This window comes from Tachypleus tridentatus, chromosome 2, assembly GCF_004210375.1.
Source record: "Tachypleus tridentatus isolate NWPU-2018 chromosome 2, ASM421037v1, whole genome shotgun sequence".
NCBI lineage: Eukaryota > Metazoa > Arthropoda > Merostomata > Xiphosura > Limulidae > Tachypleus > Tachypleus tridentatus.
The window spans coordinates 133,831,046-134,103,883 of NC_134826.1; the positions used below are offsets into that span (position 1 = coordinate 133,831,046).

At 33.1% G+C, this 272,838-nt stretch overlaps 5 protein-coding genes and 1 pseudogene across 44 annotated transcripts; 4 read left to right on the plus strand and 2 right to left on the minus strand.

Moving 5' to 3' along the window:
- Window positions 1-17,336: 17,336 nt before the first annotated feature.
- On the plus strand, window positions 17,337-81,888 carry LOC143245160 (uncharacterized). Of its 23 annotated transcripts, none has more exons than XM_076491158.1 (17): window positions 17,367-17,559; window positions 19,128-19,222; window positions 29,324-29,515; window positions 43,289-43,377; window positions 47,011-47,291; window positions 48,700-49,116; window positions 52,121-52,330; window positions 52,558-54,554; window positions 57,272-57,463; window positions 58,485-58,572; window positions 66,095-66,244; window positions 69,856-69,954; window positions 71,522-71,635; window positions 72,698-72,898; window positions 75,966-76,064; window positions 78,144-78,241; window positions 80,156-81,888. In XM_076491158.1, exons 4-17 carry the CDS (start codon window positions 43,308-43,310, stop codon window positions 80,193-80,195), a joined length of 4,056 nt encoding a protein of 1,351 aa, XP_076347273.1. In that variant the 5' UTR covers window positions 17,367-17,559; window positions 19,128-19,222; window positions 29,324-29,515; window positions 43,289-43,307; the 3' UTR covers window positions 80,196-81,888. The 23 variants fall into 23 exon arrangements, with proteins under 23 accessions (XP_076347270.1, XP_076347292.1, XP_076347269.1 ...); XM_076491160.1 differs by having other exon boundaries at window positions 29,324-29,433; XM_076491165.1 differs by having other exon boundaries at window positions 29,324-29,417.
- Window positions 81,889-100,838: 18,950 nt separating this feature from the next.
- LOC143245164 (DNA helicase MCM8-like) lies at window positions 100,839-139,928 on the plus strand. 13 transcript variants are annotated; one of them, XM_076491183.1, is made up of 10 exons: window positions 100,839-100,997; window positions 104,989-105,078; window positions 112,882-112,976; window positions 113,822-113,899; window positions 118,411-118,483; window positions 120,257-120,335; window positions 122,558-122,624; window positions 122,867-123,015; window positions 135,292-137,155; window positions 138,960-139,928. In XM_076491183.1, exons 3-10 carry the CDS (start codon window positions 112,950-112,952, stop codon window positions 139,704-139,706), a joined length of 3,084 nt encoding a protein of 1,027 aa, XP_076347298.1. In that variant the 5' UTR covers window positions 100,839-100,997; window positions 104,989-105,078; window positions 112,882-112,949; the 3' UTR covers window positions 139,707-139,928. The 13 variants fall into 13 exon arrangements, with proteins under 13 accessions (XP_076347298.1, XP_076347301.1, XP_076347300.1 ...); XM_076491186.1 differs by having other exon boundaries at window positions 112,882-112,953; XM_076491185.1 differs by having other exon boundaries at window positions 104,989-105,074; window positions 112,882-112,953.
- Window positions 139,929-146,043: 6,115 nt separating this feature from the next.
- On the minus strand, window positions 146,044-202,164 carry LOC143245162 (uncharacterized). Of its 5 annotated transcripts, XM_076491179.1 has the most exons (22): window positions 202,150-202,164; window positions 201,882-201,989; window positions 197,915-197,968; window positions 195,147-195,342; window positions 193,789-193,981; window positions 192,638-192,760; window positions 187,425-187,649; window positions 181,097-181,230; window positions 177,651-177,766; window positions 175,560-175,699; window positions 173,409-173,619; window positions 172,237-172,318; window positions 163,564-165,529; window positions 162,713-162,805; window positions 158,920-159,039; window positions 157,102-157,253; window positions 154,813-155,086; window positions 154,053-154,159; window positions 153,464-153,511; window positions 151,815-151,931; window positions 147,946-148,074; window positions 146,044-146,302 (listed from the first exon to the last, which is right to left on the minus strand). In XM_076491179.1, exons 5-21 carry the CDS (start codon window positions 193,930-193,932, stop codon window positions 147,984-147,986), a joined length of 4,143 nt encoding a protein of 1,380 aa, XP_076347294.1. In that variant the 5' UTR covers window positions 193,933-193,981; window positions 195,147-195,342; window positions 197,915-197,968; window positions 201,882-201,989; window positions 202,150-202,164; the 3' UTR covers window positions 146,044-146,302; window positions 147,946-147,983. The 5 variants fall into 5 exon arrangements, 4 of the variants coding, with proteins under 4 accessions (XP_076347294.1, XP_076347293.1, XP_076347296.1 ...); XM_076491178.1 differs by lacking the exons at window positions 197,915-197,968; window positions 202,150-202,164 and having other exon boundaries at window positions 201,882-202,022; XR_013025487.1 differs by lacking the exons at window positions 146,044-146,302; window positions 197,915-197,968; window positions 202,150-202,164 and having other exon boundaries at window positions 148,056-148,074; window positions 153,460-153,511; window positions 201,882-202,022.
- A 63-nt stretch (window positions 202,165-202,227) lies between these two features.
- On the plus strand, window positions 202,228-204,570 carry AlkB (alpha-ketoglutarate-dependent dioxygenase AlkB). The gene has a single exon (XM_076491196.1). The coding sequence runs from the start codon at window positions 202,228-202,230 to the stop codon at window positions 203,275-203,277; it is 1,050 nt and encodes a 349-aa protein (XP_076347311.1). The 3' UTR covers window positions 203,278-204,570.
- Window positions 204,571-230,507: 25,937 nt separating this feature from the next.
- Window positions 230,508-232,806, minus strand: LOC143245166 (uncharacterized). Its single transcript, XM_076491198.1, has one exon. It carries the CDS (start codon window positions 232,804-232,806, stop codon window positions 230,878-230,880), a length of 1,929 nt encoding a protein of 642 aa, XP_076347313.1. The 3' UTR covers window positions 230,508-230,877.
- A 10,224-nt stretch (window positions 232,807-243,030) lies between these two features.
- Window positions 243,031-252,659, plus strand: LOC143245167 (MOB kinase activator-like 3; annotated as a pseudogene). Its single transcript, XR_013025488.1, has 4 exons — window positions 243,031-243,066; window positions 244,974-245,124; window positions 249,611-249,701; window positions 252,551-252,659. The product of XR_013025488.1 is annotated as an MOB kinase activator-like 3 (transcript).
- Window positions 252,660-272,838: the final 20,179 nt, after the last annotated feature.

Here is a 272,838-nt window from a genome sequence, read left to right on the forward strand (position 1 = left end):
ATAGAATTTAAAGGCACTCCTTTATCATGAATTAGAAACTAAATGTGTCACTTCATGATTAATACAATTTACAAATTAATAGCTGTACTATTTTATGAGATACATACGTCTGTGTATTAATTACAGTTTCAGCCACTGCTGCTTAGCAACATCATAACAACCTAGTAGAACCTGTGCAGGTACATTGTTCCTGCTGCATGCAAAGGTTTCACTTTCTATTGATTCTTATTCTGTTGTAACATTTGTGCTGAGTAGCAGAATGAAAAAGGTGCAAAATACTGAGATCTATAATGAACATGTTAATGAGTCAGTTCAATTCAGATTTTTACAAACTGTGTCATTTTAGTTAGGCTTAGTGATCAGAATTTCTGTAATTATAGGATTAGATGATATTCATAACAACATAAAATTCAGGGTTTCACTTCAAGATAGATAAGTATAACAAAATTACAACCTTTCTCTTCTCTTAAAATGTAGTTTATTAAACCAGTTTCATAGCATCACAAACCAGTCTTTGGATTAAAATATTTTCCTGAACAAAATTAATATTTTCTTCAGAGTTACCTACAGAATACTTCAGGTACATCTGCTTCTACATATATTGCATTATTATTATGTCATATAATATACGTCTGTGTATTAATTACATAACGTATAACACATATATGTGGATATATTTAGATTCCTATTAAATCAAGTTCTATGTATGGCAACCTTTCTTAATATAGTATAGCTAAAGAGAATCTTTCCACCCATTTGTTTTTAAACTGTTGCTACTGTTACTATAGTCTGTCTAACCCAATCACAACTTATAAAACAAATATGTATTCCTTATGAAAATTCAATTGTGGATACTGTCTATTAAATCTGAATACTTACACTGACAAACACAATTAGATTAGCAGTGATAAACTGATGAGAAGGGATTTACAAGTAATTTAAAATAAACTGTTTGGTTTTTGTTAGTATTAGTATTTATTATGGAAAAGCTATCAAAGGACAATATTTTAAACATTACAATTAAATTTAGCATTAAATATATTATACTGCTTGAGACAATGCTTTACTGGCCAAGTTGCTTTGTTTTTTCTTTTATCATTGTTTTGATATATATTAATTTTGCTAACAGATTAGATATATAGTATTGGTAAGTTACAATTGCAAATCATTAGGTGTAGGAAATTAATCTTACAATTTTAAAAATCCATCACATTTGTATACAAATTCTTAGAAATCCTATTGTTTTAATTACCATCAATTTAAAATATTATGAGAAAATTTTTTCACACACTAAAAAAACACCTTGGGTCAAATAAAAAAGATAAAGTGTGCCTTGTGGACTGATATATTAAATATAACTATATATTGTAAGGCCCCATAAACTTAAATTAAGTACAACCCCCTCATGTTATATCTTCCTTATTAACCTGATAAACTGTTTAAATTTTAAACAAATATTTAATCCTATCTGTAAAGGTGGGATCAAAGCAAACCAGGTAAAAACCTTTTTAAAAAGGTCCATTTATGAAAACTTGACCCAACATTGCTGAATTTGAAACTCTGTTGCAGGGAAGAAAAAATACCAGATACAACACACAGGAATACTTAAAAAATACACACACACACATGCATACTTTGGTGGTTCTATAGGTTCTATAAAAGGAATACACAAGCTTTATGACAGTCAGAGTTCTTATTCCTCACGTGAACATGACCTTCAACTCCATCCTGTCAGGCTTTGAGTCAAACTGACATTACATGTCTTGAGTGTAAATATAAGTTTTGTTGTACAACAGACTTGTAAATTTTACTACAAACTTGCCACATTTTTGTGTAGATGCACACAATAAATTTAGAATTATAAGTAACATTCTTTCTCCAATAGTGGATCATGTTCAATGAACCAACTTCATGAACATTTAGTTTGAAGAAAATATAAAAGAAAGAATAGCGTTTCAGCTGTACTTACAACTTTACACTGAATAATTAAATCATATATTTCATAATAACATATTAAATATCCAGGCATACAGATATACATATATATACACACATACTGATCAAAATGGTAAAACTACAGTGTATGTGAAGTGTGACTTAAAAATCAAACATATTTCAACCAGGTAAATGATGGAGAAAGAAATGTTTCATACAAATATATTAGAAAGAATTAACTTTTTGACATAAACTAAACATGTGAAGAAAACTCTACTGGGTTTTCTGGCAAGTTACAAATAGTATTGAGTGGCTTATAAGGTTTTTATAACATAAAAAGACCTTTAAGGTATTTTAGTGATTGTATATTCCTTCTCAAGTTTCCAGTTACACCAAAGGTAAACAATAGTTTTCTCACTAAAGCTATTTTCATTAACCACAAATGTGTAATATGTAAAAACAGTCTTGGACACTTCAGGTCCAAGCAATGGTTGATTAGTATGAGGACTGATGAGACTGCAACTTTGTTTCCCAATCAACTATGAAGTTTTTTTGAAAAAATAGATCAAGTTATATGAATTGGCCCATCAAAATATGTCACCACCTTGGCTGCCAGTAGCCATAATCCAGCCCTGGAGTACAGCTTGAAATATTTCTGATTAGAAAAATATGAACTACTTAATGGATACTTGACAACTATCATATGTATAAAGTTACAGAAAATTGGAAAGTAACACCTAAAGAAACCTAAAGCTTACATACTAATTTACTTCATTCTTCCTTCAATATATTCAACAATAAAATCAGCTCAAACTTAAATTAAATATTATACTTGCCAAACACAAACAAATTTTTATTAAAGTAGCATTACAGCTTCAAACATGCCTTAAAACTTACAAAGACATGGTATGGAATGTTACTATTGGGTGAAATTAGACCTTGGACTAGATTTAGAGTATTTTATTAAAAGAGGTCACATGCATTTTTATCAACCAGATAAGGTAGCAGTTAAATTTTGTTTCTTGACTTACACACACATTCTAAAACTGAAAATATGAGAGAATGTGAAGTACAACATCAGGTTAAAATCCAAAAATTTGTTTGGTCGTGTTAATAAACACAAATCTCAATGCAAGTACAAGGTTACAGCCAAGTGTTTTGCTTTTTGCTAGAAGACAGTAAAATTATGTACATAAACTTAATACTGAGTTCACAAATCACAGCTGTATTTATGAGTTGGCTAGTGCATATTTAAAAATATATTTGCTCATTTTCAGCACCTGTCTACCTAAGTATTAAAGCAAAACATAAAATACACTCTATCAGTACAGTAAAACTGTTTGTGCTTTATCAACTCCTCACACTCATATGACTGCCATAAAAGTAATAAAGTTTACAGAAGATCCATGAGGTACTTTCCATAAACTGATGCAATTAGACACTAACACTTTTATTACATCTCTAACCATGTGTATATCATACATTAGCATATGCATACACACAAGTTTAAGTCCTTCATTAAAACTGTTCCTTTGCCTAAACATCAAGCTATCTCCAAGTAAAGAATAAAAAAATTTATTTGGCACTGGACCAAGAGCACCCAAAAACACCTGTACTAATTATTTTTACATACCAAGGACAAATGCAAATTGGTTTATTTAGCCAAATTACTGATGATACTTTTAAATATTTAAGAAATAATAATGATACAGTTACAATAAAAATATTTACTAATTCACTGTTTAACTTAATGCTATGTGGGTCATTCCATGTCAAATCATCCAGGTTTTGAAAAATTTTCCAGGTGGCCTCCTCAGAATGCCTTGAAAAATTCACATTTGCTCATCTACCCATATAATGAAAAACTGCCAGAGATTAGATCAATATCTCTAATAGTTTCTGATTTACAGCCATGTAAAAGTTAATGAATTTTTGTTTTATTTTTGCAAATTCATTTTTGGGCAACTTTGTCTGCTTAAAGCTGCAAGAGTAATGGTGGTAGAAGGCTGAAACTTGCTACATTGACTGAATTAATCTCACAGAATTCAAAAATGGTCTCAAACCAAGTTTAACTCTCTTAGGATTTTCATAGTGAGGCTGTAAATCACCTGAAAACCCAAAATCGTAAAAAACATTGGTATATTTAATAAGCCATAGCTCTAAGACGTAATATGATACAAAGCTGAATGCTTTTCTCAAATTTCCTATAACATATCAATTGATAAATCAGCAATTGTTGTAATTAAAAGTCTGTGAGATCTCCTGTAAAAAATTGTAGTTGCATGCAATGTTTTATGATTTAGCTAAAAATAGCCCTACTTCAGGCCACAGTTTGACCATGTCACCAGTTATTCAGCCTTTTCAGGTTTTTACCATAGATTCTTACATCTCTGAATATGATCTACAAAAAATTCAGGATGGTGTTCAACCTACTTTTTGAGTTATGATTTTTTAAAGTATCCTCTGACCATATGTTGTTTACTTGACACAAAACACTTCAATTCAGGTGTGTTACAGTGTTCAAATATATCCATACAATTTTGAAAAAAAGTTATGAATCCCACTAAAATAATCTAATCAGCCTTTACCATATATTCTTACATCTCTGAACATGATCTTCAGAGCCATAATGTTATTAGACAATGCTGAAAACTATAGCTTTATAGTTCAGGATGCTGTGCAGGGGCACGACTGGGATAATTCTCAGGCAGCACTACACCCTTTGTAATGTACTTAGAATCGAATTCAGAAGATATCAGTGTTGTTAGCATGTGTGTTCTGTCAGATTGTCTGAAACATGACACAGTAGCTGTTCATGCTTTCATTACCACAGTACTAAGCCATGTTAAACAGAAATATCCAAACACAGGAAAGATCATTTATTTCAGCAATGGCTCAGCTTTACAAAACAAGAAATTTAAAAATCTTGCAAACCTATGCTACCATTTTGAAGATTATCAGTTGTCTGCTGAATGGCATTTTTTTGCCACCAGTCATGGGAAAAGTCCATGTGATGGAGTTAGGGGTACAGTGAAGAGGCTGGTTGCTTGTGCAAGCTTTCAATTTCCTATAAATAATCAAATTTTAGGTGTCTATGACATGTACAATTGGGCAAAGGACCACATTCAGGGCATTCAGTTCTTTCTTGTCAATCAGGATTCAGTCCTGCAGAATTGTGTAAAGTTTGATCTACTTGAGTCCTATGAAAAACACAAAACTGTGACAGGTATTAGGTCACATCATAACTTTATTCTACCAACAAATTGTATATGAGAAGGTTATCAGATGATGATGTGTACACAGTTGTAACTGTTGGTAGTAACAGTGAAAGTGATGCTGCAGCAGCTCAAATAGGGTCTAATGATAACAATGACAATTATCAGCCAGGGAAATATGTGACATGCATATACAATCATGAATGGTATGTGGGAAACACAAAAAATAGATCAGATGAACATTCCCAATGTGTTGGTGTCATTTATGAAGAAATCAAGAAACGAACTGTTCTCATGGCCTGCAAGGTCACATAAAGATGAAAGCTGGATTCCTTTCAAACATATTCTTTGTCTGATAAGTGCACCTACCATGCAAGGCAGTAGTGCTCGCCACTATGTTCTAAGTCAAAGTGATCTCAACATAAACTTGAATTTCAGAAATTTATTCAAGCTGTCTGAACAAAGCAATGTTTATTTGATGTTGTTAAGGCTAATTTATTGCCAAAGCAGTTTTTGAAACATTTCATTGTCCCAATTATTTCAGTTTGGTGTAACTATAATCTTTCTCAGTTATCCCCTGTTGTAGCACTGTGCTTCTTATGTCTGAGTCATCATATTATGAACCTTAAACTCAGCCATATCTGCATAACTGTAATGCGTACACAATATATTTGCATTGCCATGTGATCTAACTAGTTATGCCAATAAACTTGTTCAGAAATGAATTAATTCTTTCTTGTTTCTTACAACTTCATTATTTAATATTGTGAAAAGTTGGTTAGAATATTTCAGTGGGATTCATAAAATACTGACAGGTATTTTTCAAAATTGTATGGATGTATTTGCACAGAGTAACCCACCTGAATTGAAGTGTTTTTTTTGTCAAATTAACAGCGTATGGTCAGAGGATACTTTAAAAAATTGTAACTCAAAAAGTAGGTTGAACACCATTCCAATTTTTTTTGTAGATCATATTCAGAGATGTAAGAATATATGGTAAAAATCTGAAAAGGCTGAATAACTGGTGACATAGTCAAACTGTGGCCTGAAGTAGGGCTATTTTTAGCTAAATCATAAAAAGTTGCATGTAGCTAAATTTTTTTACAGGAGATCTAACAGACTTTTAATTACAACAATTGCTGATTTATCAACTGATATGTTATAGGAAATTATAAAACAAAATTCAGCTTTCTATCATAGTAAGTCTTAGATCTATGGCTTATTGAATAAACCAATTTTTTTATGATTTTGGGTTTTCAGGTGATTTACAGCCTCACTATGCAAATCATAAGAGAGATAAACTTTGTTTGAGACCATTTTTGAATTCTGCGAAATTAATTCAGTCAGTGTAGCAAATTTCAGCCTTCTACCACCATTACTCTTGCAGCTTTAAGCAGCCAAAGTTGCCCAAAAATGAATTTGCCAAAAATAAAAACAAATGAACTAAATTTTACAGGGCTGTAAATCAAACACTGTCAGAGATATTGATCTAATCTTTGGCAATTTTTCATTATTTGAGTAGATGAGCACATGTGAATTTTTTCAAGGAGTTCTGTGGGGATCACCTGCAGCCCCTGGATGATTTGACATGGAATGACCCATGTTATGTTTTTTGTCCACCTTGTTTAACTATCTGAGGCAATTCAAAAATGATTCTACATAATGGTCAATAGTCATCATCGAAAACAATATTAGATATCATTATTATGAAAATTACTTTTAAGTTTTACTTCAGAATGACTATATAAGGTTGAATCCCAGGTTCAGAATGTTCCTCAAATACATCAAAACATTCTCCATACTTCAGAATGACTATATAAGGTTAAATCCCAGGTTTAGAATGTTCTTCAAATACATGAAAACATTCTCCATACTTCAGAATAGCTATATAAGGTTGAATCTCAGGTTTAGAATGTTCCTCAAATACATCAAAACATTCTCCATACTTCAGAATGACTATATAAGGTTGAATCTCAGGTTTAGAATGTTCCTCAAATACATGAAAACATTCTCCATACTTCAGAATGGCTGGCTATATAAGGTTGAATCTCAGGTTTAGAATGTTTCTCAAATGCATCAAAACATTATCTAAACTTCAGAATAGCTATATAAGGTTAAATCTCAGGTTTAGAATGTTCCTCAAATACATCAAAACATTCTCCATACTTCAGAATGACTATATAAGGTTGAATCTCAGGTTTAGAATGTTCCTCAAATACATCAAAACATTCTCCATACTTCAGAATGGCTATATAAGGTTGAATCTCAGGTTTAGAATGTTCCTCAAATACATCAAAACATTCTCCATACTTCAGAATGACTATATAAGGTTGAATCTCAGGTTTAGAATGTTCCTCAAATACATCAAAACATTCTCCATACTTCAGAATAGCTATATAAGGTTGAATCTCAGGTTTAGAATGTTTCTCAAATGCATCAAAACATTATCTAAACTTCAGAATAGCTATATAAGGTTGAATCTCAGGTTTAGAATGTTCCTCAAATACATCAAAACATTCTCCATACTTCAGAATGGCTATATAAGGTTGAATCTCAGGTTTAGAATGTTCCTCAAATACATCAAAACATTCTCCATACTTCAGAATGACTATATAAGGTTGTATCTTAGGTTTAGAATGTTTCTCAAATACATCAAAACATTATCTAAACTTCAGAATAGCTATATAAGGTTGAATCTCAGGTTTAGAATGTTCCTCAAATACATCAAAACATTCTCCATACTTCAGAATGGCTATATAAGGTTGAATCTCAGGTTTAGAATGTTCCTCAAATACATCAAAACATTCTCCATACTTCAGAATGACTATACAAGGTTGAATCTCAGGTTTAGAATGTTCCTCAAATACATCAAAACATTCTCCATACTTCAGAATAGCTATATAAGGTTGAATCTCAGGTTTAGAATGTTTCTCAAATACATCAAAACATTATCTAAACTTCAGAATAGCTATATAAGGTTGAATCTCAGGTTTAGAATGTTCCTCAAATACATCAAAACATTCTCCATACTTCTGAATGGCTGGCTATATAAGGTTGAATCTCAGGTTTAGAATGTTTCTCAAATGCATCAAAACATTATCTAAACTTCAGAATAGCTATATAAGGTTGAATCTCAGGTTTAGAATGTTCCTCAAATACATCAAAACATTCTCCATACTTCAGAATAGCTATATAAGGTTGAATCTCAGGTTTAGAATGTTCCTCAAATACATCAAAACATTCTCCATACTTCAGAATGGCTATATAAGGTTGAATCTCAGGTTTAGAATGTTTCTCAAATACATCAAAACATTCTCCTGCAATCTCTAACACAAGCTTTAACTGTCTCTAAAATAAAAAACCTTACTTTTCAGCTGTCTTAGATGTATCTCAGATAAAGCAAAGATCTTTCCACCCTCAAATTATCATGTATGAATACAAAGCACATCAACATGTCCTACCCAAAAATATTTTATATGATTTAAAAACAAAACATGAAAATAACTCAAATGAATATTAATCAATGGAATATTTTTACTGAATAAAAAGTACTTGTTGTGAAATAAAGAGTAACCTCAGTAAATGAAATAATCTTCAAAAAAATTAGTACAATGATCCTGTGTTATTAATTTACATGGACAATGTTATATAAATACACATTTACTTTTTCTAAGCTTTAATAAAAATATGTATGTTCTACAAGATGTGTCTAATTTACACTAAAAACTTGCTTGTAAAACTAAAATATTTATTTATTAACTTATCATTATTTTTCAATATACTGAATTTATATGTACTCTAAACACATAACTAGCCAACATATAAGAAAATCTTCCATTTCAGATCTAACATACTGAGAGCTGAGGACCATCTAGTTGTTCAAGGTTGTCCTTACATGCCCAACCCTGAAGGAAAATAAAAATTTTAAACCCATATATTGTAATTTTAAAAATTCATCAACTACCCTCTCAGACTCCTGTCAGGTCCTTTCATGACTGAAAACTGTAACCCGGTCATAGGCTAATGAATCATCCAAATAGGAAAAATAAAACAGTCTCAACTGTAGTCTAGCCTTTTTTTGAAAATTATTAAAATCGTGCCTCGTTGTTCTACTGTATTTTAGAAATATCAGTTCTAATAAACTTTAATAAAGTTACTTATAAAATAGAAAATATATTAACCTATTATCACAAGAATAAAAATTCACATAATTGATATTGTATTTTATTCTATTTTAATTCAATTTAAAAAAACAATTCACACACACACACATGCATATGTATACGGAGTGTTGACTTTCATGAAAATTTAATATCACATTATAAAAATCATTAAATTTAAAATATACAAAATTCTCTAAATCACTGTCAAATCAAGTGAAATTAAATATCCAAAAACGTAAATGTGTGAAAAGTCTGAAACATACTTTTATTGTAATTACATTTAACAAATTATTTCTACCCAAGATTTTTTAATTTTACAGTATTTTCATATGAAAATTGTGGATAATTTGACTCATCTAGTTTATCCCTTTTTTATTACCATTAAACTATAAATACATTAAAACTCTGTACATTGTGTATTTAAAAACAGCTGGTATGGATAGAAAAAAACTATGTAGAGGAGCAAACAATGTTTCGACCTTCTTTGGTCATTGACAGGTTCACAAAGAACCTGATGATGACTGACGAAGGTCAAAACATTGTTTGCCTCTCACTATTGCTTTTTCTACCCATACCAGCTGTTTTAAATATATAATTCTTTACAAGTTGATTTTCTCATTATCATGGAAAACTCTGTACACTTATTACAACATGCACAGCTTTTCATATCAAGAACATCTTAAACACAGACTATAATTGAGCAAGTTGTTATAGTCCAACAAAATAGAAGGTTTGTTTGTTTGATATTGTAATTCATCTTTGTACTACAACCCTTCCACCCACATATCATTTTAGTAGCCCTCCTCCGAACCTTTTCTAACAAAATGTCCTTCCTAAGGTAATGAACACAATACGTCACATATCTAATCTTTAACCTCCATCTAAACCTTTGATGAAATATTATCTGGCCCAGGAGTTTATCAGTTTTTAAATTCCTCGTTTGTTTCTTGATAACCACAGAATTAACGTAATCATCTACTTTGATCTTGTACAAGACATAGTTAAGCTACTGCTCTTACATATCACAACAAAAAATTTAACTTACAAAATAAAATAAGTTCAAACTCAGGTCCACAAAAATATAAAGTAATACTATGTTACGATGTACATTCATTCATTAACACTGAGTGAGTGACAGACACGATCGGTCACACTAAAATTCTGTAACAACTAAATAATAAAAAGCAACATTGAGTACTAGTACTACTAACACACCATTGATATGACAGATAAATTAATAATTAATTACCTTATAATATTAAATTTAAAATATAAATTAAAGGTTTTAAGTGTTTTAAGCTGTTGTAACGAGATATAACTTACAAGCGCGATGACTTGAAATAAGGATGAGTAGAGGTGTGATATTGTAATTTTGCGTTTGGAGAAATTGTTGTTAATTTCACTTTAATATAAATAACTAATTCTTACTTTTTAAAGCTAATATTACAAATTAATGTACATTTTTCGTATCCTAAAAATCACACCATAAAAAATAACATTTATAGCTAGCTAATAATAACAGTATCATAACACAATAAATTGAAGCACACACCTCTGTTTACATCTTGACGACTTGAAAATCACAATTTGAGCGTTGTTGACAAAAGCGCCCTCTAATGTATGTAAATTAATTGCATGAGTAGTTATTTTTCATAAGTGCAAAAGTTACTTTCCTTTTTCTTTAAAGCAGAGTAAAAATTGATGTTTATTAAGATTTATATAGGTTATCGAGGTTCAATATTTTAACTCCGTTTGTAGTAAACACATATACCCACATCTGTCAAAGTAGTATAAAAAATAATGAAATTTAAAAAGTAAAAGAAAAGTAATATTGGCTATATTTTCGCTAAAATACAAAAATCAAACGTTACAAATTATTATTTTATTCCATAAAATTGAACAAAAAAATCAGAATCTGCAGGTTTAAAAAATATTAAATAGCTTGTTTGTTTTTGAATTTCGCTCAAAGCTACACGAGAGCTATCTGCGCTAGCCGTCCCTAGTTTAGCAGTGTAAGACTGGAGGGAAGGCAGTTAGCCATCACTACCCACCGCCAACTCTTGGGCTACTCTTTTACCAACGAATAGTGGGATTGATCGTCACATTATAATGCTCCCACGGCTAAAAGGGCGAACATATTTGATGTGACCGGGATTCGATCCCGCGACCCTCAAATTACAAGTCGAACGCCTTAACCCACCTGGCCATACCAAGCCACATTTGTTAAGGTCTGTTAATTATGGACTAATCCTAAAAGAAGGATAATGCTATTGCAAGCTATATTTTCAATTATTTGATTTGATTTTTAGCTAAATATTGCTGCGTTATGGTTGGCCTCGAATATTCTAATTAGATGTAAAGATTTTTCTCAGACATTCCAAACTAGATTACAAATTCGAGGTAGTGAAGGTGGTAATAAGTTTTCAATAATATAACAGGGTGAATCAGTCAGTGTGCCAGCGATGGCTGATTTGAGTTTTACCTAATCCTTGATTATTATGTAGATTTGAAAATTATTTGTAACGTAATCATACAATAATTTATGAAAGTGCACAAGTGTTCAAGTCTGTAGAATCGTAAAGGGACAAATCAACTTATTTGGTATAGTTTAAGTGGACACTGGTCTTTGAATTATTTTTAAATGATGTAAAAGAAGCCACTAAGAAAACAAGAATCATACAATAATATACACTATTGTTAGCAAAATTACCTGGAGATGTTTAGCTTTTGCGTCTTCTATTCAAGTCTGGCTTGAGACTAACTTTGAGGAGCCATCATATCATGAAGCCACTAGATTGAACAATTTTCTTATAAATTTCTGCATCTATATTATTAAGAGAGCAAAATTTGAAAATTTGGCAAGGTATTTGTTTTGAATTTCCCACAAAGCTACTCGAGGGCTATCTGTGGAAACACACTATCCCTAATTTAGCAGTGTAAGACTAGAGGGAAGGCAGCTAGTCGTCACCACCCACCGCCAACTCTTGGGCTACTCTTTTACCAACGAATAGTGAGATTGACCATCACATTATAACGCCTCCACGGCTGAAAGGGCGAGCATGTTTGGTGCGACCGGTATTCGAACCCGCAACCCTCAGATTACGAGTCGAACGCCTTGACACACTTGGCCATGCCGGGCCTTTGGCATGATAACAACATGAGTTTTAAACAAAACTGTACATTTTTAGTAGCCCTTCTAACAATATTATAAATGATATATAATTCACATTTTACATCAAACGATTTCAACCCTGGTGGCACATAAATGTTGACACTTGCAACTCTACAGTTTTAGTTATAACAAAATGCTTTTATATAAATTAATACCAAATCTGGTGATTGATTACCACGGTAACTTTCAGCATACGTAGAAGAGATATTAATTTCCTAGCAAATAAAGTCGAGAATGTACTAATTCATTTCCAATCAATTAAAAGTGTTTTTTTTTAATTGATAGCTAGAGCTATACGGCAATAAAAGATTTTTACAATTAATTTCCAATAACAATTAAATGAAAATATATGTAATTCACACTAAATTCTTAATCATATAATTAGAGTAACATATTTAGTTTCCAGAAATCATCAACCTCGTGAAATAAATATCATACCTACATTAAATTACGAATATGTCAGTAGATGACGCTACGAACACTAAACACCCAAAAATATTCTTACGTATAGAGTTGATGAAAATTATGTTTTTAACTCACAGCTGAAGTGCCACAGAAAAATTATGTAACCTTACACTAATATATACACATATATACCAATTGGGATGATTATGGTGAGATTTATCTCCACTCCATAAAAAAAATAAAGGAAAAAAAGAAATGTGATAAGTAAATAAAGAAAGTATTATTTATATAATTAGCTATAAATTACCAATGATAGCAAGGTTTAGTTTGTTTTGAATTTTGCTCAAATCTTCACAAGGACTATCTGCGCTAGCCGTCTCTAATTTAGCAGTGTAAGACTAGGTCAAATGCAGCTAGTCATCAACACCGACTTTTGGGCTATTCTTTTACAATCAAAACAAAGTATTAAATCTGCAAAATGGTGGGTTCTTTGAATTTGAGTGAAGAGCATGAATACATCAAATTTAACGAGAGAAAGAGATTGGTAGAGATGTTTTGTATCAATCTGTGTTTGATTTTTTGTTAAAATACCTGATTATGAAATGTTTGTATACGACAGCATTCGGTTAGTTGATAACTTGATGTTGTATATTAGTTAATTGTATTAACGTTACTGCGGTGCTGAAGAACATTAAAGTTTAGTTTGAGATAGCAGCGTATTAAGATAATTTAGGTGTTAATTAGTTTGTTAATTCTGATGCGTTTTAATGTTGTAAAAGAAAAATAAAATCCACGTTTGGAGGCAGCGGATGCTTTTGTTTAGAAGAAACAGCCAATAGAGTACCTCTTGTTCTTGTTAATTTTTCCTAACGATATAGATGACTTTCTATTGATTGGATGGAGCTGCTAATATCAACGTATCAGTGCTGCTGGCACTGTTGGGAAGCCAACAAAACATTCACAAATAGCTTCACAACAGTACAGATTGACACTGAGGGATGCCAACACAGTTGCTACAAATAAGCTTCACTGAGCAACAAATGTACAACTGATGAATCCAACAAAGTAGGTGCATGTAGCTTCACTGCAATACATGTCGATACATTTCTTATAATCAGCTTCGCTGCAATAAATGACAGCATCGCAGGTAAGCCAGATATCTTCACGTTAGTACGCGATGGAAATAATGAAAATCCAACAGAATAATTAGAAACAGCGTATCTGCAGAAATAATGAGGATTGCATGGAAATACTTATTTGAAGGATGTATTTGAACTGCAAGGAAGTCCACAAAGTGTTACAAACACATTCGCAGCAGGCAATCCAATACAGTAAATAAAACAGTGTCACAGCACTACACTGTTGGCACTGTTGGAAAGTAAATACAGTTCCTATAAAAAGTTTTACTACAGTACAAAACAAAGACATAGTTACAAGTAGCTTCATTGCAATGCACTTTATCACTGAACGTAAGTTAACACATTACTTACAAACAACCCTACTACTGGCATTGCAGGGAAGCCAACAGTGAAACCAGCACAGTTGCTAGGAAAAGTTCACTGCTGTACAACTATTCAAGAAGAGGGGCCAACTAAGTAGTTACTAACTGCTCCACTGCAGAAGACGTTTACAGCAGAGACACCGTTGAAAAATTACTAAATGTTTCACTGCAGTGAACACTAACATTGCAGGGTAGCCAATATAATATTTAGAAAAAGCATCACCGCAGCACACTGAGGCACTGCAGGAGAAACAAAAACTACGAAAATCTTTCGTTGCAGTACAAATATACAAACATAAAAGACAAGAAAGTATTTTGAAATAGCATAACATCAGGACACGAGAAGAAAAACAAAAAGTTATAAAAAAGGAAGGTAACAAAATATTTACAAACAATTTCGATGCAGTTCACGTTGTCAAACTCGGGAAACGAAGAAATAACTTACTTACAGCTTTACTGCAATACACTTTGGTATTGCAGAAAACGTAACACTTACTTAAAAACAGCTTCACTGCAATATACAACGATGCTGCAGGGAAGCCAACATGCGTGTTAGGAAAAACTTCACTGTAACATAAATATTCAAGTAGTGAGGCCAACAAATTATTTTGAAATATCTTCAAATTCGGTACACATTTACACAACAGGGAAACCAACAAATATTTACAAAAAGCTTTACTAAAGTACATGCAAACACTGAAGAGAAGCTACAGAAATATTTTAAAAAATGCTTCTCTGTGGAAATCAGCTCCGATGTTCATGATTGTATTACAAAAACTAATCAGCTCAAACTAACAATAGAAAGTTTACCTTTCACTGTGCTACGTTAGTTTTGTTCCTTACTCTTAATATAGCAGCACGAGGTGCCTGAAAAAATATTATACCACATTTAGTTTAAATTCAGTGAAGGTGATGCAAAACTCATTATGTTTATTAGATAAGCTTTTCATCACTGCAGCGAATATAGTATGCAATGTCTCTAAGTTGAAATACAACTTCCCCATGCCTATAGAATTGTAATATGGTCTTAACTATTTTCGTGCTATTACAGCTTTATGCAATAAATAGTTTAAAGCGTGAAAGTATAAAATCATTTTTCTATAATAATTTAAGAACCGAGACCTATTACAATGTCATGGCAATCGGAATCGAATCATTTTCAAATTAATTGCTTATTTGATCTTTTTTTATTCATTTTCTAATCACGTAAACATCATCTAGAGAGAATCAACAACCCATTGAATATTATACAATGTAATAAACAATCGTGTCTTGGACAGGTGGTAATCAGAACTTGGGAGTAAAACACATACAGTTTTTATATCATATAACTAGATTATGTAACAAAATAAAAAGGTGCAAAAAGCATGGGGGATTTAGTGCTTGAACAATTCTTTGAAAACACCCCTATTAGTTATGGTTTCGACATACAATCTGTGAATCTCGGGTTCGAAACCCATCACCGAACAGGTTCACCCTTTCAACTGTAGAGACGTTATAATTTGAATAATCCAAAAGTCGGTTGGTGGTGGTGGAACATATGATAAAATTCAATAAGTATATAGTGTATTTATATGTGTTTTCACTAGTTACTGCTAATAAGTTATAACTAATGCTAGCATTTATTAAGAAGTTTTCTTTTATCGGTGGGCATTCCACTTGTAAGTTGTAGCATCACTTAATAACAAATGAATATATTTAAAACTATTACTAGAAATGAAAACGTTTAATATTACATTTTTAGCTAAATTAAAGACAGAAGTAATATTGTGTTGTTGTTATAATGACAAGATGCTTTCCCTCTAGTCTGTCACTTTTAAATTAGAGAAGGTTAGCGCAGTGTCCTTCGATTAGCTTTCCACGAAATTTAACAAACAAACAGAAAATATCTTCTGACGAAAACACAAGTTGAAACACTTAGGATATGATTTTTGTAACTTATCGTAAAATCATTTTAATTTCACCAGAGCGTGTTGTATATAATGTTCCTCATAGTAAAACCACATCGTGCTATCTTCTGTGTTCACCGAGAGGAATCGAATCCCCGATTTTAGCTTTGTAAATCCAAAGACATATACCACTGTCCCAGCAGGTGACAATTTCACCACACAAGTATAAGGTAGTGATATTATCAGTTCATGTTCCAAAAATAGATGCAGTTTCAAACGTGTTTAGTCTCACGCCCAAGCACAGTTAATTGGTTAGTACGCTGGTCAATCGATATTCGAGTACAGTGTTCGCAATTCGGGGTTACTGGTGCGTAATAAGGGTGATGGTAAAGACCTACTCTTCTGTTAGGTAAAATTAGCTCAACAGATAGTGATAGGTGCTATTAACTAACTGCCTTCCCCGTAGTCAATCACCTTAAAATTATGGACGGCTAGTGGAAATAGCCTTTGAGTAGCTGGCGTGAACATTAAAAAATAACAACAAAGAAGTAAAATAATAATGGTTTGTTTTGGAATTTCGCACAAAGCTACTCGATGGCTATCTGTGCTAGCCGTCCCTAATTTAGCAGTGTAAGACTAGAGGGAAGGCAGCTAGTCATCACCACCCACCACCAACTCTTGGGCTACTTTTTTACCAACGAATAGTGGGATTGACCATAACTTTATAACGCCCCCACGGCTGGGAGGGAGCGCATGTTTGGCGCGACTCGGGCGCGAACCCGCGACCCTCAGATTACAAAGCGCACGCCTTAACGCGCTAGGCCATGCCAGGCCTGATAATAATGGACCGGTAAACATTGTCTTAGAAAAACATAACTGAAGCAATAAATAACTCGTTTTAATTAATTTTAATACATATTTAGTTATATCCCATTTTTTATTTTTTGTCTGTTTTTGTACTTATCCAGTCATTTTTCGTTAAATAGATCACAAAGTATTATTTTAATGCGAAATTGAGAAATGTGCAGTAAATTTTCAAACTTTTTTCTTCATAGAGGTCGCATGAAGCAAATATAATAACATTCGAGTGGAAACAAATCGGTAGCAAGTAATTGCGACTACGGGCTTTAGTGATCCATAATTGATAATTGATACACGTTTGATTACATTTTAAAAGACGATTAGTACAAAAACTATTACAGTTTGGAATTGGTTAATGTCGGTGTTAGATCTTAATCTGCACCGCTGTCTGACGGTCAGTACTAGTAAAGTGGTAGTGGTAAGTCGATTTGTTCTTAACTTTAAAAAATAGAATGTAAATACGAAATGATTTGTCAACAATAATATAATACTTTCAAGTAGTTAATTAGCGCCTAAAGTTTCCTGGTTACATTTTCTGCCTTGTATAATTAATGTATATATATATATATATAATATACACACATACGTTTATATTTTTGCAAATAACAATTAATGTAGTAATAAAAGTAAACGCGTTATTTGATTTTTATGGCTACAATAATATGTATATATACAGGGTATTCGGAAAGTCATTGTGCAGTTTTTTAATCAGCATTCATTCAGTCTATTTCAAGCCAGCAACTGATAGTGGTGTTTAGAAACAAAATAAGAAGGATCCAAGCCTATCACTTTCAACATTGTTTATAACTGTCATTCATATTTACCTCCTGTATTCTATATTGAAACATGTCTGTTAATAAATATATAAGTGCACAGTGACTTTCTGAACACCCTGTATATATATATGTGTATACACACACACACGTTTATTTGTTTGCAAATAGCAATTAATGTAACTGCTCATATAAATTTAAAAAGACTCAGTAAATGTATTTTATGTGTTTTCACTTGATAATACTAATAAGTTATAACTAACGTCAGTATTTATTAAGAAGTTTTTCTTTTGTCAGTGGGCATTGTACTTGTAAGTTGTAGTATCACTTAATAACATGAATATATTTGAAACTACTACTAGAAATAAAAATACTTTAATATTGCATTTTTAGCTAAATTATAAAAGTATTGATGTGTCATTGCTATAACCTTTTTTTTAACTATGAGTTGCACCTTTTTGTGATCCTTATTTGTGTTCTTAACTTCCTATTCAAAATCGATACATAAAATTGAAGTAAGACTAAAAAGCACTTATTTCCATTGTTATGTTAGTAGTAATATTGGTAATTTGTTACTTGAAAATAACAGTCTGTCACTCTGTTGGGTTCCAGTTTTTACACTTATTTATATTCAAGATGTACAGTTTTTGTGATAAAATAATTATAATTAGGAAAAAGTCTTTAGTTTTGTAGATCAAATTCTTTTAAATTCTTAGAATGCCCATGAACCACTTTTTGCAGTTTTGATTGTGATAAATTTCTTCATTTGCTTATACAACATCGATGAAGTTTTAATTATTTCAGGTGGTAATTATACATCTGTTTTTAGAATATTAAAATAAGGTATGACTTAAGGTATATGTGCAACTAGTAAAACAACTTGAATATTATTTGGCTTACCATAGCTATATTTATACAGCCAGATTTCATTATTTTTTCTTGAAAGAATAATGTTGTGTTGTAAACTGACTAGAGTTATTTATATAACATATCTTTGACAATTCAAAGACTAAAAGCTTGATTCTCAACTATAATAGTTCTAATCTACTAATTACACATTCAGAGTAAATAACACTTATCTCTGAACTTGTAATAAAAATGAACAAATATTGTATGTTGGGTTATCAATATATATGTATATATTATTATTTTAAACACAGTACATCTATATCCTGGTTTTTCTTTCATTATGTTCCTTGCATGTTTGGCACAGTTTTTATCCTATGTAATTAAGATGATATTCAACTTGGCTAGTTGACATGTAAGGCACTGTTTAAAAAGTCAACATTGTTTTTCATGTCTTATTAGGTGAGTACAAGCTTTATAATTATAACTTGTTTGAATTAAAAAAGATACATCAATTCTATTAAAAATTCTTACTTTATGTTAACATATTATTCAGTTTGTGAGCAATGTATTTTCTGTTTTTAGGTTACAATGTGCTATCTTTAACATAATTGATCAACTGACAATACTCAGTAAATTAACCCCCAAATATAAGTTTAAAAAAAAAAAGACCAAGGGAAAAAAATATGAGTGAAACATGGACACATATACCAGGATGATACTGCCATTGTGATAATACTGAAATAAAAAACACATTGTATCTTTTAGATAACTTCTATCTGTTTAACTTGTTACTTAGCCAGGTATAGCTTAATAATTAGTTTGCCCATATTGTATACCTAAGGGTTCATGGTTCCCATCCCCTTTCTGCATAAAATATGCTCTGTTTCTTAGGGCTGTTGATATGTTGTGAAAGTGATGGTAAAGTCTCAAGTAGTTTGTCTGATAATAGCAACCAAAGAGATAGCTGTGGGTTCTGTTCACTAGCTTCCTCACTTAAAGATTGGGAGTTCAAAATTAGTCCATTCTCAGTAGCACATCTGCAAACTTAACAATGCTACAAACCAGATTTCAATACCCATGGTGGGGGAAGTACAGACAGCAAATTGCACAGTTTTGTATTTAAAATTATTCGTTTATATAAGAACTGAAATATTTTTAATATTTTACTGATCTTAGGTAATAATGGTTTAATTCAAGATAAGCTTTAGTTCTTTTACTGTGACGAATCAATTCACTGCTATATGATATGATGGATAAATCGATTTTACTAATATTTTCAGTCTTAGTGGTACCTGAGTTTAAATTAACATCTGTTCTTAAAGTCTTGATAAGTAAAGTTTATGTAATCCCAAGCGTCCTCTTAAAATCAGCTGAACTTGTGATTGGTAGTTTTTTTTCCCTATGAAAGCTTGGGATAATGAAACATTCATCAAACTAATAATACCAAGGTTTAACATGAATGAAATCATCATAATTGTAAAATGTGAATTAATATGCTTTGAAGTTTCACTTATCTAATTAGCAAGATGAGTTATATAAGAATAAAAATGTACACAAAATATCTGATATTTGAATCTCAAATGGAAGCCCGTATTTACATAAAAGTTGTTATTGTTGTTTTGAATTAAGCACAAAGCTATACAATGGGGGCTATCTGTGTTCTGTCCACCACGGCTATTGAAACCTGGTGTTTAGCGTTGGAAGTCCACAGACACACAGCTGAGCGCTGGGGGGCATATAAAAGTAATAATCAAAATTACACAAGCCAACTTTTCAAACATGAAAGATGGGCTATAAAATAACTTATATTTCTGTTTCTTTCTGAAAGTTGAAAAGGGCTTAAGAATTATAACATATTTTGTCATATTCTGTATAACAAAATGTTGTATTTATATTGTCACTCGTTACTCAAATCACCAGAACCAGAATATGTAAAAATATGTGAACTGTTTCTTGTAACTGAAATTTCCTACATAAACGTGTAAGACAACAATATTAAAAATATCACTCCTATTTTAACTATCACGCGGTTGTGAAACAATCTCGAAAGTAACAAAATAACGTTTTTTATAAAGCGTGTAATGCAAAATTGTTGGGTATTCTCCAAGAAAAATATATATAATCTGAGTACGTTTGAATGGGTATAATACAATACCAAAAAGGAACTGTTACTTAAGCTAACTTATAACAGCAAATCTTTCAAGGTAAAGCCGTGTTTACTTATTCTATCCCATAAAATAGTGAGTTAAAAGCTGTTGGCCTTCGGATACCTTGATGAAACATATACGGAGAGCTCGGTTCAGCCATTACTTATTTACCACGTCGTGAACTGCGCCCTCTCTGGTTTATTTAAAAAACACACACACAAGAGAACAAGCCTGTTACATGAAAAAAAGGTTTAAGGATTTATATACCACTTTGTCTTTGCTTCCCCACTGACCTTTGTTTTTATCCGTTTGACGGTCTCCACCGGTAACCAGACTGAACGACATGTTACTAAAATAAGCACAGTCAACTCACAAAACCGTCCATTCATTCCACAATGCGAGATATTAACTGAACTATAATTTAGATTTCTCGGTTATGTAGACACATAAAATTTAATCTCGTCTTTTGTAATTATTGTGAAAATTCCTTCAAATATACGTGCAGCGTTCTTATTATCTTGATTTTGACTAAGGAAGAGATAATCAAAGTACGTGTCAGCTGTCAATGAGTGCGTGTAGATGAAAGTATACCGTCTCGCTCTTAATTTTGGTCCACTTGTATGTTTTCTACGTACAGTAAGTGTTATTAGCATAAGTGTACACAATCATATTAAACGAGACCAAAAACATTCTTTCTAATGGTGTATCCTATTAGTAACCTATCAAATAGAGATGTTTAAACAGTGATATTGTATGGCCACATTTCAGCTACGTTAAAGCGCCACATTCTACCCTGTAGTTCTATGTACATACCTACGTGTCTGTTTTTTGTTTTGTTTTAGTATGCATTAAAAGCTGTAAATAATTTTCAATAAGTACTGTTATATGTTTGTTCAAAATGTGAGTTACAGGGCCAAATATTAGCCAGCACAGTTATTTATGCGAAAGAGTAGCTAAGAAAAATGTTATCTCAGTTTAGATTGAATATATTCAGAACTCTGTACTATATGTATATATATGTGTAGTATATTCCTTATTATGTAAGAATACTTTAAATATTTGATGGTGATATAAGCTTGTCGAAACATTGCACGTTTGTAATAGTTTTTTTCATTCCTATTTCAAATTGTTTCCACGACCAGGTGGTTAAGATACTCGACTCCTACTCTGAGGATTGTGGGATCGAATCCTCCTCGCACCAAACATGCTCTCCCTTTCAGCCGTGGGAGCGTTATTATGTTTCGGTCAATCCCACTATTCATTGGTAAAAGAGTAGTCCAAGAGCTGGCGATGGGTGGTGATGACTAGCTGCCTTCCCTCTAGTCTTACACATCTAAATTAGGGACAGGTAGTGCCCTTGTGTAGCTTTGCACGAAATTAAAAAACAAACAAACAGTCTTCAAACTTTATTCACGTTTACTCACATATTATACGACTTTATCTCCCGCACTTCTGTATCTTGTACGATTTGTTCTGGAGAAATAATTACATGAGAAACATAATTTTCATCAATTAAAAAATTGATTCCTACGGAAAAAAATTGCTTCGCTCGCAGTTTTATTCACATCTAAAATCGTTTTCAAAAAATGGTGAAATTTGTCGAATTACCTGTTTCAAACTTTCAACAACGAAAGAAGTAAAAACGTGTAAATAACTTAACTTTATAATTATATTCGGAGAGTCACACAGCCGAGAATTAGGAAAAGTTGAGTGGTTGTTATTATTTACCAGATGTAAATTATATATATTAAACATGTGGGTTCAAACGATGGTTAAACAGACAATTCTAAAAATGAGCCAGAAAATTATCTTGGAAATGTTCTTTTGTAACTAGTAGTATCAGTAGATTCCTCACTTCAATAATTTATAGTTTATTATACTTATAAACATAAATTCGAAGTGAACCCACAAACAAACATATGCAGACTCCCATAAAGAATTATGTAGTATAATAGGGAGGCCAACACCGAGAGGTTATTCTTGACAAAATTCTATAGTGTAACAGCTAAGTCAACACCGAGAGGTTATTTGTAACAGCTAAGTCAACACCGAAAGGTTATTTGTGGCCTAGTTTTGCAACATGGGCGTTTTTAGCTTGTATGTACAAAATCTGACTGACATGTTAGGATAATAAGTTAAAGAATTATATTTAGTTCAGAAAGCATTTTAAATATCAGTAGCTAAACAGTATAGAAACCTCTAAAATACGTTTTTAAGACTTGTGTTTCGCGAAAAGCCAAAGGAAACTTGTTTGAATATATCATTCCATGGGGGGCCCTAAAAATACGTGCTAAGTTTGGTGACAATCCGTCGAACGATTCGCCAGCTAATGAGCGGACATACACAAACAAAAGTAATCAGATAAATTAGCATTGTGTATATATATAATTCATTATTAGAGCAATAAAAACTTATTGTGTCAAAAAGAGAAAGAACGGAAAGCGTGGTGTTCAGGGAGCTCGACTCGCAATTTGTGGGTTCACGAATGTCGTTACCGAGCATACTCTTTTAGTTGTGGCAGGTTTTAATATTACGGTCAATCCCACTTTTCGTTGGTAAAAGAGTAGTCCAAAAGTTGGCGGTGAATGGTATTAACTAGCTGCCTTCTTTTTAATCTATCACTTCTAAATTACAAAGAGCTATCACAGTTCTCGAAAAAATTAGATATTTACATATATGTGTATGGGTATACACTTGATTATGCTTATTTAATTTAAATACGTATTTCCGGAAACAGATGAAATACATGTAGATGGTACCTAGTTGGAGTGGTATGCGAATCAAAAATTGGAACATAAATATAACTATAGAAAGTGTGTTGCGAAAAACAACAAGAAAACAAACTTGTTCCCCATTCTGGGACTGTTGGTACGCTAAGAGTGATTTTTCAGTTAGACAAAAGCAGCCCAAGAGTTTGCAATAGGTAATATTAACTAGTTACCTTTCTTCTAGACTATGTGCACGCACATTGTCTTCTGTGTAGCTATGCGCAGAAACAAATAGTGTACTGTAGCAAGCGTTAACTCACAATCTCACTGCATTGTCGCGTATCTTTTCAACCATGAACAATTTTTATTTATTGTTCAAAATCAGTGTTATAGGCCTTTGTCACTTATTTTTGTCCTCGAAACATTTCAAGAGAAATGGGACCTCCATGGTCAAGTGGTTAGAGTGTTCAACTTATAATCTAAGGGTCGCTAGTTCGAATCTCCGTTACACCAAACAGACGTGGGGGCGTTATAATGTTACGGCCAGTTCGTTCGTAAAGTAGTAGCCCAATAGTTGGTGGTGGGTGGTGATGACTAGCTGTCTTCCCTCTAAATTTATATTGATAAATTATGGACAGCTAGCGCACATAACCCTCGTGTAGATTGCGCGAAATTCAAAACAAACAAAGAAAAATTCCTAAATTAGTTAACTCGATATAAATTATTGTAGCAAATTGACAAAGACACAAACTCAAAGAAAAAAAACAACCCTAAAATAAAGTATTTGTTTGTTTGTTCAGGATTAACTACAAAGCTACACAATGGGCTATCTTTGCTCTGCTCGTCACTGGTATCGAAACCTGATTTCTAGCGCTGCGGGGCAAAATGAAGTAGTAATGCTATTTTATTGTAGTTTGCTAATGGTATATACACTTTGGTTATTCCAGTGATTTGTGTAAGTTGTTTATGTGTTTGAAACGTCTAATTTCTTTATTTGGGGTAAAATTTTTGCTATAAATGTATTTGTTATTTAGATCGGTAAATTAAAAGCTATTTTAAGTTTTTCCCAGTGGCTCAGCGTTAAGTCTGTAAGCTTACCACGTTAAAACTCAGGTTTCTATACCCGTTTTGGGCAGAGGACATATAACACATTCTGTAGCTTTTTGCTTTAACAACAATAACCAAAGCAAGTAATTTAATTGTACAGAAACAAACGAGTTGAACTATACATTTAAATATACCCATTAGGGTGAAGTAACACAACAAGAAATTAAAAATATTACTTTAAGCAACCACATTGCGAAAGGTGCAAATAATTAATGATTATGTACTTTTGTATGAACGTTAAATTATTGTAGCAAAGCATAAACGTATGTAATTAGAAAATGTCCATTTGGATATCGTGTTTGTTGTGACCGTTAATGGGACCTAAAGTAAAAGCCTCTGATAAAACATTTGTTAAACAATAATGGTTATATAAATCTTAAGACCTTGTTCACATACACTTTTTGTTCTGGCAACGTGGGCAGTAAGGTATGTCACGTGGGCAATTGTACACACCCTGTGTGCTTTAGATAAGGCCCTGTTATGAGAAACTGGTTTCCTAAGGTGGACAACAGTGAGATGCAGTAACTTGGGTTTAGTGTTTGAAATTCATGTCACACTTTTCCTTTTAGCTAGTTTTTTCATAACCCGTACTCAAATAGCAAGTCTTAAAAGTTAGGATTTGTCTACGTGTCACGTGTAATTGCAGCTTTCCAATAAATTACAAAAAACATCGTGTCGTCTGTTAATATTTAGTAAACGCTTTTAAACCACCAACACAAATCTATTAGGATAGAAAGAGTATGTTTGCAAAGAACGTTAGCGAAACTTTGAGTTTCATATTTTTGACCGGTATATCAAATTAACTATTCTGAAAATGACATTTTATTTTTGGTCATTTTTAAAAGGTTAGTTATAAGTCTGCTTTGAAACCCCCAGATGTATGCTTGTTATGTAAAAATTTTTACTAATATCGGTGGGTACACGATTATTTCCTTAGTCATAGCTGGAGGTCAGAGACCACATTTATAGGTGTCTTGGAGGAGGAGGGGTCAACCACTTTGAAGGAAGTCATCATAGCAACAGGTGCACGACGCAGTTTCGCATAAGTGGCGAGCTGTTGGCGTTGGCCCAAGTACAAAATCTGAGAGTCCTCACGGTCTGTTAATCACATAATCAGAACCATACAGGAGATAACTTGGAATAATCCAGTTTGTAGTGTTGTTCACTAATGTCCCACCCGCACATTGTGTGAGAGAAAATATTTTTTTTTACGTCATTGTCACAGCGATGTTATGGTGAATGAAGACGTTGGTTTAATATTGCTGAGGTATTGTTATTTGTGGTGTTTAATGTATTTATACTTTGGTTACATTATGTGCTTTACAACTACGTATAGAGGTATTTGTGCTTGAAGCTAGCTAGTCATGCATACCAATAACATATTTGTCAAGATTATTTTTTTGTCTTAATATTGTGAAATTCCCTTCGTTAATTTCTTTCAGCTTTCTAAAGTATCTTCATCTGGTTATATTACTTCAAAATATTACAGAAGACTTACAATTTCTTCATTCAGTACAGATATAGCAATAATTGGCAAATTGAATAATCCAACCTAAACTCAGTAACATCAACGGCTATATGATTCAAAAGTAATAAATGAACATATTAAGTATTTTATTTAAGACGAATTACTCAAAATCACCATAATTATGTCGTTGTGTTTTTGCTTTTCATAACACACAATACGTTAGTAACATATCCATCGTAATGTTTACTGAGTACTCTTAAATACATGTTACAAAAGTTATAGATGATAATTATGAGAATTAGTGATATAATATCGCAAGACACTTAATAAATAAAATTTAACACGAACATTTTCAAAATACATAGCTGTGAGAAATAATTGTTGTTGTAAAATCGAATACTAGCTGACGATGTAGTGTTTGAATACAGGCCACCTAATTTGCGTGAATTTTAACCGAAATAAATGGTACGTTCAGAGAATAAAACGAATGAATAATTTCATAACAGACTTACTTGTTAAAAGCTGTAATTGTAGTGTCTTATGTTTTGATGCCTTACATTTTCATTGTTTCGGCATCATTTGGACAAAACTAAAACTTGATCGGTCTAAATATGCACCCCATACTATAAAGCATTTAACATAAATGAATAAAGCGTTTTATAATAAAGCGTTATTATAAGTATCAAAAGAAATTATGTTAACGTACGAGCTTCGAAGTACTAACGTTAAGCGAATTTTATATGGACATAAATTTTGGCCTTAATTACGTGCTTAACTGAACACAAATGTTAATTTCTAAACGTTCAAGTATATGACAAGTAAAAACAAACAAAAAACTGTTGGATTGATAGTTTTAATTTTTAATTTGGGTATTATTTAATTATATTTTTTACCTGTAAAACAAACAAACAAAACAAATTTGTTAATAACTTGGTGTATCCAACAGAGGAAGCCCGTAGGGAATATCGATTTCTTATTTCTTTTGTTTGTTATTTTGACATATTCTTTTGTTTCATTTAATTTGGAATTATTGTATTGTAATTTTGATTTCCATTATTTATTCTGTTTTTTGTTTTGTTTTTTAATTTCATTTTCGATATGTATTTCTGCGGTATCGTGCTTCCAGGAATGGATTAACAATCTCGGTTGCTGATTTTCAACACAATAATAAGAAAGTAAATAAAGACTAATTGAACGTTTCCATATGAATAAAATAAAGTAGCACAAAAGTAAATGCATTTTAATGACGATTAAAAGGAGCAATGTGGTGGAAAATGAACAATGAAAATAAAGTCCAAAAATCAAGATATGTAGTTGAGAATCAAAAATTCATTCTAAAAACAAAATTCAAAGTCATAATCAGAATTACAATAAACAAGTCCAAATTAAAAGAAGAAAAAAAAGGATTATATGATGAAATAAGACATCAATTTTTCCCTATGAGCTTCCACTTATTTTTTAGTTTGTTTGAATTTTCGTGCATAGCTACACGAGGACTATTTGCGCTAGCCGGCCCTAATTTTGCAGTTTAAGATTAGAGGGAAGTCAACTAGTCATCACCACCCACCACCGATTCTTGGGCTACTCTTTTACCAACAAACAGTGGTATTGACCGTAACATATTACACATTCAAGGTTGAAAGGGCGAGCATGTTTGGTATGACCGGTATTCGAACCCTCAGATTACAAGTCGACCGCTCTAACCACCTGACCATGCCAGGCTATGAACTTGCACACCAAAAGTTTGTCGTTCGGACGAAAAAATTAATGACGAATTTACCTGCTTAGTAATTTTGAATGCCCTAGTCCGTCTTGTGAGCTTTATTATTAAAGTGTTAAACATATTTCCAATGAAAATTTGTTTGATAGCATAAGTAAGGAATAAAATTGTAAAGAGTACATGTTACTAATTGCACCATTGTCGACAACAGTTAAATTCATAACCATTGTATGTGTATTTAAAGTATGAGTAAATCATAGACACTATTTTAACATCATATTCAAGGGGAATAGATAGAAATAACGAAGTTTTATTTATGTAAATTAAAACAAGATAATTAGGTAACGTTTTAATAATTTATTTTGACTGCTGGGTAGTTAAGCAGGTTAAAGAGTGCTAAAAACCTAGTACTTAATGAGTATGTGATTTGTGGAGCCTACGTTTATAAAATTGTAAATAAGGTAAAAATATTGAGTGCAATAAATTTGATTTTAACCATTGTGATGTGCCATAAATAAAAAAGTGCAGAATTTGATACATGTATATTTCAAAATGATGCAAAACATGCATTTTATAAATTATATTTTAAACACCTAAAAAGCAGAGACTGTTAACTATCCATTAATTAATTAAGTATTCACATTGCAAGCTTTAGTAATTGGCTCTTTGTAACTACAATAACATTATAGAAAGGGGATTTTAATTAGCAAGACATTAAATATTAACTAATCTATACATATTCGGTCACTGTGTTTATAGTGCTGTAGTTAATATCGTATGGGTGTATGTGAATTTTGAACATAAAAGTTCTCAGTGTAGCAATTACAAATAAAGCTTCTTTATTCACCAGTAAAATGAGGAGTATTAGTTTAAAAAAAAAATTCAGGTGACTAATCAATTGTATGTTCATCTTGTTGAGATACCTTTGGAGTTTCTTTTGCAAAATTTGATCTCACAGGTTCTAAAGATGTCTTGTTGTTATAATTACTTTCCAGCACTGCTCTGATGTCATTAACACACTGTAAAAAACGCTTTTCCTTGTTTTACCAACAGTAAATAACATAGATAAAAGTACTTAAATATGTTCTTTCAGGCAGATATGAATGAAAACAATAGTTTATGTACGTGTCAGTAAATATCTGAGCTGGTTTATTAACTACTTAACTTTCTCTTTACAGTTAAGTCATTGTTTACAACTATTGTAGAATTTTAGGTTTTATGTCTGTAGTTTAGTATAGTATAGTATATTATTTTTCTTATTATTACTTTCATTAATAGTATTAGTTAAACAACTTAATATATTTAATTTTATTATTTCTTAGTTTTATTTATTATTATACTTTTATTGGAGAGATTGTTTTACATCATTGATGTAATACATGTATTTAAGACAAATCTAAATTCTTTAAGCTGGCAGAATCAAAAGGGTGTGGAATCCTGAAAACGTGTCCAATATCATCTTTATTTCCCTCTAAGCTATTGGGTATCGTGAAGGACTTGATGGGTGTGAAAATCAACTGGTACTCTTCAGTCTAGGAAAACTGAGAGTCTTTTTCCATTTTTGATAGGAAAGCAACTAGCAGTATTTATACTAGAGCAAAGGTTTCTAAACATGGTTTGAAAGAAGAGGTTTTCTACATATATATTGGTTTTTATAAGTACTTTTGAACAGGTTAAGTGACTCAACCCCATTGTTGTAGTACACAGTTGACAACAATTAATATTATATAACTAATAATTAATTCAACTAAACTAGGGGTACTAAATTGAAATAAAATTAAGTACAAAAAATTTAAGTTAGGCCTAAGAAAATAATATAAAACAAGGATTTTCGAATTTTTTTCAGGCCCCAACTTGAAAATTTTATAGATATTGAGTATTTGCTACAGCTTCACTTCCACCCATAACACTTTCCTACTGAAGTTTCATAATTTTAAAACTTTCTGATCTAACTTCTAATACAGAGAAATAATGTATGTGTGAATTATCATAGTATACAAATCTAACCCAATTCTTAGAGAGGAGTTTATCCCATATAAAGTAAGATATAGAAGTTGTAATTTTTTTACTAGTAGGTTAGTACACATTTCCTAAGATAATCCTTAATTTTGCAAACAATAAATAAATTATTTATATTTTGAAGAGTTGTTTGTAATGAAAGGTCTTGGTTTCACAGAAGCTGTTGTAAAGACCTTAAATAATTTTATAAAAATAAATTTATATTTCAAGTGATATACTTCTGCCATGTTTGGAGCATAGTTACATTTTAAGGGATTTATTTTAATTTACAGAATTATTTAAATGCAGAATTTTAATATAAACTTGACATGTTGTGATTCATTAATTTCATTGTTAGATTTTTGCTATTGAAAAATTATTTGGTTGTTTATCAAACAAGAAAAAATACAGTTGAACTCAGATTTCTAAAATGAGTAATGTGTTTTTTACTTTGCTTGAAAATAAGGGTGTAAATATTATATTTTACTTATTTTTGTTAATTATTTGCAAATAACTATTTTCAGTTGAATAAGTTTCTCTGTGGATGCTAAGATACATAACACAGGTGTTTATTTGAAAATGCAGTTTGCTGAATATATAATTGTTCTAAATGTTAGAGAATCATGAGTGTTAAGATGGTTGCAAATGTTACCCATATACTTAAGATATATGCTTGTCTTTTTTATATTATATGTTTATCATTTTCAAATCAGTTCAAGTACTTTGTCCATTGTTTTTTCCTGAGGGTTTAACTGGTACAAGTCCTTTATTCAGAATGTCATGTCTAGCAGTTCTGCTGATTAGTTTCAATTCACTGTCTTCCTATTCCACCTCACACAATGAATGTCATTCAGTGGTGGATCAGAGGTTGTTAGAAACAGAACTGTTATGATGATATTGTATTTAAAAGTTTCTAATAGCTGTGATATTTAAACTCGAGGACGTATGATAATACTTTATGTTGCCCTGGCATGGTCAGGTGGTTAAGGCACTCGACTCGTAATCACAGGGTCGCAGGTTCGAATCCCCATCGCATCAAACATGGGAGCGATATAATGTGATGGTCAATTCCACTATTCGTTGGTAAAACAGAAGCCCAAGAGTTGGCGGTGGGTAGAGATGACTAGCTGCCTTCCCTCTAGTCTTACACTGCTAAATTAAGGCTTGTGTAACTTTGCGTGAAATTGAAAAAAACAAACAATACTTTATGTAAGTATCCCATGTGTTAACAAAATTTCAACAACTTTAAAATTTCGTCATTGCGCAAACATTTTGAGATGATAATGACTGGTTGTTAACCCTTTTAATACCACGAGTCATTTCTCCCACTCTGTTAAACCTAGATAATGTTATTAATAAGGACGGCAGTTGGTTAACTGAGTAGGCCCAGTTGAGAAACTCGTTACTTCTATAATAGATTTTTTTTTCTTTTTTAATGTTGAAGTTTGAATAACAATTACGATTCTTTCATGCATTATCACCACGGTTTAACAGATAAAAGAACCTCGTTCTCAGCTCTGAACGTGTCACGGGGATTGTTCCACCCCAGCTGTGAGGAATTATTTTTCGTCCTGGCATATGTATGACTTCCCTTATGCAATGTATGTTTTACATCCGGTAAGTAAGTACCCTAGATAACTTAACACGTTTAATTTGTTCTCAGCGACTTTTATAAACTCGGGGAAGTTGTTGGATGTGTTACCTCTTATTATTTGTAGGGAAACCAAAATCACGTGTTTAACGTATCTGTAGTGAAAAAAATAAAAAAGTGAGACCAAACGTCACAAAATTTCCGTTCATTACATACAGTACAAAAATAACTGATAAATACCGTACGTTTATTTCAGTAATGTTGTTCTAAACGTGCGAAACTTTTCTATGCACTTTAATAACGAAAGAACGTACCATAGTTTTATCACAAGCATCAACTGTAAACATTAACAGCCATTATACTAAGAAGAAACGCGTAAATTTGACAATGAGTCAACAAAAGGAAGTGATGATTAATAATATACCATCGCAGAGGGAAAAATGAACGTTTAAACTAACGTAAGCATCAGCTTTGTTTTTAGCTGTCAAGACAAATATTTTGGGTCCCTCACTGGTACTGCGGTAAGACTATGGATTTATAACGCTAAAATCAGGGGCTCGATTTCTCTCGGTTGACTCAGCAGATAGCACGATGTGGCTTTGCTATAGAAAACACACACAAATATTTTGGTTCTTGCGAAAAAAAAAACACACAAAAATCACTGTGAATTGTTTGTTTTGAATTTTGCGCAAAGCTACTCGAGGGCTATCTGCGCTAGCCGTCCCTAATTTAGCAGTGTAAGACTAGAGGGAAGGCAGCTAGTCAACACCACCCACTGCCAACTGTTGGGCTACCTTTTTACCAAAGAATAGTGGGATTGGCCGTCACATTATAACGCCCCCACGGCTGAAAGGGCGAGCATGTTTGGTGCGACCGGGATTCGAACCCGTCATCCTCGGATTACGAGTCAAACGCCTTAACACACTTGACCATGCCGGGCTAAAATCACTGTGAAAGAATAAAAGTGTAACTAAATAACTAAGTAGCAATGTGTAGTTTCGTGCAATAAATTTTTTTGTTCTTTATTAATTTCAAAGTAATGTATAGAACAATCTTTCTGAGTGCGTTAAAGTTATTTCGGTGATGTTTAATTATCGCGTTTTATTAATAGTAGTTGTGCAACGACTTTAACTTGTTGGAAAGATTCGAAGGATATCTTCCAGAATATTCCGGAGATGGTAGTGTTGTCTCAAAGTTGAAAGTAAAGATCCCACAACTTATATTAAATAAAAAAGGGTACACTAGAATCTTATTGGAGTTTACAAGAATATCTGGGAAATCGATAGAGAGGGTCGCTGATTCGAATCCCCTTCGCAACAAACATGCTCGCCTTTTCAGCCGTGGGGGCGTTATAATGCAAAATAAATGAAACCAGATCGATAGAATTAAGATCAGGTTTTTTTGTGCTATATTTTGATGATAATAGAATGAAAGGGCACCAATTTGACATTTGGAAAAAACATCCTTGTCTAGGTTCTAGTTAAGAGAATTTTTTTTTTTTTCTAACAGAGTGATATTTGTAACTTTGTTTGTATAATGACTTTAGTTTACATTGTTTAAACGTCTCAGCCAAGTAATTTGGATACTATTAATCCAATATTTCTATTCTTTGGCTATGTAAGCACTGGCTAGAAAGGATTTTAAGACAAAAAAAAACCATTTTGTTATGGTTTATAAATGAACATGTGCGTACGTTATCTAGCCAAAGTATTGCAACAACACTAGTAAATATTGGTCACAGTGGTACGCGTGCCCAATGTGGCACTACTGCTAAAGGTTTATATAGACATGAACCACAGCCAATCGAATGAAGCGAAGATGTCACTAGAAGAGGAACTCGTGGACCTTCGAACAAGAACGTTTATTGTATGTAGTATTGGTAACTTGAACTATTTATGGAAGATCAATTGTATACACCAGAATTGTTTTGGCCGTCCCTGATTGTTTATTCACTTTTCTATAAGAACGTTAAAATGTGCAGCGAAACTTGACTTTACATTCAACACCCTGAACCTCTTTTTTTTATTATTATTCTTTTGTGCGCAGGGAGTTTTAGGCTGTTCTACGAACGAGCTGTCACCAGAATAATGAATATAAGTCATTGACAGTCATGGCGTCTTGAGCATTAAAACTGTGGTGAAGAACAATAGAAAAGTACCATGTAGATCTGATAATCTCGAAAATTCGAAACTGGAGGTCTGTTCCACTTAATGTTTATCAACAGGTGTAAGCAAGTGTTAATAAAAATTTCATACCGATGTTACTGTCACGTGGAGATCCCCTGCCAATTTGTGTGATGCACCCAAGCGGCAAAAACTTCTCTATTCGTTATACGTTCCAGTTCAGTGTTTTGAGGGAATGTATGTACTTGTTTCAAACAGACCTGATAAAATTCAAAGTATAGGATGGTGTTAAATGACTTTCAAATTCATGCCTGCTAAAATGCATGCATATCTTATTTTAATGTAGCTTCCAAAATATACATTTAAAACTGAGATCCGGGAAACTACAGCACCAATAACTGGGTTATATTTGTATAACTATGCAACATATTTATAACTGAGCAATAAGTAAAGCAATTGAAATTTCCACAAAAAAAAGGTGTTTTATTAAACCAATAAAGATTATAAACAAAAATGAGTGACTTTCGTTTATAAAACAAAAAAATAAGCTTAGAATTATTTAGTTTTTCAACACAAAAGCAAAGCACTTTCATTGATAACTATGTATACAAAGAAATACTTTAATAAAATATATTCTATGATCTTAGCTCATTTTTGATCTAAAATTTCAGTAAATTCTTTTTCTCGTGGATGGTGAACATTATTGTATGGGTACATTGTTGTAGAGCTGTCAGACAATTCCAGAAAAAACCGCAAGTCAATACCTTTCCACAGGAATTAGCAGTTATATCTTCCCCAGAGGGCGGGTATTTCTGCTAGCTATGTATAAACTTGAGTAACCAGTGGGTCAGGGGAAACTCTTAAATGTAATTTAGTTAAAGTTCACCTGACTTTAGCCACGTGTTCAACAATATCGCATTGTTAGAACTTTGCATATTATTTTTAAAATTAAAGACGAACATAATTTCACACTGCTTTGCGATCTATTTCTCATATCTAAAGCTTTCATGATGTGTGTCATTGTATCTTCGTAAAATACCAATTTTGCTATTACACTTTTATGCTAAGCGTTGAAATCAAACAAAATTAAAAAAATTGGCTAAAACGTTGGTTGGTTGGGTTGGTGTTTTATGGCGCAAAGCAACTAGGCTATCTGCGCCAAGGGCAGAAAAGTTGTACTAACTTGTTCGAAAGCAAATTCAAGAATTATACTGTGTGGTTTTGTTAGGCCAGCTGTACCATGCAGACATGTTCCCGATTTTTATATCCGTTCCAAGTAATTACTTTGCACTTTTATTGTGTTTTGACTTGATTATTTTACTAAGTTGCTAAATGCACACTTTGACGTAGTCTCTGTTAGTTGGAAAGTTTAATTAGGGTCGTTTAACTTTATGTACGTTGTTTACAATGGCATAAAATAATAAAAGAAATACTCTTTATTGTAATCTGAAACACAAGCAATCGAATGTTTTCGAAAAAGTTCTGTTTTGGATGGCTAAAAAGAGAGATCTTAAAAACTATCTTTCTGTGGTTTGACCTATCTTAGAAATAATTATCACCAACATACTTTCAGTGGTTCATTTCTGAACTAAAGATAATTTATAGGTAGTTTTTATTGTAGGCTAGGTGGTTAGGGCGCTTAACTCGTAATCTGAGAGTCGCGGGCTCGAATCCCTGTCTCACCGAAACATGCTCGCCCTTTCAGCTTTTGGGGTGTTATAATGTTGCATCCGATCCTACTGTTCGTTGTTAAAAGAGTAGCTCAAGAGTTGGCGGTGGATGGTGGGGACTACGTGCCTTCCCTCTAGCCTTACACTACTACATTAGGGACAGCCACTGCAGATAGCTCTTGCATAGCTTAAGCGAAAAATTCAAAACAAAAGAACAAATTTTATTGCGATATATCCTAGAAATAAGTAATGCCATCCATCCACTACGCTGATTTCTATCCGTGCTAGATATATTAAAGCCAACATTTTTTCTGTGATTTGAAATATCCCACAAATAACTATAACCATCTTGCGTACGGTGGTTCCTTGCTTAACTCAAAGCTTATAGAGTGGGTCCAGAGGATGTAGGTGTTAAGCCTTATTTTGTGGGAAGCTAAGTGCTTGGTCGACCTTTCGTACACAGTAAGGGCGTTTTTATCCTCGCAGTGATGTTTAATTTCCAGTTTTACCCAGTTAGTGTTGTATTCATCTTTTAGTGTTTTGAAACGACCGACATAACGATTTACACTTTGTTCTTTTTGTGCCATAATAAACAGTTGGTTATAAACATATAACGTTCAAGATTCGTCTTGAACTACGAGAGCCCCAACGCGAATAAAGTGAAGAAGGTGAGTTATTTTTTGAGCATCATTTTGTTAATAGGACATTTTGAAAACAGGACATTTCACACAATTAATTTAATTCATGTTTTGAAATATAAAATATTGAAAAGAAATTGCATTGATTTGTGTAATTACACAAAGTCAGTAATGATTGGCGGATAATTACCGACATTGTTACTATCACGTGCATGCCGTATTATCATGACAGTATAAAGTTCATTTTGCGAGATCAAAGGTCAAGGCTAACCACGGTCATTTCCGGTGCTATTACGTAAATGCACGATTTTTATTATGTATTGTAGAAATGACAAGAAGTAGTAATACGTTGAATTTATTGAATGTTCTTGAATATTTAATGACGTCCCATTCGAATCTTTCTAAATAGGTTGATTTTGTAAGTTTTTAAAATACGTATCATCCCATTAAACTGTATAGTTAAACTAAATAACACAAAATTCTGCAAATAACTGTTGTATATCCAACACCAACTTGAATATAAAATAACTGCTTCATGTTGTTAAGCTGTTACAAACTTAAATACTATATATGTATTCAATGTTGATTCGTATATCAAACTGTAAATAAAAAACCTAAACCTTCGAATGTTTTATTAACGTAAGATGTTCCTAACGAATGTACGGGGAACATTTTTTTATCCAAAATAAATTTTTGGTGATTTTTTTACAAAGCAATATATATATATAAATGCATATATTATTATTATAATTTAGTGTGTTTGTATGTTTTTGTATTTCGTGCAAAGCTACACGAGGGCTATCTGCGCTAGCCGTCCCTAATTTAGCAGTGTTAGGCTAGAGGGAAGGCAGCTAGTCATCACTATCCACCGCCAACTCTTGGGCTACTCTTTTACCAACGAATAGTGGGGTTGATCGTCACATTATAATGCTCCCACGGCTGAAAGGGCGATCAGGTTTGGTGTAACGGGGATTCGAACCCGCGACCCTCAAATTACGATTCGAGAGTCTTAACCACCTGGTCTTGCCGGGCCGTTGTCATTTGGATACAAAGAATGTTACCTCATTTGAGTTATGTATTTCTTTTAAAATAAGATGCTCCTTACGATTTTCAAACTTAGGCTCAATTCTTTAGTCTTCAGTTTCGTTTAAATCCAAAAATTATCAGTATTTATGCATTTGGCTTTTTAAAATGATTGTTTAAAAAACTGTTTAGGAAACAAATTTCTTGCTGGTCCATGACTTTATTGTTCTCAACAGTATGTTGTTACACGCTGAATTTAAAACATACTGTGATTTTCACAGTTAATTCCACTAATTATTGCTGGAATTGTTAACGTATTTTACACGGAAAGTGAGTGATTCCACCCAGAATTTTGGTCAGTTCACTAAAACAATCAAAGTGACTTTAAAAAATAGCTACCACCTACAACATGGTACAATTGAATATTATGCAGAATCTGAATCCTGGCCCGGCATTGCCATGTGGGTTAAGGCGTGCGACTCGTAATTTGAGGTTGTCGGGTTCGTATCCCCATCGCCCCAAACATGCTCGCCTTTTCATGTTATTATATGACGGTCAATCCCACTATTCGTTGGTAAAAGAGTAGTCCAAGAGTTGGCGGTGGGTGGTGATGACTAGCTGCCTTCTCTCTAGTCTTACACTGCTAAATTAGGGACGGCTAGCACAGATAACCCTCGAGTAGCTTTGTGCAAAATTCAAAAAACAAACAAACAAACAATCCCTCTAGTCTTACAGTGCTAAATTAGGGACGGCTAGCGCGAAATTCAAACAAAACTTGGAAACGAATGTGAATCCTGCCTATAGTGTAAGGTGTAAATCCAGCTTGGTAATTTGAAGGTTAGCGATATCTTGTGTCTTCATTAAACTGTGTAAACTCCAATTGTTGAAAGATGGAGGTCGTTGTTCGTACATTTAACGCAAGATAGGGCATCTCTTTGCCTGCGTCAGTTTTTTGTTTTGTAACATTCGATTTTTTGCGTGTAGAAATAGAAAATGTGCAAATTAAGTTTCTCGTAATATTTTAAAAAAGTAAAATTTATATTAAGACTTTTATGATGGTTTAAAACTACATCTTGTGTCCTCTTATTAGTTTTAATGATGTATGTCGTCTTTAGTATTTTTTTATGTTTATGAATCTTTGTATTTTGTGAGGAAGGTTGCTTAGGTCTCAACTTATACTTTTTATACGTTATGCATAAAGTTGTAATCACGATGTCCTAGATTTCTCTGTTAATTTGTTGTTTGAGGTCATCAGTATTTGTACTTTGTTTCATCAACAAGAAATTTAATCTAGTTGAGAAAGCGTGTATATTGAGAACCATGTTTCAAACTGACCTTCTGACATTCGTGGTTTTGTGCAAGAGCACGTGACAAAACAAATGTTAAAAAGATCTTCGCTGTTGTCAGATGTGATGTAGCTACTTTAGGTAATATAAAAAATTCTATCAGTTTAAAGTTATAGCGAATCTTGGATGATTTCGAGTGAATGTACAACAAATTATATTCTCGTCCGGAGAATTTTCGGATATTTAAACGTATAAACAGCTATTAGAAACATAACACTTGTTTTCATATAAATTAATGTTGTCTACTATTTGCGAATATATCATGAAATTTCTTCCTTGAAAGAGTTTATAAGATGTGTCAGGTATGCTTTTCCCTGTTTCAAAATACCTCTACTCAATTATCCCAGATCTACTGTGGGCCACACCTCTAGTGGGAGAGTCAGACACCAATAATTCCACACCTGTCTTCATTATATGCATTAAAGTCACGTGTCACGATGTAACATTTATGTTGACACCAGTGCTATCTGTAAGGGTATTAGAACCGGTTTAAAAAGTGCCGACCTGTTCCGCCCACGGAAATACATATTTGATTACCTCTTATAGATTTGTGTGTCTGATCTCATGTTACATCCCACACTACTCCCCTTTTTTTCTGGTACCACAAGGGTATTTTTTCAGGCGTGCTAAGGTTTATCCCAAATCGCTTGATGTATTATTGCGAAAAATTTCAAGCCACTCGAAAGGGCGCGTTGTCCCAGTGTTCTAAAATATCGGAATAAATATGTGAATATTTTCATACGTTTATTTTATCACTACATGCCAATATGATCAGTAAATCTGCGTGATCAGACAGATCTTGTTAAAGTATAATCACTAGGATGTATGTTAAGGCTACTAACAAATTCTGATGTAATGTTTGTTTGTTTTTGAATTTTGCGCAAAGCTACTCGAGGGCTATCTGTGCTAGCCGTTCCTAATTTAGCAGTGTAAGACTTGAGGGAAGGCAGCTAGCCATCACCACCCACCGCCAACTCTTGGGCTACTCTTTTTTCAACGAATAGTGGGATTGACCGTCATATTATAACGTCCCCACGGCTGAAAGGGGGAGCATGTTTGGTGCGACCGGATTCGAACCCGCGACCCTCGGATTACGAGTCGAACGCCTTAACACACTTGGCCATGCCGGGCCCCTGATGTAATGATCTACACATTTCACAATTTTGATATTGTACTTAAAGTGTAATCGTATGATATAACTATTATTTTTTATTTAAGGTCCAGATAGTTCTGTTACTTCCGTCTCTGTATCACATGATTTTGACGGACGTTTAAAACAGGATAAATATGTATATATTAGAGCTCTACGCTGAGCTGCTCGCACTCCCGTACTTTAAATATTTAACAAATATTGCATTTATATTGCTGAATGAGTAGCCAGGGTACTCTACTGAGAAGTTTTGGAAATCTCAAAACATGGCAATGGTTAACACAAAATATGCCTCTGGCCTATTTCTATAGCATGTTAGGGGGTGGATAGGGGTTGTAATGGGAATTTTTGAATAAGCGTTTCTGAGATGTGGGTATTCCACCATTATTTACACCAATCATGAACTAAATAACACTTTCTTATTGTCTGATAGGATTGTTCCTCATTCTTTAATTGCACACTAAAGCTACAGAAAAAAAGACACCTTTAGATTTACGTAAACTGGATAAAACAACAAATTGAATGATACATCAAGGACACCAAATTAAAAAACAAAACAAAACACCACCAATATTAAGGCACGAATAACCTGTAGAAAAACAAACGGCAGTTTAAAACATTACCATATATTAAGTTTGATAAAGTTAAGATGACATAGCTTATAAAAAATTACTTCGACCATAAGTTTATATAAATAGTGCTTATGACCAGAAAAGCATTAGAGCAAAAACAAAATTTAGAAAGAGCTTCCTAAGTGGTGTTTTTAAACATTTGTTATTCACAATCCAAGAAGATATATTCATCTATCAGAAGCGCTGGAGTTTTATCGCGTTTTTTTAAATATGATTTACCAAATATTTCTGTTCTTACAAGTTATTTACAGTCGTGATGAATTCGGAGTTTGTTTTGTAGCCATATAAGATAATTTTCGAGGTATTATTAAGTTAATTTATTATAGTTTTTTAATCATTGCTAAAGTTAACTTGTTTTTTATGTTTGGTACTTCCCGGGCCGAAAAATTTTTTTCATTGTAAGAGCACTGGAGCTACCGGTAGGTTATTGTGTCGGGACGCTCGTTTATCCTGGGGCGTGTTTGAACTTTCTCCGCAGTAGCTGTAGGCGGTCGTATTTGTTGGGGAATTCTGACAGTAGTAGTTGCGTGGTAGTAAGTTTAATATAATTCTCTAGCTAGAGATGATGTTGTGTGTGTGCTTTTTTCAAACGCTTTACGTTTATTGAAGCTCAGTGTTGCATCGTAATTGCTTTTATGTTAGTATAAGTTTTATTTTCTCCTGTATAAAAATTCTCTGCTTGCCCATATCTCTCTCTCTCTCCTTTTTTTTACAGTTTAAATCTGCAGTTCTGTCATGTAAGTATACAAAATATTTTTGAGAAATGAAATATTAACGTATTTAAATGATTTATTTTTGTTGGCATGAATACAAGTGAAGGTTAGAATTAGTAAACTACACCAATCAGTCGATTTTTTGTTTTTAAATCTATGAATCATGAAGTTTACTGATAAATCGTTTCAAGGGAAATCATTTGAAAAGAGTTATTTATTTGACATAAGATATAAAAAACGTAAGTAAAGCTAGTACAAATTGATGGGAAGAATTATAAGTTAAGCATACAAAAGAAATAGGTGATGAAAATTATTGGTAAAATAAAATAATACAGCGATGGTTTGAAAATGAATTTTTCCCCAACAATAAAGGCGAGTATTGCTTTATTTGAATTATTTACTGGACGCCATTATCGGTGAATTTACGAAGTAAAACTTTATTTGAACAAAATTTGATGGGATGGAATGTGAAAACTTAGATTTATGTTTAATCAAAACTTTTTGTTGCTGTTAAAACAACTTTACATAATCAAATATTTCTGTAACAGAACAAAATATCTGGTTTAAAATGTTGAAATTAAAACATGAAGAAACGTAAAACATATTTTAAATATTTTTACTTTAGAACTTTTTTGTTTTCAGTATGTTTAAGTGAGCGAAGTTGATGTACTTTGGGCATTTTTATAGAATTGTCTTAGTACTAGACTAACATATCCTTCAAAAATTTTTGATTTATCAGTGCCATGTAGTTGAATGTGCAATAATATACATGTAATTATATCTAAATGAAGAAAAGGGCTTTATATCATTTTCCACATGCTTTCAATCTTCTAAAATATGATGCACGTATTTTATTAGTATCTGCCACGAACAGAAATGAGATTTAGCAGTGACTTTAATACAAGTTCTGGTTAACTGAGTTCCTAGGTATTTTATAAGCACTGATTAAAAATGATTAATGGTTGATACTATTGATGAGTAACTTTTTATCACCTTTTCTGAGATTTATTTTGTGTAAAATGAGATAGAAGTGAGTCAAAATTGTGACATCATTAGCTTTGAACCAAGATGTGAAATAGACTGTTGCTAGTGAAAAAAGCCTTTGTTGGGTTGTCACTCTTAAAGATTGTTATATTAGTGGACATCCTCATTAGAGCTATAACATCAGCTAATAAAATAGCCAATAAATGGCTTTTATTTTGTTTAAGTCAAAGAACTACGTATTTTTTCCCTTTTTCAATGCATTTTAATATGTAGTATGTAGCTTGGATATACATATTCTTAAACAGTTTATGTTGATTATGGAAAGTGCAAAAAAGAACTTTATTAATTGCATACTATACTTAAAGTACTTTGAAAAGTCTACAGATTTACAATGCTAAGATTAGGGGTTTGATTCCCAGATAGCCTGATGTGGTTTTACTGTAAGAAAACACACCCACTTAATACTCATGATTGTCATGTTTGATTAATTTCATTCATACATTTAAATGATAGGTTTGTTTTGCATGTCTTTCTGGATTAAAGATACAGATGTTGACATGTGAGATGTAAAGATCCAGCTTGGAAATAATCCTGCATCACTTCTTTAACCTGCCATCACTGTTTCTTCTTTTATTTGTGTTTTGTTGATGTATCCAAATATGGTTTTTGTTCTTACTACTTTCTTTCACCCTACTTGACCTTAGAATTTCTAATGAGATCTCTATCCAATATTGGCTTTTTAAAACACATTATTAGCCAAAACTGTTATCTCACCCTGGTATTCTTTACTTTTTATTTATTATTTATTTCTTTTTCCTTTAAAAAATAATTCTAGTTGGTTTTTTGTGTGTTTCACTCTTCACACAACTCATACAATCATCAAACATGTAAGATGTTATCTTTAATATTGCAAATGTTTACCTTTGTCCATTATTCTTAGTCACTTTAAACATAGTCAGTCCTAGTTAGCTTTTATACAAGTGGTTCAGTTTATGTTTCAGTGTTTTCATTAGAACCATTTTATAAGCCTTGTATTATAATAACTCTAGCCAGCTGTTTGATTAGCTGGAATGTAATATTATTTTTTTAATGTTTTGTATTATACCTATACATTTAATGTATATGTGTATTATGTTTATATTATTACAAGTATGAATATGCTTCCAATGCTATTTCATTTTCTTTTGTGGCACATGTAGCTTTACTAAATATGAATGAAAGATATATAAAGGTTTTTTAAAGTGGCTATGTTGTGTTATTGTGTAGATATGTAATATTAAACTCCAAGTACTTGGCAATAAAATCCCTAACCACTTTCTTAACCTCCAGTAATGGAAGATATATGAAAAACTTTGTGTTATTTTATATTTGTTTATATATTTTTTTTAAGTTTAAATGTTTGATTTCTAGATTCCAGCCATATCTGAGATTATTATAAACTGTTTTCATTAAGAAATGTTTGTAGTGAATATATATAATAAAAAAAAAAATTTTGCAAACTAACTAGGTGAGAGGCCACTAAGAAAATGGAACAACAGCCAGAATGTAAAATAGTCTCAAGTGAGAAGAAAGAAATGGAAAACACCAAGAATTATGGTATTGTAAAAATTCTTTGTTTTGTCACAATTGTTTTATTTATGGTTTATAATTGTGTTTGTCTGGAGTGATAGTATTGAGATGTATAAATTGTGACTGAAGTGGAGTAAAAGAAATTGCCAAATTTATAAATGTGTTCTTATTTGATAATGCAGAAAAGTACTTGCCTGAAAAGCTGTAAGAAATAATAACCTATATACATACATATGTGTAGGTCTACAGTGTACATGTACAACCACATGGCTTGCCTCGCAAACAGAAAACTATTTCTTATCATTGATCACTAGGATAGTAGAGCTGGGGATTGTATGAGATCTTAATTTTTTTGCATCCTCTGAATGACGTTCAAAACAACATGGATCAGTATCCCCTGGGGCTAGTTGGCTAATTGTGTTGGTAACGAGGACAAGTTATTAAAGATTCACTTTGAATGTGTAAAAAACATTAACTAATTTAAATTGCATTTGTTACCTGAGGTTTTGGTTTAGTTTTATATTTGATTTACATTTATTAGAACTAGTTGGACAATTTTGCAACAGGTAAAAACTGCCTGAATCCTAAAATTTTTGGATATTGAGTTCAATGCTGTTCCAAACAGGCTATTTGATCATTTAAGTTTATTTGGTTTGGATGTAGTTCTTAATGTTATTCAGTGAAATAAACAGTATATTGATATTTTTAATATCATGATGCAAGTATTTCATTATTGATAAGTTAAATTATATTTGAGCAGTTACTGTTTGTTATTACTGGACAATTTCATAAAATGTTTTGTTATTGCTTTGTAGGATTTATAACCAAAATATTTCCTGGATTTAAAAACAAAGTAACTGGGGGTACAAGGAAAACAAATATTTTCTGGATATATATATATATATACAAGTTCAGTTTCTCATTGTTACATATATGCTTTTTTCTTTCAGTAAGGCTCTTTCTGGGGACTTGTAGGTTTGTTAGAGAAAAATAGCTTTGACATCTATTTAAAAATTAATAATTAGCTTGAAACAAACTATATCTTTGAAAAATATAAATAAGGAAATATACCTTACTAATGATTAAGGTTGTTTTAACAGTTAAAACTAGTAACATTGTCTAATGTGACTACACATTAGTCATGATTCAATTTGTAAACATGTGACATTTCACTTAAAATTTTAGCCCTAGCAGGTAGAAAATAAACATTTCTATGATGTTTATCTTTTGTCTTCTGAACTGTGTATTCAACAGCATTTCAGAGTGGTTGGTATGGGTATTAACACTTTTATTGAACAACATTGTTCTCTCTCTATCAATAAAAGTGTTAATATGCATACCAGCTGTTCTGAGATACATTTTTATTTCAAGTGGGTTTCTTGTCATCAACAAGTGTATTAAACCATTAATTTAGACACTTGTATTGTTACTTTGAGTTGTAAATACTAACGCTGACTCACAAACAGTACTTGATACTTGCACTTTATAGAAGTTTTGCAAACTCTCTTGCTTAGGCTAACCTTGTTCCTATATGTCATTCATCCATTACATGGAGCCATGCCATCACCACACAAGTCTATTGGTTACAGTTTCCACTCTGATAAGTTTCTTCAAAAGACCATGAATATGAACAAACTTCTTCCAGACCCTTTATTCTTTTTGGATGTTCAATTACAAAACATTATTCAAACAGACCAGAGGTGGTAAAGATTGTAGCTGCCCGAGGGGACTTGACAAGTCTGGGGTCAAATGGGATTTTGATAGTTCCAATTTTTCAGCCATCATTTTCATGGTTTCTAGGTGTGACTTAAAGTTATTAACTCTTGACTGTTCTGCCTTCACTGTATTAACATGTTCAAGTCATTCTTTTAAAATGTACTTTCTCATCTGTATTTAGTTTATTCAATTAACAGAAAACAATGGATTTTTATTTAACTTGCATTTATTTGATGTAAACTTTCAGTTGCATTGAAGTATACAAAGCTTTGCATGAGGTAATTATTATTGTAAAGTTTAAGTCTTTATTCACAGTTCATTGAGTATTGTTTTACTTTTTTTTTGCCCATTTTACGAGTTATTAAAGAATTCATGAGCATTCTGTAAATTTTTTTACGTCTAACACTGGTTTCAGCACACAGATTATGTTTTACAGTGTTATGTAATTTTTTATGCTGCCTGTCACTTTGTAGTTTCTGTTTTGTAACAGTAAGAATACTGTTCAACTATTTTTCATACTTTTATGCTACTTTTAAAAATGTATTGATTTTGTTTCTTTTAGCATAATTTCTGCTAACATGTTTGTTTGTTTATTCTATCATCTGTTTATTCTATATATTAATTTTACCACTTTCTACTTCACATCTCTGTGTTTTCAAATTCCTCTCAAATTATTATTATCCTCCAAAGCTTCTTTCAAGTAACAAAGAGTTACATGCCAGTTAAACCCAGCTCATAAATGCCAACATTTGTTTTGTATTCAAGCTTCCAACAGAAGAATAACTGAAAGTTATAAGTATTTACAGACTACCAACTTAATATTTCACTCATTGCATGGTTTCTTTTCTGTAGGAATTGCTCGTTAACAACATTCTTGTAGCATCATGGTGTAATAGTTCTATAAAAAATAAAATAGACTGTAGTGGATTTCTGATGAAAATACCATAGTTTTTTGGTTTTTTTCAGAAGTTGTGACTTAAAATATTTTATCAATATCTTTTTCCAAAATGCAGTTTTTCAAATTTCTGTAGTCACAACAAAGTTGGACAGAAACCCAAGTTTAAATTGTTAACTTTAATCATATAATTGTTGAGTTGGCAAGTAATGTTTTTCTTTCATACTATATAACTTTAATTTTATTTTTTGAGTGTTGTTTTTATTACAGCATTAATCAGTGATGATGAGAAAACCCACTTGTAGAGAAAAATATATGCGTAAAAACGGCTGGTTTGGGTTGAGAAAATTTTGTATGCAGAGGAGCGAACAACGTTTCGACCTTCTTCGGTCATTGTGAACCTGATGACGACCAAAGAAGGTAGAAACGTTGTTCGCTCCTCTGCATAAAATATTTTCTCAACCCAAACCAGCCACTTTTACACATATATTATAGCATTAACTTTTATCTGTACAAGTGGGGCCCAAGTGTGCATGCTATGACTTTTACAGAATGCAATTCAATATAGTATTAATGTATTTTATGTCAAAATTATCAACTATGTAGTGACTGTTCTTGGTAGAGAAGAGAAAAGTTAGATTTTGGTGGCTGCACAAATGCAACTTGCAAACTGTACAATGAACACAAGTATTTTTATTATTCATGGGAATGTTATCTTGCACTCTGACTTTCCAGAGTCTATTTCCACATGCACACATTGAGATTTAATACCCTGGATAACGCATCTGATTTTGTGTGTACAACAGATTTGTACATGTTCCTACATTTTGTGTACGTATATATAGTAAATTTGGAATTACAGTTAACATTCCTTCTCTAATATAGGGTCATTCCAATGGATCAGTGTCATGTACATTCAGTTCATATGATTCTTAAAATTTATCTTTTTGAGTAACTATTGTTTTCATGTGAAACTATGTAGAACAAAGATTATGATATACTTAAGACATAATTTAGTCAGATGAACAATACCATTAAATCTCTTACAGGGAGCATTAGGAGATCTGCCACATTGCCAGCTCCACGTAATAATTTTGAAGCAAAATTGAAAGGTGGAAGTAGCTGTCAATGTTGTCCTTATGGTTATCATATTGATGTAGACTTTGTACGCTATTGTGAAGCACTCTACAACAGCTCCTATCTAGACCAATTAAAACAGCTGAAAAAAGATAAAAGAAAAGAGAGGAAGTCTATGGAAGCATACTTGAATCAACTGGAATCTGCTACCAGGATAACAGAGAAGAAAGAAATTATCAAGCCACAGAAAATTGTAAATCATAATTTTTAAAATCATTATTATGTGAGATTCTGAATTAGTTACATACACTGCAATTTTGTCATAATGCCCCCATGAATATTTTTCTTTGTCTACAAAATATGAAGTTGTATTATTTTTGCTTATAACCTCTTTACAGAATTGTACTAGTCCCTGTAAGTTCAAAATAATAGTTTTTTAATTAAACTAATAATGCTCTACCTTTCACATTAATGTTTTAAAGAGTTATTATCATCCATTCAATTTTTTGTTTCTTCAAAATCACTTTAATAATAATAGTTATAGATTTGAGATGTAGTGAATATTCTTTCCTATTGTTTTAATTGCAGCATTTTCCTATTACTATTGTGTAAACTTTTCAGCTGTATTTTTATAAATCAAACCATTTCAAATTGGAAAATAAAACTTGTCTGAGCCGTAATTTCATATCATTATTATTATTAATTAGTAAACTTAAACTTGGAGTATGTTATTAAGTCTTTTTGCTTCAAACGTGATACCAAATTAACAAAATGGATCGTATACTGTTGCAATAACTTTTTTCTATTGGAAAAATAACTTAAAAGGAAATTTATAGAAAGATGTTGAAGTTTTATTGCAGTGTATTCTATTTACAGGAAAAAAAATGTATGCTAAATTTTCTGCTCCCAGTAACACAGCAGTAAGTCTATAGACATATATTCTAAAAACAAAGTTTTGATACCTATAGTTTGTACAGTGCAGATAACCCTTTGTGTAGCTTTGTGCTTAGTTACGTATAAAAAATACTATTTAGGTTTCTCAAAATAACATGTTGAGCTTTGTAAAGTATATAATGAAGAGTCACATTAAGATATTTTTTGTAGCTTTTTTATGACTGTGGTTGAAAGTAGTTTGTCATCAAAAGCAAGTTTTAAAATGTTTATGGCTGGTGCTTTAAAACCTATGGAAAACTGTTCTAAATGTAATTCAGTCAGCAGCTGACACAGTCCATTAGTGCTCAGACTAGTTGTATGACACCAAGTTTAGACATATGACAGATAAGTAAAATTGCCAAATTAGGCTTAATGTAATTATCATAAATTGTAAGTGTACAAATACATAATAATTCTCCATTAAATTTTACCACCTATATGGGAATTGCTGTTTAAACTAGTAATATGTTTGAAATGTACAATTTAGGGTACTTTCTCACTAGCTGAGATGTGGGATTTCAGATTTTATTTTAACTTCATGTAGAAAACAGTTAAAGTTAAAATATACACAAGTGATGTGAAACAGTTTTGTAGTAGCTGTACTCTGAGCTTGTTTGATGATAATTCCTCTGTATGTATAATAATTATTATACATGCCATGTAAAGACTTCATTACATAAAAAAAAAGTGTTTACACATTTAAAAAGTGGTTATCTAAATTTTTACAGCAGGATTCAACTCCACCGCAAGCCCCACCCCCAGATTTGTTAGCAACCAATGATGCACTGCGAGATGCTGTTTTGGATTTTGAAGAAACTTTTCTGAATACCCAATCTCAAAGCTCTTCAAGTGAGAACACTAGTGTGAAACCTTCACGAAAAGCAACTCTTCCTGTAGACTTGCTTGTCAATGCACCTCCTTCAATAGTTTTGAGTGACAGCAGCAGTACGACCGACTTATCTCCTATAACTCCAACTCATCCTTCTCCTAAGTTTTCAAAAAATGCTACTGAGAGTACACCTAAACAAAATGCTGAAGATTCAACTCCATCATTACCACTAGGAGAATTTAGAACTCGAAGTGACTCGGTGAGCTCTGTATCCTCACAATCAACCATTTCCAGCTTTGGGATACACATACCAGAGGTATTTAATGATTTTTATTTTTCATTATATTTATACTGATTAGCTGTAAAGGTTGTTAGGTATTGTTTCTCCTATCTGTGTTTTAATCTCCATGAACAATTATCAGGTACCTCATAGCATCAATGACTATTGAGAATTAATACAGCTATTTGTTGTGACATCAAACTTGCTTTATTAAATATACTTAATTGATGTCAACCTTCAATATCTCTCCTAACTGCAAGTAAATTATCACCCTGACATTCTAGTCGTGCAGGTTGTGTTAAAAGCATGCAATAAATACTTCAGACAGGCTACAGGTTGCATAAATCTTTATTAAAAGTGTTTACTGTGTGTCTTCGTATACAGATACAGTAAAACCTGTCTAAGCTGGAAATATCAAAATTTTGCAGCATTATATTAAGATTTCTTATAAAAGGTCCTATGTGTGATGGAACCTATATAAAGCAGATAAAAAAACTATATTTCACCTACCTCATCTATCAGTTAGTAGGATTTGAACCTGAGAATTGCAGATAAAATGTTTTTCATTAAATATTAATTTCTTAATTAATAATTTGTTTGAATATTAATAAATTCTCCATCATTTTGTTACAGTAAGTATTGGTTAAATATATTCTGTTCTTTTTTCTGCCGTCATTATTCTGGAGGTTGCTATTCGAATGAACGGTTGACTGTACTATTGGTCTCATTTGCTGATGGGAAAACTAGAGAAATCATGGGTAATGAGAAGAAATGAAAATCTGCACTGTTTCAAAAATTTAAGGAAGAATCAACTTCCTGTGTAATGGAAAGCAAATAATAAAGCTTGGATGACAAGTGCTATATTTGAGTAATTTTTGAACAAATTAAAGAAAAGAATGAAACAAGAAAATAGGAATATTCTACTTTTCTTAGATATGCAACTTGTCACCGAACAGTTCAACTTTCAAGTGTTCGTTTAGTCTTTCTACCTCCATGTACAACATCAGTTCAACAGCCACTAGATAATGGAATTATACAGTGTATAAAATTGAAATACAGAAAATTGATACTTCAGCATATTATTTCAAACATGGACCACTGTAAGAGAGCATCTGAAATGACCATGAAAATTGATGTGTTAGATGCAATTGTATACAAGTCATTCAATCAAATGGGGGAAACATGAATGTGTAATAAAGTGCTTTAGAAACTGTGGATTTATTCTTGATAATGGCAGAAATTATGGGGAAGTTGTTTGTTATGACAATTCTAGTGAAATCGAAACTGAGAAGATTCATGCAGATGATTCTGTGAATGCGGAAAGTTTTGTGATTGTTGACAAGAAAGTTTTAACAGAAACTGATGAAATCGATTTAATAGAATTTCAAGATGATAAGAGTGTGAGAGAATCAGAATATGAACAAAATGGGAAAGATAGTGAGGAAATAGAAATTCTATTTCATCGCAAATTAAGTTTTATATTAACACTATCAAATTGTATGCAAAAATGAAGAGGGAAAATGAACTTCATGAAAAGGTAGTAGAATTAGCGTTCTCTTTTTTAACCGCATGAGAAAGCCCATTAAAAAAATGAAACAGTTGAAATTGGACTCTGTCTTCAAATTTTATTAAACTTTTGTGTACTTGTGTATATTTTGAATGTCTGTTTTTGTTCTTATTCTGATAAATATAGCATAAACAGTATACTAACTTTTCACAAGCATCTAACTTCCCTTGAGTCAAGCAAGTATAACATTCCACTCAAACATTATATGTAATTAAGGAAATTCTTTCACTGTCTAAGCTGGAAAACCTGTTTAAGTTGGAAATTTTTCTTGGTCCCAAGCAATTCTGCATTAGACAGGTTTTACTGTTTTAACATAGAGGGAGTTGCACACTTACCCATCCATGCACTTGTTTTTTATTAATTTATTCTGCATAACAAGCACATAATTTGGAAGTGTTACAGTTACTACATAACAAAAAGAAAAAGTAACAATTGGTGTGTAAAGATCAGAATTATCTCAGCTCATTGTTTCAAGTAATGTTTGTAGTTATTCTGTTACCAGACATATTCTAACCTGACGGTTCAGGGTTCAAATCCCCATCACACCAAATATTATAGTTCAAAATCAACTTTGATAAAAAGTGAGATAACTTCTTAGAACATTATTTTTACTTCAGTTCTTTGGAATTTTGTTGTAATTTCCTAAAGGTTTTCCTACTATTTCTAATATCTGTTAGTCACATTTCTAAACAGGTTTTTGTATGACAAATTGAAAAAAAAAAGGTTAATTATTTTAGGATTTGCTTTTCTCGTGTACTTTAATTTTTATGCATTGCCTTTAAAATTCTACACAAAAAGGATTTTTTTTTTACCAAAAATATTTTCATTATCTTTATCCAACTTCAAACACTGACATATTTGCAGTTCTGAGAGCTCCAATGATCTTTTTTAAATTGAGGGCCAGTTGATATTTTGGATATCTAGTCATTTCTAGTATCTATAGCTAAAATAAAAACTAAAAAAGTGATACCATATATATTAATTAGTTCCTCTGTAAGAGTTTAAATACATTAGCTTTGTGAGGAAGATTCTTAATGAATTTTAATAGAATCACGTGAAATTGACCAATAACTGTTAAATTTTGTTTATGAATGTTTTATGACAAACTATGTAAATAAGAATAAAACATTTATAGAAAGTGTTTGAAAAGTGAAGTCAGTTCTACTGACTGACAAATATTCATAATCTGACTTTCATTAAGTTGAATAAAAACATTCACTTAATTAAGTTTCAGCTTCCTAATTCTTTCAGGAATGTAGTAAAAATTAGCAAGGTGGTATAGAAGGAATGTTTGGGCATGACTGTATGTGACAGTGTAATTAAGCCTATTAAGATCAACAGCACGAGATTCTGCTTTCTTTTTTTTCAGCTCAGGATAAATTGTTTAATGAACGAGAAAAATTCTTAAGAAACCTTAAAGCTTGTGTTCATTATTTGACTTGTACCTAATATTCGTTTATTTTTAAAATCTAGCTACAGCTCTCTCCAGTCTCTACTGCCTCTCAACAGATGGCTGATACAATGGCATCCCTAAACACTGCCACAACCCAGTCTCCAATCACATCACTAGGAGGAGCAACAATACCTAAGCTTGTTCTAGCAAATATTCGCCACCAAATGGCCACAAGTCTCCAGAGAATGAGAGAATTAGAAGAGCAAGTGAAAGCTTTACCTATACTTCAGGTAAAATTCTTTATATTCTTGATTTACAGTGGATTTTCTGATTCTGTTCCAAATACAGCATTTATATATAAATTTAAAATGTAAGTATTAAGAAATGTTTTCAAAGATATGTATTTCTGTAAATAAAAATGTTTGCAGAATTTACATCAGTTTTATGTATCAGCTTTTTTAAGCTTAGAAATTAGTATTTTTGTTCATAAAGTAATGTAGGGCAATTATTTTTAAAGGTGAAACTATCGGTATTAAAAGAAGAGAAGAGGTTACTGATGCTTCAGTTGAAAGCCAAAGGTAAGAAATTAGAGCATGGAACCACTGGAGATGAGAACAAATGTACCATGGAGAGAACCAAGAGTGATGGTGAAGAGGAGGGAGGAGACAAAATTACCTTTTCAAGACATCAAGACCAATCTGATAAATCTGCTTCTCATATGAATCAAAAGACATTTGATTCTCAGTCTTTGACTCTAGAAAGTGGTGGATCAGAGTCTGGTAATGATAATCTTTCTTCTAGTGTGACAGCAGTGTTGAATACCAGAATCCCCAGAAGGAAGCATCTGGTAATTACTGATGTACAGCAGAAATCATTTAGCGATCAAGAAGGAATCTATAACCAAAGTTTGATCTATAGCAATATAAAGAATCTGAAAAATGCAGGAACTAACTGCCTGGTACTTACCCGAGATGTTGGTGTTGGGCATGTTCCAGAGAAGGTTCGTTCTGTTGGTATAGGTGATGAGAACGTGTGTGTAACAATGCAGCAATTTTGTGTTAAATGTAATCGAAGAGAAGAGACACGATCCTCGCCTGACTCATCGTCCTCTTCTGAAGTTTCTGAGAATGAGTTAGAGATTAAGAAAGATAAGAAGTACTCATCTAGACCTCGAACACTTAGTTGTATTAGGTGTCGAGAGAGATTTAATAAAATCTTCCAAACTAGAGGTACTAATACAGACTTGTACAAGAAACTCCACCAATTCAAGTTGGAAAAACTGACTTGTGATGTTCAAGAACAAGTGTCAGTGGCACCACAGATTCAGCCCTGTCCAAAATGTGAAGAAAAACGCATTCAAAAATTTCAAAGTGTGGCAGTTGGAGATTCTCTACCACATCTCACAGCATCAGAAAATTCTCGAGCATGTGGTTCTTCATTGATTATCAGTTGTGCTGTTAATACAGAAATCGCTACCCACCAAAACCTTGGAACGTGCACAGAATTAAAAATGGCTGATATACTAACCCAGCAAGAGCTTGGTCCTAATAAACTCTCGATGAAGCACCAAGCTACAAACTGTGTTCCCGTAGCAACTATGTCGGAAGGAATACAGGTTTCTCCACCAACTATTAAAACTAGGGATGTTTGTTTGCAAGGTAGCTTTATTGATATTCGACATGTATCCATTCAGGTAGACATTCCCTTTAAAAAAGATAGAGGTGTAGGGACAGGGAGAGTGGACAACATAGTGTGTGATAAGTGTTGTAGCATTGAAACACAGAGTATTGCAGTTGGATCAAATAACATGCTTGATGCACCTTGCCATCGCTGTTCTAACTTGCAAGTACAGAGCAAAGGTGTTGGGAGTAATTCAGTACACGAAACTTGGTGTGAGAGATGTAGAAACAACGAAACTAGAACAGTTGGTTGTGGTAGTTATTCTGTATTTGAATCTTTCTGTGATTATTGCCAGCTTCGTCAGACAGAAACAGTAGGTATTGGAGACAGTAATGTTAATTGTGTGTTATGTGATCACTGTGCTAAATTAAAAATCACGGATGTTTCTGTAGGAAACAGTGGCGATATTCAGCAACATAGTGTCGGAGTTAACACAAGCACTGACTCTGACTTTCTTCGTCTTTCAAGGGCAACCAGCTTAAATAGCGTTCGCTTATGTGATAAATGTAATGCTACTATTCAGTCTGTTGCACAAGATGTTGTGGAAAAGAATACTTCACCCACCTCTGGTTCCCAGCCTCCAGTTCATTCTTCACGAATCCCTAGACCCATGATGTCTACCAGTGCTGATAGTCAATCTGTTACTCTAAAGCTGTCTCCTCAGTTGAAAAATAAAACTTATACTGAACAGGAAACTTCAATAATTAAGGTACATAAGGAATCATCTTCCCACAATTCGAGTTTTCAAAATCCCTATGCTCGACTGAGTGGTGGCAGAAAAAGTCCAATAAAGCAGAGTTGTTCAGAAAAAGAAATGAAAACAAAAATGTTAAGGTAAGACATATTGTGCTTAAATTGCTAGCTAAATTGTTTTCAGTTGGTGTACTAACAGTATAGTGTGTATTAAATGGAACTGTTGTGTTAGGTATATACTACCATTTCTTTGTCCTTTTTTAAAAAAAATTTCTGAATTGTATGGAGTTTAGTAATGTAATTTTTTGCAATAAAAATGGCTTAAAAACAACTCATAATAAATACAACATTTAAACACACTGTTTTAGCATTTAATATTGAGCAGTATCTAATGTTTTTGTTTAATCATCAGAGTGAAACCATTAGTATCTTTTTGACAAAATACATTGTAGAAACATTTTTCTCAATTTAATAATGAATGTAGTATCAGATAAAGTTATAAAATGATGACCTTGAATGTGATAATTCTTTGTGAACATAGAAAAGAAGGCAACAAAAATTGACTTCTGTTCGAACTCAATAAAACACAAAGTGTAAAGTACTAAAATTAGGTATTTAAAACAATGTTTTGCACAACAGTTGTATTAAAAAAAATGTACAACAGATGGTGCTCAGTACAGAATCAAATAACACATAAATGATTCACAAATGTAAATATATAAAATCATTTTTACATGCACACATGTAGATATACACAATTGTACCATAAATTTCATGATATAACTGTTTTTTGCATGACTAGAGAGCTTGAATTTTATAAATACCTTTAGTTGAACAATGTTACATACATGTACATGGGTCTATATAGATAAATATATAATATATTTAAAGTATTGCCAGGTTCAAAACATTGTATATTTTTGAGTTTGGTAAGTTGGTAGTAGTCTCCCAACCTTAACACTGCTCTAATGGCAGTGACTGTTTTTATAGTGCTATGTATACAGGAGGCAAACAGAGTTTTGCATTCTTTAATATTAACTTTATAAACATTTGGGTAAACATAGTTACTAATCATCACTTCTATAGCTTTCTCCATATGCTCTTCTTGTTTTCATTATAAATTCTAAGAACTCATGAAGAGCAGAGGAGAACAGATCAACAGACTAATTTTGCCATATCCAGTTCAGTAACTGATATAATGCTGTGTTTGACATCTCTGTAATCACAACTTTGCAGTGTCACCTTATTGTAGACTCTTCAGGACTTTCATTAGATACAGGATGCGAGTGAACCACATGCATGCTTCAGCTATCCTGTTTTATCCTTTCCTATCAGTTTGTTAACCTTAGAATAACTCGGTCACCAGAACTACTTTACTGGTTGCAACCTTTTTGAGTTTTCTGTGCTTTAAAAAAGTTTTTTAAAAATAATTTTGAAGCCATTTCTAATGCCTTTTTACAAGCAAGAAGAAAGAAAAGTATATCTACTTCTGTCCAACCACATATATTTTTCTTTTCTAGTGGTCAGCAGTATTCTCCTAGTTTATATATTTTTTTTGTCCCTCAACATCTAACAAAGTTTCACTGTACAGTTACTAATTATGGCAATAAGTTCCAACACGTGCTAAAAGTTTTCAAATTAGTTTTCAAATTTACCAGCTAGTTTCACCTACTTCAGAGGCATTACACTGCACAACAAAGTTTTTGCTTCTTGAACACTTGGGTGTTCCTTATAGATTTTGGCTGCTGATCACGAAAATCACATCCAAATTTGCCCATCACATACCATTTCATCAAAATCTTCAGTTTCACCAGGACATTACTACAGTGGAAAAACAATATCAGGGCAACTGGAATCCATCAATGCTTGCTGACTACTGTTGGACACTGCAACGTGATGCACAGGACATTGAATACAAATGAAATTCAGGAACAAAACACTTTTAATTATGTTGAACTTAATAATAGCGTATTAGAAACAAACATAATTAAATACATTACTGCCGATAAACAGTTAACTGTCTATTTCTCAGAGTTCCTATATGATGAAGCAAAACCAAAACTATATTTGTACATACCCACCAGGTACCTGTCACAATCAGCAAAAACTTTTCAGGAAGCAAAACTTAAAATTGTAGTGCAGTGTTAGAGGGAGAAAAGGAACAAAATTATGATATTTATACAGTCGTTGAAATCATTTCTAGTTTTAGTAAAAATAAGAGTGGTAAATGTATCTTCATATATTTAATGTATGTTTATTTTCTTGTTTAAAAGTCAAAATGTAGGAAATGGTGTTTTTAATAATCTTGATTTTCAAACTTTTCTGTAGACCATACAAAAGGCACAGCAGAATTACTTGTCTACTTTTGAAGTTTCAACAACCTACTCTTAAAAATAATGAAAAACCTCTTTAAACTACAAACTGTAAACTTTTTCATTTTAATTATCATGGAAATATTTTTAGAATTAAATCCTGTGCTTTCTCAGACTTGATAGAAAAAGGAAATAATGTAGATGATTGAAGTTATTAATTTTTATCTTCTGAATTATTGCATTGTTAATGTGTTCATGCTAAACACTGGACTGAAAGTAATAAAATAAACTTTCTATACATTGTGGCAACTCTAAAGCTTCATGTCAGAAGTGTGCATTAATATTCAGTAGATTATGCTCAAAGTTGGAATTACATATACTTCTCTAAGTCTCAATCTTTAGTTATTTTTGCTACTATTTTGATATGACTTTCTGATTGAGTTAAAAAGCTACTACTGGGTTGTTGCTTTAGCAAATGTTATTGAAAATTCATACCAGAACATTTCAAAAATATCAAGTTAAAATCATTCTTTTTTTTTGCTATAGAGATAAAATAAAGGTTGGAAAACCAACAGGTGAGAGCGAGTCTGACACAACAGAAAGTTCTGATTCTGAAAGTAGCAGCAATGTAGAAGACAGTTCTTATGAAGGTGTTGCAGGAAACATAAGTTCTGCTAGTAATGTAAACAAACCTAGAACAATGATCTTTGAGCCAATAAACCCCAATCGTCAAGAAAAGTAAGATTCTTATTCACTTAATAAGACCTTTGGTAAGACAAGAATTTCAAGGACAGTAAATTTTCTGAGAGCTTGATACTAAAATGTTCATTTTATAGTTAGATTTAAGAAATGTAGGAGTCAGGTTATGTCAGTTTTGGAACTCAGCCACCAAAGGAAATATGCCCTCCATTTAAAAAGTTTCACGTTACTGGTATCAATAATCAGATAAAATTTATTACTGCTTTCTTCTCTTTGATAATCTTTTACTGTCAACATAAGATTTAAGTTTAAATAAATGTTTTTACTTTGGCCCATGCTACATCTCAGTGACAAGTTTAAATGCCATATCTATGTTTTAAATTGAGCTACTTAAAGCTAAAAAATTCAGATTTTGAACTTAAGTCTTAATCTCTGATTATTCATATCTGCTTTTGTATTATTTATATAACTCATTTTGTATTATTTTATGGTCGTTGTTCATTTGAAGATGTGTATGACTAAATAGTCTGTGGAAATTTTATTTTATATTATGCGTTTTTTGTTTTGTTTTTATTATTCATCTCATAAGTTTTGCTTCTTGCAACTCAAGTTTCATCACATTCAAGGTCCTCTTTAGTTTGCTTTTAGGTTAATTTTAAATGTTGTATGACAACTTGATAATTTTTAGTCTTTTTTTTTTGTTAAAGAGAAAATATTTAATTTCCATTGCACAGCTGTATTTCCTTGACAACTTTAGTATTTTCAGTTTTGGGTGAAAAGATTCCTAAAAAAAACTGCAGTTTCCTTGCTAGAAAGCAAAATGAGTAAAAGGTTAAGAAATTTAGAATATTGTTTCTATAGGTGTGTTTGTCATGGGGGTGTATCTTTAATCTGCAACTTTAATGAAGTCTTATGCCACTGTGAAAGAAGACTTCTGTGGTTGTAGATTGAACAAACGAAATTAATGTGCTTGTGCATGTTCATATATTTTCGTACATCAATGCTCAGAAACACAAATATAATATATTTTTAAGAGGTTTTGAATTTTTATCCTTTCCAGGAATGAACCAACTAAAGAAATGATGGCTGCTTGCAAAGTGCTGAACGATTACTTGGGAAAACCAGAAAAAAAGTATGAGAAGAAAGTGGTGAGTTGTGGAACCAGTTTTTAAAAATAATAAACCAGTTTTTAAACAATTGGAAAATATTACAAAATAGTATTTTATTTTAAAACTGTGAGGAACTGCCTTTGCTCATGGTAAAATATGAACTATTGTAAACACTCTATATGTGATTGAAACTGAGATAGTATGATTATATAGTTTTCAATCGTGAGTAAGTGTTTGAATTATAGCAATAAACTCACTTCAGTTAAATCCAGAAATTTTCTTTTGAAAGTAAGTATTAATATTTAAATGGATATTTTGAAGGGGAAGTTTCTTATAAAGAATACAAGGACTATTTGTGCAGGTATTCTTAAATTTTACATTTAACCTCAGTGTGGCTTATTTGTTTAATGTAACTTCCTTAAATAAACATGAATTATATGGATATACTATAAGTATCCTCTAAATAAAGTTTGTAAATGAAGCTTTACAGGCTTTGAGATTTACTTGTTTTTCATGTGTGCATGTTTATATTATTCTGCTTTTTACAGGCCTAAATGTCATGGACATTTTTAAGTGATTAGCTATATATAATTGTTTATTCAATTGCTTGGACTTGCCCATGCAGTATCTAACATTAAATTGGGAGTTTGTTTTCACCTCCTGAACTTATAACATGATTCATCATATTATTCCTTTATGAAATTAATGCCCCATACAAGATCACTACATAAGCCAATAGCTTATTTGAACATTATTTTAAGACTTCTTTCCATCTGATGTCAGAACTTAGATGTGAAAAGAAAGTGGATTACACGTTAAGAGGTAAACAACCAATTTTAATTTAATTGGGACAAGATACAATAAAGTTAAATATAGTAACTTACAAATAACTTTGCTTATTACAAATGCCATAGAATAAGTTCCAAAACATACCACTCATTGACACTTTAGCTATTCCTTGAGCTTGACTTTGCCCATCCAAGCATTAGTCTCACTTGCTTCAGTTTTCACACCCTATTTAAATGCCTTTGGCATTGTGACCTCTCCACCTACATCAGTGTGCCCTTTATTCTGGAACTGTATGTAAGCACTTCACTTGGATAGTATAATTGCTTTTTGTTAACAAAGCATTGGTCAGTTTTCTCTGAAACAGTGCTGTGGTTTATTACTTTCTGGATTGTGATTTTAATGTCACTTTGTGGATTTCTGTACCATTACAATTTCCTGTAGAGGTTTTTTGTGAGTTGATCAGTTGTGAGATGAAGACATATAATTTTCTGGGGGATATTTTTCTGGGGATTATGAGGCTACTTTTCATGATGATTCAGGACATTGTGAGGAATATGGACTCATTTGATGGACACTTCTTTATTAAATTGGCTTCCCATGAGCCAGTTTGGATCAACTATCTCCTGCTCCTTTTTATCCTCTTCAATTAATCACTCAGGATTGTGAGATTTTGGGGCTTTCTTTGGTGGCCATTAGTCTACTCATTCCTTTATGGCAGAAAGTCAGAGAGGGACTACTTAGTTTTCTTCATTACCCAATGTTGCTTGTTCATGATGAGAGATTTACTGCTTTATTTCATGATGGGATAAATATACCTTGTATCCTCATTTCTCTGTTTGCATGCTTTGGTTTACTATCACCAGGTGGGTGTATATTTCAATTTCACAGAGTAGATCCACTTTTGAATATATGGAGTTCCAGATTGGACACTGTGATCACCTTGAACATATGACACCTTCTTATTTTTATATCCCCTTGCTTTTGTTCCTTGCTTTAAGAATATTCGGAAGATATTTCATCTTTAATTTCAAAGCTCTTTCACTTATGTCAACTGTCACCACCATTGTCAGTGCCTACTTTAGCTGGGTGTGGAGTCTGTAGGAGTGTAGTTACAATTGATAGAAACTTGGTTTTTTTCACCATAGATCTATGTGTACTTGATGTTCTGGCTTTAAGGTTGATATTTTTGTTGTCTTCTCCACCTTCATTATCCTCCAAACCTGTGGTGTCTTTTTTCTCCAACTGATCAGCAGAGTGTGGATTTTTGTTCCAAGGCTGTCAGAAAATTATTGGTTCTGGGGGTGGTGGTTGTGAGTCAATTAATTTCTTCCAGGATTTTATTTCCATTTATTTGTTGTGCACAAGGTGACAGAAGATGGGTTGATTGTTCTCTTTTTGTGGGTTCAACCAATTCTTCAATTCTCCCAGGTTTATGGTGAAATCCTCTTCTCAACCTGTGTTGACATTTTTCACCAGGTGTGTGGATGACCAAGTTTGATGTTGTTTTTGCATTTCTCCACATCCACATGGTGAATTTTACTTTCCATGTTGTGTGTCTTCTGCAGAATTGTACGAGTTCTTAAACATGTTTTAACCTGGGCTTTGCCATCTCCCATCCAGCTCCAGGCTATGGAGTGAGTAGTCTGTCTCTTATGTGAATGGTTCTATCTCTTTTGGAAGATGTGGGCATATTTCAATTTCTGATTTTTTGGGACGAGGACACATGCTGTTCTTTCAGTGGTCACTGTACAATGAATGGATGTGGATTTCAATTGACTGGATCTTACAGTCTTCTTTATCAGCAGCAACATTGTAGTTTTTCCATGATGGTTAAAGCAACATTACCATTACTGTGCCTATACCACTCTTTTGTCCTGAGTTTTATCTTTTCATGGATGTTTCACTTCAAGAATGGGATGCACATATCAAAAATTAGGAATTCCAGGGCATATGGATGAAGGATGAGACTTCATTCTGTCTCAATAATTTAGAACTTCTCACTGTCCAACAGGCTATAGTTCAAAGTATAGATATATTATAAAAGAATGTCATCATGATCCACTCCATCAATTCAACAGTGATTTCTTAAATCTCCTGTCATGGAAGCATGCATTCTTGGGACCTTTGTTTTGAAATGTGGTTATTGTTTATAGGACTCTTTCCAATCATTTCAGCCTCCTGGCTTGCTGTATTCTTGGGGTAATGAATTTAATAGTTGATTACCTGTTTCAGCCCAATTACATTCTTCCATCCAAATAAATTCTATGTTGTGAGATTTTCTGATGAATTTAGTTTCAGTTCAGGTCTCCAATGATTGATTCATTCACCACTTATTGAACCTTAACCACCAGTAATTTTGAACCTCAGTATCTCATCCTCAGGTTTTGGCAATAGTTGCATTCAGTCCAAATTGAATGGAATTGCATGTCTATGATTTTTCCCTATTCATTTGTTCTGAAGAGTTCTGGCTATGATTTAATCCTCTACTTTAGAGCTGTTACTAACCCCAGGTTGGTTGGCTTAACCATGGTTTCCTCTTCTACAGTATCTTTAAGTGGGTACATTTCTTCCTCTTTGTTTAGAAAATTCCATCCAACATTTACCTATTGGATTTACCTTCTAAGTTTGCTCTATGTGTGCCTCATGAGGAGTTTGAGACCACTTCATCCAAATGTGTTCACAATATCTAATTTTTGTCTATTCAAGACTCTAGCCTCATATACCATATATCACCTTTCTCTTAATGGGTGTTTTTGTTGCTGATGGCATGATGATGTCGTAGGTTGATGCTGTTTGTATTTCATGTGCACATTCTACTTTGGTTCTACTAAACCCTGACAAGTCCTTTCATTTTTAGTCTTTCTTTGCTCGTTATTTCTCAACTCTATGACTAATCAAATACTGATGATTTGTTGTGTCTTGTTAGAGTCCTGAGGCATTATGTGGTTTGCAATAGCATCTTTTGAAATGATAGTACTTGACTCTCTATTCATTGGGATCCTTCAGTTTCCACAGGTTTTCCTCAGTTACATAGATTAGGTGTATTCACGAATATATATGTTGCTTATTCTGGACTTTATGGATGAGGAATCTTCTGAGGGTTGCACCTCTTTATTAGAATCATCACATTTCTTTGTATGTTGCTGCCCATTTCAATCATCTGCTGGAGGACATCTTGCAGGCTCTTATTTTGACCTATCTTAACACTTTTCCCTTATATTCTTTACATGATCTGTCAGTTTCTTCTTCTGAGGATTTGACTACCAGTTGTGGCCATTTCACAACGTGCTAGATTACAAGGATGAATGAGTATTTTTGTCTTTCTCTTGTTTCTTTACTTGCTAGGTTCTCTTACTCCTTTTTCTCAGTGGATCTCACTCTGTGGTGAGTGTTGCCCAAACAGGTGTTTTCTTTTCAATCCAGTTATGCACTAGCAATCACTTTCTCTCTATACTTCCTATTAGTTGAAACAGGCTCTGTAGAAATGAGGTGTTCCATAAGACCATCTAGGCACTCATGGAATATTGTGAATAAAATGAAAGAGTTTCCTGTCCATCCCTGCCAACTGTTGGGTTGAAAATCAAGTTCAGCTTGATCTTAAAACTTTGGGGAATGCAATTCACTTATTGCACTGTTTCCAGAGCACTGTCCTTCAGGATTCCCCAGTGCACATTATCCCTGTAGATTCTACTAGTGGAACTAGGGAGTCTTTATCACATCCAGTTTTTGATCACCTTGGCTGAAAAAGGCTTATGTGATCTCGTCGTTCTGAACCTTGGAAAATGTTTCAGGATTGCTTACTTTCTCATTCGTATTTCAGTAATTTAGAACACATTACTCTGTCTATGGGATCCAATCAGAAATATATCTGTGTATAACATTGTAATCCAATTTCCCTCGCTACCGGTATGGGTAATTCAAATCCTGCTGTTGTGGAACCTTGGCTCTCTGGTTAGGGTTTCCATATAGTGATGATCACTCATGTACAATTACGCCTTTGATATAGGAACTAAATTAAAGGAGAAGAGCATACCTGTTTTGGATGTAGTGTGGTTCCCCCACTTTTGTACCATCCTTATCTTGGTTACACTCCCATTCTATGCAGGTGCTTTCTATGTGGATCATGCCTGCACTGGTCCTCTCACTTTCTCAGTGTGGGATTATAGCTGAAGTGTCACCAGATGGTAAGTGTGTTATGGAAGGTAACATTATCCTAACTTGAAAATGTATTACGTTATTACTTACTTTTGTGGACACTCCCACCCTTCCTCCTGACTAAGAGCTGGTGCTGATGACTGGGATGGTGTAAACTTTAAAAAAAAGAGGTTACATTATCTGAGTGAGGTGCTACTATATATAGTACTAGGATAGAGGGCACATTGATATGTATGGTGAGTGTCACAACACCAAGTGTACTTAGGTGGGATATAAAGAATTGGAGCAAGTGAAACCAATGCTTTGATGGGCAAAGTCAAGGTTGAGGAGTAGCTAAAGTTTCAGTGGAAATACACATTATTGGAAATACATTTTCAACTTAGGAAAATGTTAACTTTCATAGAGACTGGAATTAGCTTGTGATACTTTGCAAAGAGGAATTCTCTGGTTTCAAGAACCAAACCATCCCATCCTCTGACAAACTTATAGCTTAGGAAATAGGTGTCACAGCTCACTGAATTCTTAAATAGAATTAATATAACAAAGATATTTCTAACTTTTCCATAAGGCTCAATACACTCTACAATGCTGGATATCGGTGAAATTCCCTAACACCTCATTCAAAGGATATCTTGAACGTGACGTTACTAAAAAAATAATTAAGTCTCGAGGATTTGTATAAACCAACCAATACAGGAGGCAGTTAGAAACTAGACAACATAGCAGTATAATTTAAGTGAAGGTATGACACATTGTCCACATAGCACTCTACATAAGAGTTTTTAATGCACTTCTCTTTCTGTTGATGTAAAGGCTGAATAGCATATCGAATTTGATGACATTGAAATTTCCAACTTAGGGTTGTGTGTATCTTTCATGGTTCTTAAGTTATCTTTCTTAGAAGACCACTTGATGAGTTACAATATGCAATTCATTGGATATATTTTGTATTGAAGATACCTGATACCACAATCAAAATAAAGTAAAACATAAGAATAAAATCCAGCAAAGCGCATCAAACTGGTTGACATAGGAATGGAAGAGTTATTGTTTAATATAAACATAAATATTTAAATAAACAGAAATGGGGACAAAACCTTCAGCAGTGTTGTTAGATTTATCTTAAGTAACAATGAAGATTTTAATAAATTGAAGCTAAAATTTCAAACTATGTAGAATGGACGGCAACTGCCTGTTGTGGAGACACAAGTGTAGAGGACTTGAAGACGAAAGGCGGAAGACTTTCGAAACGTCCTCTGCACTTGTGTCTCCACAACAGGCAGTTGCTGTCCATCCTACAAAGTTTCATCATGAATGCTCTGCCTAATCAATTTATTAAAAAAAAAAATTCAAACTGTTAAACTGAGAATATAGTTAAAACTTTGAAGTCAAAATTTCTATACAAAAAAAAGCTTGTTCATAGTACTACTACGTGTAGTTAGAGCAAACAAGAAGACTGCCCAGTTTCAGTGATGAAGATGTCATGAGAGCTGAATTTTAGGATGAAGTGGATAATATTCTGAATAACGTGTAAAAGGAGTGTTGAGTTTGGATGATCTTGTGCAAACCTGGTAAACAAAGATTTGATAAGTGGTGACAAAACCAGTATCTAGAAGGTGATGGAATGAACGTCAATGTAACTAACTAAAAATATCTCAAGGAATGTATATAAGGATACAAAACCTATTTGAAATTTATCTGTAATCGTTAAGACTTTAAATAAAATACCATATATATAAATGGTTTTGATTAATATAATAATAAGTTTCAATTTAATAGATAAACAATGAATTGTAAATTTCAAGAAAATACTTGTGTGATTATAAATATATTTTATTTTATTTTTATATTATGTGTAAATAATAAGCTAAATTTATAGCACAGGTACAGAAATGGTCTCATGTTTCTCTTATTCTATACTTTGAAGTTATAGCACAGGTACAGAAATGGTCTCATGTTTCTCTTATTCTATACTTTGAAGTTATAGCACAGGTACAGAAATGGTCTCATGTTTCTCTTATTCTATACTTTGAAGTTATAGCACAGGTACAGAAATGGTCTCATGTTTCTCTTATTCTATACTTTGAAGTTATAGCACAGGTACAGAAATGGTCTCATGTTTCTCTTATTCTATACTTTGAAGTTATAGCACAGGTACAGAAATGGTCTCATGTTTCTCTTATTCTATACTTTGAAGTTATAGCACAGGTACAGAAATGGTCTCATGTTTCTCTTATTCTATACTTTGAAGTTATAGCACAGGTACAGAAATGGTCTCATGTTTCTCTTATTCTATACTTTGAAGTTATAGCACAGGTACAGAAATGGTCTCATGTTTCTCTTATTCTATACTTTGAAGTTATAGCACAGGTACAGAAATGGTCTCATGTTTCTCTTATTCTATACTTTGAAGTTATAGCACAGGTACAGAAATGGTCTCATGTTTCTCTTATTCTATACTTTGAAGTTATAGCACAGGTACAGAAATGGTCTCATGTTTCTCTTATTCTATACTTTGAAGAAAAAACTAAACTTATTGTAAAAAGGTACTTTTTAAAGGATAGAATAATATAATACATTGAAATGTTATTCAACTAGTGGTTGTTTTCTATTACAGAAGTCCAGCCTTGTGCTCATACAACAAGAATGGTTCAAAGTGTCCAGTCAAAAAAATGCTAACCCTCATGTTGTAGAAGATTACCTTGATACATTGGAAAGCTTCTCTAACCTTCTTTTGAGCCGCGTGGTCAACTTAACTGATCATAATGCAAGTAACAGTTTTGTTCTGTTATAAAATTTATGTATTGCACATGTAATGTAACAGTTTTATACTTGTACTTTGGAAGCAGTATTGGAACTAAACAACTGCAGATAACAAAAAGGAAGTTGAAGATACATTTTTGTCATCTTGACATTTCAAATGAAACTTAAAATTTATTCATTACATTAATATTACAATGGTGGTAATAATCTAACTTAGACTTTTTATCAATGATGCTCTTTGATATATAAGCTATAATAATGGTATAAGGTTTATTTACAGAATACTCTCATGTAAAATAATAAGCACTTAAAGTTGTAGATTTGCAAAGATCTGTGCTGAGATGCTTGCATACCTCATACTTGAAAGCAGGTTCCAATATAAGAATTGATTTGATTTTAAGCTTTGAGCTTTTTTATTTTTTTCTAAATGATATTTTCTTTCATGACAAGTGTTTTGAACATTGATGCATGTGTATTCAATGTTATATTTTATGTTTTGATGAGGTCAAATAATTAGAACCTTGAATTTTTGAGCATATGCTAGTATAAAACATTTAACATCTTTAGACCTAAACATACTTAATCTATTTATGCCATTAGGTGTAGAAAAAAAGCCTGTAGGTTTGTAATTGAAAATGCAAAATGTTTGAAAAAAACGTCTGTAAACAAAGGATCAATATTAGATAACTGCAAGATAATCATTAATCTTAAAGCAAAATATAGTTCTTATTCATTCTGATATGTGTACATATGGAAAGTAATGTTTATTATTGGTTACTTGTTCGTTACTGTGCACACACCTGTATTAAGCTTTATTTCTAGTTCCTACTTATACACTTGAAAGATAATAGATGTTGTTTAGCTACAGTTTATTACTACTCCTTACCCATGGAAGATACCTAGTTGGTTCTTCCTTGCTCTACACATAACTGTTAAGGTTTGATTTTTGTTCCTCATTAACATGTACATGTGGAAGATAGTTCTTAGTCTTGGTAAACTATTCCTTACTTTGTACAGGTTATTATTAATGTTTGGTTCTACACCCTTGTGCAAATTAATTGAAATAAATAGTCATTTTACAATATTTTCAGCATGGCAGCCGGTGTAGGCTCACTGGACCCGCTGATTTCCTTTAATAGTCACTTTTTCACACAGAAGGCATCATTAGCTGTGTTTTGCAGTACGATTGATCTATTTTTGGGATATATTACAAAATTTTGAGGAATATTATGTCATTCAAAATTGCATTAGACTTCTCAAAAATGAGGCTATTTTTACTGCTAATCAGTCATCTTTCATCCATCATACACAATGGATGTGACTCCTAGAACGTGTACAAAGATTGTGACACTGCACTAGCACACTGGCATGACTTACAGGAAAATCGCAGACATTGTTGGTGTTAGCCTATCGACCACCAGTCATGTGATCAATGGCATGGTGAGTACCTGATCTATCAGTGTGAAATGTAAAGGAAGATGTGGCAGAAAAAGGAAAACAACGCCAACAGACGACACTTATGTGGTTAGGGAGAGTGTGAAAGATCCATGGAAGACAAGTGATGCCATAAAAAGAGATTTGGAGATCAAAGGAATAAAAGTCAGCTCTTCAACAGTTAGTCATAGGCTTCTTGATGTCGGTCGAAGGGCAAGGAGACCAGTCAAAAAACAACTTCTTACCAACTCAATGAAGAAAAAACTGTATCAATGGGGTCTGAAATACAAGAACTGGACACAAGAACAATGGAGGAAGGTGTTATTCAGTGACGAGACTCATTTCTTCGTATAGGGTCAAAGAAGTCTGCATGTTTGCAGATCTCCAGGTGAGAAACTTCGAGAATCTCACATCAATTAGTTCGTAAAACATCCCTTGAAGAATATGTTTTGGGGGTGTTTCAGCTACTATGGAACCAGAGGCTTACATATCATAGAAGGTATGATGCGTGGACCATGGTACATTGAAGTTTTGCAGAGAAGAGTCGTTCCAGAATTAAAAAAGAGATTTCCAGATGGATCTGGCATTTTTCAGCAAGTTCTGGCTCCATGCCACACATCAAAACTTGTGAAGAATTTTGTGACTACAATGTGAATAAAGGGTCTGGACTGGCCTGGAAACTCTCTGGACTTAAATTCTATTGAAAATCTTTGGTCGATTTGTAATGAAAGACTTCAGGGAAAAGACTGTACTACGAAAGATAAGCTAATTGAGGCCATAATTTAGGTGTGGTACCGTGATCCAAAAATTAGTAAAGATTGCAGTCAATTTGTGGACTCAATGCCAAAGCGGATTAATGATCTTCTGAAAAATAAAGGCGGTCATATCATATATTAATTTGTGAGTAATTTTTGGATTCTCAGAAATAAAATGCAAAAAATTGAAAACATAATTTTCCGTCTTGTTTCAATTAATTTGCGCAAGGGTGTACTTGCTTTTTAATGTGCAACTCATTGGGGTTAATGTTTTGCTATATTTCATTTTTCCTTTACTTGTATCCATAAGAGATAATGTTTATACACAGTTAATTCCTCCTTACCATGTCACACTTAAAATACTGGTCATGGGTTCCAATTTCCACCCGATCAAACATGCTCAGCCTTTCAGCTGTGTAGCGTTATAATGTGATGATCTATCCTGCTATTTGTTGGTAAAAGAGTAGCCCAAGAGTTAGAGGTTGGTGGTGATAACTAGCTGCTTTCTCTCTAGACTTTCTTCACCACTAAATTTAGAAACAGCTAACACAGGTAGTCCTCCTATAGCTTTGTGCTAAATTCCAAACAAACTAAGACTGAATTCTTCTGCTGGTTATGGAATGGAGCTCATATAGGTAAGTTTAACACCAGTCCCTCTAACTATTCTATGTACAATTTTAGCTTTCTCTAATTGGAGGCGAATGATTGTAAAGTTAATATTTTTCTTAATTAAAAAAATGTATTTCAAGTAAATATCTCTATACATACTTCCATCATTCCTCTCCACTTTCCTTTTACTTGTGGCATTATCAAAGAATGACATATTTCATGCATGAATGTAGAAAGAGCATTTGCACTCCTGTTGGTGATACGCTATCAGGCAGTAGCACAATTTCACAGGATTCATGTAAAAGTTAGTTGTGAGTTTACACAAGGTTGGTGGTGTGCAAGTCTCTCAGACAGATTAGCATAATTTTCAAGAAGAAATTAGCTATCTGCATATGTAGATATCTATTGGAAATTCACTTTTAGTTAAGGTGAATGTTTAATATTATCAAACTATAAAGTTGTATCTTTTTTTTTCTTAATCAAAATCTTTGTTCATCAACTGTAATTTTTTTCCTGAAAAGAGTAAGGTATGTTTGATACATTTCTGTTTGTTTTCATCAGTTTTGTTGCAAAGAACGTTTGTTTTGGATAACAAACATTACAAATACTTCTATTATGAAAGGTATTGTGTACCTATTTAAAAAATACATCTTGTAACTATCGTAGAAGAACTACAAGTCATGTTTTGATAGGGAAGAAAGATACATGCATGTCTCAATGTTGATAGTTGACTGTTATTTGGAAAGAATACAGTAGTTTATACATAACTCCTGCATTTTGCTTTAATATTTATTGTATCTGATCATGTGGTTTTTAGGGTAATACAGCTATGCATTATGCTGTTTCCCATGGAAATTTTGATGTGGTTAGTGTCCTGTTAGATTCTAAAGTTTGTGATGTCAGCAAGCAGAATAAGGTAAGTTTCAAAGAAGTTGAGTGAAAACAAACAAGTATTTTAATTAGCAGAATATTTGCTTCAGCTGCCTGATTATACTATAAATGTTGAATGAAGTTGTTAATATTACTGAATTGTTAATATAGTTTTGAAGAGGCATGTCTATTGCATATGTATTTTCTGAAAAATACTTCGGCTTCTCTCAAGTGAAAGGAAACATAGCAATAAATTGGAGATAACAAGGTAACAGTGGTGGCTCATCAGGTGAGGACCTTTTTGGCATTCATTATTCATGCCTCTGATCTAAAACAAATGTTTTGTAACTTTTGTTTCATTTGTAATAATCTGTGAGAGCATAGTAAAACATTAATTAATTTGTATTAAAGCTTCAATTTCAACTTGATGTTTGTATATAAAAAAAACAGCAAGTGCATTCAAGTAGAGAATGTAACATGTCAGAATTACCCAATACCAAGTAGGGAAGCTTGGTTAGGCAATCTATAGCTTGGGTAAGGAGGAAGTGAGAAACAGACCATGCAGAAACGAGAATTTGTAGGAAGTGGCATAGAATAATTAAAATTGGTTGAAAATGACAACCTTTATTGCATGTGCCTCACCTGTTCAAGAGTCACCACCTACCACTGTTGGATGATGTTCAGTAGTTTTAAAAGCTATATCATGTACAGCTTCTAACAATTTCCATATGGCATGTATTTAAACTATCTTTACATTGTTTTAATGTTACAAAGTTACTAATCAAATAGATATGGTAGGTTGTATAGAAGAAATTAGAAACATTCATACAGACAGGTGCTTAGTGGTAGTAACTAGTAACTATAATCGTTAATTAAACATTGTTGTACTTTATATATAAAATAATCAGTACTGAGGTAAACTACAATCGACTGAGTAACACAAACTAATAGAATTACTGGAATGTCTTTTTAAAGTTTTAAAAAATTTTTTAATGCAATTGTAAGGTTTTTAATATTGGGTAATATAATTCTTATGGATGAAATTCTAATATGTTTTTGTTAGTACTGTTAATGTTTCAGGCTTGCTTTCTTCTGTTAATAAAAATGTATGTATTCCTGCATCTTTTTGAATTTCTGTAAACAGACTGAAGGTAAGCTACTTGCTATAGTGTATAACATTTATTTTAATTATAAATGTTTGTAGAAGTAGGAATTGTGTGTGTGTGTGTGTGTGTTAGCATGTCTAGTTGTGCTATTGTGTTTTTTATGTAGCTTTGAGAAGTAGCCATGTGTCATGTTGTGTTACTTGTCGGCACAAGTTGAAGTGCTTCGGTTTGTGCACGTGAAAAATTAATTTTTGCAAATACTCTATGCTGTTGATATTTTTTAGTAAATGTATAAACAGATTTTGGCTGTTTTTATCAGTAACATTAAAAGCCATTAGTGTTTTAGTGATTAATGTGTACTATAAATTTTCAAGCTTTGTCCTTATACAGTGTAATTGCTTGTGGCTTCAGCTATTTTTATCTGTAAGAAGGCATGACTTCATATAGCAGCTTTGCAATGCTGCATGACTTTGTTTTGTGAACATGCATGATTCCTCTTCCACACAGGCTGGATACAATTGCATGATGTTGGTGTCATTGGCAGAAGTAACAAATGATGCTCATCATGATGTTATTCGTCGGCTATTTCAGCTTGGAGACATTAACACCAAAGCAACACAGGTTTGTCTTGTATAATTGTAGAAGAAAATCCACTAAAATGCTTTAAAATTGTCTTTTTAAAAAATATTTGGAGCACATTTTTGATATTTATACATTTGTATCATATCATGTATCTGAGTCTGTTTGAAGTTTGTATTTGTAGGAGAAACGTTTATTTTCACTATCCAGAAACTTCTAGCATTATATGTGGTGTAGTTGTCAATATGCTGGGCTGTGGATTGGAAGACTCAAGGTTTACATAATGAAGTCACTGAATAAGCTCAACACAGTGTTTGCATTATAAAAGTGTATTCTGTCCTTTTATTTAGTTAAAAACTGAGCAGAATGTTTAGTGGCAGTGGCTACTTCAACTGGTTGGCTACAGTCTGATTAGTAGTTTGAAATTACCTGTAGCCTAGGTGTCTCTGACCTCAATTTTTAGCCTCAGAGTAAAAATGTATGAATAAGTTAGGCTATAAAGTAGAAGTATTAAAAGGGTATATGTAAATTTTAAAAGTTGTTAGCATGGGTAAAATTTGGCAATGTAACCCAGTTTTAATTAAGTTGTTCTTCAGTCTAATGTTAACAGTCTTACTGGTTTTTCCTTTAATTGATAGGCAATTGGGTTTGCTCAGGGTATTAATTAATTAACTTATTCCATATTTAGATATAGATGGCAGAAAAAAAATGTTTGTGTGTGTGTGTATTAAAATTCCAACTTTTGACTGTCTCCTCCATCCAGAAATCACATCAACAAGCAACAGACCTGTTAATACTTTAGATAGTAAAATGATATTAAATAAATGGGTCAGTCATTTGAGATGACCACTGCTGCTGTGAGGTCTTCATTTTGTGGGAAAACTTGCAAAACTCATGTTCTGGAAACAAAACCTCATGACCACTGAAAGAATAATAGATTTTCTTATATTTGTTGAATCATAAGAAAGACTTTTTTTCTTTATTTTTAGTATTCTAGAATAAATATTTAACTAAATATTTAAGTTAACATCACCAGAAAAACAAATTGTCCTTCTAAACAAATGCTTCTGCAGTTTCTGAGGACTTGTGTAAATTTTCTCTCAGAATGGTCAGACTGCTCTAATGTTAGCTGTTAGCCATAAACGTGTGGAAACTGTGAAGATGTTACTAGAAGTTGGAGCTGAGGTCAACTTGCAAGACAATGATGGATCCACTGCACTGATGTGTGCTGCTGAACATGGCCATATGGAATTGGTGAAACTTCTGCTCTCTCATCCTGATTGTGACCCATATTTGACTGACAGTGTAAGTTAGTTTTATTTATCTAGTTCCAGAGTGTCATCTGCAATTAACTTAAAATGCTAGTTACAATATTATCTTCCTGATTCCTGATTGTTTTCTGGACTTGATTGACAATGTAAGGTACAGTTTTATTTATCTAGTTCCTGATAATTTTTATTTGGTCTTGACCAAGAAGGTGAGTTATAGTTTTACACACATGGTTCCTGACTGTGATTTATGCATAACTGACATATTTATTTGCTTAGTAATGCAAGCCACTTGTTGTTTACTTCATTTTACTTAGGTCATTTTTCCAAGCATGTATGGTTCAAATGAGTATTATTTGTATTAAATGAACATTAAGAACACTACAACAGGATCTTTTATTCTTTCAACATTTCGACTACATGTACTTCTCAGGAAAGTATGACACTGTAGTGCTTTACAAAGATATCTATACAAATCCTTTCCAGATTAGATTGTTGGTCACTACAGCTGCTTCATTACTGGTTCATTACCACTGTCTGTCAACATATCACTTGCCTAATCAGCATCCTGCACTCATCTCACTAGGCTTTCTTCTGTTTCTGTCCATTGTAGTATGTCACTGTGGTGTTTGTTCTCATCTAAAAAGATGTAAGCAGCTTCTGTAGTTTTTCTTCATTGTTTTTTCTATCCCTCTGCTGGTAATATTAGTTTCCTTCCATTTGGGCAGGTGTCCTGCTTCCTCTGCATGTGCTGCTATTGAGCTGGTTGCATTGTGTCTTCTGACATCCATTCTATACTCATTTACTCTGGTTGTTAGGCATCTGCCAGTTTTACCTACATTAATTTTACTGCATCCACTACAGGTAATGCTGTATACTACACTGTTGTGTGTTTCTGTCTCGTGTTCTTTATACTCTCTCCCATTCTAATTCTTGTTTTCTTTACCATGTGTGTGATTGTGTGTCTCATTAGTCTGTCAGTGGGACTTGCATTCTGGGCACTGATGACCACTATGAACTTCTTGTTTCTCTCATCCTATTTCCTGTCATAACTCCTCATAATGATGTTCTTTGCCTTATCCCTTAGCTTTATAAGCATACTTCTAGGATATTGCAGCTTCCATTATGTGTTTTGTTTTCTTCATTTAAGAATTCTAGGCTGCACACCTGTAACACCCTCAAGAAAAAGCCTAAAGCCACACCTGTCTTCACTTTGTTTTCTGTACGGAGAACCTTGGTCACTTATCACTTGTACAAATCTAAGTGCCAAAGAATGGTATCTTTTCATCTTATTCTTCTGCTGTGAGTTGTATTCCTTACAGTATTTAATTCAGTTTTAATAATGTCACCTGTGCATCTTGGCATTATAGCTAGAATGTTGTCCACATGTCTTATCCACCTTGTTTCTTCCCACTGTCTTTGTAATGTTATATGTCCATAGTCACAGTTACTAGGTGAGCTAGGGAAGCACTTACTGGTGAGCCCATAGCCATCTCATGATGTTGGTGGTATTCCAGTCCCTGGAATTCAAATGGCTTATGCACAATGGTATGAGTTCAGTGTAATCTCCTCTTGGAAGAGGAAGATGATCATCTTTCATCTCTTGTATCACTCTGGTTGTAGCCCTGACAGCAGCTTCAGTTATTTTTGTGAACAATAACTTTACGTCAAAGCTACCCGTCTTCTTATTCCTTGGAGTCTTCTGATGAGGTCCTTTGAGTTCTCTGGATGTGAGTTGCTTGTAGATCTTGAGGTCTGGGATAGTGATTTAGGCAGGGCTTTGCTAACCTATGTGGTGCATTTGCCTATGCCTGATGTTATAGGTGGCATTGGGATTCCTGTTTTGTTTACCTTTGGCATTCTTCTCAAGGCTGAAGTATGAAATTGTTTTCTTCTAAGAGGTGCACTAATATCCTCTCATTCTCTTTCTTTACTAGGATTTTCCTTGCTTCCTGCTTAAATATTCAAACTTTCTTTATTGCAAAATCTTTCTCCTTCTTTGTGTATGTGGAGTTGTCAAACAGTTTGTTTTCTCTACACATTCACTTCTGTCCATGTTAATTACTCCTTTACCCTTGTATGCTTGAAATACGAATATGTTGCTGTCATTACTTTGCCTTTTTAGGGCTATAAAATGTCTCTTTGGAATGGTAGGATGCTGGGAATCTACCATATTCTTGTAGCAGGTGACTGCTACTTGTTTGAACAATTTATCTGCATTGTTGTCAATCCATCTGTGGTTGTAGATTGTGTATGCTAAGAAACTTTTCAGTATTAATATTTGTGTATTCACTTCTCCAATGGATGGTGCTGTACATCTCTTTCTTGAGGCTATGGTGCCTGTCTATCACTTTCCATCCTGTTTGTATTACTATGTTTGTTACTGGGTGAAGAACACACCTGTTTTAGAAGTAATACTATACCCCACAAGTGTCTTCCTTTCTTAATATGGCACGCCTGTACTTTCAAAACAGTTGCTTTCCCCATCATTGAATACCTTTTACTTTTTCATCACCCCTCCACTTTTGCAATGTAGAATTGTAGCTTTGGGTGAGGGAAGGTAGTACTGTTTTTAAAGTTAACATTTTCTTACTCTGAAAACGTATTTCAGATAAATACTTACCTCCTCTTATCCACCCTTCCTCCCCATTGATGTACAGGTGTTTCTAATTTGTATCTGCAAATTTTTGAAAGTGAGGATTGTGTTAGAATAATAGAGCTAGCTATGCTGGTATAGATGGTGCAGTATGATTGGTGGAATGTAGTCACATGATCAGCATATTGCTGCAGTGATGAGAAAGAAGGTACCTAATAGATTGGTGCACTTGTTAGCAAATTTTTTTTTTTTTTTGCAATGCATACAGGGTAAACCTGGATCAAGATAACTTTGGGTAAGTATCTGTCAGAAATATATTTTTAATGTAAGAAAATGTTGAAATTCACTTACATTAATCTACTTTATTAGAAATAATTATAAAATAATTTGTAGAATAATAAATTTCTTTTTTTTTCAAGTTTACAAAGATTCAGTATTTTGTTTTATTTAGAGCATGCTTTATTTACAGTTTGCTTTTTTTTTGTTCATTTTAACATTTTCACAACAGGATGGTAGCACTGCTCTATCAATAGCAATGGAGGCTGGACACAGAGATGTGGGACTATTGATCTATGCCAGCATGAATTTTTCCAGAGGAAGCTCTCCAGTAAGTTAATAATGTTAATCAAATTTATAGCTATGTTCCAACTAATTAAGACTTGTTATATAGGTTTTAATAAGACCACACACACAGTTGATAAAAGAGAAACAGTGTCAACAGACAAATTATAGAGAAACAAAACACTGTTTTAATTTGATGATAAAAGCACTGTTGTCCAAAACTCATAAACAGGAATAAGTATGAATTATATTCAGAGTGGTCAAGTGTTGTATAACATTACATCACTTCATGTGCACTCATGTTATGTATCCAGTAATATAAAACTTTAGTCTTCCCTGTGTTTTAGTGGACTATTATTTTGTAAATATAGTCACATTTCAATTATTATACACACACAGTTTATTACTACTTGGAAATAAACTATCACTTATTTTTCTTAAAGTGTAGAACACAAATAAAGAAGTAAAGCAAACTGTTATTTCTTAGTATGACCTTTGTACTTGGTTATTGCTGGACACTAGTTGCTGAGAATTTTTAAAAAGTTTGCACTTGGAGAATATGAAACATTATTTTTGGGTTTTATATATGCAGATGAATAACCAATAAGTCATAATTAACTACTCTGATATCATAGAATTTCACTATAATTTATTAAGCTTAGTAACTAAAATGTATTTAGATTTTACAAAATATGAAACTTTGAGCAGACTAAAGACACAACCTACCTCCTAAAAAACTTGGTTCGATAGAATGTCACATATCTAGCTGAGAAAAACAGTCTTGGGACATTCTAAGCTGTTGATTGGTTATTCATGTCATGTACTGTAGTAAGAGCATATAAGGAACTATTTCAAAAATTGGAAAGAGTTGAATGGAGCCACTGTCTTTGATTCAGTACATAAGACAACATTTCAGCAAAATAAAAAGATATGAGGTTCTTAGTTTATATTTGTGCTTGTTTAATGTTAGTAATTTGAGTTCAGTCTTAGTGTTATGACATCGCAAACATCTAATTTGAAACAATGCTGCATTAGACGTACCACGTGACTATCTAAAATCTATTTTTAAATGTGTTCTTTTAATATTTACTTTTAAATTAAGAAATTAAATCACATATGATATTAATGTTTGAATCATAATCTACAATTTGATTCCAAACTTTATTCACATAAATTCATAAAATAGTTTGTTAACATTTTGAATGCAACTCAACAAATACGATGGAATAGCCTTTGACCCTGATTGATTGTGCAAGGGTTAATTTGAAGCAGAAATTATCATTGTTTAATTGATGTTAAAATTATAAAAAAATACCCCAAATATAACATAGTTGTTGAAACAAAATTGTAAGTTGTGACTAGAAGTGTTAGGCATCTGTTAAACTGAATCTTTTTTGAAAATTTTAAAATTTGCAAAGTTTCAATATTTCAAACATTTTGTAGCTCAATACTAGATGTATCTTTAATAGTAAGTAAGGCATTCTGTGTGATGATAGTTTAGGCTACATTCTTTAAACATACATGTGTAATTTTTTGTTTGTTTCTTCCCTATATATTAAACAAGAACTTCAACAAATATGTTTAGCTGAGTAGGATTTTATACATTTACAAGTTTGGTGTACGTCTTAAAACACAAAATGTGCCTAAGTATATACCAAATACAATTTTTTTAAAAACGTAATTATATTTCTACTCTAATTATATTATTTAACTTGTGGAATAAAGGTCCCAAGAGCATGTTTGTTTGTGCACCAGCTATGACTACTTTCATTATAACATATGTGATATTGAATTGGTTAAATGATATGCAATATTTCTACGTTATACAAAATATTCATTGTCTGCTGTTTAAATGTATTTGGTAAATAGCATGTAACAACAATGAAATTAATAACATTAATTGTGATTTACAAGTATTATCTTTTATGCATTTCCAGTAAGATACGCATATGCAAAGGCTTAAAACTTGTTGTTACCCAAGGTTTTTTTCGTTGTATTTCTAGCTTGCACAACAAATAAGTAATTGTTTTTATGAAAAAGTCGTAACCACTAGAACAAGGAGGAGATATAACACAATCTTATATACATGTATTTATAACTTGTGTGAAAATTCTATCATCCACAGTACTCTTCACTCAAAGGAAGAAGGCGGAGCTCTACATCTAGCAGATCAACACCCCCTTCACGGACTCCTCCTGTTTCTCGAACACCACCACCACCCAGGTGAGAAATTATAATTTTATAACATGTAATAGCAAAGATCTCGCATCACAAAAAATCTGCGTAATATAAAATGAAAGTTATTTATTATTTTATTGTATGAACTGAAGCTTACGAAAATCGGTGAATTCAGATTTTTTGGTTTCTGATTGTAGCATGTTAGCATGTGTTGTGTTGCATTATCATCAAGCAATCCCTGCAGCAGTTCTTTAATTAATGTGAATCATAGCATAGCTTAAAATATGTAACAGTAATCAAACATCGGGCATCATCACAAAATAAGTGTATCCTAGAGATACTGAATATGTTAGAATGTTATTCACTGATTATCATTGTTGAGGTATCACACAACAGTAATTTTATCAGTTTCAATTGTTAATGGGTTTTGAAACTTATGCATTACTTGGCTGTTTCACTGACATTGTTAATATAGGTGAAGATGTTATACATGATACGATTTTACGATTTGGGGTATCTAAAAAACAACGTGTTTAGATTTCAAGTGTCCATTTTAGAACATAAAACAGTATATTGGCCAGTAGAGGGAAATTACTCAAAACTGCTGTAGTTTATCCAACTTTTCACATTATTTATAAATAGGGATTATAAATTCTTCTAATTTAATAAGTAACACAGTATTAATCATGGAATAAAAAAACAAATCGCAAACTGGAAAATTTTAGCAAGAACTTAAGATAACACACTGGGATGCATGCAGAAGAGAACATGCATCCTGCTTGTTGTACTGGTTGTGAGCATATTCGTGTGAGGCATCTAAAGTTAATTTGCTAAACAATGCCGAAAGTTAGAGGAACAGGTTCCTCTGGTGGGTTTGTTGAATTTATTAATATCTCAGTAAATTAAAAAGATAGGAAGTTAAAATTTCAAATTACTGCTTGTAATTGCATATTGGTTAGAAACTGCAAGAAACCTATTTTTCATGTTATTTTGTAGGAGAGCTCAGACACATCATGTGACACAAAACTGAGATTGAAAATCAACTGACTATTCATTTTTCCGATTAAAAAGTTAAAATCTAGATAATACACAAAAGTTCAATTAGAAACTACATATTATTGCCAAATTTATTGACACACATTCATAATAAAGTTGTTTAATTGAATGTTTAATTTAAAACTACAGTGTGGTATTGCATTCTGTAGCAAAATAGTTAATAGTTGGGTTGGATTACATTCAACTGATAGTTTTCACAAGAGACTTGGATAGTTAGAATAATTAAACATATTAATAAATGTAACTACTAATTTTAGTTATTAGATTATTTTTGCAAGTCTCAACACTAATTGATTAACCATATGTATCTGGCAAAGACAATGTAACTGAAAAGGTTGTGACATACACTATGAATCACTCACATCTTCGGGGTTAAACTAAATAACATTGACTTAAGCAAAATAATGTGAAATCATAATAGCAATATTTAATAGCTGAGACTATTAATTTAAGTTAATTAGTTAATAGACACAATTAACCTTTGTAGGTACTTGAGTTAATTATCCAGTTCTAGTTATAACAAACAACTTATGATGAAACACCACTAACAGAACATTTGTTGTTTTTTTAATATGTTTATAATATAAAATGTGTAAGAGCTGTATGTTATGCTTGCTATTACCTGTAAATATTAGAATCTTAAATGTTTTCTTTATGATGTAACTGAAATTATGAAAAGTTTGTAAGTAGATTCATATAGTATTTTCTGAGTTTGTTCAATAATAGTTTCTAGAAAATTCATCTTTTTGGTTAATTTAAAGACAGTTTTCAAATAACACCCAAAACAAATTAAATATATACAACTTTTATTATTTAATGTATAATTGCAAGTTGGGATTTTCTCTTGTGATTTGTTCTCTTTCATGTAACTTTTCTGAATATTATTCAATTTTTATATAACAGCCCTGCCTGTTCAAGGAAGTCTTCCAGCTCCATGCCATAACTAACTAACAATCAGGTTTTATTGTACAAGTTTTTAATATTGGTTCTGGTTATTTGTAATGTTAAAGTAACCCTATTGTATGCATATTATAGACTATAATTTGTATCTTTAAAGTTGGCATAGTTAATAGACAATCTTATTTTCATTTTGAATGAAGATATTATGCTTTAGGATGATGTTGTGTTCAATAACCAACTGAGTATGCGTTTTATAGTTGGTTTTACTTGGTAATAAAAATGTCATGGTGTCCTTTTTTTTGTTGTTGTTTTGTCGTAACAATGCTTTGAATCTCTGTTTAGGACAGTGCTGTGCATACAGTTACTCAGCAAAGATATAGTTGGTTTTGTCATTTTTAAACATTTTTTGAATTTACAAAGAAACAATGTAAATTCTTTTCTTTACATTTATTACTTTTCATAATCTCACATTAGTCTTTTGTTAAAATTGTGACATTATTATTATTATTATTAGAATTTCCACCACTTTGGATTAAAAAACAAGGACTTGCAGATGTGACTGTTGTGTACTTGAACTCCATTACATTTTGGGCTCATAGTTTTCACTTGGTTGTCTTAATGTGTAATTACTTATGTTCTTTAAGTGCATAGTTATTCACTCTTCAGTACAAAAATAGTTTTCAATTATGTTTTGCTAAAGTTTTCTCATATTAGAAATGTCAATTTATGATGTTTATTATGTATTGTCACAGAAAAAAAACGTTTACCATTTAATTCTACTGTTGATGTCAGACAGGTTTTCTTTGCATTTCCAGAAAATAATAGTGTAAATGATGTCTTTTTTTATTCTGTAATAACAGTTGTATACTTTTTTAATGTTACACTTCCATAAAGTAATCACTGACAGAAATTAATGATTTTTATTAGCATTGTTAAATTTTGGCTAGAAACTGAAGAATAGTTCTATGCAGTAAAGGCCAGTAATGGTATAGACCTGTATTTCTACTAACATGTCATAAATTGTTAAAATCATTTAATGCTGTTTTTTTTTTTTTTTGTTAGTGATGACGGAATTTGGGGCAAGCTAAAATTTAGTTTGCTGTCACAAATTTTTGGACGCAGTTTAGTTGAATATACTTTTTCATATTTTAATCGTTTGTGTGGTGCGTTTCAAAAACATGACACATTGTGGATTATATAATTAAGAAAACATTATTTTGTCTTCAAAGGAGTCCTATGTTTTTGAATTATAAGGAACATATACCTAATCATTTGTATATCTTTCATTATGTGTTTCACTGACAACAATAAACTGCTGTTTGTTAAGAATAATGCAGTTTCAATGATTCTAAGTTAACACGTCTTGTTTACAAAAAAAAGGAATAAACATTAATTAGTGAATATTTTTGGAAAGTAAACTGTACAATAAAAATATATGTGAGAAAAAACAAACATTTTTCTTTGTGAAGTTTCCAAATTACTTATTATTGTATGACTTTTGAATGAAAAATTTGTAGAACACTGAAAATGTGATAGTTTTAATATGCTAGCTGTAAATTAGCATCCATACTTGGTTTTCAACTTATCCTTCATGGTTATATTATTTGTGTGTTTAGGGTAGTCTCTTGAGGTTGAATTAACCAGATATGTAAAAAAATCTGAATTATAACACTGAACATATTTTTGTAATAGTTTTATAATCTTTGTTTATTAAAAATGTGTTTTTGAAACTATAAGAGTTGTGTTTATGTCTCTGTGTACATGAACATTTTGCAACATATGTAATAATTGCTTAAGTTGATAAACTAGCAACTGAAAGCTAAGTTTGTTTCATTGTTTTATTCTAAAGATAATACTACTTTAATAGTATTTAAGGTTTTTCTCCAAAAATAACTAGTTTTTATTCTCAATGTATGTGTAACACACGTGTGATAAAAAGTCTGCAATATAAAATGCTATAAAAGTGTCTGCAATTTGGACTCCAGTCACACAAGTGCTGGAAGCAGAGTCGACAATTCGAGCATTTTTGGTTTCTTCCCTTTTCTCTGTGTCATTTTCAGTTATCAAAGAACTGCCGACAGTGACACACAAAACATTGCTGATTGCTTTTAAGATTAATTAACAAGATTTCAGAACCTGTCAGCTGTAATCTATAATTTTACAGAGATTTATTACATACTGATGCAACAACAGTTCATTGATGAAACATGGCCACTCCATAGTCATTAGTAGGTTATTACAGTAATATTTTATTTTCTGGATGTCATGTGAACGTGATGAAAAGAAAACTCTTTGTAATAATAATTACATTATGATTTGCATTGCTGAATGAGCTATTTGCAATGATTTGGCCTAAGGTAAAGTTGCCTACTCTTGATACTTTGGACTTGTAATCTTTCAACAATTCAGCAGTAGTCGAAGAAAATTATGTGGTGATAACTTCTTAAAGGTTAATATGGAACGTAAATACCTTGTTCACCTAATAAAACTTGCTTTAAGTCTAATAAATTTGTTTTGCTGGCATTTGAAATTCTGCAGCCTGGTGTTATGAGCACTCAGTTTGCCACCTGCAGGTTCGAATCCCACCTGGAGTTACTCAAGGCTGTGTTTTGAGTGTTACAATTTTCAGTATAAAGAGTAATGCCATCACTGAATAAGTCCATCTTACTGTTGCAAATGGACTCTATGTCGACGACTTTCACATCTCAAGCAAGACCTAAAAGGCCTCGACTGAAGACTGCTTTTCTTTCCTATCTGCTTATTACATTACTTATCTGTGCCTCACTTCTTATGCATTCACTTATTAATAGATAGATCTTTAGTTAAGTTGCCATATCAGAAAATAATGTGACCGTCTTCCAAATCAAGTGTGAAGTGCTCGACCATATACCATAAGACAGCTCAGTGATTCGTCAAATTATACAGATGTTTCGGCTTGAACATGCCACAATATAGGACGTCTAACACAGATTGCCTTCAAGTAACTTTGCGCAAAATTAATAACTACAAGTCACAATTCCCGATAGCAGTACAAAGATGATAATAACATCTGCCAAGTGCCCAAAGTAAATATGGTAACAAAAGTAGCCGACAAAAGATTATAATAACAGCCCAAAGTAAATATGGTAACAAAAGTAGAGTCCGTCAAAAGATTATAATAACATCTGCCAAGTGCCCAAAGTAAATATGGTAACAAAAGTAGCCGAGTCCGTCAAAAAGATTATAATAACATCTGCCAAGTGCCCAAAGTAAATATGGTAACAAAAGTAGCCGAGTCCGTCAAAAAGATTATAATAACATCTGCCAAGTGCCCAAAGTAAATATGGTAACAAAAGTAGCCGAGTCCGTCAAAAAGATTATAATAACATCTGCCAAGTGCCCAAAGTAAATATGGTAACAAAAGTAGCCGAGTCCGTCAAAAAGATTATAATAACATCTGCCAAGTGCCCAAAGTAAATATGGTAACAAAAGTAGCCGAGTCCGTCAAAAAGATGATAATAACATCTGCCAAGTGCCCAAAGTAAATATGGTAACAAAAGTAGCCGAGTCCGTCAAAAATATTATAATAACATCTGCCAAGTGCCCAAAGTAAATATGGTAACAAAAGTAGCCGAGTCCGTCAAAAATATTATAATAACATCTGCCAAGTGCCCAAAGTAAATATGGTAACAAAGTAGCCGAGTCCGTCAAAAGATTATAATAACATCTGCCAAGTGCCCAAAGTAAATATGGTAACAAAAGTAGCCGAGTCCGTCAAAAATATTATAATAACATCTGCCAAGTGCCCAAAGTAAATATGGTAACAAAAGTAGCCGAGTCCGTCAAAAATATTATAACATCTGCCAAGTGCCCAAAGTAAATATGGTAACAAAAGTAGCCGAGTCCGTCAAAAATATTATAATAACATCTGCCAAGTGCCCAAAGTAAATATGGTAACAAAAGTAGCCGAGTCCGTCAAAAAGATTATAATAACATCTGCCAAGTGCCCAAAGTAAATATGGTAACAAAAGTAGCCGAGTCCGTCAAAAATATTATAATAACATCTGCCAAGTGCCCAAAGTAAATATGGTAACAAAAGTAGCCGAGTCCGTCAAATCCACAGACATAAAACAACTGAACAAAGGATGGCATACATCCTCACCCCAAAAACGTTCTCAGTGACTGTTTGAACATTTAAGTACTTAAAATAATATATATTATTAAATTCTGGTTAGATCCTAACCTTTAGAAAGCAAGTTAGTGTGTTAGTGTTCCACAAGGAAGAAAAGTCAGTTAATGAACTAGATTGTTAATGTCCGATCAATCCTGACCAGCTGTATAGGCAACAAAACATGGAAATAACAAGTAACAGACTATCTACATTTTTGGAATTCATTTCAAAACTACCAAAGCACAAAATGGTTTCAAAACTTTCGGCAAATAATGGATCGTTTAATTAGGTTTATTGAAAGCAGTATAGATAACTTTGATAAAGAAGAATGCACCATTCCCGTTCTCTCCATATCAAAAAACCTTTCGATACAGTGGCATAATGACGTAAGGTCCCGATTGTCAGAACTGGAACAATCACGAGGTATTATTCGCTGGCTGTCAAACCTTTTGAAAAACAGGAAGTGACGAGTACGCGCATAGATACTCAGAGAACTTTACTCCTGAGATATGTCCTCTCTCCACAGACGAACAGTTAACCCTATTCATCATGTATACAGATCCAACGCTTGGATGTGTATTCCAGCTGGTGGATGGTGGCGTGATTTGTAAGCCCCCTGCACCCTCAATAGTAGCTACTAGTCTTCATAACTAAATAACCAACCTGAGCTAAACATCAGACAGAACACTCCTCGAAACTACAACCTCGGCAAAATTTCTAGGCTTGACCTACGACAAAAATTCGCATGAGTCAAACACATAAATGACATTAGCCTGGAAACATAAGAACTATCCTACAGGTCTGACAGGCAAGAACAGGGACACATGACGTGACATACGTCTTGTTATAAAATGTGCATGGCCGGCATGAGAAAAAGATATAGAACGTAAATTACAAATCACTCAAGAATTTAAAAAAAAAAATTAGAGTTCGATTTAGGTCGGAGTTCAAGGTGACTTGTGAGGGTCAGGATTTCAGCGAATCTCTTTTTTTTTTTTCTCACCCCTTCTTCGTTATTTGTAATAGTCTGACAAATACTACCGATAAAATTCTTTCATCGGGTTTGTGATATGTATTATATTTTATTAACACTGATTTATCTTCATATTTTCATGGCCATGTCCTTCAGTAACATTTAGTACTATTACGTTCATCGCTTCATTTGTTACCACATAACCCACAAATAGTTCATACCAAAGTATTTCTGTTAATATGGTCACGTGTGTTAGCAAACAGTTTTGAAGTAAGCCATTACATTTTAACGCTATATATATCTACAGGTGCATATATTTTACATGTATATCCTCTTTAAATGGCCAAGTATGTTGAGGCGTTCGACTCGTCATCCGAGGGTCGCGGGTTCTAATCCCAGTCGCACCAAACATGCTCGCCCTTTCAGCCGTGGGGGCGTTATAATGTGACGGTCAATCCCACTATTCGTTGGTAAAAGAGTAGCCCAAGAGTTGGCGGTGGATGGTGATGACTAGCTGCCTTCCCTCTAGTCTTACACTGCTAAATTAGGGACGGCTAGCGCAGATAGCCCTCGAGTAGCTTTGCGCGAAATACAAAAGGAACAAACAATCCTCTTTAAATATGTTGTATGTTCAGTGTAGGAGGACATGTTCTTATGAGAGAAATTTAGTGAGGAGAGATACCTATATCAACATCACGTATGGTTCAGCAATTTACTTCTGTTAACATCATTTTTGTCAAAGAAGTGGAACGTGGAATCTATCAGTCTATCTTTTATTAAAAGTATATTTGCATATTTGTGAAAAAAGCCCCAAAAAACCAAGAAAGCGAAATTTGTGAATCTTGGTGCTGTAAAAACCGTAATTAGTAATGCATTTTGGATGATTGTAGTTCTTAGGATGTGTTTTCCTAATATTTAACCATGCGAGATATGCGTATTCAAGATAAGCAACTATTTGGTTTGTTTTGAATATCGCTCAAACATACCCAAGGGTTATCTGAGCTAGTCGTCCATATTGTAGCGGTGATATACTAGAGGAAAGGCAGCTTGCCAACGTTTGGGCTGTTTTCCAATGGCGCAGCGATATGTCTGGGGGATTACAACTCTGAAAACCGGGTTTCGATACCCGTGGTAGGTATAGCGTAGGTATAGCCCATTGTGTAGCTTTGCACTTAAACCAAACCGCCAAGAAAAGAAGAGGTAAGTATTGTATCTGACTTTCCTAGGTCTAAAATGACCTAAATACTGACCAGTGTGAAGAATTATGTGTCTTTTACAGCAAAGCCACATCGGGTTATCTACTGGACCACAGAGGGGAAACGAAACCATAATCTTAGCGTTGTAAATCTGTGGGTTCACCAGTAGACGAAGAAGAGTATATATTAACCTATTGATTGCCAAGTATTTCAGCTGCTACGGCAACTCCGAACCAAGTTCAAAATACAACTCTAATGCTCCTTCATTTTGTAACTTTTTCGTGACGCCATTTTGGATCGAAAGTGAAACAATTTGTAAGTAGGTCAAATGCATGTATGGTGTTGACATCTAGCGTTGAAGTTAGATATTATTGAGAACGAATTAACTCGTCAGTGGCACTGTGTTACCGATCGGCTTGGACGAGTTATCTCGTCTACGGCATTGAACAGGTTAAACTTGAGAGACAATTGCAGCCTAGCTTTTTGAGCTTTTCATTTATTATCAAGTAAAGCTACAAGAATAATGATTGTTTTCCTTCTGTTGTTCTGTGTTTATCATAGAATATTTCAAAGAAATATCAAGCGGTTTCATTTAATATATACACTTTCTTTCTCTGGGTTTCCAGTGACATAACAAACGTGTCTGCAGATTTACGACACTATAAACCGAATTTCGATACTCGTGGCGGGCGAAGGAGTAAATATTGTGCAGATTGGTGTTTAATTTTAAATAATCTCTTTCTCTAAATTTTTCTTTTGGCCCAGCATGTCCAGGTGGTTAAGGCACTCGACTCGTAATCCAGAAGGTCGCGGGTTCGAATCCCCTTCACACCAAACATGCTCGCCCTTTTAGTCGTAGGGGTATTATAATGTGACGGTCAATTCTTCTATTTGTTGGCAAAAGAGTAGCCCAAGAGTTGGTGTTGGGTGGTGATAACTAGCTGCCTTCCCTCAGTCTTACACTACTAAACTAGGGACGGATAGCGCAGATAATCCTCGAGTAGCTTTACGCGAAATTCAAAAACAATACAGTACTGATTTTTTCTTCCTTTTGTTTTTGTTTTTTTCCTCCTTGTTGGTTTCCATCCTGACTGATTATTGAATGCGAAGTAAGTAAACAATGCGTGAGGTACCATCAGTTTTTACTAAGCAGAAATATACTGCATTGGAAATCCCATTGTTGAGCAGGAGTGTAACTTTTAAATCATTAACCTCTGATGCAAAATAAAATAATACCAAAGAAAGTTTCTGGTGGAAATCAGCTTTTAGGTCGTTCTTATAAGGTGGGAAAAACTTATAACACCGGCTTGTCGTTTCGTTTCACGGGAATGTTGTAAAATAGCCAGAAATGTTTCCTCACAGTTTCATGCATCTGTTTGAGATCACTGACCGTTTCGTGTGCCAGCGTGAGACATAAAGAATGAAGAGTATTCATAAAGGTTTCAGTTGGTCAGTTTCTTCTTTGGACTTGCAACAGTTAAGTACTGAAGATGTTTAGTATCTCACGTTAAGCATAAAGCTGCGAATGGTATGATTGTTAAAAAGAAGGGGAGATAGGTTTTCAGATGAACATTTAAAGTTGACAACTGAGAGCAAATGGAAGTGAAACGGATTACGAATCACGAGAAACCGAGATGAATATGGAGTTCTTTTTGGGCTTTCTATTCTGAGATTTTCACTATATGACCAACTGACTAAAATAAAATATGGGCAAAAACTATTTAAAGTTAAGGTATTCAAAATAGACGGTTATAAAGAATCATATTTTTATAAGGATCCAGGTGGTTCTGAAATTTTCTGGTACTTTCAATCAGTTGATGTTTCATTGTGTTATTTAAATTTTTTAACAACAGTGGCCAAAATTAGTAAAGAATTGAATTATAAATTCGTGATGAAGAGAAACTCACTTGAAGTGAAAATGTACTCTCAAGACGGTTGGAATGGGTATTAGTATGATAAATTTGAATTATATATTTTATTTATACAAGGAAATTTGCGATGTGCGTTTCTATTGTTAGGAAAACGTAAAATGTGAAAAAACAACAAAAACACACAAACTAAGACTATTTTACAAATATTGTATCTACTTGAATGAGAATGATCAGGTGGCGCTATTTGAGGACAATTTGTTTCTTTGTTTGTTTTTTGAATTTCGCGCAAAGATACACGAGGGCTATCTGCGCCAGCCGTTAGTTAGCAGTGTTAGACGAGAAGGAAGGCAGCTAGTCATCACCACCCACCGCCAACTCTTGGGCTACTCTTTTACTAATCGGTTTTGCATGTAAGAAATCTGATTTTTTCTACAGATGTTTATATATAGAGAAAATCTGATTCGTTCTAGAAGTGTCTACATATAGGAAAACTGATTATCTCTATAGATATTTATGTATACAAAATCTGATTTGTTTTAGAAATGTTTACATATAGGGAAGCTAATTCCCTTTATAGATGTTTATGTATAAAAAATCTGATTCGTTGTAGAAGTGTTTACATACGCTGCTGGACAAAATCTTAAGGCCAATGAATATAAAGAAAAAATATGCATTTTGTGTTGTTAGATTCAACACCTTATTTGAGTAGAGCTTCGAAAGATGAAAATAAGAAAAGGGAGGCCCCCATTGGCTCAGCGGTATGTCTGCGGAGTTACACGCTAAAATCCGGGTTTTGATACCTGTGGTGGGCAGAGCACAGATAGCCCATTCTGTAGCTTTGTGCTTAATTCAAAACAACAAGGAAAGGGAAAATAAAAAAAACTTTTTTAGCATTTAATAGGGAAAATGTGAACACTATGAAATTAGCCTAAATTCTAGCTGGTCAAAAGTTTAAGACCATACTGAAACGAAGCGTTAATCGGTAAACACGTAACGAAATTTAGTCATTTGTGTTCAAGCATTAGCGTTGTCAACATCTCCCACTGACCTCTCCTGTGCTACGTTGGGTAAAAACATGGCAAAGGCTAAAAAGTTGACAGAGTTTGAACGTGACAGCATTGTCGAGCTGCAAAAGCAAGATCTCTTTCAACGTGCCATCGCTGATGAGATTGGGCGTAGTAAAACTGCTTTGGTAAATTTCTTAAAAGACCCTGAGGGATACGGAACGAGAATTTCAAGTGGTCGGCCCAAGAAAATTTCGCTGGCGTTGAGCAGGAGGATTCGACGGGTTGTCCGGCAAGACACCAGATTAAGACCCTAACGGACGCAGAATGCAGCTCAAGAACAATAAGACGGCATCTGCGAAAGAAAGGCTTTAAAAACAGTAAACGTCTTCAAAGGCCACGCCTCCTTCCACACCACGAAACAGCTCGGTTAAAACCGAGGTTTTAAAATCTGATTTTAAAATTGTCAGTTACACGTTACAATCAATGACGTGATTCTTTCCAAATATACACTGGCATATTGGATAGAGCATCATTATTAATTGAAAATGTGTGGAAATGACTGGATCTTTCAACAGGACAACGGTGCAATCCACAATGCCCGCAGGACAAAGAACTTTTTCATGGCAAAGAACGTGATTCTTTTGGACCATCCAGCGTGTTCGCCCGAACTGAACCCCATTAAAAATGTTTGGGGGCGGATGGTAAGGAAAGTCTATAGAAATGGACGTCAATTGCAAAAAAGTGCATGATCTTCGTGAAGCCATCTTCACCTCTTGGAATAACATTCCAGCCAGCCTTCTGCAAATGCTTATATCGAACACGCCAAAGCGAATGTTTGAAGTTATTCACAATGACGGCCGTGCAACTCACTACTGAGACCTCTTGTTGGGTATTTCCTGCCCTGTTTAGGACTTTTTGTTTGGTATGGCCTTAAACTTTTGACCAGCTAGTATTTAGGCTAATTTCATAGTGTTCACATTTTCTCTATTAAATGCTAAAACGTTTTTTATTTTCATGTTCCCTTTTCTTATTTTCATCTTTCGAAACTCTATTCAAATAAGTGGTTGAGTCTAACAACGCAAAATGTATATTTTTTCTTTATGTTCATTGGCCTTAAGATTGTGGCCAGCAGTGTATAAGAAATATGATACGTTCTATAGATGTTTATATATATATATATACAGGAGATCTGATTTGTTCTAAATAGGAAACTCTGATTCCTTATAGATATGTTTACACATAGGAAATGTGATTTATTCTAGAAGTGTTTACACATAGGAAATGTGATTCTTTCTAGAGGTGTTTGCATTATTCTTCAATGAAGTATTATTTGAAGGGCAGCTTTTAGAAAAAAGAAAGTGTGAAATTCATAAAATGGAGTACAAAACCAGTAATCAAAAGAAGATAAAATCTTTAAATTATCGTGAGTTCAGGTTTTAATTTTACCCAGGGGACGATTTTCCAGACCTCTCCTTCACCTTTACAAAGTTATAATGTGTTAAGTGCTTGCGACCTGTTTATTTATATTTTTCTTATCATATAGACCATTGCAGTAATAGAAGCTGTACCATCTTTTCTCAATATGTAGATTACTACTGTAATAGAAGTTATATCACCTTTTCTCAACATGTATACCACTGCAGTAATACAAGTTATACCATCTTATCTCAGCATGTGTACTACCACAGTAATACAAGTTATACCATCTTATCTCAACATGTGTACTACCACAGTAATACAAGTTATACCATCTTATCTCAGCATGTGTACTACCACAGTAATACAAGTTATACCATCTTATCTCAACATGTGTACTACCACAGTAATACAAGTTATACCATCTTATCTCAGCATGTGTACTACCACAGTAATACAAGTTATACCATCTTATCTCAGCATGTGTACAACCACAGTAATACAAGTAATACCATCTTATCTCAACATGTGTACTACCACAGTAATACAAGTTATACCATCTTATCTCAGCATGTGTGTTACCACAGTAATACAAGTTATATCATCTTATCTCAACATGTGTACTACCACAGTAATACAAGTTATACCATCTTATCTCAGCATGTGTACTACCACAGTAATATAAGTTATACCATCTTATCTCAGCATGTGTACTACCACAGTAATACAAGTTATACCATCTTATCTCAACATGTGTACTACCACAGTAATACAAGTTATACCATCTTATCTCAGCATGTGTGTTACCACAGTAATACAAGTTATACCATCTTATCTCAGCATGTGTGTTACCACAGTAATACAAGTTATACCATCTTATCTCAGCATGTGTACAACCACAGTAATACAAGTTATACCATCTTATCTCAACATGTGTGTTACCACAGTAATACAAGTTATACCATCTTATCTCAGCATGTGTACTACCACAGTAATACAAGTTATACCATCTTATCTCAGCATGTGTACTACCACAGTAATACAAGTTATACCATCTTATCTCAACATGTGTACTACCACAGTAATACAAGTTATACCATCTTATCTCAGCATGTGTGTTACCACAGTAATACAAGTTATACCATCTTATCTCAGCATGTGTTACCACAGTAATACAAGTTATACCATCTTATCTCAGCATGTGTGTTACCACAGTAATAAAGTTATACCATCTTATCTCAGCATGTGTACAACCACAGTAATACAAGTTATACCATCTTATCTCAGCATGTGTGTTACCACAGTAATAAAGTTATACCATCTTATCTCAGCATGTGTACAACCACAGTAATAAGTTATACCATCTTATCTCAGCATGTGTACTACCACAGTAATACAAGTTATACCATCTTATCTCAGCATGTGTACTATCACAGTAATACAAGTTATACCATCTTATCTCAACATGTGTACAACCACAGTAATACAAGTTATACCATCTTATCTCAGCATGTGTACAACCACAGTAATACAAGTTATATCATCTTATCTCAGCATGTGTACAACCACAGTAATACAAGTTATACCATCTTATCTCAGCATGTGTACAACCACAGTAATACAAGTAATACCATCTTATCTCAGCATATGTACTACCACAGTAATACAAGTTATACCATCTTATCTCAGCATGTGTACTACCACAGTAATACAAGTTATACCATCTTATCTCAACATGTGTACAACCACAGTAATACAAGTTATATATTCTTAGATTTTACGAGTATTATTCGTCAGTATTTACGCTAGGTATATTCTAAGGAAAAGGAAATAATATTCTGGTGCTGATTTGTTAATACATTTATTCAAGAATGAAAACAATTGATCTCATAAAACATGCACATTTGTGTATAATCAGAAGTTGAACACACAGTGTACACAATCTCAAACAGCACCTGGTTTGAAGCCTGAAATGTAAACATATATATGTATATGGTACACACACTACACGTTTTATATATCATTAATGATACAAAACGTCGCTCCATTCTTGTTAATAATTAATATGTGTAATTTGACATTTTGATAATCCTGTACATTTGATAACATTTTCAGAATTCAACTTTAATATACTTACAAGGATGAACAAAATAATTTAACTAATTTCTGACAATACCACAACAAAATTGGTGGGTTAATTTCTTGATGCACTATATAAAATGCAATTAAAATGATGCATAAACTAGTTTATTATATATATTGCACATCTACCCGTTAGGTGTCGCCATTTATTGAAGAAAAAATCACTAATTTTGGCGCCTAGTTGAACAACTTGTACGATGTGATTTACGCACAAGAAAAAGGTGAGGGGTTATTCGTACGACCCCTCTACCTGCAAACGATCCTACAGTATTTAGCATGTGTCAGAATTTAGTTGTATAGCAAAATATTTATGAAATAAAAATAGCATTCGATTACATAACTTTGTTTTGTTTTTGAATTTCGTGCAAAGCTATTCGAGGGCTATCTGCGCTAGCCGACCCTAATTTACCAGTGTAAGACTAGAGGGAAGGAAGCTAGTCATCACCGCCAACTCTTGGGCTACTCTTTTAACAACGAATAGTGGGATTGACCGTCACATTATAACGCCTCCACGGCTGAAAGGGCGAGCATGTTTGGTGCGACGGGGATTTGAACCCGTGACCTTCAGATTACGAGTCGAACTCCTTAACCCACCTAGCCACGCCGGGCCCGATTACACAAGAGACAGAGAGAAGGTAATTATTGTTTATTTTTGCGCCACAGTAGAAAAACCAGCTTTTTGTATTAAAATATATAAAACGTAGTCCTTAGTTGTTACACAATTGTGTGTTACAAGGAAAGGTTTCAATGATAAATTCCACTATAATTAAAAAACCGAAAATAAAAGAGGCTTCTAACCTCCGTTAACTACTGCATGCTATGTTTTGATACATGTACAGATGATATGCCGTATCACTATTTAAGTGTTACAGGATACAACAAGTACAGAAACTACAATGTAAATACTCGTGAGCTCTAGTTTGTAACTCGTGTGTGTAATTACCGGTAAAAAAGTTGACTCAAATAGGAACCTATTTCATAACAATATTTTTGTCTTGTTTGTTTGGGAATTTCGCACAAAGCTACTCGAGGGCTATCTGTGCTAGCCGTCCCTAATTTAGCAGTGTAAGACTAGAGGGAAGGCAGCTAGTCATCACCACCCACCGCCAATTCTTGGGCTACTCTTTTACCAACGAATAGTGGGATTGACCGTCACATTATACACCCCCACGGCTGGAGGGCGAGCATGTTTAGCGCGACGGGGGCGCGAACCCGCGACCCTCAGATTACGAGTCGCACGCCTTACGCGCTAGGCCATGCCGGGCCCGTCATAACAATAAATAACCATTTCTGAAACAGGAATTAAAAAAAAAAAATACCGCTATTGAAGTTGCGCTGTGCAAGGAAATGTTTATAATAATTTGTCCTCACAATGGTGTATGGTCAGAATTTCATTCATTGTCCATTTTCAAAAATAAAACAGTTATTATATTTGACTTTATACAAACATGTATGCTTCTTTTATTTAAATTATAAATGTAATAAATCATGCTCAAATCATTTCTTTTAATTTATTTGTATATACATTTCTGAATAATCATGGCGGTAAGTTTACGGATTTACAACGCTAAAATCAGGGGTTCGATTTCCCTCGGTGGGCTCAGCAGATAGCCCGATGTGGCTTTGCTATAAGAAAAACGCAAGACTAATCATGGCGGGTTGTGGTCTATAGGTAGCGTGTCTGAACTGCGTTTGATTGTTTTGAATTTTGAGCAAAACTACACGAGGGCTATCTGGGCTAGCCGTCCCTAATTTAGAAGTGTAAGACTAGAGCGAACGCAGCTAGTCATCACCACCCACCGCCAACTCTTGAGCTACTCTTTTACCACCGAATTGACCGTTGTAAGAGCGAGGATGTTTGGTGCTACGGGGATTCAAAACCTCGACCCTCAGATTACGAGTCGAGCGCCCTAACTACCTGGTCATGCAGGGCCGTCTGGACTGTGAACCCGAAGGTATAGGGCTCGCTGCCCGTTACTATGAGAAAGCTTTTCATCCTTTGCAGTCGAGAGTTACATCTCGAAATTTGTTCAGTCACACAATAGATATTGGCTAAGTTTCCCGAGAGTTCATAATTTACACACAGTTCCCTTTATTTATAATGTAATACTTTGCATATTTCTGTTAGCCATTTTCTTTCAGTTTAGTCTGGATGCAGAGATTCACTCGAGTAAACCAATAAACTTTCCCTTTCTCAGATGGAATTTGGTAAACAGGCGGGTTTTCTCACAGAAAATATGGCTCGTGACTGGTGAAATAGACAGCTGTCTTTTCTGTGTGAATTGCAAAATGACTAGAAGCACTTGAACCACACTTAATAAATGTGATGTGTACAAACCTACTTTTTTATGTTTTGTATATAAATTCAGACTTGTCTCTGTAAATAGTAGCTTTTGATCGAAACATTATTACTTTTTTGTAACTTTTGTAGACTTAGTGTTGGGTAGCTTTTCGCAAGCTTTAGGGTTGTTTTACTTTGCATTTAACTTTGACCCCCTAGTGGCATGGTGGTGTGTCAGTGAGCTTACACACTAAAAACTGCGTTTCGATCCCCGTAGTAGGCAGAGTACATCGAGCTTTGTGCTTAATTCTAAACAAACAAAAGTAGTTAACTTTAAAGTCGTTTTTTTATTGTGTTTGCTTATGAATTTGTTTGTAATAAAGATTGTAATTTATATATACATTTACCATATTTCTTCTTTTCGCAACGAACTCATTTGAACTTCGGAGTAAAACACTATAACTTCATATTCTGTGAACCTCCTTATAACATGTATCGGAAAACACCACTGTTTTGTATTTACGTTTACTTCATCCTTGCATCCATTCTAATACCTTTAAAATTTCGATATTTAATTTTTGAAGTCGTTACTATCGGTTAATCGTACAGTTAACGTAAAGTGTTAATTTCACCACTTTTATTTTTAACTCAAAACCGATATATCCTAACATTACTTATTCGTTGAATGATAAATATCTCCTTATTTAATTAATAATAATATATTAGTATGGAAATTGTTTAACATAAGTGTTCTGTTTTATAACAGTCTCATCAAACAGTATTTTAAATCAGTAAAAGAAATTTATTTTGGTGAGTTTATATTTCCCGATAAGAAAAAAAATTCATCCAAAGAAAAACTTATATTGCATATTCATATCACGTGATAAAAGGTTCGTGACCAAACACAGAGGATTAAAGATATCTTTATGTATTTTCACCACACAAGCAGCAACGTCACCCGTGTTAAAATTTCATAATAAACGTTGTTGTAACGACATCGAGAAAAAACAACAACAAAACAACGATTTTTATGTTTTAAAGTTTGTAGTGTAAACTCTAAAGTTCAATCCATTGTTAAAAGGAGAAATAATTGTTTGTTTGTTTTTGAATTTCGCACAAAGCTACTCGAGGGCTATCTGTGCTAGCCGTCCCTAATTTAGCAGTGTAAGACTAGAGGGAAGGCAGCTAGTCATCACCACCCACCGCCAACTCTTGGACTACTCTTTTACCAACGAATAGTGGGATTGACCGTAATATTATAACGCCCCCACGGCTGAAAGGGCGAGCATGTTTGGCGCGACGGGGATGCGAATCCGCGACCCTCGGATTACGAGTCGAGGAGAAATAATACACGACCTATTACTAGATAAAATATTATTGGTTTCATTTAACTCAACGTTTCGCCGTTACGACTTCATCGAGGCAAACAAGATCCTAGCTGACTTACTTGGGCTTATAGAAAAGCCTCTCAGTAGATCAGCGGTATGACTGCGGACTTACAACAAAAACCGGGTTTCGATACCCATGGTGGGCAGCGCACAGATAGCCCATTGTGTAGCGTTGTGCTTAATTCAAAACAACAACAACAACTACTTATAAAAAAAAATCAAAATAATAAGAGTCAGCGCAGTACACCCAAATAGACAAAATTATACAATCTAAAGCGGACGTATCTTATTACACTTATTAAATATAAGCAGTAAGAATTAAAAATCCCAGGGTGATTTGTGACCTATCTTCTGAAGTTAGTAGAGCTTTTTTGTATTTTCTGTCTACAAAAGTTGTGGCAGCGAGCTAGAATGTTTGCTGTTATGAAACGATCAATCACACCATATTTGTTAACATAATGTTCAGTCATAGCACTGGTTTTACTGTCTACTGTGTGTAAAGTTCAAAGGTGTTCGTTAATTATATCCCTAATAATTCTGAGAGTTTCACTGACATATACAGAACCATAAAGGTTGCGTTTAAATCTGTATATTATATTTATGTGGTTACAGTTGCCTCTTAAACTTGATTTACAACCTGTACCTTTGTCTGCGGATTCATTGCATGCTTTAGGGTTAAAGGTTGAGCTGATTAACATATTTTTCAATATTCTACCTGGCTTCTCTGTAACTCTGATGTCAAGACCTGATTGTCTGCTCGTATGTTTAATACAAGCTCATATTCTAGGACTAATATACAGCATAAGGAAAATTGTCAGAAACTGCCTTTTTTATGTGTTATTGTTTCTGTATTGTTACTGGGGGGCTGTGGTTTCATAGCTTCGTAAAGTCTTATCAATAAATGTTTTAGAACTTCTATTAACGTTTATGTACGAGTTCTTGTACAGCTTTGGATTTATTTTAACTGATACGGTTTAGTTGTTCAATAACAATCGTATGTTTAACGTCTAGTGGATGAGGAGTGGTAATAAAAACTGCTTTCCATCAAGGCTTAAGTTGCACTTCTGTGACAAGTTGATCGTTTTTTAGCATAACCAGAACATAAAGGAACGATAACATGTTTGATTCTTTGGAGTTCCGAATAGTAGTTTTTATTCCAGGGTGGAAGCTAGTGAGGAAATCATAGAAGCTACTTGATATAAGTTACTTGAAGACTTATTCCAAATAGCGGCACATATATCCGACTTACACCTTTTTTGCGTTTCCTTATGCCACTGTTGTAAGGCTTGCCTTTTTAACATGTAAATAACATAAAACGTTACGACTACACAATTATCCCAAGGAACACCAGTTAACTATTGGCAGTAGCTCTCATTAAACCGAAAATAGCTGTTTCTCAGCTCCAGATTTAAGAGGTCTTTGGTGTATTGAACCACGCATCCCGCTAAATGTACACTATCTTTATGAATCTCTACAAATTATCTTCATCAATTTGAATGGAGGGTTATAACAACCCAACATCCAGACTGAATATTATTATATCGGGTTGATGACGTTAAGAGTAGAATGGAGGCTTTACAGAAAACTTTGATGTTTTAAGTATGTAGGACAAAAATTCAAACAACAGTTGTGAGGTTGGTCTATCTACAAACTACGAGTGTTCTTCCGAACAGCGGTACGTTTACGGACTTACAATAATAAAATCCGAGATTCGATTCCCGCGGTGGACACAACAGCTACTTCAATGTCTTTGCTCTATAAGAAACTAACCAATAACTGTTGGTGAGTCACAGGCTAACACAATACGTCTCAAAGGGATACCTTCTGTGTGGTCCTTGGGAAGACCATAAACTTTCGGTGGTCTGCTATTGCTTAGAATAAGATTAAATGTTATACATTTGGGAAATGCTTATAATTTATTGGTCTATTTAATTAAATATTTACACTTTATCTTAGCTTTAATTATAATATCTCACTAGTGTTTTGGAGTTGTTTTCACAGTTGAGATGATCATTTATCTTATTGGTCCAGCATGGCCAAGTGGTTAAGGAGTTCGACTCATAATCCGAGGGTTTCGGGTTCGAATCTCCGTCACACCAAACATGTTTGCTCTTTCAGTCATGGAAGCGTTATAATGTGACGGTCAATCCCACTATTCATTGGTAAAAGAGTTGTTCAAGAGTTGGCAGTGGGTGGTGATGACTAGCTGTCTTCACTGTAGTCTTACACTGCTAAATTAAGGAAGACTAGAGCAGACTGTCTTAGTGTAGCTTTGCGCGAAATTCAAAAACAAACAATATCTTATTTACGCACACACATTTATTTATAATCACAATAACTTTATCTTTATCAAGTTATTATTACCTTTTAGACTCCTCAAAGCTGTCTTTTTCGGAAAATGTCAACTACCTCTTGGTTTATATCCCATAATACTTCCTACTAAGAAGCCTCCTATTTTATTGTCAAGGTTATTACACCAACATTGTGTCAGCACAATATTATGTTCTATATCCTTAGGCCCGGCATGATAAAGTGGGTAAAGCGCTAGACTTGTAATCCTAGGGTCGCGGGTTCGAATCCTCGTCATACCAAAATGCTCACCCTTTCAGCCGTGGGGGAGTTATAATGTTACAATCAATGCCACTGTTCGTTGGTAAAAGAGTAGCCCAAGATTTGGCAGTGGGTGGTGATGACTATTTCCCTTCGCTCTAGTCTTACACTGCTGAATTAGGAACGGCTAGCGCAGATAGCCCTCGTGTGGCTTTAAGCGAAATTCAAACCAACCAACCAAACAAACAAACTCACTGCTACACTTCAAGTGAAGACAATTATTCAACGAGGAAACATTTTGCTTGTCAGTATCTTAAATGAACGAAATGAAAATTTAGTTAAGACTTAAGTCTCGGCTAGCTTTCATAATAATGCTAAAGTTTTAATATATATATTTTTGCTAAAAATTAAGATTTTTAAATTATAAATTACTTTTGTCGTGTTTGGTATGTATGAATACAAAACCAAAACATTAATTCAAGATAACACCAAACAAACAGATTCGTTCAACTGACTTAATTCAAAATCATTATTGTAAAAGAAATATTTATTTAAGATTCAATATTCAGATGTTAAACAACTACAGATTATTAAAGTATTAATGTATTTCAAACTATTTTATGGAGGCGTTTAATGTGGTGTTCAGTTCTACTATTTATTAGCGAAATGTAGTTCTTCAGTTGGCAATTCAAAGTGAGGGACGTTACTAGTCTCTGTCTACAAGTTTTAGAGTATTTAATATAATGTTTCTGGATTTTTAGTCCCTGTGTGAACCCTGTAAAGTACTTAGAGTAACAACAACAAATATATTACGTTTTCTTTAATATATATTTTTCATTTTATGTCTTGTTTTTATTATAGCTTTATTTTTACTTTTATACGTCAGCCGTTTTCCGTTTGCGATTTCCCTTCTGGTAATTCGAGAAAGTATGTATACCTACGGAAGGGCATCTTGATAAGCAGATTTTGTTGTTGTGCGGGTTAATAACACGAATAAGGTACGTAGTCCTTAAACAGATACGTTTAAGACCTATTGTTCTTCACATCTAGAAAGAAATGTCAACATGCTCGAAATCTGCACCATGAGGTCGAAACTTTACAAACTGAGTAACGAGCACACTAAAAATATACGTTCGTCTTAGGTTTGTAATTTATTTGTCATTTAAAATAAATAATTGAACATTTGCGCAATTTGTTTTAACTGATAAATAATATTATTTTATTCTTGTAGTACACGTTGGTGTATAGAAGACATATTAATACTATGAATAAATTATCTTATAACACTAAAATGTTGTTTTTATTTAATTAGACATTCAATATTTCCTTTGCAGTTTCTTTAGGAGCGTTCATTAAAACATGAACCGAGAGTTAGGGTTAGCAAAGCACAGATAGCCCATTGTGTAGCCTTGTGCTTAATTTAAAAAACAAACAAACAAATAGGGTTAGCGAGGCTGCACTACCGAAGACGTGATCGACGTTTTAAAAACTAGTTATTTAATATATTGACCCTTACAGCAGCTTATCGTATATTCCTGATTTTCACTTACGAATCTCTAACAGAATGATATTTTCCCGCCATGAGGTAACAGCCGGGATTTCCCCGGTAGTCTGATAAGCGTGTTAATAATAGAATAGGAAAGGAAGCGATAACACAAAACTGAAGTTAACCAACCAGCAATACAGATATAACATTATGAACTTTCGTTTCAACACTCATACATGGTTAATCTTGGGTTTTTCCACGTTGGTGAACACCCCATGACCTCATATTAAAACAAAACTATATTCATATATAGACGCCTATTTTGATGAGTTAATAAAAATTTCTGATTAGTTTCAAACTAATAGCTGGAGAAAAATATCAACAGGTAGGCTTTTTTTCTTTTCATTTGATGTTAAATGCCGTCTTTTTGAAACAAACGCACCATTATATCGCTTGCATACCATTAAATTTTCTGTATACCTGATGTGAATATGTTTTGTTTTTAAAATTAGCATTAAGTATTGATTGGCTTGTTTGGTTTGAATTTCGCGCAAAGCTACTTGAGGGCTATCTGCGCTAGCCGTCTCTAATTTAGTAGTGTAAGACTAGAGGGAAGGCAGCTAGTCATCACCACCCACCGCCAACTCTTTTACCAACGAATAGTAGGATTGACCGTCACATTATAAAGCCACATTATGTGTAAACAATTCTTTTTCAGCGCTTTTTATTGCATATAAAGCAAGGTTTACTCCTGTAAGAGATGGCTATGCAACTTTTAAGAAATATCAGATTTATCCATATCGATTATCCCTAACCATGTGACTGGTCATTCTAATTCAAACATTGGGAAGGTCGTAACCTCCAGATACTATAAAATGTATTATCAGAGGACACTATGGTCTAGAGCTTCAGGAATAAGTTGCAACTTCAGAGCAACACTCTAATGGGCAGATTAGGCACTATATTCAATGCTCAATGAGCATCTTAGCTCTGCCTATAAATTTATGTCAGTAAGCCAAGATCTGTATTTGGACTCGAGAAAATCTAGCGTAGAAAATGTTGACTCACACACCCGTATGTATTCAAACATGCAAAACAATTTTGAAATTGCTAGCTTTAAATTTGGAAAACTCTCATTTATTAGAATAGTGAGCCATATATCTCTGATATAACATATTTGTTTACCTTTTATGTGTTCTACACTTTACAGAGTAAGTATCTCGTCTTAAAATCCACACTTATCCAAAGACAAAAAAAAATTCTCAAGTCAAATTGAAATGGACCATACAAAAATACAAATACCAATTTCAAATTTTTTGAGATAGATTTTTGATCCAGTTTACATAGGGATCATCTTTAGCATCAGATAAATCATGGTCTTTATTATTTTTTAGAAAACTATTCAACTTTGCAAAGTGTGTCAAATCATTCTTTTGTGATTGTTCTGCAAGGAGGTTTAGTTTATTATTTTACCTCTTCCCTGAAGCTTCGTATTTAAATTATTCAATTGAACCATCATGTTGTACAGAAAGTACAAATCACACTGCTATGACAAAGTTTCAATTTCAGGGAAATTTTCAATCTTACCTTTTTCAACAAGATACTCTTTTATTTGAAGAAATAACGAAGTAAATCATCCCAAGACTTTTCCTCTACTTAACCATCTTACATTTGCAAAATCAGTAAGATCGTCAAAAGTAAGTCACTACTTTTCTTCAAAGACTCAACAAATTGTCGATGGATGAGCCAGCTTCCACTTCTGATATAATTCACAATTTTTACAACAGTGTCCATCAAATTTTTCAATTAATTACTTTTAGACATCTGAGCACATAAATTTTCCTAATACAAAATGCAATGGAAAGATGGCAGCGTGGACTTCACGTTATTTTCAATTAAATGCTGCTTCAAAAGATAAACAAATCCTAATTTATCTCCAGTCATGGCGGGAGCGAGATCTGTTGTGACAGAAACCAGTTTTGTAAAATCCAGATTGAATTTTTTTGATATTTCAAGAAATGTTTCAAAGATGTTTTTTCCACATGTTCGATCTCGTAATCTACAAAAGCTAAGTATTTCTTCCCTCACTTGAAGATCTGAAGTTACATATCAAACCCCAATTATCAACTGTGCAGTGTCAATAACATCTGTTGACTCATCTAGTGCTAAATAAAAATACAAACAGTCTTTTAGTTTTTCAAGCAACTGATTTTCTATGTCTTTTGCTAACTCCAGCATTCTGCGGACAATTGTTCTCCGACTTAATTGCAAATTATTTACCTTTTGAAGAATGTCATCTTTTATTTTTTAATCATAATTCGGCCTGGCATGGCCAAGCGCTTAAGGCGTGCGACTCGTAATCCGAGGGTCGCGGGTTCGCGCCCGCGTCGCGCTAAACATGCTCGCCCTCCCAGCCGTGGGGGGTGTATAATGTTACGGTCAATCCCACTGTTCGTTGGTAAAAGAGTAGCCCAAGAGTTGGTAGTGATGACTAGCTGCCTTCCCTCTAGTCTTACACTGCTAAATTAGGGACGGCTAGCACAGATAGCCCTCTAGTAGCTTTGTGCGAAATTCCAAAACAAACAAACAAATCATAATTCTCCAACAAACCTTCGGTAACCACAATCAATATTTCTTTTACTGGTTCAGCAGCAGAAAATGATTTTTTTTTGAACTAGAATCCAAGCTACTTTATGGCTAGCTAACTAACTAGTTCTGCCAATGATAAAAATATTTTAGCCCTTGTTATAAACTGGAAATTCTACATCAAATTCGTTGCGAAAATTATTAAAGTGTTGCTTAAGGTTGTATACTTTATTATTTCTAAAAACTTAGTTACACAAAAAACACGTTGGCTTATTATTTACTTCAATCACTGCAAATTTCAACTCCCAACTTTTATTAAATTCTCATTTCACGTTTTTCCAGTCACGCGCTATTCTCTTTACGTCAGTAATGCCAGAATCAATTAAATTGTCTTTATTTTGTGTATTTTTCTGTATTCTTTCGCTTTCGAATTATCCACTTATCCATATTACGGGATTAAAAAGTAAAATATATTTAAACACTTGAAAGTTGCACGATAAAAATATGTTTGCAAGCGCATGCAAAACAACGCACACTCGATAACAAACATCTAAACCAGACTGGCGTTACAAAATGGGCTGAGTCTGTGGCAGTGATGAGGCGCTCGACGTAAGCGGTGACGTGAGACAGTGCAGTTGCTGATTACCAAATTTGTGATAAAAATAAATGATGGGAAAAGTTGATTCCTAAACTCGAGCTAGCTACAATTGTGCTATCCACTAGCCACATGTGGACAGTGGCCATGGAATTGCCCACCCTTGCATGAATGAGTTACAAAAATACAACTTCTGCTCTGTTTTTAACTTATAATTTCACCCATCTATGAGTGCGAGTTACTTTATTATTACTTTATTTTCATGAAAATCCACTATTTACCAAACATTTACATGTCAAAATTGAAACGTTTTTTTTACAGGTATTAATGAAAATAATAGATGTACTGTATCTTCAAATAATAACTTACAAGTCAGTAATTACAATTAATTGCATATAATGAGGTCTAAACATAGAGATAAAATATTTTATTTCTATTTGTATGCTGTTTAAACTGTGTTCTTCGTGTAATTGATTTAGTTGTGTTATATAACACTCATAAGCGACCTTAAGTAATGTTCATATACGTGTACAACGACACACGCACATGCACGCACACTTATATTGTCAAGTGCATACACTTATAACCACGTCCCATTGCTTCGTATCCTAGTAATTTATAATAGAACATCTCCACAGATATGAGTTGGTAACTGTTTTCCTGTAATATGCTGTGATTCAGAAGTCATTAAACTCAATTCGTTTTTATTTTCAGGATTCATAAAATAAATGTTTCCTCGTAAAACTTAGCAAACCAGTTTTAAAGCTTAAAGTTTCTTCAACCAGAGTTAATCATCATATTGTTTTTATGTTCATAAAGCATATTAGTAAATACTCCAAAGAAACACAATTATCTTACTGCAAGTAGAAACTGCACACATTATTCACGTAAGTGGAGAAGAGTCTGGGAAAGACTGTGTGGTACACTCAGTAAAGTTCTCGCCGATTGGATAGATCAGAAGAATGATTCTTTAAAATATCAAATTACATCTTGCCTCAAAATATTTCCTTTGTACCTACTAATACCAGCTATTCTAACTGATAATTAAGCAACTATCATTTGATATTAGATGGGTATCACCAATAATAAAACTCCATTCAAAACGTCAGAAAGTAAGAGTAGCCGAGTCCATTTAGTCCCATTAATCTTATAATCCACAAAATATTGTAACTTTTTGATTATTGATTAATTTCAGTCGTACTGGGGAGGAGACCATCCATCAGACCTGTCTTCCATCTCGTATTCCAGTATATTGCGACCTGGCTCATCTTCAACAGCCATGTAGGTACTTTCAAGACTTTCTTCTTTATTAGGTTAGTTAATAAAAAACAAAGCAATCCTCTTCTCCATCTTATTCATCAATTTCTGATTCCTGGTCATGTAATGCACTAGATGCTCATAATCTGTAGATGCAGATTATCCACGTGTTCCATAGAACTCTCATTCACTTTAATTCGTATTTTCAAACGGACCAAACTGCCATAATACGAATTCTGGATCTTTCTTGCTAGATTGCAGCTACTTTTGAGCTAGTAATATATTTCAAAGCTTGATTCAGTATTTTTGCTGGTACTTCCATTCGTTTACTATCTTGTCATAATGCTATCCGTGATGTTTGGTGGCTTTTCCTAACTGTTGATGTCTAAACCCATATACATCAACTAACGAGGAACTTAAATACTTCACATATTTTTGTAGACATTGTGGGACATCTACTCTCATCGACATGGAATCAAATTTCCTCCTCAGACTAAGTCTGTTCGCCAAACAACTTGTTAACCTCTTTTAATTTGTTTTATATGTCATCATGATATAAAGTATATGCTCTTCTTCGATAATTTAGCCAGGATGAATAAACTTGGCAAGTATTTGCTCGATAATTTGTATTATACATTCTGCTAAACTATCAGTCTGAGAGTGATAAGGTAGAGTGCATTTCTTCAACTTTAACACTTTACACAACTCAAATAACAGTTAGTTGCTGAAATTAACTCAGTGATTTGTGTGAATCTTTTCAGATTTTCTAGTGTTCTTCCATTAACGATAAATTGTGCGAAAATGTTGACAAATTAATAAATCTTGGCTCACTTCCTGAAGTAATATATACCAATAACCCTAGTCTGTTGTAGTGGATCAGTAATACCCAGGACCATCCTCTGTAGAAGAGATCTAATAAACCTCTGTTGTAGTTTATTTCAACTCAAATAGTTCATCCCAGTGGTACAGTGGTATGTATGTGAACTTAGGATACGAGAATACATTCTGCACTAGCTGTTCATAATTTAGCAGTGAAAGATAAGAGGTAAGGCAGCTAGTCATCACCACCCACCGCCATCTCTTGGGCTACTCTTTTACCAATGAGAAGTTGAATTGATAAAAGATTATAACGCTCTGAAGGTTGAAAGTGCGAGAATGTATGTTGGGACGTGGATTCTAACCTGCGACTCTCAGATTGCAAATCGAGAGCCCTAACCACTTGGCTATGCGTAGTCAAAATGTGTTTAGGTTTTGGTGATTCAGAATAAATAATATTTAAATCCCTGTGTCATTTCACCATGTTTTTAATTATCATCATAAGTAACCAGGACCAAAAACAATCCTAAAATAGTCTTGGCCAAAATATTTGTACACTGTTCGATACTAATGCTAGTGTCTACATGCATGGAGTATATATTAAGTAAATACCCAAGTTATAACATAAAAGGTAATGTATGATTGGATGAGCATGTTCAATTTGTTATTCTAGTCTGTATAAGTGTTTCTGAGCATTTCTTCGTCAAAGCACAAATATGCAGATAAATGTTTTATACAGACGATTTCACTGTATTTGGTGTAGAGTCATGTCTCGTCACTTGCAAGACTATCCAAAATGGTATGAAGCAAATGGACATTAGCGGAACAGAAGTACCACCAGTGTATTGTATCCAGAATACTGAAACGTTGTTGTAGGAAAGTACACTAATAGAACGCCGAGAAACTACTGCCTAGGATGACTGAATGTTGACGAGATTAAGACGTTAAGGTTAAAAGAAGCCTTGAAACACCTTAGGACAGGAATGGCATGGATACATTCAGTTAGAGGATCCAGGTAAACAGTGAATAGAAGACTGACCAAACAGGATTATTTTTCAAGACGAACTTTCTGAAAACCGATATTAATCGTAATTAATCACAATCACCATTTTACATGGACAGGACAACACACCAACTTACAGTTAAGACGCTTTGAGATGCCATCTTTACAAACGAATGCTTTTTCTGGCTAATAAAGCTGATGCTAGGATTCGTGTCCATCAATTGCGTAGAGAACAGATGAGGAAAGATTTTTCTTCCTGCAGGCACCAGGAGGTGCTGCAGTACATAGTTGGACATGGTAAAAAACTGTTCTTCATATCTTCCAAGAAAATGTCAATGTTGCTTCCTGAAGGCATCACGAATCACACGAAGACGACATTTCTACCGTACGTTAAGACAAGGCTTGGTAATAACTTTGTGTTCCAGGATGACAATGCCACTGCTCTAAGTGCACGTGTTGTACAGGATTATTTCGATAGAAAGATGTCAAAAGATTGTCATGGAAAGCAAGGTTTCCAGATTGTAATCCCATTGAGAACTGATGGGTAAAACTAAATCAGAAAATTGATAACCACTACTCTAAATCAGCTATTGTAGCTGAGTTGCAGTACCTTCTAACATGGCCAGATTAATTATTAGGCACAACAGGCACAGTGCCTAGGGCCTACGAAAATTATGGGTCCATGAAAAATTTCCTTAAAAGTTTATCTTAGAGGACAAAAAAATAATAAACATAAAAACATGAAATACACATTTTACTGTAAAAACTATATTACATTTTTAATTTATACAGTATACTTTTGTATATACGCATTAGGTTGTGTACTCACATTCACATAAATATGTAGTTGATTTTTAACTACAGTGTATTAACACACACAAACAGCAAGTATACATTATATGCATATAAATACTTAACTTTCAAACCATAATTCATAATTTATATTTCTATAATTTATATAAACTTTTAGTTTAACTTAAACGGCTGGTAGGGCCTACGAACAGAAAGTGCCTAGGCCCTACGATCGTCTTGGTCAGGCGTGCCATCTAGCGACAAGTTGAGATGAAATCGCGGTGGGTTACATGAATATTTTCATCGACAGCACACGTTATGGAGGTTATTAGAGCATGAGGATGACTAACCTTGTAGTGAATATTTAATATGAACTGATATAAGGCTCCAGACGAAGTACTATTTATAATAATTTGATATAACATTTCATCATTATATGTGTTTTGGAAATGTTTTGTTCTGATAGATGGAATGTTAAATTACAGGTGTCTGATAAAAATGTTTGTTGTTCTAATAAGTGGTTCATGATATCCATAGAATCTGTCTCATTATACAAATTATATATTTCGATGTTTAATATAACACACGTTTCTCATTTTGACAACACTAAATACATTTGTACCGCACCTTAATAATATTAACCTTATTTGTCATAGAGTATACAAACGTTTTGGCAAAAACTATAGAATAAAAAAGCGAAAACTAAAATTATAAGCAATTACAGGAATGGATAAACCTAATTATGTGGCATTTAAGTGTAATAATGGTAAAATGAGCTGATATTGTCCAATAAGCACATTGGATTATTAATTCAATTAGTCACTGAGTTGCTTTTATTTCATTTGGTTTATATATTGTTTTCACAATCCTCAGACAACGATCTGAGATGTTTTGGCAGCCATTAATTTGCTTGTAGGTGTGATGTGATTGATTATACCCTGTTACCTCTGGACTTGGCTACTTCCGTATCATTCACTGTTTCAATAACCTTTTCAATTTTAAGTTGGAAAACAAATTGCTCATAATCACGATACGACACTGAAACTTCATCCTTCTTTGGACATCTAACTGACGAAGTTAATACTATTTGTTTTTGGGACAGTAAACAGTTTATCTTAAATGTGGGCTCTATAATTACGTTACGTTATTGGGATTAATTAGCACTGATGCACAAGACCTCAAGCATAGTAATCCATGAAACTCAACTTGTGTATGTGGTGGCACTCTGATTCAATCTCCTACACGTAATGGTACATTCATTGTTCCTGAACACCCTGTGGTTGACACTGGATAGCTACCATAGGTAATATCATTTTATTGGTTCCACAAGCAAAAATGACCGATACGTTTTGCAGAACTCAAGGATATCAGTGCCAAAACTCACTTCAGATATAATTGCTTTCATTCTGCATGATATATTTCATAAACATAGCTGAAAAGTTACCTGTTCTCTCACATCTACTCTACCACCATTTGCTAGTAAAAAACTAGATGCGCACTAGTTAGAGTGGTAGTTTTACTTGGAGAGCCTGATACACAGCATAATCTACAAATATTTTAGTATCAACATAGTTATTGATCTTTCCTACTTGTACCTTTGTAGGTGTGTACCAAACTTCATCCATCACTAACAGAGCTAGGCTGACCATCACACATTTTGGTGCAAACTGTCTGCCATCCCTTTCCCAAGTCAGTGGCCAGGATTGACTTAGGCTTCATTACTTTTTCCAAAGCTGTATTTGTAGTTTTTACTCTTTGCTGTTGATTTTTCTAGATATACTGAGCTGTTTGTCTAAACCATTAACCTTGTCCATTCTGTTGCTCAGGAAAGTGACCCAACATACCATAACCAAAGTATACGTTTTGTTTATCTATTATACAAACATATCCAGGTTCAGGTATCATTGGCAAAGGCATGTAAACAACGAAGAGCCAGGATGGCCACGCTTGTTCACTGGAAATCAGTGTGGTTGCATCATAGGACTGAGATATGTGGATGACTGGTAAGTCTTTTGCATAGCGCAAGGTTGGCGCATTGAAGGTATCTGAGCAGGATTGTCCATCGGAGTTGTGGACTTCTGTTGTAGGATTCTTCCTGTTTAATGACTTGCTGAAAGTTATTACTTCATACATGTCATAGTGAAGACAGACACTGTAAGAGTAAGAATATTCCTCATGCCTTAGTAATGGTTCATTATTTTGCTTGAAAGTCACTTCATGAACTTATACATTAAGATGAATAAGTGTCCAGACTCTTAATACAGTCTTTCTTCTAAACCTGAAGGATTACTTTATTTTCCACTGGGTAAAACTGTTGATGCATAAAGTTATCACAGTATTTCAGTTTCTCCTAAATCATTTGAATCTAGGACTGGACTATGAAAGCTCAGGATCAGGCATTGGACTATTTATTCCAGAGATCAGCCTTTTCACTTTATTACCTGCCTGAAACACCCCAGGAAACATTCTATGCCTTCTTTCGGTGCAGTTTTGAATATCACAGATAAAACATGATTTGCCTACCTCAAAGGAACCTGTGGTTGTGACCTGACCTTTTCGCTTATAGTTTCTTGGTAATAGTTAACTTATATCTTCTGACTTTGAGAAACTCTTGACTGTCTCGTGGTTTGAAGTATTCACGTTCGACTTCTATATTAGAGAAACAAGTAGAAAAATGGAAACCAGATTCAAAGAACATAAAAAGTCACCTTCACACGTTTACGAACATTACAAGTCAAAAAACACAACATAGCCATAGAAAACACTCAAATACTGAATAAAAAAACAAACATAAACAAACGCAAAATTAAAGAAGCCTTACTTATACAATAACTCAAGCCCAAAGTAAACCAATACAAAGGAACACCTTTATACCTATATTAAAAATAATATAATAAATAATAATAATAAAATAAATAATATAAAATTATATATTCAAACATCTAAGCACGCCCTCTACATCCCGACACTCAGTTACACAGCCCCTTTCAAGCATGTGGACAGCTTCCGGTCAGTTACCTCTTTCTTTCTTTGTGAATCTGACGATGACCGACGAAGGTCGAAACATTGTTCGCTCCTTTACGTAAAAATATTTTCTCAACCCAAACGAGCCGTTTCATCATATAAACTTATGGAGCTATTTTGAAATTCAGAGTGAAATAAACAGAAGATATGTGTAAAAAATGTCTGAAGTCCAGAGTGAAATAAACAGAAGATATGTGTAAAAAAATGTCTGCAGTCCAGAGTGAAATAAACAGATGATATGTGTAAAAAATGTCTGAAGTCCAGAGTGAAATAAACAGAAGATATGTGTAAAAATGTCTGCAGTCCAGAGTGAAATAAACAGAAGATATGTGTAAAAAAATATCTGCAGTCCAGAGTGAAATAAACAGATGATATGTGTAAGAAATGTTTGTAGTTTAATATAATTTTTATTTCAAATAAACTTGTATGTATGTTTGATTAGAATTATCTATTAACTTGAGCATATAAGTCTGTTTTTACAGTATTTTCAAGTATTTCTACACAGCATCATACTGTTGTTTTGTTGTTGTTTTGAATTAAGCACAAAGCTACACAATGGGCTGTCTGTGCTCTGCCAACCACGGGTATCGAAACCCGGTTTTCAGTGTTGTAAGTCCGTAGACATACCGCTTAGCTACTGGGGGGCTAGCTTCATATAATACAAAAAGTTTGATTGATTAATCGGTATGAAGCACAAAGGTATACAATGGGCTATCTGTGCTTTGTTCACCACGAGTATCGAAACCCACTTTTTAACAGTCGGAGGCTGCAGAAATACCGCTGTAACACTGAGGGGATACTACAAAAGGTGCAAAATGCCCTTTTGTACAAATTGGTGGGTTTAGTGGTTGGCATTCCCGGTCTCTGAATCTGTGGGTTCGTGGTTCATGTCCGTTGTTGCAAATATGCGCTCTTTACTTTGTGGCTATGATTGCATTATGAGAGTGACAGTCAAATCCCACAATTCGATCTGATAAGTGTAGAGCAAAAGTTGATTGTAGATGCTCTGACCAGCTATTTTCCTTCTGGCCTATCCGTTCAGAACAGCTATGTGTACAACACCACTGTGTAGCACTGCGTGAAAATTCTTTTAAAAAGGAATTTATTGGAAACAAAATTAAAATTTTAAATTTTTATGAAGCCGAAAGGGGACGTAGAGGACTTATCGTATTTTGTTATTTAGTTACTTGCTATATACGTTTACTTGTCAATCAAAGTTGAGTAATTTGTGCAGGCGCCATTAGCAAGAAATTTCTGTTGAAACGTTCTTTGTGAACTTCGGGTTGCAGCGTGTATCAAAGTGAACCCAGCCAAGTACAAAAGTTATAGAAGTTTGTTTTTTGAATTTCGCGCAAAGCTACACGAGGGCTATCTGCGCTAGCCGTCCCTAATTTAGCAGTGTAAGGCTAGAGGGAAGGCAGCTAGTCATCACCACCCAACGCCAATTCTTGGGCTACTCTTTTACCAACGAATAGTGGGATTGACTGTCACATTATAACGCCCCCACGGCTGAAAGGGCGAGCATGTTTAGTGCGACGGGGATGTGAACCCGCGACCCTCAGATTACGAGTCGCACGCTTTAACACGCTTGGCCATGCCGGGCCATTGTGACGTCATAATTATTTCCTCTGGTTTCTTTCTATTTGATTACCTTTGACATTATTTCATAATAATTCAGCCTTATTAGCTCATTGTAAGTAACCAAGCAGGAACTTTGAAGGTTCAAAACCGGTATGGGTAGAACACAGATAACCTATTGTGTAGCTTTGTGTTTTAACAATAAACAAACAAAGTCTTTCAATCTAGACTGTTCATAATAGCGAGGTGTCTTATCATTTGTCGATATAATAGCTTTGAATAATTTCAGTTATGCAGCTTTTGAAGATATAGTTTGTTTATTTTTTTTAATTTTGCCCAAAGCTACTCGAGGACTGTCTGCGCTAGCCGTCCCTAATTTAGCAGTGTAAGACCAGAGGGAAGGCAGCTAGTCATCACCACCCACCGCCAGTCATTGGGCTACTCTTTTACCAATGAATAGTTGGATTGACCATCACATTATAACACCCCCATGACTGAAAGGGCGAGCATGTTTGGTGCGACGGGGATTCAAACCCGCGACCCTCGAATTGCGAGTCGAACGCCTTAAGATATAGAAAAAAAATTGACGAAATATGTCTTTCTCTGTGTTTTATACAGGATTTCTACGCAAAGCAGAGTCCAATAGTAGAGCAGAAAACGGTGAAGAAAACATAAAATCATCTTCAATGGGTAACGTCTTCATTCATTCAGAGGTAAAATGATGAAAAGTAAATGTGTCTAATAGTTTTCAATTAATAAAATATTAGTTCCTTATTTTTTTACTATATTTAACTTTTTACTTCATACAGTTGTGTTATGATTATACAAAAGACGCTTACCATAGCTAGCCGATGTATCCATACCCCGGACGGAAGTTGTGAGAATTCAAGATTAATGATAAGTGTTCTTAGGACACGGAAAATTGTTTCCTTTATATATAATTAAAGAAAACACACATATCCAAAACGCTCATAAAAACAGTAAAACACAAAATGTGAAACCGTAATTTGCATGTATCTCCTCATGAACCCAACAACAAACCTACATGTAAAACTTGGTGAAGATCCATCAACAGGGGTGAAGTAGTGGTACAAAAACCCCGTAAAAACACTAATAAAAACCACAAAATGAAAAACTAAACATTTGTATGTGTTTTGCCATGGATCTAATTTACCACCATACCGATTTTGATGAAGATCCATCTACACCCTGCGAAATATTTATTTGGACATACAGAGGACAATATTATTATATTTATATAGATTATTTTAGTGTATTAGATCACGCTGTGACTATTCATGACGTCATATCCGCACCATGACATTGGAGAAAAATAAAGTTTTTCGTGACAGGAAACGCAGGTGAAACGGGAAACTCGTGGCCCCTATTGCAAATTGACATAAATACAAGATAAAACTTTCGCGAAGATGGGAGTTACACATCGCGTAATGAAAAAGTTTTTCCCACTATCATATAAGCAAAAGTTCCATTATCGTGTGATTATAGTGTTCAAATCAAATAATTATTTTTACATTCAATACTCTTTATTGTGTTACAGACTGAGAAAGAAAAATTTGTTCGCCTTTTCAAGGAGATGACTTCAAATGATTGTCTTCAATACCGATTAGGTTATCCAGTAAGTATGACATTTCATTTGACACATATTTGACTTTTCAAGGTAGTCATGCTCAACATCTTAACAGTGATTGCCTAAACTTTACAATGGATAAGTAACATGTGGAAGAGACTAGAAGATTAGGAATTTGTATAGATGTGAAGACATTATAATATGAGGGTAAATGTAATTACTGAACTGGAGAGTATTATTAAAAACACGGTGCATGTGCTATCTTTTTTAATGTTTTACAAATTATTTTCAGTTTTGAAATTGTAATATTTGACAGGTGATAAATTTCCGTGGTAGAACAAGAATAACCAATAAACTAGCTATAAGTCTGAGTCCAAACGGAGTTCTGGTGCTTCTTGCTAAAAGCAGTGGTAAATATTTTTATTGTATGATAGGAAGCGAAATTCACGTGCAGTAGTTTGGATGTGACAGGAAATGTACACATAATGTAGCCTGTGTTTTATTTAGTCGTGGTAGAATGTTTTCATACATGCAGCTTCAAATATTTTATAAGAATACAGTTTTCAAAATATTTTCGTAACATTGTTTTAATTAAAATTACACTTATATCATGTTAAAAATTCAGGCTATGGGTAGTGATGGAAAGTAATGGTCACATGGTAAAATTTGTAAGTCACGCTGAAGATAGTAATAAACTTATAACTGAGAAGAAGTCCTAAGAAGAAGCAATGCAAACATTAGTGAAATTTAATTGTTGAAAGTGAGAGTTGAGTTCACGTAACCGAACCCAACTTTTGTACGTGGAAACCAGTTTTACAACCTCGAACCATGCTTTTCTACCGGAATCGGGTTTTATCATGTGATATTAAAATCGTGCCTCCAGTGGCACAGTGGTATGTCTGTAGATTCATAGTACTAAAACCCTGGTTTCGATACTCGTGGTGGACAGAGCACAGATACCCAGTTTTGTAACTTTATGTGTAGCAACAAACAAACCAAATCGTAGAAAGGGGAATAAGACTGGCTCCAACTATGTTTTTACCACCACAATATAAGGGAATATGAGGGACATAGAGAAGGAAACAAGAAAAGGGACTTCTACCTCAAGAATTGTCAAGGCATTGCCAGTGAAGTGGCCATTAGAAACGTTCCAGAAACTGCTAAGAGTGAAGCTCTCAACTAAATCACCCAAGATTATTAAATTCAGCTCATGATAGAATGGATCTTCATACAGAAACAGCATATGGCTCTCAGATAATCTGAGGATGGGTCCCTTTACGACCATGAAGAGGACAAGTTTTGACGAAGAATTATACCTCAAGGAGGAGATATGTTACTTGTAGACTGAGGTGGCTGATGCCATGAATGCTATAATCAAAGCAAGGGACTCAGTATAGACCACCACAATGATCAATCAGAACACCAACCCTCCACTCGAGAATCTGCTGGTGAGGTTAAATTGTAGGGAAATGAAACCTCGTGACAATTGTGTGTGTAAGTAATGTGATTTGTGTATATTTCTTTTAATTTTGTTGTAATAAATATATAGGTATCACTACATTTTATCTCTATTGTTTTTTTGTCTTTTTCGCTTCATTTATATTATTGTTCCTTTTTTAAATGCCTAGATAATAGATATATACATATATAGATTAAAATGTAATGTGTTTCTATTTTGGTTGTGTTACTATTTGATGTTGAGTCCGTAAAATGCTACTTTAATGCAGTATATTTAATTATTTTATATATTTGAGTTTAATTTAAGTCGGCACAGTGGTAATTTTGCGGGCTTATACTGCTTGTTTGTTTTGGAATTTCGTACAAAGCTACTTGAGGGCTATCTGTGCTAGCCGTCCCTAATGTAACAGTGTAAGACTAGAGGGAAGGCAGCTAGTCATCACCACCCACCGCCAACTCTTTGGCTACTCTTTTACCAACGAATAGTGGGATTGACTGCGCATTATAATGCCCCCACGGCTGAAAGGGCGAGCATGTTTGGCGCGACGGGGATGCGAACTCGCGACCCTGGGGTTACGAGTCGCACGCCTTAACACGCTTGGCCATGCCGGGCCACTTATACTGCTATAAACCGGGTTTTGAAACCCGAGACAGAACACAGATAGCCCGTTGTGTTTAATTCTAAACAAATAAATAAACAAATAGACAATAAGAAAAACAACATTTAATTTATTCCTGTTGTATCGTTACAAGGTATTTTTATAATTTTCAATTTTGAGCTTTTTTCTTTCTTAAAGAGTTTCATGTGTAGTTGTGTTATTTGAAATTTAAGTTTTGAATTATTTTTATGTTAAACGATTGTGTTGTCTGTATTATGTGTAAGGGTTTACCAGATTGAGAGAAGTTATAAAGCTCTTTGATCAATACGCATTTGGTTTTAAATTTTAATTGAATATACAATTAATATTAAATGTCACCTTGAGGAAATACCTGAAGAAAGGAGGAAAGAAGCTATTATGCAGACACACCATGTATTTTCTATTTTCTTGTTTTATGTAGAATTTTTCTAAAAATATTAGTTTGTTCTATATATGTACAATCTTAACATTGCACATGGTTAAGAAAGTAGTTAAGTTAATTTTTTTTTAGCTGCCTTCATTCGTATGCCATTCTGCCATGAGTGGAATGAATGTAATGTTGCATATTGGTCACAAAGGCCTAGAGTAGGGTCCTTCAGAGGTAATATCTCAAAGTCACAACTTCATTTAGATTTGAATGAAGATGATCTATCACATGCTAGTTGCACTGAATTTGCTGATTCAATTAAGTAACATGAAAGTTGGACAGTTTAGAACAAAAACTGAAATGAATTGATCAGTTTAAAAATGAATCTTCAGGGACTAGAACCAACTTGATCAATTTGCAAATCCAGAAGAGACGCTGTCCAGTATCCAATACAAGTACATATATTGTGCTTGTGTTTGTTAAGTAAAAAATAACACTGTTCTCATCGCGCATCATTTTTTGTGTGTTTAGTAAATTTCTTTCATAGTACAAATTCAGTTAGTTTTGGCGCAGTTCAGTATTACTTCACAATCTATCATCCAGAGCCTTTCGTTATATTGCAGATTTACCTGTGAGTCATACACGACTGTTTCCATTTAAATATAGCACGAGTGATAAATTTAGTTATTTTCAAAAGAAATAGTTTATCGCAGGCTTGGTTATATAACCATTTACGAATCATATGTTGTTTAATTCAGTTGTTGTGAATTGGCAATTATTATATTATTGCGTTAAGTTACTAGAAAATTCTATGTTTTCTCATTGTTTTAAATTAGTGTTATTGCATAATAATATTTCATAGCGTGTGGAACGTTCTTAGCCTCTGTTGGGCTATAAGCATGAATCTAAAACTTAGTTTCAGTTAGTTAGTAGCTAGAGAGATATGTGTAGACTGTGCGATTGTGAATTTAACCATAAATAGTGTATAGTGACGATTTTTAATGTGAATTTATCATAAACTGTATAGTAATAACAGAGTAGAAAAGAATAACCTGTCTTTTCAATTATGTTATCATGTAATTAAACCAGTCTGTGTGGAATTTGATATAAAAACGATATAACTGTTTAACGTTCTAGATACAACTGTGATAATCAACAGTGTAATGAACATTTGTATATGTGTTTAACTTGTTTTAATATATCATTTCAAAGCAAATGAACTGTGCGCCGTTTATTTATTGTTGAAATTTATCGCCAACAAATCACAGACACCTACTGTAAAGAATCCTGTCTATTCATCCATAAAAATCTGGTACTACCTAATTTGCTCTTTTATGAAATGAGTTGACGTGAAAACACTGCACGCTTCAAAACAGTTTACTTGCATTAAATTTGGCCACTAAGCAGTTTTTAATTGTTAGTAACACAGCAGTTTCCTTTCTATGTATCTTTGACATGAAGAGTCTGAACACATTTATTGGTAGTAAGAAAATAATACCAATTAGTTATACTGACAGCAATTACTCACAGTTGGGAGCATGGCGTGATTTTTAATAATAATTTTTATTCTGCCCTTCTTAAATTAACTGCGGTTAAAAAGTGGATTTTGATACTTGTAGTGGGCACAGTATATGCCCACAGTATACACTGCTCTGTATATTTGTGCATAACAACAATGGAATTTTTCACACTAGAGAAATGCAAGTCTCATGTATCAATATTTAACCCCCACTCCAATGACACATCGGTAAATATGAAAACTTATCGCGCTAAAATCAAGTTTCGATGACTGGGGTGGGCACAGTACAGATAACCCATTGAGTAACTTTGCGCTTAACTACAGAGAAAAAAAAAACATAATTCTATATTTATATAAAATTTTAAGTTAATATTTATAATTGTCTCTTTTTGCTTCTTGTATATTTTTATTTCTGTAATTTAGAAAATAGCTATTTTACTTACTGTTTCATTAAAAACGGTTTATAAAAGAATCTTATAAAATAACCAGAGTACTTTATTTACACAGTTGAAATACTGTTTAGTAAAGAGTTTTCGAACATTTAAGGAAGTTTAATATATTTTAAATATTTTACTAGGGAAAAGAAGATGATATTACGCTCAACGACAACTATTTTTTTTATTGTAATCAAATTCCCATGAGGCCAGAGGGTAAGTAGTTTGTAAAACTGTCACTTGGGTACTTATTTTAATTCGAAAATTGAATTTTTGGAATTGCTCTTTAGCAATGTAATTACAAAAGTTGTAAACCAGTGCATCCAAATAGAATAGTAGAGGACAGAAGACAAAATAATATTAGTTAATTTGTGTCTAGTAATTTTGTGTTGTTGTTTTCATTCAAAAAGGTGTATTTAAAATGTGAACCAAGGCTCGTTTGTTTCGTAAAGACAAGCTAAACGAACGTGGAAGGAAGTATTAATACACTGTACACTGCAACGTAGTACTATCGGTAATGTGGCACAATATGCAGTATCAACGTTGCGTCTTGATTAGTTTTACACATCTATGATAACTCTTTTAACTCTGTATGATATTCATGTTTCGTTTCGTATTATAGTATTGAAAAAATAGGAATTACTGAGCACTTTAATCTACCTATAGAGTTAGAGCGTCTAAGTTTAAATCTGAGGCGCAACTGTTGTTGTTTTGAATTAAGCATAAAGTTACACAATGGGCTATCTGTATTTTGCCCACCATGGATATCGAAACCAAACGTAGACACGCCGCTGAACCACTGGTACAGCCGTAAGTCTACGGATTTATAGCGTAAAAATAAGAGGTTCGATTCTCTTCGGTGGACTCAGCAGATAACCCAATGTGGCTTTGCTTAAAACACACACACACACACTGAGAGCCAGTAAGTTGTATGTGAGAAAGGAATCAGTTGTTATCAAATTATTAGGTAAGTGTTCGAGTTTCTAAACAACGACACTGTTTCAAGTTTCATCATTAACATAAAGTGTCAATTTAAATTTATTACGTATGAAAGTCATGAATTATGGTTAACTTCTACAACAATTGTTACGATTTTTGTAGCAGAATATCTGCCACGTTTTCCTGCCAGTTACAAATAAAAACCTGACTATTTTATGTTAATAACAGTCGATATAAAGAGTGCCAAAGATGCCCGTGTTATTTTGGTCGTTAGTATTTATAATATTTTTCATTTGAAAAAGCTATCTGACATTTCTAATTGAGAAATTGAACATATTTTGTTATTCTTTTATTAACGTACCACAGCACTGATATGATACACTCTAGTATGATCCCTGTCGCACCAAACACGCTCGCCCTTTCAGCCGTGGGGGCGTTATAATGTGACGATCAATCCCACTATTCGTTGGTAAAAGAGTAGCCCAAGAGTTGGCGGTGGGTGGTGATGACTAACTGCCTTCCCTCTAGTCTTACACTGCAAAATTAGGGACGGCTAGCGCAGATAGCCCTCGTGAAGCTTTGCGCGAAATTCAAAACAAACTCTAGTATGAATTTTTAATATCCAACTAATTCTCACAAGAATTCACGAATTAGCGTTTCTCTATGTTTTATGATAATCCAAGTAGTAATATTTGGATAATTGTATTTTTTATTAATATAAATATTAAATCATTTTATTTAAAGCAAATTGCACTCTTTCACTTCCCTTACGCCCCCCCCAGTGGCTCAGCGATATACCTGCGGACTTACAACGCTAAAAATCGAGTTTCGATACCTGTGGTGGGCAGAGCACAGATATCCCATTGTGTAGCTTTGTGCTCAGTTCAAAACAACAATAACAACATATCTTCCTTTACACTAACACGTTGCACTCTTTTTTCGAAACTCTAAATACAAAATGTTTTTTCTAGAATATTTCATTTTCTTATCACTATATTATGTTTCAGCATCTAATATCGTTATTTTAGTATGAACTTTCTTTATTCACAGGTGTTTATATTGAAGAAATTTTAGAAAAATGGGCCGGCGATTACACAAAACTTGAATACACAAACAATTATATAAACTGGTGAGAAGTGATCGTCTTTTATCATGCATATCAATTAAATGTTGTGATAAATTACACACGCAATGCGTAAAAACTTGTATTATTCAAGATTACCGTTGAGCCATCGGGGAGGGGACATAATATATTGAAATGTCTGAGTTGAAAATGTTTTAACGTGTCCAGACTAACTAGAAAATGACGCAAATCAACGAAAAATTTCATCCCAACCTGTCACTAGAAAGCGCTGCCACTCAGTTATATAACTGGTTTTACAGCCGTTATTAACAATTTCTGTCGCAGATCTACTCAACAGTTCTCAGTGAAATTACAATTCAAAAGACTTGACAATCTTGTAACGTATTCCTGGTCGAGATAATCCTGTACAGTATGCAAATAGAGGAGAGTGACATTGTCATCCTGTTACATCAAGTTATTGCCAAACCTTGCTCTATCAAATGGCAAAAATATCATCTCCATGTGACGCTTGTAGGAGGCGCCAGTGAATTTTCTCTGGAGAATACGAAAAGCAGTTTTTCCACCATGATGAATAGCTGCCCAATCATGTACTCGACCACCTCCTTTGTATTCCTTATTGGAAAAATAGTCTTCCCTCATCTATTCTCTAAGCAAACGACGAACATGTATTCTAAAATCAATTTTAACAAGCCGGAAATAGAAGTCATCTGTAAAGATGACATGTTAACAGTGTTCTAACTGTAAGTTAGTATGCTGTCTTGACCAAGTAACACAATGCCCATTATGCACTTTGGTTAATATCGGTTTGCTCTTCTTGTAAAGTAACTTTATTTAGTCAAACTTCTATTCACTATTTCTGTAGATAATATACAATGAATGTGATGATGCCATTCCTGACGTAATGTGTTGCAAGATTTCTTTTGACTTTGACGTATTAAACTAATGGCAACATGGTCATCTTGGGCAATAGTTTTTTTGACGTCCGCCAGTAAACTTTCCTAAAACAGTGCTTCTTCTATTTCGGTGATGTTTCAAGATTCTGGATAAGTACATTGGGGGTACTCTACTGTTATATTAATATCCATTTGCTTCAGACCATTTATTGACAGTCGAACAATTTGATGCCTAAAACTTTTGGTACCTGACGAGGCATGACTCTACACCAAAACCAAATAAATTGTCTTAACAAAGCATTGATCTATTTCGAAATAGACTGTACCAAAAGCATATCCTTTAATATGAAAAAAACAGGTGTGTATATGTGTTCTGACGAAAAATGCTTGAAACAACTTATACAGATCAGAATAACAACTCGTACATGCTTGTCTGATCATTCATTACCTTCTTTGTTACTACCCAGACATTTACTCAATAACTACTCAACTCATGTAGACAATAACATCAGTATAGAACAGTATGTGAATATTTTACCTTTAACTGCATACACAAAGCACATAATTCTCCTTCTCAGGTATATGCTGTTCATTCCCATCCAATAATAAGGAAGGACACATTCTCAGGACATCATCTCACATGCAAGAGAAAGGATCACTTTCTTCTTCTATACAGGAAATTCAAATATACAGAAATATTTAGAACGAGAAATCTCGTGTGATGCTACAAGTGAATGGCTCAGAACAATAGGTAGTAGGATGAAAGAAAGTTAGCGAATTTCTATTTTGCAATAAACAATGGAAGAAAACAAGTTGAATTCCTGGAGGTGAATAACACAATAATATATACATTAATTAAACATTTTGTTTGTTATTCGGCTAGGTTCATCTGTAAACTACTTATGTATGTATTTTGACCAGAGACAAAACTCGGCGATAGAAATAGTTAAATCTTAAAGGATCGATACACATAGGATATTACTGAACTTATGCAAAATTAAATTTTGTGAGTCATTGTTATAAAACGTTATTGTTACTGGAATTAAGAGTAATTAGCCTGAAAATAAAGCGTTAAAGACAGCATTTAAACTGGCAAATACGAATATATAGTCTACAATCATTACAAAGGAATTGCGACGTAATGAGATGAAAAATAAAGTTGTTTTACTAATAACATGTGAAAATCCTGGAAACGTTTATCTTCTTGCAGTAAATGTCTTTCTATTGGTTAAGATTTATATTTTGTTTCTAACACTATGCCTAAATGTTTTAATGTACTTTTATTGTTTTTAAGAAACATAAAAATAACTATAAACATTAGGAAGTATTTAAGTTCAGTAACTAAATCTAAAAAAACTTTATTGGAATTTCTAGGCTTTTTCCAACTCGTGATAAACCAAAGAATTTAGGAGGACACCCCCTTCAACTCCACGAAGCCAAAGTAATTGGAATTTTTTTTTTTTTGTTCGTCTGTCGTTTGTAATACAATATCTGATGGCCTAAAAATTTTGCTATAAAAACCAAACGCGTTGGAAATCTTTTAACATCCATTTAAGAGTTGCTTTGATTTAATTATGAATTCTGAGAGGCTAGACGAATAAAAATATTTGATGTATCTGATAGTTTTAAATCTAATTATTGCTTGTACAGCAAAGTTAGTAACTGATTATTTCATTCATTTAGGCCATTAAAAGTGACCCACAGTCTAAAAAACGAGTATTTCGAGCCTATGTGATGATGCTAGATTTTTATGGAATAGAGCTTACAAATCAGTACACTGGAGAATTGAAACGAGGCAACAACTGGGAAGAGAAAGCTAAGTCCTTGAATAAGTAATTAGCTTTTGCATGTTGACTTTGTGTAAGCTACCTAAAATAATTGAAGAAATTAACTTACCTATGGGCGAAAATCTCAAACATAGTTGTTGAAAGAAGTTCCTTAAGGTAAATAGAAGACTACAATTTTCTGTATTGTAATTATGACAGGACACAAATCCTGTTATTAATAAACGTCACTGGCGCTTCTAAATTTATTTTTATGAAATACAAGTGTCAGATAACCAATCATGTGATCTGATATGCACATGTCTAGTGTTGGAGTTCGTATTGATAAATGGTTATGTTACTGTAGACTATGAAATCCAGTGATCCATCAGAAAACAATGGTTAACTATGATTATTGCAGACACTGGCTGGTTTGCTTAAAATGAACGGTTTGTTTAGTTACTTAAATAAATAAACCAACTTCGTCGTCCCGAATCCTTCCATTCGATGAACGTTGCTTGGTAACTTATGTGTCATAAAACATCTTCCCAGAGAATACATGTTTAATTGGTTTAACATGATAAGCATGCTGGCTAGTCCATTCTTTTGTTTTAGGAAACTGTTAGTCAGTACAGCACAAAATGAAGGCGTGTTATCCTTTACAACAACAACAAAATTCATCTATTAGGCCCACGTATTGGAAAATACTAATGATTCTAAGTCTACATCATTTGACATCACATGTTGAAAGTAAAGGTAAGTTTGACCACCACTGTTGATTTCTACACATACAATTGTCCTATTACTACCACTTTTAAACTTTATTTCCATAAAATTGGAAATGGAACTGATTCTAGTCACACTCTAAGTCCACACAAAGTTTCTATTTTGCTACAGTTTGAAGCATGGTTTGTCTGTGAACAAGACATTCTATTCACCCACACGTTATCTGAACAATTCACCATTTTGACACCATTGAAAATGAGGATTTTTTTGGTGCTAGCGGTGTTTTGAAAGAATGCAACCATCGGTTGTTTGACATTCTTATGTAACCGATTTCTGGTTATTTGTTTCAATGCTGGTTTGTTGTTCAGCTGCTGCTCTGAACTGGCGATTCTGTTGAAAAGTTTATAAGGTCTACTGGTTATATCAAGTCTACATTGTCAAATATGATAAAGTTTTAGTGGTGACTGAGACGGTCCATTCCACGTCTTTGGTCAGCTGTATTGGTGGTCTGAAAGCGAGTCTACATCCTGCCAACCACATATAGTATGTGTTTGTGTGTGTTTTCTTATAGCAAAACCACATCGGGCTATCTGCTGAGACCAGGAATCGAACCCCTAATTTTAACGTTGTAAATCCGTAGACTTACCGCTGTACCAGCGGGGGATCCACACTTAGTGAGAATTGTTTCTATCCCAGAGCGACTGAACTTCTTGTTCATTTAGTGTCTACTTCTTGGAAATGGCAGGATAGTTTCTTGGGGTCATAAAACTGCTTAACTATCAATTTGCTGTTGTTCAATCGACTACTTGAAAACACGCTGTCTTTCCTTACATTTTTGTATGCCACTGAAATGAGCGTACCAGATCACATAATCAGTCACTTGACATTTGTTTTACACGAAAATCAACTTGGAGTGACGGTTATGTCACCGTTACTGTGTAGACAACTCCGATTATCTTTTCAAGTTTTTGATTTTTTATTTTAGTCCAAAACTACTTAATGCACCCTGTCCATCACGGGGAATCGAAACTCGAATTTTTACTTAGTCCTCACCTATGTGGGGATATTTGAATTTCGAGACATTGAAAATACAATTATGTAAACCAATAATCTTTCAGTACTTTTAGTGTAAGATAAATTTATTTCACAAACACTCACGAACCCGAATACGAAGAGATTATGTTTGCTTTTTTTAACTTATATTTGATATTTTCAAATTAATTTAAATATATAATTGAACTCACAATCAAGTACAAAGCTGATCATGTAAGCTCGTTTTGCAACCGAGAAAAATAACTCAAAATATAAAACATTGCAATACACTTCCTCACTGCAGGACTAATTGCTTAGAACAGTATATTAAACAAAAATCCCTTTAGTGCAGGCCTTTGGTTAAGACACTGGACTCGTAATCCGAGAATCACGAGTTCGAATCCCCGTCACACCAAACATGCTCGCCCTCCCAGTTGTGGGGCGTTATAATGTGTCAGTCAATCCCGCTATTCGTTGGTAAAAGAGTTGGCGGTGGCTGGTAATGACTAGCTTCCTTCCCTCTAGTTTTACACTGCTAAATTAGAGATGGCTAGTGCAGATAGCCCTCGTTTAGCTTTGCACGAAATTCAAAACAAAACAAACCCAAACCCTTAAGTGCAAGGTTTAGATTGCACGTCTTTCACGAATAGCAATAGTTCTACTTTCGTCATGGAAAACAAAACAAAAAAACACTCAAGGAATTTAGTGCAAAGCTCCTTAACCACAAGTATGAACTGTATTAAATGTATTTTGTTAAAAGTTCTACCAATATTTCGAGTTAAGCTTTATAGTTTCAGTAGATTTATTGGAAAATAAAGCTGTTTCCTTGTAGTTTGACGACAGCTAAAACTTAAAAATTAGATTTTTAATTCTTGCTGCTGTCACGTCAAAGACAGCCCATGTAATTAAGCGAAACTTTCAGTACTTGGTGAAACTGCACAGTAACGGAATTGAGGAAAACAAAGACAGCTGTACTTTCAGAAATGTTTCATTTATTACCACCAGGTTTCGCCAGTAAATATATCATCATTGTTGTAATAAATGACATTTGTGAACGTATAATTGTCTATGTTGTCCTTAAGATAGATACACAGATGTAATGCTTTGGGACAAAACAAATCAATATGCTGATATAAATATAGAAAGAAAGGTGACAAAACTATCTGAAGTCATAGTAAAAACAGAATAAAAGAAAGTGTTAATAAATAATATAAAATTGCCAACTATGAAAACATTTGTCTTATATAACCTCAAATGGACATCGTGAGTCGTTTTTTTTTTACTACTAATTATCATATGTATACGAAACACAAGCATGAACTATTGGTTAATGTTTAGGAGGTGGAACACGAAGGTCTTAGAATCAAGACGTGGTGTCACTAAACACTCTTCGCACTTTTAACTGTGGGTGCTTTATAAATGTGATAGACAATTCTGCTGTTTAGTTAAAAGTAACCACTTTAAGCAGTGGGTGGGTTGACTGGATATCTTTTGTCTGGCTAGCTGCTGAAGTGGCCTGGGGCCCGGCATGGCCAGGTGGTTAAGGCACTCGACTCATAATCCAAGGATCGCGGGTTCGAATCCCCGTCACACCAAAACATGCTCGCCTTTTCAGCCGTGGGAGCGTTATAATGTGACGGCCAGTCCCACTATTTGTTGGTAAAAAGAGTAACCCAAGAGTTGGCGGTGGGCGGTGATGACTAGCTGCCTTCTCTTTAGTATTACACTGCTAAATTAGGGATGGCTAGATAGATGGAGAAGACTGGTTCATGATGCGGCCAACCCTCGGATCGAGAATGGTTATAGAGAGAGAGAGCGCAGATAACCCTCGTGTAGCTTTGCGCGAAATTCAAAACAAACCAAACCAAGCTTTTCAAATTTATCTCACTGTACAGGGTGTTTGGAGAGTCACTGTGCAGTTTTGTAATCATATTTTTTTCAGTCTATTTCAAGCCAGCAACTGATAGCGGTGTTTAGAAACAAAGTAAGAAGGATCCAGGCCTGTATTGATGCACAACATCACTTTCAACATTGTTTATAATTGTCATTCATATTTACCTCCTGTATTCTATATTGAAACATGTCTGTTAATAAATATATAAGTGCACAGTGACTTTCCAAACACCCTGTATAAAGTGCTGTACAAGTGGAAATAGAAAATACAAACGAACATCAAGTCCATGGTATAGATAATAATTTTGCCTACTTACATCATTTTATTAGGATTGAACGACTTTTAACTTTGAATGATAACCTCACAGTTAAGGTATTTAATATAAATATTTGTTACAATCTCATGTTTAAATTATTTATCCTATTACAGATATATATACAATTACCTAAGGATTACCCAGATTTTGAAATTTCTCGGTGAAGTGGGTTTTGAAGAATTAAAGTGCCCTCTGGTGGAATTTCTTCTTCTCGAGTGTCTGAAAGAGAGATCATTGACTTACGCCAACATAGCTCTCAAGGACTATTGGGTTCATGTTCTACGGAACGAGGCAGATAGAGCGTATATTTTACGCCTTCTCACCCATCATTGGCCTGACAGTGTCAGGTTGAAGCGATGAACTACAGAACAACTACCTGAAACAACGACCTCTATTGTTGTTTTTTAATTCATGGAAAATGAAATATAATGGCGTACACTAAAAAAAGTCGGATTGTATATCATAAGTAACAAATCGTACGATATTCAAAATAAGTACTGGTATGCGATTTTTAAAATCTGTTAGACTTGCACATGTTAAAAACATGTTTTTATTTGTATCTCACAAGTAAAATCTATTACACATATTTTTGTAGTATTATGGTAATCACGCGTTTGGTAGTTTTAGGTTATATTAGGTCTGTTGATTATTGTAACTGATGAACTCAGCAAGATGATTATATCTTCGTGTCAATTGACAGTAAAAGGATCTTTAAGTTTTCAGGTCAACTGACAAATTTCTATAGTGCTGACAAACAAAAATCTTTGATTTTCAAAACATTTACAGTGTGAATGTACTAGGATATTCGAATTCCGCCCTTTTCTCAGAAATATCTTCCGGTGCAAGATATTAGAAGCAAACTTGTTGCAACAAGAACAAAAACATGACGAACTTAAAACACAAACTCGCGAAATAATTTTATACAAAGATATACATTCTATATAGGTCAACGGCATATTTAAGTAGGGGCTAGAAGGGCTCAGTCCCAGAGCCCATGGTCTTAATGGAGGTCTAATGATAATTTTATTCTATGTAAAATTATATGAGGTATAGAACTCATAGAAAGTATTAGCCCCTGGACCCACACAACCTTAAATCCGCCAAAGATATAGGAGCATATATTTGTACAAAAGAGGGTATACGCAGTAAAGGGTTACACTAACTCATAACGGAGGGAAGTGAATATTTCAAAGCTTCTGGTGATTATATTATACGTATTTCTGTTTTAAATCATATGCATACATAAAAAACAACAACAACTGAAACTTATAAAATTCCCACATTTAAGTATTCAGTATTAAACATTAAAAATATAATGTTTTGAAATACAGGACTGTCATAACGACATGAACATAATTCAACGAAATAAAAAAACCTACATAGAGGATAAGAAGATAACTACCAACCAAATAAATTAACAAATATATTTTTCCTGAAAATAAAACAAAACTGAAAAGAATGTTTGAGCATTTATTTATGTAACTGAATCTAAAAAAAAACAAAAAAAAAACAGAATATTTATTTTAAAACAACTGATCATTTTAAGCCTTCGCTAGAAAAAAAAAAACTGGATGAAGCACATGATATGATGCATATGGAGGTAGTCTCAAAGTTTTAGCTCTATGGAAACGTTGTATCACTGCAGTAGTTTTCTAAGTGGAACAGTTATTCATCAAATACTTATTGACTGAGTGTAAAAAAATGAAGTTAGAGAAATTATTATTGATGTTAGTTGTAATTGTACCCTCTATATTTGGCAAATTGGACATTGTTCAAAAGGAGTTGTTAATTCATTTTGTGGATATTTATGGCTAATGACAATATTTATGGTTGAAATATGAAAAATAGGACTATCAGTGCTGAGCTTAGAAAACCAATGCCCTCTCCTGCTGGATATTCCTTATCATTCGGATAATTCATTGTAACTAAAATAAATACGCCTTAAGACATTTTTTGTGTGGGTTTATTTACTTAAGCACAAAGCTACACAATAGTCTATCTGTCTCGGACATACCACAAGAATTAATATTCGGTTTCTACTGTTAGAAGTCGGCAGACATACCGCTGTGTCACTGTGGAACTTTGGTGTGGGGTGTTATCAGTATAAAAAATTTACCGTGAGCAGAATAACTCCTACGAAACGTATTTTCACATGTTAATACATTTATTCAAATTTTCCTCTCCGCCAAAATTTCTCATTCGTGTGTTCTATTTGTTTGTTTCAAATCAAAGCTACATTTGACTACTTACTCTGTAAACCGGGGTGAATTGAACCTCGGACTGTAGCGTTGGAAGCTCGTAGACTTATCGTTGTTCCAGCGAAGGGTTTAAGAATCTGATTTAATATGTGAAACAACAATAGCAAACTTTTGTATTAGACCGACAGTTATAGCGACATCTGTTATTTATTAATATACAACAGCAAAATATAGAACATACATCTCGCTTCATTGACGGTGAAATAATTTTTGTAGAGGGAGTATTTAAACCACCGAACTAAATCTAAAATTTGTATGTGATGAGAACCAAGCATTAAATCAGGGGTTACAATTGCACCCTCAGACTTTCAGTTTCCACTCCCTTGTCCTGCTTTTATACTGCTACTTGTAGGATAGGTAAACCTCAGAAATATTGCATTTGTATTATAGATTCCACAAAACTACTGAGAAAATATAATACAGTGTTACCTCAACTGGGTCGCCCTATTGCTTATCGAAATGATATTTATAAGTAACCGCTAGAATATACAAAAGTGTCAGTTAAGTGGTAAACATTTTTATAGATATTGAATTAATGAAAATATTTTTGTTTGTTAATTAGATACACTAATTGTTAAGTTATTTAGATACACTAGTTATACTTTTATGTTGTGCAAGTCGAAGCCTGTCTTATTTTAGATGATATAAAACAACGTCATGCTTCTGATCTCTTTTGGTGATTTTCATTATTATTTCATTTCTTCAAAACATTCCTTTTTCTATGCAAATCAAACACCGCATTGCTTATTTTAAGTATAATGCGCCACTTCGTGATGAAAATTTTATTTCCTTATAATATTAATTTAGTTTAAATTTTATTATTTTTTTTTTTTTTACAAGAAACCGATAATATCATTATGGTTGCTAATCTCACAAATGAGTATTTTGCAAGGAAGAATAATGAAAAATTAATCATGCTATACCAGGAACTTTAATAACAGGATCGCTGAATTTACTCAATAAATCAAAATCAAAACGACGCCTAGGCTTACAGTGCGGAGAATTTAAAATGGAGACAGAAGGAGATGCATTGTTTGAACGAGGATAAAATACTCAAACTGAAATATTTTCTCTTCGCAAATAATTTAAAATTTAGACTTATTTCCAAGGAAATTAGGCAGTATAGGGTCGGTTGTTACGTCACAGTAATTTCAATGGCTAGTCTTAGCATGAACATATGATTATTATTATTACGTAAAATAAGCTTCTTTGCTTCTGCAGAGAATTGTTAGACACTGAATCATTAACCATATTAAAAGAACAACTGATGTAATCAATCACAATTAAAAACTGAACCCCATCAGTGTTTCAACAGTAAGTGCGAGTGTTTACAATGCTGAAACTATGATTTTGATAGCTGCAGTAGACGCAGTACAGATAGTCCTTTCTGTAAGTTCGTGCTCATTAACAAACTAACTAAAAGTAAATAAACTATGAACTTGGATTTACAAATATTTCAAGAGGTAGTAAGAGATGAAAGAGATAATTTTACAGAAATGAAACACTTGAAACATTCAATTAAACAATTTGTTTTGTTTTGTTTGTTTGTTTTGGAATTTCGCACAAAGCTACTCGAGGGCTATCTGTGCTAGCCGTCCCTAATTTAGCAGTGTAAGACTAGAGGGAAGGCAGCTAGTCATCACCACCCACCGCCAACTCTTGGGCTACTCTTTTACCAACGAATAGTGGGATTGATCGTCACATTATACACCCCCACGGCTAGGAGGGCGAGCATGTTTAGCGCGACGCGGGCGCGAACCCGCGACCCTCGGATTACGAGTCGCACGCCTTACGCGCGACAAAACAAGTACAAAAGTCAAATACACAGTTATATACAATTGAATGCATCTAATACTATCCGTTATTGCTCATATCAAAGGACACACAATAATGTAACGTTGTGAACAAGGACGAACAAGTTTAGAATAAAATTGAAAGAAAGAATTGACATCATTACGAATAATATACCTGGAATAATCAAAACTTATTTTCTTTCTTAATTGACCTTTATAAAATGACAACAGATTTAAATGGATATTTTTAGCTAAACAAATTTTCCTAACAGTCATAATACAATATTGAGCTAATGTAATCAAAAACATACACTGTAGGCTGTTATCTTTTTTTTAATCCTTCTAGCAGAGGTGTAGCTAGGGTTTTCAGCGCCCGGGGACAAAGTCAGTTTTCGCGCCCCCTCGTTACACAATTTTCCTAATTATGTAACATCAATTTGGTGCATTCCACCCCCGATGCTGTGCCCGGGGACAGATGTCCCCACTTGCTCCCCCCTACCACTAGCTACGCCACTGCCTTCTAGGAAGCCCTGTACAAGAATTCGCCGTTTCTGATTATTCATTGGTACTGATTTTTGAATGGTAAAGGAAATAGTGTCGAAAATTAACTTCCATAAGGGTTGAACCATTGGACACAGACAATATAAATGTCTCACTGTTTCAGTGTCATTACTACAAAGTGTACATAAAGTCACAGTTTGTTTAGTATATTATTGTTTTATCTCTTTCTCAGCATGACTATACTTATATAACGAATTAAAATGAAATATTTTTTTATGTAAGAGAGCGCTGTATTCTTTACGGAAGTGTTCTAAGGATTACGTCAATTTACTAAAACTAAGATGTAAGCGCTATTTTCAAAACTTTGAAATCTATAGCGTTATAGCTAGAAATAATAATAAACTGTATGAAAAACATAAATTTCTCATTTTGCTAAAAGAAATTAGTTTGGTTGAGTTTACATTTTTCACGTTTGGCTGTTGCTACTTGTAAGACAAATATAATTTTATGTTGTATTTACGCTTCACAAATATTGAATACCACTTAGTCTAAAGTAGTCATAATATATTGTATAGGTTACTGGTTAGGCCACATTTGGTATTTTGAACAGTCTTGGGCTACTTAACTTAGGACAGGTATTGAATTGTTGGAAAAGGTTCAGGGAAGGAATACTAGAATGGTTCTTGGGATGGAGGGGTTGTTGTACGAGGAGATGTTGAAATCTCTCAAATTGATTTTTCTCTTGGGGAAAAAAAGAAGAATTAGGAGGGATCTGATTGATGTGTTTAACATTGTAAAGGGAAACGATAGCGTTGATGCATCATTTTTTTTTCATACAATGAAATAGTAGGACTAGGGACACAAGTATAAATTTTGCCAGGGCATAAGGCACCTTCAGGTAAGACAGTTTTATATTTCTAACAGTGGCATTTGGAAGGAGTTGCCTTCATATTTTGTGGTGGCAGTAAATTTAAGTGAGTTTAAGAGAAACCTAGATATGTAAGTAAATGATAAAGGCTGGCTTTATGATTAAAAAAAAAAAGAGGATAATTTAGAGACGGAGGATTCAAGATGGACCAGTAGGTCCCATGTTGTCGTAAAACATTAAGTTAGAAGAATATAATCAGATAAGGAAGTGGTAAGATAGCAGTTATATCAGTAAATGCAAGACCTAACAAAGAGCTGTAGAAGTGATGATCAAGAGGCCAGATTATTTGCAATTTTTGGTTAATTAAGTTGGAAGCAAATAAGAATCATTGGGGTTTGGGATAGCATTGAATTTGAGTTACTATTATTGCTGATCAACTGACGGGTAAAATATATTTAATGTGTTACAACTTCTGTAAGAATAGTTGTAAACTTTGATTTTATTTTCAATCATATTAAAAATTAGTTTTTATAGTTCCTTGAATGAATATGAAAGCTAATTTTTAAAATAATGAGTTATTTGTTTTCTGTTGAGGTCTTAAATGATAATTTACAGATTTAGACATTATAGATGAGGATACAATTAATGTAGATTTGGTAAGAAATATGGGAAAATTCCAATATTTAGAGTTAAAGCCTTTTTAACTTTACCATTTACATTTTTTAACTACTTAAAGAGTCAGACGAATGAAAGGTTTTGTAGACTTCATTAATATCTTCATCACAGTGATTAGACCTTTTCAGGTTTTGGCAAAATGGAAGATAAACTTTCTGATGTTTGTGAGGTATAATCCTAAAGTGGAGAATTTATTTTCTATTTTAGCATGTTGTCTCATTGTACATTCAAGTTTGGTATTTAATTAAATGAAATATTTTAATATGGGGCATACCAGAAAAAGCAACAACTTGTTTTTGGTAACTTTATATATTAATGAATAAAGAAAGATAATTGTTTTCATCAAGGTTATGATACATGATAAAATGTCTATTATTTAACTTGCTGATATTGTGAGGGAGCTTACTATACATTCTTACTCTCAAGTGGTAAATTTTATTAATTATTTTGGTAATGTGATACTAGTTGAAATTAAAATCCTGTGGTATGATTTTATTTTCTGCTTTCAAGTGATTATGGTGTGAAAATTAAATTTAATAAGTTTTTCCTCTTGCTCTTGATTTTAATGTGTAAATGAAACTGGCAGTAACTTACCTTGTACATAGTATGACTTGTTGCTGATGGTTGTATACTCTGTAAAATTAATTCAACACAAATTGCATAACATACAAAGGATTATTTGATCTTTCCAAGCTGTCCTTACACACCTATCTTTCAAGAAATAATTTACTTTGTTATTAGCCCTAATCCTCCAGTGGCTGATTGGTAAGTCTGAAGGTTTTTAATGCTGTAAACTGGGTTTTGTTACTTGTGGTGGGCACAATTCATTGTGTACCTTTGTGCTTAAAAACAAATTACCTCACCCCTTTAGCTTGCAAATTTTGAATTCTTAAACTTGTCTCCTCTTGGTTTACAGAAATAACAGCACAAAACTTTATCACATCAGTCTGTTGGATGATCTTGGGGCCTTCAGTAACTGACTTAGGGATACTAGGATGATTCTTCAGATGAAAGAGTTATTTCAAAAGGATAGGTTGAGAATTTTTTTTAAACAGTGAAAAGTCAGTTATTGAAGGTTACAAGTGATATGTAGAGAAATAATTACCTTTTATTTTAAAACTTGAAATCAGTTTACCTGCATATGTACCTTAAAGTTGTATTAGCTTTACCACCGACTATTGAGTATTGTCTAAATGGCTCGAGTATCCATGACTGTGATAAGATCCTTTTCTTTAGTCATGCTATTAAGTATGTCCCCCATCAATTAAAAATGTGACACAAATTTTGATAACCCAAATGCATTACACTGCACTTAGGGTAATTAAAAGTCATTGCCAAATATTTATCCAATTTAATAACTGGTCTGTTGTTTTGTATTACCTAAACATCCTTGAGACAGCTAGAGATACTAGTGCCATTAGTAAACTTAATTAATTGTGTTCTTATTATCATTAATGTAAGTGAAAAGATCCAAATACTGATCCTCAAGGGATTCTACTAGTTATTACAGGGTTTACTTTTACAATATTCACTATATCATATTTGTCTGTTTTACATTCTTTAACAGGTATAATAGTAAAAACACTACAAGCATAGAATGAAACAGTTTTGACATTATTTTATATCTGAATTTTTTTCTAGTCATACTTTTAGTTATTGAAATATGGATTAATTTGCCTTAATTTTTCTGACTTGTCCACATTGCTTAAAGTTATACTACAGTTTATTATTTTTTGTGTGTTTACACAGATAGTTTAGTAAAATATATATTAAGTAAGAATGACTCATATTGATTATGTAACGTTAATGCACATAAGCTCTATCAAAATTCACTATCTTTTGCACATTTTGTTTTTAACAAAATAAGAAACAATGGCATTTCTGGTTGATTATGTTAGCAGTTTGGAATGTATTCAGGTAGTGTTATGGTGGACAATTGTTCATTTGATCACTGGTGACCTTCACAACCAAATGCTCTTAACAGATTTTATCACATTTTGATTGTCATGAATGGTACTGAATATTTTTATATTGAATGTTGTGATCACATTGAATTTTTTTTTATAAGACTCAATTTAATCTAAAAATGTTGCTAAAAAAGTATTTTCAGATGTATATATTTTTTATGTTGTAATTATTTTGGGTATTACACAGTTTTTATTATTGTTACACCATGCTACATGGTAAGATTTTAATAAATTTACATCAAGTAATGTAGTTCAATGACAGAAAAAAATACTTTAATACATTTTTTTATTTTATAAAACTTTATTGGGTATTAGAAACCTGAAAAAAAAAGATAAGATGGAAAGAGGCAGGCCAGGCACGAGTGTAAGAAGACCCTTCTGGCGAGGAAGAGGATACTCTGGTAGAAGCAATTGGAGACCTTACTATCAGAACAGAAGGTGTTACAGAGGAAGATCCTATAAAAGGGGAATCTCTCAAGCTAAACACACTACTGATAATGATGGGCCACTTCAGTCACAGACTCTAGAAGCAGGAGAAATTCTAAGCCAATTTTCCCAACCAGTGGCAAGAGTTGTTGAATTTTGTCCTAAAGATGGGCCTTACAATGGATGGAAGTTGTATCTTCCTGATGAGCATTATGATTCACAAAGCAACACTGTAAAAAAATTGCAGCTAGTTGAAGAGTACTGTAGAAATTTGCAGCTATCTGGAAAAAAGGAAGAAATAGAGAACAGACAGTCTTTTACTTTTGATGTGAAAAGCTTAGCTGAGGATGTAGTTATAAAAGAAAAGTGGCCTGATCTAATTACAGAATTAAAGGAAACCCCAGAAAGCGTGATCAACTACATTGGACTTGCTCTGCACCATTTTCTTACTAAAGAAATCTTTAATGAACTCAGTAAAGAGCAAGATGACAGTAGTGTTCAGTTTATAACTGATGAATTTAATGTACCTAAAATTCATGCTCGGCTCTCTGGATACGAACCTCTCACTCAGATGAAAAACCTGAAGGCTAATTACTATGGAAAATTTGTTTCTGTAAAAGGGACAGTTGTTCGAGTAAGCAATGTCAAACCACTGTGCACAAAGATGGCTTTTGAATGTGGAAACTGTAGTAATGTGCAAGTTATAACACAGCCATACGGGAAATACACGTTACCTACAAGATGTGCTGTTAGGGGTTGTAGGTCCCGAACTTTTATTCCACTTAGAAGCTCACCACTTACTGAAACAGTTGACTGGCAGAGTATTCGACTCCAGGAAATCATAATAGATGATCAAAGGGAAGGAGGGCGGGTACCGAGGACTATTGAAGCTGAATTAATGTTTGATTTAGTGGACATCTGTGTGCCTGGTGATATTGTAATTTTATCTGGAGTGGTAAAAGTAACCAGTACTGATGAAGGTGGATTCAAGGCAAATAGAGACAAATGCATGTTTCTTTTGTACGTTCTTGCTAATTGTATTTCCAGCTGTAAGGGAAAATTTATTTCATCCTTGGATACAAGTATGGCTTCTGTGGTAGGTTTAGAATTTAATCTTAAAGACCTTTATGCCATTCAGGCCATCCAAGCAGAAGATAATCTTTTTCGTCTTCTAGTGGCATCCCTGTGTCCAACCATCTATGGTCATGAAATGGTTAAGGCGGGACTAGTTTTGGGCTTAGTGGGTGGTACCCAAAAATATGTTGATGATTTCAATCACATTCCTGTTAGAGGAGATCCACACATTTTGGTGGTTGGTGATCCAGGACTTGGTAAGAGCCAAATGCTTCAAGCCTGTGCTAACGTAGCACCTCGGGGTGTGTACATCTGTGGAAATACAACAACAACATCAGGACTAACTGTAACATTGTCCAAAGAAGGTTCAAGTGGGGAGTATGCTTTAGAAGCTGGTGCATTAGTACTTGCTGATCAGGGCTGTTGCTGTATTGATGAGTTTGATAAGATGCCCAACCAACATTATGCTCTTTTAGAAGCTATGGAACAACAGACCATTAGCATTGCAAAGGCAGGAATAGTGTGCAGCCTTCCTGCTAGGACTTCCATTTTGGCAGCTGCTAATCCTGTTGGTGGACACTACAACAAGTCTAAGACTGTGTCTGAAAACCTGAAAATGGGCAGTCCTTTGCTTTCCAGATTTGACTTGGTTTTCATTTTGTTGGATAAACCAGATGAAGTAAGTGTGCATGTTTTACATGTAATGTTTGATAAGTTATAGAATTTTGACAAAGTATTTTTAAATGAGTATGTTTCTAGGCATATAAAGGTAAAGATCATGTTTTTTTATAAGTACATTTAAAATCAATTACTTATTATTAATGAGTTATTTATTACACAGTATTTTTCTTTCATTATCACTATTAGAAATTCTTTTTTAGGCACCTCCTCTCACTTAGGATTATTTTTTAAGTAACATTTAGATCCAAATATTTATAAAACTTGAAGATATATATATGTACAAAACTGTTTACTTATACATTTGAAGAATTAACTGTTAGCCTTATTTTGAATATTATTTTATGGTAATTTGGGTTTTGAGTGATTTCAAAGGATGAAATTAGTAAAGAATGCACCTCTAAGTGTAAGGAGTAATATAAACTTTCATGTAAGCTTCTAGTTTTCCAAAACTTTTTTTTTTTTTCATTTTAGTAGGTAACTTATAAAAGAAATTAAGATTTATGATAATAATACAGCTAAATGACAAACATTACATGACCTGTGTAGGAATTACCAAATGTTAAGTTTTTATTTCTTTTAAAATCAGTTAGTTTATTTTTTCAATGTTAACTTACATATGACATAATGGCAAAAGTCAGAGCAACCCTTCGTATAGGAAAGAAGTAAGATTAGAGGAAGAAAAACATTGTGAAGGTTCTGTTGAAAAATAATAAGGTTTAAAGATGATAAAAAAATCTATGTAAAACAATATATTAATTGTGAGAAGCCAGAGAGCATCATGGGTTTTTTTTAGCATATCAGGAATTATTTCTGTTTGAAATAGCAACAAAAACTGATAGTAAAGACTTGAGGAAAATATCATGTTTCCATAATGATAACCACATCAGTAAAGTTCCAAGAGATCCTGCACAGTGATCAAATGATGTTGGAGACAACTATTTTTACTGAAAGATCCAGTAAAATAACAAGCTTAACTGGGACTAAAATGAGAGATGATTTGCTTCAACAAGTTGAACGTCAGTCGTACTAATGAAAAAAAGTTGTTGAAACCTTTACTCACTTATTCAGTTCAAACTGTGTGTTGTGAGAAGTTGCAATGAGTGATAAGTGTTTCACCAAATGAAGAATAACCTGACAAAAATTACATGTGATGTTGTCCAAATCAAGGGAAGTGGGCTAGGATGTGACCACTGAGGTGAAGGAACTGCAGTGTTCTGTTTCTAATGTTTGCTCATTGCTTCAATATCATTTATCTTGACTAATAATAGTATGAATGAAGAACATACAGCAGATATTAATCTTAAATGTTAAGTGTTACTCAATTACTAAAAACATGTGATAAAAATTAAAAGAACTAGGAGTATGTCTAGGTAGTAAAAAGACCATTTATTCTGAAAATCAACTTGTAATTAAACCTGAAACTCAGCATTGACATGGCTTGATCATCATTGTTAAGTCCAGCAGTTAAGAGAATTAGATAACTAAACTTGTATAAACAGTTTTTAGATGTTGACAGACATTATTTTTATATTAAGAGAATTAGATAACCTATAAACATAAGCAAAAATTGGCCTTTTGAACTGAATGGTTGGTCATCTGTAAATAATTTTATGTTTTGGTTACAAAATTATGATATAATTAGCTTTGCATGTGTGCACCTCTTATGGATAAATCTGTTTTAACTTTATAAATTTTTTTTTTAAATAAGTCTACATTAAAAATAAAACTATAATTTGTGAAGTATATATGTAAAATGTATTAGTAAGTACAGAAATAGTTAATTGGTTTTTTTATTATTTCAGGAACTTGATAGCAAACTCTCAGAACACGTGATGGCTCTACATGCTGGGCGAGCCAAGGAAGGAGGTGGAAAAGGAACTCTCAAGACAACAGTATCAAACTGCCCAACTCCTGTTAGTGTATTAAACCAACTAGAATATGTAATCAAGCAACCTCTTAGTGAAAGGCTGAAATACACTCCAAATGAGGAATGTGATCCTATTCCTCACCAATTACTAAGAAAATATTTTGCGTATGCTCGGAAATACGTCCATCCAAAGTTATCTTCTGAAGCCTGTGAAATCCTTCAAAAGTTTTACTTAGAATTACGAAAGCATCACCAAACAGGTGAAAGCACACCCATCACTACACGTCAGCTGGAATCTATGATAAGGTTGACTGAGGCTCATGCTCGAATAGACCTCCGAGAAGAATGCACTCGGCAAGATGCCTTAGATGTAGTGGAAATAATGAAATACAGTATGGTGGACACATACTCTGACGAGTTTGGGTTACTGGACTTTCAGAGATCGCAGCATGGATCTGGTATGAGTGGTCGTTCTCATGCAAAAAAGTTCATTGCTGCATTAACAAAAGTAGCAGAACAAACTTATAACTCACTTTTTACAGTTTCACAGATGCGAGAAATTGCCACTGACTTGGGAATACACGTATCAGATTTTCTCAGCTTTGTCAGCTCTCTAAACAACCAAGGATTTCTCTTGAAAAAAGGACCAAAAGTTTATCAACTTCAAACTACAGATTATTAGTTGCTTTGGCATCAAAAATGTGGCTCTTGTGAAACAGACAAGTTAAATAAAATCTAAGGTATTTTGTATGTTATATTTCATGTAAAAAGATGTAAAGATAGCCCTTTCACAAGTGTGTCAAGTGGTAGGTTAAAGTTGTTTCTTATTTGTACATTATTTCAGAACACTTATAAATTTTAAACATGTAATACAAATTATTTACATAAACCTTTTATTCTATCACTACCCTTGTTTATTCTTCAGTGAAAACACAATTTTTTTTAAAAGCAACTTAAGTCATGCAGCATTTCAGATGTAGCTCAATCCTTGTCTAATGTGACCTCCGAGTTCCACTTGTACCAGTTAATCAGTCACGTATTAACCAGAGAAGGATATTTTCTTAAGAAGTGCATACACTTCTAAGCTTTCCAAAGTATTACTAAATCCAGGTGGTTTGTTGGTATGTTTCTGGTGGAAGTTAATTGTAAAAAAACAAACTTCAAAATGGCTAGCTTCTACCTGTGCAAATGGAATATTTATACATTAAAAAAATAATAAAATATACCATAAGATTTTTATCTATACTTCCCCCTAGTGGTAAAGATATGCATTATATGAAGTTCCTCTTTTACCTCTTTCTTTATGACACAACTTGTGATTTTTATACAAATACAAAAACCAACAAATTCAAATGTACACTTATTTATTGACATATTTTGCTTACTTACATCCACATATTATATTATGTGCCAAGAACACCTTCAGGGTAAACATTTATTAGTTAAATGAGGATAAATTTTTGTTTTAAAATGAACTTCAATACTTTGCAAATTTAAAAAATATAGAAAAATAGTTGTAACACTACAATTCAAATGAGCAGCTCACAATACCAATAATGATATGCATACAAAATTAGAAATGTATTTCTCCACACTATTATTACTTTTCTTTACTTGGATTAAAATATTCAGTTTTTATGTTTGACTTAAATACATTTGTCTGATAAACAACACATGAATTGTGATACAATTCCATGCAATATTTGAGAATATTTTCTAACAGCAACTTTGAAGTGTAACATTCTGCTTTATAAGGTTTAGAGTATTGCAGAATATATAAGCTTTTAATACACAATAGTTTGCTGTTAATAAAGACTCAATCCACCTTGCTTCCGATGGCAGAGAAAACTGTATATATATGTAAAGTATGAAAATCAAACCCACAGAAATGCAACAGGAAGGATGCCACAACCTGTAACATCCAGTTACAATAATAATGTGGGTGAATTATATAGTGTCTAAATCTTTGCCACCTTATGTTGTCTACAGCCACTTGTGGGAAGGTGGATGTTTGATAAGAATGGAAATATGTATTGCTAATTTACATCTATTTTCATGAAGATACCTCTAATGCTGCTTTATGTGTATTTACATGTAAAGACAATGATAAGGCTACTTTAAATAATTTATCACAGTGCTCTATAGATAGAATAAAATACAGCCTCTTTCTAGAATTAAGCATTATTTAGATTAGAGATGAAAATCTCTTATGGCTTTTACAGTACTGATATTTTTAGTATAATTTTCTAATTTATGGATTTTCCTCTCCTTGCTGTGGCCAGAAAAACTTTAAAATTTAATTATTTACAACTAGAAGTTTTTCAAGTTATTTTGATTAATTAAGGTCATATTGTTTATTTTACTAGTTTGTGTAGTAAGTTATACTTACTTACACAAGAAATAATTCATCTGAGCTGTCCTATTTTGCAGTAGGTTATTAAAGATGGAGGATGGGGTGGTACCACTAGGGAACCTTCACTGAAATTATTATGTTTAAGCATAGTCTAATTTTGAACCTCAACATCAATGATTCATTAGCTTCTTACAGTATGGCTAATGACTTGACCATTGTGGGGGATTGGAAAGCCTGTGTCAAGGGATAAATTGTACTTATCAACCTTCACTGGTCTATTTTATAAACATGCTTGTTTTTAAAATTTTGTTAGCCCCTACTCTTTTAAAACAGCTATCTTCCCACAAATGGCTGGAGGCAATGAAAGATGGTATAGATGAGATGTTATTAGCTTGAGCACTTATTTTTTTCTCAAGAAGTGAGTTATGCAATTTGAGGTTAAATGTGATAGGTAGTGTATCCCTATTACTTTGAAGGTCCTACATTTTCAACTACCTCCAAGTCAATATACATCTTACATGCTACCACATTATAAGTTGTAAACATGGTGTTATTGTTTATATTGTCCTGCTGTATGTCTTTAGGACTGAATTTTATAATTTACATAACTATTTATCACTATAAATTTGAAAGCATCCTTTACATTCTTTCTTAATGATATTAAATTGCTTTGGTTTTCTTACTATATCTGTATAATATTTCAGTAAGGGATTCTACACATATACTTCAGAAACCAAATGATAATCCAGTAAATACAGAAAGCTGTAATAAGAATGCAGATTTATGAAACATCTAGAACCATGATTTAAATAATCTACATGTTCACTTCATCAGGATGACAACAAGCTGGATACAGAGACCATTAAAAAGAATATTCTACAAATCCTAAAGGAAAGAGTGGTACAAAACTAGTAATAAGAGTTACAGTATTAAAAAATTACAATCCTCTGCTAAAAAGAGTCAAAACTGCTAAAGGACTGCAGTAGTTTTAAAGTTGCTTAAAATGTTCATCCATCAAATAAGAGGAAAAAAAATCTTGACTGTTTAGCAGAGAAGAGTTGGTAAACACAAGTAAAACCATACCATGATATCATTTAACAGAGGATCTTAAGCAATATGAATACTTCAAGCATTCCCACATCACTAAGTGATATGAATACTTCCAAGCATTCCCACATCACTAAGCAATATGAATACTTCAAGCATTCCCACATCACTAAGCAATATGAATACTTCAAGCATTCCCACATCACTAAGCAATATGAATACTTCAAGCATTCCCACATCACTAAGCAATATAAATACTTCGAGCGTTCCCACATCACTAAGCAATATAAATACTTCGAGCGTTCCCACATCACTAAGCAATATAAATACTTCGAGCATTCCCACATCACTAAGCAATATAAATGCTTCAAGCATTCCCACATCACTAAGCAATATAAATACTTCGAGCATTCCCACATCACTAAGCAATATGAATGCTTCAAGCATTCCCACATCACTAAATGATATGAATGCTTTAAGTGTTCCCACATCACTAAGCAATATAAATGCTTCAAGCATTCCCACATCACTAAATGATATGAATGCTTCAAGCATTCCCACATCACTAACTGATATGAATGCTTCAAGCATTCCCACATCACTAACTGATATGAATGCTTCAAGCATTCCCACATCACTAAGCAATATGAATGCTTCAAGCATTCCCACATCACTAAGCAATATGAATGCTTTAAGTGTTCCCACATCACTAAGCAATATGAATGCTTCAAGCATTCCCACATCACTAAGCAATATGAATGCTTCAAGCATTCCCACATCACTAAGCAATATGAATGCTTCAAGCATTCCCACATCACTAAGCAATATGAATGCTTCAAGCATTCCCACATCACTAAGCAATATGAATGCTTCAAGCATTCCCACATCACTAAATGATATGAATGCTTTAAGTGTTCCCACATCACTAAGCAATATAAATACTTCGAGCATTCCCACATCACTAAGCAATATGAATGCTTCAAGCATTCCCACATCACTAAGCAATATGAATACTTCAAGCGTTCCCACATCACTAAATGATATGAATACTTCAAGCATTCCCACATCACTAAGCAATATGAATGCTTCAAGCATTCCCACATCACTAAATGATATGAATGCTTCAAGTGTTCCCACATCACTAAGCAAGATGAATACTTTAAGGGTTCCCACATCATTAAGCAATATGAATACTTTAAGGGTTCCCACATCACTAAGCAATATAAATACTTCGGGCGTTCCCACATCACTAAGTGATATGAATACTTCGAGCATTCCCACATCACTAAGTAATATGAATACTTTAAGTGTTCCCACATCACTAAGTGATATGAATACTTCAAGCATTCCCACATCACTAAGCAATATGAATGCTTCAAGCATTCCCACATCACTAAATGATATGAATACTTTAAGTGTTCCCACATCACTAAGCAATATAAATACTTCGAGCGTTCCCACATCACTAAGCAATATGAATACTTTAAGTGTTCCCACATCACTAAATGATATGAATACTTTAAGCATTCCCACATCACTAAGCAATATGAATACTTCAAGTGTTCCCACATCACTAAGCAATATGAATACTTTAAGCATTCCCACATCACTAAGCAATATGAATACTTTAAGGGTTCCCACATCACTAAGCAATATAAATACTTTAAGCATTCCCACATCACTAAGCAATATGAATACTTTAAGCATTCCCACATCACTAAGCAATATGAATACTTTAAGCATTCCCACATCACTAAACAATATGAATACTTTAAGCATTCCCACATCACTAAGTGATATGAATACTTCAAGCGTTCCCACATCACTAAGCAATATGAATACTTCAAGCATTCCCACATCACTAAGCAATATGAATACTTCAAGTGTTCACACATCACTAAGTAATATGAATACTTCAAGTGTTTCCACATCACTATAGCCAGAGCAACTGAAAGAATGAGGCAGACTGATTTTTCACACCAATACAAAACCACCATTTCACTAGTAAAAAATATATACTTGTAAAAATGTTTTGGTTAACAACTGTCACTCTTGAGCAACACAGAACAAATTAAAATAGAACAGTTTTCATAACGACTTCTATCTTATCAGAATCACTTATGCAAGTTTGTGACAAATTCTAAAACCAGTTTCATTTACAATGGTTACATTTCTAGAAACAAGTACTTGTTTATCTAAGATAAAGTTGAAGGTGTAATGTTTCACCGTGAAACATAGTATGTCTTATTTTTTCATCACTAGCTTGTATACTGTTATTTGTAAAAATGGTAAAAACAAAAAGACTATGGAAGTATCATTTGGCTTTGCCCTAGTAAAACAGGACATCTATATCTAAGTTAGATTTTACAAACCTTTATTAATTACAGCTAGCAGTTTTAACAGTTTTATTTGTGTGTTCTTGTGTACACTAATTGTGCAAACATTTTAATAAAACATCATAACAAAAGGGCCAAAGTTATATTTAAATCCTTAATAAAATAATTATGGTTCTGTGGAATTACTACAATGTATATTTAAGTTTTTTTTTATTGCTTTTGAACATCAATATTAAGTGGGTTTTCCCCCTTAATATACGAGGGAGTGGAGAACGTACAAAATGATAGGAGTACTTACTATTACCTACATTGTAATCCCAACATGATCTCCTCGGATAATAAAAGGACAGTGAAAGTATAATTGCTATACATAAACATTTCATCCTTTTATAAAAATGGTCATGTATTAAAATTATAAAAAATCTATTTAAATATATATTTTTTGCTCTCCTACAAATTAGTCAGATTTGGTATTAGAAGCATCTTCAAAGTCTTATGCAACCAATATGTGTTAGAACTGTTGATGACTTTTGTAGTTTAAAACAAAAAAAACTGCCAGGAGTCTTTGTATTAGGATTTCTACAAGAGAAAAGAAGTTTCTGATATCCAAGTGAAGAAAATCTCATATTAATGAATATTATAAACTTAAGTCTGGTAGAGGTGTTTAAGACGAGACATTTGGTTATTAAAGTGGCTATAATAAATCTCTTTCAACATAAGGTTTTAATAATTTCTTCATTAAAAACATACTCATGACTTCATTTGAAAAAGTAATATATATATATATATATACACACACAGTGATTACTATACTTGTTATAATTCTTATGCTGTACAAAATATACAATAAACAGAACTAATTTGCTTTAAAGGAAAATGTTATGCTGAATTTTCACACCATTCGTTTTTACATTGCTGGCTGACACAAAATGGAAAAACAATAAGGAAAAGATTTGAATATGCTATTTTCTGCAAAACGTTTTCACCAAAACAATTTCAAGAAAACTCACAACTTGAAACATTTCGTTTTCAGTTAATAATATGGCTGAAATAAACCCTTCTGGAAACCACCACACAAAGTGGATATCACAATATGTCAAGTTTTACTTGCTAATCTTAAAAGTAATTGTCTTCTAGTTTTTCTGTACATATATTATCATTAGTTAGTTACCTAATATCCAAGCACCATACATTTCAATGTCTATCTAAACATAAAGGTTAAACATGGTAAACATTGAGCTTTTGTCATACTTTATGGTACATTTAAATAAAAACAAACATACTTTATAAAAGTAAAGGAACAATACTGTATTTCCAAGAAAAGTTATTTTAAAAGAGTTCAAACAGACAGATTAACATACACCTGGAGAAGGAATTAATATATTTTTAAAAACAGACTTAGAAAGCTTGGACTCCCTGTAGGGATCTTGGAGCAGCCTAAGGGTAAAGTCTTCCATGGCCAAAACAAGGACACAAACTTCCATCAAAATTCATTAGTTTAAGTCTTGCTGCATTCTGTGCTATCAACTCAACATCTTAGATCTGTAGTCAGAAAAATATAAGGGCTGTAGTATATACAATCCTTTTGTATTTTGTATCTACCAAACACAAACAAGTTGCATAGAAAATAACTATTACTTTGGTAACAAACAGTGTAAAAAATATCTTTTTGGTACAATATGGACTTTTTAGAAGTATTGCATTTAATTTTCAAAACAATATTTAAGGAAAAGTTTTTCTTTTACACAAAATAATTATATAATTAAACTTGCTTCTATAGAAACTGAAACATTCTTGTAGTTTACAAATGGAGGATGGAATGACAGCTTTCATAATATAAACTTAGAGAATGCTATTGTTAATGTTTCAGCTTACAGAATCTAAATTTAAGTCATTTAAAAAGTTGCAGTTAAGAGAAGCAATAATGATGTATTGAGTCTAAACATTTTAGATTATCAAAATACCACTAAGATTAAAATATCACAACGTATCACATATAATGTGTATTTACACTTCTGATCTAACTTTTTTTAAAAAAAGAAAAAATACCTTCTAAAAAAACCTGAATACAATCCTTTAAATCAAAGAAATTCGAAATGTTTCTCAATAATTTTCCAATTTTTTTATACAGTAAAATACTATCCATATAAGTAAAAACAACTGCTCTCTATGAATGACAAACAATTCAACTTTTTCTCATCTGCACAGAACAAGATCATATTTACTAGAAATTTCTACAAACTCAGATATTTCCATATACTTTTATAGAGAAAGGATCACATAAGTCATAGATATAATATTTATATAAAAAACCATAAATTATAAACTCATTTATGATACAAAAACTTTATCTAAACACGTGTCACTATTTAACATATGAAAATCAAGTATGCATGCTTTACCTTTCAAACTGATTAAATCAAATATTCATATTTAACATCTCAAGCTAGTTAGATCACATACAGTGCAATCAACCTTTCCAAATAGTTAGATCACATACAGCACCATTAAACTTTCAATTTGTATTGTCAAATGATGCATGTTTAACCTTTCAAACTGATTATATTAAGCATGACACATTTAATCTGGTTGAACATGCATACTTAACACTGAAAGATTCTTTGATGTTATGGTGTCTAAAACAAACAAAAGTTATGCTTATGATATATAAAAAATAATTCCTGTTAATTAAAATCTCTTTATACACAGGGAAACGTAGTCTCTAGAGGCTATAAACTAAAAAACATATTATTATCGACACATTTATAGTTGGTAAAACATTAAAGCCTTCAAGCATAAGAAATGTTACAAAAATACCACACTGATTTGTCTGAAACAAAACCATATTCATTAGGTGTAGAAGAAACTGGAAAACAGACCATCATCTGGTCTCACCCACGTTTACAAACCGAGTTTCAGTAAATACTTGGTGTCCCAGTGAACATTATAACATTCAAAGATACAGAAGGAACTATTTTTAACCTAAAATATAATCAAGCACTGTGAATATCCAAGGTGAAGATCAGAAAGACAAATATACAAAGAACTGCTTTACCTCATGAATAATTTGTTGGTTTCAGTGATTTCTCTTGAAGTAAGAAAAATAACTATATATCATTACAATGTCATAACTGCCTAATTTCTCTGATAAGTTTACAAAATACTAATTTCTCTTCTTACTGTACCTTTGAAATTCCAACTTAATTTAAAATTCCACACAACTTCAAGAATGAGAAAAAAGAGATTTCTGTGCATCAGGTATCATGAATAGATGATATAATAATTCTTCAGCTGATGGTCTCTCTTCAGTATTTCTGAAATCACGAAAAACAATTTATCATGAAAGGAAAGCCTAAAAATTAAGTAGCAACGAATTATAGTTCAAACTTTCTCATACTTGATTGATGTTCCAATCAATAAATCATGCGGATGAATGGTGAAAAAAAAAAAGAAACAGAACTGCCTGGAATTAGAGCGCAGAACATCTATTACTCTTGGTAGAGTGAAAAACTGATGAATAAAGTGTTCAGTTACATAAGATATAGGATACTCTCTTTTAAGGACTTTTGTTTTTATTGGTAATGAATGTAAAGAATTTTCCAAAAAATAAAAAATCTGTTAAGTAATATAAAAAAATTGGACTTAAATAAGCCAGGACCAATTAACACATATCTCAAAATCAGAAAGCAACAAAAACACAATGTGGATTACTCTAATTAGATGCATAAAATACACATTAGAGGGCTGACAAGAACTTCTGAAAAGCGGATATTACACGACTCAACTACTTGAGATAAAAAGTATGTTATTTCTTGCCAGTAAAAACAGGTTATCTTAAATATAGATTTAAGTTATGCAGAACCCGAGAGTAGCATCTGGGCAAAGAAGTGAAATGTTTTGGAAAGACTTCCAGAGAAAAATGAAATAATTATAATAAAAATTTGAAATGTTTTTAGGGTTGATGAGCCACTGCCTAAGAACTTGTTAAAACCATGAGTAGTCAAAACAAAAAAGGCACAATTTCATGCATATTTGATGACACAGCCAATCAAAATCCACTAAAACCAGAATGTATGAAAGATTAAGTTGACTCATTGGTCTGTTGGAAAAACTGTAAATATTTTTTACAGTGTACTACCTGTTTATGCTTCATTCTCTCCTTAGTACAACAGAGGGCATTCATTAACTTGCTGCAAAAACAGAAAACCTTGATGTGTATCTCAGTGTATCTCAAAGAAGCAGTATACAGCATTTAAAGAATATGAGAACAAGTGAAAAGACAAAAGAAATATACAAAAAAGTAATAAACTCGTGCACCAACAAAGCCACTAACATCCAGAAAATTGCAGTACAAAGGAGAAAACGAAACAAAAAGATGATTTTTTAAAAATGAAAACAATGGTTATGAGAGGATGTCGACACAATGGATAATATGAGGATAAAATGATTTTATACGAACTCAGATCAGGATCAGATGTTTTCTGAACTAACCAGTGATTCTCTAGCATTAACTCTTTCTCTACAGATTTGGTAAATTCAAAAAGTGACCTTCATTCAATACTATAACTTCTAATATTTTTTTTTGTAACTTCATAAAATTTCATAAGCTTTTAGTATCAGTATACATTAAGAGTCATGTGTAGGCTAAAAATCAGAATTATAAACAACATGTTATCACCAAAATTTTCTTTATAAACATATGGAGTCAAAGTGTTGACTGTTTCAAGTGTAAAATGATTTTCATATTAAGATTAGAAACACTTTTTTTTCATATGAAAAATCTCAAGTTTCATTTGCATAATCTCTAAAACTTTCTACATGAATTTCAAAAGTTTCTTTTTTCAGTTAAAAAAATTACTTTATCTGTTACTTTATTTATCAAACTGTATATTAGTTTGGTCAATATGACTGACCTTGTAACCTTCCCCCCAAAACATCTAAATTACCCTTTGTTATTACCATATTGATTTCAAATTGTAACATAAAATTACAATTTTTATCATAAATAACTTAAATCTTATAATAGTATATGTGCTCCAACTTTTGTTTTATTGTTCTTTTAATCATATTTAACAAATAATCTCACAACACAAATTGTAAATAATTCTACAAATGTATAACTAACATTACTTTATTAAATTACCTAAGGCATAGATTACTCACAAGCATTTGTCATGATTTCTTATTATTCTTTATTTTACCTAATCTAACTTTAAAACTTTTTAACTTTTAGATTTTCATTGCTTGTATAATAATAATTAAAGAATACTCATGAGAAGAAAAAGTTTTGTACTTACCTGGTTCTCCATTTTTTGTTATCACTTGCCAATGAAATTTAACCCTTCTTTTTTATACTAATGGCACTAACTGCACTAAAAATTTGTTTAATGAAATAATACACCAAATACCACAGAATAATATCAATCAAAAACCAGACAACGTCTTAAAAGTATCACAATTTTTTAGCTTCCTACCTATCCAACAAGAGCTGTTAAAAATTCACCTAAGCTCACTGAGGTTTCCTGTGGTAATAAAGTTTGAACTGAAAGCAAAATAGATAATTCTCTGCACAGAAAATAATATAATTTGATAGATTAAAACTTTGATTTTCTATTGGTTATAAATAATATTGTATTAAAATCACAGAAAAATATTGGCACTTTCTGAAAGACATGCAACAGGTGTGCACAGTAAGAGGGAACTGATTTGTAGTCCTGTAACCAAATAAGATTGAATAATAAACAAATTATGTTTTTCCTGAATAATGACATCATAATAAGCAATTTACATTGAAGAGGATACACAGAGAGTAAATGTCACAATTTTCATACTGAGGGAAATTGAGGATTTTTTGAAAAATATTACCCTCTAAAATTAAGAACTTAAGATTCACATATTGTGAACTAGTTATTAGATGCTTTTATATTTATATTGAAAAAAAAATAAAAAAAATAGTGGTCCAAGTTGCACTAACTACCACAGTGAGTATCTGTGTAGCTGTAGAACATTCAGTGTTTTAAGACATATACATACCCAGCTGAGAAGTAAAATGGTACAAACTAGACTACAAAATCATACAGTGCTTCTGGCTGAGAAACATATGCAGCAATTTGTGTCAGAGGATATGAACACTGACCTCTTTGTTAAAAGACACAAAAAGAAATATACACTGATGCTTCCTGAATAATTACTTAGGTATTTTATATTGTTATGAAAACAAAGTTTAATATTTAAAAGTGTGATGTCTAGTTATGTGTTTTTACAGGATCATTCTGTGTTCGTAAATTTACAGTTACAATGCCAATGTTTAAACTTGCTTAACATACCATGTAGCTTGTTTCAAATCACTAATGTAGTTTCAGTACACCATTGTATTTACGTTCTCCAAGATGCTGAAATGCCTAATTATTCTCGGTATACAGGACCTATGAACCCTGAATTCCTTAAGCTCCTAGCAACACCTCTGTTGTAAAAAAACAAAAAACCAGTATCAAACTGGATAAAATATTGAATGTGGCTGTGAAGAAATGGAATTTTCAACCTGAATGTTCTCTTATGAGCACATGGACTAAATGGCCAAGTCAGAGACTCATGTAAAATTGTGCCACTGTATTTCCTATTTTAAAAACAATGATCAGAGAGAACGAAGCCAGCCTGCATACTGAATCAATATAATGCACTTACAGCTGAAAGAGTAAAATAAGTTCAGTGGCTTCATGTCTCATATCATGATCATTGGATCTGAGCCCATGAAGCTAAACTTAGCTCTAGTTGAGTAGAACATATAAAAATTTAGAAAATGGACTGGCAAGGTGCACCAGCAATTTTTCATTACCAGAAGCTTTATTAAACAGAGTGAATTAAAACAAAACCCAAAAAAAGAATAGATTCTAATGACTTTTATCGAATATTTAAACTATAGGTTCCAACAATAAATATAGTTTCAAGAACTGCAGTTTTCCAAGAAACCAAACCAATAATCCAAGTAATTGTGACACAAAATTAGCCTATTTTGAAAATATGAAGTGTTAAAAGACACAGATTACAAAATTACCTAGTCAGACAGCAATGAATAAAATTCTGAGCTTCTTGGCTAAGTTTTTTTGGTATTGACGGTTCCCTTGAGCCCTGGCCAATGACATAAGCTGCTGATAATGGTGGAAGTTCACTCCTATTAAAAAAAAAAGAAGATAGATCGAACTACAAGTTTATCTTTAATTTAGAAAAAGGTAAAATAAAATGTCTTTCACTTTCAAACTTTTACAATAAATTTACCAAGTTCACTCCTTCAATAAAAGTGTAATAGTACATCTAATTCAGATTTGAGCTGCAAATCATACCTATTATGTTTAAGCTTTGAAACTAAATGATATAGTAATATCACTGATGAAACTTCACATTGGATGTCTTATAAACAAAACTTCTTAATATTAAAAATCTGATTACACATTTCATCCACAAGCAATTCAAAAATGCATTTTTTTTTTTCAGAAATGCAAATTTTTCATAAATATCTAGGCTCATGTAATCACTTATTTTCTGAACAAAAGAAAACAAAGATTGAGGTTCAGCTGTATTAGAAATAAAATAGTAAGGGAGAAAACTGAAAAAAATGTACTCATACTTTTAATCTCAAATTATTTGTTTCTTTGGTTAAAGTTATGTCCGAAAACTAAACTTATACCACTGTTATATATCAATTTTTTTATCGCCTCTACACAAACAACTAGATGAACATAAGTAAAGATGTTATAATACCAAGTAATTTAAAAAATCTGTTGAACTGGGAGAAAATGGCATTCAAGGGCACTAACACTATTCTTCCTATAATGGATGTAGCATGTATGTAACCAAAACTCCTGCAACATCTATTGAATGGTATCACAAACAAAAACCCATAAAAAAATTCTCACTTTGATTACTCAGGGTTCTCATAATTTTAAATATAACTGTTGTATGTGCAACAATAATTTCTTTACAGTAAAACAGAATTTTAAAACTTTCATTACAACTGTATTTGAAGGTCTGATTATATATCTTTATTGATGTAATTTTTAAATGTAATACTGAGAAACTGGAGTTCTTAAAAAACTATTATTTTTTCAATAAATGTTATCACTTTTAACATATAAAAACATTATATTAGTAAAATTTATAAAAATTTTGAGCTCTGTACACTGAACTATTATGATGCAATGAATTACACATGACATATGACTAAAGAGAACAATCCAAACATCTTTCACCTGCACATTTCACAGAAAATATTTTTTTTGGATAGCTATTATTAAATATTTTGCAAACTTATAAGAAAACATATTTTTAATTTTCTTCACTGTCAGAATATTTCTAGTATATGCTCTACTGAATTGTTTACAAAACACCTAAGACGTGTGTAATACATCTAGGATGTAACATATTTATTCACAGTATAATACACTGAGAATAATTTCTATGATAACATGACATAATTTTAATTTAAAATTTCTGTCTAAATAACTGATTGTTTAACACAGACATACATGATCACCCAATAAATATTTGTGATCATGCACATTTCCTAACATTTCTAGGCATCTGGGATAACTTTAGGTAATTCAGCATTCAGCATGCTTGATTTAATTTTCATTAAATCTCAAAATAACCTGCTTTGGCTTGTTCTGTTGATTTGTAATGATATAAAACAGATGGTTATTTACCTACCAGGGAGGCTTAGTGGTTGCCATTTCTATGACAGTACAGCCAATACTCCTGTTAAAAAGAAAACATGGAAACAATCCTTACATTTCATAAGAACCTTAAAACTATAAAATGTGTCATTTTTATATAGCAAACACATATATATATATTTACACACTCACATATATATGTATTTTTTACACACACACCTGTACAAACAAATGGTTGCTTCTTTATTCCCCACTTGCATGGATAGTATAAATTACATATAATGAACTTGTGTATATAACTCCTTCCTTATAAGCATTTTCAAACAAACTGACAAATATTTAAACTATTGATACTAACAGCTATAAAGCAGTTCAATAATTACACTTTATGCCACTACTATCTGAAATACATTTTTTATTTACTTCAGAAAAACGACTAACAGATGAATAATTAGACGTACATTATGAATAATTTTTTTAGCTGACAACTAGAAGAAGATTTTTATTCCCAAACCCATAATTTAATCTTACTTATTCCAGTTGTATCATTGGTACAGAGATTCTTAGCTGCCTACTACCTGTAACCATGCACATATTTTCAAAGTCTATTTAACCCTTCTTACCAAATGTCTGATTTATTAGAACACTCTTTTTCCTGCAAAATTTCAGGTGCCATCCAATAAGGTGTTCCTTTTACTGAACGAATCTGTCTGTCATCTGCCCCAAAACCCTGAAAAGTGATAGAAGTAACGCAATGTGGGTGTAAGATACTTTAAGTAACTTACAATATATAATTGACAGTCATTAAAAAACATATCTGTCATAATTGAAATACATGTTACATTAACATTAAAGAAGCAATTAAGTATTCACAAGTATTGGGAAAATAGGAATATGGCCATTTCCTCACCTACAAATAACACGACTGCAGAATACTGGAAAATAAAATATGGCAAATCTTGAATAATATTACCACAAAAACCTTAATGAATACCAAACAAAATAATCATTTACATTAGATTCGTATTTTCCCTTTCAGTTAGTTATCCTGACATTAAAACAAAAAGATTGCATCAAAAACTACAGAAGTTTTAAAAGTCAAAATTTAAGAATATGAATGGTACAAGTAATACTGGTCTACAATTTTGACATCAAATATTATTAATACACTTAAAAACTAAAAAAATAAGTTCAAAAAATAAACTATGAAATATATCCTACTATTATCAGCTTATATCCTTGGTTCATTTACATGCAACTATTTGATATTACAATATTGAAATGAGTGTTCTTTATGATCAAACTTCACAACAATTCTTTATAAGACATAAAATCACATGATTTATGGTCTAACAGACATTCAAAATATATCACATTAGTTACCATGCAGATATTCTTGGCACATCCAAAGTCAATAAGTTTAATTAATCCACAAGGGTCATTAGGCATCACCATAATGTTGGCACCCTTTATGTCTCGATGTACTACACCATTACCATGAAGGTATGCAACAGCTTCAAGTGTTTGACTCGTATAATGTCTTATTACAGATTCGGAGAATGCTCCAAACTGAGCAAGATTGCTGGCTATTGAGCCTCCAGGAACATACTGCATAAAGATATTAATGGTGTCACCATCCAAACAAGTTCCAAGGTAACTGTCATTTAAACAAAAATGATAATTAAAATGGAATTGTTTTTGAATAAAAGTTTTTTTAAAAACATATATTTTGGAAAAAAAATCAATATTACATCATTTCTCTTTTATTTCATTAGTTTTAATTACAGTTTTATTGAAGAGGTGATGATACAGAACTAAACAGTTTTAGTTAAACTGTGAAATTAAGAAATAAACTACATTGTAAGCTATGTACAAAAAACAACAACACTTATAATACAAATAAATAACATTAGTTTTATTCAACAGGTCAATACACTGTCTTCTAATAATAAAAATAAATAACATTAGTTTTATTCAACACGTCATTACACTGTCTTCAGAAACAGTTTCATTTGACTTAATTTTATAAGCTGTTACACTCACCTTTTATTAATGAAATTAAAAACCCAAATATGAAATAAATATTTGAAGCTCATTTTGTTTTGAAACACCAATTGTATGTTTTGACTAACCCTCACACATATGCAAAAGTAATTTATCTATTTATATTTTTGGAGATATAGTTTGAAAATATATTTAAAATCTAAAGCAAGGTGGAGAACAAAGTATCAAATGAGCTGTTTCAATTAATAATTACAAGTACAGGTTGGATCACAATAGCCTACAGTCTACAGAAAACAGCATTATAAACATAATTACAAGTACAGGTTGGATCACGTTAGCCTAGAGTCTACAGAAAGCAGAATTACAAGTACTGGTTGGATCACGTTAGCCTAGAGTCTACAGAAAACAGCATTACAAGTACTGGTTGGATCACGTTAGCCTAGAGTCTACAGAAAACAGCATTACAAATAGAATTACAAGTACTGGTTGGATCAGAATAGCCTACAGTCTAAAGAAAACAGCATTACATGTACTGGTTGGATCACGTTAGCCTACAGTCTAAAGAAAACAGCATTACAAATAGAATTACAAGTATTGGTTGGATCACAATAGCCTACAGTCTAGAGAAAACAGCATTACAAGTACTGGTTGGATCACAACAGCCTACAGTCTACAGAAAAGAGCATTATAAACATAATTACAAGTACTGGTTGGATCACAATAGCCTACAGTTTACAGTAAACAGCATTATAAACAGAATTACAAGTATTGGTTGGATCACAATACCCTACAGTCTAGAGAAAACAGCATTACAAGTACTGGTTGGATCACAATAGCCTACAGTCTAGAGAAAACAGCATTACAAGTACTGGTTGGATCACAATAGCCTACAGTCTAGAGAAAACAGCATTACAAGTACTGGTTGGATCCCAATAGCCTACAGTCTAGAGAATACAGCATTATAAACATAGTTACAAGTACTAGCTATAGTAGTCTATAGTCTTATAATGCTATAGGAAACATAGAACTTCACATTATTTAGGAGGTATATAATGTATTTAGATGGTTTGACATTTCCAGTTAGAGTTCATTTGAAAACCTCCCAAAACTAAGGAGCATTACCATAACCAGCACAAACAGCTGCCCTATGTTGAACAGTTTTTTAAAAAAGTAATAAAATTTAAAATTGTACTTTTAGTCATATACTACTGACTTCACACAGAGCCCAAACTTTTCATAAATTTTACTGCCATAAACTATAATGTTTTTACATGTTAAAAGTGATACAATTTATTGAAAAAATAAGTGTCTTAAGAACTCCAGTTTCCCAGAACTGCATTTAAAAATTACATCAAACTCTCATGTACAGGTCCAGTGAAAGTTGTGTTGTTATAATGAGAGTACGTTTTATTTAAAATTGTGTTCTGTTATAAAGAAATGACCATTGCACATACTACAGTTACTCTTCAAATTGTTTGAATCTTTAATAACCCAAAGTCTGAATTTTTTATTTATCTGTTTGCGATATGATTCAACAGAGGGCACAGGAGTTTGGGTTGCATATATAGATACTGACATACACCTTATAACCATTATAGTAAGATGGAAACTGTCCATTTGATATTTCATATTAGTCTATGTGTGGTCATATTGACTACCCATGCTTACCTAACAATATTTTTATGCTGTAAAGTCCTTAGTAATTCCACCTCTTGTTGTATGGCTTGATATTCTGCTGCTGCCAGCTGTTGGTCAGTCTGTTCTAATTTGACCTGCTTAACAGCTATAAGGTCACCAGTATCAGTAAGACCACACCAGACCTTTAATGTTTAAAAGAAGAAACAAAAAATATTTTCTTTCTGCAGCACAATACAAACATAGCAGATACTATCTGTAGTGAAAAGTAGTTTAACTGTAGGATCAATGTGTATAGATCCTATGTAATATTAACTCATAAATGAGATAAGACTGAATTTCAACTGATAACATAATTACTAGTTTTGGTATTCAAAATATATGTATGCAAGTTTTTTCGACAATGCACAGTGTTAGGTGACACTGGGAATTATGCCATTCAATCAGGGAAATAACTGAACACATGTCATCGATTTGGTTGACTTATGAGACCTGAATTACATCCCTAAGAAATAATGAAACATTTAATAGTATATTAATACAGCTGATATGCACCTCAAACCTCATATCCAGTTAGAACAAAAAGAACTAGAACATCTTTATTGTAAAGGAATAATTACACTATTCCAACAAGTACAGCACTTACAAATGAGAATGTGATAACATTCTTCACGAGAAGTTTATACAGTGTTTAAAGAGCCAATCTAGGAGATGCTTTACGGACTAGTTAATTACACAAACTGGCCAATGTTTATGAAATTCTATTCCTTCAAGATGTTTACAAATTTAGTTATGAAAAAAAAAAAACAAGAAATGTAACCCTCTTTTAAAATAGACTAATTTATGCTTAATTCGTGTTAAGCAAAGCTGTTTATATGAGCAGTAACAGAGTATTTCATCCTGTTTGTAGCTCTCACAGGACGTCAGAAACGTTATTATAGTTTTGGGACATTCTATTCTATTGATTGATTTATAGTTTGGGCTCTAAAGTGCTTATTTGAAATGTAAATTAAATTTCTGTCAATAAATTTTGAGAAAAAATAATGAGGGTTAATAGATCTATGCAGAATTATATAGTTCACATACAAAAGCACGTGTAGTGCAAAAGACACTGCTAGTGTGATCCCCACTGTGAGTTATTGCTTTTCACAGATGGATAAACTGTTTTTATGGTAAAATCTAGATGATAAACTTATAAAATCAAAAGAAAACAGATGTGAAAAGGTTAACATTTGAAATGTTAAGATAATTAACTTGAAAATTTTGAATTAATTATGCAAGAAGAAAAAATAGGCACTTCATTTGATTTCATGAATTTTCAACTTTTAATTTCACTGCATACTGATGATTCTACTATAATTTATGTTTCGGGAGAGAAAATCAGACAAAAGGAAAGAAATGTATAAAAAAATTATATTCATTTACGAAAGTCTAGAGGTTAGGCTAATGAAATATGAAAATTGTAAGGTGAAAATATATGAAAAAATATATATTTTTCTTAAATGAAAATCATCTTTCATGTAAATTAAACTCACTACAGGCTTATTAAAATATCTGATCTATAGTGTACAACAGACTTGTAAAGTTTACTAAACAGCTGCAAAATTTCATGAAGATACACAAGAATATTCATAGTTATAGTTCATACAGTTTCATTATTACAAATCAGTTACAAGATTGGTCAAATTGACCACTTTCATACTTTGAAAATGGCAGTGCACAAATAAAAGAACCGGGAATTTATTTTTGAAGCAGATTGGTTGAAACACACTGAAGAAAACTATCTAAACTTGTGACACTCACATAAACACTCAACTTTTTAAACACAAAAACTGGATAAATGTAACTCACTGTTCCAAAAGCTCCCTTTCCCAAAAGTTTTCCTTTTGTCCAACAAATATTGGCTCCAGTAGGTGATTGAGAGAGGAATGGTTGAAATACAGCTCTACAGGTAGTGGGTGAAGTTTCCTTCTATTAAATTAAATGATGAAACAAACACATCACACCATCACTAGCAGCTGTCTCTATCAGTCATCACTAGCAGCTGTCTCTATCAGTCATTAATATACTGAGGTTGGAAAACAAACACATCACACCATCACTAGCAGCTGTCTCTATCAGTCGTTAATATACTGAGGTTGGAAAACAAACACATCACACCATCACTAGCAGCTGTCTCTATCAGTCATTAATATACTGAGGTTGGAAAACAAACACATCACACCATCACTAGCAGCTGTCTCTATCAGTCATCACTAGCAGCTGTCTCTATCAGTCGTTAATATACTGAGGTTGGAAAACAAACACATCACACCATCACTAGCAGCTGTCTCTATCAGTCATCACTAGCAGCTGTCTCTATCAGTCGTTAATATACTGAGGTTGGAAAACAAACACATCACACCATCACTAGCAGCTGTCTCTATCAGTCGTTAATATACTGAGGTTGGAAAACAAACACATCACACCATCACTAGCAGCTGTCTCTATCAGTCGTTAATATACTGAGGTTGGAAAACAAACACATCACACCATCACTAGCAGCTGTCTCTATCAGTCGTTAATATACTGAGGTTGGAAAACAAACACATCACACCATCACTAGCAGCTGTCTCTATCAGTCGTTAATATACTGAGGTTGGAAAACAAACACATCACACCATCACTAGCAGCTGTCTCTATCAGTCGTTAATATACTGAGGTTGGAAAACAAACACATCACACCATCACTAGCAGCTGTCTCTATCAGTCGTTAATATACTGAGGTTGGAAAACAAACACATCACACCATCACTAGCAGCTGTCTCTATCAGTCGTTAATATACTGAGGTTGGAAAACAAACACATCACACCATCACTAGCAGCTGTCTCTATCAGTCATCACTAGCAGCTGTCTCTATCAGTCGTTAATATACTGAGGTTGGAAAACAAACACATCATACCATCACTAGCAGCTGTCTCTATCAGTCGTTAATATACTGAGGTTGGGTTTTTATCTCCACAACAAATGTATTAATTATTTAATGAAAATAAAGCCTTTGCCATTTTAATTTCCAAACAAAACAAAATTAAAGCTGCTTACCTATTATTACATAAGTTTCAAGCTGGCAGTGCATTATAACCATGAAATTAAGAGCAAATTAGACTTGAAAAAAAAAATATTATTAAGTACTTGTGGTTGAGTGCAACAGACTTACATGATATCAAACTTTTACAGCTAAAACCAACAAATCCTACCCAAAGCAGTGTGAGAGTTCCCTGGTAATGCGAAAAATATATATGTATGCATATAAAATTATGAACATGTATGTTTCCCATTTTGACCAACTATACAGAAGATTGTTGATGTGTAGATTAATTTTCCAGTTATTTCTCAGGCTTGACAACATCTTATCAGACTGCTTAAGGTTGCACATTTGAAAGGAAGAATTTGATTTATAGTTATACAATTATCAACATATTTGCTGTGAATTACCTATTTTAGGCCTGCTAAGCCAAACATGAAATTTAAAAAACAAATATCTTTCAATTTAAAGAAGGTGGAATCTTGAACAGACATAGCTATAATTATATCTCAAATCAATCAAGTGAAGGAGCTATGAAATAAAAGATTGTAACTGGAAAAACAACTCAGAACTATTCTATGAGTCACTATGCCATTGCTAAAAATAAAAAAAATAAATCTAATAATCCACAATTTCGTTTTTTTATTACTCGTACACTTGACATCCAACAAAACTGAAAGTCCTTACAGAAAACTGGATTCTCATTCACTGTGTGTTGCCTTCTATTAAAAAGGCACATCATGCTTTTTGAACTTGAAATTAACATTTACTTCAGTACCTGAGCCAACCACAGTCAACGACTGGTATGCAAAATCATTTTACTTGGTACACGCAGGAAAAAGTAAAAATGTGTGTGAAACCTTTTCAAAAGTACTTAGCAAGGAATTGAGGATATTTTCAGAATAGTTTCACACAAGTTGACACAAGATCAAATTTAATTTAAAGATGTTTATTTGACCTTATACTAAACACATGTATTGATAAACTGGAAGTGGTTTTAAGACAGTTCTGTATATGTAACAAAATTTATAGATTTAAATACCCAACCAGAAAATACTGAGAACCAAAGGAAACAATTAATTTGGTACTGATGAACATTGACAACCTATCAAGAATAAACTATATCAAGTCAGAAGTAAAAAACTGACAAAAGAGATGAGTGCAACACATGTGGTACTTACTCTAAAGTAATTAACTGTGTGTCGAAAATTACAAAACTTGTATAAAAAATCCAGCAACAAAAGTCCAAGTACTAGAGAACAGTTCCCACAGAACTCGCATGCAATTTAAGTTTTTTTTATATATATCTTTTATTTGTGGTATACATAAAAAGTTCATCACCTCTCCTCTGGACTTTCCTACCTAGCTATTAATAGTTTTATATAGCAAGTTCTTTATATTCAACTATGTAGTTTCAAGGTAACCAGCAAAGAGGATTAGCACAGACAGTGACATCTATAGAAATAATTTATTAGTCAAATAACAATGCTTAAACAAATACCTAAAGTGGAATACTTACTTAATATCAAGACATAAATATAACTTAGCAATATTTACTGTTGCTACAAATATGTTATATTTTCTATAATAAACATAATATACATAAGAGATGGCTCATGAAGAAGGTAGTTCATTTACAGTTAGAAATAAGAATATTTTTAAAAGAATTTTACCTATAGTTCAGTTACATGGTGATTTAAAATTTAGTTTGCATAGAAACTCATTATTTTGTAATTATTAAGTTCTAGATTTAAGACTCCCAGTCACGAAAAACCAACCCTCCATAGGTGTTATGCTAAATTTTGAAATTTTATGACCTAGAAGGTGCTAATAAACTGCTTCACTACATTGAAATGTTTTTACATATTTGAAATTTATGAAGCATGAAAACACGATGTAGCTGTCTATAGCAGTAACAGTTTTAGATGCTTCAGTGTTTCTATCTTCTCCAGAATCAATATTATACATCTTTGTTTCTTCTAATCCAATTTGATATTTGACCTCTTAGGTCAATTGTCCTTCCCATTACTCTTCTTCCTCCACTTTCTACATCATTTCTTCACTTCTGATTAATACAATTTATTTTATTCAAGCATGAATCTAAAGGTAAGTAGCATCTAGAAATGCCACAGGTCAAGTAGTCTCCTTTCTTTCCATGTTTATGTTCCTGGCAAGGTATTTTAGAGATTTCAGTTATGTTTTCAATCAGAAGGAGCTTTTTTTGTTGGATTTCATTATTGGATCACAGTTACGTAGGCTGGTTCCTCAGATGTTTTCTGGCTCTGATGTATTTTTCCTATATTTAGGTTGGTTTTTCACAACCTGGGGTCGTAAATATTAACAAGTCCTACGCCAACAGACTGTCTCACACATCAGGGAAGAAATTAACCTATTATCATTCAGTAGTCCATATATATCTATGTAAATACACACACTTTTCACTATAGTACTTCCATTATCACACAGACAAATTAATAAGTATAACTTTAATTTTCCAACCAAAGAAACATTACTATATAAATTATTCCAAATTGCTTCTTTCATATTCCTATTACATGGAAATTATTGTAGTGTCTTACCAAACTCAAACATCCACTTTCACTTGATGAAGCCATCTCATCTGACCACTCTAAGGTCATTTCACTCTCTGTTCTTAGGCTTGGTGATGTGTCCTAATACAAATTTTCAGTATATAATTAATTCTCAGTATATTTGTATGAAACATTCACATTTCCTGCACTTTTCTCAAACATAAGTTTAATTTTGACACACACAATAATTTCCAGTTTTAATGACATCTCAGAATATATTGCCTAAAACTGATGAAATTCTAACACTAAAAGAAAAAAAAAAATTTCTTGTAATATGGATCAAAGTTTTCTTTATCCTTTTTAGTTCACGTGGGGAATGAATTTCTACTTATGCACCTGTATCAAGGCAACATATAAATGTGTGCTACCAGTTTTATATAAGGGTAGATGGATGGTATTTTTAGACCATCAACCCTACTAAACCATTAGGCCATTTTTCAATGCTACCAGTTGATTATGACTGCCAGTCATTAAGACCATCAACATGTTAAGACTCCTCACCATTACTGAGGATGTGCACAACTAATAATGAAGTGTGTGGCACTTGATTGGCTTTTGTGAGGTCATGCAACTCATAGAGAATACTAATATGGACCTCTCTTTCAAAATTATCATAGGCATTTCCTGCCCTAACTTTACTTTGAAATAAAATACCATTTTTTTTTCATTCCTAAGCTTAATATTTCTGAGAAAATGGTTCTAAAATAATAGATGGATCTTGAAATATACAAATGTAATGAAAGCATTTTACTTAAGCACAATAGCAATCTTTTAAATCTATCTGAAAACTTTACCAATGTTGAAGCATTATTAATAATGAAAAGTATAAAAACACATACCAATCTTTCCCCTTCCAGTCCAGAGCTCTTGTCAGAATAGTCCAGAAAGTCAAGCTCTGAACCACATTGTTCATCTGATACTCCAGAGTTTCCTGTTGACGAAGTTTGTTCAAGTCTAGTGTGTTCAGGCTTTTTTTGTTCTAAATTATCACAGTATTCTGAGATATTCTCATTTGAGCATCCTTGGTCCATGTTTTCTTGATATACAATGGAAATGTTGGTTGTTTTATCACAAAACATACCTTTTTGTTTTGAAACTGGCTGACCTTTTGTATTACTGTTAAACTCGTCAACAGTAAAAGGCACTTGATTTAAATCGCCTTGAGATTGTTCACTAGAATGTTGCTGCTCTCCCTTAGAGTGATGTGGATTCTGTGTTTCAAAGAAGACCCATGATGAAGTCATTTCTGATGCACTGTCTCTGTCTTCATCATTATCATTAGTTTTCTTCTTTGCAAATTTGGAAGTAGAAAAGAATGTAGAATAATTAGTACTTGCTATTATTTTAGTGGTGACAATTGGATTTTGCTCATCACTATTTGTCTTTTGTGATTCTAAAAGTGATAATGAGTCTCTTTGTTTTTTAATGCATTGATTCTGAGCATTTAAAACTTTATTTGTGCTAGTTCTTGGTTCTTTCTTGGAAATTTTGTTCATTAAGGCTCTGTTTGAGAAATGTGGTATATTGCTTTTTAATACATTAGGCTGTTTATGTATTTTTTTAATCACACATGGAATGAGAGAAAGTGAATGACCCCTTAGTAATGTTAGTACGTTATTTTGTCTCTCGTTTGTACATTTTGCCGATCTGGATTTTCTTTCTTGTTTTACAAGTTTTACACTAACTGAATAGGGAGAGGCTGTTTTTGCTTTTCTAATTTCTTGTTTTTTGTTGGACTTGCATTTAGTAGTACCTGGACCTTTGCTACTTCCCTGAGACACCACAGATATTCTATTGTTAATGTCATGAGAATTGTCCTGTAAACCATCTACATTTTCACCATAAACAATTAATGATTCATTGAATTCATACTGTGAAGTAATATTACAAGACATAAAGGATGAACCTTCCTTTTGCACTGAAACTTGAAATTTTGTATTCTTTTCTTCCTTGTTACAGAAAGGCATATTTTTTGAGACACAGTTAAATATTTTTTCTTTTTGCATCTTCCCATTTTTATATTTTTTCTGACATAAATGCTGATGCTTCAAAGATGATGATGATGACAACAAACTAGATTCTACTATGTTGGAACTGAAATTCTGTTCTGGTTCTTCTTCAGTTGTGATGATAATGGGTTCTTCTGTAGTTAAAACTTCATGACTGCTAAGGAGGCCTAATTTTTCTCTCTTCTCTTCTAATGGCTCTAACCAATCATATATTAGGTTATCCTTAACTTTGATATCACTTTTGATTTTTTTATTACTTTCTCTCATCTTAGTTAACACATCAGCTGCACTGAATCTCCTTGATTCTCTCCTGGGGACTGGCCTGATATCTTGAACAGGATTTACTGGATCAAGAATCAACGAGTTTGAGTCCCAACTTTGACTTCTATTTCTACCGATTACATTTTTCTCAGCATTATCAGCCACTTTAGGATAGTTTTCCTTAGTTCTTGAAATCAGTCCACCTACTGACTTTATCTGTCGTGGTGTGGAAGAATTAGGAGGTATCACAGAAGGTAGGGGGCATTTAGAAGAACTTTTAATACCAGGTAGCACCTCGACAGGGTTGGGTTGTTTCAGAGTTGAAGCTTCTTGAAGAACTTGGGCTTTTTTTAAGCCACCTTCATCATAACTTTTTTTAGGGGCTGAATAATAAGAGATACATCTTTTTCCTGATATCTGTAGATTGATAATTCTTTCACAGAGTGTGTTCCCATTCTGTTGACTACTTTGATGAAGATGGATACCTTTTACAGCTCTTGTCGGTGAGCCAGGGTTAGACTTGGAATGAATCTCTCTGAAAAATCCACAATTACAAAAAAGAATAAGCTGTGTGAAACTCTAGAAAATTAAACTTAAAATAAAAATTCTTTCCATCCCAGGTACATTAACTTGTTATAGCTACACAAAAATTGCAGGAAAGTTTTCATAAAATGATTAAATATTTAAAAATAAAGAAGAAAAATATTACTCAAAATATGAAAATAAAAACCAAAGAAAAGGATTACACAGATACTTATGATAGAATTTTTTCATACACACACACATATTATATTACATTGTACTGCCATTTGCAATTTCCAGAAATTATAAACTATTTCTGCAAATCAATATATCTGAGAAACTTCTTTATTGTGAAACATCTCAACTGAAAGATGCTTTTATCAAAAATAACACCACATGTGATCATTAAGTGTTAATCTGTAAAGCCTAATCTATTAAATTAATAATCTGCAAAATTACATAGATTACAGCCTAAAGGAGAATGGTGTAACAGTATCCTTGTCACATAACAATTTTACACTGTAAGAAAATTTGTCTTGGATACTTGAACAAAGCTGTGTCAGGGTTATTTGCAATAACTGTCCCTGATATTGAGACAGAAAGAAGTAGGTAATCAACACCACCCACCGCCAACTCTTGGAGTAGTCTAATAACCATTCTAATATTGTACCCACAATTATAAAGTGCAGTGTGTGTACTTTCGAGGCAATGGGATACAAATTTGCTGGGAATACAAATTCCTCTCCTTTCATTAGGCCTAACAAGAAAGAGAAAAAAAAAAGTTTACGCTTCACTCACCAACAGGGTGTTGTTCCTTTAGTGACGAGGTTTTTAGGAAAGAATATTTTTGGTAACAATATCCTTGTTCAAAATTAATTTATATATAACAAATATACTTTATTTTTAATAACTTATAAGTTCTTTTCTTTATGTGCCTTGCTCAAATATGATAACTTAAAACTTAATAATAATATTCAATACATAATAATTTGAATTACCAGATATTTTACAATCACTCTATAAATGTAATAAAGCTGTCCTGATAGAAGAAAATTTCCATAGTTTTAAAACAAATATATTTTAACACACACACAAGAAAGAGACTGTCTGAAAAAACACCCAAAGGTTCTCAGATGTGTGGCTTGTTTCAGAATGTTATAAACTTCTCATTACATTCTATTGTTCGACTTTGTATGAGTTAGATCTTGTCAATTTCTCACAAATGTTAATATTTTACTACACTAAAAATATATTTCCAATAGGTACCTACTTTCCAGGCATATAATAGATTCTCTTGTTTGGTGCTGCCATCTATATGCACAAAAGTTTTCACTTGCCACTAGCTTTGAAACTCTCACCTACCCCATGTTTAATATGGTTCTACTGTGATTTTGCATGTAAATAATCATGCGACATCCTTCCATCAAAAAAGTGCAACACACTCTCCTAATGAAATTACTTTCTCTATATGATTACGTCTAATCTTCACTTCAAGATTAGGCACCAGAAGTGAGGAGGAAGGATGGGAAGTGATAGGTAAGTACCTATTGAAAATATATTTACAGTCATGTTCAGTGTAGGAAAATATTAAGTTGTGATACAGTGTCTTTCTTCACATTATAACTACACACTGAAATGGGGAAGGGACCAGTGCAAAAGACATCTTAAGAAGAATTCTTTGGAAAGAATCTGAAAAAACATCCATGTAGCATGACTACTCTTTTGAGAGAAACACAGCTGTGGGATACAGCACCACTTCTGTAACATTGTGGTAATAAGTGTTGCATAATTAGGTAAAACTTAGTTACAGCTCTTCCAATAATGTATACATGATGGTTGGTCCAACTAAACAAATAACACAAATCCCTGAGAATCAACATTCAGGAGATGGTAGGATGGAAGTTCCCAACCAATTATAGTAATGGTTAGGAAAATTAATGGATTTGCTCCCTGGTGTACATTGGCTAGAGTGTATCAGACCATACACAGTAGGTCAACTACAGTCCAAAACCAGGCAGCATCAGGTAGTTCTCATTCAGCTCATTGTAGGAAAGAGGCCCCTATCACCTTCACCTCAAGTCTATGAGATGAAAGGAAAGGTGTTCTGTTCCATCTGACTGGACAAGACACATGTGCACAAATCCTCAACCAATATCAACCACTCAAGAAGTGGACATCTGAATGATGGTGGAAAGGTAAGTGTCTGTGTGGTGGTTCATTCAAATCCAAAACCAACCAGATTATTGGTTCCAGGTCGAGCTCCATGCATTATCAGTACTTATTAGTCACAACCTGCAAGTAGTATGCCATGGATACCTCAGCCAACCAGAGTACATGTTAGTCAGTTTAGCCCCTTGCAATACTGAACTCTAGCTAAAAGCACCCCAACCAACTAGAATATCCTGTCCACAATAGGACAAGGGCTCCTAACCAACATACATGTGTGGAATTTATGTTGGCTGATCCAAACCCTATCATCCAGGAACTGAAATCCAGGCAACGATAGGGTGATGATCCCCAACCAGAGGGGTGAACTGCAGAATACCACCATTTTACTCTCTACTGAATAGGACTGATTACATGCAAAAAGAAGCCTCCATGGTCCACCACCCCAGCATCTTGGAACTGGTAAGTGTTAAAAGCTGCCGTACTCCACTTGAAGGAGGAGGAATACACTGGGGAGTCTAGAGGAATGCTTACACTGCAGACTGTCCAATGACTGACAACAGTAGCCCTGAGATTGACTTAAACAGTTGTCAAAAAAGTATTTCCATATAGACAAGATATTGAGAAGTTAAAAAGGAGAACATCTCTATCCTGAAGACCTAATCTACCTATGCTGCTTCTCCTAGAAGTAACTGTTTGTGTACTAAAAGTACAGATGTAGTCAGTTGCCCATATAATAAAGAAAATATAACCCTAGGTATAGATTACTCAAGAAAAGGCCCTGACCACTTGATAAAACACACAAGGTGCCATGGTCAGTCCAAATGGCAACATGCAAAAAAAGGCAAACTCAGTATCTGTATACGAATCAAAGAAACCCTCCAGAAAGTAGACCAACAGAGGTGTGGAGGTATGCATTTTAGGTGTCTGCCTTGGTCATCAACAATCCTGAAGTGAAACCTATTGTAGAGGAAGAAAATGTTCCAGAGTGAAACAGGGAAGGCCTATGAAACAGTTGAGGAGAAACAAGTCTACCAATGGACACCTGTCACCAGTCTTGATGGGAACTACAAACAGCCTGTATTAAAACCCTGTAGAAGACTGACATACTGGTTTGATAGTGTCCTTGAGAAGGAGAGTCTAGGCTGCTTCAGAAAGATGCTAGCAAGTCATGGGATTCTGTGGGGGAACACAATAAATGGAGGAATGTTGTCTCACAAACTCTACTCATGACTCCAGGGACATATCTGAAAACAGATCTGCATAAGAATGGTGTCCTTCTGAGAGCATGCAGATAGGTTGGGATAAAAGTGCATCCCTATTCAGGAGATTCCAGAAGCAAAGAAGCCATGTTTTGAGGGAGAAAGCTGAGGATAAATGTGCCAATGTGAAATATAAGGTTATGATGCTCCTCCTAAAACTATGCAGAAGATTGGTGGATAACTTCACCTAGGAGGTACATAATAGACAAGTATCTGAGGAGAAAGATTAGGGTCAGCCAGAATATAAAAATATTTGCTTGGGAGAACCTAACTGGAGAATCAAGACTTGCTTCCCACACTTGCATCAAAAACGTCCAGGTGCTGTGCTTGGTGATAAGCTAGGGGGAAATGGCATGCTAGATCCTGCAGTTGTTGTGCCTAGAACTGGCCAGCATTGACCCTGACACCCAGAGAGGTTGGGAAAAATAAGGTATTCTCATGAAGAAGCCATCTTTGAAAGGGAAGAAGCTGTGTCTTACAAGATGGGGGACAAAGACAAAAAGGTAACATTCCTGTGCAGTTATGTCTAAAAAGGCTGAGAGAGGCTTGACAGCTTTCAAAAGATGACATACAAGTATGCACAGTGTAGAATAGAGGGAGAAAAAAGGCTCTCCAAATCTTCATTGTCAAAACCAGACTCCTCAAGAAATAAAGATCTTGTCAAGACTTGGGAGAAGCTAGCTGTATCATGTAGTGTTCAAGCTCCTCTTGAACTAAGGCTGAGACCTCCTCAGCTGAAAATGTAGAACATGAAGCCTCAGAAATGACAGATGAAGTAGCAGCAGTTATGACTGGCATCAGTGACACAAAATTCAGAATTCATGATTTAACTATGGTAATTTCACAAAACATGATGAATAAAAGTTTACTTTACTTTCACTTAAAACTATGAGAAAAATACTTAATGACTTTCAAAACAGATTACCACTTTGAGAAACAAAGAAAAAAGAAGAAAAAAAGTGTGAAGTTAAAAACAAGCAAAATTGTGTGGCATCGAGACATAAAAGTGGAGGTTACGCAAAATCACATATAAAAAGTAACCTGTGTCAGGAGAGTGTACTGTTCACCTAATGGTGGAGAGTTGTCGCATAATTATTTACCTTTGAATATGCAGTGAGTTTTAATGCTAGTGGTACACAAATAATTTGTGCATGTAACATAACATAATGTTTAGGGGCAACAAGAGACCTGTTGGTCCATCTTGGCTGTCCCATACTCTAAGTCATACCAACACTGTTAAATAAATAAATTAAAAAACAAAATGTTAAAACCAGTCCTTATCATTCATACACGTATCCCATTCCACAGACCAACCATCCTACATGAAAAATAAAATTACCTTAGGTTAAGATGGCTTCTACTTTGCCTAAATGTATATTTGTGTCCTCTAATTCTATAATTCTCACTGTTAAGTATGAAAAATGTTGATCAATCAATATCATGAATTCCTTTCACACTCTTAAACACTTTAATCAGATCTCCTCTGACACTTCATTTTCAGGAGAAAACAACTTTAAGGGTCTTAACCTCTCCATCTCACTGAACAAAAGGCGTTATATGAGAGAAGGTAAGATACAGTATTGCAACTAAAATAACTTCACCATATAAATTCACTCTGCATTGCATTAACGATTTATAATCTTCTTTAACCTATGGCATTCAAATTTTGTTTGTAGAAATTTAGGTTCATTCAGTGCTACATTATTTGTTAATGAAATCACACATTGTGAGGCTATTAAAAGGAGTAAATGACAGGCCATCCTCATAAAATCAGAAACAGGGAAGGAAAATTCTTTGACAAACAATACTTTGAGAACACAGTTATCAAGAGATATCCATTTCTTAATATGTACAAACCTATAATATGGGGGATGAAAAATTCTAAAAAGAATTGATAAGTGTTGTTTAAAGTGAGTCTCCTTTGAGTAGTGCAGAAATGGAAGTTTGAATGTTTTAAAATTTTTCTTTGAAAATTACAATACCAAATGTCACTAAATTACAAACTATCAAATTTAAAATATTTTTGGATACAGTAAAATGAGTACTTCCACATAAATTATGAACCTTAATTCATAGGTTTGCATTTGTTTCTTGAAAGGTGCCAAGCAGTTGAGAGAGAGTTTATTTGTTTCAGCCATTAAAATGTATCATAGAATGTAGTATCTTGATTGTGAACTTTAACCAGCAGTGATTCATCTTTCCGAGTTACTTTCTGATTTTGTAATTAGCTTAACCTTAGTTTCACTTCTACCATTTCTTTACCTTGTGGTATCCTTTTAATATCTTCACATGTTAGGTAAGTTCTGTCTAATTATTTGTGATTTGTTTTCAAACATCTTGCTTATAATTTGTGAAGCAGAATAGCTTTTGCTCAAGCATTCATCTTGCAATAAAATTGTGTCTTTGATATTATGAAATGAAACACTTTATGAAAGCCTCACAATACCATTAATAGCTTAATATGTTTTCTATATCCACACTACAATTACAATTTAAAAAAATAATTTTTTACTAACATTACACATATTTTATTTAGTTTTCTTTATTTATGCTTGTACCTTTTTCTGTTCTTATATCTTCTATTCATATAATATTTTTCAGACAGCTATAACACTTTTAGTTACACAGAACCTTTTCCACATAATTAATTTATTGTCATTACCTTTCTCAGTTATTAAACATTCAGAAGCTTAAGAAATGTTCAAGGAAAATAAACTACTAAACATTACACTATGTAACAAAATTTTTACTCTTGTTCCTGGACAGAAAGTTTTATTTCCAAATTGCTTATGCCTAAAGTAAATAGAAAAGATCCATTTTTCTCTTTATATTTTGCTTTTATGACCTGGAAGCATATAACGAAAACATAATGGGAGACTATATTTAGGGGTTGATATGTGAAAGTGATTTACATTACAGTTACAAATCTCAAAAAACTACTCACTTCTAAACATTTTTGTTCCTTTTAGTATAACTTTAGTATAAATACATGTAAACCTTGATTCATATGTTGTTTTATTCACACCTTAAGTAAATGAAAATGTACTAATTTGCCTGTTTTTACATACAAAATATGTTAATTTCTAAATTTTATTATCCAGGTCACAAAAGCAAAGTTTGAAGGAAATAATGACCATTTTCTGTACTTTTACAACATAAGAAATTAAGAAATAACACATACTATCCAGAAACAACATTTTGTTACATAGTGTAATTCTGAAATTGTTAAATCACAATTTTATCACATTATTTGTAACTGAAAACACAATTTTTCAAAACCACAAAATCTCACCTTTTGCTTTTAATCTCTTTAAAGGATGAAGACAATCTATTTCCAAGTTTATTAGTATGAGGCTCAGAGCAACTGTATTTCATTCCTACAATGAGTTACAAAAACTATGTTAAACTTTCAGTATATCAATAAAGATAATTTATGTGCTTATAACAGAAAGTTGTGCAGTATTAAAACTGTGCTCTGTCATGGCTTTGTAAATATATCGATAAAACTGTACAACAGTTTTTAAAGTAAAAACATTAATTTCTAGAAGCTTGACTTCATTAGCAGATGTAAGAGAGAACATGAGATTTAACAATAAACTGTGGGATATTTTCAAAAATATCAACAAGTAATAGTGTTACAATCAAACCTGCATTTAAGTTTATAAAACTCTAATTACACTAGAGGAATAAAATATTAGATAAAATTGCCTGTTATTCAGATTTCAACATCTATGTGATATTACAATGATATATGTCAAATCAAATAGTGCAATTATCACTATTAATCAGTGACATCTAGATAAGGAATGTTTTTGTTTCTTTTCAGAACTCCATATTTTCATCATTACAAACTTCAAGAGATTCCATCACCCCTTCCCCACAGTCATTCTTTACTGTATCTCACATTTCTGCTATTTTCCTTGAAGTTATAGTAATTAGACCATTGAAACAAATTTTTTATTACCTGAAAACTGAAAAAATGTGTTCATTCAATTCAGACACCCAACCTTAGGACACCCCTCATTACTGTGGTATTTGAAAACCTTTTCATCCTCAAATTTAGGGTTGTGATTCCAACAAAATCTTGGAACTTGGCATTCCAAATTTACCAGAATAAGACTATAGAAACTATGTTCTGTACTCTACTATGTCTTCAGAGATATCAGTATCTCTTTATTTCTATGTATTTCAGATTATAAACAAACCAGAATCTGATTTGAAAAAAAAAAAATTATGTAATGTAAGTTATCAAAAAATGGGATGCCAGACAGCAGCTCTGCAACCCCACACATTGTGTAATGAACTATTCCTACCCTGGAGGAGTATTTTTTATTTAAATAAACAATATAATGTGCAAGTTGTAATTCGGCACTGAGATAAAACTATTTTTCCTACATGTTGTATGCATAATACACAAGAAAAAAAATTTGTTTCTCAAAGCAAAACTATCCAAAAGATTTCACTTTCCAGTCTGACAACTTAATCCTTGTAGGGGGATTAGCCGCATCTTTTCTGCCTTTTCTATCATTACTGATTCAAGAGCTTCTTTGAGCAATTCGAACACTTGATTGTTTGCAGCACAGTGAAGTGGAGATTTTCCCTCATTTGTTATAGCTGTAATATCAGCTCCTTCACTTAGCAGCATTGATATGCAGGTGATATTTCCAGAGCTTGCCTGAGTTATGAGAGAAAAAAAAAATACAAGTCTTAATAAAGAATTCAGTGTAAACTTTAGATACCAAATTTGTTTTAACAAGGGTGAGCTTTAAGTTAACAAAAGTATTACTTGAAAAAACATTACATTTATTTTTATCCTAGCAGGAAAGGTATTACAACATATGGGATGATCATATACTGATTCATGGAAAGGTATTACAACACATGGGATGATCATATACTGATTCACGGAAAGGTATTACAACACATGGGATGATCATATACTGATTCACGATCCAATAAATATACAGCTTAATTTTTCTTCAAAATCCAGATAAAGATATTAAACAAATAAAGTGTACATGCCACAATAAACAGTAACCTTCAGTCAGACAATACTAGAAACAACATAATAAATATATTTCTAAAACAGTTTCATGTAAGCTTACATTTAAATAAAAATATAGGAATGGTAGGATATTATGGAACACAATGATTTTAAGGTCAGACATCTTCTGGCTTCTAAAGACTTTTCAAAATCAAGCCTGCTGTTTTCTGATTATCTACAGTGATATTTTAATCTATTACGAAGAAGCCGCACATAATGATTTGTACAAGTTTTACTTCTTGTAAGAATCTTTCTGAACAATAAGTTAAGAACGATGCTTTTGTTTTTAATTGATCCACGGCTAAATAAACTATTGCCAATGCAGAACATTATTATACATCCACATAATCAGGGCATGTAGACTCCACAGTTACATGTTCACTTCAAGTGAAAATATTAAAAAGTTGTAATGCTACACAAAATGGATGTGATTATTTATAAATTGCAAGCTTGTTTAACCCAGTGAATAAAATAACAGTTAAATTAATTACTTCAAAATCAGGTCAACATCTAGCTCAATTTATTCATTCTGGATGTTCATAATATCAGATTATTTTTGCTTAAAATTTAATAAAATAGTGTGGAACAAATTTACACCTAGTACCTTACCTTTTCAAAAGAAACAATCACTTAATTATCTGCTTTAAAACCACCATATGGTATATAAAATATGGAAAAAAAATAACTGATATTTTATTTTTTGAGTAAATTATATTTTGGACAAAAGCCATTTTTCTGGTGAACAGAAATAAGCAATTGATGGAACATTTATATTTTTAATGATCTCTAATGAATTAAAAAGAAATATTAAATATAAATAACATGTAAATAGAGTAAATAAACATCAATAAAAAACATTGAGTTACATAAATAAAAGTTAGAAGGCATTAAAAAAATAGTCTTATATTTTACCTTATTATCTATCATTTTCATTAAAATCAACTCTTGTTAAAATCATTTCACGTTATATTTTCCTTTATTTACATCTACCGATACGAATATCAACATAATTTTCGTATTCTCCATCGTTTTTTTATGTATCTTTGTTGGGACACTTAGCCTGAAAAGAATGAGGTTCACCTAATGTTCATAAGTTTAATTCAAGAACTGTCTATGTAAAACAAGTGCTGAAACTGACAGAGCCTGGCTATCAGTAATAATAATAAAAACAGTCCCACCTTTGTCCCTCTGGTAGTTGTTTTATATCTCACTAATCAGATTGAGACTATTAAAAACTATATGCAGAAAATTAAGAAACAATACAGTGTTATAGTTAGTATAATTATAAAATAATTGTTTTACTACAATAGACCTCAACCTCTGTATAACTTACTTATCATTATATACATAGAACTTCAAAAGTGATATAAAAATCAAACTCTTACTGAAAGTGAACCAAGTGATTTCCTGAGAAGCTAAACCAGTTTCTAGTTTTTTACATCTTATGTCAATACTTCTTTTTGCTATCAAAAAATATTTTGCTAAGCAGTTTCAAAAACTTGTACATTTTATTAGATCATATAAAAACACATGACATTTATTGTATACCACAAAAAACACTTAAAACTCACAGCCAAGTGAAGTGGGATCTGATTGGCTAAACCTTTGGCATTTACACTTGCTCCAGCATTCAGCAGTTCCAGAAGAGCCTCTGCTGACCCACTTCTGGCAACAAAGTGAAGAGGGGTAAAACTCTGTTTATCAGCTATGTCTGTGTTTATAATAAAAGAAACAGATAATAAAATGATTGTAAATATACTACTTAAAGTTTATTACAAAGAAACATTTATAAAATTTTCTAAATCAATACTAATTTTTTTTATAACAAATGTTAATGATTATGAATCAAGAACAAATATATTACTTTACATGCTGTCACTCAAATTTATATATATAGGTAAAGTATCCTTCGTTTGCCTAGGTTAAGAACATAAAAAACAAAGTAAAATGTGAGGGGTGGGGGGGGTGGATGCTATGATGAATAACACAAAAATTCTAACTTTCATACAACGTATTTATAACATAACATAATACATTATCACTGTATTCATTAAATGTTTTGTATAAGCTTTAATAATTCACTATGCATATACTTAAAACATGATATGCATTGTGTGATGGTTAAGGTGACTTTCTAGGAAGAGGTAATGGCCAAATTAGTGCTGGTGGGTGTGCTTTCTGTTACCCACTTTCAACACCCAGTTTTTAATTTCATCCACAGTGTTTCATGTGATTAATTAATTTATGGTTATCAGCTCCAGAAGTGCCTTATGGACCAAAGTTGAAAGGTCACGGGATAAAGTAGGAAGTAAAACTCAATAAACAGCTCTTTGTATCAGTGTTATTAGTGGCTGTTGTCATATCAACTTCAGCTGAGTTTATATATTAATAGCAATGATGGTGGTCACTTTTTCATTGCATTCTTCTATAGAGAGTACTGGTGCACTCTCTGAAATATATAAAACTTTAGGAACTTTCTTCTTACTATCTGGTTATAATTTTCCCACACTGAACATGCATTTCCAACAGGTACTTACTTCCTCTCACATAAATAGTTATTCTCATTAAGTACTACTTTCTATATACAAACATGTTCTTTTTTACATGCCACAATCCTTAAAGTTCCCACCCATCTTTAAATCGATTGGTTCAAATGTGTCTCATGTGACAACCCTCCACATAAGAGTACAGCATACTCTTTTGATGCATGTGATTTTCTCTATTCAATTCCACTAAATTATCACTTCTTGTTTTGACAGAAAATGGAAGCACCATTTTTCAGTAAGGCACATAAAACTTATCATGAAAATAAAAATAATGATTTTTGAATTAAGTTATTTTCTGTCACATCACCAATGTTGTCAATAAAATACAAACCTCTTTAAACAATAGACTCTGTATTAAGAAATCAACAAATATTTTTTTCCAGTTTTGTTGTCTATACACTTCATTTTATACTTTCAGTACACAGACTAACAACAATTTTAGGTTATACTTCTATCGCTATGCAACTTGAGATAAAAGCCATTGTTGGAATGTAGTAATAACCTAATTTATATACATTACAAGAAAGCAATTACTTTTACTGTGAAAACAAAAACTTAAATATTAATTAATAATAAAATCATATATATAAAAATTGTTAAATTTATTTTAGCTTAAAATTTAGTATTTTTTCACATAACAAATATCAGATAAACTGATTGCAAAAGATGTAAAGTTTTTAACAGATTTTTATTGCAGTGAATATTATTTTAAGGAAATTTTGAAAGATAAAAAATTGTCATTACAGTTTTGAGTTTCAGAGAAAAAAGTGCATAGTGATACTTTATATTTTGAAGCACAAACTTAATACTAGGACCATATAAAAAAAATTCAACATAAATTTTTCAGAGTGTTAAAACTGTTACTTGTTAAAAGGACAGCAAGAAACTGCTAAATGTTTTCAGATGAGAGTTAAATTTAGTACCTGCATCACACACTGAGCTAATAAATTCAAAATAGATCTTAACATTTATAAAACAAGGCTTCAATTTTCCAATTCTGATGAACATCTTAGGGTGTGTTCAACTAAATGAACTTGTTGCAAGTAAACACAACAGTGTAGAGACTATACTATTTGGCTAATAAAGGAACAATGCACCTTAGTGCCAAAAACAAACCTGGGTTAGCATGTTGTTGGATAAGAATTTTTATTAATTCTGTAGCTGTGGATGAGGACTGCATAGCACAATAATGAAGTGCTGTCCTGCCTTGCTTATCCTGGTAGTTTACATCCCTATTGTGTAAAGAAACAAAGTTACTAAAAAGTCACAATAATGAAGTGCTGTCCTGCCTTGCTTATCCTGGTGGTTTACATCCCTATTGTGTAAAGAAACAAAGTTACTAAAAAGTCTAGGTTTCTACAATAAACTGAAAAATTGCAAAAAAAATTCAAATACGTTCCTTTGAACTTTTCAAATCATAAAAATAATAGCTAGAAAAATATTCAGTAGGTGGATAGTATGAACATGCTACATCTTCTTGCAGAAATTATACAGACAAGGCAAAAAACAAAACAAAATTAAAAACTTACTTGTTATATACTGCTTTTCTTTTAGACATGTATGGTAAATATTTGATTAATGAAAATTATCTTTCCTTTATTAACCATAATGGTCACTATAATTTGTTTGTTACATTACAAAAATGTAATTAAAATCTTTAAATACCAATAACTTGTGTGTATAATTACAAAATGTAAATTAAAAAGTACATTACAGGAATAAACTGAACTTCCATATTTATTATTTCCAAATTATTCAAGAAACACACAACAGTATCGAAATATTTTAGTGGTTAACTTGTACTCTTAAAGCAAGTAAGTCATGAAAAAAATAACAAAATAATAGTTTTAAAATGCTTGGATGCATCACATCAGAATGGTTCTCACTTTTTGGTCTTACACAGAGCTGTTGGTTCAGTGGTTGTACTGTTAAGCCTAAATGATTTAGATTTTTGAACAACAATGAAAGAGGTGAAAACATCACTATATGAATCATTGTTACTACACAGAGAGACATAGCTGCCAAAATTGAAATAATACTCTGATAAAATGCATATGCAGTTTCAATGATACAGTTTACTCTGGTGGCCCACAAGTGGTACAGAAAAAGTACCTTACAGTAAATCACCCAAAATAGCTATCAGCATGCTGTCTTTGGTGTCCTACAAGCTGTGGTCTAATTATAAGTTTATATAAACTATTACAACATACCACTAATACTTGACTGTATTTGTAATATACTCAGTATCATCATATGCCAATGACAACAACGCACACAAGCATTGTAACCACTAAGACATAATAATTCTACAAGGTGTTCGGAAAGTCACTCTGAAGTTTTGAAAGCAGCGATAACAGCATTCGTTCAGTCTATTTCAAGCCAGCAACTGATAGTGGTGTTTAGAAACAAAATAAGAAGAATCCAAGCCTGTATTGATGCCAATGGGGGTCACTTTCAACATTGTTTATAACTGTCATTCATATTTACCTCCTGTATTCTATATTGAAACATGTCTGTTAATAACTATATAAGTGCACAGTGACTTTCCAAACACCCCGTAGAAAGTACTTGGTTTAAGTGTCCATGTCAAAATGTATTATCATAAGTTGAACATTCAATATAGGGTATACACTGGTTAAATATAGCCTTACTTTATAAAACACATTTTACCTTATTGTAACTCATTACTTTTAAAGGATGCACTAAATCTCCAAGAGCAGGATGTTAAACAAAATGCTACCTTTCTTTAGGGAAATAGATAAATACAGGATAAATCACATACCATACTTATCTATCTTGTGTACTACCTGAAGCATTACTTACAGGAAGAGTCAAGTATCAACCAACCTTATGCACAAACCAGTTTATTAAACAGCCATCCATTTCACAAGAAGAAAACTATTGGACTTCTTGTTACAACTATAGATGGTTGAGTATGTTACATAAAAAATATTTTGAATACGCAAATCAAATCAAGTTACGAGACAACCACAGCCAATATAAAATCACACTGGAACAGCATCTATCGGAACTATATTATGACATTACTTGGCATATGTATGCATTGTGATAACTCTGATACTGAACATTTTTGAGAAGGGTATGCAACAGCCCCTTCTGACCCAAAACATTCATACACTCAGATTAAGGATTTAGAATTTTCAAGACAAAAATATCTCTTGAACTTAATGACATTAAAAAATAAAGGAATGAATAAATATGAAGTTCCAGGATCATCCAGCAAGAGACCTGGAACAAAGCATGCTCTAGCCATTGTAAAAAAAAAAAAGTTAAAAACATCCAATGAGACTGTTAAGTGCTGAAATGACTGGATTATTTTTAGCCTTGCCACAAGTGGTTAAAAAAATACAAGACTAATCAGATGTCTTATCAGCATAAAAAATATTATACCAAAGGAAATGACAAAACACATGACAAATAATACAGGTGTACAACTGGAACATTTTTAACATGGAGAGGGCTTCACCTTCAATCTACCAATTTCTAAGTGATATACATAACAAATGTTTTTCATGTATATTATATTGTTTTTTGAGTCAATTAAAAAAAAGTATATTTCTCATTGTTTTAAAGTAGTTTAGATTAAAGATAAGTATTCAGCTTTATAAGTACAGCTTTTCACAATTTTTGGAAGCTTATGAAAAAGAAAAGGCTTGACTCACAAGCTCACCCTTTGTTGTGTGAATTTAATGGTATTAGACATCAAAAATACAACAATCTAACCAAGATCACAATCAGATAACATTCTGGGATTTAAGAGAGACTAATACAAATTTCATAAATAGAAAATATGAATAAGAATACAATGACTTTAACAAGTAACAGTAGCTTAAATAGATGACACAAGTGTTCAAAATCTGGGTTTTGTAATTGTTACAATTTCTTTTATAGCCATAAAAAAACATTATTCAGTTCAAAAATTTTGCTAACATAAGAAGTTTTAAAGACTTGAGATTTTCTTTTACTGAAAAGTACAATAAAAATAATCAAAGCATTTGTTAGTGGACTTGGATAAAATGTTAAATGGAAGTCTAAGAAATGGAACTACATCAATAATGCTAAAAGTAAACATTTGGATACTTGAAGTTCAAATTATAAGGTCTGAAAGCACAAATATGATTTGTTTTTTAAGAGAAACTAATTTTCTGTGAGAGTTATAATATCATAGTATCGTTTACTTGATACAGTAAAAAACTGATAAGTTTTTATTAACTTTTGCTGGACACATATCTTGATGTAAAAATGCATTTAATACAAACATGGTAATCTGATTTTTCACAAAATAAAGGAGTGATTTTGTGAGATGAATTATCTCATGTTATTTCTCTTCTGTCATTCACCTTGTAACTATACACCTTTGCAATAATTTGTAAGCAAAGTTTTCATTGTTCAACAAGGACAGAGAGATTTGTTATATAATAGAAAAAATAATGAAGTGAAAATCATAATCATATTAATATAGAATTTTTTTCTGATTTTATTAGTATCACATAAAGAGCACAAAACAAGAATTGTTATGTTATATGATTTAACTTCCATACCAACCAGCCTGTAACAGCTTCCATACTACCTGAGTAGGAGAGTATTCTTCAATTAACCCTTGCTGATAAAGCTCCTCAAATACCTGTATATCCTGAGCTGCGAGTAACAACATATTTTGCTGTGATTCCTGGTTCTGGAAAGATTACATAAACAAACATTTAAAATGCTGATACACTGGAGAAATTTTTCCTAATTTATATGGGCTAATATTCACACACTAATTTTTTTTCTTTAATAGTTAACAGATAATAAATTATAACTTGTTTTTTTGCTTAACATTTATATTCCCTGTTCAATGAACATCTGACTTCAAGATAAAGTGTTCAAGAAATAAAAAAACATACTTTTGTACTAACAACTACACACCACATACATAAAAATCAGAAATGTCTATCACTTTTAAAATAACAGTATCAAATTAGCAGTCAGAAGTAACAAAATTATCATGTATCATTCCTTTTAAACTATTTTCCAAAATAAAACCATAGTAAAGTATTATTTAATACTGGCAGAAGAAAAGAAAAAAAACTGGCTTTAAAATAAACTTTTTTAAAGCTTTCTCCTGATAGTATTTCAGTACAAAAGCAGTCAAACATAGCTGAGAATCCATATAGAAATGTAATTAGAAAAAATAAAAAATGCAAATTAGTAACATTTAAGTTATGAAAAACTAAATTACAAATATTCTAGTAAAGTTACCTTTGCCACGAGCATTTATTTTGTTGGCTCCATGAGGATGGTTTTTGTGTGTTTCATTTACACATATACTAACTACTGGAATAAAATCTTAGATAAATTCACTCCTACTGGCTAACATCTTCATATCATTGAAATTGTTTTCAATATTTTACCTAAGTTTATTTCTAGATGTCATGGAGGTCAGGACCATACCTAAGAATACCTGTAACTTTCATGACAATCACGATTTATAAAGTAGCATTATGACAGCAGTAAGAAAAAACTGAAATGTATGTCATACTTGTAAGGTAAATAGAGTAAGGGGTTTTAGAGTCCCTCTGACACATAATGAAAAACATCTGAGAGTTTCATGGTGATCAATGATTGGAAAGTTAGAAATTTGTTATCACAGACTAACATAAATGCATGAAATACATGTATATGTAATTCTCTTTTAAACTACATGGAAAAGTTCAACTTTTTATTTAGAATGTATTAAATATAAAAATGAATGAGCAGTGAGAAACTTTATTAATCTGTACATTTTAATATATAACATTATCTAACTCACTAGAAAGTCAATGTTATATTTCCTGTTGAGCAGTGTATGTATGTGTGTGTGTGTGTGTATTTAGCCTAGTGGTAATATATGTATACATTCAAAATAACTTATTATTTATTTATCAATCACAAAAGAGGTTTATGAAACAAAACATTACAAGTGCTATCAAAAAATTAAAATCAAGTAAAGATAAGTAATTTTTGAAGACTTATTTAAATTTCAATTACCTATTTTTTTGAGCTTGAGAATTAAACAGTTTTAAAAATGTAATCAAGGTTATAGTGTTTACATTTTATTAGCTTACTCGCTAAGTGTTCAGTTTATTCACCCTAAAATTTGACCCCAAATTAATATTTAGTTTCTGTACTATAACTTCTAATATGTTTGTTTGTATCTTCACAAATGTTCAGTAGGCATTAAGAATTATTTGTAGGCAAAACAATAAGAATTTTTAATGAAGAATTTTCCTTACATATTTATTAATGAGCATATGGAGTCATAGTGTTGACTGCTCTGAGTGCAAAGTGAATTTCCTTACATATTTATTAATGAACATATGGAGTCACAGTGTTGACTGCTCTGAGTGCAAAGTGATTTTCATTACATATTTATTAATGAACATATGGAGTCACAGTGTTGACTGGTCTGAGTGCAAAGTGGTTTTCATTACATATTTATTAATGAACATATGGAGTCACAATGTTGACTGGTCTGAGTGCAAAGTGATCTTCATTACATATTTATTAATGAACATATGGAGTCACAGTGTTGACTGCTCTGAGTGCAAAGTGATTTTCATTACATATTTATTAATGAACATATGAAGTCACAGTGTTGATTGGTCTGAGTGCAAAGTGGTTTTCATTACATATTTATTAATGAACATATGGAGTCACAGTGTTGACTGCTCTGAGTGCAAAGTGATTTTCATTACATATTTATTAATGAACATATGGAGTCACAGTGTTGACTGCTCTGAGTGCAAAGTGATTTTCATTACATATTTATTAATGAACATATGGAGTCACAGTGTTGACTGCTCTGAGTGCAAAGTGATTTTCATTACATATTTATTAATGAACATATGGAGTCACAGTGTTGACTGCTCTGAGTGCAAAGTGATTTTCATTACATATTTATTAATGAACATATGGAGTCACAGTGTTGACTGCTCTGAGTGCAAAGTGATTTTCATGTTAAGATTAAAAATACTTTTATTCATCTAAAAATCTCAAATTTCATTTGCCAAATCTCTAAAACTCCTTAAATATCTGTTATTTTTCTCTACTCTAACTCTATACTACGTTGGTCAACTCAATTAATTTCATAACCACCATCAAATAAAAAGAGAAATAAATCTAAATTATCCTTTTTAAAGTTTTCTAGAATATCTTCAAATTTTAACATCAAACTATGTTTATCTTAAGTAGTTTTAAATTCATAAAAGTATACATCTGTTTACACTTAAAGTTTATTGTGTCACTGCCTTTTGAACCATGTCTAACTAAAATCCTCTTCATAAAATTTGGTAAGGTGTAACCCCCATCACCCTATTGAATTACATTGTGCAGAGACTGCTTGCCAGGGCCTCATGGAAAATGTTTACTGTTATTTATTTTACCTGACCTAAAAAGTTTCTACTTTTTACATTTTAGTTACTTTTGTAATAATAAATAAACAATACATGTGAAAAACAAGAAATAAATAACCTACTGGTTGTTTTTTTTGCTCTCGATTTTCAGTGAAACTTAACCCTACTCTTTCTATACCAATAGTACTGCTACACTAAATAATGTATCAAATAACACAGAACAATAATATGCAAAAAACAGACAAGGTCACATAAGTATCTGGCTTTCTAACTATACAACAAGAGCCAGAAAACATTCAGTTAAACTCACTGGTATGTTTCCTATAGGGATAAAGTTCAAATTGGAAGCAAAATAGACAACTTTCCATTATAAATAACACAGTATTAAACATCAGAGAGAATTATGGGTAATTTCTGAAAGATGGGATGCGACAGTTGGGTGTGACCAGAGGGATCTGAATAAATAACACAGTATTAAACATCAGAGAGAATTATGGGTAATTTCTGAAAGATGGGATGCGACAGTTGGGTGTCACCAGAGGGATCTGAATAAATAACACAGTATTAAACATCAGAGAGAATTATGGGTAATTTCTGAAAGATGGGATGCGACAGTTGGGTGTCACCAGAGGGATCTGAATAAATAACACAGTATTAAACATCAGAGAGAATTATGGGTAATTTCTGAAAGATGGGATGCGACAGTTGGGTGTCACCAGAGGGATCTGAATAAATAACACAGTATTAAACATCAGAGAGAATTATGGGTAATTTCTGAAAGATGGGATGCGACAGTTGGGTGTCACCAGAGGGATCTGAATAAATAACACAGTATTAAACATCAGAGAGAATTATGGGTAATTTCTGAAAGATGGGATGCGACAGTTGGGTGTCACCAGAGGGATCTGAATAAATAACACAGTATTAAACATCAGAGAGAATTATGGGTAATTTCTGAAAGATGGGATGCGACAGTTGGGTGTGACCAGAGGGATCTGAATAAATAACACAGTATTAAACATCAGAGAGAATTATGGGTAATTTCTGAAAGATGGGATGCGACAGTTGGGTGTGACCAGAGGGATCTGAATAAATAACACAGTATTAAACATCAGAGAGAATTATGGGTAATTTCTGAAAGATGGGATGCGACAGTTGGGTGTGACCAGAGGGATCTGATTTTCTATTTTATGGCTCTGTAGGCAAATAGGATTGAATGTTACAAAAATAACGATTTGCCTGAGAATTAGCAACATTATAATGAGTGATATATGTTAAATTCCATACTTTTTGGAGGGATTTATTTGTTTGTTTTGAAGTTTGCACAAAGCTATATATGAGGGCTATCTGCATAGCCATCCCTAATATAGTACTGTAATACTAGAGGGAAGGCAGCTGCTCATCACCATCCACTGCCAACTTGAGCTACTCTTTTATCAATGAATAGTGGGATTGACCATCATATTATAACACCCCCATGGCTGAAAGGGAGAGCATGCTTGGTGTGACAGGGATTCAAACCTGCAAACCTCAGATTACGAGTCAAGTGTCCTAACCACTTGGCCATGCTGGGCCTTTGGGAGGGGGGTATAAATAAATCATAGAAAAGGAAATACCTAGAGAGTAAATGTCACAATTCTCACACCAGGTGAAATTCAGGATTTCTTTCTAATATTGCCTTATAAAATTAAGAACTTAAAATTTATATATATTAACACATGAATTATAAGCCATGACCTTATGTAAAGTTTATTCATATATCATGGTAAGAAAGTAGTTTAATTAAATTTTGAAAGTAACTTACTAAAACTTCATGACAAATGACAAAAAAGATGTCATAGTGAATCTCCAGGCTTTGATAATAACCTTTAAAGTTTAAACCAATTATGGTTTCTCAGATGGGAGTGAAAGCACTATATCAAAAAAAATTAAGTTAATGGTATAAGTAAAAATGTTTGATCAGCACAGCTTCAATTTCATCAATTAAGCAATCTTTGATTATATAAAATATGTTATTACAAAATACCAGAAACTGAGCCAATATGACTTGTATAATCAACTGAGGCAACAGGGACTGTGATTTTATCAACATAGGCAACATGGATTGTGATTTTTATCACGTACACTGACAAATTCCTTTTGAGTTTTAATTAAACTAAGACTAGGCAATCCTGATCAAATAAGAAGGTAATCTAATGCACTGGAACAAAAATTTTGGTTATGTAACTAACTTCTGAATGAATTAAGTCTTGAGTTCAGTAGACCTATTAAAACAAAACAAGAGAAGAAAAAAAAAACCCTCTTTGTCTTATTAAAGAGTACTTATGTTTCAGGCTTATACTACATTTGGCTTTGTTGTTGAGACCAATGATACACAATAGGCTGTTTGTGTTATGCCCACTATGAGTAATGTAACCTACTGTTTAACATTATAAACTCTCAAGCTAACTGCTGAATCAGAGAACAGGTATTTGGGTTGGTAGCAGGCATCCTAATAGTATGAAGAATTCATACTGCACAGTTATAAGCTTACAAAAAAAAAATTAACAGTATGTTTTCTAACACTGATAAATCTATAATGGTAGCTTCATCTTTACAAATTTTCTTCTCAAGACTCACTTATGCTAACAACTTAGTTTCTTCTTCAATATGTTCATCACCTAATAATAAAAGATGTAGTTCGTACATACTAACTAGGTACATAACTAAAATAATACAATATAGCGCCATCTATTGGATGATACCATACACAAAAATTCATAAAATTTTCATATTTTTGGATATTCAAGATTCAAACAATTAGACAAATAACTGTGCAACAACCATTTCTTTACAACAGAATGTGACTCCAAATAAATATACTCTCCTCACAACAAAAACATGGCACAGTTGTAAGGAAAGCTTTCTCTTAGCTACTTTTAACTATGTTTAGCATTAACAAATTTTATCAAGCACACCACACAATTTTTATCTTTCCATTCAGTATTATTTAAGTTTAATATATGATTCTCCATATTTTGAAATTTAATACACTACTATTATGTCTTGGTTGTTTTAACTAGCGCTTCTTGGAGCCCAAGCTCAAAATTGTTTCGGTACCTAGCAAAGAGGCTGAATATTTTATAAATTAACTGCTCAGAATTCATCAGGTACTTATTAGCAAATGGACTAAAATGTGACTGACTGGTAAAATATTCTGTCAAAAATGATCATATAATTAATGCTCTATTTACAGTATATTCATACATTTTACACTGTTTTATCAATTTTGGCAATTTTATGTGTAATTGTGTCTTTAAAGATTAAATGGAATGACATCAAAATAATACGAAAAATTTATGAAAGATTATTTAAGATTTAAAATTTTATTTTAATTGTATGAAATTACTTCTCATATATATATTAAGAAGGTTAAAATATATTTATATTTTGATGTCCTTGAATATTCAGAAAGTCTTAGGAATTAATAAACTTTATTTATATTTTTTACACTTACATTAGTATTGGTCATCTTGGAGTTCAGCTTGGTTAATAATTTCTCCACTTGTTTATCATCTCCTTTCCAAGCAGACCTCTGCAATGAGTCTTCAACTGACACTGACCAACAGCTATCCAGTAGCAAAGATTTGATTGTATTTGTAGTAGCTAATTTCAGTGAACTGATGCCACTGTAGTTGTGCAATGTTGGGTCAGCACCATGTTCAAGCAAACACTGTACAACCTAAAAGAATAATGTATGTTGTTGTACAATGAAATGATGAAACACAACATTCAAATGTCAAACAAAGGTGGATATAAATCTTGAGTTTATATCACCATTTGTTTTTATATTAACACATATGTACATTAGCCAAATCACAGGGAACTATAATATCTAACATTTTCTTCATAATATTCTGAACTCACACATCCTTAAATAATATACTATTTTTGTGAATGTAGAGCTAAATGATTAGTGGAAGTTGCTTACTGATTAACTGTTGGGTTCATTAATTGATTATGTTCTTTTAAAGCAATTTTCAAACTACCCTTTATTTAATATGGTAGACATTTTCATGTACAATAACTTAGGAATAAGTTAATTTTTCATCCTACAGCATTACATATAAAATGTATCATATAAGCACTGTAGTGTGAATCTTGTAATGAGCTCAACACAGGATAAGTAGCATTCTGTAAGTTTTTCAAGATTACTAAAAAAATAATTTTTTTGAAATGAAAATAAGCACTACTTTATAACACTGATTAAATATCAAAACATGAATGTGCTATTATTAGAACACATACACAGTAGTTATAGTTTTATTGAAAGAAATAACTATTGGATAAATTTATATTCATGACATTAAAAAACATGTACATTCAAGAAATCTTGATAGAAATGAAATAAAAACCTTGTAACTCGAGTGCTTTCAAGAGGTGAACCTTTCTTCATCAGGGGTAAACTGGGAGTGGTGGTGTAGTTGAACAAGTGATATATATATAGAGGGAGTTTAGTGACATCATGAAGATCATTTGGTTTTCCAGGAAATTTTATCTCTCTATACACTATTGTAAGTGTTTCATTTCTGGTACAATGTAGTTGATGGCGAGAGTGTATGTGAAAGGTGCTAGGGATATTTTAATATAGAAATAGCTATATATATGTATGTTTAAAATTATGCTTAGGTGTTTAAGGTGACACCTGGAGATGACTGAAAAAGATACGTTATACTAATCAGTTTATAAAACAGGTATGAAAATTTATCTTAAATAGTATGTTTTAGGAAATTCAACTTTCATATAACATGTAGAAATAAGCAAAGAATAAAGTTATTTTCTTTTCTGACAGATATAAAACCATTGAATGGAGATCACTGATTCCAGGATCTACAATAATTCTGAAAAGTTGAACAGTGTTTAGATTAGCAATCCAATAATCTTCTTTTATTTCTCTATCTGCTTTAGTTTTAAAGATGAATAAATTTATATTATTTTAGTCACAAACTAAAGACCAAAGGAAATACTTTTAATATTCATAACAAAATTCATGGCCTAAAATTCTTAGTGATTAACACACTCGTTATACATGTGTACTGTGTGAGTGCTGAAAGGAAAATGATGGAAAAATGAGCTTTAAGCTTGATTATAATGATAAAGGCCCCTATTTGGTTATGGTGAATTATGTAGACAACAGAAAATGAAAACATAAGGTTCTAAATAGGCTTGATTTTAGTTGAGAGACTTTTATTTCTGTAACATGGAATACACTGCTATCAGCTGTAGCAGAGGTTGCTACCTAAAAAGTTTAAATACAGAAAGGAACAAAGAGTAGGTTTCTTTCTTGCTTTCCCTTTTCCTTGGGGTGGGTTTACAGGAACAGCATTGAAATACCAAACAATCCTTGTCTATTTGTTACATCTACATAAATATAATAGTATTTTCAGCTGTCAGTTTATATAACTACTTCACAGCATGTAGATGGATCTTCACCAAAGTTGATATTGAGGTTCATTAGGTCCACGTGAGAGTACATACAAATATTTTAGTTTTGCATTTTGCATTTTTTATGGGTGTTTTTGCATTTTTACCATCACTTTATCCACTGTAGACAGATCTTCACCAAATTTGGTATGGAGGTTCACTGGGTCTAAATTTTTAGTTTTGCATTTTGTAGATTTTACCACTACTACTTGATTCCTTGTTCATGGATTTTTCCAAAATTTGGCATGAAGGTTTGTTGGGTCCACGTGAAGATACGTGCAAAGTTGTGGGTTCACATTTTGTTTCCCACTTTTATGTGTGTGTTTGTACTTTTTTACAATTACATTTAAGGGAAACAACTTTTCATGCCCTAAGATAATCTTTCATTAATAATGAATTCAAATAACTTCCATCCACGAGACTGGTACTGTAGCTAGTTATATAATAATTTTAACTCTTTGTTTTTACCCATAATAAAGAATTGATGTTTACTATAATTCTGAATTTACCAATTGGCAAATTTTTATACACACAAAAAATAAGAATTTTTAATAAGTGAAGAATGTACATAACAAAAAACAAATTTAATACTTATGTCTGAACACATTGTTTTACCTCAACAAGATATGCATTATAAGCCTATGTTTATGTAATGATATAGGTGTTCCTTAAAAATATTCCTAATTTCCTTTTGAAATATGAAGTTTAGAACACACATACACACCAAAAGCAAAATGTACTAAAAGTACAATAATATAATTGTGGAGGCAGGGTCCATTCAAAGTAAATATGAAAAAGTATAATAGATAAATAATAATGAAAATAGGTGTTTTTATGGTAGATTAATTATGTGAGTATTGACAATAATATATGCATGAAACAAGATGTTTTTAATAAAAAACAGTATAATTAACTTAATTTACAATTAACCAAAAAGTTCAATTACAGTTAACCCTATAATAACAAAGATCCCAGTTAAGCATAACCTAATGTTATAGGATAAAGGATACAACTAAGCTCTAATTTCAAACCTGAATGTAACTACGAGTATTACTCAATCTAACTAAGATTATGTTATTGAACATAAATAACTACAGATAATAATACTAACAGTAAAAATATTCAAAAATCATAGCAGTATGACAGCTTATATTTCTGAAGTTGTTGGCCCATATTTCAAAATGTGTAGGTCCCTAAACAAGTCGAGGCCTGACAAAGATCAGCTCATTGTACAATAATCAATCACCCAGATAAGCATAGCTGATAATTCCTTAGACATGGACTACCATCTTAAGCCTGTGTAAAAGGATATAACCTTCAAAGTGGAAAGTTAAGAATTCGAAATTCATATTGAAAAAGATTTGTAATGAACCATTAAGTTCCGTAACTGGGTGGAAATATCAAATAATTCTACTTAGGAATAAGTTACATATATCACTATTGTATAATAAATAGTAAATTTGGTAAGAGAAATTAATATGAAGATATAAAAAAAACACCTGAAGAAATCACAAACTAAATGCCTGAACATGAGCACTGTCAAACAAGGTTAGATACAAGTTCACAGAGGAAGTCATATGGGTGTGTGGTACTATTATTGGTGGAGAATAAGGCAGGATATTCTAAGTGGTCATGACAGAATTGGTGCTGTATTTTTCAAATTGGCTATCATGCCTTCAGAAAATCAGTAAAATCCACAATGATCATCCTTCAGTATCCCTTTGGTCATCATGCCTTCATGATCTAAATTTGTGTTGTGTATAAAGGTAATCCACTGGGGGATCACAAACACTGGACTTACAGCCTACATAAACTATCTTGTTATAAATAACATAAAATGTGTCTAGTGGAGGAAGTGAAAGTTTCACTTTGATTGGCAGTAAAACAGCTTGAGTCATGCTGTGAGCTCTTAGTAGTAGCAAGTCAGCATTCAGACAGCAAACCCACAAAGATCCCCAGTGACAACAGTATGTGATGATCAAAGTCAGCATGTACGTATGCTGGTTATACTTAAGTGCACAACTGCAAGTACTCCATGAATTAAACATGCTGATAAAAGAATATGTTAAGAGGGAAAATAGTGTAAAACCTTTTTCTGTGGTGGTCAAGTGCCAAAAATTGTATGCACAAACCCACCATAGGTTTCGGCCTGCAACATCACCTATCTAAGCTTATTGTTACTGAATTACAAGTGGCAAGTTGCACAACGCAGTGTGTGACGACATGATTTATAGGTCATGACCATGTGCTATTCTGTAGTGTAGGCCTAGTGTACTGTTTACTGGAACTAGTCTACATTAGCAATTACATGAAAAAAATACTAGCAGTATTATTTTTTTGAACAATGAGTAGTGATAATGTTAGAATTAGAATGTTGACTTTATGTTATGACAATGCAACTTCCCATCTATCTGTCTATATGCCAAGACTTTCAAAGGGTTGCTGTGTGGAGACCACAAAATTGATTTTCATCAAATTTAGTCAAGTAATCAGACATGTTGTGATTTAATTTTGCTGGTAAAAATTAGGCCTTTAAACTTCTCCTCAGGAATTCTGTCCAATTGTTCTCAAATTTAGACAAATTAATAAGTGAAAAAAGTTGTATATGATTTTCAGGTTAAATGTAATTTTGAGTCAGTTAGTGATTAAAAAAGTAGGAATCCTATTAAGGTCACAGGGCATTTCAGGTCAGCATGATACCTCTTTTATCAGTCTTAAAAGAGGTAATGTTACTTCATTGGTCTCATTGGTTCAAGTTAAAACTTGCCTACCTGATAAACATAATTTGGAAGGACAGACCACCTTCTCAAGTCCCCAGTGAAAAACATTAATGACATACTTACCATTTGTATTCTGTTAACATTAATATGTACCGTGGGCTCAGTGCCTTCCAGTTAATTTTGTTTCTGGTTTTGGTGTCCTTCAAAATGATAGAAAATCCAAGGCCAAATGGGCTTGCTCTAAAAATTATGAATTTCCTGGCCTGTTGTCACATCATAATTTGCATGTGAGAATCAGTTAAACTATGTGAATCAAGGGCTCCATGGGAGTGAAGGTTTATAGCATGCAAAATGGTTTTGCAAATAGATAGCAGCACTGAATGAGAGTAGCTGTGAGCAGAAGTGCATCAAAACTTACATTCAACTGATTTCTTCTCCTTTAAATTTAACTGAACAAATGTTCATATTCACACAAAATTATATGTAGATATTAAAAGGGATTCATAATAACACCACCAATTCAAACCTCAAGATGTCCTTGTGCACAAGCAACCATCAAAGCAGTATTTCCTGAGCGCCTGTCACAAGCATCTACATTTAGTTCTCGTTTTTGGGTCATCAGTGAAGACAACAGCTGCATATCTCCCTCCTACATAAACAAATGCATATTATAAAATTAACATTTCCAAAATTACAAAAAGATACGAATTTCATGTAACAGAACATTATATTTATACACTATGTTTTCAACACAAAACTGAGTTATTACAAAAGCAATTATATTACAGCCCTTTCCAGACTGAAAGAATGTCACTGATATATGCACTTCTCACATTGGAAACACTTAGCTAAACAGCTTGAATCTCAGTGTAATTATTTTTAGTATTCAGTTTCTGCTTTAAAAAATCCATATAATGTGGTTTAGTACTTCTATCATATTTTTAGGTTATGCAATATCCAAAATATTTGTTATGAGATAATGTTTTCAAAAAAATAATTAAAAATACTTCTTCTCATATCAGAGTTTAATTTTTTCTACTGCTGTTCATTAAAATATTTCATTCTACATGTTCAGTTAGACTCAACTTGTTTTGTGTTCACAGACATCATCAAAGCAGTCACCTCTTTCATCTATAAATCATATAAAACACAGCAAAACTGACAAAGGTTTCACAGTAATTACTGATCTCACCATAATTTTTGTCAGGAATTGTATTGTGATTTTAATTAACAATATTCTTCATCAAGATCAAATGATGTATAATTAAATACTTTATTTTCAATAAACAATGAATTATTTTATTTCTATATTATTTCAACTTGACAATACTTTGATGGAGAGAAAGTACTTGTCTCACTCATCCAAACAGTTTGACATCACTTTCCATATTCACTAAACCTACCTGAAGTTATCTGATATCTTTTCATAAAAGAATATTACATCCCTTTACAGATACAATTTAATGTCCAAACATGATAAGAAATGAAAAAAATATGTTGAAAGAAACTACACAAAGAATTCCTAGATTGGTGGTTTGTTACTAAGTATTGTAAACTTTGAATTATAATAATTTTTTCAACCCTAAGGCAGCTCTAGGTAGCTAACATGTCAATAATTTTGTTTCATGTTTTTATCATTGCATGTTACTAAGAAGTCAAAACTATTTCAAAACTTACTCTAGCTGCTTCTACAAGCAACTGATCTGCACGAGTCAGAGGAGAACACACAGCAAACCCCTGTGTCTTTGAAACCTGATTTGCAAAGTTCACCTTTTTGCTTTGAGTCAGTTTTGTCAAGACTGGCTGACTATCATCTGGCATCCTGTCTCATTTTTGACCTTAATGGCTATCTTGTCACAAGATGATGATTCTGAAATAAGATATAATTTTTACAATATAATTCTTACCTGAAATAATGGAAATGTTCAAACTGACAACAAATCATAAATCTATGCATCCTCAAGGATGATGTATCACCCTATCTATTCCCTTTATAACTTTGAACAGTTAAAAAAAAAAGTCTCTTCAATGCATCTTTTTCTCAAGAACAAATAATTTTAAAGGCCTAACTCCTTCCTAATACGACAGGTGCTACATCCCAGGAATCATTCTAATAGCATTCTTTGAATTCTTTTCAACAAGTCAATATCGTATTTAAAGTAAGGAGCCTACGACTGGATACAAATGAGGCTTAACAAGTGATCTATACAAAGAAATAACACCAGAACTCAATTTTAACTTTTGAATGGTTGCAAGTTATTTTCTTGCACTAGCAGATTCAAGCGTGCTGCTAATAATAGCAGAATTCTTCCTTAAAATTAATTGTAGCTATGTAATAGTTACTTGTATCATGTATTGTGGTAATCAAGGTTATATTTGTATACAGCTACCTGATCTCAGAAAACATGAGAGGTTCATAGTGTATGGAAAGAAAAGTGCAGTGACTTTTTTTTGCAACTGGATTGCAAGAGACAAGACATGGTTTTCAAGTTTTAATAGCAAACATTTTCTTTTGTGAAAAACTCTGACGAATGGATGATTGTCCAGGTGAAAAAGGCTATTGCCTTGAGAGAATGTATGTAATAGATACAGTGATAAAAAATACAATGGAAATACAAAAGTAAACATCAGTCAGAAAAAAATATAAAATTACACACACAGGTTTAAAAAAAGCCACAATGTATTTTGAAAAACAGTATCAATAACAGCTATGTCAGGCCTGATCTCATTATTAAAGCCATGCAAACAGAGTTAATAATTAAGCTGTTATTGATACAGTTTTCTAATTAAGGGTTTTAAAAACAGTAAAATGCTAATTTCAGAATTTGTCATTTTATATTGTTCCTAAAATATGACATTTTTTCTACATCTTTTTGTAATTTTCTTTGTCTTACAGGGTTTATGTCTCCATGTAATAATAAAAAAATAAAATACTTATTATAGATACAATATCTTTTTTTACCACCACTGGCCTTCGGAAGTAATGCTATGAAGTAAAACTAACTGTATTTAGAAATTAAAAGAAGTGAACTCACATAATCATCAGAAGTTATGGCTGAAAGGTTAACACATGGATGAAGCTTCACCATTAATTCTTGACTACTTCAGGACAGGATGGTTTGTTTTTGAACTTTGTGCAAAGCCAGGACAGGACTGAAATGAGTCTGCTCTTCTCAAAGGTCAAAATAAATCTCCCAAAAAAGTGCCAGAACTTGCAGTCACAAGGTGCAGCTGATAAATAAAAAAAATGGGCACCAGAATTTTGAGTTTCATAAGACAGTTGCAACAGTACTCTTCATATACAAGATTAATAAAAACACAAAGCAATTATGCACAAAACAGCAGATAAGTTAAATCAACTAGAAGGGTAAAAATACCTTACGTGATCTTAACCGAGCTTAATGTTCAAAAATAATAATTAGAAGAAACCCCACCAGTTTAATAAACAGAAATGTACATTATGGAAAGTAAGGTATTCAGTACCTGCATACTATAGTATTAAGTGTTATTAAATATGCATATACCCTATTTATCTGTAAATCTTGTGTGTCATGCTTTCTTTTCAAATATCAAAACTTATTTGTGTAACAGTATTTTTATTTTAATTATTTTACAAAAATTAAAAGATGCTTGATTCTGGCTGAAACTGGTGTATTTAGGTCAAAAATGTGTCAACTGACAAAATCTACAGTATGTTTGTGCTCATGGCCACCCTTCACTAAAAAGGAAAATTAAATATTATTAAAAGTTAATGCTTGAAAATAAAGCTGGCAAAGCATTAGAAGCCAATAGGCCTAAAATTTGTGTTAATCATATAACAATTAACAGAAATTTGAAAAATAAAATCTGAAGTTTATGTTATTTCTACTTTGTTATTAACTCTAACGAGGAATCGTTTGGGCACAATTTTTATGACCATGCTGTCAGCAAAACTATATTTTGGAGGTTAGATAGTGTACCTAGGCTGCTGGCCCACATATAATTGCTTTGGACCCAATCACATTCTGAAGCTATAGCGTCACTATTTCCATTTTCTGATAATTAGCCTGAGTAGGCCACACAGTTCAAATGGAAGTCATAAAACTTTCAGGTCACTGACAAGTAAAAAAATCTTGCTAATCACAGTTTTAGTAGCCTTCTACACTCAGAATATTTGAATATAAATAAGTGAAATACATGTGTCAAGGGTTTATTCACACCTGACAGTAAGAATCTAGGAATCTTCTTTCTGGAATTCATACTAGCATTGTGTTTATTGCCATCTATGTTTTACTAGTACAACAGAAACAATACCACCAATATCTCTTCTAGTGTTATCTTTGAGTCTTGAATCTAATTTAACTTGTATTCAATAGTCTTGTAAATACAACCTAAAATCTTACTTGCTTTTGTATTGTTACAATGACAACCAACTTTCAGGATACCCTGTAGATTCAACAACACTTACAGGTTAGATTCAGGTGTTTTAACACTTGAACATAGATTAAGATTTGACACACTTACTACTGTACCTATGAAGATTTAGATTTGAAAATTCCTCCTATTCCTTCCTGACCATAAATTTACAGAACAATGAAACCAAAAAAACACACTAAAACTAGCCAACTTAAAACAAATTACCTTCTTTAACAAACATCAATCAACTGAAGGTTAAATTAATTTTGTCTGAGAACAATAAAGCATGAATATTCAGAATTAATCAGTGATAAAAAGTATCAGAATATACAGATGTAAGTTCCAGCTCATTCCTTAAGTTAACTTTGTATTTTGATAAGTTTTATATAGCATTACCAGAATATCAAAAACAATAAATTTATTCTATATATTTAACCCTTTATGTTCTCATTAACATCTGAATTTGAAAATTCTGATACCTGTGGGAATTTTGAGGCATTTAAATCTATAATGAATATGAAATTATTGCTACCACCACTGCTCCAGGATGCCATCTCAACTTTAAAGTAAATTTACAGGGAGTTAAGGAAAAGTTTAATAAATATGTAAATGATAAAGGCCAGATTTTAGTGGGTGTTTTTTAAATTTTAGTTTACTAAATGGAATTGCCTCTACAGACTAACATACATTTTGCTGCCATCAAATGCTATAGACTGCACATGCCTAGAGTCTTTAACAGTGGACAAAATGATGGTCTCTAATTAAATAAGATCTTCACAGAGTCCCTATGGAAACTGGTACTGTTTAACTTACAGTTCATCTGAGACCTTTACATACTCCTGAAGACTCCATTGGCTGAAGTTTGGTGTGTGATGTCATTACTGTGGTCATATCATTTAAGGAAAATTAAAAAAAACACAACAGTCTTAATACCCTGGTTCCTGATGTCCTCTGTTACTGATATAAGTAAGACCTTAATTATGTTTGAAGGCAAGCTGGTGGATTTCAAGAATACTTCTCTTCATTTTGTAGTATGTAACAGTTTCATCAATCTTCATAAAAACAGAGAACTTTGCAAACAAAATAATTTCCACTCACTTGTCTTTTACGGGTTTCTTTCTATAAGATTTTACTGACTTTGAAGTAAACTTTATTTCCCGACTTGTAACATACTGTATAGAAACAGTTGAGAAGATTTTTCTCAGGGATGAAAGGGTTACATTAAAAGATCTCTTAACTTATTATCTCTTTAGAAAACAAGAAGTGAGTTTACAAATAAGATTAATGCCACTGATTTCTTTGTGCTATATTCTTAAGATAATAGGCTGAGAGTTCAAAAGATTAAAATCTGGAGAAAAAGAAATAGTTTCCTGTTAATATTCATCAATGAACTTATGGAATGAGTTACCAATAATGGAGGGTAATGCATTTCATGAACTCCAGATGGGGAACTTGTGATTTTCTGAAAAGTAAATAGCAGGTTTAAAATCATATTTTTTTTAAAAGTGCTTCAGCAAGTACAATCTCAAATAACCAAAAAGTCCCTTGTTGTACACAAATTATGTTGTGTTAGAGAGATGGTAATCATTTGTTCTATCTGTTAAATGTTGCTTGGATGAGTGTGTGTTCTTCTTATAGCAAAGCCACATCAGGCTATCTGGTTTTAACACTGTAAATCCATAGACTTACAGTTGTACTAGCAGGGGGCTGCTTGGATGAAACGTAATGAATAAGTTTTGGCTTGAAAAACCTTTTCTATTTTTTTGTTTTATTCTTTGAACTCATTTTTGTTGCACAGCTAAAGAAACTACTTACGTTTGACAGTAGGAGATTGGTTAGGTCTGAAGTGCAGAAAAGAGGCCAGGTAATGATGGTTTTGTAGATTAAATCATCTGGGAAGGGTAATGTTTTACTTTTTACTGTTCAAAAAGAGTGCATGGTTTTTAAAAAAAAATTGTCTTCAATGTAAGATCTGTCCAGTTAGCCTACAAAAAATTTATCTATATGGGTCATTCCACATCAAATCATCCATATTTTGGAAAATTTTCCACGTGACCCCCTCAGAATGCCTTAAAAAAATTCACATATGCTCATCTACCCATATAATGAAAAATTGCCAAAGATTAGATCAATATCTCTAATAGTTTGTGATTTACTGCCCTGTAAAATTTAGTTCATTTGTTTTTATTTTTGGTGAATTCATTTTTGGGCAACTTTGGCTGCTTAAAGCTGCGAGAGTAATGGTGGTACAAGGCTGAAATATGCTACACTGACTGAATTAATCTCGCAGAATTCAAACATGGTCTCAAACCAAGTTTATCTCTCTTAGGATTTGCATAGTAAGGCTGTAAAATACCTGAAAACCCAAAATCATAAAAAAATTGATTTATTTAATAAGCCATAGATCTAAGACTTACTATGATACAAAGCTGAATTTTGTTTTCTAATTTCCTATAACATATCAGTTGATAAATCAGTAATTATTGAAATTAAAAGTCTGTTAGATCTCCTGTAAAAAAATGCAGCTGCATTCAACTTTTTATGATTTAGCTAAAAATAGCCCTACTTCAGGCCACAGTTTGACTATGTCACCAGTTATTCAGCCTTTTCCGATTTTTACCATATATTCTTACATCTCTGAATGTGATCTACAAAAAAAAAATCAGAATGGTGTTCAATGTACTTTTTGAATTACAATTTTTTAAAGTATCCTCTGACCATACTCTGTTTACTTGACAAAAAAAAACACTTCAATTCAGGTGTGTTACTCTATGCAAATACATCCATACAATTTTGAAAAATACCTGTCAGTATTTTATGAATCCCACTGAAATATTCTAACCAACTTTTCACAATATTAAATAATGAAGTAGTAAGAAACAAGAAAGAATTAATTCATTTCTGAACAAGTTTATTGGCATAACTAGTTAAATCACATGGCAGTACAAATATATTGTGTATGCATTACAGTTATGCAGATATGGCTGAGTTTAAGATTCATAATATGATAACTCAGACATAAAAAAGCACAGTGCTACAACAGGGGATAACTGAGAAAGATTATAGTTACACCAAACTAAAATAATTTCGACATTGAAATGTTTCAAAAACTGCTTTGGCGATAAATTAGCCTTAACAACATCAAATAAACATTGCTTTGTTCAGACAGCTTGAATAAATTTCTGAAATTCAAGTTTATGTTGAGATCACTTTGACTTAGAACATAGTGGCGAGCACTACTGCCTTGCATGGTAGGTGCACTTATCAGACAAAGAATATGTTGGAAAGGAATCCAGTTTTCATCTTTACGTGACCTTGCAGGCCATGAGAACAGTTCGTTTCTTGATTTCTTCATAAATGACACCAACACATCGGAATGTTCATCTGATCTATCTTTTATGTTTCCCACATACCATTCATGATCGTATATGCATGTCACATATTTCCCTGGTTGATAATTGTCATTGCTATCATTAGACCCTATTTGAGCTGCTGCAGCATCACTTCACTGTTACTACCAACAGTTACAACTGTGTACACATCATCATCTGATAGCCTTCTCATGTACAATGTGTTGGTAGAGTGGGGAATAAAGCTATGATGTGACCTAATACCTGACCCAGTTTTGCCTTTTTTCATAGGACTCAAGTAGATCAAACTTTACACAATTCTGCAGGACTGAATCCTGATTGACAAGAAAGAACTGAATGCCCTGAATGTGGTCCTTTGCCCAATAGTACATGTCAGAGACACTTAATATTTGATAATTTATTATTTTTCACAACCTTGATTTTTTTTAAGATCCTGTTCAGAGATGTAAGAATATATGGTAAAGGCTGATTAGAATATTCCAATGGGATTCATAAATTATTTCAAAATTGTATGGATATATTTGCACACAGTAACACATCTGAATTAAAGTGTTTTGTGTCAAGTAAACAACGTATGGTCAGAGAATACTTTAAAAAATCATAACTCGAAAAGTAGGTTGAACACCATCCTGATTTTTTTTGTAGATCATATTCAGAGATGTAAGAATATATTGTAAAAATGGGTAGATGAGCATATGTGAATTTTTTCAAGGCAATGTGTGGGGGTCACCTGCAGGTCCCTGGATGATTTGGAATGGAATGACCCAGTATACACCTTTTTTACTCATATGGAAGATTGGTAGCTTTGCTCTCAAATTTTTTACATTTAAGTTGCTTATATTTGGAAAAAGTAGTAAAGCTATAATAGATCATAGGTTTGAATGCAGAAGGCTCCTTAGAACTAAAAACTGACACTGTGTGTGTAATGCGATATGATGTCCAAGGTAGAATCAAAATTTATGGCAGTGAATTTAAGTGTTTAGTACATTATATACAAACTAAAACTTGTTTCTTAGTTCTTATGCTGACCCTAGCATGACTGATGGTGTTGACATTATGAATTTAGTGTTTTGTTCTAAAAACAAGTTTTCCTTTTTTCTTATGCTCATTATGGCCACACAAACAAATTATCACATTATTCTTAATATAAATTAAACATTTAATATGAAGACTAGAATCAATAGAAATATTAAAATTTGAAATCTGAAGACTTAAAATTGTATTACAACTAGTAAAAAGTGCTTTGTAAATAAAATCTTACATATTACATCAATATACTTTTTAATATAAAAAAAAACAGACTGAAGACAATGCTCCATATGAGGCCTAACCAGTGATGGATAAAATGAAATTATAACCTCTCATATTCAATATTTCTGTAAATACAGTTTAAAATATTATTTGTTCTACCACTCATGCAACATACTTAGAAAGCTTAGCTCGAGAGACTAACAAACCCATACACTATGATTTAATTTGTAAACTTAATTTTGTGTATAACAAAAATGGAATGTACATTGTAATTATTTTGCATTGCTATAAAATTAAAAATAAAAGTTTAAAAATAAGTTTAATCAGCAATAACTTAGGCCGTAGCCTAAGCCTATATAAAAAAAAAATATATATATACTTATTGGATATTGGTATTCAAATATGTTAACGTTTTATTAATTTTTTGATATTTAACGTAATGGGATAATGACTCGTAAATAAGTTATTAATTACAATTTCATATTGACTCAGTTAACCAGAAGAATAACTAACTATTACTAGTTACTAACATTAGTAGCGATAAACGATGATTGGTAGTTTGTATACTGGTAATAAAACATTAAGTGTTAATGAAAACATTGGAAGCAGTTACATTGATTCACTGTACACGTTATATAATACCAATTTTTTTACTAACTATTTTAACTTTCAACGCCTGAGGTTACAGTTAGTGTTTTTATTACCTAACACTAATACGATTATAACTATTAAAAAACAAATGTATTCCTTTACCTTTCTATAAATCATTATTTTTTCTACTTCTTGCGATATTACCCACAGCGGTTTCTTCCTATAAATCAGTACCATTTAGTCTCAAAGCCAGCTATTTCTTTAACCTAACTGGAAATAACTTTGAATTACAAAGAAGATTAAGTTTGTTTGAATATTTTATTTAGACGGTTTCTATATGAATTATAAGTTAATTGTACAGTTCAGTTTTACTCATGATTACTAATATTGGTTTTATAAACCTGATTTGAAGTATGAATAAGAGACTTACGAAAGATCAGGAAATACACATAAAATAGGTTTTGTTCAGAGGCTCTGGTGTAGCGAGTATAGATATTTCGTGCATAGGATGAATGAGCAAGAAAATGATTATGATGTATTTAAAACTGTTTTCAAGCAATATAAAAGAAAAGAACCTCCACCCGACTTATCAAATGTCGTGGATTTTGAAAAACCACAAAAATTTCATGAGTGGGGTGTTGTAAAGTGTGATTACGGATATTTATCCTGTAAAGATGGCTGCCTAACTGGTGCAACTTCAAGTAATACCAATTCTTCAAGTAATTGTTCCGGCCCTAACATTGTGACACAAGAAATGGAAAAGAGTAACATTAACTGTAAAACCCTTGGTTTAAAACCGATTGTGGTATGGAAACTATTTACACTGAAATCATTACCAGGATTAATTTTTATATCTAATCCGTTTACGAGTGAAGGTCAGCAGATGTGGATTAAAAATTGCTTACTAAAGTACCCCACGAAACCAAACATTACAAATCTTAGAGAAAGGCCTGACAGTGAAAACAGCGAAATTATGGACGATCACCCAATTATAAATACTGGCACGGAAAAATTTGATATACAGAAAGCGAGAAAACTACGATGGACAACCCTAGGTTACCACCACAACTGGGATACAAAAGTTTATAGCAGAGATATGTGTTCACCTTTTCCTGAAAGTTTGAAGAACCTAAGTGTTTTTTTTGCACGTATACTAGGGTTTAGTAGTTTTCAACCTGAAGCTGCCATAATTAATTATTATCACAAAGATTCAACTTTGGGGGGGCACACAGATCATTCTGAATTTGACCTTTCTGCACCACTGTTTTCGTTTAGTTTTGGACAAACTGCTTTGTTTCTTATTGGGGGCAATAGCAAAGCTGTGTTTCCATTGCCTGTCTTCATTCGAAGTGGCGATGTTGTTGTAATGTCTGGTGCAAGCAGACTTGCTTATCATGGAGTTCCAAAAATAATACTAACAGAAGAAAGATCAAGTTGGGAAAGTGCTGTCAGTAACAACCCTGACTGGAAACAATTTAATGACTACCTGAAGAATTGCAGAATTAATATGAATGTGAGACAAGTTTGGTTATCGGACTCACAAGTATGTAATAGATGATGAGTAGAAAGAACTAATTAATTAAAATCTATTAAATTATAATATTTATTTATACTTTCATCCAATAATTATTTCATGTTTTTATTTTTTCTGAAAAAAATATTTTAAAGATGATTTTTATTGATTAAAGATTTTGAACAGTGTGATCTTCTGTTTAAACTATTTTTGTGTAGTTTTGACTTTTAGTATAGTAATATCTAAAGTATATTACCAGTATGTAACTCCATTGCAGTTTTAAGTGAATGGTTCATTCATGAATAAATTTAGAAGAAAATACTTAGTTTTAAGTACTTGAATGATTATAATTTGTTACATGTAAACAGACATGATGCATTTCATGATCAATCTATGTATTAAGTAAAGAAAAATATTGAAAAGGCCTATTATGATAAGCATTAATAATTTCTAAGAACAATCACTGCCAGAAGATGTTAAGGTCTAAATATTTAGGAATTCGAATAAGCCAATGGCAATGCTCACAATGTCTTAACATTGTACACATCAGTAATTATAGACCACATACTCTTTCAGTCACATATTCATGTATTGCTGCCAAATGTTTCTTTGGGATCTGGTGTTACAGGGTGTAAGGAAATATGTATTTCTTCTTACCAGTTACCAATACATGAAACTTTTCAATTAGTTTATGAGCTGGGATAATTTATTAGTTCTGTTTACAAAGAAAGGGAACATGCAGGTATTCACTCAAGGACAAAACTTCATTCTAAAATGTTTACAGCAGTTTAAACAGTGGATAGTTGGGAGAGTATTATCATTTACTGAGAGGAGTAAAAGACCAGCAAGAATTGTTAAAGATATAATGCAATATGACTTCAATACATTTACAAAGAAAGAGTTGCTAATAGTATAGCTTGAACTGTTGCTATCAAATTTTTATTTGATACATGGTGTAAACACATTTGATTTTCAAAGTTAATTGACAATTAATTTAAAAGAATGCTTTGTTTTCATATAGTTAAGGTTGTGAAAGGTTAATTAATAAAAGATGTGAAACACTGAGACTTTATGAGCAACATTTTACAGTATAGTATCTATGTTAAACTTTTTCGTGTCAATTTCTGTCAAATAATGTAAATTGTGATTGATGTTATGGGATCATTTGAAACAATTTTAAGAAAGGCAAGAATTGTAGCTTCAACACATTTCTTCAAGGCCACTGCTGCAGCATGTTTTAAATACAATGACTTTTTCTCTATGACTTTTTGAATTTTTCTAAACAATTTGGTGATGCTTGAAACTTCCCTCGGCAAAATAATAAATTAATTGTATTCTTTCTAAAGTGTTTCTCAGTCATTAAGTTTTCTTTAGGAATTTTTAATTTCAAAATTAAGCAAGTGACCAAAACAATGGACATAAATTGATTTTGGGGTCACAGTTTAGATTAGACTTTAAACCTCAGCATATTCACCTTTCATGTTACTAGTACCCTTGTATCCTTGGCAAACTATCAAAGAAAGACTGAGACCTTGTTGCACTAAAGTTTCTGTAATCAATTCATAAAGGGCTTGGGCTTTCATTGATTTCACCAAGAAGAAGCCTGAAAACTTTTCTTTAATGACGACTTCTGAAAAGTTGCAAAGGCAGAGAGAAAGTTGCTTGTCTTGACTGACATCCATGGTTTCATTTGCGATGATGGAATAAAAACTACTGGATTTTACTTCATTGGTTATAAATTTTTTCACTTTTATTGCAACCAGATTTAAAATTTCATTTTGAATATCCAAACTCAACCATTGTTTATCTCGACCAACAAGCTCTGTGAACTTTTCCTTAATCCATGGAAGATCTTTACTCTGCAGGTGCCAAAAGTTCAAGAAAATTCCCTTGATTTACATCAGAAGAATCACATACATTAAGATGATCTTCATGGTCACCCCTAATGGCAGTGTTTTACTTAGCAAGAAAAATGAGTGTTTCTATCACTTTTGAAAGATAAAGTCTGTTCAGTGGTACTTTTTTTCTTTTTTTTTTTTGGCTTGGACTAGTAGAGAACTCTGATTATTTTTTGTTGCTTCTGAATAGATCAATGCTATCATTGAATTTTTGATGGCTTACACCTTTAGCATATTTTTGCAATCATTCTGGTTTTGACCATTTAACAAATGTGAATGTCTTACAAGATTTTGGAGCAAACTTCTCACAAGGGTAACAAGTTACAGAATCAGAATCTTGATGATAAGATACCCAAGGGAATTCATTATACCACTTAGCTTGAAATAATTGGTGGATCCCATAGATAATCTGAGATGGGAATTTGGGAAGTTGTGATTATTGTGGACCAGCAGATTCAAAACCACTAACTTTTTCTTTTGACTGCTCTTTCTGAAGAGTTTAATTTTGATCATTTTCTGAATCATCATTGGACAAATCAGAATTTACTATGAGAGGTTCCACCTCTTTCAAGAGAGTTTTTTCCTAAAAATCATGTGTTTCTTTTGAAACTATGACAGTGCTTTTGACTTTTGTCAAAATTTTGGTCAGTCAAACAGATTTGACTGACTGATTGTGTTTGAATCAGTCTCTAATGTTACTGACTGTTCATTAGTTTTGATTTTCATTGGGAGTGATGGTGTAGATGGAGCAGTACAAAAAATCTTTGGTATCTTATTTTGCAGTTTTGATGTGATTTTAAAGAACTGTTGCAGCTTTGAAGATGTCTGTTTCTATAGTCATTGTTCATGACTTTTTCACATAAACATTTGACTTTGTGACAATCACTTGCATGTCTTTTTCCCAGCATCTTTGTACTTATTACAAAAAAAACTCAGAACAGAAGAAGGTAAAAACTGGTTTGTCCAAAAATCGTTAAAAAACCAAAGAAATGAAAATGACTAGTGTAATTTTAAAAAAAAAATTATGTATGTTCATTATTCAAATGAACCCCCATGCCCTGGTCAGGCTAAAATACATAAAAATATTGCCAAAAATTAATGTTTTAAATTTTATTAAATTATTCACAAAGTATAAATAAATTTTAAATCAAAATAAACATTTAATAACACAATTAAGAAAAAAAATATTTTGTTTAATTAAAATACAAAAGTTTATAAAATATCTCTTCCTTCTTAAAAAACTTTATCACAAGATAAATATTAATTATGGAAAAGAAAATTTTATTCTGTTTATATATTTTTATATATTTATCTTAGAAAACAGAAAAAAAATATTTGTATATTCATTACTCAACCATAACAAGAAGTAAAACAAACAAAAAAAAACGTTTGATACAGGATTACATTGGTCATTGCATCATTTCACTTAATCCACTGCTCAATTGGTTACTGACATGCATGTGCATGTGCTCTGACAGTCAGGTTTTGTCTGTTTTTTAATTTCTTGTGCTAGCTGTCCCTAATTTAGCAGTGTAAGACTAGAGGGAAGGCAACTAATCATCATCGCCCACCACCAACTCTTGGTCTATTCTTTTACCAATGATTGAGGAATTGATTGTCGCATAGTAACACTACATGGCTGAAAGGGCATGCATGTTTGGTGCAATGGAGATTTGAACCCACAACCCTCGGATTACAAGTTGAGTGTCTCAACCACTTAGCCATATTGGGCCAATGAGATTTTTTTAGCTCTACCTCACCTTCTGTGGATGTATTTTCATCATATCTGGCATGAAGGTTTGATATGTTAATTCGTCTCTGCAAAATTAAAAGCAACAGAATTTATTTCACTTGATTGATTGTTTTGGAATTAAGCACAAAGCTACACAAAGGGTTATCTGTGCTCTGCCGACCACAACTATTGAAACCTGGATTCTAGTTGTATAAGTCCGCATACATACCACTGTGCCACTGGGGGGATATGTCACTTGGAAACTGATACTTTTAAAGCACAGAGTCCACTGTGTTGCTTTGTGATGAACAACAAAACATACCTACACTATGACACTTAATGTAACCAAATGTGTCATCTTCAGAAATCAGCTGAAGCTTTTGTTTCTTTTAGTGATATCATCATTTGTCACAACAAGCTTCAATCAAATGTGGTGAAAGATAAAGATACGTAACAAAAGGAATATAAATTATATGTATTAATTGAGCTAAAATGTGATTTTTTACTCAAATTTTTAGGGCAAATAAATATAATTCTGCTAAACAAAACTAGGCTCATTGTTTTAGTGAACTTTATTGCTGTTGTACCCAATCAATACTAGAGTGTATAATACATTAAAACAAGATATTGTTTATAGTTAATGTATGATAAAAGAGAATTTGGATTCAACAGAAATTTTTCTTTCAAAGAACAACTTCTCTCATAAATTGTGTACTGGTTTGTAGTTAATAATATTTACCACAAATTTTTGATTCAAGAAGGATAATAAGAAGTTTTATTCCTGCTATATACCTTCCAAAAAATCTACAGAAACTAAGGTAAATTTAAAAATGTGTGTGTGTGTGTTTAGTGTTGAAGTTTTCAAACTAGTGGAGTCAGCCTCTCATGAATGTTTCTGGGTAATTATGCAAATAAAATATAAATCCATTATCTTTTGCTCTAGATTCTTGTAACTTTGAGAAAACAGCAACTGCCTAGTTCAGAGTTTCACTTTTCAGAAAGTCTTGGAGAACTAATGTACAAACTTTTTTTGTTGACTTCTTTGCTAATCTACTCAAGGGCTGTCTGTACCAACTGTCCATAATTTAGAAGTAACAGACTAGAGGAAAGTCATCAAGTCAATACTATTCCTACCAAATTTTGAATTACCCTTTACTATCAAATAGTGGGATTGATCCTCACATTATAGCTCTGACACGACTGAAAGGGTAAGAATGTTTGGCAATGAAATAAGATTTGTTTTTGTTTTTGTTTGAAGTTAAGCACAAAGCTACACAATGGGCTATCTGTGCTCTGTCCACCATGGGTGTCAAAACCCAGTAAATTGTAAACGTACCAGCTGTGCCACATGGAGGCCATGAAATATGCACCTGCAACCTGCAAGTTATTACTCCATTGATATAACTACCAAACCATGGTAATTCCTATCTGCAAAGGTAGCTCAAATAAAAAGGACGACATTTCAAAATACTTTTTTTTTATGGTCATCCTTTCCATCTGTGTTACTTTTGTAGAATAGTCCTTCAAGAAGTTTTACACAAGTGTTACACTGAACTAGGTATCAGGTGACCATTTCAACTTTGTTAATCATTTGGATTGTGCCTAAATCACCTCTAAAAAAATCTTGCAAGTTCATAAACATATTTAAAGTAAAATGTGAATTTCATATCCCCCATATGAATGATGATATTCATGTTAATATTATCTATTGCCCCCTTCATGATTATCAAACAATGACATGCTCTGAGGTAACAATATTTACCATAGATATGTAACAATGCTAATAGGCTTCAAACAGTTAAAAATGCCCTTCTGTTTTCATTGCTCAATTTCATTTTGATCATCAGTTTTGATGGAGAGGTCACTTTATTTTATAATTTTGTGTATCATGTATTTGGTCAATTATTCTACTGTATTATAATTTTCCGTGTTAAATGTGTTTTTTTTTTTTGGTTAACTTCAGTTGATCCTAGTTGGTGAATATTATTAAAAGTAATAGAAGTGAAAAACACTAACAATGGAAGTACTTATAAAACTGTGAGAGACATCAAGGAACTGTAACTGGGTGTTTATAATATATATATAAATATATTTATAATCCACACTTTGTTTAGATATTTTTAAAATGTTGTTTATTGTTACATCATACACTCTTTACTCAACATCTGAATTAAGAAAATTACAATGTTATAATTATGGTTTATAACAACATGCACATAATTTCACATGTAAATGTAGAACACCAACTGATACATATATCTGCTCCAGCATGCTTTCAGTACTTTTCCAAAAGAAATGGCATTGGGTATACATACAAATTGTGTAAATGAGAGTGAACAACATTTTATTTCATTGGACATATCTAAGCTTGCCACTCAGACATACATTGCCCAGCTAGCTCTATAATTGGGTGAAACTTCAAATGATAATATTTACAATAAGCTGGTGCACTACATATGAATAGTGTTTCCAAAAATATTTTCATGTTTAAATGAAAAATGGAAAAAAGAAAATGATGACAAATTTCCATTTATTTCTTTAACATGCTACCAGATAGTGATACTTGCATTAAGCATTTCAAGTGATAAACTCAATGCATCTGAAAAGAATTAAGGAATCGTATCTGGTTTTGAATTTATCTGTATTAAACACGTAATTTGTTTTTTAAATTTTCCAACTACAGGTTAGCAGTTAAAACTGGTATAAAACAATTTGAGTTTTGGACACTTTATTACAAAAAAAGAAAGAAATCCAGTTTATTGTTGAAAAAACAAGTAACAACAGAATATTTTAGAGTAATTACTTGAAATCTTCCTTGGAACATCTGTTTTGTAAACTAATTTGTTCAGAAGTAATGAGTCTCCATATAGATCACTATTTGAAATGGTAAATCAACTATTTTGTTCAGAAGGAACAATTGTGGAGATAGAACATTTCTTGAAGTGGAAGTTCAATTATTTTGTCATGAAGTAACAAGTTTGGAAAAATATTGATACTTGCAGAGGTAAGTCAACTGTTTTGTTCAGTATGAGTTGTTCTGGCAATATTTCACTCCCTGTAGTGGTAAGTTAAATATTTTATGACACAAGTTGAAACACAAGCAATTAACACAGCATTACATCCACCACTATACTGGTACAGATACGTAGATGACACGATTGTAAGACTCATATCTACAGAACACACACTTAATTTTTTCAATCACATTAATTTTATACATCCCATCATTAACTTCACATGTGAACAGGAAGAAAGCAATCAAATATCATTTCTTAACCTCAAAATTACGAGGACCCATACACAATTTAAAACAGAAATCCACCAAAAAATCACCCATACTGGACTATACATTCCTTAGGTCTCATCACATGCAACAAAACAAACACTCAACACACTAAGAAACAAAATAAACACAGCCATAAAACTATGTTCACTAGATAAAATTAACGATGAATTAGACAAAATAAAACAACATTTCATCAACATTGATAAGTTTCCTCCACAAACCATAGAAAACATTATACGCACACACCTAGACAAAAAGCAAAATCAACTAACAAAAGAATGATCAAAGAATGTCGAAATGTTGTTTGCTCCTTTACATAAAATAAAATTTTCTCAACCCAAAGCAGCCATTTTTACGTATATATAGTTAAATGTTTTGTTTGAAAGGAATATGACTGGAGTTGGATCACTACCTTTAGTGATAAGTCAAGTATTTTGTTGAGAAGGGACAAGACTTGAGACAAATCACTACCTGTAGTGGTAAGTCAAGAATTTTCTAGAGCTCGAATATGTCTAGAGACAAATCTCTACATGCATAGGTAAGTGAACTATTTTGTTGAGTAGGAACAAGTCCTGAGACTACTTACTATCTGTTGAGTTAAGTAATATATATATATATCGTTCAGAAGTAATGAGTCTGGAGAAAGATCATGAATTTCAGCAGTATGTCTACAGCTTTGGTCAGTAAAAATGTGTCTGGCGAAAGATCACTATATGTAGTGGAAGTGTCCTGTTTTGATCAGAAGTTAAAAGTCTGGAGACAGGTCACTACCAGAAGTGCAAAGTCAACTAATTTGTTAAATAGGAACAAGTCTGGAGACAGATCACTACTTGAAGTGGTAAGTTAAATATTTTCTTCAGTAGAAACTAGTTTGGAGTCAAATCACTAGCTGCAGATGTAAGTAAACTCTTTCATTCACTAACAAAAAGTGTGGAGACTAATTACTAATTTATCAGTTTTGTTGAGAAGTAGATGGTCTGTAGAAAGATCATTACCTATAGTGACAAGTGAAATATTTTGTTTAGAAGGAATGCATCAGGAGACAGTTTATTACATGCAGAGAAAGTCAACTAATTTGGTTTGTTTTAAATTTTGTGTAAAGTTACACAAGGGCTATTGGCCATCACATTATAACACCTTCATGGTTGAAAGGGCAAGAGCATTTTAGTGTGACAGGGATTCGAATCCACAGTTCTTAGATTGTGAGTCGAGCACCCTAACCAGCTGGCCACGCTGGGCCAACTAATTTGTTCAGGAGGTACAAGCCTGGAGAGAGATCACCACTTGCAGTGGTATGTGAAATAATATGTTAAAAATGAATGAATATAATGACAAATCATTGACTTCAGTCAACTAATTTGTTCAGTATAAGTGACAATGAATAAGTGCAATATTTTGTTCAGTAGGATCAAGTCATGAGACAGATTACTTCTTGCAGTGTCAAGTATTTTCTTTTAAAAGGAATGCATCAGGAAAAAGTTCACTACACGAAGAGGAAGCCAACTATCTTGTTGAGTTGAAACAAGTCTGGAGATGGATCACTTCCTTCAGTGATAAGTCACGTATTTTGTTCAGAAGGAGTAAATTTTGCGACAGATCACTACCTGCAGTAAAAAGTTAAATATTGTATTCAGAAGGAGTGCATAAGAAGAGAGTTTACTATATACAGAGGAAGTCAACTTTTTTCTTCAGTGAGAATAAGTCTCAAGATGACTAACTACCTTCAGTGATAAGTCAGGTATTTTGTTGAGAAGTAACGACTCTGCAGAAAGATCACTACTTGTAGTGGTAAGTGAAATATTTTGTTCAGAAGGTACACACTAGGAGACAATTTAATACATGCATTGGAAGTCAACTAATTTTTCATTTTTTAATAAAGGACTTTGGGGAGAAGTTACCACTTACAATGCTAGGTCAATTATTTTTCCATAAGAAACAAAGTCTGGAGATAAATGAATACCTTCTATGGTATGTAATTGTTTTGTAAAGTAGGGAGAAGTCTGAAGAGCGATACTATCTGTAATGGTAAGTTAAATATTTTGATATGAAGGAATGCACCAAGAGACATTTTGCTATCTACAAAAAAGTTAACTATTTTGTTCAGGAGGGACAATCTGGAGATGGATTACTGCCTTGATCAGAACGAAAACATTTGGAGACAGGTTACTATGTGAAATGGTAAGTCAACTATTTTGTTCATAAGTAAGCAGTTTAGAGACTGACCACTATTTTCAGTGGTAAGTCAACTGTTTTGTTAAGTTGGAACAAGTCTGGAGATGGCTAATTTTGTATGTGAAATATTTTGTTCAGAAGGAACGCATCAAGAGACAGTTTACTAAATACAGAGGAAGTCAACCAATTTGTTTAGTAGGGAGAAGTTTGGAGACATATAATTACTTGCAATGGTAAGTCAACTGTTTTTTACGAATGAAGGATTCTGGAGAGATATCACTACCTGCAATACTAAGTCAACTATTTTGTTCAGTAGGAAGAACTCTAAACAGGTAGTGATTTCTCTCCAGAATCCTTCATTCATAAAAAACACTACCTGCAATACTAAGTCAACTATTTTGTTCAGTAGGAAGAACTCTAAACAGGTATTACTACCTTTAGAGGTAAGTCAACTATTTTATTCAGAATGACGTTGTCCTGAGATAGATTACCACTTTCAGTGGTAAGTCAAGTATTTATTCAGTAGAAACAAGTCTGGAGATAAATCATTATCTGCTATGGTAAATCAACTGTTTTAAGTTGGAATAATTCTGGAGACAGATAATTATGCTTAATGGTAAGTGAAATGATTTCTTTAGTGTGAACAAATTTAGAGAAAGTGCAGTACTTCCAGTGATAAGTGAAATATTTTGTTTAGTAGTGACAAATTTAAAGAAAGTTCACTATCTGCAGTGTCAACTATTTTGTTCAGGGGATCAAGTCTGGAAAGAAATCACTATCTTCCAAGTTAAGTCAACTCATTTATTCTAAACTAATGCATCTGGAGAAAGATCACTACTTCCAGCGGTAAGTCAACTATTTTGTACAGAACACTAATCAGTACTTACAGTTGCAAATTTACTGTTTTGTTCAGAAGAAATAAGTTTTTAGATTAATTACTGTATTCTATGATAAGTCAATTTTTGTTAACTAGGAATGAGCCTGGAGGAAGATCATTAACTTCAGTGGTAAGTTAATTATTCTCTTCTTATTTAATGAGTCTGGAGGAAGATCATTAACTTCAGTGGTAAGTTAATTATTCTCTTCTTATTTAATGAGTCTGGAGGAAGATCATTAACTTCAGTGGTAAGTTAATTATTCTCTTCTTATTTAATGAGTCTGGAGGAAGATCATTAACTTCAGTGGTAAGTTAATTATTCTCTTTTTATTTAATGAGTCTGGCGGAAGATCATTAACTTCAGTGGTAAGTTAATTATTCTCTTCTTATTTAATGAGTCTGGAGGAAGATCATTAACTTCAGTGGTAAGTTAATTATTCTCTTTTTATTTAATGAGTCTGGAGGAAGATCATTAACTTCAGTGGTTAAGTTAATTATTCTCTTTTTATTTAATGAGTCTGGCGGAAGATCATTAACTTCAGTGGTAAGTTAATTATTCTCTTCTTATTTAATGAGTCTGGAGGAAGATCATTAACTTCAGTGGTAAGTTAATTATTCTCTTTTTATTTAATGAGTCTGGAGGAAGATCATTAACTTCAGTGGTTAAGTTAATTATTCTCTTTTTATTTAATGAGTCTGGCGGAAGATCATTAACTTCAGTGGTAAGTTAATTATTCTCTTCTTATTTAATGAGTCTGGAGGAAGATCATCAACTTCAGTGGTAAGTTAATTATTCTCTTCTTATTTAATGAGTCTGGAGGAAGATCATTAACTTCAGTGGTAAGTTAATTATTCTCTTCTTATTTAATGAGTCTGGAGGAAGATCATTAACTTCAGTGGTGAGTTAATTATTCTCTTCTTATTTAATGAGTCTGGAGGAAGATCATTAACTTCAGTGGTAAGTTAATTATTCTCTTTTTATTTAATGAGTCTGGCGGAAGATCATTAACTTCAGTGGTAAGTTAATTATTCTCTTCTTATTTAATGAGTCTGGAGGAAGATCATCAACTTCAGTGGTAAGTTAATTATTCTCTTCTTATTTAATGAGTCTGGAGGAAGATCATTAACTTCAGTGGTAAGTTAATTATTCTCTTCTTATTTAATGAGTCTGGAGGAAGATCATTAACTTCAGTGGTGAGTTAATTATTCTCTTCTTATTTAGTGAGTCTGGAGGAAGATCATTAACTTCAGTGGTAAGTTAATTATTCTTTTCTTATTTAATGAGTCTGGAGACTTATAATTTCCTCCAGTGTCAAGTCAACTCTTTTGTTCAGTAGGAACATGTCTGGAGACAAATCGCTACTTGCAGAAGTAGATTGTTTTAAGGGCTTATAATTCAAAACTAAGTTAGGTATTCAGCAGTCCCAAATCATATAAAAACCACTGTCAGCCAAATCTGAAAAAACAAACACCCTAACAATTGTAATGATAGCTCATTCTCAGATTTGAAGTCAGGCTGTTAACCAAAATTGTTTGTGTTTGGCATTAGAAAGAAGTCTTAATATATGCAATGTATAGTACGCTTGGGATTAATTTCTTTTGATGAGTTTTCTTCAATGATAGATGGGTAAAGCAATTATACATGAATATAATTATTATGAAAAATTGATAAAAGAAGTTCTGAAACTGGGCATGGCTTTGTGTGGAAACAGTTTGATTGTGGTTGGACTTGTATTTATCTTGTATTGAGAGCTCAATACAACAACAGCAAACAAAAAACAAAAAAAACCTACAAAGTTTATGGCCTGGAAAAGCATGATGAAAAATGAGGCAGATCTAAAGATGATCCTCTCCTGGCTAAACCAGGAATCAAATAATAAGACATAAGATAGTTAAGCTATTGTGTTTTATGTTTTCATTCTTGCTGATAATGAGGAAGATACCACAAACACATCTGTGGCTGTTCAAAATTTAGTGGAAAGGCTGATAGAACAATAGCTCATTTATTCAAGAAAAATTTTAGACCATATAATCCAAGCGAGTATAGATGGAAATTAAATCAATAATTACTTGGGAAGAAATTAGATTTTATAAATTAAAATATCTTTAGGAATCAAGTGGGAGTTGCTCCACTTAGTTTTTTAACTGATTAGTCTTAAATGTGTTGTAAAGTAGTTTCAGTGTTAACCATTCAGTTACAGCTGCAGCAGTGATATAGTTGTATGTTATGCAACAAGAGTAGCTGTGAGTTCAAAAGCTGGAAGTGTGTTTGGTGTTTACTTTTGGTGATGTATTTCTTCACTAAAAACTGCTTGAAAACCACAAGGCTACTGCAGCTTGGTGGACTTAAGTTAATAGATGTAATAATATAACTTTGGCAGTTTTCATGACCATTGATTATTGCTAGAAAATTCCAGTACATTGAGTTGTTGAAAGAAAATTGTGATCCTTAGTTTACATGCACTTGAGTAAAATTTTTGTTTAGAAAATTATGAAATATTTATTTGAGATACCACCAGAGATATCTTAATTGTATATAACAATCATAAACATCATGAAAATTTGCTTAGACTCTGATAATGTAGGATAGAAAAATTGTTGTTCAATTGGATTTAAGTGTGATAAGTTTCTCATAATAACAAGACAACAAGTTCCTTTGTATAAGTGGTAAATAATGTTCTGGATAAATGACCTTGTATGATGGAAGTCAACGGTTACGTTGAATGTAGTTTTCTCTTTTTCCTGTTTTACAGTTTTATGTCTATATTAGCATATACTTATAGTTGATAGCACAGACTGTTGAACTAAGTTTCTGAGTTAACAGCAAAGGGACTTATTTCTACTGAACTTCGTTGGTTATTTCAGTTATGTTGTACTAATTATATTGGGTTGTTGACTTATAGATGGTACTCCAGCGACAGACAGTACATTCACAGATATGTTAGCAATAAATTTAGTGATGACAGTTGTTAACAGTATTTACATAATTGTTTATCTGTGATACGAGGTCTGTTATAAATATACGCGGACTGACGTCATAACACAAAATGTACTTTATTTAGAAGTTACAGGTCTGGGACCCCTTCAAAGTACTCTCCTCTCCAACACACACACTTATCCCAATGGTGTTCCCACTTGTTGAAACAGTCCTGGTACGCTTCTTTTGTAATGTCCTCCAGCTCCTTCATCACATTTGCCTTAATCTTGGGAATCGTCTCAAATCTTCTTCCTTTCAAGGGTCTTTTGAGTTTGGGGAACAATAAAAAAATCTCAAGGAGCAAGGTCAGGTGAGTAGGTGGGGTGGGGAAGAACAGTGATCGAGTGTTTGGCCAAAAACTCACGAGTTTTGAGGGCTGAATGGGCTGGAGCGTTGTCGTGATGGAAAAACAAGTCGCCACTCCTCCACATTTCTGGCCTTTTGCGACGGATGGCGTCCCTCAGACGTTTCAGAACTTCAATGTAGTAAGTCTGGTTCACTGTGGAGCCTTCGGGGAGGTACTCGTGGTGAACAACACCCTTAGCATCGAAGAAAACTGTCAGCATCACCTTGACCTATGATCGAACTTGGCGAGCTTTTTTGGGTCTGGGGGATTTTTCACCCATCCACTGGGACGATTGTACCTTCATTTCAATGTCATAACCATAAACCCATAATTCATCACCTGTTATGATCCTTGACAAGAAGTTTTCATCTTCTTCTGAACGATCAAGCAGTTCCTGACAAACCTGGACGCGATGGGCATTTTGTTCGTTCGTCATCAGGCGTGGCACAAATTTTGCAGCAACGTGGTGCATCTTCAATTTTTCGGTCAAAATCTCGTAACAAGATCCAACTGATATCCCACACTCTTCAGCAAGCTCCCTGACAGTCAGACGTCGATTTGCCCGCACCAGGGTGTTGATTTTGTCGCGTGTGGGTCGCCAGTTAACGTGGAAGGACGTCCAGGACGCTCATCATCTTCAATGGACTGTCGACCATCCTTAAAACATTCATGCCACTTAAAACATGCCGTACGCTTCATAGCAACATCACCGTAAGCCATGTTAAGCATAGCAAAAGTTTCAGTTGCAGATTTTCCAAGTTTAACACAAAATTTCACAGCATGTCGTTGCTCCTTCAGATCATTCATTCTGAAATCCGCCAAACGAAAAAATTGCACTTCACTTAAAACCGCGTAGCTAATACACAAATGAAGATATCTGCAATCAGGAAATGGCGTTGTAATCAGCTGATCTGTGTGAACCTAGTGACACCAAGCGGATTCCCCTGGAACCAACTGGAGCCGAGCAATTCAAACAGTCCGCGTATTTTTTGAACAGACCTCGTATACTAGAAGGGTTTGAATTTTTAGTGTTGGATGTTATTCTGTGTGTGTGTGTGTATCTTAAATATGCCTTTATTTATATTATGTGCAGTGTGGGGTAAATATAATTATACAGTTGTTTATTTTAGAACGTAGTTCAGTTTCTAATACCTTACTCTAAAAGCAATAATTAAAATGGTTTTAATTGTCTTCGTAATGATTTCTTTGGTACCTATAATATAACAATGTAATATTTAGTGACTATAATATAATATTTAGTACCTATAATATAATATAACAATGCAATATTTAGTACCTATAACATAATATTTAGTACCTATAATATAATAATACAATATTTAGTACCTGTAATATAGAACTGAATACCAGTTTTGCCCCACCTTGTATTTTGAAAACAGAGAGCACAATATTTAGGCAATAAAAGAGAAAATATAAAGTGTTTGATGACTGTTGCTCTGAGAGATAATATACATTGTGTACTTACCTCATTTTTGTTGAAGAAATACTCTCACGAATGATTTTTTAGTTAAAGAAACAATTGCTCTGCAATGAATATAATGCCAATGAAAGAAGGTGGTGTGTCAAGTGTTTGTTCTTATAAATAATGGTTGAGGGGTTATGCAGAGTTAAATAATATTATGATACTGGTAGTTTGTGAGAATGATATATTTAACTTTTTATAGGGGCAAGATAACATTAGAATATTTGTTTTGTGGTATTTGGTTCCTCCAAGATCTATCGGGAGAAGTGTTCAGTACTTATGAAGTAACCAAAATAGGGACAACACAAACATTCTTACTGGAACCAGTGATTGTTTATGACAAGTAGATAGTGTTGCATGTTTTCATGTGCAATTAAAGACATGCTGTATTGTGAGAGTTGCTGTCACCATTGATTAGTAGAAGGAAAGCAACTGATGGCCAGAGGCCAATTTTCGGTGAATAATTTTTACTACTAATCATATAAAAATTGCTTTATCTTCATAAATACTTGTTTCTCTCAGGATTTCCTAACACTATTTGAATTGTTATCAAATAAATATTATTTTGACAGTGTTACAGAAAACATAGAAATTTATTTAGCTGAAAGCAGTTTAGTAAAAATGTTTTGACTAATTCAGAGATAGCTTGTCAAAATAAAATTAATAGTTAGTCTTAACACTTGAACCATGCAAACATCTTAATTCTGTTATTATACCTTATAATAGTTGTAATAATGTAGCCAGATGAGAAACAATCCTTTTTCTTTGGAGGTGTTGGATTTGAAATGGCAATTTTTCATCAAAATATTTATTGGATGCTTCTTTTAAAATGACACTAGCTCTTTAAAATATTGTTTGGATACCACATTTGAAGTGTCATTTTGTCATCAAACTATTAATTGGGTGTTACGTTTAAAAATGACATTTCTTTCTCAAAATATTGTTTGAAAGTGTTGATTTTGAGTAGATAACTCCTTATTAAAATGTAATTTGGGTGCTGAGTTGAAAAAATAATTCTTTATCAAATTAAAATTTGCTGTAGTTGTCAAAGTAAGATTATCCACGATAATAACCACTTTTCATTTTTTAGTTCAATAAACGTAATTTTACCACTGTTAGTTTGCTCCGCCTTTCAAGGACATCAATTAATCTGTGGCCTAGTGACCCTTTTTTTGTAAAGTTTAATAACATGTTCAACTATACTTTTTATGCACATTATTTCTTATAAAATTGGTAATTCTTGTGTAATAACGTACAAATAATTTTTTTAGTAATTTTTTAAATTTTAATGACAAACTGTACGTAGAAATGAAATGTTCTGTTACAGAGCATCCAGTACTCTTTCATTTGCTTATATAGTAACGTGTAATTGTTTCTTAAACTAGAAAAAAGAAACCAACAAGACATTACCTCCAACAGAGAGATGCACTGCTGTCTAACTTCGAATGCTCATCGTGCACGCTGAAATGTATTTTCTTGCAGCAAAGCCATATTGGGCGATGTGTTGTGTCGACCAAGAGGAATTGAATCCCTGATTTTAACGTTGTAATTGGTGTGTTAAAGCGTTTGACTTGTAATCGGAAGGTCGCGGGTTCGAATCTCCATCGCACCAAACGAAAGTTTCAAAAACGTAGTTAAGAAAACAAAACGTAGAGTTTTCAATGCATTAAACAAACGGGATCATCTTATTTTATTATATATGCGAGACAATGCTGTAATAAAATACTGAAACCACAACAAATCGTTTACGTGGGCCTGGCATAGCCAAGTGTGTTAAGGCGTTCGACTCGTAACCCCAGGGTCGCGGATTCGAATTCCGGTCGCACCAAATATGCTCGCCCTTTCAGCCGTGGGGGCGTTATAATGTAACGCTCAATCGCACTATTCTTTGGTAAAAGAGTAGCCTAAGTTGGCGGTGGGTGGTGATGACTAGCTGCCTTCCCTCTAGTCTTACACTGCAAAATTAGAGACGGCTAGTGCAGATAACCTTCGAGTAGCTTTGTGCAAAACTTAAAAAAAAAAAAAAAAATCGTTTTCATACGTTGATTCACTCTTTTCTCATATTTAACTGCGCTATGGCCATCCCTAGAAATCAAACTCCGAATTGTGTTATTATAAGCCATAAACTTCCAGATGAGTCAATGTCGGCCATTAAACTGTTTTTTACAAATTCTTTTTACACGAATATTTTATACTTTAGAAATTAAAAAAACAAAATAAAAACACTACAGTTGTTAATCATTAAGTATAGAGAAACAAATTTTGCATTAAATATCTGTTTGGCGTCAAATGTTCTTTTTTCAAAAGTAATTGAATAGTTAGGTTAAAAAATAAATTTCTTTTAGTTCTTCGTCTGCAGGTTAGTTAGCATGACTGTATTAACTATCTCTTTAAAATCTTGTTTCTGTAACAATAGCCTAATGCAGTTATCGTTGTATTGTTGTAACTGTATGATCTTTTTAAAGTACAGATGTTTGGTTGACCAATCAACATAATTATTGTTGTAATTGCTTCTCCTGTAGTTGCATTATTTTTGTGTGCAAAGGTAACATCAAGTTGACCAATTAACTCAAGTACTATTTGTCTTATAGTTACAAAATTATCTCTTAGAAGTTGGTGTTTTCCCTTTATTCTATTAGGTGTGAACTCGAAGAGCTATCATTTAAGTTTTTCCATGCAGCCTTGAAAAGTTACATTATTCAAAGATATAATCAGAGTAGAATATGTTATTTAACGTAGTACATACAATATATCAGTACCATAAAACAACTTTATTGTTGGTGTTTCTAATAAAAAACAAGATGTGTAAGACAGATGAGACATCTTTGCACCAATAACAACAAAGACAGCATTAACATAGAAATTATAAAAGACCCATCCCCATAGATTGGGATATAAAAGTATCGCATCCATCAGGCATTGCTCTATTAGAGAATTAGTTTTTAAAATAGAAAACTACATTGCTGTGTCCACAACGAGTATCAGTACAATGTTTTTAGTTTTATAAGTCTTCAGACATACTGCTGAACCATTGTGGAGCGATCTTAAAGTGAAATTATGATCATAAGTTGTGTGTATCTGGCTGTAACAAGAACATAGTGATAAAGTTTTGCGTGTGTTTTATTATAGCAAAGCCACATCGAGCTGTCTGCTAAGTCCACCGAGGAGACTGACAAAGATAAGAGTAATTAAAAGAAATATTGTTATTTTAATTAAGAATGTTTAAGCATCTTAATTTCACAGCATTTTAACAGAATTTACAGTTATTTGAGAGGATGTCGTTTGTTACATTACGTAAGTGGTTACGAAATAGTAACCGTCAAGTGTCCAAATAAAAGCTACGGATTTCGAATTCACACTTTTTCCGATTTTTGTAACAAAAAAAAAAAAAGGTATTCTATGAACTCACGTGCACTATAGCGGACTGGATGTTTTTAATTTTAGGGTAATCGCAAACGATACGGATTATTTTATAAAGTAGTTCCAAGTTTCACTGTGTCGGTATTTGGGTATTGATGTTAAATACCCAGGAGGGTCAGGTACATTTGACCTCTTCCTCCCTCCCGAACGATTATAGCGTCTGTCTTTAGGGTTTTTTTGTTTTTTTTAAGCTTTGGGCCAGAGTAAAAGTATAACATCATACTCAGGCCAATTTCAGGGCACAGTCCATGCATGGACGAACAAGAAGTTTTTCTTTTCCTTTTATTATTTATCTTGTGTTTTTTTTCTTCATTTTTTTTATTTTCATATATATATATTTTTTTGTATTTTTCTCCTTTTTCTTCATAGAGAGAATGCTACTACTACTTGTAGTAACACACACACACACAAAAAAGAAAGTAATAATAATTATTATTATTCAATACTTGAATAATAATTCAATAAGAGAGAAAAAAGTAATAATGATTAAAAAAAATAAAAATAATTATAATAATAAAAAGAAACAAGGATTAAGTGTCTAGTGCATAGTGGCCAGCTTGTGTTACATTTCTTAAATATATATTAAAAGGGGAGAGGTATTTAGGACTATTTACATCATGTACGTGATATCTGTCGAGATCACACATTAAGTCATTCTTATGCCAATTCTTATTGAAATATTTTAGAGAATTATGCAAGAGTCTTTCAGCTATTGTATCTATGTTTGCATACTTGTGCATGAATGTGGTTGAGGTGCTACGTGGTACTTTACATGCTGAAGTTAGAACTGAATTTTGTATACGTTGAAGTTTCTGTACATGTGTGGGTGCTATGTTAATCCAGGCAGGTGATGCATATTCTATTGTTGGTCTAATGTACGTTTTGTAGATTTTAAGTATGTTGTCTGATGATGTTCCTTGGATTTTACCTGAAAGACTTCTTGCATAGTTTGCTCTTTTCCAGATTCGTATCAGTATATTTTTAATATGTGGTAACCACGTTAATTTTGAATCATAGGTTAGACCTAGAAATTTAGCAGAAGTAGCAGTCAGTAAAAGTGATCCATTCATATAGAGTTTTGGTGGATCTTTTCTCAGCTTATTCAATCTGCTGAATAATATGACTTGGGTTTTTGGAATATTGATTTTGATTCTGTATTTCTGGCAGTATTCTTCGATGTTATTTAGGACTGGTTGTAGGTTCGTTGTTGCTATTGACGGAGTGGGGGCACTTTTCCAGACTGCTACATCGTCAGCGAACTGTGATGCATAACCTAAATTTAGGTCCGACAGAGGCATATTACTCACGTACATGATAAATATTATAGGGCTAACAACCCCTCCCTGCGGGACTCTTGCTTTGGGTGAAAAGGACCCTGAGTGGGCCCCATTTACATTTACTTTACACATTCTGTTTTCCAGGAAGTTGGACAGCCAGCGAATAGTTTCCTGGGGTAATGCCATTTCAAGTAATCTATGACGTAAACCATTATGCCACACTAGGTCAAATGCTTTCTCAATGTCGAGAAAGCAAGCTACAGTGCATTCGTTTTTGTTGAAGCTGTCTGTAATTGATTCTGTAAGTCGAATCAGGTGGTCTGTAGTTTGGCGGTTATTTCGAAATCCGTTTTGAATTTCTGGTAATTTTGAATTTTCTTCTAAGTAAACTGACAGACGATTACTAATTATCCTCTCTAATACTTTGCCAATACAACTGGTTAAGCTAATCGGGCGGTAGTTCTTTGGTTTATTCGCTGGCTTTCCTTCTTTCTGGAACATTGATATTATTGCTTCCTTCCAAGAAACGGGGATATATCCTGCTGATAGTGAGAGATTAAATAACGCTGTTAGGTGTTCATATAATCTCCGAGTGCCTTGTTTTAGGAGGATAGCTTGAATACCATCTTCTCCAGGGGCTTTGTGTTTTGTGTTGTTAATAGCAGTTACGACCTCTGTTACAGTGATATGTTTTATCAGTTGATGAGTGCTCCAGTCTTTTGTTTTTTCTTGGTGTGTAATAGTGTTGACTGGAAATTTAGGTGTAAAAATGCTTCTGTTTTGATCAATAAAGTTGGTAACTGTATTATAAAAGTATCTGTTCATGTCTGGTTCATGATGTGTCTTGAACGTATTTTCTAGGTGTTTTTTAAATATCTCGGCTTTTTCTGTGTTATAAAGTAGTGATATAAATTATTTTTTTGATATTCAAACTGAAAAAGCTCGCAGAACAAGAACCGCGCCATCTTGTGATTTGTGATCATTTCAGGGTAAATACTTTGCGCTCGCTATGATTTTATGCTAGTTTTATTGTTGAATATTACAATTTACTTGCTTCGGGCGTGGATTGTCTTGTATTTGAAAAAAGCACAAAAGTAGTATTTCTTAATAAATTAACTGTAAAAGGGTTTATTTTTTGAATTTCGCGCTAAGCTACACCACGGATATTTGTGCTAGCCGACCCTTTTTAGCAGTATAAGACGACAGTGAAGGCAGATAGTCATCACCACTCACCACCAACTATTGGGCTACATAGTTACCAACGAATAGTGTTATTGACCGTAACATTTAACGCCCTCATGGCTGAAAGGGAGAGCATGATAGGTTTGACAATGATTCGAACCCTCAGAGTGTAAGTCCTATCCACCGGGCCATACCAGGCCTGTAAAAATTTACAAGAAGAGGAACAAAAGGTAAATTGATTGTTTCAGAAGTTTTTTATTGATTTTATATCTACTCCTCTTTTAACATTTAAATTTGCTTGAAAATTGAACTCCCTACGTTGAGAATTTTAAAAGCATGACTTTTAGTTTGTACCGCCAAAAATTTACGAAAAGTCTGCAAACAAATATTTTGTTTAAGATTTATCTTTAACAGATTACAGAATTGTAATTGAAACATCTATCTGCATACTATATAGAAATATTGCAGAACGGTGTCTGAACACAGAAATGAAACTAAACAAAGATATGTTTCATTGAAGAGACTGACTCAGTTTTGTAGTAATACAGTAAAATTATAAAAAATAAAATGCAAAACTAACTTCTGTCTACACGTGAAACACTTTTGCGAGTGGTGGCTTTACTTTAACGTTTAACGAAATCAGTAAAAATAGAATTAACACCAGTATGAAGTATGTACACAAACCACGCGATAAGTTTCAAAGCTCGAGAGTCATAAATTAAGCACATACAAAGAATAAGTGACAAACATAATGCTGCCCTTGTTATCAGTAGCACAAAGGGGATTAGTATGTCGAATGGAAGTGGAACCTTGGGCTTTATCAATCTGAAGACTGATAACAGAATTACTTTAGCTTTCATTGCAACACTAACATTACATTTTACAAGGAAGGAAAGGAAAGCGCTGTTTTGTTTCGTAATCAGAGACAACGATAATGTTGACTTTATTTAGATACGGTTCTCCTATTCTAACATTAAATGTTATCAACCAATCTAAGAAGCCTCATTTTTCATTATCAAAGGGCCCGTCATGGCCAGGTGGTTAAGGCACTCCACTCGTATTCTGAGGGTCGCGAGTTCGAATACCTGTCACACCAAATATGGTCGCCCTTTTAGTCTTCAGATTATTTGAACCAACGACTACGTTTGCTGGTGTCCTTAAACTTCCGTGTCCATTCACATTAATTTGCAACTATGTCGTCGTAGTGGATCGAATTAAAAAGGTTACGTGTAATAATGAAAATTACGAAAAATATTTGATATTTTTTGTTGGATGATTCCGTCTTCACAACTTAAAGTATTTTCAATGACATCCTGGTTAAATTAATAATAATTATTTTATGTGCCAAGTACATTTTACGAAATAGGGTATACGAGTATCTCTGTCTTATCAAGGCCCAGCACAGCCAGATTGTTAAGACATTCGACTCGTAATTCGAGGGTCGTAGGTTCGAATCCTCGTCGCACCAAAGATGCTCGTCCTTTCAGCCATGGGGGCGTTATAACGTTACGGTCAATTTGTTGGTAAAAGAGTAGCCCAAGAGTTGGCGGTGGGTGATGAAAACCAGCTGCCTTTACTGTAGTTTTACACTGCTAAATATTGCTTTGTGCAAAATTAAAAAAATAAACTAACGAACTCTCTTAATATAGAGACCCCCGCTATTACAGCGATAAGTCTACGGATTTACAACGCTAAAATCAGGTGTTCGATTATCCTCGGTGGGCTCGGTAGATAGTTTGATGTGGCTTTGCTATAAGAAAAAACACAAAAACACACTCTTATCATAGAAATATTTTAAAGCATATAGCAAGGGTTATCTGCGCTAGCCGTCCCTAATTTAGCAGTGTAAGACTAGAGACGTGACAACTTATCATCACCACCGACTGCCAACTCTTGGGCTACTCTTTTACCAACGAATAGTGAGATTGACCATCACATAATAACGTCCCCACTAAAGAAAGGGCAGCCATGTTTGGTGTGGCGGGTATTCGAATTCGTGTTTCTCTTATTGGGAATCGAGCTCTCTAACCACATTTTGTTACCATCGTTTATGGTTTATTTGGGAGTCAGTTAAGACCTCACAAAAACCGGATAAAGGCTAATTTTTATGCTTATAATTACAAGAATTGGCATCCGATAAAAATCGAAGAGAAGCCGACTTTTTAAGCTGAAATTAGGCAAAATCCTGTCAGTAAATTGAGAATGATTTCATTTACCATTTGTCCTGTAGGACTGGGCAAATTCGTTTTATTGCGAAAACTAAATTTGGTATTCGGTTTGCACGAAATTTTGTGCAGACATAGAGTAAACCGCATGCTAAACGTGTACCAACTTTCATAAAAATCAAAGTCTTTTGGAAGATGTGATTTTTAATATTTAAAAAGAAAATTACAATTTGATGAGTATAATGAGATGAACTTTCACATTACATCTCTCAGTTTTGACTGCACTAATTTAAAAAAAAAAAAGGAATGTGAAGTTAGGAAACCCAGAGGCAATATAGATGAAAAATGCAGAAACATTCTTGGACAGAAGACTAAATTACAGATAATTGAAAATTGCAATTTGTTAGTTCTTGTAAATAACTCACTGTTTTTTTCTCGACCGTAAGATATATTACCACTGTCTTAACCTGATCAATTCTCTGGATACCAAATGGGGCGTCACAGAGTATCAAAAGCTTTTTCTTTCTTATGTTCTTCATGTATCCTTAAGATTTTACAGTACTCCGAGGGCGTTGTGTGAATCACCAATAACGCTGTAGACATGTTCATAAAATCATAAACCAGATAAATACAAAATAAAACTATGAAATGGAGATGAATCGTTTTAATAATTAATATTGATGTATTTTTGGTAAATAAGGAAAATCTTAACATAGTAAGTTTTTTGTTCTCTTGCTTAATATTAGGCCTTTCATACTACAAACAAGGGTCGAAATAATAGTGTTTCTAAAATTCCTACATTTTTTTTTTTTTTTTTTTTAATATGAAAGTTAAAGGCGGAGAAATCTCGGACCCAGAAGGTTCAATTAATATAAAGTATTATAATTACTGTTTGATTTTATTGCGTCAGGGGGGTAAACCTTCTAAAAAAAGAACAAAACAGAATACTGAAAAAATAATTGTCTATTTATTTATTTTGTGATAGCGTGTTATATCATCGTATTATTTTTATCCGTGTATAATTATAAAAATTATATGATTTGAAATATTGCTATGGAAGGGCAGTAAAATGTTTGAAAATACTCTCACGAGAAAACTGTAAGATAAAAAATAAAGATTTAACACTGCTTGATTTCAGGACGACAAAGGTTGTCCTGCAGCCATAAGACAAAGAACAGACTAAATACGTTTCGTCATAGGTCTCATTTGAGCATCATTTCCAATATGTAAAGTACGATCTCTTCTCAAATGAAAACTCTGCTAAACAGTATTACAGAGAAAGGGGCATTTAAAAATAAACCAACTAAAATGTTAAAGTGGTTGAAAACAACAATAAGAAAATAACAAAGTATTTGTTTTTATATTTGTTTATGTTTTTACTGGAAGGAAAAATGGTCACACAAGAGAAAGACGGTTTAAAATAAATCCCAGCAATATTGCATGTTTAGAAAATTTTTACAGATAAATAACTTTGGGCTTTATAAACTGTGTAAAACTTGTTATTCATATTTGATAGTGGGAGAAGAGAAAAAATCGTTATACGTAAGGATATTCGAGATAGAGAAAGTTGAAAACTGATCGTTGGTTTGCTTTTATTGGGGTTTGCTCAAACTATGTAACGATAACAAATGAATCTATTTCTTAAATAACGCAAATTGTAGACCTAAGTTTACAAAAATAACATAGTTTCTGAAATTATTGTAAGCCTTATCAACCAATAACAATTAGTTGATAACAAATCTGAATAATGTATTGCTTAGCCTCATTCAACTAACTTCAGCCCCTTAGTGACTCATTAGTAAGTGTGTTTTAATTTGTGTTCAAGGCTGGTCAAGGATCATCTGTGCAAGCCATCCCTAATTTTAAATTGATAGACAAAAGGGAAGGCAACTCGTCAACAACAGCTATAGCCATTTCATGGGCTATTATTTAAAAACGAATAGTGGTATTGACAATCACATTATAATGCACAAAGTCTAAGTTGGCGATCATATTTGCTCGGGATTCGAGCCTACGACCTGCACATAGGGAATGGAGTGCATTACAAGGTAAGTTGTGAGGCTCATAACGCTAAAACCCAGGATTCTATATTCGATTGAGCATGACACTGATAACCCATAATGAACTTCTGCACTTAAGAACGAACAAACGATAAACAACTATTAGATCTTTCACACACACCAAGTTTTCAACCACTACTCCATAACCACTTTACTCACTTCGCATTCACTGATTATTCATATTTATAGACAACTTTATATTAGTTAAAAGTATTTGATTTTTGACAGTCACAGTAGTCAGTTGCCTTTCCTTTGCTCCGAGGTTCACAAAGTATGGACGTCTATATCTGAACCATCTTGTTTTTACTATATAGCCTATTAAGTCCGTTACGTATATTTCATGAGAACAAACAAACTTCAAGTACTTAGTTGTATCGTTTCTTAGTAATGCAGGATGTATTATGAACCATTATTTCTTTCGAATGATAGAATCGGTACACTAGATATTGAAGTACTCCAAGTTGATTAAAATATCAGTTTTTATCTGCCTAGATAAGTCAATGATAGGAAATATCAAACAATAGTAACTAACACGTTACTCATGCACATGTCTTTACCATTTTTTTTTCAAGGACATGAGATAAAGTTGAAATATACAAACAAACTCTTATCGCAAACAATTCGACAGTTTGAAATATAGAGGTTGCGTGCGTTCTATTAAAACACTTTTGATTAAATGTCATTAAGCAATTCACGATACTAAACCGATAAAAGAGCATGTATGAGCAAGTAGCGACATTTTCTAAGTAGTAAAAATAGACAAGCACAAAAATCAGTATCATATTATGTCCACGTAAACTTGGCAACTGTGAGCAAGTACGATCTCTGTCTTGAAATGAGGCCAACATTGCGTGAGTTTATTAAGATAAGACTTTCAGTTATATGTCCCGTTCAACCTTGACATATTTCAAATATCTGGAAAATATGGATATTCGTGTCATTCTATCCGAAGACGTTCTGGTCAAGTTGCCAGATGGAAAACATTTTTGAATTTCTGTTTGATCTGATTGTTGAAAATGACGTTTGAACGGCATTGACGTAAGGTTATCATGTATAAAAAACACCACCCCTCTTTGTAATGTTTTCATAATCCATCTAACTTAAAACGACAATGGTTTTTAAACGTCATTTTCAACAATCAGATCAAACAGAAATGACACACACCTAAGTATAAACTACGAAGTAGGACCTTAAAATATGTCAGTCTTATAACCTTACATATAAACAAACATCATCCAATTTGTTTGTTTGTTTTGAATTTCGCGCAAAGCTACTCGAGGGCTATCTACTCTAGCCGTTCATAATTTAGCAGTGTAAGACTAGAGGGAAGGCAGCTAGTCATCACCACACACCGCCAACTCTTGGGCTACTTTTTTACCAAAGAATAGTGGGATTGACTGTAACATTATAACGCCCCCATGGCTGGGAGGGCGAGCACGTTTGGCGCGACCTTCAGGTTACGAGTCGCACGCCTTAACACGCTTGGCCATGCCGGGCCAACATCTCTTAAACAATGGTTGTTTACTTTACACATAAATTTCAGCATAGTTTTTTTTTTATGGTAGACCCGATTTCGATGTAAGAACGTGTTGCAACAAATAATTCGCATCTTTACAGCTCTTGTTTGTAACCCACAAAACAAATTCAGATCACACATAGATAATAAACGCGAATAAAAAAATCATCATCTTAAAACATCCTTGCAGTTTCTGGATATATTTGGACAAATTATTTTATTTTCCTAATAAAAGATATAGAGCACTAAATTAAGATGATGATTTTTTTATTCGCGTTTTATGGTTGTGTGAGTGCTTTGTTGTGTGGGGTCATATGCATCTCGTGTATTGGAGAATTATGTCTCTGTTTGTTAACCAAAATGACCTTTCATTAGTATATCGACAATTACATGAATCATACAATATGCACGATTGAAATGTAGGACATTTGGTATATTAGATAACTGGAAACAGTGGTTCTCAAAATGCCCGGCATGGCCAGGTGGATTAAGGCGTGCGACTCCTAATCTGAGGGTGGCGGGTTTGAATCCCGATCGCACCAAACATTCTCGCCCTTTCAGCCATGGGGGCGTTATAACGTGACAGTCAATCCAACTATTCGTTGGTAAAAGGGTAGCTCAAGAGTTGGCGGTGGGTGGTGATGACTAGTTGTCTTTCATCTAGTCTTACACTGCTAAATGAGGGACGGCTAGCGCAGATAGCCCTTGTGCAGCTGCCCCCGCTAGTACAGCGGTATGTCTTCGGATTTACAACGCTACAATCAGGGGTTCAATTCCCCTCGGTGGGCTGAGCAGATAACCCGATGTGGCTTTGCTATAAGAAAACACACAAACACACACATTCCGCGTGCAGCTCTGCGCGAAATAAAAAACAACAACAAAAACAAACATGAATTTTCATTTATTCTCCAACAAAGATCTTAATGAACACAATATCTTACTTCTGTAGGATTCTTATTTTATTTTATTTTTCAATTCACAAATTCGGTTGTTCTAAAGCATATAAATTAAAACAAAATTATTCGTTATTTGTCTGTCGTTGTTTTAGTGCAAAGCTGCACAATAGTCTATTTGAGCTCTGTTCACCACAAGAATTTAACCCCATATTTTATTGCTGTAACCTCATAAATTTGCTGCTGATTCAGTGGAGAAAATGAAAGATAAATTGAACCCTCGTGTTTCATGTTAGAGGTACTTTGGAAGTGTTTGTTTTCATATAACCTATGTTAATAAAAGGAAGTAACCAAAATATGGTTAGACACAAAAGCAAAACTTTTTTAAATGTGTATCTAAAATGCACGAAGACTGATTTCCATATATATTAATCCGACTGACGTCATCAACAACGGTCAAATTGTTCGTATTTTTATTAAGCGTAACGGTCCCTTCGAAAAGTGCTTCACTAGGAGACGTCCTCACAGTCACTAAGTAATTTACATTGCCTTGGAACACATACTTATTCGTATTTGTGGAAACGCGAGCATTGAGAATCTTTTCAAGTTTTAGTTTTGCGCATTTATCTGAATAGTCTTTCAACCAGTCATTTAAAGTATCAACAAGAACGTTGGCAGCTGAAGCAATAATTGGTTCTTGTAGAGAAATGTTTCTTTGGTTACTGCATACACACCAATGAGATGAAATGAAAGCATCAGCACACGTGCGGTCGATTGGGATTTCGTCAAATAAGCTGATGCCTTTCTCGGAAGAAACAGTTTCTCGTAAAGTTTCGTCATTGTTTCCAATAAACTTCAAAAGATGAACCAGGGTCGCATGAAGATCAAATGGGGTGGTAAGTCTTCCTTCATTAGTCCTTAGGTTTTTTGTTATTAGGGAATGTTTTTTTTGGAACCATTTAGGGATAGTAAGAAAGACAAACGGCATTCTTTCTTCAATCTGGCCGAGAAGAGTTTTTCTTATTTTGCCAAACCTTATACCATGATCGCTGAAAAATATCATTATGGTTTTGTTAAGTGTGCCACTGTTGTGTAGAAACTGAAGAAGATCATATGATGGAGAATCGGCATATCCTGCATAGTTCAGGACATCATGGGTGAGGCTAGCAGCAAATGCGAAAAGGAAATATTTTTTATCGTCCATAGTCGATGTAAATTGTTTGACGTAGTTGAATACAAATTGCATTTCTAACCCTGAATGACTGCATTTTTTTTTGTTTTTTTTTAACATGGCGGATCTCACAACAGCAAGGGAAAACGGCCGATAGTAATAATCTGTAGGAGGATGCAGAAACCCCCTTCTATTGTAGTTAAATAAAGCGTACTTTGGCATATCTTCAGCAAACAGTGTTCGATAACCTCTTGCAGAATATTCCTTCCAGATAAAATTTAAGTGGTCAAAAAACATATATTTTTTAGTTTTATTCCAGTACTGGTTGGCAAAAAACCCGGTAAGAAGTGGGGTAAGGTTATAGAAGGTATTGTCTCCAACTTTGTTGTACCCTTTAAGTTCAAAGGCTTTTAATACACTTCGAAGGTACCTGTGTGTTTTTCTGAAGTGACGAATAAAATTTAATTTCGAAATTGAATCAATTCCAATTATTATAACATTTAGAGAATCACCATTTGAAAAGCTATTTTCTTTCCTTTTGCAGTTTTCTTCAACATTTTTTAAGACTGGTGTCAGTGCAATGTATTCTTCATGGAAAAACTGGGTTTTATTAAAGCACTGTACAACGATAAATTCCTCTTGCAGAGGCACACCAAAAGTCAAGTTTTTACTCTTTCCAATTTTAAATTGATTGTCTGTGTTTAGATTACGATGTCCAGGCTCCCGAAAAATTGGTTTATAGAAACAGTTAATTTCATCAAAAGACAAATTGTAATTTTTTCGAAAGAAGTTTATATTTACCTCTAGCTTAGCGTTGCTTTTAATATCTATAAAAAACTGTTCTTTTTCACAAGAATATTTATTTGACACTTTGTGGATTAGGGACTTTACTGATGAATCAAATGGATCCAACCTGGGGATTCTACAACCAGGAGTGTCAATCAGGTACGGAGATAACACTTCATTTACTGAAGTCTGCACAGCTATTTGTTTTCCAATTTTTTCAGAATAGTCTATATTTCTCATGTACACTAAATACCCAACAGCGAGAAAAATAACACAGAAGAACCATGCCAAAAATCTTCTTCTGCTTACGGGGAACAAAGTGTGAAATTGCATATTTAACAACTGCCACTCAGAGAACCTGTAATTTAACAAACAAAATCCTTTAGGTAAAAAGAAATATTAAGTCTTCAGTGCAATAAAATATTTGAGTATTTACAGCTAATGGCATGATATGATTTTGCTTGTTAATTTTGTGTGTGGTAGACATATTCATCTGTAAATACGTGAACAAAGGTTTGGTTTGAATTTCGCGCAAAGCTACACGTGGCCTATCTTGGCTAGCCGTCCCTAATTTAGCATTGTAAAACAATTAGTCATCACCACCTACCGCCAACTCTTGGGCTAGTCTTTTGCCAACGAATAGTGGGATTGACTTCCATATCATAATGCCGCCATGGTCCAAAGGGAGAAATGTTTGGTGTAACGGGGATTCGAACCCGCGACACTCGGATTACGTTTTAACCACCTGGCCATGCCAGGCTTCTCAGGCTAATTTCACTATTATTAAAGTAAATGTTTATATTTATTTATGTGTAAAAGATCCGATAAACTTGGCAAATACAGATTAATTAGTTTACTCTTACGGGTAAGGCCCGGCATGGCCAAGCGTGTTAAGGCGTGCGACTCGTAATCTGAGGGTCGCGGGTTTGCATCCCGGTCGCGCCAAACATGCTCACCCTTTCAGCCGTGAGGACATTATAATGTGACGGTCAATTATAATATTCGTTGGTTAAAGAGTAGCCCAAGAGTTGGCGGTGTGTGGTGATGACTAGCTGCCTTCCCTCTTGTCTTACACTGCTAAATTAGGGACGGCTAGCACAGATAGCCCTCGAGTAGCTTTGTGCGAAATTAAAAAAAACAAACAAACAACAAACTCTTACGGATAATCTTGAATACAACTGACCTTTTTTTCTTATATTTTCTAACGAAGAATGTACTATTTTGTGTCTCAGCAGATAACCTGATGTGGCTTTGCTATAAGAAAAACACAAACACAACTATTTTATGTAAATTATTATTCATACACAAATGCATATTTAAAGTGAACCATTAAGGAATAAAAGGTTTATTTTATACCTATAATTAATCGTAATGAAAAAGTAACATTTTTCGTATTTTTATAAGCTGTTGTTGTTGTTTTGAATTAAGCACAAAGCTACACAATGGGCTATCTGTGCTCTGCCCACCACGGGTATCGAAACCCGGTTTTTAGCGTTGTAAGTCCGCAGACATACCGCTGAGCCACTGAGGGGCTTTTTTATAAGCCTTTTAAGAAGATGTCTTCAGGACCTTATATTAACTTATTGCTCTTAGTAAAAGAATAACGTAATTATAATAATTAAGCACAAGGAGTTGTCAAAATAAAACAAAGAAAACAAAATTTACTTCCTACAACGAAATTAGCGATTCTTCGTCGAACTGGTCAGAACGTTATTATTTTACAAGCTTTGTTTGTTTGTTTATTTTAGAGCAAAACCACGTTGAGCAGATACTATGTACACTGTGGCAAACCAGACACCGAATGTTAACAATGTAACTGTTTAGTCTTAACGCTGTCCCACTGAAAGACATTTTCTAAGCTTATTAATGGACCAACTGTTCATGATGTGAGAAATACATACAGGTTCAATAAGTCTTGACACAGTATGATAAAAATCCTGTAACCCGAATGCTTTCGAAACGTGGACTTTTCTTCTTCATGGATAAATTGGAGAAGAAATTAACCTATTTCTGCTTTCATCCTCAAACTAGGAAATTTTGAATTCTTACAGATGTATTTCACAAAAATGAACCAGTTGCAATCAAGTATCAATTTCAAAGCAGAGAGTTTGTTTGTTTGTAGTTAAGCACAAAGCTACACAATGGGCTATTTGTGCTGTGCCCACCACGGGTATGGAAACGTTGTAAGTCTGTAGACATACCATTGTACCAGTGGGAAGCAAAGCAGAAATAATTATAAAAAAACATTTAAAGATAAAAATTTAATTGAACTTTAATGTAAAATATCGTTTTTTATTGTTGGTAAAATATTCAGTGATTATTATGGTAATACAAGTTATGATCTGATATATTAGCTGTGTAGAATTTGTTATTCTAAATCATCTAATTTTGTGTTATTTGACAGCAAGCAGCTAGTTGTGCGAGCATAGCACTGTACAATGGACTACCTGTGCCATATCCATCATTGGAACTGATCCACAAATTTTTGCGTTATAAGCACTGAAACATATCATTGCGCCAGTGTATATATCGTAAGATGTGATGAAATGAGAAAATACAACACCCCCGAAAGTTACCAAAAAATAATTAGATATCATTCACACAAAGCTATGGCATATAGTATGCATAACAGAGGTAAAATAAACTCCTATCGTATAATTATCAAATTATTTTTGATTGAACACATTACATTTAAATAGTACTCGTGTTACAAAAGATTTGGTTTGTTTGAATTTCACGCAAAGCCACACGAGGGCTATCTGTGCTAGCCGTCCCTAATTTAATAGTGTAAGACTAGAGGGAAGGCTGCTAGTGATCATCACCCACCGCCAACTCCTGGGCTAGTCTTTTACCAACGATTACTGGGATTGACCGTAATTTTATAACGCTCCCAGGACTGAAAGGGTGAGCATGTTTGATGTAACAAGGATTCGAACCCCGACCCTGAACTTAGAGTGAAAAGCCTTAACCGCCTTGCCATGTTGGGCCGCTACAAAAGAAAGAAGAACCTATTTACCAATTGTAATTTCAACAGCGAATGTAATTCGAAAGGGATGTGACGAAATTGTAAACATTATGTTAATGCGCTTTTATGTACCGATTGTCCAATTTATTAGAAACTCCTCTCACATGCAGTTTTGTAAAACACCTATTTATTTGCAAATGTAAGAACAAGGGCCTATTTAAATTTAGCCCGAGATGGCCAGATGGTTAAGGCACTCGACTCGTAATTCGAGGGTCGGGAGTTCGAATCACCGTCACATGCTTACTACTATGAAAAAAACTAACAATGTAGCCGTAACTAGTTGTTGACAAGCTAAGGGAAAATTTGAATTAATAACGCACGTTAATGTTCGTAGTCTATGAAGAACGTTTCACAAAATTTCAAACGATAGCTAACAACGAATACGAAAATAGCTTATCTCAGATACAAATAAAGAAACTAGCTTAGAGCATCAACTGACTGAAAACATGTGACTAATTTTGATGAACAGCGTTTCACGATTGTTCGTACTTACAGCGGGAAATATACACGTTATGCACATGTTGACACCTGTCATGGCCTTTTGGTTAGGGCACTTAACTCGCAATCTGTGGGTCGCGGGTTTAAATCCTTGCCTCCTTGTAATGCCGTAATTTGTTTTGACAGACATGGGATTCTTTGATTTGTTAAGAAGGGCAAATAACAGCTAGAATGTTTCTGAAATTTGTTGTCGATTCTGTCCATTCTACGCTCATGAATCTCCATATTTACCCTTTGTTGAACGAAGACTTTTCCAAGATTATAATAAAAAAAAAAACTCAACCTCGTTTCCACTCATTTAATATGGTTTTCCTAAAGTGATAATAGAAAGTTCCACCCTTTGAACATGGAAATTCAAGATGATATAAAACTCAACCATATTTATATCGATTGAATACGGTTCTCCTAATATGCGAAATCGAAATTCATTCACATTCCAAATATGATTTTTCCAGTATTATAATACGAAATGCAACCACAGTTTCACCTTTTGAACGTTGTCCTCCCAAGAGGATAAAACTCTACCATACCTGTTGAACGTGATCTCTTCTAAAATGACAGTACTAAACTCAAATGCATTTCCATCAGTTGAACGTGAGTTCTCCCAAGATGATGATACAAAACTCAAACACATATTAATTTATTATGTTTGTCATATTTGGTTGTTATATATAAATGCTAATATTTTTTTGTGGAATTGTTTTGACGTTTTTTTCTGTAGGATATGGTAGATGTTGTGGATCACGTATATATAGTGTTTTACCCATTTTCATATAAACCGTTAAAAATCATTGATATTTCAGTTTAATTGAACACTGAATTTTAATCACTCATAACTTATACTTTAACTTATGAATAGAAATGACTGGAGGTCAGTGAATGTTAGTGGAAATTAGTCTTTTCCGAGTACATTTATTGGTTGGGTGTTTTTATAAAATGGACTTTTGAAACTTCAAAAATGATTCCGAGATAATGAATCTCACAATATTATTGAAAAAGAAGAAGGTTACATGAGTAAATACAAAGTGTAGGAAGCAACGATAAGAGTTGGCGGTGGGTGGTGATGACTAGCTGCCTTCCCTCTAGTCTTACACTGCTAAATTAGGGACGGCTAGCACAGATAGCCCTCGAGTAGCTTTGTGCGAAATTTCCAAACAAACAAACAAACAAACAAAAGGAAGCAACGAAAATGTTGGGATTATCGTTTTCCTGTTTTGTTTTTTTCTTTTTTCTAATACCCGTTAATTTGTTTCGCTAATTCGTCAACTGGCAACCAAAATGAGAAACGTGACAGAGGTTCGACGTAGCACAACGTGAAACTTTTAAAAAGTCTTTTTAAGCCTTAGTACTGAAAAATTAATTGCGTTTTTTGACGTACAAGTCGATAAATAATAAAAGTGTGAGTGCCTTAAGTTCATCAGCAATAGGGTTAGCACTTTATGTGCTCGGAATTGCTAATGCCTGATTATATCATCAAACGAAACAAATATATAACAAAATATGGAAAATAATGTTGTATGACAAAAGTCACTAGCCATCGATATTTTATCAAATGATTACAACTTATCACAGATGTTTTTCTCTTGTATTTTAAATCGAATGCTAAATTAGTAAATATATAACTATTTTTTTCTTTACTATGTTCAGAAACTGAGGCATTTACTGTGATCTACATTCTGTAATTTTCAACCACTTATTAAAATTTCGATTACTTTTTACTGTCTATTAACATTGAAAAACACATGAGCACTGGTTTTGTGATTTGTTGATGTTGATGAAGTGTGGTTTTATATAGTTATTTTGACAATACTTTCCTTAAGAGATATCTTATGAAACAAAACAAAAAACTCAACATATTGAGAAACCAAATAAACACCGCTACAAAACTATGTTCATGTGGTAAAATTAATTATGAAATCAACAAAATAAAACGACACTCATCAACATGAGCAAACTTCCTCCAAAAACCGTTGAAAAAATTATATTCACACGCCTAGATTAATAACAAAGAAACAATAATAAATCCCAAGATGCAACAAACTAAAAAAATTCACACTGCTACATACCATATATTCCCGACAGCGGCGAAAAAATAACCAACATTTGGAAGAAACTTAAAATACAATATTCCAGTAAACACCAAATTTATTCAAAAACCAGGTACCAAACTAAAGTCCATGCTACGTAAAAACTACACTGACAAACACAACACCAAAATAATTTATAAAATACAATGAGATAACTGCCATGACATCTGTATTGGAAAAACAAGCAGAGAAATAGAAACCAGATTCAAATAACGAAAAAAACACTTTTATACGTTTTTAAACACTGCAGATCAAATAAACACAATATAACCGTATAAAACACCCATTTAAACATTACTTGTGTTACAAAAGGTTTGATTTGTTTTGAATTTCACGCAGAACTACAGAAGGGCTATCTACGCTAGTCGTCCGTGATTTAACAGTGTAAGACTAGAGGGAACGCAACTTGTCATCATCACCCACCGTCAACTGTTGGGCTACTCTTTTACCAATGAATAATGAAATTGACTGTCTCTTTATAACGAACGTCTCCACAGCGGAAAGGGCGAATATTGGTGTCTTTATGTTTTGCCAAATGTAGGTATTGGAACCCTATTTTTAGCGTTATAAACCCCCGGACTTATCGGGTGTAGAGCTCAAATATCGAATGAAGTGGAACATTGTTAGAATACGTTTTTGATTTTATTATTATTTGTTGTTAAGGGCAAAGCTACAAAAAGGGATATATAAAAAACAGGTTTCTAACATTAAAAGTCCGCAGACATACCGCTATGCTTTTAATTATTATACGGATTTCTCTTTGTATTTCTTAAAAGTCAGAGTTTATCAACGGTAGTTCAGTTGGACCTCTTAGACAGTATTAGTATGAGTTAGAAAACTATTCAAGATTATTATTTCAGACACTTTTTCTGAGCTCTAAAAGCACAAACTTTCATAAATGTTATTTGTGTAGTATGTTTTGTACTTTCAATATATGTTCTATAGAAAATCATAAAATGATAACTGTTGTTCCTTTACTTCATTTCTATAGGGATAAAGTGATTGAATAAACAGTAATTGACTCCTTTATCATATTTGTTTGTAACAAAAATCACTCACTACCAAGCTTTAAAACATTTGTTAAAATTAGAGATATGAACGAATAGAGAAGGGTAGCATATGAATATATTCATTAGAACTAATGAAGCATGCATTATATGAATACACACTTATAAACTGAAACAGTAAGTTTGTATGTTAAATTACTATATATTCTTTAGAAATTTAAATAATTATGCGATAATGAAAATTCCGTCCTTTTGAGGAAGATAATTGTTAAAAAGTATATTATGCAAACAAAATTAAGAAGCAAAACTATACTACAGGAAGTTAAATATGTATTAAATTACAAAAAATAAGCTATGAAATAATAATAATATAAACTTTCTCAGTATTTATAAAGATGAAATATTAGGTATGATAAAGTATTTTCTGGACACTTTAGTTTGTTTGGAGTTTACAAGGCTACGCAAGGATTGTTTGTCTTTAATTTAGCAATAATAGACTAGGACGAATGCAGCGAGTCAACACAAACCATCAACTTTTGGGCTACTGTGTTACCAGTGCAGTAAAATTGACCATAACATTATATTGTCCCCACAGCCGAAAGGACGAGCATTTCAGTGTGATGGGGATTCGAATCCACGACCTGGATCAGGCCATATGTTGCAAAAGTATGTGAAGCAAATTATTTACTATAGTATAATATTTGACTTGTTCAAATGATGGGTGAATCAAGATAATATTTGAAATAAAGCTGACATACAAAATGCATTATGCTATAATAGTTGTATCGTTAAAAAAAAACAGTATGCTTGTAGCTTTTAGGACATATAATTACATTCTAGACTACGTAACGACATGTTGAGACACTCGATGACATATAATTTTTCTGAAATATTCATTTACACTTCAACACAATTTTCCAGTTAATACCATCTGCCTATATAAACATCACTTACCTTTACAAGATATACCTAATGCATTTAAATATATGAGCAAAAAATATAAGGTTGATCAGAAGTGGAGTTTACAATTGCAGATTCTATGTTTTACTTATAAAGAAAAATTGTAACTGGGATAAAAACTTTCCAGTACTAATAAATTTAAGAAAAATGTTATGCAAGTTAGACAAAAATACTAATTTTTAGACTTTCGTTGTTACCACAATTTTTATAACATATTGCTCTACATCACTCTAAGGCGGTTGGCTCGTGAATAATCTGCGTGCTAATTACACCTACTCGCCCTCTGGTAGCACTTAGTGGACATATAACCCTACACCCCTCCTAATATAGCCGCGTCTTCTAGTAAAACAAACCGTAAGTATAACATCATCATCTTTGGTGCCTATCACTTAACGATTAAGTAATCCTCAGATGTTGCCATAGTTTGCATATTAAGTAATAGTTATGGAACCCTCAGAGGATATCCTTTGGACACTACACAGACTCCCTAATTACTACTGTAGACAAAATAAAGAACACGTGACAATAACAGAGATAAATCGATTGTGTTAGTGGTCAGAGTCACGGAATAAAAATCAACTGTATTAATAATTTAAAAAAGACGAATAATAATTGCACTTAAATAAACAAAAAATTCTAATTAACTTTGCTCAAAATTAGGTCAGAGCATGCAAGATTAGCAAGTCGAACACTGGAGAATGAATTGCTGTGATTGTTTGTTTGTCTTGAATTTCACACAAAGCTACTCGAGGGCTATCTGTGCTAGCCGTCCCTAATTTAGCAGTGTAAAACTAGAGGGAAGGCAGCTAGTCATCATCACCCACCGCCAACTCTTGGGCTACTTTTTTACCAACGAATAGTGGGATTGATCGTCACGTTATAACGCTCCCACGGCTGAAAGGGCGAGCATGTTTGGTATTGCTATGAAGCTTTAGAAATTCTGAATCCCTACCCAAAAGTAATATCTAAAGCTGATCTGGTACATTGACTTTGGCTTGAATTAATACATTTCGAATTAAACTCTGGAAAAAATTACAATTTTTGTAAATATGAAAGAGATACTATAAGAGAATGTAATATCTGATATTTTCATATCATATTTTCAACTAGTTTTTCAACAAGTAAGACAAGTAAGTAAACAACTGTTTCACTAAGAAGACTTTCAGAGTACATCTGACCTTCGATCCGATTGAACCAAGGAATTCGGTAGAACAACAAAATGTTCTGGTAATAGCGATTAGTTATTGTAAGACTTTGCTAGATGTTAAGAAATCCTTACTTTAAAATTTATATAACTGCAAACATCTTCTTTAAAACATTTCTTTTTCTTTTTGTTATGAATTACGCTTTACTTTCGAGTCATGCCAATTTTCAGCTTTTCGAAAACCATTAGAATCGAATCTAGAACTTTTTTTACACAATGATCTATAGCAATGAGTCAAATGTGGCTTTTCTCTAAAATAAACAAATAAATGATATTTTTATTTGCCATGATAATGTAGATATACACTGCTGGCCAAAATCTTAAGGCCAATTAACATAAAGAAAAAATATGCATTTTGCATTGTTAGACTCAACCACTTATTTGAGTCGAGCTTTAAAAGATGAAAATAAGAAAAGGGAAAATAAAATAAAAACGCTTTTAGCATTTAATAGGGAAAATGTGAACACTGTGAAATTAGCTTAAATACTAGTTGGTCAAAGTTTAAGACCATACCAAAAGAAGTACTAAACAGGATAGAAAATGCCCAACAAGAGGTCTCAGTATTGAGTTGCACGGCCGTCATTGCGAACAACTTCAAACATTCGCTTTGGCGTGTTAGATATAAGCGTTTGCAGAAGGCTGGCTGGAATGTTATTCCAAGTGGTGAAGATGGCTTCACGAAGATCATGCAACTTGAAATTGACGTCCATTTCTGTAGACTTCTATAGACAGCGATAGTCCAAAAGAATCACGTTATTCGCCATGTAAAAGTCCTTTGTCCTGCGGGCATTGTGGATTGCAGCGTTGTTCTGCTGGAAGATCCAGTCAGTGAGGGCCTTCAGTCAATGAGGATGCTCTCTCTAATATGCCAATGTAGCCAGCTGTTGTTTGACGCCACTGTATAATCTGAAGCTCCATTGTTCCATGGAAGGAGAAAGCATCCCAGATCATGATGGAACCTCCTCCACTGTGTCGTGTAGGAAATGTCTCCGGTGAGATATCCTTATCGTACGAGTAACATTGGAAGCCATCTGGACCATCCAGGTTAATTTTTTTTCTCGTCAGAGAACAAAACCTTCGTCCACTTTTCTACGTCCCATGTTTGGTGCTTCTCAGCAAAGTTTAACCGAGCTGTTTCGAAGTATGGTAGGAGGCGTGGCCTTTCGAAGCTCTACTCAAATAAGTGGTTGAGTCTAGCAACGCAAAATGCATATTTTTTTCTGAATGTTCATTGGCTTTAAGATTGTGGCCAGCAGTGTATATGTGTAATTATAATGACTTTTCTGTATTGAATAGCAATACTTCAAACAGTTGTATTTAAAACAACAACTTTAATGACAAAACATATTTATTTAAATTATAGAATTAGATACAGAATCTATTTTGGTCTTTATCGTCAGTCAGGCCCGGCATGGCCAAGCGTGTTAAGGCGTACGACTCGTAATCTGAGGGTCGCGGGTTTGCATTCCCGTCGCGCCAAACATGTTTTGTGCGAAATTCAAAAACAAACAAACTTTATCGTCAGTCACATTTGTTGTTTTCTATTATTGTGTTGTTGTTTTAACCCGAAAGTTTCAATTAAGGAAACTTATGTAAAAATATCGCTTTTTCATGAATGGTCATTTTGAGCTGAAATTCCAACTTATGCTAAGAAAAAATGTTTTAAGTCTTTGTTTATATATAGATGTATATTTAAGAAATTTATGAGAATGACAAATAAAGGTTTTCATTTAGTTTTCACACTGCAGTAGTTTCGTTTATTTGATATAAGTTAAGATGGCGAACTTTGTTGACTTGTTTCGGAAAGGAAAAGTGAGTGAAATCATATTATTTTATAAATACTAATATTTTATGGATTTTTAAATTATTCTGAGGTTCTTTGAATTATTATTTTTGAAAAAAACTGAATCTATGATGCAGTGTTTAATTTACGCGGTATACCATATGAAATATTTTTCCGTAAATGCCATTAATACTATTAGTAATAAGTTAGTTCAGTTGACTTATGATGGTGTGTTTTCAATGCTGGTATTAGATTTGGTCCTTCTTGTGCCTTTGCATGATTTTGAAAATTCCACAAACTATAATTTTATCTCACTATTACTTTAACTTTTGTGTTTCACATCATAAGTGATATATATATATTCAAACTTTGATGAAAGTACGAAATTATCTCGTTTCCATGTGAAAATGTTAACATGAAGAATTAATATTTAAGCTCTTGACGTTAGAAATGTATGAGTCTGAGGTAATGTGTAATGAATTACACAGAAATATTTGTTATCTTGTTTTCTCAGAGTTTCTCAATACAAATAACTATCCAGATGAGGATTTGATTAAAACAGTTGAAGATTCAAACAATTTTTCAGTATGTTTGCTGTAAGATGTCAGTAGCTGTAACAAATATAAACGTAATGAACTGTAGTACCAGTATCTCACAATTCTGTAAAAAGTTTCTTTGCTGTTTGTTAACTAGCAATACAAATACTCAGCTCAATAATAGCACTGAGAGAATATGCATAAGATTATAAAACTTAACAATAGTTGTTTGCCATATAGACTGAAAACATGTTTAAAATAGCATGTTGGATGTATTTACTTTGTAGTGTTAATTTGTTTCTTGTACTGACTTTGTGAGTCTCTTACAGTAATTTATGGAAAACAATGGATCATTTGGTCTTTGAGACTGTTCTTTTAAACCCATCCTTGAGAAAAGTTAAAATTTAGAACCACTCATTATTTTTTCAGAAAAACAATGAATTCTCTTTTAAACTTGTGAAGTGCTGGCTTCTGATACTACTGACAGTAGCTCATTTTCATAAACTATTTTAAAAATAAAATGGTCTTAATTGGAGCATAACCTGTCTTTTCTAGTCCTTAAACTTGTGAACCAACCTTGCACTATTTGTTTGTTTCAAATATGAGTAAACAGTCATCCATTACACGATGTATAACTCATCATTTTCTCGTACATGAAATCATGAAATGTATGTGTTTATATGTATATTAATTAGTACTTAGTATTTGCATTTTGAGGAACCTTCTGTGAAGCCTGTTCTCCTTGTGTGAGTTTGTTAGGTACCTTGTATTTGTTGTATATTTGTTCTCTTTGAAGAGATTTGTAACTGAGCTGCAAATGTATATAAAATAAATAGTTGATTAAGGAGTTAGGTATAGAGAGAAAGTAATAGGAGCTGTAATTCCATGTAACAAGTTATACCATGTAAATTACAGATGTGTGATACTAATAAGTTGGTTAGTGATGTGTAAACTAATAGTTTTCTATATTATTATTCTTGCACTCATGATATGAATGTCATTTGTGTAGTCTAGTGTTGGAGTACGTGAATTGTTGTTTTATAATGTTTAAACAGTCACCAGGAATCTGATAGTTTCTTTAGTATAGTATCAGTAACATTGGGTAGTTGATGCTGATGTAGTCAATCAGCCAGATGCAAATTATTGCCACAATAATATTTTTAATATGAATGCTTTTATTTATTTGCATAATTACTCCTATTCAAATGTAACTAGTTTTTGAATAATTTTATAATAAAACTCAAATTTAAAATTGATCTTATGAAAAAATGTTAATGAGGTTTAGGATATGCTGCACTTGAATAATTTCTTTGTTTTAAGAATGTTTATGTAAAATTGACTTTTTATGCAATGAGGTATGTGTAATGCAAATGGATTCATTATTTTTATAACTTTTTCAGACATTTCAACCAAAACAGAAGTTTCATCCAGGAGCTCTAAGACCCTCTCTCTACAAACAAGCCGAGGTCTCATTAAATTCTTGAATAAACCTAAGAGATGTTGTGAAACTACAACAAGGGGAAAATTTCAATGATTATCTAGCTGTCCATGGTAATTTTATTTGTTCCAAAACTGAATTACATCATGGACAGAACTTGTTGCTTTGTTATGAAACTAAAAATTGACAAAAGTTACTAAAGAAACCAAAAAATCTTGTGGTGTTTCTTTTATAAATATACAACAGAATATTAAGAAAAGGTTGCTTAATTTTATCTGTGTTGATTTTATTGTGAGAAGTTGAAACTAAGACAACCTTCTTTTCAGTTTTTTACTTCATATGTAAATGTTTCTCTGTAGCATTAGTTATAAAGATATTTAATAATAAGTTTATATAATTACATTACTTGAACATTATGCAGTTTCATTCATTTATAACCATGTAGCTCATATTTAGAGTATTTTACTGATTGTTACCTTAGAATATGATATTTTACCTTTTATCACAAATAGCTTTCTTGACTTATACTGCTGTCTATATGCACAAATTTTCACTTGCCACTGGTGTATGAGACAGCTGCTTGCTGTAATATAAATGATCTTGTAACAACCCTCCACTAATTTTCTCTTCCATGTAGCCCATGATTACTTATTGATTGGCAGTCCTGTAGATAGGATGTTATACACTCATGTTTTTATACTAATTTTTTTCATTTTGTTGGCCCTTTAGGTCAGTGGTAAGTTTATGGATTTACAAAGCTAAAATCAGGGGTCCAATTCCTCTTGGTGGGGACAGCAGATGGTGCAGTGTAGCTTTACTCCAAGAAAAACACATCCTGTAGTTTTTCAAAATCATGTATGTTTCATATAATTTGTTTACGCTGTTTACTTTCATATGGAGCTTCAAACACTTTTCCTGCTGAGGAAGTAATGATTCTGTTCTTGTGAGCCACCAGATGATTGTCTCCTGTATTTCTTGACAACCTGTTCCCTTCTTCCACATATGCTTGCTGTCATGTTTTGTTTCGAGAGAGGTGTTTAGGACCCCTTCTCTCTTTGTAGAACTAATGATTCATGTATGTTGTATTTTGCTCTTTGATTCCTTACTGTCTTGCTGGTGGGCTAATATTTTATCTCCCTCACCAGATATTGGGATTCATGGGAATTACTTTTAAGTATCAGTTAGTCTGTATGCTGTCACCCCCGTGTACTCTGACAGATCATGCTTTGATACATCATTGTTTTGAAGTTCTCTCTTTAGGCTTGCAGTATTTTTACTCCCTTATCTCTCTGGGGATCCAGACCCCAATACTTTGGTTTCTTTTCCTAGCCTTATCTTCAGTTTCTCCACCATGGCATTCCACTCCATGCCTATCCTTTCCTTCCAACTGTGACTTCTCTGTTTTTGGGACCTTTATGATATCAGGGTTCCTTTTTGTTACAGGTATATATTTGCTCTCCTCTTCATTGCATGATTTGCATGTGTTTTCTTTTCTGTATTATGAGGTTGTTGTTTTTTAGGGGAAATTACTAATTCTTTAGTAACCATAGTCAAGTTTGATTGGTTGTTTACTTTTCTTATTAGCCTTCCATTTCTTTCAACCCCTCTTCAGCTCTTCCCTGTGTTTTATTCTTCTTCATTCTCTCTTCTTGGGTTTCATCCTCTTCTATTATTGTGGTTTCTTGTCAGTACTTGTAGTGCCCTTCTGGAAGGAGCTAAAGGCTTTGGAGACTAAGTAGTAGGTTTGAGTCCTGTTGGGACCATGTCCCATCTGGAAACCTGGTAGTTCTTCATTATGAATCCTGGGGTTTTGTGGATTATCATTCCTTAAGACCTATGTGTCACATATGCCTACTGTTGAGATAGTGTGTTTTGCAAGACTACTTGTTGATATTCCTCACAGTATTTTGCTTTATAAAGATGTTCATCCCAGATCACACACACATGGATTCACACGAATAAAGCAGACAGGGATTACTGTGCATCCTGGATGATCCATGTATCATAGGTCACAAGATTGACCAGCTTTTCAGAATAATGTATTGTGGTTACTCATTGCACTTTCTTCAGGATAGCATTCTTCCAGACTTTACAAAGCACTGTTTCTCTCTTCTTCTAGTAAAGTATGAGAGCCTTTGTCACTTACCAGTTTCTAGTTGGTGGATTGGTAAACCATGGAGGCTTCCTCCTGAGTGTGCTCAATCAACTCAGTTGAGAGAAGGGCAGTGATGTTCTGGTGTAGATGGCATTTATGCTCATTCTACCATGGGTCTGATGTGCAATACCCTCTCTCTCTTTGCTGTGTACCTTGCTACTGTCCTCCAGATGTTGATTCCTGGGAAATGTGGTAATGGTTGTGTTGGATTTGTGCGCACAGTGATACAGATTCTCAGTGTTGGTTAAGATCTATTTACCATTTATGGTCTGATGCACTTTGGTCATTGTACACCTGGAGTTCTTTAATTTCACATGTGTATGGCCAGGTACCCTCCTCCTATCCGACTGGATGATGCATTCCCTGTACCACTTAGTGATGAACTAAAGATGCACTCCAACTTTGTTATCCACATTCATACCATCCCTTGGATGTCATTTTTTGGCAGACATGATAATGGGTGGGTTGCGTGTGCACACATCATTTTGTGGCAGACATGATAATGGGTGGGTTGCATGTGCACACATGCTTAAGCTGAAGATGTCTCTCCATTTTTTTCTTCTCTTTTTGCAAAACAATTTTCATGTGGGAAGAGGGTATAACTGGTTCAGAAGTGGTGTGGTCTCCTACAGGGATGTTACCTCCCATTTGTTTGCTCAACCCTTGGTGTTTCTTTGGTACTTTATTAAGGGTGGTCATTTTCTCACTGGACTCTCCACAAACTTATTGTAGGATCCTAGCTACTTGTGAGTAGCAGAAAGATATATCAGAAGTTAACATTTTTGAAACTGAAAATGTATTGCTAAGATACTTAAGTCTTCTCACATTTTCCATCTGATCTCTCCACTTTTACTGTAGGTTTTATGTGTGCTGCCAGTTTAGAAGTGATTATGGGCTGCACAGAAGAGAAGGTGTTAGTGGTTATAGGAGTGTCATCACACTTCTATTCATGGAGGGTTGATGCAGGATTATTTGCACGATATCATACGTGTCTCGGAAGTATCAAGACTAGTGGTGAGCAACCATTTCTACAAAGAGAGAGCAGTATATAAGTTGAGAAAAGCTATGCATGAAAGGAGGTGATTATTTCCCAGAAGTGTATTTTCAGCAAAGGAAAATGATAACTTTCATAACATAAACTCTTAAACAGTGGTAATGTTGTAGGTAGCAGCACCAGTTGATGATGGCTGCCGTTTGAGGGTTAATTAGTGATGGCTTGAAATATATATAATTCAGTTGTACAACTTGTATGTTGTCTTCAGCTGCTTGAACTTGTTCTCTTATTAAATATTCAGTATCATGATTTACAATATATAAGCTTATATCTTGTGTGGTGCCTTTTTTTTAACAGTTATACATAGGAAGCCATTATTAGATTTATCTTGTCTTAATGAATAGTAAATGGTATTTTGATGCATATATTACCCATTAGATATTCATCTTCTCAACTAAAATTTTGGTGTCAAAGTAATATAATAATCATAATATTCAATACTGTATTTGTTTTTCAAAACAAAAAATTGTAAAATGTTGAAGCAAATATTAAGAGCAAGTTTATTAAAACTCAGATTTAATAGCTATGATGCCTGAAATAGTATAGATTTCTTAACAGATAAACATTAAATAATTACAGAATAAATGGTAGACATAGTCTTTGCAGTGTGATTTGCATTTGCTTAAACTCTTAGAAATTTCGTGAACAAAAATTTAATTATTTTAATTACTAATTTTTGTATTTCCAGTGGTCTGTTTTATGTTGCCCCTGTAGTTAATTTCTGTTTTTGCTTTCTATAAGTAATAGATTCAATTTGATCAGAGGGTTAAAATGCTGAGAAAAATGTAGTTTGTTACAAATTATAAAAATTTGCACTCTTGTTTGCATTTTTTTTATTTAAAAGATAACATTTTATTTCTGTGTGTCAGATATTAAACCCCCATGTGTTCATGTACAACAGTACAGAATTAACCTTCAGATGTCTTTTTCTTTTAACGACTACTTTAAACTGTTTAATACCCACTATATTTACATAAGTTATTTTGTATCCTTTTTTATGGTGAAAAAAGAACCAGCAATAACATTGCCCAAACCTTAGTAACCAAAAGTGGTTAGTGTGTTTTAATTTTTGGTTCTTGCAAGTTGCTGAACTTCCAAGTCTTTTGATGAGGAAAAGATATTACACACATAAAGTTAAAGCCTGTATTTAAAGCTGTTATTTTGTTTGATATTTGTGCTGGTTTTATCTTTTAGTCTTTATTTAAACTAAGTAAACTCAAGGGAACTTTTCACATTTTTGACAGCTTTTAGTGCTACTTTGTTCTGTATTTTGATAATTATGTAGTTTGTGTTTTAAGAATAATTCACAAAAAACATTTGGTAATGCAAATCAGAAAAAAATTGTGCATAAGCCGTTTAAGAAAAATAAACTTTTTAATTTGTATTTTAGTTGTGGCCTTTAACAGAATAAATCCAATATATGGTTCTATCATAGACTTTTGCTTGGAAGAAACTTGCCCCACAATGTCAGGGGGACCCAAGTAAGTGTTTCCTGTGTTTGAATATTTTTCTTGTAATACATATTGCTTGAAAGACTTGGATTTTCTTTGTTTAAAAATTATCTAATCAGCCATCTATATGTTCTTGCCCTCTGACTCTTTATCTTTTATGTAATCACGTGTACACGTATATTAATTTATTTAAAACGTATGTCTGCTCAGTGTTTAATGTGGTTTTGTAACTTTTCATATTATTATTGTGTTATTCTTACTTTATCAAAACTTTAAGTTTTAAACCTCGTACTACGTATGTCACATGACTAAAAAGCATTTGATTTAAAACATTAAGCTAATGACAAAAAAATGCTACTATGAATGCATTAACTGAGGCAACACCATGGTAAATTTGGTTATCTCTTTTGAATAAATTCTTTAACTTAAGGATGCACCTAACCTATGTCTTACGGTACAAGTCAAGTGTCTTCATCAAAGTAAAAAATGAAAAACTTAGATTTGGGTTTCTTCTTTTAAGTAAGTATGTTTGATGAAGCCATAAAATTATAAGCAGCTTTCAAAGCTAAACATGTTCATATGATAGTCAACTATCACAGAAAGTCTAAATTAAACATGTCTACTCATTGCATGGTCTCTGGTAACAGATCTTTCTTGTAAGCATCCAATAAAGATCTGGACATTTCTTCTGGTTACACACATACACTGTACATCCTGATCATGCCCTAACCACATTACATTTCTTGACTTGTTGACCGTGTGTGTGACAATGCTTGGCTGGTCATGCTAAAATTCTGCTCACCCTTACAACACTTGGGGCTCTTTTGCCTTTCCTTCTGAATGAAAAGTATACTTTAGTCAAGATGAGATACAGTCTGACATGGGTTTGTTCCTAGGAAGCTCCTGCATGTGGAGGTCATGATCCCTGGACTTTCCCTTTGGGTGCTTTCTGAAGGAAGCTAATCTAAATGTAATGTTTGTACCAGCCACTCCATCATTTCAATGTGGTATTCTACCTATTCTGTGTAAAGAGGTAAAGTAATTCCTCAGAAGTTAACCTTTCTTTGACTGAAAATGAATTTCCAATAGATACTCACCCCTTCACACCTGTAAATCAATATTTGTTTTCGTTAGAAAGGTGGCAGAAAAAAACGTGAAGTTTTACTTTAGGCCCCTGATGCAGTTCCAATAAGCTTTTTCCTTTTTTGTGCTTAAACATGGTGTTGGAAGTTAACATCCATATACAATGAAAGGCCTGTTGAGAATGTCAAGATTTGTGATTTAAGGTTGATCTTGCTGTTCCTTGCAGAAGCTTTTTGCAATGGAAATTGCAGTAATGGACATTGCTGCTTAATCATGGTCATCAAATTGAGTATCATTAGAGATAGAGAAAATAGTACTGGGACACTTTTTTTATGAAGTGCAATTAATTATCAGTATGTTAGCACTGTATGTAATCTGAAAGAAATGGATTTTGAAATTAGACAATTGTACTAAAACACATGCATCATAGAACAGGTTTTAAGCTATACTAGATTTTTTTAACTCATGTAATAAAATGTGTGTATATTTTTACAGAATCATAAAGAAGTTATTTGTACTGAAAGAAACTATTGTAAAATATGAATGTCTTCATTAATATTTTTATGTTTTTGTTACTTATAATATATACTCTAGGTAAATAAATTACAACTAATTGAAGTTGCAAAATTGGAATGTGTATTGAATTTATAAACAAGGTTCCCTTTAATGCTTGCAGTCTATATTTTTTGGTCACTAGCTGACCATGAAGGATATTCTAGCTTCCTCATCAAATTTAATTTTAGTTAACTTACCTGAGGAAGTTTTTAATCTTTACATGGTATTTACATTTATTGGAAGATATATAACAACAAATAAATGTGACATTTTGCACTTTAGTTTTGAGGCCATTTGCTCTGTGCTTCAGTAACTCAGCTCTTTTTTTCTCACTGTGTTGATGTTCCTTTACATATGCATTTTACAACACTAACAGTATATTTGGAACTGGAGAAGAATGACCCAAAGCTGTGATAATTAAGCTTGCTTTCTAACTGTGAGTAGGTTAAAAAGTTTTGTGAAATGCTTTGGATTGAACAGTATTTGTCTCAGGCAAAGAATCTAAAGCTCACAACTATATGAGTGGTAATAAAAAATGGTAAGTTTATTTTTTTGTATTGGAAGAATTGCACTTTATAATGGTTATAAACATATCCATCAAATGAGATAACATGGTTTGGATAACTGTCTTGATAGATATAATAAAATGGCAGGAGCTTCTGCAAATTTATTGATATATCACCATATTCAGAAGGTGAGAGGTCCAAAGTTCATATTTTTGCTTGTAAGTATGCCTTGTTGGTGTTTCTGGTTGGTTGGAAATCAAGAACTATGTTAAATAAGATACAAAATCTATAACAGACTTTAGAATAATGCAAGCATGTCATGTGACACAGAAAAATTAAGACTGAGAATTGTTTTAAATATTTCCCTTTGAAGTTAAGAAAATCAAACATAGATAGTATAAACAATGGCTGATGCTGTGTTTATTGGTATGCATTGATGATAATGTTGCTTGATTAACATTTAATGTAACTCTGTAGAAAAGTTATAAGGCGCACTTTGACTTACCCTTAAGCATTAACAGTTTAATAATATTGTCTTTACACAGAGGTGTTGGAGAAGTTTTTGTTCTTTACAAAAAAAAACACCTTTATTTTGTTATATTATTTCTTTCAATTTTTCAAAAATAGCAGAAAATCTGCATTATATAACTGTTATAACTCAATCGTCTTGTACTTATATTTTGCTCAATTTTAAACTTATGCCATTGGATCAATATTATTAATATTTAATTTCAGGCTTACCTATCCCACAGAACTTCATCCCGACATGTAAAGAGATCCTGACCCGATTATTTTGAGTGTTTTTCATGCATATATTCACCACTTTGATAAATTCATTTCCATAGATGCTCTAAGTGTGCAACTTGTTAGTTGGCACCTTGTTATTTTAGCTTTAAATAGTTTACTGAGTTTTTTTCATGCTGGTAGTAAAGGTAATGTACCATACATGTATATTTGTATCTGTAAAAATAAATATTTCAAAATAATATTCAGAGTAAGTTCAAGACTTTGATTTGTAAGTGAAATATATATCGTTTTTGAATATTGAGATGTGGAATATTACTATAAGTACTTATTTTCTTTGAAGAGGGGCACAGCATGGCCAGATGGTTAAGGCGCTCAACTCGTAATTTGAGGGTTGCATGTTTGGGTCCTTGTCACGTGAAAGATGCTTGCCTTTAGCTGTGGGGTATTATAATATGACAGTCAATCCCACTATTCATTGGTAAAAGAGTAGTTCAAGAGTCGGTGGTAGATGGTGATGACTAGCTGCCTTCCCTCCAGTCTTACACCACTAAATTAGGGATGGCTGGTGCAGATAGCCCTCATGTAGCTTTGTGCAGAATTCAAAAAATAAAAAACATACTTTGAAGAGTATATTGAAATATTTAATTTTACATATATATATATCAAACATGCTATTCAAAGTAAATACATACTTCTAGACAATTTTATGTCTCAATACTTGAGTCTGATATATATTTTACTGACAAAAAAAGTCTTAAGATTTAGAAAAAAAGAATATATTTATGTTTGTACTTTTTCCTATTAGTATCTTATTAAATATGCAAGGGGCTATATTGATGGTTGTTACTCTGTACCGTTCAACAGTTGAAGGTAATCCATGAAACTATTGAAACACTTTAGAATAGCAAAAAAAAATGTTTTAAATATGTGAATTTTTATTTTGTGTTAAGGTATCTGGTTAATTATGAATATAGAAGCTAGCTTCTAGTTACCCTTTAAACCTCATACTTACACTTTGCTCTGAAATATCCAGATATCAATCAATATGTAGTATGATGATAAGTGTCAGAAATACTTTGTATTTATAAAATTACTGAATTATAGCCTTTTTGTATGTTTATGGAAAATAATGAAAATATTACCCTTTTATAACCTTTGCTACCAGATGGTGCTGTAGTCAATACATTTTGAATGGTTTTTAAGTGGCACGTATTCCTGTGTTTGGAATATCATTCACTTACAAATACAATTCAATAGAAATAGGTAGCCTGATTGGAAACATGCTCAGCTATTTCTTATGCTTTTTCAAGATCACTTACTTAAATATAATTGTGTTTAAAACAATAGCAGTTGACATTTCTATTAACAAAATGATGTTGATTATCTTCGAATATAAACAATTGCTACTAACTGATCCATTGGAAAGTTTTATTAGCTACTTGTGCAATGATTTGTATCACTCAGAGAAGATCTGTGAACAGGAAGAATGAATGTGTGTAATGTTAACCTAGTTTCATGATAGAAAATGAATGTTTTCTTATACATGTTCATTTTACAGTGAAACTGCCTTGAATTACAAATTTGTGTGTGTGCATGTTACTCTGTCTATGTTTCATGTCATTTTCTTTCTTCTCCTTTTCAGCCATTATAGGAAGCTCTTGTGAATACTTGCTATAAACATTTCTGTTATTTTGTCACACAGTTTGACATCATTAGTCAAAACACTTGAGCCTTCGTAAGTAACAAAAGTCACTTGTTAATTTTTGACATTTCCATATTTATTTTACACTGTTACAGCTGGAGTGCCTGTCCTCTGAATGTAAGTTATGTAAATTCAGGATTGATAAAAGTCTATTTTAAAATATTGAAAGTTTCTTCTCTCATATTTAACTATAAAAAATGCAAAAGCCACCCATAAAACTCATAAACTACAAAATTGTAAATATGTGATATCTTCCCATGGACCTAATGAACCTTCATAGTAATTTTGGTCAAGATCCATTCACACCCATAAAAGTAGTTATATGGACAGACAACAGACAGTACTGTTATGTTTATGTAGATCCTTTTAGTTGTATTGTTTATCATAAATACAATATTGTACACAGGTGTTCCTGATACAAATATTTAGCAAATTCTCCAGGATTCATTAGAAGTTATTTATATTAGTAATTTTACCCCAGTGTATGATGATACTTTTTAATAGAAAAGAAAGTAAATTTTCAATAGATTTGGGTATAAACTTCTATTTTTCATCTTCTTGATAGCTTTGCAATATATGAGATGTCACCACAATCACGCTTCCTGGGATAGAGGCCCTTGAAATAAGAGGGACATAAAGGCAAGTGTTTCTACCATTTAACCTGCTAGTTATTGTTCATAACATACTTTTCTAACCACTGAACAATCCAGTGAAAACCAGATTGTTTGTTCACAATTTAGGTTGGCTGGGCTAAATAAATATAAATGTTTGAATATGGAAAGGTTTTCCTTATTACATTAGTTAATATTCTATTGCTAATTTTGTTCTTTATTTAGACAGAAATGACAAAGCAAATATGCAAATAACACTCTCCAAAATCCAATTACAACTAGTTAACTGTATGAAGGTAATGTTTTACCTTCATACCTACCACTTGGTGAGTAATAACCTTATGTTATAGGCCAGTAGAAAAATTATAAGAACCTGTTATTCTGAAATGTACTTAGAGAGAATTTGAAATCAAATTTCCAATTTGTCACCACAAATGCTTTTCTAGTTTATTGTAACTATTATTATGAACTTGTTACAAGTATTGTGAGTTGCTTTTCTGCTGAGAAATGTATAGATCAAATAGATATAAAGTGGTTTCACTGCAGGATGAAAGATGAGGCTTGGAGGTGAAATGTATTGGAAATACCCTTGGTTATTTGTGTATTTGTTTTAGTGCTTTTGCATTTCTGTTCATTGACTGTAAGGATGTGTTGTTGGATATTCATATGTTTTTAATAGTACAAATATTCTTAATTTGGTATGGAAGTTTTTTAATAATGATTTAAAGAGGTTAAAAATTTAGAAATATTCCTCCAATCTTGAAAATATATAATAAAACAGTATAAACTTTGCTTTGAAATTTTCTTATCCACGGAACTAAAAATAACCATTTTTATATTCCATGTTAAGCACTAAGCTAATTTTTGCCATCTGCCTTATGTGCATAGTAATTTAATTATTTCTAATATATGAATATATAGATATTTTGTTGAGATCCTAGTCTTTTTTTTATGTACATAGTCATTATGAGTAATAAAGTTTTATGTGGATTAAATCATTGAGTACAATGTGTTTATACACAGTTAATTGTTTTTTATGTGCTAAGTCATTAAGTATAATATGTTTATACACAGTTAATTGTTTTTTACATGTTAAGTCGTTATGACTTTATGTTTATACAGTTAATTGTTTTTTACATGTTAAGCCATGAGTGTATATTTATACATAGTTAATTGTTTTTTACATATTAAGTCATTATGAGTATAATATGTTTTATGTTAGATTACTTTTTTAAATGCTGCCGCTGTCTTGGTTTCTTTTGTATCATCAATGGTGCAATGAAAAAAAAACACAATGAAGACATTCTGTAATCTGTGCCAAACCCAAATGTTTTCTTGTGTTGACAAGTGAAATTAATCTTTTCTTCTAGTAAAACAAATGACATACCAGGATGCAGAATAGATCTTATAACTTATTATTATGTAAAATAACATACTGGGGAATTGGTACACTTGTTTTGTAGAATGCCCTATCACAGTCAGAAATGTATAATCTGAATTATTGATAATTAATAAATCTAGTCAGTGAAAATATATTAAGTGTTAACAAAATGTTCAGTCAGGCTGTATTTCTCATTAAATGGTGTTGTAGCTTGCAACCATGACATATGAAAAAAAATTAAAGCTGAAATCCTTATGGTTGCAGTAGTTTTGTTTGTCCTTATGATTGGGAAAATATCAGTAATAATAGAATACATAATAATACACTTTACTGCCTTTACTTTTCACGGGATTTGTGTTTAGCTTTTAATTAAAAATTTTTAGAATATGTATCATGATCTTAAAACTATCCTAAATCCATGAATAGTTAGTTGTTTTTTGGTTTTTTTTGTCAATGTCCAAATTTAATGTTTTGCCTACATTCACTGTCTTGTCCCTACCTATTAAACAAACACCCTAGACAGGCCAATAAGACAACACTTAAATTATTTTTTTTCTAGTATAGTTTGGTTTTGATGGTTTTAACCTGGGGCACTGTAGATTGTACATTTATTAATTAATCTAATACAAAGTGTCTTCTGTGTTTTCCTAAAGTTCTTGATGTAAGTGTGATTGGAAAAAAAAAAGTTAAAATTTCATATGACTTAAAGATCCATTTGAAATATTCTGACAATTTGTATTTGATCCACAGTTTGTTTAGTAACCCACTCTACAACACATCCACAGTTTGTTTAGTAACCCACTTTACAACACATCCACAGTTTGTTTAGTAACCCACTCTACAACACATCCACAGTTTGTTTAGTAACTCACTCTACAACACATCCACAGTTTGTTTAGTAACCCACTCTACAACACATCCACAGTTTGTTTAGTAACCCACTCTACAACACATCCACAGTTTGTTTAGTAACCCACTCTACAACACATCCACAGTTTGTTTAGTAACCCACTCTACAACACATCCACAGTTTGTTTAGTAAACCCACTCTACAACACATCCACAGTTTGTTTAGTAACCCACTCTACAACACATCCACAGTTTGTTTAGTAACTCACTCTACAACACATCCACAGTTTGTTTAGTAACCCACTCTACAACACATCCACAGTTTGTTTAGTAACTCACTCTACAACACATCCACAGTTTGTTTAGTAACCCACTCTACAACACATCCACAGTTTGTTTAGTAACCCACTCTACAACACATCCACAGTTTGTTTAGTAACCCACTCTACAACACATCCACAGTTTGTTTAGTAACTCACTCTACAACACATCCACAGTTTGTTTAGTAACTCACTCTACAACACATCCACAGTTTGTTTAGTAACCCACTCTACAACACATCCACAGTTTGTTTAGTAACCCACTCTACAACACATCCACAGATTGTTTAGTAACCCACTCTAAAACACATCCACAGTTTGTTTGGTAACTCACTCTACAACACAACCACAGTTTGTTTCGTAACCCACTCTACAACACATCCACAGTTTGTTTAGTAACCCACTCTACAACACATCCACAGTTTGCTTAGTAACTCACTCTGCAACACATCCACAGTTTGTTTAGTAACTCACTCTACAACACATCCACAGTTTGTTTAGTAACCCACTCTACAACACATCCACAGTTTGTTTAGTAACCCACTCTACAACACATCCACAGTTTGTTTAGTAACTCACTCTTCAACACATCCACAGTTTGTTTAGTAACCCACTCTACAACACATCCACAGTTTGTTTAGTAACCCACTCTACAACACATCCACAGTTTGTTTAGTAACCCACTCTACAACACATCCACAGTTTGTTTAGTAACCCACTCTACAACACATCCACAGTTTGTTTAGTAACCCACTCTACAACACATCCACAGTTTGTTTAGTAACCCACTTTACAACACATCCACAGTTTGTTTAGTAACCCACTCTACAACACATCCACAGTTTGTTTAGTAACTCACTCTACAACACATCCACAGTTTGTTTAGTAACCCACTCTACAACACATCCACAGTTTGTTTAGTAACCCACTCTACAACACATCCACAGTTTGTTTAGTAACCCACTCTACAACACATCCACAGTTTGTTTAGTAACCCACTCTACAACACATCCACAGTTTGTTTAGTAACCCACTCTACAACACATCCACAGTTTGTTTAGTAACTCACTCTTCAACACATCCACAGTTTGTTTAGTAACTCACTCTACAACACATCCACAGTTTGTTTAGTAACTCACTCTACAACACATCCACAGTTTGTTTAGTAACCCACTCTACAACACATCCACAGTTTGTTTAGTAACCCACTCTACAACACATCCACAGTTTGTTTAGTAACCCACTCTAAAACACATCCACAGTTTGTTTGGTAACTCACTCTACAACACATCCACAGTTTGTTTAGTAACCCACTCTACAACACATCCACAGTTTGTTTAGTAACCCACTCTACAACACATCCACAGTTTGTTTAGTAACCCACTCTACAACACATCCACAGTTTGTTTAGTAACCCACTCTACAACACATCCACAGTTTGTTTAGTAACCCACTCTACAACACATCCACAGTTTGTTTAGTAACCCACTCTACAACACATCCACAGTTTGTTTAGTAACCCACTCTACAACACATCCACAGTTTGTTTAACCCACTCTACAACACATCCACAGTTTGTTTAGTAACCCACTCTACAACACATCCACTACAGTTTGTTTAGTAACCCACTCTAAAACACATAACCACTCTACAACACATCCACAGTTTGTTTAGTAACCCACTCTACAACACATCCACAGTTTGTTTAGTAACCCACTCTACAACACATCCACAGTTTGTTTAGTAACCCACTCTACAACACATCCACAGTTTGTTTAGTAACTACAACACATCCACAGTTTGTTTAGTCTACAACACATCCACAGTTTGTTTAGTAACCCACTCTACAACACATCCACAGTTTGTTTAGTAACCCACTCTACAACACATCCACAGTTTGTTTAGTAACCCACTCTACAACACATCCACAGTTTGTTTAGTAACCACTCTACAACACCCACTCTACAACACATCCACAGTTTGTTTAGTAACCCACTCTACAACACATCCACAGTTTGTTTAGTAACTCACTCTACAACACATCCACAGTTTGTTTAGTAACCCACTCTACAACACATCCACAGTTTGTTTAGTAACCCACTCTACAACACATCCACAGTTTGTTTAGTAACCCACTCTACAACACATCCACAGTTTGTTTAGTAACTCACTCTACAACACATCCACAGTTTGTTTAGTAACTCACTCTACAACACATCCACAGTTTGTTTAGTAACCCACTCTACAACACATCCACAGTTTGTTTAGTAACCCACTCTACAACACATCCACAGTTTGTTTAGTAACCCACTCTACAAAACATCCACAGTTTGTTTAGTAACCCACTCTACAAAACATCCACAGATTGTTTAGTAACCCACTCTAAAACACATCCACAGTTTGTTTGGTAACTCACTCTACAACACAACCACAGTTTGTTTAGTAACCCACTCTACAACACATCCACAGTTTGTTTAGTAACCCACTCTACAACACATCCACAGTTTGATTAGTAACCCACTCTACAACACATCCACAGTTTGTTTAGTAACTCACTCTACAACACATCCACAGTTTGTTTAGTAACCCACTCTACAACACATCCACAGTTTGTTTAGTAACCCACTCTACAACACATCCACAGTTTGTTTAGTAACCCACTCTACAACACATCCACAGTTTGTTTAGTAACCCACTCTACAACACATCCACAGTTTGTTTAGTAACCCACTCTACAACACATCCACAATTTGTTTAGTAACCCACTCTACAACACATCCACAATTTGTTTAGTAACCCACTCTACAACACATCCACAGTTTCTTTAGTAACCCACTATACAACACATCCACAGTTTGTTTAGTAACTCCACTCTACAACACATCCACAGTTTGTTTAGTAACTCACTCTACAACACATCCACAGTTTGTTTAGTAACCCACTCTACAACACATCCACAGTTTGTTTAGTAACCCACTCTACAACACATCCACAGTTTGTTTAGTAACTCACTCTACAACACATCCACAGTTTGTTTAGTAACTCACTCTACAACACATCCACAGTTTGTTTAGTAACCCACTCTACAACACATCCACAGTTTGTTTAGTAACCCACTCTACAACACATCCACAGTTTGTTTAGTAACCCACTCTACAACACATCCACAGTTTGTTTAGTAACCCACTCTACAACACATCCACAGTTTGTTTAGTAACTCACTCTACAACACATCCACAGTTTGTTTAGTAACCCACTCTACAACACATCCACAGTTTGTTTAGTAACCCACTCTACAACACATCCACAGTTTGTTTAGTAACCCACTCTACAACACATCCACAGTTTGTTTAGTAACTCACTCTACAACACATCCACAGTTTGTTTAGTAACTCACTCTACAACACATCCACAGTTTGTTTAGTAACCCACTCTACAACACATCCACAGTTTGTTTAGTAACCCACTCTACAACACATCCACAGTTTGTTTAGTAACCCACTCGACAAAACATCCACAGTTTGTTTAGTAACCCACTCTACAAAACATCCACAGATTGTTTAGTAACCCACTCTAAAACACATCCACAGATTGTTTAGTAACCCACTCTAAAACACATCCACAGTTTGTTTGGTAACTCACTCTACAACACAACCACAGTTTGTTTAGTAACCCACTCTACAACACATCCACAGTTTGTTTAGTAACCCACTCTACAACACATCCACAGTTTGATTAGTAACCCACTCTACAACACATCCACAGTTTGTTTAGTAACTCACTCTACAACACATCCACAGTTTGTTTAGTAACCCACTCTACAACACATCCACAGTTTGTTTAGTAACCCACTCTACAACACATCCACAGTTTGTTTAGTAACCCACTCTACAACACATCCACAGTTTGTTTAGTAACCCACTCTACAAACACATCCACAGTTTGTTTAGTAACCCACTCTACAACACATCCACAATTTGTTTAGTAACCCACTCTACAACACATCCACAATTTGTTTAGTAACCCACTCTACAACACATCCACAGTTTCTTTAGTAACCCACTATACAACACATCCACAGTTTGTTTAGTAACCCACTCTACAACACATCCACAGTTTGTTTAGTAACTCACTCTACAACACATCCACAGTTTGTTTAGTAACCCACTCTACAACACATCCACAGTTTGTTTAGTAACCCACTCTACAACACATCCACAGTTTGTTTAGTAACCCACTCTACAACACATCCACAGTTTGTTTAGTAACCCACTCTACAACACATCCACAGTTTGTTTAGTAACCCACTCTACAACACATCCACAGTTTGTTTAGTAACTCACTCTTCAACACATCCACAGTTTGTTTAGTAACCCACTCTACAACACATCCACAGTTTGTTTAGTAACCCACTCTACAACACATCCACAGTTTGTTTAGTAACCCACTCTACAACACATCCACAGTTTGTTTAGTAACCCACTCTACAACACATCCACAGTTTGTTTAGTAACCCACTCTACAACACATCCACAGTTTGTTTAGTAACCCACTTTACAACACATCCACAGTTTGTTTAGTAACCCACTCTACAACACATCCACAGTTTGTTTAGTAACTCACTCTACAACACATCCACAGTTTGTTTAGTAACCCACTCTACAACACATCCACAGTTTGTTTAGTAACCCACTCTACAACACATCCACAGTTTGTTTAGTAACCCACTCTACAACACATCCACAGTTTGTTTAGTAACCCACTCTACAACACATCCACAGTTTGTTTAGTAACCCACTCTACAACACATCCACAGTTTGTTTAGTAACTCACTCTTCAACACATCCACAGTTTGTTTAGTAACTCACTCTACAACACATCCACAGTTTGTTTAGTAACTCACTCTACAACACATCCACAGTTTGTTTAGTAACCCACTCTACAAAACATCCACAGTTTGCTTAGTAACCCACTCTACAAAACATCCACAGTTTGTTTAGTAACCCACTCTAAAACACATCCACAGTTTGTTTGGTAACTCACTCTACAACACATCCACAGTTTGTTTAGTAACCCACTCTACAACACATCCACAGTTTGATTAGTAACCCACTCTACAACACATCCACAGTTTGTTTAGTAACCCACTCTACAACACATCCACAGTTTGTTTAGTAACCCACTCTACAACACATCCACAGTTTGATTAGTAACCCACTCTACAACACATCCACAGTTTGTTTAGTAACCCACTCTACAACACATCCACAGTTTGTTTAGTAACCCACTCTACAACACATCCACAGTTTGTTTAGTAACCCACTATACAACACATCCACAGTTTGTTTAGTAAACCCACTCTACAACACATCCACAGTTTGTTTAGTAACTCACTCTACAACACATCCACAGTTTGTTTAGTAACTCACTCTACAACACATCCACAGTTTGTTTAGTAACCCACTCTACAACACATCCACAGTTTGTTTAGTAACCCACTCTACAACACATCCACAGTTTGTTTAGTAACCCACTCTACAACACATCCACAGTTTGTTTAGTAACCCACTCTACAACACATCCACAGTTTGTTTAGTAACTCACTCTACAACACATCCACAGTTTGTTTAGTAACCCACTCTACAACACATCCACAGTTTGTTTAGTAACCCACTCTACAACACATCCACAGTTTGTTTAGTAACCCACTCTACAACACATCCACAGTTTGTTTAGTAACTCACTCTACAACACATCCACAGTTTGTTTAGTAACTCACTCTACAACACATCCACAGTTTGTTTAGTAACCCACTCTACAACACATCCACAGTTTGTTTAGTAACCCACTCTACAACACATCCACAGTTTGTTTAGTAACCCACTCGACAAAACATCCACAGTTTGTTTAGTAACCCACTCTACAAAACATCCACAGATTGTTTAGTAACCCACTCTAAAACACATCCACAGTTTGTTTGGTAACTCACTCTACAACACAACCACAGTTTGTTTAGTAACCCACTCTACAACACACATCCACAGTTTGTTTAGTAACCCACTCTACAACACATCCACAGTTTGATTAGTAACCCACTCTACAACACATCCACAGTTTGTTTAGTAACTCACTCTACAACACATCCACAGTTTGTTTAGTAACCCACTCTACAACACACCCACAGTTTGTTTAGTAACCCACTCTACAACACATCCACAGTTTGTTTAGTAACCCACTCTACAACACATCCACAGTTTGTTTAGTAACCCACTCTACAACACATCCACAGTTTGTTTAGTAACCCACTCTACAACACATCCACAATTTGTTTAGTAACCCACTCTACAACACATCCACAATTTGTTTAGTAACCCACTCTACAACACATCCACAGTTTCTTTAGTAACCCACTATACAACACATCCACAGTTTGTTTAGTAACCCACTCTACAACACATCCACAGTTTGTTTAGTAACTCACTCTACAACACATCCACAGTTTGTTTAGTAACCCACTCTACAACACATCCACAGTTTGTTTAGTAACCCACTCTACAACACATCCACAGTTTGTTTAGTAACCCACTCTACAACACATCCACAGTTTGTTTAGTAACCCACTCTACAACACATCCACAGTTTGTTTAGTAACTCACTCTACAACACATCCACAGTTTGTTTAGTAACTCACTCTACAACACATCTACAGTTTGTTTAGTAACTCACTCTACAACACATCCACAGTTTGTTTAGTAACCCACTCTACAACACATCCACAGTTTGTTTAGTAACTCACTCTACAACACATCCACAGTTTGTTTAGTAACCCACTCTACAACACATCCACAGTTTGTTTAGTAACCCACTCTACAACACATCCACAGTTTGTTTAGTAACCCACTCTACAACACATCCACAGTTTGTTTAGTAATTCACTCTACAACACATCCACAGTTTGTTTAGTAACCCACTCTACAACACATCCACAGTTTGTTTAGTAACCCACTCTACAACACATCCACAGTTTGTTTAGTAACCCACTCTACAACACATCCACAGTTTGTTTAGTAACCCACTCTACAACACATCCACAGTTTGTTTAGTAACCCACTCTACAACACATCCACAGTTTGTTTAGTAACCCACTCTACAACACATCCACAGTTTGTTTAGTAACCCACTCTACAACACATCCACAGTTTGTTTAGTAACCCACTCTACAACACATCCACAGTTTGTTTAGTAACCCACTCTACAACACATCCACAGTTTGTTTAGTAACCCACTCTACAACACATCCACAGTTTGTTTAGTAACCCACTCTACAACACATCCACAGTTTGTTTAGTCACCCACTCTACAACACATCCACAGTTTGATTAGTAACCCACTCTACAACACATCCACAGTTTGTTTAGTAACTCACTCTACAACACATCCACAGTTTGTTTAGTAACCCACTCTACAACACATCACAGTTTGTTTAGTAACCCACTCTACAACACATCCACAGTTTGTTTAGTAACCCACTCTACAACACATCCACAGTTTGTTTAGTAACCCACTCTACAACACATCCACAGTTTGTGTAGTAACCCACTCTACAACACATCCACAGTTTGTTTAGTAACCCACTCTACAACACATCCACAGTTTGTTTAGTAACTCACTCTACAACACATCCACAGTTTGTTTAGTAACCCACTCTACAACACATCCACAGTTTGTTTAGTAACCCACTCTACAACACATCATTTGGATTGTTAGAAAAGTGCTACACAATACTGAATCTAAATTAGCCATGATATAAAATTCATCAAAGTTAATCAGTATTTGGCTTAAATGTGAGGAATTTGTTAACTAATAGTAGTAAATTATGAATACTCTGGTCATGTGTTCTTGGGTTCAAATATTATGTTATGTAGGATATTTACCAAAACTTCAGAGGATTTGAAATACTTTATTATATATTATATTTAGTAGTATTTTAGGACTATGACAAATATATATTGTTTTAGAATTGTATGAATCTGTAGTGGTCAGTAATTCTAGACAAAGTGGCAGTCCCTCAACATATTTCCTCTGATGCCTCTTGTAAATTATTTTTCTCAGCCCTGTGACTGTTCTTTAAAAACTCCTTTGTGTGTTCATTATTGGAAGTATGTAATTTTTATGGCATTTTATATATTTTCCTAAATTATCATCACTGAAGAAAATGTTTTTTAATATATAAAACTATTTCTGTTTTCTTCACTATCTACATCTCTGTCCACGAGTAAAATGTTTTCAAAATTTACATTAAGTGTATTAAATACGTACTTCATGTGTATTTGTTTTAAACACCAGCATTTTCAAATTTTCAATTGTGTTTTATTTAAAAGTGTATTTATTATATATAGTATAAACTAGTACATATTATATCCTACAATTTGTTGTACAAGCTGTGCCTATTTTTTATTTACTTTTCACCTTCTATAGTTTACTGGAAAACTATAAAAGTGAACTTGTACAGGAAGTATTGTGTGTTGATTTCTCTGTGTATAATAGTGCTGTCACAGGAAGTACAGTGTGTTGATTTCTCTGTGTATAATAGTGCTGTCACAGTCATCCTTACTGAGAAAGATTTTCATCTGATTTTGAAAGTGATAACTATTACTGTAATTGTTAAGTACAATTTTGTTTATTGTATTAAAATAGGGATTGTTTTTTAGAGCTCCTCATGTTTCTGAAGTTAGAATTTTTATTTAAAAATATCAGTTTCAATAAATGAAATAGCTGAAAAAAAAGGCCATGTGTAAATAAAAATAAAGAAATCTTTCGCTTGTTACTGGTCCTTACTTCGTTTTTATTTTCTGTTAAATATTTTAAAGCAGCTGTATGAAAAAAAGCTGAACCAAGGTTTTATTTTAGTTAAAGTTTTCCATAACATATTTTACCAAAACAACAACAACAACAAAGTGAAAAATTATGATTAATTTCAAAGATTTAAATTTGCAAAGAAACAAGATGATGATGAATTTCTAATTATTTAAGTATTTTACTTTTCCTACCAAACAGAATGCTCTTTCTTCATCAGTGTATCTGTCATGCTCTTCTGTATCTGATTCTTTGAGCTACATTGTTTACTACGAGAGAATTTCAAACAATCCAAACACTGAACAGTGACATAGGTTGATTTGAAAGAAAGTTCTATAGTTCATCACACTATATATCTCATAAATGATATGACACAGGAAGGTGAAATGTCTTAGGATTGTCAAGGGTCTCGTGTAGATGCTAATGCCGAGTTTGTTGTAACGGGTGGATTCTGATCCTAAAGGAGCATCCAGTGTGATCCCCATGTTACAACAATGTAATGTCATAGACACTAGTTTTCAAGTAGAATTGTGCTTCTCTGTGTATTGTGAACCAGGTTCAATTGGTTTTTTTTGGAAGGACATTTAGGAAAGAATTATTTCATATCACTCTTATGATGAATCTCAAACCAGCCAATTCTTGGTTGAGAAGGTATCTGAAGCCATGAGTTCACTGTGGGAAACGTTACACAATTCCAGATTTCAAGTATGCAATTATTGTGGAAGTGGCCAACGCATTACCAGATCAGGTGAAAATATTTTGAATATTTTCCATGGGTATAAATGGTCCTTTTGGTTGCATTGTAGTCCAGTTAATCAATATAAAACTGAAAAGTGTGCAAGAAGGTGAGCTAGTGAAATGTTTTTACACAAAAGGATGCAGTGCTGACATAGATCTTGGGGAATACTGTAAAGTATGTGCAACATCTGCAGAGGGTTTTGTTCCAGTGCTGTTGTGTGCACATTAATAAGAAAGTAAGGATATAGGCTGCACTTGTGATACATACAGGGAGACTACCAACCCCTACTGTAACTATTGCTGAAATCAGTCATGCCATTGTAGAACAAGCTAACACAAGTGTGCATGAGAGCAGCAGTGCATAATATATCATCCAAAGTGTGGATTTGTCAGTTTAAACTGTTTGCATGGCTCTTTGGTCAACTTTGCAAACAGTTCTTACAAGTTACATGAGTTCAAGCATGAGACAAGATGGATTTAATCTAATGTTGATTTTATGTTGCAGTTCTTTGACATGTGGTCAGCATCCCAGATGAGATTTGAATTGTTGCTGTAATGTCTATTGTCACGTGAATGCTGGAAGAGCATGCAGTTCTCACAACTAGTATGCTTTCCATACTGCAACAATGAAATGTTGTAGATACTATGAGGTTTCTCTGCATAATGTAACCAGGTTAACTAGGTTATATGGAAGCACTTTAAGATGTAACGATTTCACATCACTTTCCTTGTGAACAGCCACACTGTTCACCTGACACTAGCCAATTTGTGGTTGAGGATGTATCTAAAGCCGTAAGTGTTCTGAGAAACACTTGACAATTCTAGACCTCAAGGTTGTAATTATTATGGCAATGTGCAGCATATCAGATGATATAAATGTGATTGCTTTAATGTCTGTTGTCACATATATGTAGTTCATTCTGGACTCTGGAAGAGAACAGTTATTTTGATCAATTAAGCCATAGTGGCAATATCTGATAAATGTGGTTTTTGAATCTGCATGATAACTGTAGCACCCTTATGGAATTTCACCTTATTATGTTATGCAGTTTATGATATGATACACTAAGCAACAAAACTTTCCTTATTATTACCCTGTACATTAAGAATTGTTTGATGAAGTGAAATGTATAATTAGATATAACTGTAGAATTAAGAAATATAACTGTACTGAAAACTCAGTTTTTGGCATTTTGATTGTTATAAAGCAAAATTTGATACTGCTTATTGTGTTATATATATGTTTAAAGAAATACTAACATTTTTACAAGAGACTCTTGACTTTTTTTTCTTACTTAAAGAAATACAAACGTATGGATAAAGAAATATATTTCAAAACAGTTATAATTTTAACAAAATCTAAAATAGTTTATTTGATTGATTATTCTAATATTTTTCTCCAATGAATGGTTACTTACCTTTTCTGCAAGGTAATGTTTCTATGAGGTGTTGAAATCTATCCATGTTATTCTGTTTTGTAATTATGGAAAACTTGATGTCTATGGGGGTTGAATACTATTACATTACAGTAATTTTGAGTACAGAGATTAGCAAGTTATTACAACTGCATGCAATATTGTGATACCCCAAAAATTGACCACTTTTTGTAAGAGTTTGTAATCGTCCTTTAGATGCAAAATATTCATACATTAAAACCATGAAGGTGTGTTCAGAATAAGGATTTAGAATTTCTAACATGGATGTATTACTTGTATTTAATAGCATTGGAAAATAGTATGGATCCATCTGGGGCACCAAGATTATCCAGAAAGAGATCTGATACAAGTCATATTTCAGCCACAGTAAGCATTAAGCTTGTAATAGGTGAGAATCCAACCTCAAAATTTAGTAACAGTAGCTGTCCATGGGTTTTAGTCAACAATATGCAACATAATTAAGAAGAATCTTCATCTGAATATGAGGTCAACAGTGTATGGCTTCCAGTCATGCATCCCATGTCATAAAGTTCAAAAGCAGAAAATTAAAGTAGGTATTCTTGCTATTTCGCATAGTGGTCAAGTTACCGAGCACAGTTCATGTGAATTTCTGTATCCACCCTCATTACAACAGATGGATGATGGAAAGTAAGGAAGGAGGGGTTGTTTGCTTCAGATAGGACAGCCTTAATAGAGAGCTTTTGTAATGGAAATGATGCTGTAGGGCAACATGGACTGTAATGACATGATGATGCTCGAGAATATTTATTAATATAATGTACTCAATCCATTGTTTTACCTGTGGAAGAAAGGCAAGCTCACGAGATTTACAGATTTTACACTACCAGCTGCTCAGAATCTTAACGAAGAAGGGACAGAGCCTTGAGCCTGCATTATTTAATGAAATTAAAGTTCAGAAAAGTATATTTTATGTGCTTATAGTGCACTATCAACAATTATCGGTTGCATAAAACGGCAACAAAACTTGTCGACTCCACTCCTTCTGAAGCAGCTGTTTGTTGTATATATTCTAATTTTTAACATATTCTGTACGCCTGAAATCGTTTTGCCTTACTGCCGCCAGGTGTGCAGGATATGCATTACCGGGACGTACAACAGTCCTTTTGAGTCATAATTAAAGGTACTAGTATATATTTTCTTTATAACGATTTTATGCTTTGTTGAGGCCAAATTTTATAAAGATTGTGAAATTAGATTATGTTTTATGCTGACAGAGACTGTAATCAAATTCCAATAACTTGTATAATTATACATATATATATAGTCGCACTTTGGCCTAGCTCTTGTGGAAAAGCAAAGCTAAAACGTGTGGTCTGTGATGAAGAGAGGAGAAGAAAGCGATATATAAAGCAGTCACAGTGGAACTTGTCCTGAAAAGCAATTTGATACTAATGGCTAAATATTCCATGTGCTTTTACTGCTTTCTCAAATTAAACCTTTTTGTTTTACATAATATAAAATCAAAGTATAATAAATTGAGGAATGTGGGCTTTACTTCTAGATCGTCTACTAGTATTTCGTTTATTACAGTAGCTGCTATTTCATTTAAAAAAATGAATGTGACGGTCAATCCCACTATTCGTTGGTAAAAAAGTAGCACAAAAGTTGGCTGTGGGTGGTGATGACTGGACTGCCTTCCCTCTAGTCTTACATCGCTAAATTAGGGACGGCTAGCGCAGATAGCCCTCGATGTAGCTTTGCGCGAAATTTAAACCAAAATATTCGCAAAAGGTATATATAAAAACAGAATAAGAGTTAACCAGCATTCAAACAGTTTGTAGTACAAGTAGTTACTTCTAGTTCTAGGAAATTATTTAAGAATTTACCACAATACATGGGTATTACTTTACAAGAGCATTACTGATTGGTTTGTTTTGAATTTCGCGCAAAGCTACGCGGGGACTATCTGCGCTAGCCGTCCCTAATTTAGCAGTGCAAGACTAGAAGGAAAGCAGCTAGTCATCATCACCCACCGCCGATTCTTGGGCTACTGTTTCACCAACTAATAGTGGAATTGACCGTAACATTATAAACACCCCCATGGCTGAAAGGGCGAGCATGTGTGGTGCGACCGGGATTCGAACCCGCGACTCTCGGTTACGCGTCGAACGCCTTAACACGCTTGGCCATGCCGACTCTACTGATATATGATACTAAGCCTCATCTTAACACTAGATTTGGATTCGCGACCAGAACAACACTTGTATATTTTTAGCCTAAAAAGTTGTTGAACTAGATGAATTCATATACTTCCTCATTCTTTTAGATTAGGTCAAAAGATCTAATTGTCAAGTTTTAGAACACTTTGAAGGTATATACAGAAGAACTACACGCTGTGATGTACCCAGTTGAGGCTTTTCAGTGATACAGTTCATTGATTATATTGTTTCTTTTTTTTCTTACCGTGTCTGCATGACACACGTTAAAAGACGCAACAGAATAACAACAAGGAATCGAAGTTATCGGAACCAGAAAAAAAACTAAAGAGTTCGACTGCACCACAAACGTTGGATATGGGTTTAACACTGAGCAAAACAACAACAATAATTTAGTCAGTAAAGTTTCCGTGCTCCATATATTGCAAAAGAAGGAGCCACAACCAGTCTAAATTTTTTCAAAATGCCTTATTTTAGTGGGCTTGAGGATATCGTAATGGTTAGCTTATATGAGACTCTGGATTTTACACGTTCGGCTTTGAGAGGGTTATACGAGGTCATAATACAGGCCTGCGAATTTAAACTTCATGAAAGTTGTTTTGGTTCTAATAACGGATTTTCCATAATTCAACTATGCAGATTTCAAAAGTAATAATCATATTATTATTTTCTATCACTTAATGATTTTTTAATTAATTAGTTAAAAAAAATAATACTGACATCAAACTCTCCACAAATGTAATAGAATATGTTTGGGTCATTTACACTACTTTTGTTGCCATAGCAACGAATAAGTAATATTGAAAAGAAAGAAAAAAAAAAGTCAAATGCACGTACAAACAAATACTATCCAGAAATGAAACGTCATGCGGTTTGTTAACTGTTCGTATACCAGTGGTGTATTTCTCGTGGGTTCTAGAACGATTGAGAATACTCTCAAAATGATTCATATATGTAAAAGTACAAATGACGTTTTGTGAAGAAACTCTGTTCGTGATGGATAAAATAGGTACCGTTTTCGGTTTCAGCGTACAACAATTACTGTAGAGCATTTAAAATATCAAGACAATAAAACAATCCCAGGGCTATGTAATTAGTATTGCTTATTCAGACAAGAGCAGCTAATTCGGGCTGTTCAAAATTAATCCATTGACTGCCGATTCGCTGTACACTGTACGATCCACCTGCGATATTTGAATATGCTGTATACATTATACGGCTCGTAAAAATTCGGTATTAATTTAAAACAGACGCAGAATTTTATACTTAAACCTATAGTAATTTGTTACCTGATTGTTAAGCCTATTCTGCGAATAAGGAGCCATTTAAACAACATATTGAACTCAAATTCTTGATTAAGCTTAAAACTGGTTTTAATTTTATTTAAGGGAAAATAAAAGTAATTTGAAAAGATTTTCCGCATAGAAACAGCAAGATCGAGGTGAAAAAATAACTTAAAAGAAAGGTTTTATCAACACTCACGTAGAAAGAGATGAGAGACTAAAAGCTATCATGATTCCGTTAATTCTGATCTAAATTAATATGGCAGAAACTTCATGAATTTATACCCCAGAAATCTCGCAAATGTGAGGAAAACTAAACAAGAGCGAATGTCACCTACCTCTCGTTACTTCCGCCCTTAAGACTAAAGGTGATATCTTTGTATTTGCCTGTTTTCTATTGGACTATGATCAACCAATCAGCGGTTTCAAATATTAGGCATTATAAAACAAGGGGAAATGAGTTTTAACTCGTATGTCATCGTTCAGTTGATGAAAGTAGTAAAGACAAGTCGCTCGTTCATTGACCTTGGCCGCTCTTTCATGATGAACAGGGTTCAACTAGTCTTTATTGTTCTTATTTATGTTTCCAGTCTCTCTTCATTTAGTATGTGGACGCGTGTTTAAACTTGGGTCTTGCCCTAACGTACAAGTTCAAGAAAATTTTAATATCAACAAGGTAAAAAGCTTTGGTTTGTTATTATTTTGTTTCTTTGAAAATTCTCTAGGTTATCTTTCGTTGTACACCTAATGGCTGTAATTTTTTTTTATATATTTTCAAAGAGTTTTATATACAAGAATGTATTAATTATATTCTAGGAATAAATACTTATCTATATTGCACAATAATCTAATTTCTTTAGAAGTTTCTTCAATCAATTCAGGCTCTCCCTTTAGTACAGCGGATGTGTACAACGCCTTACTTC

Excerpts from the sequence above, each read along its gene's own strand:
- LOC143245160 (XM_076491155.1), top strand. The coding sequence starts at position 43,308 with ATGGAACAACAGCCAGAATGTAAAATAGTCTCAAGTGAGAAGAAAGAA. Across the intron at positions 49,117-52,120 it reads TTGGGATACACATACCAGAG|CTACAGCTCTCTCCAGTCTC; the intron begins GTATTTAATGAT and ends TTTAAAATCTAG. Across the intron at positions 78,242-80,155 it reads CGAACACCACCACCACCCAG|CCCTGCCTGTTCAAGGAAGT; the intron begins GTGAGAAATTAT and ends TTTATATAACAG.
- LOC143245164 (XM_076491183.1), top strand. The coding sequence starts at position 112,950 with ATGGGTAACGTCTTCATTCATTCAGAG. Across the intron at positions 120,336-122,557 it reads ACAAACAATTATATAAACTG|GCTTTTTCCAACTCGTGATA; the intron begins GTGAGAAGTGAT and ends TGGAATTTCTAG. Across the intron at positions 137,156-138,959 it reads TGTTGGATAAACCAGATGAA|GAACTTGATAGCAAACTCTC; the intron begins GTAAGTGTGCAT and ends TTATTATTTCAG.
- LOC143245162 (XM_076491179.1), bottom strand. The coding sequence starts at position 193,932 with ATGCCAGATGATAGTCAGCCAGTCTTGACAAAACTGACTCAAAGCAAA. Across the intron at positions 157,254-158,919 it reads GAAAGGGAGCTTTTGGAACA|GTCTGGTGTGGTCTTACTGA; the intron begins GTGAGTTACATT and ends TAAACATTAAAG. Across the intron at positions 148,075-151,814 it reads ATTCATTGCTGTCTGACTAG|AAATACTGAAGAGAGACCAT; the intron begins GTAATTTTGTAA and ends TCGTGATTTCAG.
- AlkB (XM_076491196.1), top strand. The coding sequence starts at position 202,228 with ATGAATGAGCAAGAAAATGATTATGATGTATTTAAAACTGTTTTCAAG.
- LOC143245166 (XM_076491198.1), bottom strand. The coding sequence starts at position 232,806 with ATGCAATTTCACACTTTGTTCCCCGTAAGCAGAAGAAGATTTTTGGCA.